This window comes from Balaenoptera borealis, assembly GCF_965194805.1.
Source record: "Balaenoptera borealis genome assembly, chromosome: 6".
NCBI lineage: Eukaryota > Metazoa > Chordata > Mammalia > Artiodactyla > Balaenopteridae > Balaenoptera > Balaenoptera borealis.
The window spans coordinates 134,048,948-134,272,083 of record NC_138863.1 but is presented as its reverse complement, the minus strand read 5'-3'; the positions used below and the strand labels follow the sequence as shown (position 1 = coordinate 134,272,083).

Here is a 223,136-nt window from a genome sequence, read left to right as displayed (position 1 = left end):
ATGCATGCACATTTACATTTCCACCAGTGTCCAAGAGATCCTGCTCTAATCAAGACAGTTCCCTACCCCAGGGATATGAATCCAAGCATCCCTCAGGTGCTCAGAGCCCTGTGGGAGCGCTTCAGGGGGCTAGTTCCAGAGCCCGCGCTCATGCCAGGGACTGTGCTCAAGGTGGCTGGTGCTTGGCGCCTGCAGGACCCGCGCTGGCAATGTTTCTCGCAGACGCCTGGCTGGCCGGCAGGGGGCGCAAGCTCGCCACAGCCCGGGGCCCAGGAGCCCCCGGGAGCAGCCGGGTGGGTGGAAGCCGGGATGCCGAGTCTCCTGGCATTTAATAGTGTCCGGGGGCCCAACCCCGGGCATCCCCCAGCCCTGAATCCAGCCCTGCGTTTTCTGAAGAACGGTTCCTTCAGGGGCCGCCCAAGCCTCCTCCTGACTCGGCTAAGAAAGGTGAGGTGATGGCCCAGAGCGGTTGCCCGGGCCCCCGGGATGGCTGGGGAGGGTTCTCACCTGGGCTCTCCAAGCCTGCAGACTGTGGAGGGACCTCCATGAGCTGAGTCACTTAACACGGCAGGTGCAGGAAAATAATTACGGGCAAAGATGCTGGTTGTAATTGAGCAGAGACCAATCTAAGTATCCTCTAACATTACTACTGCTGCTGTTACTACTACTAATAGATCATAGACCGACCAAATGATGAAATAATTCTTAGCCATTGAGAACCCTGTCTTCCATGGAAGCAACCTAAGTGTCCATCGACAGATGAATGGGCAAAGATGTTGTTCATATGTACAATGGAGTATTAGCCATAAAAAGGAATGAAATAATGCCATTTGCAGCAACATGGATGGACCTAGAGATTATCATACTAAGTGAAGTAAGTCAGACAGAGAAAGACAAATACCATATGATATCACTGATATATGGAATCTAAAATATGACACAAATGAACTTATTTAAGAAACAGAGGGCTTCCCTGGTTGTGCAGTGGTTAAGAACCCGCCTGCCAATGCAGGGGACACGGGTTCAATCCCTGGTCCGGGAAGATCCCACATGCCACGGAGCAGCTAAGCCCGTGAGCCACAACTACTGAGCCCATGCACCACAACTACTGAGCCCGTGTGCCTAGAACCCATGCTTCGCAACCAGAGAAGCCACCGCAATGAGAAGCCCGCTCGCCGCAACTAGAGAAAGCCCGCGCGCAGCGACGAAGACCCAACGCAGCCAAAAATAAATAAATTAAATAAATAAATTTATTTAAAAAATAAACAGAAACAGACTCAGACATAGAAAACAAACTTATGATTACCAAAGGGGAAAGGGGGTGGGGGAGGGATAAATTAGGAGTTTGAGATTAGCTGATGCAAACTACTATATATAAAATAAACACCACGGTCCTACTGTATAGCACAGGGAACTATATAAAATATCCTGTGATAAACCATAATGGAAAAGAATATGAAAAAGAATATATATATATATCTTAATCACTTTGCTGCACTCCTGAAACTAACACATTGTAAATCAACTATACTTTAAGAACACTGTCTTCAAGAAATCTCTAATGACATAGGATAATGCTCATAATATCATGTGCTAATTCTCCATGTGTCTTTCCAGAATCCGTTTCTGCTCTGCCCTGCACCCTAGCGCACTGCTTCATCCCAGTTCCCTTTGCTTCTGGCTGCAAGTCGGACACACCAGAGGGAGGCGTGGGAGGCGAGAGGCCGGGCAGCGTCTTCTCCACTCTCTCCTTGCCTCAGACGCCTCCAGGGCTACAGCTCCCGCTGGACAGCCCCTCCACGTCTGCACCCTCTCTGGACTCCGATACCTCCGTTTTCTTCTCTTGCCCTTTTGGCCCTGAGGGTGGTAAGAGCTCCCTGCTCTGGACAGCTCCTGGGTGCCTCAACATCCTCCGCTGGTGCCCGTAAACTTGTCCACGTCTCTGCAAGTCGTCCTTCACTAAGCGGCTCTCCGTTTGGACCATCAGAGCGAATGCTTTTCCTGCCAGGGCTCTGAGTGACACACATGTTAAGTGAAGAGAGAAGAATGCAAAGCTTTGTACAGGAAAAAAAGGCCTGGTGCTTCATCTGCATCATTTCACTGCACCCTCACAACCATGCAGCAGAATGCAGTCAAAAGGGATGTTGACAGCAGATTCAAATTTAGAAAGCGTTTGAAGGAACATTCTAATCATGCCTTTATGGAAGGGAAGAAGTTGCTGACAAAAGAAAAGTGAAAAAGGCACACTAGATATTTATTCCATTTTTATTTATTTATTTTTTAAGTTTATTTAATTATTTGTTTATTTATTTATTTATGGCTGCATTGGGTCTTGGTTGCTGCGTGCGGGCTTTCTCTAGTTGTGGCAAGTGGGGGCTACTCTTCATTGCAGTGCACGGGTTTCTCATTGTGGTGGCTTATCTTGTTGTGGAGCATGGGCTCTAGGCACGCAGGCTTCAGTAGTTGTGGCACGCGGGCTCAGTAGTTGTGGCGCACAGGCTTAGTTGCTCTGCGGCATGTGGGATCTTCCTGGACCAGGGATCGAACCCGTGTCCCCTGCATTGGCAGGCGGATTCTTAATCACTGCACCACCAGGGAAGTCCCTATTCCATTTTTAAACTGCCATAAGTTACTACTAGATTGTAACTTTTAATGCATAATATTTTAACTCTTTTAAGAATGAGCCTCTGAGAAGAGGAGGAGGAGGCCACGTGAGCTCAGATGACCTGATTTTTCCCATCACGAAATTCTAACCCCACTTAGAATGGGAGGGGCTGACTTAATTTCTTAGAATCCCAGCTCTACCGCTATGTGACGTTAGTTATGTAGCTCTGTGCAGTGATGATATAAACACCTGCCTCCAGGGTCACTGTGATGGTTGACGAGTCTGCTGTGAAGCGTCCGGCCCTGTGTCAGGTCGCGGTGGGGACTCGGCCGCCTTGTCTGGAGTGGACTTGCTGCTGCAGCTGCGTGGTAAAGAAGAAATGGGGTGTGAGAGGCAACGCTTCGTGCCGTGACCTACGGCTGGCGCATAGCGGTGGCCCCTAATAAGCGGTTGACAAGTCAGTGGTGAACAGATGGATGCTGTGCCCAGATCTGCCCTCCCCAGGCTGGGTGCAGCCGCCTCTGTTTCACAGAAGGGCCTTCATTCTCTAGGCCACTGTATTAACTTTTATTGCCACGTAAGGAATTTCCTCAGGCGGTGGCCTGGAACGTCACGGATTTATTATCTCGGACTTCTGGGCGCCGCCCAGCTGGGTCTGCTGCTCAGGGACTCGCAGGCTGTGATCGCGGTGCAGGCGGGGCTGCATTCCCACCTGGACGCTTGACCAGGGCTGGTCTCAGAGCCTCGGCCCGAGCTGTCCACCGGCCTCAGCGCCTTGCAGACTCATTCTGGTTGCTGGCAGAACCCATCTGCATGGCTGTAGGACTAAGGTCCTTGTTCTCGTGCTGGCCGGCAGCGAGCGGTCCTCTCGGCTCCTGAGGATCCCACACGCCCACACGAGGGAAGCCGCCCACACTCCCTCGCCAAGTGGCCCTCTCAGCGCATGGCAGCTTCCTTCCGCAGAGTCAGCACGGAGGAATCTCTCTCTCACTCCAGCCTGCTCAGAGCTGTGACTGTGTGTGTGTGTGTGTGAGTCTGTGTGAGTCTGTGTGTGTAGTGTGCACACACACATGTTTGATCGCTTTGCCGTATAATGTAATTTATCAGAGGACTGACAGCCCATCACTTTTGCCATATCCTGTTGGTTAAAGGCAGGTCTCAGGTTCCGGCCGCACCCAGGGTGTGATTCACTGGGGCTCACCTTAGGGTGTGTGTGCCACACCTATCCCCTCAGAGTTCTGTTATCTGTTGGGTGATGAGCAAACGTATGTATTTTCCTTCCGCGTACACTGTTTGCATTTTCCCCAGGACGTTCAGGAAGTAACTTCCTATCCCCAGATAACGTGATAACATCGGGTATCCTGGCAATGTTCGCGGCTGGTTTCCTTTGAGGCAGTGGAAGAGGTGGCCTCACTACCAGAAGCCTTTACACCCTTCAGGTTCACCGCCCAGGTGGCCGTCCACTTGCCATATCAGTTCACCCATTTACTGGCTTATATTCCTTGAGCATCTGCTGTGCGCTTAGCATTGTATGTAGAGAAAATGCTAGTCTCTTCCTGGGGAGCTGACTTCTTTACTTCCTTCTTTTCCTTCTGCTGAGTAAAAGCATATTTCTTTGCTTTCAGTCAAGATACATGTTCAACCACAAATCACAGAAAGCCCAACAGTGACTTCAGTAAGTAAGGATTGATTTTAATCACCTAACAAGAAGCCCAGGACTAGGCAGTCCAGGGCTGGTGCAGCTGCTCAAAGATGTCATCCTTGTCCCAGACTCCTTGCTCCAGCATCTAACTTAGTCTTCAAGGTCACAAGACTGCTACCACAGCACCAGCCATTGCATCCATATTTCAAACAGGAAGAAGCAGGGAAGGCAAAGAGACTGGCCTTTTTATTCTAGAAGGATCACCCTTCCTCAGGACTTCCGCCTACATCACATAGACCAGAACTTGATCACATAGTCACTAGTAACTCTGAGAGAACTGGGGGGAGTGGATTTTGTAGCTGGGCACCTCGTCATCAGGAAAAAAATCAAGCAGGAAGATGGGAAATGGATTGGGGGTTGGTCACCTGCGGGACCACTGCGGGGCTTTGGGCCCGATCTCACAGCCTCCCAAAGCTCAGGAAATACATCTACGGTTTCCTGCAGTGACAGCGGCTGAGTCTTTCTGGGTCCTCATCGACAGGCTATGCTGACACAGGGGTGTTCTTGCTTTATTTGCCAGCAACAGTAGGTGTCTTAAAATGGAACTCATGGTCTTCTGGCCCAGGAGCCCTGCCTTCCAGAGCTCACTAGGGGCAGAAGAGGTCTTGTGCCAGCAATGCTAAGGGGAGAGGTCTCTTTTCCCTCTGCCCTGTGTCCCAAGGGTGACCCCTGCTGGTTTCATTGTGATTGCAGCCTGAGCCTGGCTGAGAGACCCTGGCAGCAGAGTCGGGGTTGGGAGGAAGGGAAAAGCAGGGGTTTTCCTCTCCCTTTCGACCTTGGGTCCTGTCCCCACAGCGGCTGTAGCTCCACCGTGACTCCAGTGTCCCCAGAAGGCCTGCTGAGGTTTCCACTTTGTTAAGTGACCCCAACCCCTGAGCCCAGTGACACCACCTTTTTGTGTTGCTCTCCGGCCCGGGGCTGGCAGCTGCTGGCACTGATCTTGGTTCTCTGTTGGCTTCCTAACCCTAACCCTAACTCTCCCATCCCCTGTGTGACCAATTCTTCGCCTCAAGTCCCACTGCTTTAAATATTCAAGTAGGTTTTGCCCGCTGGCTAGATCCCAACTCAGAGAAACAGTACAATAAACACCCAAACACCCATCACTTTGGTTTGACAATGATTGCCATTCCACGATACTTGTTTCTGGGGGGGAAAAAATCCCAGCGCTCCTGATGTTGCTTAAATGAGTTCAGTATGTATCTCTCAAGAACAAGGACATTTTCTTACATAACAAGTATATTCAAACTGCTCCCCCCCCCCCGTGTTCACACATTAACACACCTAATAAAAGGAGCAAACGTTCCCTGTGCTCGTGCACTACCCAATCCGCAGTCAAATTCTCCCAGCTGCTCTGAAGGTGACTATTTTACAGTTGGTTTGTTTGAATTAGGGTTTAAACAAGACCCACGCGTTGCATTTGGTAGATGTGTTTCCCGAGTGTCTTTTAATCTGAGCTGTCACAAGATGTCACACAGGCTCACGGTAGGGGGCACAGCCATACTGAGCCCCTGACTCAACCTGCGTGTGCCCCCACCCCCCACAGAGCCCCTTACACAGACTGCTTCCCCTCCCAGGACATCTCTGGATGCCACAGCTGCGTACTGAACTCTGCTCCCCTGCTGCAGGCAGTAGGGGGTGCGTTGTCTGTAAAGAACTTAAAAACAAATAAAACCATTTACTATGGACTGAAATGTGTCCCTCCCCCCAGATTCATAAGTTGAAGCCTTAATCTCCAGTACGATGGTGTTTGGAAGTGGAGCCTTTGGGTAATGAGGTCACGAGGATGGGGTCCCCATGATGGGATTAGTGCCCTTATAAGAAGAGAGGACAGAGAGCTTGTTTCCCTCTCTCTGTCTCTGTCTCTGTCTCTCCCTTCCCCCTGCCATGTGAGAACACAGTGAAAAGGTCAGAAAAAGGAACTGAATCTGCTGGCACCCTGACTGGACTTCCAGCTTCCAGACTGTGAGAAGTAAATGTCTGTTGCTTAAGCCCCCCAGTCTGTGGTATTTGGTTACAGCAGCCTGAGCTAAGACACCACTAAAAGTCAGTCAGCTTTTTGTTACCAGCATGTACCAGCAGTTCTAAAGAACGTCAGTGATAAAATACTCCTTCCTGCAGCCTACAGGGCTCCCATCACCCCCTCTTGTTATGTCATTGGTCAATGTGACTCTTGTTAAGACTACAACAGGGGCTTCCCTGGTGGCGCAGTGGTTAAGAATCTGCCTGCCAGTGCAGAGAACACGGGTTCGAGCCCTGGTCTGGGAAGATCCCACATGCCACGGAGCAACTAAGCCCGTGCTCCACAGCTACTGAGCCTGCGCTCTAGAGCCCACGAGCCACAACTACTGAGCCCATGTGCCACACCTACTGAGCCCATATGCCACAACTACTGAAGCCTGCGTGCCTAGAGCCCATGTTCCGCAGCAAGAGAAGCCACCGCAATGAGAAGCCCACACACTGCAATAAAGACCCAATGCAGCCTAAAATAAATAAATTGATTTTTTAAAAACGACTATGACAAAAAGATATTACTGAATCATCAAGAAGCAAAGTTAGTGTGTTGAGTATGTGACTAAAATGTCAGTAAATCTGATAAGGATACGTACCGTAAATTAGCATTTATGTAAAATCTAAAAGCACACAAAATAATACTATTATTATTAAGATATATATACATATATAACCAAAGTGTAAAGACTTTCCTAGAAATACCAGACACCAAATTTAAGATAGTGGTTTTCTCTGGGAGAGACAGTAAATAAAAGCGGAGAGAGAAATAAAAGAGGTCCATAGACATAAAGGTAGGTTTTCCTGTCATAAGCCAGGTGGTTTGTTAAGTTATTCCCCATACACTTTTTTTTCTAAGGTATAGTTGATTTACAATATTGGTTAGTTTCAGGTGTACAGCACAACAATTCAGTTTTATGTATATATATACATATATCTATTATTTTCAGATTCTTTACCCTTAAAGAAGGGTAAACTCTACGCATAATATTGAGTAGAGTTCCCTGTGCTGTACAGCAGGTCCTTGTTGTTTATATACAGTAGTGTGCGTATGTTAATCCCAAACTCCTAATTTATCCCTCCGCCCTTTCCCTTTTGGTAACCATAAGTTTGTTTTCTATGTGTCTCTCTGTTTCGGAAATAAGTTCATTTGTATCTTTTTTTTTTTTTTTTAGATTCCACATATAAGCGATATCATATGCTATTTGTCTCCCCCTACGCTTTTACATGATTTAAATATCTTATTCACAGAATGCCTGTTGATCAGCCGTGTGCTGGTCCGGCCGACCACCAGGCTCGGTTTCCATCTTCTGTGACGTGGCTTCTCTCCTGGCCTGGGGGCATGACTGAGCCTGGAGCTTGTGAGCCCAGGGTTGGAAACAAGGCAGGGATGTGGCTGAGCAGGTGAGCAGTGGCCAGAGCTGGAGGGTGGTGGTCACCATATTGGGACCCTGGGACTCACTGGGGTAGATCAGTGGCTGGGCACCGGGGAGGTGGGTGACCTTGGGAGCACACAAGGGACAGTGAGGGTGGGGTCTGCAGCAGTGGAAGGGGTGTGGAGAGAAGGGGGTTGGGGCATATCCAGCCCCGTGGCTGGTCTGCTGTAGGAGGGTAGCCATGGTAAAAATGGAAGCAGCCAGAGATTGCTATTTACAAGAATAACTACAAAGGCTTGACAACCCAGAGAGAGCGCTGAAGAAGTAAATTGAGGGCTGCTGGGGAAACGCTTGAGGCTTCTCATCTTCAAAGCATTTCTGAGACACGAGCTCATGAATCCTCCGCCCAGGGCTCTGAGGGAGACACGGGGAAGAAGGGAGGTGGGGACAACGCGTGGGTGACCTCCACCCAAAGCAGCAGAGCCTGGCGCGTCGCTCACGGGACGCGCGCTCCTCCCCTCCGGCCGGCTCCGCGCGCGCCCTGTGGCTCAGGCCCAGCCTGGTGGAGGCGAGGCTGCGCGGCCTCGGGACAGGCCTCGCCCGCTGCCGGGCCGGGTCACTGCGGGCCGCGAGGACCCCGGTCCCGCCGATAAAGGCAAGCCTAGGCTGCTGGTCGGGGGTCCAGGTAGAGCCCTGGCTGAGGCCCACGGGACTCAACACACGGGCGAGGGCTGATGCGCACACCCCGGGCGGGAAGCGGGTGTGAAGCCGACGAGGCGCCGGGGAGGGAAGGAGGGCGTGGAGGAGCCAGGAGCGTGCGCCCCTACACTTGGACGGGGGGCTGTCTGGGGCTTCGGCTCCACTGCCGGGAATTCTAGGGTCCTACAGCAGGGAGGCTGTGATCACGGTCCCTGGAGGAAGAGACCAAGAGCACGAGTGTCTCGCAGGGTGGCAACGGTGGGGTTTGAACCTGCGTCGCTTTGCCCGAATCCCCTGGCCCCTGGCAGTCCCCACTCATTCCTCCTTTCTACCCAAGGGCCTCTCCTCTGGAGGCCTTCCCGGCTGCCCCAGGGTGTCCCCAGCGGCTGCCCCGACAGCACCCACCACGCTCAGCTGGAAGCGGCTCGCCGCTCGGCGCCCACTGGACGAGGGGCGGGCTTCCCGCTCGCGGGCTCCCCGCCCTGGCAGCAGCCGGGCTCGCCCCCGGTGTCCTGCGGGGTGACCTCCAAGTGGCAAAGCCTCTCCCTGCGTCTCAGGTCCAGAGGAGAAGCGGGGGGTCAGAAGTGGCTGCCCTGCGGCCGACGGGCTGGGCGGCCCAGGCAGGCGCTCCGACCGATGGTGCGGAGCAAAACCACGCTGTACCCGCAGTGAGGCCTGTCCCCGTCTCGACGGAGCATCCGGGTCCCAGATGCGGGGATGCATCCACGAACGAAACAGGGACGCTGCTGACAACCTCTGCCCCACGACGAAACACCGTGCCCAGGCCCAAAGGCATCGCCGCAGTTTCGTGGTTCAGCACGTTCTTCCCCGGCATCCGTGTGGAAGGCTATTTCATCGCCCTCCACAGAAGGCGTATTTGTGTGTGCATATGCTTGAGAGAAATTTACTGCAAAGATACGGGTACGAGGCCAGCTGGCAGCACTTTCCAAGCCAGGAGCCTCTTTGAGCAATCTGCCCTAGAGTTCTTGTTTGCAATGCTCAAAACCCAGCCGGGTAAGGAATACACAAGCGCAAAATTGCACTTACCCCGGAGCCCCTCACCCCGCAAAGGAAGGGAGGGCCTGGCCTTGGAAGGAGGAAAGGAATGGAGACTTTGCAGGGAAATTTAAGGGTCCTGGGCAATTCATTTGGTCCAGAGCATAGATTGCACATTCAGAAGTGAAAGACAGAAATGCAGTTATTCACAAGGACCTGCTGTATAGCACGGGGAACTATACTCAATATTTTGTAATAACCTATAAAGGAAAAGAATCTGAACAAGAATATATATGGCGAATATCATATATCACTCATGTGTGGAATCTAATTTTTTAAAAAGATGAAACAAATGAACTTGTTTGCAAAACAGAAACAGACTTACAGATACTGAAAACAAACTTACGGTTACTAAAGGGCAAAAGTGGGAGGGAGGGATAAATCAGGAGCTTAGGATGAACATACACCTACTACTATATATAAGATAGATAACCAACAAGGACCTACTGTATAGCATGGGAACTCGACTCAATATTCTGTGATAACCTCTATGAGAAAAGCATCTAAAAAAGAGTGATTATATATATATATGTATAACTGAATCACTCTGCTGTACACCTGAAACTAACACATTTGTAAATCAACTATACTCCAATAAAATTAAAAATTTTTAAAAAGAATATACATATATGTGTGTGTGTTTGTGTGTATAACTGAATCACTCTCTGTATACCAGAAACTAACATGATATTGTAAATCAACTATACTTCAATTTAAAAAATTAAATTAAAGAAAAAAAGAAATGCAATTGTTCAAGCATCTCTCTTATATTTTCTTTCTAAAAGGCCTTTTCTAGGGCCTTGGTTGTTTTTCCTGCTCAATGAACATAATTCCTACCACCTTCTCATAAGTGATATTTTTAACTTTAAAATTTTGTTGATCTTGGAATATGTCGGACACGGTAGCACTAAAAAGAGATGGAGATGGTGAAGGGAATAGCAAAATGTAAAACCGTGAATTGAGAGGCTGTCAAAATGTTCACCAATTCCTTCCCCTCCCTCCCCCCCTTTTTTATTTTTAATTTTTATTGGAGTAGAGTTGATTTACAATGGCGTGTTAGTTTCAGGTGTGCAGCACAGTGATTCAGTTTTATATGTGTGTGTGTGTTCACATATATGTATATACACACATGTATACATATCTATCTATTCTTTTTCAGATTCTGTTACCATTATAGGTTATGATAAGATACTGAGTATAGTTTCTCTGCTGTACAGTAGGTCCTTGTTGTTTATCTGTTTTATATACAGAAGTATATATCTGTTAATCCCAAACTCCTAATTTATCCCTCCCCCCCTTTTTCTCCCCTTCCTTTTTGCATCAGTTTCTCTTTAAGGCTTGTATGAAGGAGCTTCATGGAAAAAAAAACCCTGGGCAAAAAGCATGCCAAGGGACAAGATAAACTGGGCCCTTGGGGTGAAGAAAGAAGGATAAAGATACAGTGACGTGGGCAGAATAGTGACCCCTCCACCCCTCTGCCACCAAAGACGTCTACGTCCCAATACCTAGAAGTGTGAATGCGTTAGGTTGTACAGCAAAGGGGAATTAAGGTCACTAATCAGTTGACCTTAAGTAGGGAGATTATGCAGGAGGGCCCGACATAATCCCAATGGTCCTTGAAAGTGGAAGAGGGAGGCCATAGTGATGCGTGTGAGAAGGGCTCCCCCGCCCCTGACGCCTTGAAGATGGGGCTGGGAGCCAAGGTGTGTGGCTGACCTCTAAAGCTGAAAAAGGCAAAGACGCGGATTCTCCCCTCAGGGCCTCTAGAAGACACCTTGGTTTTAGCCCAGTGAGAGCCATGCGGGACTTGTAACCTAGCGAAGGCCTGAAGCGGGAAGCTGGAGAACGAAAAGGCAGTTCTAGGGGCGGGAAGACACAGGAGCAGTTGAACGGGATTCTTCCCAGAGCCCCACGGGCCTCGGGGCGGGAGGGAGCCTGGGCGCCTGCCCTGGCTGGCCCTTCTCATGCTCAGGACTGTCTGCACAGCGTGTGGGGCTCACGCACAGCGAAAACGCAGGGTCCCTCGTTCAAAGTTAGGAAGACTTCTGAGACAGTGACCGGGCTCTTCTGAGCCTGGGGCCCCGTGTGGCTGCGCAGGTCACAGGCCCACGGAGCCAGCTCTGCTTCTAACTCTCGGGGCCACGCTGTCACTTGGCTGATGGTATTCGGGAGCTTCTCCTTGGGGCCCCGGCTGCTGACAAGCTGTTTGTCTGGTCTCAAGCCACAGCTCCCTTGAATCTCACCCAGTTCCCCCATGGCTGTCCTTTGCCCCAGACTTTAAAGGGAGGATGTGCCCGGCACATATTAACAGAAGCCCCTGTCCATGCTCCTGCCTGCCTGGCCGCCCTCTGAACTGGTGCCTTCCGCTGTTGCTAAGGACGCTTCCACACCCACAGGTGGGGGCCCCACAGATCTGACAGAGCTCAGACTGGAGACAGGAATCATAAGCAGACTTTTCATCTGAAATTGGAGCAAAAGGAATAAACCGCACAGTTCCTAAAGTGCCCATGTTTCTGGCGTTTAGAGTCCCTGTTGACATTCCTCCTGGAAAAACCTATATTCTTGCAGGACCCACATAGATTCACCCACGTGTGAGCCCACGCACCCACCTGCCCGGGCTCCCCGTTCCCGCCTGCCCAGGGTCTGGGGCTCTGTGTTCAGTCTGCTGGCTCCAGCTGAGGTGGGCCCCAGTTCACCCCATATTGATTTTCCATTGCTATTTTCCTTGGGCCTGAATTTCTACTTCTATTTTTATTTTTGTTCTTCCCAGGAGCAGTTTGCTGTGTCCTTGCTGTAAGCCATTTTTGTGTTGAAAGAGATAGGGCAAAAACAAACAAATAGACAAACCAAATCCTAGCTTTTTAAAAAAAAAAAAAAAAAGGCCACTGAAGACATATCAAGGCCTTCCTGCTATTATCGAGCGAATTCTTTCCCAGGCTGGTCTGAGTTGCACCCAGACTTTACATTAGGCTTTGTTCCAGGGGGGTGGAGGTGCCAGAGGGGAGCCTGCAGCCTGAAAGACGTCCAAGGAAAAAGGCTTCATTTACAGGCGGTCCCACATCATACAGTTGGCAGTGCTGAGCTGAACGGTCTCCCAGCTTCCAAGGGAAAATGAGAGACAGTCCCCCTGCAGCTTCCCTTTCAAGCTCTCGCAGCTGGAAGGGCCGGACAGCCAAGTTCCTCCCTTTGCAATGCGGGTTGTCACTCGGGTGCCAGGATCTGCCGATCTATCCACCAAATACCCAACGTGAGAAAAAGACCCATCACACGTCTTCTTGCTTATCCATTATTAAATGCTCCATTTAACGCAGAAGAACCTCACTTTCCCTTTTCCTCTTCTGCCACAGCTAAAAGAGAACGCCTCTACCAAGAGACAAAAATTACAAAGGAAGTAAAAGAAAGGAACACGATTTCTGAGCAGGGCCCCTCATTTGTAATTCCGCACCTGAGGCTATTTGTTTCATCGAAACTGAGAACAGGAAGGGGGCTTGGGGACCCTCTTGTGTAACCCCCTTATTTTACAGATGTTGAAGCAGTTGCCTGGAGAGGTAAAGTGACTCACCCTGGACCACACAACTAGTCAAGGACACGGGCAGGACCAGAAGCACATCACCCGACTCCAGCCTTTACCTGCCGCACCACGGACATCTTCATCAGACCACAGTCACAAACTCCTGTGCGATTTAATGCCCTTGAAGAAGAACAAGGTGAGAAATAGCCCCGCTGCTTCTAGGCTATTTTAAACCAGCAACCCCAGCAGTCACGCTCAAGAGCCCAGCTTATTTTTCTTGTCATACGGAATCAAACCGTTTCAGGCAGACTTTCCTAACTCACAAATAAGCTGTGTTCCAACAGTGTGTTTGGAATTTGCTATTTAGGACGCAGCATGTGTTTTCTTCCCGGGAAATCACATGATCCAATGTGGTTAGAACCCCAGGCCAGGTCACAAAGGCTGACTTAACCAAGAAGTAACCACAGTGGAGTCGAAGCAACCCTTCACCCTATAGTTTCCAAACAAAGGCACATTCCAAGTTTCAGATGGAACTAGTGGGAACACAGGGAGCCCACCAGGGCCCCGGCAGGAAGAGGTCTGGCTCAGATAAGAGCTAAGAGGCCCCAGGTCTTCCCTGGTGGCGCAGTGGTTGAGAATCCGCCTGCCAATGCAGGGGACACGGGCTCGAGCCCTGGTCTGGGAAGATCCCACATGCTGCGGAGCAGCTAAGGCCGTGTGCCACAACTACTGAGCCCGTGTGCCTAGAGCCCGAGCTCCGCAACAAGAGAAGCCACCGCAATGAGAAGCCCACGCACCGCAACGAAGAGTAGCCCCCGCTCGCCGCAACTAGAGAAAGCCCGTGCGCAGCAATGCAGACCCAAATGCAGCCAAAAATAAATAAATTACTGAATTATTAAAAAAAAAAAAAAAAAAAGAGCTAAAAGGCCCCACAGAACCGTGAAACTGGGCACGCACTTCGGGTGAAGATGGAGCCGGAGTCACCTCTGCTAGTGAACGGCTGGGCTAGTTCCTCAGCTTCTCTGAGCCTCTGGACAGATGAGGATGGTTATAACACCTCACAGGTGAGATAGAAGGACGAAAGGAGACAATGCACAAAAAGGACCTATTAAAGCGTCTGGCGTCTGGAGCAAGCTATCATTTATTATGCAGCTGTTCGGCGGAGGGGAGGGCTGGCCCTGGCAGTCTGATGAGCCGGGGCGCCCCACTGGGGCAGGGGCTCTGGGGGGAGGGGCGGTCCTGCCGCAGCCCGATGCACCCGAGGCGGCGAGGGAGCCCTGGGCAGCAGGGCAGCAGCCGTGGCTCCCCCCGGGTCGGGCTGGGGAGGAGCAGGGCCATGGTGGGCCCTCCGCGGCGACTGGAGTGACCCAGTCATCGAAGGGCTGGGCCCCGCGGCGTGCAGCCTCTGCAGTCGTCTGCCCATCCCCGGGGACCATCTCCCGAGCCTCTCACTGTGTTTCCGGGCCCTTTCAAGTCTCATTCCGGTGACTAAACGTGCCAGCCAGTGTCATAATCAGACTCGAAGCTGTGCTAGATTTAAGCTCTGTTCCCTCTTCCTGCAGAATGAGGCCGGCTTCAGGCCTAGAAGCCGCAAGCGCGAGGGTGTGAGGTCTGGGTCACCTGCTTCTTCTCTCCCCCGCTCCACCCCAACCCCCATACTCACTAACTGGGTTTCAAAGCATCTGGGGTCACACCTACAGGCGGAGGTCCTGGGGGCTCTGGCACTGACCTCTCTGGGTGTCTGACACACGGGACCTCGCTCTGTCCCAGGACCATGGCTCCGGGGTGGACGCTCTAAGCCTCTCACACTGGTCTGGAGGGGAAAGAGAAGTGCCAGGATCCTCCCCCAAGGAGACGGTACCCAACTGTCCCGGTCTGCCTAGGACTGCAGGATTTCCCAGGATGCAGGGCTTGCAGTGCTGAAACTGGGACAGCCCCAAGTAAACCAGGAGGCACTGGTCACTTTACCCAGGGGGGTGGGCACATCGTACTCCCCAGCTCCCTCCAAAGGAACCATTTTCTCGTGACTCTTCAGCCTGGGGTGACCAGTGGGCTAGAACTGGCCAGACCAACTTTATGGTCCCTTAGCAGGTCCAGCAGAGGGGGTCTGCCTCGCTGTAGGGTGTAGATTCTTGGCATCTTCTAAATGGTCCTGAGACCTCTGCTTAAATGGAAACCCATCCTCAAACATGAGCCAGAGGGAGTTTCAGTGCCGTAGTGCATCCTGAACTGTGCGGTCCCTCTGGGTGCTTAAGGACATCTCAGCAGGGATCTTTGAGAGAGAAATTTTGCAGCTGGGTGTAGGCCATGGCCTGGGTTCAGATCTTAGCTCATCCTTTCATTGCCTTGGGCTGTGTTACCTCGAGCGGTTTATTTAGCATCTCGAGCCTCCATTCCCTCCCCTGTGAAATGGGTTGGCAATGGTCCCTACCTCCTAGAAGACCTAGAAGATGACAAGTTAACCCATGTAACAGTGTCTGCGACGTGGGAACTGCATAATAAATATTAGTTCTATCAACATTATTACAGCAAGCTGGCATTGGGCAATAAAAAACTATAATAAGTTTCCAATCTGTTGCAGGCCTATTTTCTCAAGCTATTTTCTCAATTTTAAAACAAATTAATGAGTCAGTGTTGCAAAGGCTCCAGGGAAAGGGCACACAATCATGCACTGCTGTGGGGAGTTTTATAGTCTCTCTGGAAGGTCGTTTAGCAATAAGTTTCAAAAGCCCTACAAATGCCTTTGACCCAGCAATTCCACTTCTAGGAACTTATCCTGAGGAAACAGAGAACTGGCTAAAGATTAATGTGCATGAGTATTCACTGCAAATATACTTAACACAGGAAATGCTTGGAAACAATCTAAACATTTTAAAGTAGGAGATTGGTTAAATTTTGGTTCATACATACAATGGAATGTAGTACCATGCAACTATTAAAGGTGATATCATAGATCTATATTTATTGACATGGGAAGATGTCCATGATATATATAGTGCATGTATTTATAGAGTGCACATTTAAAAGTAATGTATATTCCAGGATTTTTCTGAGCCTAGGGATTATTACCATCTAGCTGAAATGAGAATGTATATATAATTTTGTAACTTGCTTTTTTTTTTTAATGTAAGAACAATTTAGCACCATATAACAACGCTTCTGCAAACTTCAACAGTAATAATCCCCATCAAGTTGATGTTGCACAATTTAGATAATCATTTATTATTAGAGCAGGTTATTCCAAATGGTTTTTTTGTTAGCAATATATTGTTAACATTTTTGTGCATAAAATAATACATTTTTTTTTCATTTTCAGGAGTAGTATTTTCTTAAGAGTAACACCCCAAAGTCAAATCACAGTGTGTTTGAGGGGGATATAAATATTTTGAAGGCTTTTCAATGTATGCTGCTTTCCAACATGGTTATCCCAATTCACACCAAGCCTAGGTCTGGAGTCCATGCTTGTCCATTTAATATAGCTTGTCTGCTCTTCTCTGCAAAGAAAGGAGGTCGCCCTGCTCACATGATGCCTTTCAAAGGTTTTCTGTTTCAGCTGAGCAGGTCACCCTGAGAGCGACGCTCCCGTCCTGGTGAACTCTGGTGGTTCCCGATGAAACTGTGCACCAAATTACCACAGATACAGGAAAAAAAGGAAAAAAGTATTCCACGGTAACCAAACCCCTACACATACCCACCAATAGATGGGTCTATATAGAAGAATAATTGATTATGCAATATTAACTCAACACAACATTTCAGCAAGTTTCAAGTACTTCTTTTTAAAAAACTTTTTCAGTTCAAACTATCTTAAGTGCTTTTGACTTGCTGTTGAGTAAGCCTTTATTTCTGATTAATTTTGTATATTTTTTTCAGAATTCTTTTTTTTTCAAGACCAACTTTTAAAAAAAAACTTTCACTGGAGTATAGTTGCTTTACAATGTTGTGTTAGTTTCTACCATACAGCAAAGTGAATCAGCTATACATATACATACATCCCCTCTTTTATGGATCTCCTTCCCATTTAGGTCAGCACAGAGCACTGAGTAGAGTTCCCTGAGCTATACAGTAGGTTCTCATTAGTTATCTACTTTATACATAGTATCAATAGTGTATATATGTCAATCCCAATCTCCCAATTCATCCCACCCCACCCCTTTTCCCCCTTGGTGCCCAATACATTTGTTCTCTACATCTGTGTCTCTACTTCTGCTTTGAAAATAAGATCATCTATACCATTTTTCTAGATTCCACATATATGAGTTAATATATGATATTTGTTTTTCTCTTTCTTACTTCACTCTGTATGACAGTCTCTAGGTCCATCCACGTCTCTCCAAATGACCCAACTTCATTCCTTTTTATGGCTAATATTCCATTGTATATATGTACCACATCTTCTTTATCCATTCCTCTGCTGGTGCACATTTAACCTATCCTTTTTATTTATTTATGTATTTATTTATTTATTTATTTTTTGGCCGTGCCACATGGCTTGCGGGATCTTAGTTCCCTGACCAGGCATCGAACCCGCACCCTCGGCCATGAAAGTGCAGAGTCCTAACCACTGGACCACCAGGGAATTCCCTCAGAATTCTTGGTAATACAAAATTCACATGCATTAAGAAAGAAGCATCTTAGTGGAAGCCTCCGACAAAAATTGACTAGAAGAAGCTTCAAAATGTCAAAAACTCTCTTGTTCTAACACAAAGGAACCTGAAAAGTCTAACTGACAAAAGCATGAAATTAAGGGAAAGAATCATATAAAAAATCACAACTAAGAAAATATAAATCATGAAAATGACAAGACAATATTATAAGAATCAGATCATGCCAAAAGCAGTACTTCATTAAGAGGAAGAGAGAAGTTTTGAGCATAAATAACGTGTTTGAATAACCCAATTTAATGAAGAAGAAAGAATCTTATGGATATATTTTTAAAAGATTTGCATTCTTGGTGATTTGATCACAAAATATTGACATCAACAAGAAGAGCACAGACTCATAATAGGCCACTACTAAAAGGACACTGACCAAACAGTGTCGGAAAATAATCTAGCAGAAAATGTAGATTAGATATAGCGTATTAGAGCGATTTGTCCTTTAGTTGAACACTACAAATATTATGTTATATTTCTGGATTTTATGAGGTTTGTTGGTATTTGTTAGTTTTTAAAATTTTGTACTTCCTTGTGATTTCCCCTGAATTAATATTCACATTTATGCCTAATTTGGACTTCACCATTTGATATTCTTTTTCTCAGAAAGGGTCCCAGTCTGTATAAGCCTCAGGTCCTCCAAACGTGGATCTGCCCCCGCTGAGAACATACGTGCCTGCAAACATTCTCAGAGAAGATTCCAGAGGCAGCTCTTCTCCGTCATCATACTTGGCATGTTTTTTAACAAGAAGGCTTAGCATAGCCAAAGGACCTTTGGGAAGGAGTATACAATGGCAGGAAAACTCTCTCTCCATAGCTTCTGCAGGTGAAATAAAGGGTCGATTCACTGAAGGCCTTGACGTTCAACACTCAGACATTTACTGAAGATCTTCTATGTACACCAGGCACTGGAGACACAGGTAAATAAGAGGATGCTAGTGAGAGAGATGAATACAACGGGGAAACCAGCTTGAGAGCCAGCCTCCCCAGCAAGGCACAACCACAAAGCTACTCTATTATTCCAGCTGCTGTCATTCAGTCCAGCCCCAGGGTCCGCTCCTCCCCCCGCTCTGCATGACGCCTCAGGCAGACAGCATCCCTGGGTCCCTTTAAGTCACAAGAACAGTGGCTGTTTGGGAGTCTGGTCCAGGTGATTATCCAAATGCTCAATTTCACTCCAGGTGTCTCCCTCCGTCCTCCAGCTTGGAAGCTGCAGCGGTGGAAGAGTGGGGGTCATCTCCTCCAGGGACCCTCCCTCCGTTCTTCCGTCTCCCACTCACCAGCCAGGGTTATTGATGAGGGGGGGCGGGGGAGGGGCAAGGAGCAAGGATGAAGGAGCAGCAAGGATCTTACTCGATTGCTTCTGCAGTGACGTGACCTTGGGGTCCAAGAGCTAACCTCCATTTGGGCCACTTCTGTGGATTTCTTGGAGAAGCCACAAGGATTTCTGCTGCAAAGTTTCCAACTCAGTGTTGCCAGATAAAATACAGAATGGCCAGCTAAATTTGAAGCTCAGATAAACAATAAATACTGATACTTTTTTTAAAGTATATCTCTATTTGAGATACTGCATGTGACACACTAAAAACGTACTAAGAGCCCATTCATCACTTATCTGAAGCTCAAATGTAAATGGCCACCTTGTGTTTGTGGCTGTTAATTCTGGCAACCCTAATCCAGCCGCCGTTTTCACTGTGAGGTCGTGGTGTGTGTGTGTTGGGACGGGGTTTGCAGCCGCCCTTCAGCTTCTGGTTTTCCGGCGGTCCGTCTCTCTGCTGGTCCCTTTGCCCTCCCACCCCAGGCAGCCCTCTGGGGTGGGGTCCCTTTCAAGGAGGCTCCAGCCAATCTCCCCACTAGTGACCCAGGTCTGGTCCACGGGAACCACACACCTTTGCCTCACTGCCCTCGGGGACAGGGCAGTGTTGGCCCAGCGCAGCCCCGACTTCTCGGACCGGTCCTCACGTTTCCCCAAACACTTAAAGGTACAAGGAAAGCCCCCCCTGAAGCCCCTCTCACTCACCTGGAGGTGAGGGGGAGGCAACTGTCTGCCCTCCCCCACAGAAGGGCACTGGGGATGTGGGAACACAGCCTCCAGCCAACCCTCTCTCTCCAGAGAAACCCTCTGACTTGTCCTTCAGAGGCTGGAAGTGGGGAGGGGCTAGTGCTGACAGATGGAGTTTCACCTTCTCTGAGCTTGACCTGCGTGGGGTCTCAGCACCCCACGTGGAGAGGGGGCTTCTCTGCCTTTGAGGCCTCTGCTGAAACTTCTAAATCACAGGAAAAGTCCCCTTTAACATCCAGTTTTATGCCCTTCTTATGAAAGAAGTCCAAATGGGGCACAGTGGGAGCTGGGGAAGAGCTTAGGTAGCTGGGTCTGGGGCAATCAGGAAGGGCTTCCTGGAAGAGGAGCCACCTGGCAGGCCAGCATCCAGTGCTGCTCAAACCTTAAAGTGCCTGTGATCCCCGGGATTCAATGAAAAAGCAGATTTGAACAGATACACACCCCTATATATAAAACAGATAAACAACAAGGATTTACTGTATAGCATAGGGAACTATGGTCAATATCTTGTAATAACCTATAATGGAAAATAACCTGAAGCTGTACAGCTGAAACTAACACAATATGGCTTTTTTTTGTTGTTTTATAAAGACTTTTTTAAAAGATTTTTTTGATGTGGACCATTTTTTTTAAGTCTTTTATTGAATTTGTTACAATATTGCTTCTGTTTTCTGTTTTGATGTTTTGGCCCCGAGGCACGTGGGATCTTAGCTCCCCGACCGGGGATCGAACCGCAGCCCCTGCATTGGAAGGCAAAGTCTTAACCACTGGACCCCCAGGGAAGTCCCCTAACACAACTTTGTAAATCAACTATAGTTAAATTAAAAAATAAATAAATGGAAAAAAAAATTTTTTTTTTAAATCGGATATGGCTTCGGTAGTCCTGAGACTCTGCATTTCCCGCAGCTCAGATGCTGTCCCCACAGGCACTTTGGGTAGAGAGGGGGTTGCTCCGTCCCTGGCGGTGGGGTGGGAGGGGCTGGCATCGCAGGGGGGGAACAGCAAGTGTGAACAGAGGAGGAGTTCAGGGTGGATCAATGCACCTTTGTGGGTTCAGCCTGCAGGTCAGAGGCCGAAAGGGCCCCAACCACGCTGGTGGGAGGGGGAGGGGGTTAGCAGTAGATGAAGGTCCAGGAGGGTCCAGACTACACCCGGCAAGGCTAGAACAGGAAAAGCGGGCTGAGTGGGCCCTAATTGTGTCAGATCTTGTAAAAAACCACTTTACCAGCGGGCCTGCTTAATTGCGTTTCACAAAGCTGTGTGAGCGTTAATTACGTGGTGAATCTGACGGCTTGACTGCAAAGTGCCTGGGACGCTGGCATTCAAGTCTTACTTTGCACAATGCCCAGCTGGCCCTGGCTCGCCTGGGTTCACGCAACACTGTGCCTCTCAACACGCATAGGAGATGCGAGTCACCTGCTGCAGGTCTACTGTCGCGATATGACCGAGTCCTACCCGCACAGGAACAGGAAAACGGATACTCCCCTGGAGCCTCTAGAGAGGGGCACGACCCCAAGGCCACGTGGGGACCCGTGTCCGACTTGTGCCGTACCGAACTGTACGTAAACTGTGTGGTCTGCAGCCACTAAGTTTGCAGTGACTTGCTGCAGCAGCCGTGGAAAACCACTGCCCTGCCTGGAATGACGTCCCTCTTCCTTGAGAGAGGAAGGCCTCTGGCCTAACGCTGGGAAGAGCTTCCCTGGACTGTCACACCCAAAGGCTGAAACTCCCAGAAGCAGCTGCTCTCTTCTCAGAACAATGAGTTGCTTGTCAGTCTGGGAGAACAGGATGACAAATCCGCTTTGCAGGCAGCCCTGAGTGCCATGGGCAGGCCCTTCCTCCAGGGCAAGTTGGCCCTTGAAAGCTCGCCTTCTGTCCTGCTCTCCATCTGGCTCATTTGGTCTTCTAGCTTTGTGCGGAAAGCCCTCTCAGTTCTTCTTGGAGAGCAAAGCCATGTGGACACAGCAAGCGGAGTCCCCACACACCTCCCTAGGTGGCTTTGGAGAGGGACCCCTGCCCGCGTGTCTTGAGGGCACCTTCATTAGACCCATGGGGCAGTCAGAGCAGGAAGGGATTTGGAGCTGGTCCAGCCCGGCTGTATCATTTTGCACGGAAGGAGGGAGGGAAGGAAGGGAGAAAAGGAGGAAGCTGGGGTCAACAGCTAGAAAACCCCTTTTCCAGGGGCAGGATTCCAACGGATGGTGTGACATGGAAATTAAGAAGGCAAGGAATATTGGGAGCTGTGGGACATGGTGCCATCAGCCAAGAGGGCATCCCTGAGGGCTAACAAAGCCGTCACCCCAGGACCCACCAGGGCTCAGAGAGTCGAGCAGCCAGGATGGGCGCTGGGGGGCTGATACAGGGCTTCAGTGGCTTCTGTCGCCTCCCCAGCAAGAGAAGAGGCGACCAAGGTCACGCACCAGATAAACAGAGCTGCCGGGACCTCAGACTCCAACTTCCACGAATGGTCAATCTGTTCAAGCCACTAAATGGACACACTGTTTCTTCCACACACACATTGTTTTCTAAAGGTTAACTTAACCTCTCCACAAATGAATGAACATCCACCTGCTAATTTTCTGAGCAACTGAGCAAATTCAACTTTCTCTCTCTGTCTCTCCATTTATAACATGCTTTCGTTTATAACATGAGTTTAAATCTCACAGCATTGGGCCAGTGTCCGCTTTGCCCTTTGTGGCTGGCAAAGGAAGGCTGGCTCAGGTACCCTCTTCTACGGGGGGGCTTGTGTCCTCCGAGGGAGGCCTGAGCTCCCCTTTGGCAGAGTGGCCATCCGTGAAGGGGCAGCGCTCGGGCTCAGAGGCGGAGGAGCCTCGACGCTGGGGTTTGCGGGGCCCCGCCGAGCTCTGCCGTGCGCCCTCCGCAGAGCCTTTTAGGAGCCGCCCCGACCCCAAAGACTCCCAGGCTGCAGAAGTATTAAAGTAATTCCTTCAGCACACGTTGTTCGTCTCCCCTGTGCCAGGCACGAGAGTCCCGGCTCCGCCCTTGAACCCTCGTCCCTGCGGGCTCAGGACACGGTCCCCCTGGACCCCAGTTCGCCGACCTTCCGGCCTGACACAGCAAGCGGCGCCTCTTGGTCTCTGACCTCTTCTTTCTTCCGGGATCTATTTCTGATCCTCCTCCTTGGCTCGGTGGACGCGCGGAGCATTCCAGGCCGGCCTCGCGCGCAGGCGCCTACCCTCCCCGGCCGTGGCCCGGATCCTGGTTCCCTAATAAAGCCCCCGGAGCGGCAGGCCAGGCTCCGCACCCTAATGAAGCCCCCGGGGCGGCAGGCCAGGCTCCGCACCCTAATGAAGCCCCCGGGGCGGCAGGCCAGGCTCCGCACCCTAATGAAGCCCCCGGGGCGGCAGGCCAGGCTCCGCAGGGGACCGCGGCAGACCGCGCGCTCGCCCTGGCACCGCCGAGCCCCGCAGCGGGCCCGGCGTGGCAGCCCCGACTTCCCATCCCCAGGGGCCCCTGACGGCAAGCACGGGCTGCCCAGCTCCCCCGAGGTAGCTCCCGTCCCCTGCACGGCCAGGCCCCGCCAACCCGCGACGCTTCGCGCCGGAGCTCCCTTTCTACCCCGTGAAATGCTTTTTCAGCGGTGCGTTCAGAGAAAGGCCTCTGCCATCTGCAGCGGGTCTGTGCGGAAATGTGGGGAAACGGCCATGCGTTTATTTCTGTCGCCCATTGTTCGCTAAGAATATCCAGCTGTTCTCATAACGGAGGGACCAGCACAGGAAAGCGTGTGGGATGGTGGAAAGGATGCCGAACTCAGGATGAGGAAAACAAGCCCCACGGCCCCGAGCTCAGTGGCTTCAGCAAATCTCTTAGTTCATGAGCCTCACTTTCTTCCTCTGGGGAAAAAAATGAGCCTCAGTACGTGCTGTGCCGACCTCAGAGGGATGTGCTGACACCCAGCGCGGGTCCCGCCTTCCCTCAGGCCCCAGCGGCTGCAAGGACAGATGAATCCCCGTTAAAGACGCACGGCTCCTGCTTCCAGCCCTCCCCCACGGAAGTCTCAGTAGAGATATTTGGGGCGAGTCTCCAGGGGGTGTCTCAGGAGAACCCCCCAAAGCTTCTCAAGTGCCGGAGAGGCCCTGCATGCAACTACCCATGCTCCCCGGGGAGGCTGAATTCCAGGGTTCTCAAAGCTGCAGGTACCAAGATGTGTCACAGAGGATCTGTGCGCTCTCCGGCGCCCCACCCCGTCCCACGGCCTCACCGCCCCAGCAGGGCGCGCCGGGAGCGCGGAGCCCAAGCACGGGGTGAGGGTGTGGCACCAGGCCCTGGGCTGGGGTCTCACCGTGCTCCCACCGAACCCGGACGGCTGCCCCCTGACGTGAGCACCGCCACGTCCTCACTTTACCAGGGTCACTCAGCTGGTGGTCGTAGGCGGTAGGGCCATGTGGTGCACGTTGTCGTTTTGTCTACTTAGCGTCTGGATGTACTTACTCTAGGCTTTCTTCCAGAAGTTTTGTACTTTTTTTTTTAAATTTATTTTGTTGACGTAGAGTTGATTTACAGTGTTGTGTTAGTCTTTGGTGCACGGCAAAGTGACTCAGTTATACATATATATATACATTCTTTTTCACATTCTTTTCCATGACGGTTTATCACGGGATATTGAATATAGTTCTCTGTGCTCTACAGTAGGACCTTGTTGTTTATCCATGCTGTGTATAATAGTTTGCATCTGCCGACCACAAACACCCACTCCATCCCTCCCCAACCTCCCCATCCCCTTGGCAACCACAGGTCTGTTCTCTATGTCTGGGAGACTGGGTTTTGTAGATAAGTTCATTCATGTCATATTTTAGATTCCACGTATAAGCGATATCATATGATATGTGTCTTTCTCTGACTTACTTCACTCAGTATGATCATCTCTAGGTCCATCCATGTTGCTGCAAACGGCCTGATTTCATTCTTTTTTATGACTGAATAGTATTCTATTGTATAGGTACCGCATCTTTATCCATTCATCTGTCCATGGACATTCAGGTTGCTTCCATGTCTTGGCTGTTGTGCAAAAGACACACTTCTCTCAGAGGATCTGAGGTTAGAGAGCACCCTAGATGGCATGGACCCCTCCCGGGAGCCCTCAGCAGGTTGTCTCCAACCACTGAGAGCAGAAACGGAGTCCCAGCACGTGGTACGATGAGATGCGGACAGGAAAAAATGAGGCGGCTCAGTTTGTAGTGACGTGAAAAGTTCTCCAAGATTTACTGGAAATGAAAAAAGTAAGCGTGATTGTTTGATCACATTTGTATAAAAAATGAATAGGTATGATTTAGCAAAATACAGATGGGTAACTTCTGAAAAGAGACACACAAAACAGCGAACAGGATTAGGATAGCAAGGAGGGAGATTTTTTACTTTCACATTTTTTATTGTGTTTATACTAAAAAATGAAACTGATTTTTAAACAATCCAATTTCTATGGCATTTTCCCCAGATCTGGGATGGGTGTGGCTTCAAAATCTTTTTTTAATTTTATTTTTGTTTGTTTGTTTGTTTCTTTTTTTTTGGCTGTGCGGCTTGTGGGATCTTAGTTCCCTGACCAGGGATCAAACCCACACCCTCAGCAGTGAGAGGGCAGAGTCCTAACCACTGGACCACCAGGGAATTCCCTATTTTTTTAAAATTAACGTATAGTTGATTTACAATGCTGTGTTACTTTCAGCTGTACAGCAAAGTGATTCAGATATATATACAGATATAGATATAGATATACTTTTCATTTTCTTTTCCCATACAGGTTATTACAAAATATTGAGTATAGTTCCCTGTGCTATAAAGTAGTTCCTTGTTGATTATCTATTTTATATATAGTAGTGTATATATGTTAATTCCAAATTCCTAATTTATCCCTACCCCCCTTTCCCCTTTGGTAACCATAAGTTTGTTTTCTATGTCCGTGAGTCTGTTTCTGTTTTGTAAATAAGTTCATTTGTATCATTTTTTTAGATTCCACGTATATGTGGAATCTTATTTAAATAAATTCTCCCTATGATTCTCATGTGAAACCAGAGTTGAGAACCCCTGTGTTAAGGCCTTAAGGTCCCCAGCAGTGTATTAACTGGGAGAGGTGGTGTGATCTGCAGTTATTGTAGGATGAGTCACCCTCTCAGATTAGCTCCTGGGGGAAAAGGAGGCTGACAGAATTCAACAGACCTACGTGATGTGTTTCAGGGGACAGAAGTGAGTTTCTCAAGTAGGGCACCCCAGGGACAGCCAGAGGGCACTGGCCTGTCAGCTAGGGCTGCCAGAGCAAAACATCACAGACTGTGTGGCTTAAACAACAGAAGCTTATTTTGTCACAGTTCTGGAGGCTGCCAGTCCCAGACCAAGATCCGGCAGGGTTCAGTTTCTGCTAAAAGCTCTCTTCCTGGCTTGCAGACGGCCACTTTATCGCCACATGATCTTTCCCGAGTGTGATTGGACAGAGAGAGCGCCCTGCTATCCTTTCCTGTAAGGACACGAATCCTATGGGATCCGGGCCCCACCCTTAGGACCTCATTTTGCCCTAATTACCTCCTTAGAGGACCCATCTCCAAATACAGGTCCATTTGGAGTCAGGGGTCCAACGTGAATTTGGGTGTCAGGGGACACAAAATTCAGTCCATAACAATGCCCAAGAAGTGGAAAAGAGAGAAGTGGGAGACAGGCCGGCCCACAGGGACAGCCTCAGAGGCCTCACTTTGTCTCCAGAGCTGGCCCTGTTGGCCTCCATCTTCTGTTCTCCCACCACCAAGCAAGGACTTGTAACTTAGGAACCCACAGGCAGTTAGGATATTTGTTTTATTTGGAAGCCCCCAAATTATGTTTAAAAATAATTCTGGGTTTCTTAAGAAAGACAGGTTGGGGAAAAACATCTGGAATGAAATACATCCAACAGACCATTGACATAGACCAAAGGAGAAAAAAATAGAACCACTCCAAATTATGCTATTCTTAACAGTGCCAGGAAAGGCATGAACGCAGGGAAGGGGTAGCAGTGGGAGGGAAACAAACTTCTAACCGGTTGTAAGAGAACGTGGTGGAAGCCAGCGTGTGGGTAGGTGGTGGAAGCCAGCGTGTGGGTAGGTGTGGGAGCCAGTGTGTGGGTAGGTCTGGGAGCCTTCACGCTCACATTACTTAAAGAAAGAATTTTCATTGAAGTCATTTTGAGTCTTTCTCAAAAAAGTAACTTTTATGTGTGGTTCTAAATTATAGACCTGAGTCAACTCTGAGGAACTTCACACAAGAACTTGGTATCCAAGTTCCCCTCCTCCCCAAAGCCCTGGCTCCACGGGCTTTGTCCTGCCCCCGGTAATACTGGTTATCCTCTAAGAATAAGTGTGCTTCTGGGAGACGTCCTTCTCAACAGCCGTGTCGCTGTGTGATGCTCTGATATAATAAGGGATATATATTCGCTCTTTGTCCCTGGTTCCTGGCACAAGAGCTTCTAAAAGCCCTGGAATTTCCTGAGTGATTGAGGTGCCTTTGGTAAACTAATGAGTTGACTCTTGGCTGAGGGGCTCATAGGTGGCTTCAGGATGGGGGCCTGAAAGACCAACCATGGATTAGAGGATTGGAAATTGCAGTCCCACCCGTGGTCCTCCAAGAAGGGGAGAGGGCTGGGGATTCAGTTAATCATCCCTGGTCAATGATTTAACCAATCATACCTATATAATGAAACCTTCATAAAAACCCCTAAACCGGGCTTCCCTGGTGGTGCAGTGATTAAGAATCCGCCTGCCAATGCAGGGGACACGGGTTCGAGCCCTGGTCCAGGAAGATCCCACATGCCGCGGAGCAACTAAGCCTGTGTGCTGCAACTACTGAGCCTGCGCGCCACAACTACTAAGCCCACGTGCCACAACTACTGAAGCCCGCGCACCTAGAGCCTGTGCTCCACAACAAGAGAAGCCACCGCAATGAGAAGCCCGCGCACTGCAATGAAGAGTAGCCCCTGCTCGCTGCGAATAGAGAAAACCTGTGCAGCAAGACCCAGTGCAGCCAAAAATAAATAAATAAAATAAATGAATTGATTAAAAAAAAGAAAACCCTAAACCACAAGGTTCGGAGAACTTCCAGGTTGGTGACCACACTGAGGTGCTGGGAGGGTGGTGTGTCCAGAGGGGGCACGGAAGCCCCATGCCCCACCCCAGATCTTATCCTACGTCACCTCTTCCATTTGGCTGTTCCCGGCTGTAACCTTTATACTGAAGTGGTAATCGTAAGCAAACTGTTCTCCTGAGTTCTGTGAGCCATTCTGGCAAACTATCAAGCCCAAGGATGGAGTCATGGGACCCCCTCTTTATGGCCAGTTGATCATAAGTACAGGAGGCTGGTGACCTGGAATTGGCAGCTGAAGTTGGGACAGTCTTGTGTGACTGAGCCCTTAGCCTGTGCAGTCTGACACTCACTCTAGGTAGTCAGTGTCAGAATTGATTTAAAAGATAGGACACCAAGTTGGTGTCCAGAGTGGTGGAGAACAGGGTGTTGTTGCTGTCTGAGAGCTGGAAGGTGAAAACCACCTTCAGTGCTTCCACGTGTCCAAGGTACTGAATTGAAAAGGACTGACAGCGGCAAAAACTCTTTCCAAAGGGACAGTGAAGGACCCCCAAGGCCATAATAGCGATTCCTCATTGCTAATCGGTTCATCAGGGAATGACCTTGGGGACAAATCTTTCCTGAGAGCCTACTGCCCTGAAAGTCTGTGCTGATTCCTTTAGAAGGGAAGACAGCGGGAAGGGAGCCTCATTGCCGGGCATCTGTTAGGGGCCTCATAGAAATTACGTCTCATTCTTGATCAGTTCCACAAGGTTGTTCTTGTTGTACACATTTCACAGATAGCAAAGTTGAGTCCCAGAGAGTCTGGACTCCAGAATCAAGCCCTTCCAGCTCCTCCACCCACTGGTTGTGACTTTGAGCAAGTTACCAAGCAATCTATGTCTTGGGCTCTTCATCTGTAAAATGAGGAGAATGATACATTCTCCCCTATAGGGTACCTGAGGGGACAGAGATAATACATTGTGTTTAGCAGAGAAATAAGCAATCAATAAACATTAGGTACCATTATTGTCATTGTTATGACTAAAAAGGTGACACAGCTTGCTCAAATTCAAATTGCTATTAAGAGCTGAAGCTGGGAGACTTCCCTGGTGGCGCAGTGGTTAAGAATCCTCCTGCCAATGCAGGGGACATGGGTTCGAGCCCTGGTCCAGAAAGATCCCACATGCCGCAGAGCAACTAAGCCTGTGCGCCACAACTACTGAGCCTGCGTTCTAGAGCCCTCGAGCCACAACTACTGAGCCCACGAGCCACAACTACTGAGCCTGCATGCCACAACTACTGAAGCCCGCACGCCTAGAACCCATGCTCCACAACAAGAGAAGCCACCACAATGAGAAGCCCGTGCACCTCAACGAAGACCCAACACAGCCAAAAGAAAAACAACTGAGGCCGGGATTTGCATCACTGCCTCAGTCCAAAGCACGCATTCTCCTCATGACTCAGCACTGTCTTTCTAAGCTGAGGGTGAAAGACAGACAGACAGTCAGAGACACCCCATCCTCTTCCCCTAAGGAGGGTCACAGTAGCTAAGGGTATGGATTTGGTTGATTACCTTCTGGCCACAGGGTTTATTTTGTGGCTCTGGGTGGGAGACGGGTGCTGGTTCCCTGGCACCTGCTGTAACACAGGCCCAGGGTGAGGCCTGGGAAAACCGGGCTCAGTGGGCAGTGGGCAGGGCTGGAAGCTGGGCGCTGCAGGCCCGGTGCCAGAGGGGGTACAAGACCCAAGCACTGTGTCTGTGGGCTCCACGGGCCAGCAGCCCAGGACCGTCAGGGGAACGTAGTCAGAAAGGCAGGCCGAGGGGGGACTTGCCGGAGTCTGCGGCTATGGTTGAGCTGGAAGATCTCGACTGTGGAGCTGGCAGCCGGTGGGTGACCTGGAGCCGTGAAGGGCGGGGTCCGTGTCTCCTGCGCACCCTGGGGGAGGGCGGCGCTGGCTCCCATGGCCCTGGCCATTCCTAGCTCTCCCAGTGAGGGCGTAGGGGCAGCGGGGGCGGGGATGATGACGTGGGTAAACAACCTGCGGGAAGAGAGAAGCCGGGCACCATCACATACACGCCAGGCACCCCACACGCGCTGTCTCAGTCCTCACCACGGGCTCATTTAGCAGCTGGTCTCACCCCAGGACACCAGGGCGGACACCAAGGCTCATACAAGTCAGGTAATAATGCTCAAGGTCAGTGTCAGTCTAACAAGCTATTAAAAGTCTGCTTAGGGGCTTCCCTGGTGGCGCAGTGGTTGAAAGTCTGCCTGCCAGTGCAGGCGACGCGGGTTCGAGCCCTGGTCTGGGAGGATCCCACATGCCGCGGAGCAACTGGGCCCGTGAGCCACAACTACTGAGCCTGCGCGTCTGGAGCCTGTGCTCCGCAACAAGAGAGGCTGCGACGGTGAGAGGCCCATGCACCGCGATGAAGAGTGGCCCCTGCTTGCCGCAACTAGAGAAAGCCCTCACACAGAAACGAAGAACCAACACAGCCAAAAAAATAATAATAATAATAATAATAAATAAATAAATAAAATTAAAAAAAAAAAGTCTGCTTAGGATACTGCAAAGCAGGAATGTAAAAATAGAATGTCATTCTTTATGGCTGAGTAGTATTCCATTGTGTGTGTGTGGGTATTATATATTATATATACACCACGTCTTCATTTTTGTTGTTGTTGGTTAAATTAATTTCAGTTTATTTCTTGTACATATCAGTCAAATAATTACCCTCACTTAAATAGTGTTAAGATGCCACTTTTGTTAAGAAAAAATTTTTTTAATTTTATGTTTTTAATTGAAGTATGGTTGATTTACAATGTTATCTTAGTTTCAGGTGTACAGCAAAGTGGTTCAGTTATACATATATATGTATTCTTTTTCAGATTCTTTCCCTTTATACATTATTACAAAATATTGAGTATATTTCCCTGTGCTGTACAGTAGGTCCTTGTTGGTTATCCATTTTATATATAGTAGTGTGTTTATATTAATCCCAAACTCCTAATTTATTCCTCTCAACCCCTTTCCCCTTTGGTAATCATAAGTTTGTTATGTCTGTGGGTCTATTTCTGTTTTGTTTGTATATAAGTTCATTTGTATCATTTTTTTAAATTCCACATATAAGCAATATCATATGATATTTGTCTTTGTCTGACTTACTTCACTTAGTATGATCATCTCTAGGTCCATCCATGTTGATGCAAATGGCATTATTTCATTCCTTTTTATGGCTGAGTAATATTCCATCGTGTATATATACCACATCTTTTTTATCCATTCATCTGTCACTTAGGTTGCTTCCATGTCTTGGTTATTGTAAATAGTGCTGCTATGAACATTGGGGTGCATGTGTCTTTTAAAATTAGTGTTTTCATTTTCTTCAGATAAATACACAGCAGTGGAGTTTCTGGATCATATGGTAGTTCTATTTTTAGTTTTTTGAGGAACCTCCATACTGTTAAAAACTTGCTTTTTGAAATCATTTTCAATTTGAATTTTCTAAAGATGCATCAAAGGAATCATTGTTAGGAAAAAATCACAACCTTGTTGGACTTCCTTACAATTATTTTTAAGTCCTAAACAGAATGGAAGGAGAAGGATGGAAAAATGGCTTTCTCCTCATTTTCCTCTCTTTTTAGGGGGTGAGGGAAGAGGAGGAAACCTTTTCCAGATGCCCTCAGCAAATTTCCCCCAGCATCTCACAGGTAGAACTGGGTCTCACACACACACACAGCAGACCAGTTACTGGAGAAGGGAAACAACATAACATTAAATGTCTTAGAACAATCACGACTTATACTATGGGGCTGGGCAAACTGTCACACCATAAAATTGGGTTCCGTTAGCAAGAAGAAGGGGACAAAAGTTGTTGAGTAGGCAGTCGAGGGAACCCTCAGAACCCTACAGGCTGCTCCAGAATCACTGGGGAGCTGGTGAAGCGCGACTGTTCATTTACCAAAAGGTTACCTTGGGTTAACGTTTATTAACTGTGACTTTTAAAAAGAGAATACTCATTGACTCTCATGGAAACTTGAGCCCCATGACACAGCAGTGTTGGCACAATGTTCTAAGAAAAGTTTCCCCTCAGTCCTGTCCCCTCCCTTTAATCCTCTCACTTCCCTTAACCAACGAAGCTCCCTGTAAGCTGCCTTCACTCTGTCTCTGCTTCCCACTCCCTATTCAACTCACTGTCGTCTGCCTTCCACTCCCACCTCTTCCTTGAAACCGTCTAGCAAAGGTCATGAATGAATATTAGACTCCCAACCTCGGGCATCCTTTCCCACCCACAGCTTCCTCAGCTCCGGAGCACATTGCGCTGTCAACCTCTGTGGTGGTCAGGACAGGCCCTCCTCCCTTGAAGCCTGTGGCCCTCCTCTCTCCCCACCCCGACTGGCCCACCACAGGGGCCTGTTCCCAAACGCTGGCGCTCACTCCCCAGGATTCTTTCCCTTCCTTGTTCTCGTCCCCCTCCAGACACTGTCCTTATGACCTGTGCTACCATCTCAAACCTCTAACTCCAGTGCAGGCTGGAGACCTGGGCTGTGAATCTGTATGTTTCATTGACTTCTGGATGGTTCTACCTAGAATCTCACAGGTACCTCCAGTTCAGCTTCTTCTAGATTGGATTCATCATTATCGCTTTCAAATCCGCTGCCCTTTATCTTGTGCTCCTGACCCTGGTGACTGACACTGCACCCCGTCCAGCCCCCTGGGCAAGCCAGAAACCTGGGTCTCACCTGGGTCACGTAATAAATGATTGAGTCATCTGCTTAATATCTCCAGCACCTCTGTTCTCTTTTATATCCACGATTTCCACCCTGGCTCAAGCACTTATCGTAAACCTCTGGGATATGACAAGGGTCTGAAACTGACCCCCCTCCCCACCCCCCAGCCTGTGTTCCCCTATCATCATAGTGGTCTTTATAGAACATTCAGGTGGTCACACCTCCTTCTATGGCTCTTCTCTGCTGTCAACACCAAGGTTATGGCGCACAGATGTGAAGGCGGTCCACCTCTCCATCCTAATTCCTGTTCTTTCCTCTGGCTTAGGCTCACTCCATGCTGGCTGCTGACAGCACACTGCTGTACATTTGACAATGTGAGTGGCTTACATTTATGTATAACACTTTTCGATTTTTATAGCTCCATGGCGGGAGGTCAATATTAAATGGGATTGGGCTTGCTGAAACCTCCAACTTCGAATTTCCTTATCTGCAAAATGGGTATATATGTCTTGCTCAGAGGGGAGATGGGAGGTGTAATTTAATAGGCATGGCACATGGTAAGTGTCCAATCAGTGCTAACAGGGCTAGGTGCTTCGTGTTTGCTAGTTCTCTTCATCTTCATAATAATCCTTTGAGGTACGTACATATATTATTATTCCCATTTTGTGGGTGCAGAAGCAAGCACAGAGAGTTGGAGTAGTGTATTAGTTGGCTAGGGCTGCCATAACAAAGTACTGCAGACTCGGTGGCTTAAACAACAACAATTTATTTCCCCACAACTCTGGAGGCTGGAAGTGCAAGATCAAAGTGTGGGCAGTTTGTTTTCTTCTGAGGTCTCCCTCCTTGGTTTGCAGACAGCCACCTCCTGCAGTGTATTGACCTGGTCCTCTCTCTGTGCGTGTCTGTGTCTCAATTTCTTCTTTTTAAGAGAACACCAGTCACACTGGATGAGGGCCCACCTTAAGGATCTCATTTTAACTTACTTCTTTAAAGACCCCCATCTCCAAACACAGTCCCATTTTGAGGTATTGTGGATTAGGATTTCAACATACGAATTTTGGGGAGGACGTAATTCAGCCCAGAACAAGTACCTTACCTAATAGCACACAGATGGTGTCGGGGAAGGGACACCAGACACTGTACCCTACATACTGAAAGCAAATGGATTAATTTGAATGGTCTCCAGTCATAAAGAGGTAGGGTAGCTTTAACTATATGCACCACCAGAGTTTCTAATAAACATGTTACAAATTATTTTGGGGGGACACAAAAATCTAAGAACTAATTTCTAGAGTGTTAGTATAAAGTCAATAACATGTCCTCAACCATAACAAAAAAACCCCACTTTGTAATCATTTAAAAGCTCTTTTTCTCCACTGAATTGATCCAGTAACTAATTGATTTGATATCATTGATACCAAAATAATTCAGACCAAAGTTAAATCTCTCGTCTTGTGAATGAAGGATTTTGAAAACTGCCTCAAAGCGACTTTGATATTTTTTGGTCTTCTCAAAACTGCCATTTTACCTTGCCTTCATTTCGTAGGAGATTTAAAACAGGGGGGCCTGTGGCTGCCCATTTTCATAAACGTGGATTTTATCTGGAGCAAGATGCTCCACACTCACAGGTGGGTTTTAGCCAAACTTTCAACAATCCGAGGGCGACTTTAAAGACATATCCCAGGAACTGGAGTGTGTGCCTTATGTCAACACACACAGGTCTCCCATACTTGGTCTCAGCTCCATGAATACTTAGAGACTTCACCCCGTGTAAAGAGAGGGAGAATGAATGTACAGGCTTTAGATCAACCCTTTCTCCACTGGTCGGCAAAGTCTTTGGGGGCGGGGGCTGTGTTGTATTCATCTCTGCAAACCCAGATCCTGGTGTGGCGCCGGCACACAGAAGGCACTGAAGTAAGTCGAGACCTCAGTCCCGCTGGTGGGGTTAGAGGTCCTAGGATCCCTCCTGCTTCAACCAGGATTGGTTCAGAATAGGGGTTGGGGTGGCAGAGTACCTTCAAGGGACAGATCACAGCATCCTCTCATAAAGGAACTTGGGTGGTAGAGATGAACTTAGAGGGGGATTGACGGTATTTGAGAAACAGTCAAGTTGTTGGAAAAACGTATAGCCTCACCGAATGACTAAGTTGGAGGACTGTACTAATTTAAATGTGTAGATTCTGATATATGCTTGTAAAAAAAGGAGATACACCTTACAGTTATACAGTTACAGTTATAAAGGGTGATCCCTTTATAATGACACCGGCTCCCTCTTCTCTATAAGCTAAATGAAGATACAATTGAAAATCTCTCCTGTTTGGGTTATTTTTCTCCTACTCTTTTCCCATAACGACCAGATCTGTGATCCTGGAAAATCCTTCCTTCCCTTCCTCATCCCCTAGGCATACAAAACATCCATATATGGAAAGATTCTGATACGTATGATCATTCCAAGTGTTGTATGCCCAAAACAGAAACAAGGCACATGGGACTTCCCTGGTGGTCCAGTGGTTAAGACTTTGCCTTCCAATGCAGGGGCTGGTCAGGGAGCTAAGATCCCACATGCTTTGCGGCCAAAGAAACAAAACACAAAACAGAACCAATATTGTAACAAATTCAATAAAGACTTTAAAAATGGTCCACTTCAAAAAAAAAAAAAAAGATAAAGAAAGAAACAAGGCACAGCCTTGGAAAAATTCTCAATTTACTACTGTGATTAAATCGGGGTGTCTTAAAACACTAAAAAAAAAAAAGGCTTAGGACAAAGACCCAATTGTAGAAGCAAGTGGTCACTTAATCTAGTGTATTGAGTCTGCCTGCTGGACAGAGGTACAGCTAGAAGTGACAGCTGTCAGTGACAGAAGTACGGCTGTCGGTCTGCCGGTGTTTATTTATTCACCACTGTCCAAGAGAGAGACGCCTGCGGGGAGTGTAGGTGAGCGCCGCCTCACTGCACTGGATGCTCCGTCACGGGGCAGGGAGGGCATCACCCTCTGCTTCCTAAAGAATCGTCTCATGCCTGAGGACCTTCATCCTGGAAGGAGGGTATCCTTATAGCCAACACCAGTGTCTGGTCCCCGGAAAGGAACATTTGCTTTAAAAAGAGAGTGGAGTGACCTCTGCTTTATAACCAGTTTCCAAAAAACTTTTAGCACATGGACAGTGCCAAGTGCCTGGTCACGTGGGTGCTCTGATCAGAGCAAAGTTTGGCTCCAAGGAGCTGAGGACTGGCCCTCGGCCCTGGTGGCCTCACGGGGCTCTGCCTGAGGGGTCCGCAGGCCTCCTGCTCAGGTGCACAAGAGCAACCCGCGTCCTGTTACTACTGCTGCCGGTGGGTTTTGCATCCTGTCTTGCCCTCGCCCCCACCTCCATCTAGAGCGGCGGTCCCCAACCTTTCCGGCACCAGGGACCGGTTTCGTGGAAGACAGTTTTTCCACAGTGAGGGGGGCACGGGTGGTTCAGGCAGTGATGCGAGCCATGGGGAGCGATGGGGAGCGGCAAGTGAAGCTTCGCCCGCCCGCCCGCCACTCACCTCCTGCTGTGCCGCCCAGCTGCTAACAGGCTGCCCACCGGTACCGGTCCAAGGCCTGGGGGGCTGGGGAACGCTGATCTAGAGCATAACCAAGTGCCGCCCTGCAGGTGGTTTGTCACCAGCTCACAACAAGTACATACATTCAGATTAAGCTGTCAGAACCTTTTAGAGAAATTTAACCAAGAAATTAATTTCTGTTGAATCTAATGAACAACTGGGGCTTGGATTTTATTATATGTCTTTGCCTTCTCATATAATTTTCTAGGAATTTCCTTTTATTTGTATTTTACAGAAATGTGTGTCCCGAAGACTGGCCCTTCACCGCAGGCAGTTTGAGAAGCACTGATCTTGGAGGCAGGCAGTCCCGTTTTACACTGATGCTGCATTACATCTGGTGCCTGTCCAAATGGGAGCTGTGGGTCTCAGCCCTGCTGCCCAGTAGGATCCCCTTGGGAGCTGAAAAAAAATCTATATCCGTATCTATAAGAGAAGCCTGGGATCCACCCCGATCAACTAAGTAACCATGGAGGTGGGGTAAGGGTGGGCAAAGTCTTCTATTTATTAAAAACGCCCTTGGTGTTTCTAATGTGCAGCCGGGAATGAGAATCCTGAATGTGGGCGATAGCCAATCTACGAGCACGGGTTGAATGAATGATTAAACATGTCAGCCAGCCACCAGCAGGTGTTTATTACACACCTGAACCACACCTGAAAGTGCTGTCCCAGGTGCTGAGTAACAGGCTACAAAGGCATGAGGTTTAATCAAGATGTTCTAATGTGATGAGAAAGCCCCTTCGGACAAAGCCAACACATAAAAAAAAGAGCACAGACCACTAAACCCACAGGATTCATTTACAAATAAAGGAACGCTTATACACTGTGCAGGAATGGAGCCCTTTTTTTCTCTTCCCCTTAAAGCGAACAGCTTATCCCATAATACTCCACCTAATGGGGGATTCCTGAGGCTGGTGCCGCCCATTTGGTACAAGAAGCCACTAGATGTCACTCAAGGTCCCCCAGGCTTCACTCTGCCCAGCCTTCAATTCTGCATCTGATCAAGTTCCTCTCCAGACCTGTCCCCGCAGCCCTCAGCTCCCAGAGGAGTCATGCAAAGGTAAGGACAAAACGTGCTTGTCCTCTGGCCTCCTCCTACTGCTTTCCCTGGCACCCCAGGCCCACCTCATTCATCCATTTACTCGGGAAGAATAACCGAGGGCTGATTATATATTAGACATTAGGTCAGGCTGTGATGAAATAATGGTGAGTGACACAGCCATGGTGCCGCCCTCATGAGGATTAATCTATGAAAGCACTTCTCATACAGATTTGTATTGTTTGTGTGCTTATTCATTCTCCCTCAACTAGAGGCTCTCAAACTTTTTTGGCCACCACATCCAAAGTAAGAAAGACATTTCATGTTTCTTGTCGAAGTTCACATACATACAAATGCACAACCATATACCTAAAGTTCCACAGTCCCACGTTTACTTTCGCTTTGTGTGGTGCATTCTGATGTTTTCTGGTCTATACTAGTTCATTTCTCTTTTCAAAATACTAGTTGTGATCCGCCAAATTGATTTCACAACCCTCTGATGAGTCACAACCTAAGAATGAAAAATTCTTGCCTTGAGGGCAAGGGCCACCTGTTACCTGCATTCCCAGTGCCTCGCAAATAGTATGTGAGCAACGCATGTGTTTTTAAATAAACGAAAATTATGAGAACTAATTTGCATTAATATTTAAAATAAAAAGAATTAGGTACAGGTTAACCGACTTATAATATGGATGATCAGTGTCCTATGAATGCGCTTATATAGATTATATTCACCTACATTTACAAATAATTTTTTTCAGATAATATATAATCCCACACTAGGCACACCATATGTGCTGTTGATGTAATTTAATATTTTAGTCACAATCTGGGACTCATATATTTTATTATTTTTTTCTTTTTTAAAAATCTATTTTATTGAAGTATAGTTAATTTACAATGTGTTAATTTCTGCTGTACAGCAAAGTGGTTCAGCTATATATATATATATATATATATATATATTCTTTTACATTTTCTTTTCCGTATGGTTTATTACAGGATATTGAATATAGTTCCCTGTGCTCTACAGTAGGACCTTGTTGTGTATCCATCCTGTATATAATAGCTTGCATCTGCTAATCCCGAACTCCCAATCCATCCCTCCCCTACACCCCCTCCCCCTTCCCAAGCACAAGTTTATTCTCTACGTCTGTAAGTCTGTTTCTGTTTCATGGATAAGTTCATTTGTGTCATATTTTAGATTCCACATATAAATGATATCATATGACATTTGTCTTTCTCTTTCTGACTTACTTCACGTAGCATGATCATCTCTAGGTCAATCCATGTTGCTGCAAATGGCATTATTTCATTCTCTTTTATGGCTGAGTAGTATTCCATTGTACATATATACCATATCTTCTTTGTCCATTCATCTGTCGATGGACACTTTGGTTGCTTCCACGTCTTGGGTATTATAAATAGTGCTGCTATGAACATAGGGGTGCATGTATATTTTTAAATTATAGTTTTGTCTGGATATATGCCCAGGAGTGGGATTGCTGGGTCATATGGTAGTTTTATTTTTAATTTTTTAAGGAACCTCCATACTGTTCTCCATAGTGGCTGCACCAATTTACATTCCCACCAACAGCGTAGGAGGGTTCCCTTTTCTTCACACCCTCTCTAGCATATATTATTTGTAGACTTTTTCATGAGGGCTATTCTGACTGGTGTGAGGGGATATCTCATTGTAGTTTTGACTTGCATTTCTCTAATAATTAACGATGTTGAGCATCTTTTCATGTGCCCCTTGGCCATCTCTATGTCTTCTTTGGAGACATATCTATTTAGGTCTTCTATGGGGCTCATATATTTTAAATACATATGACTAAAAATATGTTCATCTTGGAAAAAGAAGTCATGAGAAGAAATTCACTCTTTCAGATATTACAACTTATTTGAGACTCTAATAGCTAAAAAGTTTGGTGTTAGAGACTGTGACTCACAGAGTAATGGTTTCCAAAGATGCTCACACCTCATGCACAGGGTGATTGTGTGAATACGTAGCTGGCATGGCAAAAGAGACTTTGCTGATGTGATTGTAAATTAAGATTTACAATCTCAAGATTGTAAATCTTCAGATGGGGAGATTGTCCTGTGTTATGTGAGTGGACCCAGTGTAATCACAGGGCCCCTATAAGAGGGACGCAAGAGGGCTTTGGAAGACAGAGAAGGTAACGAGACAGAGAGATGTGAACCTGCTAGGCTGCTGTGTCTGAAGACAGGGGAAGGGGCCACGAAGCCTCTAGCAGCCGGAGAGACGAGGAAAGAGACTCTCCCTGGGCCCTTCGGAGGCGCACAGCCTGTCAACCCAGTTTGGATATTTCTTATGTCCAGAACCGTAATATAATACGTTTGTGTTGTTTTAAGCCACTACAGTTGCGGTGATTTGTTACAGAAACAAGAGGAAACTAATACAGACTAGATAGCTCTGTGGAGTAAACTAAAAAATTTCCAATTCAAAATTTAGAATTTAATATTTGAAAAAAGAAATTTACCAAACAGTTATTTGTGTGTGTGTGTGTGTGTGTGTGTGTGTAATGGATTATTCAATAAGGTGATGCTGAGACAACTGGAAAACCATTAAAAAAAATTACGCAGGATCCCTATTTCCTTACATCAGCATTATTTCCAGATGGGTCATAGATTTAAGTATTTAAAACAAAAAACTAAAAGTACTAGAAGAAAATATGGGTTTTTTTTCTTTTGTCATTGTTGTTTATTTGGGTTTGAGGAAAATGCAAAACCTAGAAATGATAAAGAAGAGATGAATAATAGTAACTCACACATAGTTGGTGGGTGCAATTGGTAATGAAGTTGGCAACATTTATCAAAATTAAACATGCCCGTACACTTCAAGTCAGCTATTGTATTTCAAGAAACTTGTCTTAAAGAAATGCTTTTCTTATGTGCAAAGCTTTGTCGTGAAAATGTTCTTTACAGAGTTGTATATCATAGCAAAGAACCAGAAATGGCCTAAATGCCCATTTATTAGAGAAGATTAAATACAGTGTGATACAGCCCTTAGAGAGAATGACATATATCCATATATGTCATTAATGACATTTGTAGGTAAAATATAGTATGTATGGGAAAAAGACATTGATTGTAGTTAGGGAAAAAAGATACTAAGCGTACAGATGCAGAGAAAGTTCTGGAAGTATACATAAGAAACTGTTAATAGTGCTTACCTTTGGAGAGTGGAACTGGGAATAGGAGGAAGTCTTTGATTTTAAAAATTTACATTTTTCTGTATAGTTCTTGATACCAAGGATTGCTAGTTTGGGTCTTCTCCTGCTATAGACAGGAAGGAAGGGAGGAAAGAAGAAAGAAAGAGAGAGGGAGGGAGGGAGAGGGAGGGGGGAGGAAGGAAGGAAAAGGGAAAGACTGAGAAAGAAAGAAAGCAGGAAAGAAAAGAAAGAAAGAAAGAAAGAGAAGAAGAAAGGAAGAGAGAAAAAGAATTGCTGGCAAGAGAAGAGGGAGAGGGTCCTATCGACAGAGTGACTAATCTGGGCCACCTGCCTCAGAGATACATGTAATTTTTAAAAATAAATACCTATTTTCAAAAGTACATTTAAGGGAGCTCTGTGATTAAGGGAAGCCCAAGCCATAGAATTCTGAACTTCTTGGGAAAATGCGTGACACTTCTTCAAAGGTTTAAGTCTAAATTTGTTTGTCTTGTTTTGCTTTGCTTCAAGTTATGCCTGAAGACTCCAGATAGGAGAAAAGATGAAATACCCCTTCATTGTCCAGCTAAGGCAGACAGATATCCAGTTAAGGTCACATGTCGCAAAGCAGGTGTCTGAAAGCCAGTGTACCTTGTATGTCCCACCTCACCAGCTTAGGCAACAAAACTGAGTCACTTTAAGTCTTTTTTTTTTTTTTAATTTATTTATTTGGTTGCACCGGGTCTTAGTTGCAGCAGGCGGGCTCCTTAGTTGTGGCACACAGGCTCCTTAGTTGCGGCATGCAAACTCTTAGTTGCGGCATGCGTATGGGATCTAGTTCCCTGACCAGGGATTGAACCCAGGCCCCCTGCGGTGGGAGCGTGGAGTCCCAACCACTGCACCACCAGGAAAGTCCCTTAGGTCATGTGTTTTTAATGTTAAATTCATACCACTCTGAGTTCTACCAAGCAAGCTGAGTCCAGCTTTCCTGTGGGGTTCTCTTCCGTGGAGATTCCCAGTGACCCAAGGGCTTATCATTCTTCCAAAGGGGTCCTCCCAAGTTGCTGATGTGGAGGCGGGGGTGGGGAGAGCACAGTGGCTGGTCAGTTGGCCACAAGACCTGGTCGAAGCTCCCTCTCTGCTGCCTTGTGGCTGCCAGAGGTCACCGCCACAGCCCAGACAGCCTGGCTTGGCTGCACAAGCTAGAACGAATGCCTTTTCCCTTCTGGCTATAGCTACCAGGGGTTGGGCGTCAATCACACAGTGCAAGGCCAGTCCTCTCTGCCAACACCCTCCAAGTGTGGACACAACCCTTGCTCTTAACTCTCCCAAAGCACAGCCAAGGGCAGGCACAGACAAAGGGAAAAAAATCAGTCAACAGCAGTGTCTGTCAATATCTAGTAATGTTTGAGGCCACTTTGAGCTGAAAAAAAAATCTTGCTAACTCTCAATTTAAATTCTTTAGATTATGTTTCTTCATTTTGTGTAAATACAAGATTAGGTATAAAGTCCTTATTCTCATAGCCCTTCTACATCTATAAAACAACAACAATTTTGCACATTAAATTAACAAAATTAAAATTTCAAATAATGTTAGGTATGTAATGTAGATGAAATTTTGCTGAAATTAAATTGTTCTTTGTGATGAGACTATGAAACTCACTGCTATGGTATGGTCTTTTTAAAAATTTTTATTTTTATATTGAAGTATAGTTGATTTACACTGTTGTATTAGTTTCAGGCATACAGCAAAATGATTTAGTTATACATATTCATATATCTATTCTTTTTCAGATTCTTTTCCCGTAGAGGTTATTACAGAGTATTGAGTATAGTGCCTTACGCTATAGTGCCTACTTGGGCCTTACAGTAGGTCCTTGTTGTTTATCTATTTTATATATAGTAGCGTGTATATGTTAATCCCACCTCCTAATTTATCCCTCCACCCCACTGGTACGGGCTTTTTTAGGTGAGCTTGTAATTGACTTAATTATCGAATATTCTGTATTTGAATTTCTGTGAAACTTTTGCACAGTGTGCCATGAGGACGCTTGACCTTCGTGTAGCTGGAAGGCTGTCATCTCTACAAGGAGTATTCTATTTTTTTTCTCATTAGCCCAAGAAGGTTAAAATTATAGTTCTTGGTGCCAAATACAAAATCAAGTGGCAGTGTTTGGTGACAAGGTGGTCATCAAAATGATCCAGAACAGGCATCTATTAATTTTTTAAAGGTTATAATTTAAATAAAAGCAAAAATTTATGCATTTTCAGAGAGAATTTGCAGAACGTATGATTCCATTTATATGAAATGTCCAAAGTAGGCGAGTCCCTAGAGACAGAAAGTAGATTAGTGGTTACCAGTGGCTGGGGGAGGAGGGACTGGGGAGCGACTGCTAATGCGTATGGGGTTTCATTTTGGGGTGATGAAAGTGTTCTGCCATTAGGTAGTAGTGATGGCTGCACAACTTTGCAAATATACTAAAAAGCACTATAGTATGTCAGCTATATCTCACTTTTAAAAAAGTGACTTCACAGTTTTCCTAAAGAATAGTAGACAGATGGGAGGCTTCCATCCATTTACCTAAAGGATTCATCCTGTGCCGTTTCCCAAAGCAAAGGGTATCCCCCTCCTGTCCCTCCAAGGTTGAGACTCCAGCTATATTTATATAATAAGTGAGATTTCTATTTGTATGAAAGGTCACTGTGGTTTACGGATGAGGGTAGGAAGAAGGGGCTGAGGGAGAAGGTCTGGAGATAGGAAGGTTAGTTGGGGGACTAGTTACAAGGCTCTACAGGGCATCAACAAAGACAGATTCAGACCAGATGTGAATCGCTCAGAGACACAGCAGTTTACCAGGTTTGAAGCTGAGTAAGAGCCTGCTCTGTCTCAAGTACCTTCTCGAAATCCCACCAATTAAAGATTTAAGCATTTCATTCTTTCAACAAACTTTTTGGACACCAGGCAATGTCACTATCATCAGGCATAAGAGGGACACAAAGGCGGCCAAGACATGGTCCTCACCTCCAGTAGCTCCCCATGGATAGTGGCGACAAGACCCACACGGGAATGAGGATCCTATATTTATTTTATTTTATTCATTGTTTCTGGCTGTGTTGGGTCTTCGTTGCTGCACATGGGCTTTCTCTAGTTGCGGCGAGCGGGGGCTACTATTCTTTGTGGTGCGTGGGCTTCTCATTGCGGTGGCTTCTCTTGTTGCGGAGCTCGGGCTCTAGGCTCACAGGCTTCAGTAGTTGTGGCTCGCAGGCTCAGTAGTTGTGGCTCACAGGCTCTAGAGCGCAGGCTCAGTAGTTGTGGCACACGGGCTTTGTTGCTCCGCGGCATGTGGGATCTTCCTGGACCAGGGCTCGAACCCGTGTCCCCTGCATTGACAGGCGGATTCTTAACCACTGTGCCACCAGGGAAGCCCATGATCCTATAATAAAATGTACACTGTGATAAAAAAAAAGGGAGGTATAAACCTAGAAGTATCATGTCAGAGGAGGAAGAAATTCTTACTTCCGGTGGCAGTCCTCTGTTGTTGGCGTATGACTTGACTGTTGACAGGTGGCGATGAAGGGAAGAGCATTTCGGTAGAGGGAATAGCATGAACAAAGGCACAGAAAATGGAGAAGTAGAGGCAGGAAAGCCTGTCTGGGAAGGACGGATGAGCACGGGCCGGAACTAAGCCCTGGGAAGGAAAGTCATTCGAAGAGGTAAAGTAGAGCAATACGGACTGACAGGCTGTCTTCTTAAAATGGAAAAACTGAGCCGGGGTCCGAAGGAGAAGAGGTTCAATAGAAAATGCCGTCTTTCACACATTTGTACAAATTTGCAAGGTTTCATCTTGCAAAAACCACCCCTGATTAGTGAACAGGCCTTCTGTCGGCTTGGAGGGAAAGCGATTTTTGAAAGGACGTTTTAAGAAGGCCGGCCCTGGTGGGGTGCTGAAGCTAAGAGCGAGGAAGAGCAAGAAGGTGGCAGACGACAGGAAAGGACTCTGACAAGAATGAATGCAGAAAGGAAATGTGACCGCCCCCAAATTCCCCCTGGCATCATTTCAGCTACCACCCAGCCCGCAGGCATCTGTCTCACCGCCAGTAACATTCGTACCATCAATAAGATTTTAGAATGCACCTGGCTAAAAACCCCGGCTGGTAACACCCAGTTCATACGCGTGGTTAGAATGAATGAATTCCATCTTTAAAAGCACACCGTTCCCGGCACACAGAGGCAACCAAACGTTTGTTTTAGAGATGAACGCTGTTTGTTCTTTGTTTCAGGGTCTATATTTAGGAGAGGAAATGATTCAAAACTGCATCCTAAACCTGTATCCTCTTTCAGCATTGAAGTGCGGACCACCTGGGGCCAAGAGGTCTGGTTTTCCTCTTTAAACTTGGGTTTTTGCCCCTCGGCGGGGTCCCTCAGGTCAGTCGGTCCAGCGGGGGGGGGGGCGGGGGGTGTTCGCAGTTTCAGTGACCAACCGCCGCGGGGCCACGGGGTGGAGCCACGGCGCTCCGCCCCCTCCTCCAGCCCCTCCCACCTACCCAGGTCCCGCCTCCCTCGCACCTGCGCGTCCCCCGCGCTCCGGCTTGTGCAGCCGCTTCCAGCCCGCTTGGCCTCGCCTCTCGCGAGATCGCCTCCCGTGGCCGCCGCCGCTGCTCCCGGCCGCTGACTGACGGCGTCTGCGCAGCCGCCATGTTCGGTTGCTATGCTGTGGCCTGGGAGACGGGGTGTGCTTGAGGGAGGAGGAGACGGAGGAGGAGGAGGAGGAGGAGGGGGAGGAGGAGGGAGGGGCCGAGCTCCCGTTGCACGCTCGCACACAAACGCTGCCCGGGATTGCCGCCCGCCCGCTCGCGCCGTGCGGTTCCGCTCCTCCTCCTCGCGGCCCCACATTGTTCTCTCAGGACGCCGGGGTCCCCGGGCCGCTTCCCCCGCGGCCCCGCGGCGGGGCTGGATTAGCTTGTCCCCGCAGGGAGGTGCGGGAGCGCGCGGCAGCCCCGCAGTATGAGGTGGTGCCGGCGGCTCGGGGCCGTGGCGCGGCCGCTGCGGCGCCGGCTGCTGGGCGGGCGCTGAGGGAGCCCCGGGGGCGGCGCGGCCGGGCCTCCAGGCTTTTCTTCTGCAGCCGGGAGGACGCGGCTGGGGCACGAAGGTAAGAGGCTCTGGGTCCCCGCCGGCGGCCGGCCCTGCGTGGCGCGCGAGGCTGGTACCTGCGGCCGGATCTCAGGGGAAGATGATGCTTTTTGCCCCCTCCCTTTCTTCGCGGGGCCTCTGCTCTCCGACCTCCTGCAGGTTTTGGTTGCAGTCTCTGTTGTGGGGCAGCCGGGGGAGAGGGGATGGAATGTTCCACGGCCCCTAAACTCGAGGTGAGGTTTTAGAGTCTTCTGAGTTTTCCTTTGCTGGTAGGATTCTTTTTTTTTTTTTTTTTTTTAATTGGCTCGTTTGAGCGCTTCCTGCATGGACATACCGTCCCTACCCTTGAAGTTTTAAGCCTTTTGTGATTCTGCCGGTGCATACTTGTATTTAGGCATCTGCAGTTGAGCCAGAAGGAAAAGTTGAGGACGTGCGGATGCGTGTCCCCGGGTTGCCTTAAGATGAAGCGGTTTACAGTGGCACGCGTGCGTGTACGACGGTTCTGGGGAACTTAGAAAGGGAGACTTTATGCCTGCGAGGCGTTAGACAGCGAACCGCGGTGGACCAGGGCGATGTGTAGGATTTTCAAGCGCCTTTTCTAGGACAACCGGTACGTCTGCAATGTGCCAACTGCTTTTAGAGTCAGAGATTGGAGTAATATTAGGTTGATGTGACCGGATCTCGGGCCCAGTTGAAACAGGACAGTTTAAGCCATGTTTATGGAGAAGAAAAAAACCAAAAAGCCAAAGTATCCGACTTGTATAGGATGGTTTGCGAAAAAAGAAGACTGTGGAACAGGAAAGCCAGGGCATTTTTTATCCGGATTTATATACTTCTCATTTTTTTAAGGGGGAAGGAGATGACCTTAAAATAAATGATTATTCAAAGCCCAAAAGGTGCTTAATGGAATAGAGCTAAATATTCTATGAGTTAAATCTTGAATTTGAGGAATTCAATCTACAGATTTTTTTTTAAAGGCTTTTTGTAAGCAAAAGTTTGTTTTCTGTACAGAGCTTCATTACTAACTCATAACAAAAGAGTGCAATCATTTTGTGGATCCCACCATTTTTTGTCAGAATAAATTTATGCTCCAGTTACCACAAAAGCCATTTTTATGTCTCTCTTTTTTTATGGCACACATATCTCTGTCACCGTTTTTCACTGAAACATGTGCATGGTCCCACGATATCATGATCTTGAGTGGTTTATAAGAAGAGAAACATGGTCTTTTTTTTGTATATGGGAATGTTTGTGATTTAGCTAATCTGTTTCAAACATTTGGCAAGAGATTTTGAAAACACAAGGAACCATCACTCTTTTGTAGTTTTATTAATATTAATTGAGTAGGTTAAAGTTTAAGTTAGAAAAATCACACATTCCTCCAAAGTAGCAATGGATGAGGTTGTGGCTTTCTTATTGCCTCTAACCTGCTTAGATTCTAGGCTGTGGGTACTGAATTGTTTAAACCTTGTGGTTTTTCTTCTTATCTTCTAATTGAATATCTTTAAAAATGTCCCTAGTAACTTTGTTACTTTAAATTTGTGACACCCGATTTCTAATTTAGGCTAGGCATAAAACCAGCATTGATTGAACACACTTGCTAAAAATACTTTCTGGGTCAGATGTACTTAGGATGCAGCCTCAGGAAAATTCATTTGAACTATTCTACTGTGACCAATGTACATTTCATTATTATAGAAGTACTTTAAAAAAATTATAGACTCTCACAATTAGATTTCATCAGTTCAGGCATAGAAGCCTAACTTTAATGTATAAAGTACTTCATGTGGGATAGTAATAAAAACTTTTTAAATGCTTTTTTTTTTAAACTTATGTGACCCTTGTAGACTTCTTAAACTCTGATTTTTATACTTGAAGTATTTTAGTTTTGTCTGCTAAACATAATCAATTTGTATTTTAGTGTGACAGTACAGTGTGCAGTGTTATCTATTTAGTATTTGTTTATGACTTATTTTGAGCTCTTTAAGGAGAGCGGTCTGTGGTCATGTTTTTGAGTAAATTATCTTTGAGGAACAAAGTAAGAATGCCAGATAATTTCAAGGAGACACTGTTATTAATTGTTATTGAGAGGACTCCCTCCTTCTCCTCCCCCCTCCTCCCCCTCCCCCCTTCCCCACCCCCCAAATTTATATGGTCAGTTTTAAACAACAAGAAAGCTTTAAAAATATGGAGATATCTTGTTTGGTGGATGTTTAAAGACAAATGTTTTAAAGCTGTCCTTTAATTGTTAGTTATTAGGAATGTAAAATTAGTGACCTCACTACAAATGGCAAGTCTGTGTGACTTAATGTGGCTAAGCATGAATTGTTGCTCCTAAATAAAATTTAGTATTGGCAGAAATTCACTGGTTCCAAACTGAGTTGAATTTTGTTGTTTTTCTGGGTAATAACATGCATGTTATGAAGTAGTTTATGCTGTAGTCTAGATTTGTCAAATTAGTTTACTGTGTTAAGCTGTGAAGCCTTGAAGATTGGTTTAGTATTCTGGAAATCCTTTTTGTTGTTTGCCAGAAAAGTACTGTAGGAGGAAGGTGTTATTTCTTCATTTAATATTCAGTTAGTAGCCCAGATGGTGAGAAGGAATATAGTGAAGTATTGTAGGATCTTCTCTACTGGTGTGGAAGTATGGTACCTAGGAGCAGTGTAATTTATTTCTTTTCCTTTGCATGATCAGTCAGTACAGTCATATTTAAAATAGGATGGGAAACGAGAGGGGAAAATTATTACATTCTCCTCCATTTCATTAGAGGCAGTTTCCCCCACGTTCATTCTTCATTTCATTATTCCTGAGCAGAAACTCTGGAAGAGAGGTGCAAATTTTATTTGAAGGAATTGGTGGGAACAGAATGAAAATTAGGTACTGTGGATTACCTTGCCGGGAAGATATTAATTTGGGTGAGTTGTTGTGCTTGTATGTTTTAACAAGGAGGGTTTATAGAGGAGTAGGAAGAGAAGAGGATCCAGAGGAATGTGTTTATTGTCTGTTATGTGCCAGACAATGTAAAGGGGCTTTTCATGTTATCCCACATAATCATCAAGTACACTATGTGAGGTAAGTATTATTAATCCCCTACTCCCCCTCCTCCCTCAAATGGGGGCCAAGGGAAATTAAATAACTGGTCTAGGATCCCACTGCTAGTAAGTAGAATTCAAGCTAGGTCTGTCTGACTCTGAAGCTTATTCGTTAGATCATGCTGTCCAGTTAAACGTTCTGCAGTGGTGGCAGTACTCTTATTTGGCACTGTCAGATGTGGTAGCCATTAACCACGTGTGGCATGGAGCACTGGAAATGTGACTGTCGTGCCTGAGGACCTGAATTTTACTTTATTTTATTTTTTAAAATTTTATTTTAGTTTATTTTTTTCGGCTGCATTGGGTCTTCGTTGCTGCACGCGGGCTTTCTCTAGTTGCATCAACCGGGGGCTACTCTTCGTTGCGGTGCGCGGGCTTCTCATTGCGGTGGCTTCTCTTGTTGCAGAGCACGGGCTCTAGGCGAGCGGGCTTCAGTAGTTGCAGCACACGGGTTCAGTAATTGCGGCACGTGGGCCCTAGAGCGCAGGCTCAGTAGTTGTGGCTCACAGGCTCTAGAGCGCAGACTCAGTAGTTGTGGTGCACGGCTTAGTTGCTCTGCGGCATGTGGGATCTTCCCGGACCAGGGCTCGAACCCATGTCCCCTGCATTGGCAGGCGGATTCTTAATCACTGCGCCACCAAGGAAGTCCCTGGACCTGAATTTTAAATTGTATTTAATTTTAATCAGTTTAAATTGAAATAACCAGATGTTGCTAGTAGCTATAATATTGGACAGCACAACTTTAGATCTTTAGATCTTGCTGCCTAGAAAATCTTGTTGTTTTTTTTTTCTTTCTTTCTTTCCAAGCTGCGCCATGCGGCTTGTGAGCTATTAGTTCCCCTGCCAGGGATTGAATCCGTGCCCCCTGCAGTGGAAGGGCAGAGTCCTAACCACTGGACCACCAGGGAATTCCCGATAATTTGAGTTTTGATGTTGAATCTGCCGCTGGCTCGTATATGACATTAGGCAAGTTACTTAGTTCATGAGCCTCAACTTAATCCCTTGTGAAAATGAAGAAGAGGTTATCACTAAAAGATTATCTCCAGCATCCCTTCTTACTCTAAAGTTCTGTGATTCTTATTAAAATGTACAGTAGCATTTAATATTTGCAAGCATTGTATCTGAAAGGACCCCTTCTCCTTATACTCCTTATATAAAGACTTTTGTTTCTTTAGTCAGTTTCTCGTTTTGAAAAGTGTATGTATTGTTATAAAGCACACATAAAGGATAATGGATTATTTTCCCCCCAATTGTTTGGCGAAAACATTGTGTAACCAAAGGCAGTACTTTACCTTGGAACAAAGTTTGAATCTTTAAAGATCTTATTTTCAGCATGCCACTTACCATTTGAGAATATATTACAGTTCCCTGTTGCTTATCAATTAATTCCAAACTTGTTGGCTTGTCCTTAAAGGTTTTCATCAACTTCATCTCACTAACCCTGCTTCTCATTTTTACTTAAAAGGAAAGCATTCTTTTTCTTCCCCCTCTGCCCTTGTGTCTTCAGTTTAAACATTCCTGTCTCCAGTCCATATGCCTCTTCTTTAAGTCTTCCAGAGAATTCACCTTTTTTTCTGGAAGAATGCTGCTTAATCCAGTCGTAATGATCAGCTTTTGAATCCTGGTAATAAGTACCCTGGTGTTAGTATATGATTGCTTAGATGTAGTTAGTTGAGTTTGTGCTTTTTAAGTTTTTATATGTTACCTACTGTGTGTCCTTAATGAACATGTAAAAAAATTAAAAATGGGGGTTGTTTCTTTTGTATTGCCTTACGAATTTAGTCCATTGCCCAGCAATTCTGCTTTTAAAAAGTTGCTAATAAAAAAATTATAAATACTGTAACAACATTCACCCTTAATCACCACTCTAAAAGATATTTTTGTTTCCTTCTAGGCCATTGTCCTATTGTATTTTTTTATAAAGTTGTATGGTGGAGATAACAATTTTGAGTTTAATATATTGGAAACATTGTATTGTAGAGGAAGAGCAATGTAGGGAAAAGGTGACAGACTTGGGGTTGGAATCTGGTTGCAAAAACCTTGGACGAACTATTTAACCTCTGTGTTTACTTTCTTGTCTATGAAATTAGGATTATAATACTTGCCCTTGAATTGTTGTGAGGATTAGGATAATATATATAAAGCATCCATCATTATTCTTTTTCATTTTTTAAAAAAATATTTATTATTTGTTTTGCCTGTGCCCTGTCTTAGTTGCAGCACACAGGATCTTTGTTGCGGCATGCAGGCTTCTTAGCTGTGGCATGCAGACTTCTTAGTTGCGGCATGTGGGATCTAGTTCCCTGGCCAGGGATCGAACCCGGGCCCCCTGCGTTGGGAGCGCAGAGTCTTAACCACTGGACCACTAGGGAAGTCCCCCAACATTATTTTTTAAATAGAAGAGATGATCAATAAATGGTAACTGGTATTATTTTCCCATCATCATGAATATAATTTAAACAATTGCTTAGATATTCAGGTGATTTATCAATCAGGTGATTTAGTCATTTACCTCTTGTTAAATATTTTGGTTGTTCCTAAAGTTTCCACTGTTATAATCTGCAGTGAATACCTTTGTGCTTACAGCTTGTTTGTAGGTTTGTTTCCTCAGTCTAAAACTCTAGGACTAGGAAAATGGTTTGAATATTTCTGTGCCAGGTCTCTCACAGAACAATGGGTATTCTTGTTTAGGAAAAGATGCTAATTTTATTGTAAAATTATACTTCATTGTTTTAGTTAATGTATTTTGAAAATTTTGGTTTACTGGGGAATGATATAGTGAACATTCATTTGTGTGTTAATTAAACAGACATTTGAATGTCTGTTATAGGGATCACTGGTATACCGGTAAATAAGACATGATTCTTGTCCTTGAGCTCAAATTCTAGGGTGGTAACATATGTCAACAAACAATTACAATTCAGAATGACAACTGTAATAAGATCTGGGGAAAGGAGAAGTGGCATTTGAGCGACGTCTTGAAGGATGAGTTGGAATTGATCTCTGGGTACAGAGAACAGCACTTGCAAAAAGACAAGTATGAAAGGATTCATAGTGTGTTTAGAGAAATGGTCTGTCTGTGAGATGCATGTTGGTGTCTGATTTTGTGTGTGAATCCGTGTGCTTGTATATGTGTGTTGACTGTGGTGGGAAATAAAACCTTGTGAGGGTCTTTGTTTGGGCTGTGAGCGCAGTCGTATTAAGACCTTTAGAATAGAGCTTCCCAACTGGGGTGTCCTGAATGGCTTACCATTGTGCCAGAGAATAAGATACCTGTCAATGTATGTGACCAGAGCATATTGGACCCCCCCAGGGTGGTTTCTTTTGACCTAGAATAATCTCTTTGACTTGTCCTAGTGTGCTAAAAATTACTATTTTCTTTGGTGCCAAATTGGGAAAAGCATGGTTTTAGAGGCTCTTAGTTTTGGAGAGTTGATGGTACCCACTCACCCTCTGGCATTCTTAGTATATATAATCAGTAATAAACCAATACCAAACCTAAGAATAAACATAAAGAAAGTCCAGTCAAAGTCCTCCACTTTTGTCCCTCTCTCCTCCCTGTCCCCCCAGGAATTACTTCACTGTTTTGTGTGTGTATCTGAGGTATCCTTTTTGGTGCTCCTGCCTATCTTTTTAGTGCCCTACGGGAGTATTTTTTCTGCCAGTGGGGAAATCAGCGTTTACGTTGGGAGCAATTACAGGTATTTAAATGAGGGAAGATAACTCCTGACTTCTGGACGATGATGCAGAGATAAAAGGATGGTGCAAAAATGATGTTAGAAGGAGCAGAGAAACCAGTTAGGATGCTCCTGCAGCGGTCCAGGTGAGAGATGATAAGAGCCAGAAATGAGCATGTAGGCCTAGAACTGAAAACTGACTAGGCAGTTTCACGAGAACTGAGAGTCCATTTGGATGTAGTGAAAGAGGAAGGCTGATGCTGCTGCTGAGATTTCTTCTTTGGGCAACTGGAAAGGGAAGACCAAATAATTTTTATTGAGTACCCATAGTCAACCAGGCGTTTTGCTAGGCACCAAGGTTGTCATGAGTGCTTGTTGAATTTTAAAAATTAATTTATTTTGAAATAATTTCAAGCATACAGGAAAGTTGCAAGAACAGCACAAAGAGCTCCTGAATCCCCTTCAACCAGTTTCCTTTCCCTTGAACTATTCTTGCAACTTAAAAAATATTTTTTTATAAGGCTTTACTTTTTTATAGCACCTTTAGTTTCACAAGATTTAGGGGAAGGTACAGGGATTTCCCATGAGCCTCCCCCCACCCCCTCCTGTTTCCACACATGAACTTCAGCCAGTTTTTAACACTGTACTACGTACACTGTGTGTATACAGAAGATAAGCCCACAACATCTTGTTGTGCTTGGCTCACTGTAGTGCGTGCAATGAGGCCTTCCCTTTCAGATGCCCAAAGAAGGAACCTTGACATTGTCTTCAACCCTTTTCCTCTTCTGTTACTGGATTCTCAAATTTCAGTGAAACTATCTAATCATCTTATTTCTGGTCTCTCATTTTCATCTCTACTTCTAACCATTTCAGAGGAATGCACCATTTCTCATCTAATTAGACTTTTCTGAACCATTTCTGAGCAAGTTGCAGACCTGATGCCTATCATTCCTAAATAATCTAGTGTGCTTTTACCAAAACATGGGCAGTCTCTTACATAACCCCCAAATCAGGAAATCAGCATTGATGCAACACTACCTTCAAAACCCCAGATGCCTACAGCTCAATATCAAAAAAAAAACAAAAACAAAAACCAACCCAGTCAAAAAATGGGCAGAAGACCTAAATAGACATTTCTCCAAAGAAGACAGAGAGGTGGCCAAAAGGCACATGAAGAGATGCTCAACATCGCTAATTATTAGAGAAATGCAAATCGAAACTTCAGTGAATATTACCTCATACCAGTCAGAATGGCCATCATCAAAAAGTCTACAAATAATAAATGCTGGAGAGGGTGTGGAACATTCGCACTCTTGGAATGTACATTGGTGCAGCCACTCTGGAGAACAGTATGGAGGTTCCTTAAAAAACTAAAGAGCTACCATAAGATCCAGCAATCCCACTTCTGGGTGTATATCTGGAGAAAACCATAATTCAAAAAGATACATGCACCCCAATGTTCATTGTAGCACTATTTACAATAGCCAAGACATGGAAGCAACCTAAGTGTCCATCAACTGATGAATGGATAAAGAAAATGTGGTGTATATATATACACAATGGAATATTACTCAGCCATAAAAAAGAATGAAATAATGCCATTTGTAGCAAGATGGTTGGACCTAGAGATTATCATCATAAGTGAAGTAAGCTAGACAGAGAAAGACAAATATCATATGATATCACTTACATGTGGTTAGGGTTACCAAAGGGGAAAGGGGGGCAGGGGGAGGGATCAATCAGGAGTTTGGGATTAACAGATACACACTACTATGTATAAAATAGATAACCAACAAGGACCTACTGTACAGCACAGGGAACTATACTCAATATTATGTAATAACCTATAACGGAAAAGAATCTGAAAAAGAATATATAGGGACTTCCCTGGTGGTCCAGTGGTTAAGAATCCGCCTTCCAATGCGGGGGACGTGGATTCGATCTCTGGTTGGGGCATGAAGATCCCACATGCGGTGGGGCAACTAAGCCCACGGGCCACAACTACAGAGCCCATGTGCTTGGGAGCCCCCACGCCACAACTAGAGAGCCTACACACCGCAACTAGAGAGAAGCCTGTGCACCACAACTAGAGAGAAGCCCACACGCAGCAGTGAAAGATCCCACATGCCACAACTAAGACCCGACACAGCCGTAAATAAAGTAAATAAATATTTTTTTAAAAAGTATATATATACACACACATATATAATTGCATCGCTGTGTTGTACACCTGAAACTTACATGATATTGTAAATCAACTGTACCTCAATAAAAAAATTTAAAAACAACCCAGAGGCCATTCAGAGTTTTCCAACTCTCCCGGTAGTGTCTTCCTTTCCCTTTTGGTCCAAGATCCAGTTCAGGATCACACACTGCGTTTAATTGTCATGTCTCTTTAGTTTGGAACAGTTCCTTGATATTTCTCTGTCTTTTATGGCCTTGACTTTTCTTGTTCTGTGAGATGTCCCTTAACTTCGGTTCACTCAGTAGTTGTTCATGTGTGGACTGAATGCGTTGTTGCCAAGAATACCATAGGAATGGTGTGCTCTTCTGAGTGTATCACTGGGAGGCATACGGTGTTGTCCCACCACTGGCGATGTTTAACCTTGAGCACCTTACTGAGTTCGTTTCTGCTGGGTTTCTTTATTATACAGTCCTCATTTTCCTCTTGTAATTGGTAACTCTTTTGTGGGAAGATTTTCAAGATTTTGTTAATGTCCTGTTCCTCATCAGACCTCTGCCCAGTGGCCTTTCGGTGCACTGATGACTCCTGCCTGGATCAACCACTGCTATGAAGGTTGCCACCTGCATTTATTAATTGATTTTTTACTGAAAAGTTTTCTTTCTTTCATGTATTTGTTCATTCATTTATTGATGTAAATAAATAAGTGAATTTATTTCTTTATTTACATCAATATATACCCATGGATTCCTGTTCCTATTCAGTGGGTTTTATTAGTTATTATAATTTTATATTTTATTTTGATGCTTAGATTGTCCTAGATTTGGCTAGTGGGAGCCCCTTCAAGATGGCTCCCATCTTTTTGGCACATCCCCATCCTTTGAGTATTTCCTTACTTTCTGGCACATCAAGATGTTCCAGACTCATTTTGTACTTCTCCTGTCCTAGCTCTGGAATCATTCATTGGAATCCTGATTCCTTTTAGTGGAGGTGGTATTTAGAAACCAAGGTTTGGATGCTTAATGTGCTCATTTCTGCTGGGGTGTCATTACATTTAGGGCAGACAGAGCTAGGAAATATGTGTATATATGTACACGTTTGAATCTCTTTCTTCATCTAACTGTGTATATATTTTAAAAGTTCACACTGATGCATCTATTTCCAGTCTAACACTCCAGGTTTCTTTCTATCTTTCTAGTCTTCCCATGTCTATATTTCTAAGTACCATCTTCAGCAGTGAGATTCGGCTCCCATTGTCCTCAGTACATTTACTTACTTGCTCAGTCCCCTTGTAAGTGCTAGTCTCCCTGCCCCAAGCTAGTTGTCTCCTGCCTGCCACCTCGAGGCCCATGCATGGGGTCCTCAGGGCATGCTGTCAGTTCTGTGCTAGGAAGGGAAGGGAACTTCTCATTTAACCTTTTTATTTCCCTCATTTAATCCAAACAAAAATTTGTCAGAAAGGTGTTGTCTCCAGTTTTAAAGGATAACAAAGCTGAAATTCAGAAAGGTGTGTGACTTTGGACGTATTACCAGTAAATAGCAGAACAGATGTTTTGAATTCAGATGTGCATGATGTTGAAGCGTCTTTTTTTCCCCATGTACTGACTGCATAGCCTCCGGCTCCCTGAAAATAGCTGGGAATTCAGAGTGCCGGAATTTAGGGTTGTATAGACGGTAGTTGAAGCCGTGGATGCGACTGTTACTGCTTATGAAGTGTGTGTAAAGTCAGGAAGAGGGCCACTGGCAGGGCCCCCACCAGCATCATTTAAAGGATAAGGGCTCAGAAGAGAGAGGAGAGTCCAGTTGTGTGGGGGAAGGTGATGGAGGAAGGAGTTACAGGAAGGTGTCAGATGCTGCAGAGAGATGAGAACAAAAGTGCTTTGAATTTGACTGATGGAAAGTTATTATGACCTTAGCTAGTTGGTTTTCAGGTGTGTTCAGGCAGGCCACCTGTATGAGAATCAAATGAGCTACTGAATAAAAAATACCCATTCTGCAGGTTTCATCTCAGACTGTATAGAGTTTTTGAAAGGGTGAGTGAGGAATGCGAGGTGATCACACAGGAAATCTGCCTTAATGCTGCTGCTGCTACAGTTATTCTGAGGTATAGTAAAGTTTGAAATTCACTGTAGCAGAAGAGTTACAGTAGGGGGTGTGATAAGAAAGTACATAGAGGAAACTAGACATACGGTGAACGTAGACTAGATAACGCTAAGAAATTTGGTCATAAGGGGAAGAAGGAAGATCTCTTAGGTCATGGAGGAATAGGGAACAGAATCAAGAAAACTGTCTGTTTATTTTTTGGCTGTGCCTCGCGGCTTGCGGGATTTTAGTTCCCCAACTAGGGATTGAACCCAGGCCCCTGCAGTGAAATCACCAAGTCCTAACCACTGGACCGCCAGGGAATTCCCGAAAAAATATCTTTTTTTTTAAGATTACATACACCTTAACATTTTTGGGGGATTAAGAGAAAGAAACTGTAGTGATTATTTGAAAGATGGGTAAGAGAAACTGTGTAGCAACACCTAATATCAAAGAAATGCCCTGAATGAACTTCAGTAGGCATCTGGGCTAGCTCCCTTCCCCCATTTCAAATGATTACCATCTTATGGTGAGTTCTAGAGTTATTCAGGAGTCATTGTTAATCTTGTTTTATTATTAATTTAATGTATATATTGCCTTTTTGTGAGACAGTTGTTAAGTATGGCTACTTCATTCAAATTTCAAAATAATATAAAAAAAGCATATATTGAGACTTCTTAGTACTACTCTGTCTCTGTCTATCCCTCCCTTCCCTGCTCTCTATAGGTAACCACTTTTGTTTTCGTGTATTTTACCAGTATTTATGCTAATAGAAACAAAATATAAATATAAATTATTTTTTCCCCCTACCTTTCTATGTAGAAGGTAGCATACTATATTAATGTTTTATTTAGTAATTCTTTCATTTAAAATATACCTTGGGGGACCGCCGCTCGTGCTCGGGGTGGAATCTGACGTCTCCCCATGGCAGGGTTCGGCTCTCCAAGGCGCCAGGCGGACGAGACCGCGTCCCCTGCCCTGCCCGGGCGCTCTTGCCTCGGAGAACTCCGCGTGAGGGAAAGGGGCCTTAACTCTGTGGGGGCCACTGCCACCACCGACCCCGTCCCACCCTCCAGCAGGCGGCGGGCAGGGAGAGCGGGCGCGGGGTGGGGGGAATTTAAAAAAATATGTATATATACCTTGGAGATCCTTTGACTTCCACATACAGAGAACTCCCCACTTTTTTCCTTCTTTTTTTATGTAAATATAGTGACATATTCTATTGTGTCGGTATACTATTAGGCTAACTGATCCTAATTATTTAAACTTTTACTCTACTTTAGTTTTTTAGGCCCTTTTTACTTGTGTAACCTACTCACTTTCACCTCTTCTGTATGAACTAGTGCTCCCATGAGACATTTTTCATTAATGACCTGCCTTACTTTCTTTACCTGAAGTCCTCTAATGCCTAGTTGGATAAGCCTTTCTGACTTTGTGGCCAAGGAAAAGACTTCCCGATTTCAGTAGCTCAGATGAAAAACTCAGTAGCTTCTCTTTTTATAAGAAAAAGAGAAAAGGACAAAACTAATATTCATGGAACTGTACTGGATGTTTTAATGTATGAGATCACATTTAGTTCTCCTGCCAACCCTGTGGAGTAGGTAGTGTTATCCCCTTTTTATAGATGAAGAAGCTGAGGCTCAAAAAGCTGAGTTGTCTACACCTTCACAGCTAGAAAATACCAGATTTAGGTTTTGAAAGTAGGTTAATTTGAGTCCAGAATCTGTGTCTTTTCTGCTGCTGTCCTATTTTCTGTCTCCTACTTTTGAATTCCTGAACTCTCCAGTCTTACAGCTGGAGTGCCTTTCATCAAGAACCATGAAAAGAGACATGTTTCCCTACTGTGTGTTTCTGACTGCTGGGATGCCACCTGCTTGTCTGCCCTCTACAGCTAAGGCCCTGCTGGCCTGGGGCACTGCCTTGCCTGCTACTGTAAGCTGTGGATATCATTTTCTCATCGCCTGTCCCAGTCGCCTCTCATCAGCACTGTTGAGTGTCCCTTTCTACCCTCATTTACCTTGTTGTAGCCCTGTCACCACTTGGCAGTATGAAGCTTGGGCACAACTTATGAAATTGTGAGGGATGATTTTTTTAAAAGGTCATCGTGTCTTGTGTGGACTTTTACAATAGTCTCCTTAAAGTGTATTCTGCCATTGGTCTTGCCCTTTTTTAACCCTCCTCTATGCTATAGCCAGAGCGATCTGACATGCACATCTGATCACTTTATGCCCCTATTCAGAATTTTTTTATTGCCTTTCCATCTGTGTGTAAGGCGAAATCTAAACTCATGGTCAGCCCCTATCCACCTCTCCAAGCCTCACTCCTGGTATTACCTGGTATGCACAGTGCCTTGCCTATGATGTGTGCTAGTTAATATTGACTGCACTTTGAGTGAATAGAATAAATGAGTTTTCCAAGGAGATTAAAATTTGGGAACTAACGTTTTTAAAGTAAGGTTGGTGTTCCTTTTGTCTGTTTCTTTTTAAGATATTTCTTATTGCATGGAAGTAAAATATTTTTACAAACTCCAAGGATTTCTGAATTGTTTTACTTACATTGGAATTTTAAAACTCTACTTGGTTTGTTTATATTTCCAGCCGGATCCATACTACAGTCAGTTACTATGGCTACAGAAGCTACTAGGGAAATGGGGAATCTTCACTGGAAAGGGTTTTGTGATTTGGAAAAGTTCTCCCAGGTGATTCTGATCTTGTGACCCACTTTGCATCCGGTTATTTTTATAGTTTTTGGTCTATGTTAGCATAATTGTTTACAAAAGAATTGTGTAGGTCAACAGTTCCTTACATGCAATTCTGAGATCCCCAAGCCCCTGAAAAACAAAAGTTTTTGTAATTAATTTGGCAGCCAAACTTGACATGTACTGATGTGAGGCTCTTTATACATTATTTATTCCACTTAGAGTGAACATTCTTAAGGTTCTCTACAGAAGTTTTAAATAGCAGTATGGTTAATACAGGGTGTTACCTAGACAGACCCAACCAAGAGTGTTACTTAATATAAGGTAGCTGTGCAGTATCACCTCTTTATAATTTAAATATTCTGAAGTTCACAACACTTCTGAAGGGGCTTCCCTGGTGGCGCAGTGGTTACGAATCCGCCTGCCAATGCAGGGGACACGGCTTCGAGCCCTGGTCTGGGAAGATCCCACATGCCGCGGAACAACTAAGCCCGTGCGCCACAGCTACTGGGCCTGCGCTCTAGAGCCCGCGAGCCACAACTACTGAGCCCGCGTGCCACAACTACTGAAGCCTGCGTGCCTAGAGCTCATGCTCCGCAACAAGAAAAGCCACTGCAATGAGAAGCCTGCGCACTGCAACGAAGAGTAGCCCCCGCTTGCCACAACTAGAGAAAGCCAGCAATGAAGACCCAACACAGCCAAAAATAAAATAAATAAAATTTAAAAAAAAACAAAAAACCACTTCTGAAAGTGTTTTGAAACCAGAGGTTTCAGATACAGGGCTGTAGACCTGACCCAATTTTTACTACCACCAGTTTCCTTACCAATGGGTGATAAATGGCACTTTGTTTTATTTTGAATGTCTTTTTAGTGATAATGTAGTTGGGCTTTTTAAAAAAAATCAGTGATGTCATTTCTTCTTGCAAACATTCTGTAAATTTTTTGTTCGTTTATCTGGTAGAGTTAATTTTTTTTCTTACTAATTTATAATATTGTAGACATTAACTGATTTTTCTGTGAGCACAGTAGCTTGCTTGTACCATATTCTAAGCTTTTTGTATGTAGCATATCGATCGGAAATGCTGCAAGTCGAACACCCATGTGTCACTACTTGTAGTGTAACGGAGGTGACTATGTTCCTTTGCTCAAAGTCCTGTGTTAGAGTGAAAACTAAGGTTTTCACCATGGCCACCAAGGCCCACATGACTTGTGGCTCCTGCTCTCTCTCTGACCCCATCTCTGACCACTCTCCTTACCGACTTCTCTCAGGGTACACTGGCCTCCTTGCTGTTCCGGGAACAGGCCTGGTGTGCTCCATGTCACGTCTTCGTGCTGTTCTTCCCTCTGTCTGAACACCTTTCTAGGCATGGGCTCCAGGCCGAGCATCCTTAGGGCTCACTCTTTCACTTCCTTTCAAGTCTGCCAGAAAGTGAACTTCTCAGTCATGCCTGCTCTGAATACCCCATCTATCTAAACTTGCTCCCTGCCCCACATTCCCTGCTCACTACTTTGTAACACATATGTCATTTTTTCCCTTTCCTCATTAGAATGGAAGCTCCATAAGGGCAGGAGCTTTTTATCTTGTTTTATTTGTTGATATAGTCATGTTGCTTTTCTCTGTCTGGCACATTATGGAACATTCAGTAGATAATTTGAACAAGGGAAGGGTTAGGGGAAAGTAAAGAGGAACATTAATTGTCTAACATGTATAGACACTCCATTTGAGGCTTTTATTTTTTATAAATTTCACAAATTTTTATTGATGAAATCAAAATATAGTAATTGAATATAATATTTTGTTGTATTGGTCTAGTAATGAGAAGAATATAATCATAAATGGGATAATGTTTCCCTTAAGTAGGGTTCAAAGTTAGCATCCCCTCTCATCAGATCATTTGAGAATGTTCATCTGTAAAAACCATTCTTAACTCGTGACCCCAAAGCAGGCAGTGAGCAGGTTCGGCCTGTGGGCCATAGTTTGCTGGTTCCTGGACTATGCGACTTTTGCCCAAATTAATGCAAACTCCTCCTCAGTACGGTCCCAAATATCTTTCCACTTATAATTGTTGCTGTTCCTCTGATGAATTGTTTTCCATCTAACTGGATTACTGTTGTTTCTTAGATTTCTCTGGTTTCTGAGGCTTTTAATAATACTCTGTTTTAATTCTGGTGTAACTAGAATATTTTAATAAAAGCATAATGTGCGTTTCCAAATTTTTTCCTAAAGTCAGTTTTGACTATTTAGAGGCAGTAATGGTGATGATAATATGGCTCACAGTTATTAGATACTTTTAAGTGTCAGGTACTGTGCTAAAGGCTTCTCATGTATTATCTCACTTCACGTCATAGCAACTCGTTTTATAGACGAGGTAACTGAGGCACAGAGCGGCTTAGCAACTATCCAAGGTCATAAAGGTAGTAAGAATTTGAGCCTGAAAACAGTCTGATTTCTGAGCCCACAGTCTTACCTATTAAGCAGTTCTCCCATGTGTACTAATAGTTTGTATTTTTATAGTCTTGGCCCCTTTGCAGAGTGCCTTCTCTTTTAATCTAACTTTATTTGTGAAAGACTGATAATCAGTTCTTTACAACCAAAACAAGGATCCATGAGAACATGAGGTAATAAATAGGATTGGATGGTATTATGAGGAGATATAAAGTCAGTAGCTTTCCCACTGTTTACGCTTTACCCCAATTAAGAGGTATCTTTTATATCATGCTCTTGATAGCTTCTCTTTTACACTATTCTGTTAAAAAACATAGGTGTTTGATCCACTAATTTGATTTCATAGCCAATGAGTTTCAAATTATAGTTTGAAACATTTCATTAAACAGTTAGATGCTATAAACTCTATTGTTTGTGTTCAGTTACAAAGAAAATTCTGCTTATGTGAAACAGTTGCTTTCTAAAGGAAGGATAAAAACTCTAGAGGCCAGCTTTCTTTCTCCGTTTTTCTTCCTTCCTTCCTTCCTTCCTTTCTTTCTTTTCTTTCTTTCTTTCTCTTTCTTTCTTTCCTTTCTTCCTTTCTTTATTTTTTTCTTTCCTTCCTGTCTAAAAATGCTCTACACTAAACCCCTAACTAGTAAGAAAATAGTTTTTGCTGAATAAGAGGGGAACACCAAAGCCCAAAAGATGATACCACATATACTACACGGCTGGCCCTTTTTAGAGAAGAAGAAAACAATTTGCATTGGCTGTTGGTACTTATGAAGGATTGACTTTATTTTTGGAGTCTCCTATAGAAGAGACTAGATCAGAAATTTAGAAAGTGAAGAGGGAAAGAACTAACGGCTGCTGAAGTTGTTTCTAGTACTTAGGCAATGAGCTACAGACAGGAGAGACAGTAGTTCTTTGACTCACCAGGACAGTTTGTTTATATCTTTTTTTAGTATACTGTTTCACTGAGTTATTTAAAGTCTCTTTCCCAACTAGACTGTGAGCTCATTGAGGGCAGAGAGCTAGATGTATATATATTTATATCTCTAGCATCTAGTGTTGTGTCTAGTAACTAGGAGCTGCTGACATGTTTACATGAGTAAACAGGTGTATTGAAGGCCCAGGATTAGGGAACTCTTTAGAGGCCTTAGTGGGTTAGGTCTCTCTCTCTCTCTCTCTCTCTCTCTCTCTCTCTCTCTCTCTCTCTCTCTCTCTCTCTCTCTCACACTCTCACAAACACACAGTACTTTCAATGCTATAATGTATAAATAGGAAATAATTAAATGTAAAATATTAAGTAACAAAAAAGGAAAAGCCTCAGGTAAATAAATTTGATGCAAGAAATAGTTCAGATTAGTTCTGTGTTTATAGTTCACAATGAATATGGTATTTATTTTGGCATGGTAATTCAGCATTCTTAGAGGTCAGTAGCAGTTGAGTAAAGGGTATCAGGACATTTGGAAAATGCTGCCTGTATATCATCAGCGAATCAGTGTGCATGTCCAGTGCTCATGTCTCAGGTGATTGGTTTGTACATGATTAACTGGGATACTTTTTTGCTGTACTATACCATTTGTTAAATAAGAAGCTTCTTGTTTAAGTTATTGTATAATAACTACTATGCAAATGTGTTTGGTATATTAAATATATATAGAGAAATTTTAGATCAAAACTATTGCTACATTTGATTTTTTTTTTTTTTCCTTCTACAGGGTAACAGTGTTCTAGCTCATAGTATTTATTTATTTATTTAGGCTGCACTGGGTCTTAGTTGCGGCATGTGGGATCTTAGTTGTGGCATGCGGGCTTTTAGTTGCGCATGTGTGCAGGATCTAGTTTCCTGACCAGGGATCGAACCCAGGCCCCCTGCATTGGGAGCATGGAGTCTTACCCACTGGACCACTATGGAAGTCCTTATAGCTCATAGTTTTAACAGTACTGTCCTAAGAGAATCTGGCCTATTCAGTGTTATATTGCCAAGTTTAGTTCAGAGGGCTGAGGGAGCTTTCACTGGATAAGTGTTATAGCAGTAAGCTAAGTTACTCAGTCCAGTACTTACAATACCAACATTTTAATTTATAGTTACATCCAGAGCATCGTATAAGAAATTAAGATTGTAGCAAAGCATATGGTTCATTGGAGAACATCCCATACAAAATGATAATGGTAAGGGATTGTCAATTATACTGAAAACTTTTTGTGAGTGGTTAATTGCTTCATAATTTTGGATAACAAAGGTTTTGTTTTTATCTGCTTCTTTTAAGTGTGAAAACAGAATTTGAAAGGAATTTCTTTTTACTCTTTCCTCACAACTTTTTATTTTGAAAAATTTCAAGCTTACAGAAAAGTAGCAAGAATAGTATATTGAACACCTGTGTACCCTTCATATAGATTCACCAATTGCCAACATTTTGCTACTTTGCTTTCTCTCTCTCTGTGTTTATATGTTAAAAATTTCTGAGCTATTTGAAGGTTGCAGACATAATGATCATAACACTTTACCTCTAAATGCTTCAGCATGCAAACATGCATCTTCTAGAAATAAACACATTCTCCTGCATAACCACATGATCACACTCAGGGGATTTAACATTGACACAGTACTATAATCTGAAATACATTCCATGTTCAAATTTCTCCAGTTGTCCAAACAAGTCCCATAGATTTAGATACAGATATAGATATGACTTTTTTTTTTCTGATTCATGATTGTATCAACGACTACACGTTGCATTGCGTTGTTACGTCTCTTTTAATCTACAGTGCTTCTCCAGCCTTATTCTAATCTCCTCTTTCTTCTCCCTTTTTCCTCATCCCCCTCACATTTTTGAAGAATCCAGGCCAGTTGTTTTGTAGAGTGTCCCTCAATTTGGATTTGTCTGATTGTTTTAATTAATTTTTTTCATAATCAGATTCAGGTTAAACATTTTTGGCAGGAATATTACATAGGAGTTGTGTTCTCAATGTGTAACATCATGGTGCCTATGACAGTAGTTTTGGTGAGGTTAAATATGATCATTTGGTTAAGGTGGGATTTGACAGATTTCTCCATTGTAGGGGTACCTTTCCCCCTTTGTAATTAAGTAATCAGTGGAAAAATACTTTTGAGATTATGTGTGTATCTTGTTCCTCAATAAACTTTCACCCAGTGATTTTAGCATTCATTGATGATTCTTGCCTAAATCAGTTATGGTAGTTGTAAAATGGCAATTTTCTATTTGTGTTATTCTACATTTATCATTTGACATTATTCTACAAAGAAGAGTTTTCCCTTCCCTGACTTAAAAAAATTAGTATCAGTTTAGACCTATGGATTTTTGTTTTATTCAGGGTATTATCTATTCTTGTTACTATTTATTTTAAAACTTAAGTTGTCTCATTTAACTGGTGGGAGCCCCTTTTAACTGCCTCTCATGTTTTCTTATTTGTTCCCATCAGATTTTGAGGACTTCTTTACTTACCGGCACAAGAGATTTAGCCTGACCTTGTATCTTCTCTGCCCCAGCTCTGGAATCAGCCTTTTCTCCCAAGAAGTCCTGGTTTCTTTTAGTGTGTAGTAGTATGTAGGGCATTATGTATGTTCAGTGTTATTGGACTATTGCTTCTAGGTTCTAATAGTGGACAGAGATAGCAAATATATATAAATTTTAATTTTTTTTGAAAAATATTTTATTTGAAGTATAACTGGTTTACAATATTGTGTTAGTTTCAGGCATACAGCATAGTGATTTGGTATATTTGCAGATTATACTCCATTATAGGTTATTACAAGATAATGAGTATAATTCTCTGTGCTATACAGTATATCCTTGTTGCTTATCTGTTTATATACAGTAGTTGGTATCTCTTAGTCCCATATCCCTCATCACTGAGTATATTAGCTGTGGGTTTGTCATAAATAGCCTTTATTATGTTGAGGTATGTTCCCTCTATACCAACTTAGATTAGTTTCTATCATGAATGGATGTTGAATTTTGTCATATGCTCTTTCTGCGTCTGTTGAGATGATCATGTGATTTTTTTCCCGTGTCGTGTATTACATTGTTTAATTTGTAGATATTGAACCATCCTTGCATCCCTGGAATGAGTCCCACTTGATCATGGTGTGTGATCCTTTTTATGTATTGTTGATTTCGGTTTGCTAATATTTTGTTAAGGATTTTTGCATCTGTATTCACCAGAGATATTGACCTGTAGTTTTCTTTTTTCGTAGTGTCTTTGTCTGGATTTGTTATTAGGGTAATGGTATCCTCATGGAATGAATTTGGGAGGGAGTATTCCCTCCACTTCAGTTTTTTGGAATATTTTGAGATGGATAGTTATTAGCTGTTCTTATATGTTTGGTAGAATTTCTCTGTGAAGCCATTCAGTCCTGGACTTTTGTTTGCTGGGAGTTTTTAAATTACTAATTCAGTTTCACTACTAGTGATCGGTATGTTTGGATTGGTTCAGTCTTGGAAGATTGTATGTTTCTAGAAATTTATTCATTTCTTCTAGGTTGTCCAATTTGTTGGCATGTAAATGTTTGTAGTATTTTCTTATGGTTTTTTTGTATCTCTGTGAGATCAGTTGTAATTTTTCCTCTTTCATTTCTTATTTTATTTAGCCTCTCTTTTCTTGATGAGCCTGGCTAAAGGCTTATCAATTTTGTTTTTCTTTTCAAAAATTCAGCTCTTGGTTTCATTGATGTTTTCTATTGTTTTTTGTTTTGGTCTCCATTTATTTATTTCCTGTGATCTTTATTATTTCCTTCCTTCTGTTGTCTTTCGACTTTGTTCTTTTTCTAATTCCTTTAAATGGTAAGTTAGGTTGTTTGAGATTTTTTGTTTTGTTTCTTGAGGTAGGCCTGTATCGCTCTAAACTTCCTTCTTAGAACTGCTTTTGCTGTGTCCCATAGATTTTCGAAAGTTGTGTTTTTATTTTAATTTGTCTCCAAATATTTTCTGGTTTCCTCTTTCACTTCTTCATTGACCCAGTGGTTTTTTAGTAGCATTTGTTTAGTGTCCACGTGTTTGTGTTTTCCCATTTTCCCGCCCTGTAATTGGTTTGTAGTTTCATACCCTTTTGGTCGGAAAAAATGCATGCTATATAATTTCTGTCCTCTTAAATTTGTTGAGACTTGTTTTGTGGCCTAGCATGTGATCTATCCTGGAGAATGTTCCATGTGCACTTGAAAATAATGTATATTCTGCTGTTTTCAGATGGAATGTCCTATAGATACCTATTAAGTCCAACTGGTCTAATGTGTCATTTAAGACCACTGTTTCTTTACTGATTTTCTGTCTGGATGATCTGTCCATTGATGCAAGTTGGGTGTTAAAGTCCCCTACTGTTATTGTATTATTGTCAATTTCTCCCTGTATGTCTGTTAATATTTGCTTTATACATTTAGGTGCTCTTATGTCAGTGCATATATGTTAATGAATGTTATATTCTCCTGCGTTGATTTCTTTATCGTTACATAATGCCCTTCTTCATCTTTTGTTATAGACTGTTTTAAAGTCTAGTTTTGCCAGCTTTCTTTTCATTTCCATTTGCTTGGAATACCTTTTCCCATCCCCTCACTTTCAGTCGTTAGCTCTGAAGTGAGTCTCTTGTAAGCAGCATATAGATGGGTCATTTTAATCTAATCAGCCACCTCATGTCTTTTGATTGGAGCTATTTATTTATTTATTTATTTATTTTTGGCTATGTTGGGTCTTCGTTGCTGAGTGCAGGCTTTCTCTAGTTGCTGCGAGTGGGGGCTACTCTTTGTTGCAGTGCGTGGGCTTCTCATGGCAGTGGCTTCTCGTTGCGGAGCATGGGCTCTAGGTGCGTGGGCTTCAGTAGTTGTGGCATGTGGGCTCAGTAGTTGTGGCTCGCGGGCTCTAGAGCGCAGGCTCAGTAGTTGTGGCGCATGGGCTTCGTTGCTCTACAGCATGTGGGATCTTCCTGGACCAGGGCTCGAACCCGTGTCCCCTGCATTGGCAGGCGGATTCTTAACCACCGTGTGACCAGGGAAGCCCTTGATTGGAGCTTTATTCCATTGACATTTAAAGTGATTATTGATCAGTAAGTACTTACTGACATTTTTTTACTTGTTTTCTGCCTGTTCTTGTAGTTATTCTCTGTTCTTCTTTTAGTTTCTTCCCTTGAGATTCAGTGATTTTATTTAGTGGTATACTTGTGTTCCTTTCACTCTGTTTTTCTGTATCTGTCATAGGTTTTTGAATTATGGTTACCATGGGGTTCATATATGTTGACCTATAACTATATCTACTTGTTTTAAACTGATAGTCATTTAAATTCAAACACATTCTAGAAGATCTACATTTTTTACTCGTTTTCCCCACATTTTGTGTTTTTTGATGTCATATTTTACATCTTCATGTTTATCCCTCAACGGTTCATTGTAGTTATGGTTGATTTTATAATTTTTGTCTTTTAATTTTCATATAGCTTATTTAAGTGCTTGATCCACAACCTTTACTAAATATTCGGCTTTTCTAGTGGGGTTTCTCCTTTCCTATAAATTCTTCTTGTTGTAGCCTTTTCTTTTCTACTTAGAGAAGGCCCTTTACCACTTCTTTTAGGGTCAGTTTAGTATTGATGAGTTCTTTTAGTTTTTGCTTGTCTGAGAAGTTTCTCTATTCTTCAATTCTGAATGATAATCTGGCTGAGTAGAGTATCCTAAGTGGTAGGTTTTCCCCTTTCTGCACTTTAAATATATCATATCATGCTACTCCCTTTTGGCCCGCAAAATTTCTGCAGAAAAATCAGCTTATAACCTTATGGGGGTTCCCTTGTATGTGACTCTCTGTTTTTTTCTTGCTGCCTTTAGAATTCTCTCTTTATCTTTAACTTTTGCCATTTTACTACGATATGTCTTGGTATGGGTCTCTTTGGGTTTATCTTGTTTGAGACTCTGCTTCCTGTACCTGGTTATCTGTTTCCTTCTTCAGATTCAGGAATTTTTCAACCATAATTTCATCAAATATTTTTCAACCCCTTTTTTCTCTCTTCTCCTTTGGGACCCCTATACTGTGAATAGTATATGCTTGATGTTATTTTAGAGGTCCCTTAAACTGCCCTCATTTTTTAAAAGATTGTTTTTGTTTTTGCTATTCTGGTTGGGTGATTTCCATTATTCTATCTTTCAGAATGCTTATGCATTCTTCTGTATCACCCAGTCTGCTGTTAATTCCTCTAGTGGGTTTTTCATTTCATTTATTGTATTCTTCAGCTCTGATTCTTCTTTATATATTCTAGTTTCTTGTAAAATTTCTCACTGTCTTCATTTGTTCTTTTCAGGCAGCATTTTTACTATGAATGCTTTGAACTCTTTATCTGGTAAGTTATTTCTCTCTCTTTCATTAGGTTTTTTTACAGGGTTTTTTTTTTTTCTTATTCTTTCATTTGAAACAAATTTCTCTGTCTTCTCGTTTTGGTTAACTTTGTCTATGAAATCAGGTGAAACACATTATCTGTCACAGTCTTGAAGGAGTAGACTTGTGTGGGAGTGTCCCTATACAGGCTGCAGACACTCAGTGGCTTTGGTAGGAGAGCTGGATCTGAAGTGAGCACGGGTCACACCTCAGGGTGGACTCGCAGCTGTCACCTTGGAAGGAGGTGGGGCTGGAGATCGAGGTGCTGGAGCTAGAGCCAGGTTTGAGCCAGAGCTTCTGTGCTCAGTGGTTGTCACCACCCTGTTTGGCACGGGGTTGGCTCCCAACATGCTGGAGCAGAAGCCCTGAAGTTTGGGTGCAAGGTGGTTCTGTTCCCTTTCCGTGTGAGCTCTCTCCCCTCTCAGCAGCGGCACGTTCACCCCAGAGGGGAACAGCCCTGGAGCAAGAGGGGCTGGTGCAGGCCAGGGCTGTGCCAGGGTGGTCCCAGTGTGCCAGTCAGAGCTCAAGACAGCTCCCCGCCTGGTGTCCCTGTTACTAGCAGCAGTGGCTGCTCCCCCCATTCAGATGCAGTGTCTTGTGCAAGCCGCTCTGTCCCCTGCTGGGAGTGCACTGCCCTTAGCAATGGCAGCCCTCACGCTGCTGCTGGAGCTGGAGGGGCTGGAGCGGGTGCTTGGTGTGGGTTGGGGCATGCCCTGGCTGGTCAAGAGAAGCTTTCTGGAGCCCTGGGTGGTTTCAGTCTTCTTCCTCCACCTTGTTCCCAGGAGTCAGTAAGCGTGTGTGTGCTCTTCACAAATGGAGTCTCTATTTCTTACAAACCTCCTGTAAGTCCCACTGATTTTCACACCAGCTAAGTGGTGTTGGACCCCAGGGTTGGAGTGCCCAATGTGTGGTTCAAATAGCTCACTCCTCAGGGAGGATCTCCAAGCCTATAATCTCTCTCTTCTGTGTCCCCTCCTAGGGTTGTGGGTCCTAACCTGATTGCTTCTCCTCCATGGGATATTTTACTTGTGGCATGCAGGCTCTTTTAGTTGTGGCATGCAAACTCTTAGTTGTGGCATTTGGGATCTAGTTCCCTGACCAGGGATTGAGCCTGGGCCCCCTGCCTTGGGAGCGCAGAGCCTTAGCCACTAGACCAGTAGGGAAGTCCTTCAATTGACTTATCTTCAAGTTTGCTAACTCTTTATTATATTAGCTCAAATCTGTTAAGCCCTTCTATTTTAAATTTCAGTTATTATACTTTTTAATTACAGAATTCTGAATTGCTTGTTTAAAAAGTAATTTCTGTGTTTTTATTTATATTCTCCATTTGGTGTGATATTGTTCTCAGCTTTCCTTTGGTTCTGTAGTTGTGGTTTATTTTATTTAACATATTTATAACCCTTGATTTTTGTTGAGTAAGTTCATTGTGTGAGCTTCCTCAGGGACAGTTTCTATTGAACTCCCTTTTTTTTTTCTCTTTCTCTCCTGTATGTGGGTCATTCTATCGTGCTTTTTTCTTTGTTTTGTATTTATATTTTTGGAATTTTGCATGTTGAATTCTGTACTTTTAAAATAATGTTTTATCAACTCTAGAAATCGCATTCCTTCCTCCCTGGTCTTTTATTGTTGCTCTTTTTGTTTTTGTTACTGTTTGTTTATTTAGTGTTGCTTTGATTATTTAGTTTGTTTAGTGGTCTTCCTGAACTAATTTTATAAGATCTGTATGTCATTGTGTTGCTGCACTGTTTTTCCTCAGTTAACTTAGTAGTCAGCTAATGAATGGACAGATTTTCTTACATACCGTGAACCAGTAAGTTTTCCAACCTTTGCTGACGTGGTTTTCAAGGCTTTACAGCCCTGCTTTAGCCTTCACATCTTGTTTTTGCAGAGCTTCAAGGTTATCAAAAAGTGAGAGATTAGGGCTTTTTCAGCTCTTTCCTGGGCATGTGCATAGTTCTCACAGGCTGATGGCCTTCTGGATTCCCAGGCATCTGTTGGAGCTTCCCAAAACCCTTTGTGAACATCCCACTCCCCCAGTTTTGGGGGTTTGTTTTTGGTCATCCTCTTTTTCATCCCAGCTGTACTTAGATCAGTGCCTGGCACAGACAACAAATTTTTGTTGAATGACTGGATGAATATATGAATGAATATACTGGTAATCTACTTAGAAATTATTCCTGGTGTTTTTTAATGGAAAAGATATTTTTCACATACATGAGTGTAAAAGTTTATTCTTCTAAGTTTTTTTCTTTTTTCAAGAAATTTTTTTAAAATTTAGAGATTACTTAAATGCTGGAGTGGGTGTGGAGAAAAGGGAACCCTCTTACACTGTTGGTGGGAATGTAAATTGGTGCAGCCACTATGGAGAACAGTATGGAGGTTCCTTAAAAAACTAAAAATAGAATTACCATATGATCCAGCAGTTGCACTCCTGGGCATATATCTGGAGAAAACTGTAATTTGAAAAGATATATGCACCCTAGTGTTCATAGCAGCACTATTTACAATAGCCAAGACATGGAAGCAACCTAAGTGTCCATCGACAGATGAATGGATAAAGAAGTGGTATATATATACACAATGGAATATTACTCAGCCATAAAAAAGAATGAAATATTGCCATTTGTAGCAACATGGATGGACCTAGAGATTATCATACAAAGTGAAGTAAGTCAGAGAAACACAAATAATATATCACTCATATTTGGAGTCTAAAAATATAATACAAATCAACTTATTTACAAAATAGAAACAGCCTCACAGACATAGAAAACTAACTTATGGTTACCAAAGGGGAAGGTGGGGGAGGAATAGATTAGGAGTTTGAGATCAGCAGATACAAACTAATATATATAGGATAGATAAACAACAAGGATTTACTGTATAGCACAGGGAACTATATTTAGTATCTTGAAATAACCTATAGTGGAAAAGAATCTGAAGCTGTACACTTGAAACTAATACATTACTATAAATCAACTGTAGATAAATAAAATTTTTAAAAATTTAAAGATTACTATTTGATGAATTTAGTTTTTCCTCAGTGGTTAGAGGTTAACATCAAACCAAATAATCAAATAAAATTATTTAAAGCTCTCAGTTAGCAGGGTCTAAATTAAAAAGGTTTTATTGTAAATAATAGGATACCAACATCTTGTGACAATCCATATTTGAGAGTATTAAATATTTAGAACAGATAGTGCATTTCTGTAATAGGGCTGAGCAATGCAGATTTGTCCATTCTTTTAAAGTTCATTTACAGCTTAAGACAACACACATTTATTTTCTCCTGGTTTTTGTGGGTTAGGTGTATGAGCACAGCTTGGCTGGAGCTGACAAAGTTGCAAGCTAGGTGTTGACTGGACTGCGGCAGCTTGGGAAGTTGAGGTCTTCAGTCCCTTGTTGACTGTCAGCCCACAGAGGCCCTGTGCTTCCTTGCCACATGGCCCTGTCACGGGCCCTCTTGCTGCATGACAGATAATGTCTTTAAAGCCTGCAGCAGAATTCCTTTCACTTCAGGAAGGGCCTAGTCTTCGTTTTAAGGGCTTTCACTTGGTTAAGTCTGAGTTCTGATCTATATTATTTTCTTTTTATCTCTAAAGAACTTCTTTTAACATATCTTGCAAAGGTCCACTGGCAACAGATTCCCTCTGTTTTTAAACTTTTGTTTGAGAAAGTATTCGTCTTTCTCTTTTGAAAGATAATGTTGCAGGGTGCAGAATTGTAAGTTGAGGGCTTTTTTCCTGAGCATTTTAAGTATCTCACCCCACTCTCTTCTTTCTTGCTTAGTTAAGAAGTCAGATGTAATTCTTATATTTGCTCCTCTATAGCTAAGGTGTTTTTTCCTCTGTCTTGTTTATCTTTGATTTTCTGTAGTTTTAAAGGATATGGCTAAGTATAGGGTTTTTGGTCTTGGGTTTGGTTCTTATGGGGGTTTTGTTTGTGTTTTTTTCTCTCTTCTTGCTGTTGGTGGGAATGTAAATTGGTGCAGCCACTATGGAGAACAGTATGGAGGTCCCTTAAAGAACTAAAAGTAGAACTACCATATGATCCAGCAGTCCCACTCCTGGGCATATATCTATGCCCAATATATCTGTTGGTGGCTGCACCAATTTACATTCTTCTTACACGTATGTTACATCATTTGTATTTGTCCCACAGTCCTTGGGTATTCTGTTTTGTTTTTTTCAGTCTTTGTTCTTTTTGCTTTTGGTTTTTGGGGATTTTATTGATACATCCTCTAGCTCATAGAGTCTGTCTACTAATAAGCCCATGAAATGCATTTTTCATATGTGTTGCGGTGTTTTTTACCTGTAATGTTCCTTTTTAGTTCTTTCTTAGGATTTTCTTCTCTTTGCTTGCATTGCCCATCTATTCTTGCATTCTGCCTATTATAGCCTTTAGCATATTATTAATCATAGTTGTTTTAAATTCCCTGTGTGGTCATTCCAACACACCTTCCTGTCTGGTTCCGATGCTTGCCCTGTTTCTTCACATTGTGTTTTTTTTCCCCTTTTGGTATACCTTATAAAATTTTCTCGATAGGCAGACATTATATATATTGGTAAGAGGAACTTCAGTAAATAGGCCTTTAGTAATGGGGGGGAAAGGAAGCATTCTGTAGTCTTGTGGTTAGGTTTCAGTATTTTAGTGAGCGTAGGCCTCTGGACTATGAACTACACAAGGATTTCTTGGTTTTTTTCTCTCCCCTTATAGGGGGGCAGGATGGCTAGTGTGGGCTGGACTTGGGTATTTCCCTTCTCCCTCTAGAAGGCTGGAGTCAGCTGGAATTTAGTACTGTCCTTGCCCCAGGTCAGTTAGGTTTTGGTTAACTCGTTTCTCCTGAGGACAGCCCTTGTTAAGAAGAACAGAGTGCTCTGGTGTACAGTAGACCCTTGGACAACCTGGGGGTTCAGGGTGCTGACCCCGCACAGAGTTGAAAAATCATGTAGAGTCGTCCCACGGGATCCATGGGGGATTGGTTTCAAGACGTACTGCAGATAGCAAAATCCACCAATGCTCAGTCTCATAATCAGTCCTCTTTATCCATGGATTCAACCAACTGTGAATCATGCAGTGCTGTATCTATTGAAAAGAATCCACGTATAAGTGGACCCGTGCAGTTCAAACCTGTGTTGTTCAAGGGTCAGCTGTATTTCATAATGGTCTTGTGTCCACCCCCTCCACCATCCCGCCCCTTGTGGGAAGCTCGGGTATTTTTCTCTGATATTTACTGTGGGAATCTGACGGAGCTCCTGGAGGTCAATCTCACAATATTGTGTGAGTTCTGCTATGGCTGGCCCCCTGGAGTTTTTCAAAAACTCTTGGAATTGTCCACATTGAGCTTCCAGCAAGTCATCAGTTGGATTCAGACTTTCCTACTCATGTGCTGGTTTCCGTGGCAGTTTCAAGTAGAGACTTGAAGTCTCTACTCCCATAAGCTGTGACTCTTTCTCTTCACCTGTCTCTCCAATCTTTGGGACAGCAGTTTTCCCTGTGTCCTCTCTTATGGATCCAAGAAGGGTTGCTGATTTTCCAGTCTGTTCTGCTTTTTTTACTTGTTAGGATGGAGTGGGGACTTCCTGAGCTCTTTACATGTGGAACTGGAAACTGCCAATCAGTGTCTTTTAATTGGTGAATTTTACTTGGCTAGCCCCTCTCTGTCAGCATGCCAAAGCTATTTTCCTCTATACAATTTTTATACGTATGTAACATTGACGTTTACTTTTAGCTTGAATCCTTTTGACGTGAACAGTATGTCAACTGCAGTTACTGAATACCATGTATTTGAATTGCTGTTTTTTTTATTATTAATTTTTACTTATTAAATTTCTTAGTACTTACTGCTTACTTATATTTTAAAATTCTATACAGTTGTGTTTGTAGTGTAGTTTGTTTCCTTTATCCAGTTGTCTTTTATTATTTTTATTTTTTAAAAAATATTTATTTATTTGTTTGCGTCGGGTCTTAGTTGAGGCGGGCGGGCTCCTTAGTTGCGGCAGGCAGGCTCCTTGGTTGTGGCATGCGAACTCTTAGTTGTGGTATGCATGTGGGATCTAGTTCCTGGACCAGGGATCGAACCAAGGCCACCTGCATTGAGAGCGCGGAGTCTTAACCACTGTGCCACTAGGAGAGTCCCCCAGTTGTCTTTTAGAGGGAAGTTTTATGGATTTTAAACTTTGAATTTTTGAATGTCTGAAAATGACTGTAACTTTATTCTTTCACATGAATGCTAATTTGGGGGGAACATAATTCTGTTTCAAATAATTTTCTTTCAGAACTTCAAAGCTACATCTTCATTGTCTTCTAACGTCAATTGTTGCTGAAAATGATGTGATACCCGTTTTTTTTTTTTTTATAGGCAGTCTTTGTTCCCTCTTAGGTTAAAAAATTGAGAAACAAAGATCTGTAGTCTTAAGTTTTCTATTTTGTTTTTGTTTTCCTAAGAATAGTTCTATTAGAATTAGTTTTCATTTGAGGTTAGTTAAAATGAAAGGGTATTGTTATATTAAAAAAAAAAAATCCCAACTAATAAACTCCCATGTTTCCCCCAAATCTTAAGCTTGAATAAAAGGAAAGGCCCTTGAGAGGTGAATAACCTTCCCTCCTGTTGCCATTCTCCAGTGTCTTTTTAATGCTTGCATCAATGAGTAATGCCCGGCTTCCTGAGGTAGCATATTTTCCTTCCTCCTTTTTGGCTGCTCCTAAATTTATATATTTTGAATTGGAATATGGCTACCTCAGCAATTTGTGTATTGTCTTCTTAATGGACAGTTCAAAACAAAGCTCCTCTTCCAGGCAATTGTAATTTTAGTTTACATGATGAACTATATATGATATTTTCTTTTATGCCTACAATTCCTATCCAGGTGTTTCAAAATTTGTAACTGCTTTTTACCTAAGGTTAATTGAAAAATATGTAATAACTTTGTACCTTTTTATATAAATAATCTGTATCTTCAGCTGTCCCTTTATTTAGTTAATTTTTTTTTTTCAACTTAGACCTCGTGTGGACAGTAATGACCTCACGTTTCCGATTGCCTGCTGGCAGAACCTACAATGTACGAGCATCAGAGTTGGCCCGAGATAGACTGCATACAGAGGTGGTTTGCAACATCCTTCTTCTGGATAACACTGTACAGGCTTTCAAAGTTAATGTAAGTATTTTACGTCTTTTTTAATTTTAATAATCTGGTTATAAATCTGAATTTAGATTAAATTTTAAAACTAAAATTGTTTAATCGTAATGCAGTTTGAAAAGCCTTCTTCAAAGAGGAAAGTCTTGTTAGTTTGGTTTTGTAACTATCAAATACACGTTCTAATTCAAGGTCTTTTAAGGGGTTGACAGACCAGCAGCGCATTATTAGTGGAGCAGGTCAATAGTATGTAGGTGGTTTTTATAAATGTGCTTGAGGGTGTGGGAAAGGAACTTTGTTCTCATAAATAATTTATACATTCCCATCGTGATCTTATTCTACTGTCTGTGAAGAAAATTTCTGCTAAACAAAGATAAATAGCAGCCCTGATCTTATCTGAGCCTTATCTGAAACATTTATTCAACAAATGGTTGTTCATCCTACCTGTGTCCAGCTTTATTTGCTCAACATTGTGGGTTTCACCTGTGTGGTGTGTTAGCAGTAGTTGGTTCATTTTCATTGCTGTGTAGTACTCTCTTGTATGAGTACACCACAGTTTACTTATCCATTTATTTATCTCCATTTATTTGTCCAGTTTATCGTTTGTATATATTTGGATTGTTTCCACCCTGGGCTCTTATCAGTAATGTTGCTGTGGACATGTCTTGATATATGCGAAGGCATTCCTCTTTTTTATTTAAATGATCCACACCTACAGAAAGGGGAGAGACTAGTGTCATGAATACCCACCTACCCTTTTCGTAGATTGACCTGTTGTTAACATTTTGCTCATTTCCTTTATCTTTCTTTTTCTCTGTGTGTGTTTTCTGACCCTTCTGAAAGTAGGTGGTACACTTCACCTGTGTTTCAGCAGCCTCAGGATCTCATAAATTACAGCTATATCATTATCACACCCCAAAATTTAATATTATGAAAATAATAGTATCTAATATATAGTCCATACTGAAACTGGAATTCCTCATTCCTCATTTCCACATCTCCAGGATAACACCTTCATCTGTTTCCTGCTGTGTTATGCAGGTATTTCTAGACTTTGAAATCTTTAAGTAGTATAAAATATTGATCTTCTGAAATCCTGCCTTTTGTGACAACATGGATGGACCTTGGCATCATGCTAAGTGAAATAAGTCAGACAGAGAAAGACAAATACAGTATGATTTCACTCATATGTGGAATCTAGAAAAGCTGAACTCAGAATGGTGGTTGGCAGGGGCCGAGGGATGGGGAAAATGGGGAGATGTTGGTCTAAGGGGACAAACTTCCAGTTACAAGATGAATAAGTTCTGGGAGCTAATGTACAGCATGGTGACTAATGGCAACAGTACTGTGTTCTATACTTGAAAGTTGCTAAGAGAATAAAATCTTAAATGTTCTCACAACACATTATGTTTATGCTGTATTTCCCATCTAGCATAATTTTCCTGTTGGGCACTTTAGTTGATAATAGTATTGTATTTTTCAATGTGGAAATCAACGTGCTATTTAATTAGTCTTACAGGAAGACATATATTTAGCGCATTTATTTTATTTTTGTTTATATTTAGACCTTTTAATATATATTATATTGATATATTTATTGATTTTTTAAAATGATTTATTATTTATTTATTTAATTTATTTTTGGCTGTGTCGGGTCTTAGTTGCTGGCACACGGGATCTTTGTTGAGGCATGTGGGATCTTTTATTGCGGTGCACGGGCTTCTCTCTAGTTGTGGCATGAGGGTTTTCTCTTCTCTAGTTGTGGCCCATGCGCCTCTGTAGTTATGGTGCGCAGGTTCCAGAGTGCCTGGGCTCTGTAGTTTGTGGCATGCGGGCTCTCTAGTTGAGGTGCGAGAGCTCAGTAGTTGAGGTGCGCAGGCTTAGTTGCCCTGTGGCATGTGGGATCTTAGTTCCCCGACCAGGGATCGAACCTGTGTCCCCTGCATTGTAAGGAGGATTCTTTACCACTGGACCACCAGGGAAGTCCCAATATATTTAAATATCAGTTCTAACTGAGTTGAGTTTATTACTAGAAACTTTCTCTACCATTATTTTAGGATATCAGAAAACTTAAGAGGAACAATATGAGATATTGACTGTTGGATATGTAGTATGTTTATTCCTCTGAGTGTCAGCGCTGGAATCATTCAGAGTGTCTGAGTTGGTTTGCACTTTTGTTACAGATGCTGATTATTTTAATCTACATGAATGGTTCCCTAGTTATGTAGCTTACAGCCTGTGCCAGTGGTTCATGATAGCCTGCAAACTAGTAGGGGAGCTTGAACCTCTGCTAGTTATTCTCTCATGTCCATTAAGTACCTTTAAGTCTCAGAAATCCCCATTGTTGGCAGCTGCTAGGCTCACCAGCATCTCTGTTCACCAGGAAGGAGAACCACTTAGTTTCCTTTGGAGGCTACCGACGAATGATTTGTAACGTCTTAGCTGTTGCAGGCATTGCTTTCCCTAAAAGATTTCTGTACCACAGATCAAATATTCATTGTTGCCAAAGCCTGCTTTTTTTCCATCTGGTGTTTATCTCATCAAAGTTTTTCCTTTATATTTTCCTGAGAGAAAATGTGGTACTAAAGGAGTTGATACAACTTCATGAGTTTTTTTCTCTTTCTCTTTCTCTGTTGTGGACATAGGAGTGAGGTAAGCCCATAAGTGTTGCTTCAGCTTCAAGTTCTGTTTACATAGTCATTCTTTTTACTGTAGCCAGCCTATGGAATTGTCTCCCTCATGCCCTAAATTCATCATCAATTCACCAAAAACTTGTTTCCATTAATACTTTAAAATGTATAGTATCTGTACTACATGGATTGATTTCACCAACCTATGAGGATTTTTTGCCTAAATTTTGTTTTTATTTTTACTTTGGTACACCTGTATAGCAGTAGGCTGTGTGATAAGGAAGAGTTCTGTAAAACCAACCTGTTCCAGTTATTAGGACTGCATAAGAAATTACCCCCAAACTTAGTGGCATATTTATTATCCTCAGGGATTCTGTGAGTCACAGATCCAACAGGGATGATTTATACCTGCTGCATTTGTTGGGCCTCAGCTGGAAGACTCAAAGCTGGAGGCTAAAATCATTTGAAGGCTTACTCAGCTTGTATGACTGATACCTGAGACCTTCGCTGGGGCTTGAACACCTGTGTGTGACCTCTCTGTGTGCCCTGAGCTTCTTCATAGCACAGTGGCTGCCTTCTAAAAGTGAGCATCTCAGAGAGAGCACCAGGCTCTAGTCATATTACCGTTTCTCATCTGGCCTTGAAAGTCACATAATGTCACCTCCACCATATTCTGTTTGTCAAGGCTGTCACAGAGCCACACTTGGGATCAAGGAAAGGGAAATAGACTGTCTCTTGGGAAAGTGGCAAGGTTCTAAAAGATCACGTGGAATGGGAAATATTGCCGCAGACGCTTTTGGGAAGGTATAGTCTGCCAACGTGTCCCCCTGGTGGAGGCTTCCATGTTACCACAGCCTCTCCACTTAGCTGTACCTGTGTTCTGCTTTTGTATAGACTTAGGAATGTGCTCCCAGGACTCTCCCTTGCTACTTGAAGGATGGCTGACTTACTAGAGGGCAGAGATGAGAGGGAGTTGAATGTTTACTCTCTGCCTTTTGTGTCATTTAACTTGCTCTATGCTTCTGGGCTTTATATATTTATTTTATATGTGAATGTATATGTATAAAATTGACATACATAGAGTTATATTTGGAAAAACTGAAATAATATTCAAAATGTATGATCATTTATTCAGCACATGTGATTCAGTGCACAATTCTGAGGCACTTCATAGGTAGCAGTATTTAAAGACAAAACGAAACTTATGCAGTGAGGATTTTTGTTTGTTTACTTTCATTTTTGTCCACATTGCATTTTCCCTCAGTTTTCTTTTTGTTCTCTTTGTATCTCTTATGTACTCAATAAAGAATAACTGATAACTTTTCTTATTGAAGTACAATTGATTTATAATATTGTGTTGTTTCTGGTGTACAGCATAGTGATTCTTTTTTTTTTGGTAGATTATATTCCATTATAGGTCATTACAAGATATTGGGTATAATTCCCTATGCTATACAGTAAATCCTTGTTGCTTATCTGTTCTGTGTATAGTAGTTTGTATCTGTTAATCCCATACCCCTAATTTGTTCCTCCCCTTTGGTAATCATATGTTTGTTTTCTATGTCTGTGAGTCTGTTTCTGTTTTGCATATACATTCATTTGTATTATTTTTTAGATTGCACAGATGAGTGATACCATATAGCATTTGTCTTTCTCTGACTTACTTCACTTGGTATGATAATCCCTAGGTCCATCCACGTTGCTGCAAATGGCATTATTTCATTCTTTTTTATGGCTGAGTAGTATTCCATTGTATATATGTACCACATCCTCTTTATCCATTTATCTGTTGGTGGGCACTTGGGTGGCTTCTTTGTCTTGGCTGTTGTAAATAGTGCTGCTATGAACATTGGGGTGCATGTATCTTTTTGAATTAGTGTTTTTGTTTTTTCCAGGTATATACCGAGGAGTGGAATTGTTGGATCATATGGCAATTCTGTTTTTAGTTTTTAAGGGATCTCACCAATTTACATTCCCACCAACAGTATATGAGGGTTCCTTTTTCTCACACCCTCTACAACATTTGTTTTTTGTAGGCTTTTTGATGATGGCCATTCTGACAGTTGTGAGGTGATACCTCATTGTGGTTTTGATTTGCGTTTCTCTAATAAATAGCGATATTGAGCATCTTTTCATGTGCCAATTAGTCATGTGTATGTCTTCTTTGGAAAAATGTCTATTCATGTCTTCTGCCCATTTTTTGATTGGATTGTTTTGTGGTATTGAGTTATAAGAGCTGTTTGTATATTTTGGATATTAACCCCTTTTCAGTCGTATCATTTGCAAATATTTTTTCCCATTCCATAAGTTGTCTTTTTGTTTTGTTGATAGTTTCCTTTGCTGTGCAAAAGCTTTTAAGTTTAATTAGATCCCATCTGTTTATTTTTGCTTTTATTTCTTTTGCCATGGGAGACTGAGCTAAGAAAATATTGCTACAATTTACATCAATGAATGTTTCGCCTGTGTCCTCTTCTGGAAATTTTATGGTGTTGTGTCTGGCATTTAGGTCTTTAAAGTGTTTTGAGTTTATTTTTGTGTGTGGTGTGAGGAAATGTTCTAAATTTATTGTTTTATGTGTAGCTGTCCAGCTCCCAGCACCACTCACTGGGGCAGCACCAGACAGTTGAAGAGACTACCTTTCTCCATTGTATTATGTTCTTTCCTCCTTTGCTGTAGATTAATTGACCCTAGGTACATGGGCTTGTTTCTGGGCTCTCTAATGGATAATTTTTTAAAATGATACCAGTACTTAAGTTGTTAGTGAAAGATGCAATAAATCATAGGTTTTTTCCCCTTGAAATAAAATGAAATTCAATTAATAATATTCTAGTTATGTTATAGCTTGGGTTGATGAATATTTAGTTGGCTGAACCTCACCTTGTTTTCATCTGGTAAAGTATTTGTTAACCAAATCTGTAGTACAAACTGGATTATAGAGTTGGGGTTAGCAGGTGGATGCTGATTGAAATGGGAAGCAAAAGGAGTATAAGGATGATGGATTTACCTAAACGGAACTTACTTGGAATCATTTGACAGTCATATTTGTAAAGGAGGATAGGGTTTGGGGAATTTTTTCCTGGTTATTGTTCCACTGTCTTTATTTTTCACATGAGAAGATAAGTTTAGAGTCATTAGGTTACTTGCCAAGTTGGTAGCAGAGCCAGTAATGTGTGTGTGTATGTGAGAAGGTCTGTTTGGACCTCTTATTTTCAACTCTTACCATTTTATTAAGTATTATTTCTAGCCCTACTTACATTTGATTGCTTTATTTTTTGGCCACACTGCGCGGCACGTGGGATCTTAGTTCCCTGACGAGGGATGAAACCTGTGCCCCCTGCAGTGGAAGTGCGGGGTCTTAACCACTGGACCGCCAGGGAAGTCCCTAAATTTGATCTCTTAATTCCTTTAAAAATGCTATCATTTACACATCATCCAGATTCCCTAAGAAATTTTTTGTTTTTACATTTATTGGTTTATTCATGTACACAATTTAAAATAATTGTTCTATAAAGTGTCACAACAAAAACTAACAGAACCCTAAACCTACCCTGTTGCCCCTTAGAAGTAACTGCATTTGACACATTTAGTTTTTCTCTCATATTTATTACCATGGTTCTAAAAAATATGCTTACAGTATGTCTGGTTTTGTCTGGTTTGTTTTTTGTTGTTTGTATTACGTATTGACTTTGGAGGATGAGACTTTACCTCTCCTTCCCCTCCATACACACATACTTCCTCTCTGTCATCCTTTCAATAAACAAAGTAGTTATATAGTAATATTTGGTTAGTTCAGAATGTCTTTTCCCTAGAGGGAAATCCTTCAGTCATCTGGCTGGAGCTTGTGGAGCCCTGACTGGGACTTCTTAGAGCTGAGGGAGAGAAGGGGACTAGGGAGGTCTCAGCTCTTCCGTAGGTAGACTTCCATTTATCATGTGGATTTCCCCTGTTTTCAGCTCAGTGAAAATTAATCAACTGTCCCTGATGTCTCTGAGTCCGGATTATCACTGGCTTATTTTCTTCAGAGTGACTCTGTAGTTCTTGCATGATTGGCAGAGGGACGGGGAGTGAGAGCTGGTCATGAAGAGCAGTCTCAGACTCGCTCTGAGTGCTGCCCTCTCAGCATTGTCGTGGATCTTAAGCACACATTTGTGTCCAGTCTGCCTCGTTTATTAGCCTTGAAGTCTCTCAGATTGACTTGCAACATCTACTCTGAAGGAGAATTTACTGTTTACGAAGGTGTTTTGAGGAAAATCAGATGTTAAAATGGAAGTGGGCATATTTAGTGCAAAAAGATGTGATAATTGGCCAATTGTCGTAGTGTTTGAAAATTCCAAGATTGTAGTATGTGATAGATTATTAAATCTTTTCTCTATTTTGAATTTTTTTTCCTAAACTATATCATGTTAAGCATGAGAAAAGTATCAATGAGATTTATAATTGTGCACAAAGTTACCATATTTCTTGGTTTATTCTTTGATTGTTTTTGTTTTTATCAGGCATGTTTAGTTCTTAGGTCTTAATATCATATTTGTCATGCATAAGTCTTTACTGATAAAGACATTTACTTCTATTGAAAGATTTCCTAGGCAGTTATCCAATGATGAATTTATAAGTTTTTATTTTGAAGATTTACTGGTCCTGTGATTATACACAAGTTGCTCTACCTTACTGTATTGCAGACTCATTTGTTAGGAAAGAACACCTGTCTTGCATAGGATGTTTAGAATTAAATGAGAGTATTTTGATGTGTTGTTTATGTGTCTGACTCACACATTTAGAAAGGTTGATTCTTCTTTGCTTTATTGCTTGTGATCCAGTCGACCTATTCTCTAGTTCCAGAAATGTTTTCTTGGAAGAATATCATTATTAAAATTTCACAAAACAGCGGTCTCCTAATTGCTTTATGTGAATATGTGATATTCTTACCTGTGTACTGTTGCACATGTACAGTTTCCAAAACCCAGTTTGTTTCTGGCATATTGATTAAAAATACATGTACACGGGAATTCCCTGGTGGTCCAGTGGTTAGGACTGTGCTGTCACTGCCCAGGGCCCGAGCTCAATCCCTGGTCAGGGGATTAGGATCCTGCAAGCTGCACAGCATGGCCAAAAAAAATAAAAATAAATAACAATAAAAATACATGTACATGGAAATTGTAAAAATCCAAGTTTATTCTTAAAGTGTAAAGAGGAGGGACTTCCCTGGCGGTCCAGTGGTTAAGACTTCTAATGCAGGGGCTGCAGGTTCGATCCCTGGTTGGGGAACTAAGATCCCACGTGCCTCATGGCCAAAAAATCCAAAACATAAAGCAGAAGCAATATTGTAACAAATTCAATAAAGACTTTAAAAATGGTCCATGTCAAAAAAAACTTAAAAAAAAAAAAAGTAAAGAGGAAACAGTTGTCAAATATTACATTTTTGAGGACTTCGCTGGTGGTGCAGTGGTTAAGAATCCGCCTGCCAATGCAGGGGACACGGGTTCGAGCCCTGGTCTGGGAAGATCCCACATGCTGCGGAGCAGCTAAGCCCGTGCGCCACAACTGCTGAGCCTGCGCTCTAGAGCCCGCGTGCCACAACTACTGAGCCCGCATGCCACAACTACTGACGCCCGTGCACCTAGAGCCCAGGCTCTGCAACAAGAGAAGCCACTGCAATGAGAAGCCTGTGCACCACAACGAAGAGTAGCCCCTGCTTGCCACAACTAGAGAAAGCCCGCTGCCCGCAGCAACGAAGACCCAACGCAGCCAAAAATAAATAAATAAATAAATAAATAAATTTTAAAATATATTACATTTTTGAGAATTAGGTATTTTTTATCTTGGTACTAGTACAGTAAATTAAGTTGTCATTGTTCATTTACTTTATTTAATGACAACAATTATTTAGTGCCTCATATATTATGGGAAAAAGTTTCAGAAAATAGCTGTAAGCCATTAAAATTTTGATAAATATGATGGATTCTATTTAGAAAGATTCTGTAGTTTAGTGTCCCCTACTCTAGAAATTATGTATAGTTTTTTTGTTTATTTATTATAATATGTATAATACATGTTATACACTGTGGTGCACAGATCTTTACAACTCAATGAATGTTTATCTATGTATACATCTGTAGAACGACCACCAGATTAAGCTATTGAATACTTCACTCACCAAGAAAGATTCTCTTGTGCTCTCTAAGTATTTCTTACTCCGTTTTATCTCCTTTATTAGCTTTTCTTGATTAACCTTTTAATGTCATACTTTTAGTGATTACCTTAGAAATTGCAAAATGTGTCATGACTTACAAAAGTCTGCCTTTATTTAGTACAGATGACTGTTGAACATAACAGATTTGAAATGTGTGGTTCCACTTATACGTGGGTATTTTTCAGTGAATACATACTTCAGTGAATACATACATATTTTTCAGTGAATACATACACAATCCACATTTGGTTGAAACTGCAGGTGCGGAACCGTGGATATGTAGGCTGACCACAAAGTTACACACAGATTTTCAACTGCGTGGAGGGTCAGCACTCCTAACCCCCAGGTTGTTCAAGGGTCAGCTGTACTTCTACCATGTTCCCCTCCAAATGCAGAAACCTTAAAGCAGTTTAAATCCATTTACCTGCCTCCTACTTTTTTGCTATTGTTCTTATGTATTTTTGCCATCCTCCTCATATGTTATAAACCCTACGAGACATTGTTATTATTGCTTTAAATAGTTAACAGTCTATTATATTTCCCTTTATATTTAAACTTTTTGCAGCTCTTCATTTCTTATATATCCATGCTTCCATCTAGAATCTTTTCCCTTCATCCGAAAGAACCTCTTTTATTATTTTCTGAAGTAGAGTCTGTTAATACAGTCTTTCAACTTTTTGTTTGTCTGAAAATGTATTTACTTACTCCTTATTTTGGAGGATATTTTTCCTGGGTATAGAATTCTACATTGATTTTTTTTCTTTGTAGTTTAAAGATGTTGTTTCATTGACTTTCTCTTGAGGAGCCATCTTGAGAACTCATTTTTCATTCTTATTGTTCTTGAGCAGGACAAGAGATATGTCCTTTCTTCCTCTGTTTTTGAGTTTTTTCTCTATTTTTGATTCTAGTGTCTTGTCTGTAATATACCTAGATATGGTTTTGCGTTTATCTTGCTTGTGTGTTTGTGCGTTTATCTTGCTTGGTATTCACTGAGCTTCTTAAATCTGTAGGTTGATGTCTTATAAAATTTGAAAACTTCTTGTCCTTTACAGATTTAAATATTGCTTCTGGCCCATTTTTTCTTCTCTCCTTCTGGACTCCATTACATCTGTTAGACTGTTTGACTACATCCCACATCTAACATATGTTCTATTTTGTTGTTTATAATTTCTCTCTGTGTTTTGAATAGCTATTAACTTGTTTTTGAGTCTGCTAATTCTTTTCTTTTGCTGTGCTTATTTTGCTGTTAAACCATCCAACAAATTCTTCTGTTTCACATATTATATTCTGCAGTTCTAGAATGTCAGTATGATCATTTTTATAGATTATAATTCTGTTTTGAAGTATTTTATATTTTAATCCATTTTCTCTGTTCTCCCTCTGTTGTCTTTAATATGTAATCATAATTATTTTGAAGCCCTCACAGACCAAGACCAATATGTAGATCCCTTATAAGTCTGTGTATTTTTGTGGACTGCTTTGTCTCTTGATTATTAATCACTTTCCCTGCTTCATGTACCTACTAATTTAGCATCGTATGATTGATGTTGTGAGCGTAATGTAGAGCAGCGGATAGCAAACTGTGACCCATGGGCCAAATCCAGCCTGGTGGCTATTATTATGTGTCCCATGAAGCTGAGAATGGATTTTACATTTTTACAGGTTTTTGGTTTTGTTGTTGTTGTTTTTTAAGAGAATGTGCAACAGAGACTGTTTATGGCCTTCAAAACCTAAACGTATTTACCTGCTGGTCCTTTATGGGAAAGGTTTGCTGACCCCTATTCAACCCCTAGTGTAGAAGCTCTGGACTGTTATCTTCCTCTAAATAGCATTGAATTTTATTCTGGCAGCCAGTTAAATTGCTAATGGACCACTTTGATCCTGTGGAGACTTAGTTTTAGCTGTTGTTAAATAAGATAAGTCTGTTCTGGCTTTGTTCTCATTCCTAGGGCATGGGTTGTCTAGGGTCTCAACTAAATGCTTGGGTTATTCATCACGGTCTCTCTCCTCTGAGCCTGAACTCCGTTTCTTCGGAACCCTGCAGCCTCTGCAATCTTTGTTTAGCTAACAGCCTCCCAACAGCCATTCTCTGCTAGGCGTCTAGGAGTTTCGCCCTGTGCATGCACAGCCTAGGAGGCAGATGAGAGCCGGGGAGTTTTATGTAGATTTCTGTAGCTTCTTCCCTTTGACTCTTTCCTCTATAATAACCTGCCCCCGCCCCCAACCCAACTTACCTTAGCAACCCCAAACAATAATTTTAGTTTTCTCATCCTAGCAAGATAGCCACTCTGCTTGGGCTCCATTTCTCTACATCATGATTTGGAAAATGCCCTTAAGGAGAAAGCCAGCATGAATGTGGGATTTGATTAATCTGGTTCTCTTCTCTCAAGGATCATAGTGCTGTGTTGGGTGTTGTCTAATGCCTGCAAATAGTTCATTTTCTCTCTCTCTCTTTTTATCTTTGGTCCAGCTTTTGTAGATGTTTATAGCAGGAGGGTATACTAACACTGGCTACTCCATCATGACAAGACCAAGAATTCTGATTGTTTTGAAATGGGAATATATATCTCATTACATAATAGTGGATTTTGATTTGAGAACATTTAACATATTGCTTGCTCTGTTCCTTGATCCACTGTTCAGTTAAGCCAAATAGAAGGACTCAGATCTCAATGAAAAATGGTAAACGTATGTGTCTTATAAAATCAGATTAGTCTAAGATATTATTGATTTGGTGAAGGGGATAAAATGGCACTTGCTCTCCAAAGAATGAGGCCCTAACAAGGTAGGCCAATGTCTTGTTCTTTTAGAAGATTTCAACTCAGGAGTCATCTGCCACATTTGAGATGCACCTTAACCCTAAGTGAGCTGGGCTCAGCTATTATCAGAGGAACTTTCTTTGGCTGATCAATTCTTAATAATTATTTAACAATTTTTTGTTTGTTGTTTACATATCCAGCATCTTTAAAACAATTTATAAATATTTTAACCCACAGTTTATCTCTTAACTGCCATATTCACAGTGTGCATGGAATACAGGGCTGGTATGCAGTACCTTCTGGCTTATTTCATATTCTTTGAGGGGACAATCATTTAAGTGTTTTTGCCATCATATAGGGTATTTATATTGTACTGCATGTAAGGGCTGTCTGTATAGGCCACTGTTTCCCAAGATTAATTTGATGAAACTAGGTGGTTAGCTGGGGGTCTACTTTCTCTCTCTTGTTCTATGTGTGTCTCTTTTGAAGTTGAATAGTATGCCCTTCTCAGATAGATGTGATCTGTTCTTTGGAAAAGGATGCATGACATAGGTCTGTTTCCCTGCTAGAACTAGCAAACAGGCTTTCAGTATTCATTGGAGTGGTGTTGGTGACCACAGAAAGAGATAAAGGTTTTTTTTTTGTTTTTTTAAAATTTTATTTATTTTGGGCTGCGTTGGGTCTTCGTTGCTGCGCGCAGGCTTTCTCTAGTTGTGGCGAGAGGGGGCTGCTCTTTGTTGCAGTGCATGGGCTTCTTATTGTGGTGGCTTCTCTTGTTGTGCAGCATGGGCTCTAGGCGCGCGGGCTTCAGTAGTTGCAGCACTTGGGCTCAGTAGTTGTGGTGCATGGGCTTAGTTGCTCTGTGGCATGTGGTATCTTCCCGGACCAGGGCTCAAACCTGTGTCCCCTGCATTGGCAGGTGGATTCTTAACCGCTGCGCCACCAGGGAAGTCCCCAGAGATAGAGTTTTTGTCACATAAGTAAGCTACACAGCTCACTCTCTGATGCTCCACTGCCTGTGATACCTGTGATAGGCCCTCCCCTGGGTGATTCTCTGTTCTGAGTGCCCTGTGGACCCAAGAATCCCCCAGAGGAAGCCCAGTGTGACCCTCTGCCCAGAGGCTGATGTTGGTGCTTGTGGTTGGATTCTGCTGAGCACAATACTGTAGAAAGGAAATTGCTTTTCGGCTTTGTACCCATTTAGAATGTTATTCATAACTCAAGTTAGGTAGTTAAGTATCTATATATTAGAAATTTGGTTTTATATTAAAGGTAGCATCTGTTTAGCCTTATTTGAGTCTTTGCCCTTATTTAACATTATTTTTAATAAAAAAGACTAGAAATAATTGTGCTTCCAAAAGTTTAAAATAAAACAACCCTGGACTTGCATATATACACATGCATTGCATGTACACATACAGCAAAATTTATCACTTTCAAAAACCTTTATCTTGAAACTCTTTTCTCCTCCTGTTTGGGAATTTAGTATAGTAATATGTCTTCCTCTTCAATATTTTTCCTAGTAACTGGTTTTATGACTCTAATTTTTTCATTCACCTTTTGAATTCTACACGTGATTTTTAATGTAACAGTTTGTTTAGTTTCCACAAAGAAAAGCAACAGCTGTGATATATGAGGAATTAGTAATACTGTTATGAAAAACATTTTTCTGAATGTGCATACATTTCCTTTTGATGCTTCCTTTGATTTGTTTATAATAAACTTCAGAGTGTATAGTTTTTGCTGTTTCTTTTGCAGTTATTTAACTTTTTTCCCACATAAAGGAAATCTGGAGAAGATAGGCCCTTAATTACATTTACTAGGTTCTTAAGTTTAGCACTAGGTTAATTTACAATTTTGGATTCACTATATATTTTTTTGATATCACTTAACTTTCTTCCTTAATTGACTTCATTGTTTACCTTTTTGTGATTATGCAAGGTAATTCACTGCTAAGCCACATAGTGTACTATGATTATATTTTGTTCTTCTAGAATTATCCATTGCCCCTTTTAAAAAAATCTGGTCAGTTTTCTTTCTGTAGGTTTTAGTTTTTTTCTTTTCCAATTGTATATGTATTTAAAGAGTCAAGTAGTCCTCCCTGTGTTACAGGGTGTATTACAAAGTAGCGGTCGTCTGCCCCTGTCCTTATAGCACTTCCCTAGAAACAACTAGCTTAATTCTTTTTAGTAGATTCTTTTAGTATTTGCCTATATTATCTCTAAATACCGTGTCTGTGCTGCTACTACTTAATTTTTCAGTTTTAGGCATTGTCTGTTGGTTGCCCATTTAAAAAGATGAGAATTTAGTTCTCTTTTACCTCTAACCCCTACTTCTCATTTTATCAATATAATTGACTTTTATAATGTGTTTATGTTAGTATTCAGTGTATACAGTGTTATGTCTATGTAAATGCTGTTCATAGCTGAGCCACATAACACATTATTCTTTTCTTTTGTGCGAAACTTCTTGGTTTTCACAGTTGGTGCTTTTCACTCCCCTTTCCTCCCTCTCTCCCTCCCTCCCTCCCTCCCTTCCTTTTCCTTTCTTTTTCTTTCTTTCTCTCTAGCCCCTTAGTTTCCTATATATATTATTAATTACCCCAAACTCTTTAATAGTTGCCTGAATCTTCTCTTAATATAGTCTTCATGTCAGATATTCTCTCAAATTCACCTTTTTGGAGAAATCCAAGAACCTTCTGACGTGCTCCTTTTTGGAGTGGTTGCTCTATACACTTGGTGTATAACTAGAGTCACCCATTGCCATTATCTTGTTTTGAAGGTTCATGTAGATTATTCACAAAATCCACTGGTTCCCATTGTGGCACTCCTCCCTATCCTCCACTGTGCCTGGTGTCCCTAGGTTTGCAACCACCTGTGTTTATCTTGGAATATCTCAGGGGAGGTGTACAGTCACTTAGCTCTAGTGGATGGAATTGGAAACGAGAGATATAACTCGTCCCGACATGAATTTTCTACCACTTTCCTTCCAGATTTTAGCCTCATGCTTTCTTGTCACCTTTTCTGATACACATGCCTTCAGTTTCTGAGCCTTTGCCTGCGTCTGACTTTCTTCTTGCGGCTCCCTCTCTCTCTGGTATTTGGTGTTTAGCTCCACCGTCTCTTCCTGCTGCTCTCCATTTTTCTAGAATGTGTTCACATTTCTTTAACTGATATCTTCTCTCCTCTTTGTCTTTGTGGTTTTTATGTTTTTAATGTCTGTCCTTTTTTTTTCCCCCCTCAATATAATGAGCTTTTCAGGGAAGAGCAAAGGTAAACACATGTTCAGTTATCACATTTACAGTAAGCTTAAACATTTTTTAGAAATACTGGTTTTTTTTTTGAGCAGTTTTAGGTTCACAGCAAAATTGGGCAGAAGGTACAAGGATTTCCCACACGCCCTCTGCTCTCACATGTGCGTTGCCTCTTCCATTTTCAGTGTCCCCACCAGAGTGGTACACATGATGAGCCTACACATCATAACCAAAAGTCCATAGTTTACATTAGGGTTCACTCTTGGTATTGTGCATTCTGTGGGCTTAGGCGTATGTAAAATGACATGTATTCACCATTTAAAGTGTCATACAGAGTAATTTCACTGCCCAAAAAATCTTCTGTGCTCTGCCTGTTCGGCCTATTTCCCCTCCTACAACCCCTGCAACCACGGAGCTTCTTACCCACTTCATAGTTTTGCATTTCCCAGAATGTCATATACTTGGAATTATATAGTATGTAGCCTTTTCAGATAGGCTTCTTTCACTTAGTAATATGCACTTAAGTGTTCTTCATGTCTTTTCATGCTTGGTAGCTCATTTCTCTTTAGTGCTGGGTTATTACTGTTGATTTATTATTCCATTGTTTGGCTGTACCACAGTTTATCTCTTCACCTACTGAAGGGCATCTTGTTGCTTCCAAGTTGTGGCAACTATGAATAAATCTGCTATAAACATTGTGTGCAGGTTTTCGTGTAGACATAAGTTCCGGTTTCCTTTGGGCAAGTACCAAGGAGTGTGATTCTGGATCTTATGGTGAGAATATGTTTAGTTTTGTAAGAAAATGCCAAAGTGTCTTCCGAAGTGGCTGTTCCATTTTGCATTCCCACCAGCACTGAATGAGAGTTCCTGTTGCTCCACATCCTCACCAGCATTAGGTGTTATCAATGTTAAGGATTTTGGTACTTTTGTAGGTCTGTTGTGGTATCTTATTGTTTTAATTTGCATCTTCCTGATGACATATGATGTGGAGCATCTTTTTCTATGTGTATTTGCCATCTGTATATTTTCTTTAGCGAGGTCTCTGTTAAGGTCTTTGGTCCATTTTTAAATCGTTTTTTTCCCCCCCTTATCGTTGAGTTTTAAGAGATCTTTGTATATTTTGGATGATGGTCCTTCATCAGATGTGTCTTTTGCAATTATTTTGCCCTGTCTGGCTTTTCTGCTCATTCTCTTGACATTGTCTTATGCTGAGCAGAAGTTTTTTAATTTTAATGAAGTCTAGCTTATTGATTATTCCTCTCATGGATCATGCCTTTGGTGTTGCATCTAAAGAATCATCATCATATCCAAGGTCATTTAGGTTTTCTCCTATGTTATCTTCTAGGAGATTTATAGTTTTACCTTCTACATTTAGGTCTCTGATCCATTTTGAGTTAATTTTTATGAAAGGTGTAAGGTATGTGTCTAGATTCATTATATTTACATGTGGATGTCCATTTGTGGCAGGACTGTTGGCTGAAAAGACTATCTTTCCTCCATTGTATTGCCTTTGCTCCTTGATTAAAGATCATTTGACTATATTTATGTGAGTGTATTTCTGGGCTCTCTGTTCTGTGTATTCTTTCTCCAGTACCACACTGTCTTGATTACTGTAGCTTTATAGTAAGTCTTGAAGTCAGGTGGCATCAGTCCTCCAACTTTGTTGATCTTCGATGTGTGTCTTTTAAGAAATAGGTTCATTTCATCAAAGTTGTCAACTTTAGGAACATAAAGTTGTTTGCAGTGTTCCTTTATTATATGTAGGATCTGTATTGATGTCTGCTCATTTCTGAAATTGAATATTTGGTAATTTGAGTCTTTCTTTTTTCAACTCTGGCTAAAAGGTTATCAATTTTATTGATCTTTTCAAAAAACTAGCTCTTGGTTTTGTTGAATTTGGTCAATTCTTTACCCCTTTTCAATTTCATTGATTTTCTTTTCCTATTCTTCCTTCTCTTGCTTTGGTTTAGTTTACTCTTAATTTTTCAAGGCAGAAGCATACATTACTGATTTGAGATCTTTTTTTTTTCTGTTTTAGGCATTTCATGTTATAAACATCTTAAAGCACTGATTTTGCTGTATCCTACAAAATGTCATATGTTGTTTTCTTCATATTCATTCCGATCAAAATATTTTCTAATTTTCCTTGAGACTTCTTCTTTGTTCCATGTATTATTTACATGTATGTTATTTAGTTTTCAGATATTTGAGGATTTTTCAGATATCTTTCTCTTATTAATTCCTATTTCAATTCCCTTATGTCTAGTGAACATACTTTGTATGACTTCAGTTCTCTTGAATTTGATAATGTTTGCTTTTATAAGGTTTATTTTAAATTTGGTAAGGTTTATGGCATGCTTTGGTGAATGTTACATGTGCACTTGAAAGTATATTCTGCTCTTTTTGTGTGGAGAGTTCTATAAGTGTCAATTAGTTTAGGTTGATTCATAGTGCTTTTACATACTTACTGATTTTCTCTACTTTGCTCAAGGAAGAGTGTTGAAGTCTTTAACTATAATTGTGTAATTGAACACTTGTATATTTCTCTCTTCAATAGTTCAATTATACAATTATAGTTAAAGACTTCAACACTCTTCCTTGAATAATTACATTAGGTTCACTTCATGTATTTGTATTACTTAACCTTTTTTGTTGTATTACCCATTTATGACTGTTATTTTTTCTTGGTTATTTGACTCTTTTATCATTATGTAGTGTCCCTCTTTATTTCTGGTGATTTTCTCATTCTGACATCTGTTTTGATAGTACAGTCCATCTTGCATTTGAGTAGTGTTTGCATGCGATATCTCTTTTCATCGTTTTTACTATCTGTGTACATTTTTATATTAAAGTGGATTTCTTATAGACAGCATATAGTTGGGTCTTTTTAAAAAGTACAATATTGTGATAGTCAATTTCTCTTAAAGAAATTATTGAATTGCAACATTGAATTTAGTCCTTCCATTTTTAAACTTTCCATTTGTCCCTCTTTTTTTTGTTCCTTTGTTCCTTCTTTCCTGCCTTTGGATTATTTGAATATGTTTAGTATTCCATCTTAATGTATCTGTTGGCTTCTTTTGTTTGTTGCTTTTTTGAGGTTGCTCTGGGGATTATAATATATATACTTATTTTTTACAGTCTACTTAGAGTTCATCTTTTACTCCTTTAACTAAACCTGGACTTTCATTTATATAGTTCCCTGTTCTCACCCCTCCTTTTTGGTTATAGTTGTCGTATGTAATACTTTTATATAGAATGAAAACTCCATAGACATAAGTTTTGCTTTCAATATTAAAGCATATTTTAAATAATTTAGCAGGAGAAAATAGTTTATTGTATTTACCCAGATATTTACCATTCATTTTGGTTGAAGTTCCAGATTTCCCTCCAGTATCATTTCTATTCAGTGAAGAACTTCCTTAGCATTTCTTTGAGAGCAAGTTTTCTGGCAATAAATTCTCTTAATTTTCCTTTATGTGAGAATGCTTTGAGTTGCCTGCTTTCATACCTGAAGGATATTTTCAGTGGATATAGAATTCTGGGTTGGTAGCTTTTTTCTTTCAGTACTTCAGATATGTAGTTCAGCTGTTTTGTGACTTCCAGTTTCTGATTCAAACTCTGCATTCATTCAAATAATTGTTTCCCTATGTGAAATGTGTTACTTTTTTTTGCAGTCTCCTTTAAGATTTTTAAAAATTTATTTTTAGTTTTTGGCAGCTTGCTTTTGACAGGTTTGGGCATGGTTTTATTTAACTGAGATTTTTTGAATCTTTAAATCTGTTTCACCAAATTTGGATACTTTTCTGTCATTATCTTTTCAGTTATTTCTTATGTACCATTTTCTTTCTCTTTTCCTTCAGGAACTCCAAAAATGTGAATTTTAATTTTGTCCTACACGTCCTGAGTCTCTGTTCATTTTTTATAAACTTTCTCTCTCTTTATTTCAGATTAGATATTTTGTTCATTTACTTTCAAATTGACTGACTCACCAATTATCTTCCTTCTGCTATTTAGCCCATTTGGTGAGTTTTTTATTTTAGATTCTGTATTTTTCAGTTCTAAAATTTCCATTTTACTCTTTTTAATAGTTTCTGTGTTTTGCTGAGAATTTCTATATATTCCTTCATTTTAAGAGTGCTTGCCTTCCTTACTTATGGAGGATGGTTATAATACCTGTGTTAAAAGTCTTTGCCTGATAATTCCAACGTCTGAATCATCTCAAAGTGCTTGTCAGTTGACTGTCTTTTCCCTTGAAAATTGTTCGGTTTTTCCTGGTTCTTAGTGTATCAAGTAATTTTTATTGTACCTTGGACATTTTGGAATATTATGTTGTGAGACTCTGTGCCCTGTTAAAATCCGTCATATGATGTTGGTTTTGTTGTTGCTGTTGTTATTTAGTGGGAGACTAACCTGGTTCTCAAATTCTGTCTCATGTTTTCTGGGCAGTGGTTCCAATGTCAATTCAGTTTTCAAAGCCTCTGCCATGCTGCTTGGGTCTGATCGTTGCCAGCAGTATTCGACGGTTAGTTTGAAGCTTGCATTGTAGTCCAGTTCTCAGAGTCATTGCTGTGTTTCTTTGGGGGTATTCTGCGTATGTACAGTTTTGGCATGAGCCCAGGACTTGTGTCAGTTTATACTCTCCTGTACTTTGCAGGCTTTTCCTCCACACTCTCTGGCTCCCAGCGGCCACTTTTCACAGTTACTCTAGCCAGAAGGACGAGGTTCTCTGAGTTTTAGCCTTCTGTATTGCTGTGCAGGATTGGGGCTGCCTTAGGGTGCAATGCTGAGAGAAGAGGAAAGAAAAAAACCAAAACCAAACAGAGACTACTCCCTACTCTTCCACAGACCAGGTACCTTTTTTCTGGTTCTCCTGTGCAAAGAGGTGGGTGTCCTCTTAGGATTTCAGTTCCCACAGTCTCATCACCAGGGCTGGGCTTTTCTGGGACTGGGATTGTCCCCGGGGAAGGCTGGTGGACAGGCACCCCGCCCCCCCCAAGTTGATAGGGCTCCTTTTCTGGTCCTCTTACCAGAAAATTGTGTTTCCCTGTCTCTCTCGCTGCCTGTGCTCACTGTGCCATTCTCTAGTGCAGCCCATCTTGGAGTCAAAGCAGAGGTACAGAAAGTTAAAGGAAAGAAAACATAGGAAGTTCACCATACTTCAATCTGTGATTTCTGTTTTCTCTCTATACCACCTGCTATAATTTACTGCTTGGATTTCTCATATAACTGCTTTTTGTAATTTTATCTGGAGTCTTAGTTGTAATCACTGGGAAAAGCAGCCTCTAGTGTGCTTGTGTCATACTGGTATACACCAGGAGCTGAAGATAAGTCTTTTTTTACTGCATTATACCAAAATAAGTTTTTCTTTGGCAGTTGTACAGGATCCTTCCTACTCACTTAGTTGTTTCTGTACGGTGACACCTGACTATCCTGTCAGCTTCTCATCTGGAGAAATTCTCTGAGAACTTAGTATGTTCTCCATCTTTCAACTTTCTTAACCTAGATGCCCTGTGAATATGCTTTTATTTTTAATAGTTTTGAATAATATTTAGGATATGTTCCTGCAGAAACAGGTTTTTTTCATGTATCCTACTTAATATTGCATTGGATAATTTTACTGGAATATGGCTCTCAATTGTAGCTTTGTATTAATATCTGTCAAGTGATAACTAATCTTTCATATAGGTGCTGTATTATTCCCTCAGAGCTTTCACATCTGTTTTTGGTCCTTTTTTTTACAATGTGGTACAGCAATTATTTCTTTTATACAGATAGAGAATTCAAACTCAGGGATTTTGTGCGTTGCTCGTAACTACATGCCAAGTAAGTGGTAGAACTAAGGCTAGAATCCTGGTCTTTGACTGTTCACACTGGTGTTTTATTTTTCACACCATCTGCTATCAGTTGAACAGTCTTCTGTTGCTTCTCCTTGTGATCAGTGACACAAATTTAAAATGTATTAAAACTGTGGTCATGAAAGATTGGAGATAAGTAGCCTCTGGTGCTGTTTTTCTTACATTTTTATATTTTATAAGACTTTAATGGTGAGGGTTTCCCTGGTGGCGCAGTGGTTAAGAATCCGCCTGCCAATGCAGGGGACACGGGTTCGAGCCCTGGTCCGGGAAGATCCCACATGCCACGGAGCAACTAAGTCCGTGTGCCACAACTACTGAGCCTGCGCTCTAGAGCCCGTGAGCCATAACTACTGAAGCCCGCATGCCTAGAGCCCATGCTCTGCAACAAGAGAAACCACGCACCACAACGAAGAGTAGCCCTGGCTCGCCGCGACTAGAGAAAGCCCGCACACAGCAAAGAAGACCCAATGCAGCCAAAAATAAATAAATAAAAATAGTAAAATTAAAAAAAAAAAAGTGTCTTGCTCCTTAAAAAAAAAAAAAAAGAATTTAATGGTGAGTTCTTAAGGAAGACTTACTGGAAGTTCACATTGCCTGCCCCACACCTCAATTTCATAGGTCTGTTGGGGCTCAGGAATCTGTATTTTAAATGCGTACACAAGGTGGTACTGATGCATGTAGTCTGGCCTTGCAGAGAAACAGTTGGGAGGGATGGAGACTGTGTGGCCTCATTAACATTCTATTATTAGCCATTCTTCATAGAGTACATTTTCTTGTTTGTTCATTGCATATACTAAATGGGACAGAATCAAAATTCATGTTAAATCCCAGCCATATTATACTTCTTTTTGCCATCACTCATAGAGTAGGGTTTTCTGTTTAGTATTTTTCTAAAACGGAATGAGAAACTAATCTGTAGTTTTTCAAGGGTAGTCTTTAGTAAGAGGTTTTGAGTCCAAATCCAGGACTGTAAATGTACCTCTTTAACAGTGATTTTCAAATAGGACTGATTTGGCAATGTCACAGCATTCTGGGTTGTTATAAAGTTGGGTGGGAGCTACTGGCATCTAGTGGGTAGCAACCAGGAACACTGCTAAATGTCCTAAAATGGACAGGACTTTCGTCCTCCCCCAACCCCCCACAAGGAAGAATTATCTGACAAAAAAATGTCAACAGTGCCAAGGTTGGTTGAGAAACTATACCCTAAATTTAATGTTTAATAAATATTTTTTGATGAATACATTAATTCTTAAAAGAATCTTCTCTTAGCTGTAATTTTCTACCGGTTAGGAGTTTTAACTTTTTTTTTTAAACACTGTTTTTTTTAAAAGAAATTATTTATTTATTTGGCTGCTCCGGGTCTTTAGTTGCAGCGTGTGAACTCTTAGTTGCGGCACGTGGGATCTAGTTCCCTGACCAGGGGTGAACCCGGGCCCCCTGCATTGGGAGTATGGAGTCTTAGCCACTGGACCACTAGCAAAGTCCCAGGAGTTTTTACTTTTGGAAGTTGAAAGAGTTAAAACATTTTGTTTTATCCCTAAAAACACCCACATACACAAATGTTTGCTTCCTAAGTTGATAGTTTGCATTGTGCATTTGCATATAATCACACTGTATAAATGGGAATGGCTAAATTAAGACAGATCGATGTGCAAATCTGTCATCTCCCTGTGAAAAAATCGATTTGAGTTCAGCTTTTAAAGAAGGCAAAATAGGAAAGTAGAATGTTTCAGGTATTAATTTTGAAGTAGGGGGTTTCTAATATGCAAAGAGTAAAATTTCAAGTTTCGTGTGCATCAGCAGTACATGAGAGTTCCCATTGGGCCATTTAATTGCTAGTTTTCCTTGGTTAAACAAAAAAATTTTCCCAATTTGAATGAGTATGAACTGTTACTTCTTTAAGGGTTTTGGTAGTGTGTGAGGGGCAAAAGTAACTTTTTATTTGAAGTATAGTATACATACAATAGAAATCAAATCTTAAATAAATGTAAGATTGGGACTTCCCTGGCGGTCCAGTGGTTAAGACTGCACTTCCACTGCAGGGGGCGCGGGTTCCATCCCTTGTCGGGAACTAAGATCCCACATGCCACACAGCGTGGCCATAAATGAATGAATGAATGAATGTAAGATTGATAAGGATTGCAAAGTGCAGTACTTCGTGAAACCACCATTGGCTCCAGTTGTAGAGTATCACCAATACCTTAGAAAGGTCCCTGTACTTCCTCCTTGTTAGTATGCATTCTTTGCCTAAAGTAGTCACTGCTCTGACATCTGTCACCACAGATGAGTTTGTTTTTTGAACGTTGTTAGGATAAACCATATGAATTGTTACATATATAGGCCATCATGTTAACAGCTTCATTTCTGGTTAAACATAAACATCTCTTTTCTTCCTCATCGCCGTATAGTACTCCATCTGTGGTGGCTAGTCTCCGAAGACAGTCTCGCACTGAACCCCACCTCCTGCTATTCACACCCGTGCAGTGTCCCTCACCCTTGAATCTTGCCTAGTCTTTGGGACTCCCAGGAAAAAGAAGCCTTCCACCTTCTAGATGCATCTCTTAGGACTCCCCCTCTGGAACAGTTCATCTCAGACTCCAGCTGTTGTGCTGTGAGAAGTCCATCCTATACGGAGAGGCCGTGTACACAGGCTCTCTGGTTAACAGCCGTAGCTGATCGTCCGGCCAGCCGTCCGCATCAGTTTTCAGCCACGCAGGTGGGCCGTCTTGTATGTCAGGTCCAGTCAGACTTCAGGACTTTAATAGCTGCCATCTAACTGCAATCAAACGTGAGAACCAAAGCTGGGCTCAGTCAAGCCACCGAAGCATGAGAGATATTAATACTTGAAAAAAAAACATTTTGGTGTGTTTACTGTATTAGCAAGGGATAGTGAGACATCACTGCATTAGTATACGAAAATTTATCAAATTTACCCTTGGTTTGTTCATAGTTTAGGGCTGCTATGAATACTGCAGCTCTAAACAATTCTCGTACATGTGTATATTTGTGTTGGGCAGATATCTAAGAGTGGAAATCTGGATCAAGTGTTATGAAACAGTTTTCCGAAGTGGTTATATGTATGTACATTTTCACCAGCAGTTTATGAGATTTACATTTGTTCCACATTCACACCAACACTTGGCATTTAACTTTTTTTTAGCCATTCTGATGCTTGTGTTATAGTATCTCATTGTGACCTTTCCTTCTACTAATGAATTTTTCCAACATTTGAAAAATAATATCACTCTCACGGCTCTTCCAGAGAATAAGAAGATTCATAACTCATTTTACGATACCAGCATAACTCTCATGTTAACAGCTAATAATATCATTGTACAAAAAAGGAATATTATAGACCAGTCTGTCATGAACAAGAATTATAAAATTTCCAAACAGATTTTTAGCGAATTAAATCTGTAATGCACACACGCACACACACACTGTCATATAAATGTGTTAATACCAGGTTAGGTTTATTCAAAGAATGAGATGTAAAATAAAGGAGAAAAACCATATAATCATTTTCTTCAGTGTATAAAGCAAACAAAAAACAACAAAACAAAACAAAACTTAGTGCACTAGAAATAGAGAAGAATTTCTGTTAACTTATGAAGGGTGTTTACAAATATCCTAAGGCAGACATCATACCTAGAAATGAAATACTGAAAATTTATCCCTGAAACTGGAAACAAGACAAGAATGTCCACTATCACCACTTCATTCTGTGTGTGTGTTTTTTTCCATATAATTGTTGATTATTTAGGTTTCTAGCTCTTACCTCACTCTGTAGTTCATCAGTAATCTGGTTTCCCTTTGCTAAAGTCTCCTATGAAGGAAGATTTATCAGTTTTTCCTTATAGGGCCTTTCAGCTTTTTGTACTATGTATTTTGTAACATCTTTATTGAGATATAATTCACATTTAAAATATACAGTTCATTCTTTTTAAGTGTATAATTCAGTGGGTTTTGGGGTATATTTTTTGGTATTTACAATATTTTTAAATATTGTAATATACATACAAAACATAAAATTTATTACCACTTTAACCATTTTTAAGTGTATAGTTAAGTGGCATTAATTACATTCACACTGTTGTTCAGTCATTACCACTGTCTATTCCGAAACTTTTTCATCACTCCCAACAGAAGTTTTGTCACCATTAAGCAATAACTTCCCATTTTCCCTGACCCCAAAATCTATGAATTTGCCTGTTCTAGATATCTCATATAAGTAGAACTATACAATATTTGCTGTTTTTGGAAGAATGTCTATTCAAACCCCTTGCTCATTTTGTAATTATCTGTCTTTTATTGCTGAGTTGTAAGAATTCTTTTTATATTCTGGATTCAAGTCACTTATCAGGTATACAATCTGCAGATTTTTTCTCCCGTTCCATAGGTTGTCTTTTCACTTTCTTAATGGTATCCTTTGAAACACAAAAGTTTTAATCTTTGATGAATTATACTTTATCCTTTTTTCTTTTGTCACATGTGCTTTTGGTATCATATCTAAAATACCATTGCCTGGTCCATGATCACAAAGATTGTTTTCCTCTAAGACTTTTTTAGTTCTAGCTATTAATTTAGGGCTGTGGTTCATTTGGAGTTCATTTTTTATTTTTTATGTTTTTTTTTATAGGGGTCCAATTTCATTATTTTGCATGTAGATATCCAGTTTTCCCTACACCATTGTTTGAAAAGACAGTTCATTCCCATTTAAATTCTTGATACCCTTGTCACAAATCAATTCACAATACTCTCTTCTATTCCAATATCTATCCTTATGTGAGTGAGTACCGTTTTGTTTTGATTTCTGTAGTTTCATTGTTTTAAAATTGGGAATTGTGAGTTCTCCAACATTTGTCCTTCTTTTTCAAGATTGTTTTGGTACGTACACATTTAAGGTTGCTGTGTCTTATTGGTGGACTGGCCCTTTTGTCATTATATAATGTCCTCTTTGTCTCTAGCATTTTTTTCCTCTGAGGCTCACTTTATCTAATATCAGTATAGGTACTCCTCTCTTTTGGTTAATGTTTACATGGTATATCTTTTCTATCGTTTACTTTCAACCTACCTATATATATTTTTTTTTTTTTAAATTATTTATTTATTTATTTATGGCTGTGTTGGGTCTTCGTTTCTGTGCGAGGGCTTTCTCTAGTTGCGGCAAGCGGGGGCCACTCTTCATCGCGGTGCGCGGGCCTCTCACTATCGCGGCCTCTCTTGTTGCAGAGCACAGGCTCCAGACGCGCAGGCTCAGTAGTTGTGGCTCACGGGCCCAGTTGCTCCGCGGCATGTGGGATCTTCCCAGACCAGGGCTCGAACCCGTGTCCCCTGCATTGGCAGGCAGATTCTCAACCACTGCGCCACCAGGAAAGCCCCATACCTATATTTTTATATTTGGAGTTTCTTGGAGACAGCATATAACTGGGTCATTTTTAAAATATGCTCTCTACCAATCTGTTTGAGTCCTGGTTGAAAATTGATTTCCTCCAGAGAAGACTTTTATTTGCTTTTGCCAGTCACCTGGGGGCGCTATCATCCCAGGGCCACGTTTAAGTTTATTGTTTAACTTGGGGTTCTCAGGCCACATTGTAGCTGAATTCTGACCAGATAGGCAAGTTTTATTTTTACTTTTTTATTTCTTGCTTTGTTTTCCTATGCTATTCTGCATGGCATGACTTTTTTGTTGTTCACTTTTACTCTGTAAGTATAGCCAATATAAAGTTTGTGGGTCTCTTGTTATATTTCCATCTTGAAGAGTCCCTGGTATCACTTCTGATTCCTATGTATCCTGTGGTCAAAGTAGAAGCTAGAAAATTTAAGGGCTAGAAACTGACTTTAACATTTCTGAATAGCTAGGCTTCCTGATTTCACTTTGTTTTGGATCTTTGTTTCTACGTTTTTAAAAAATACTAGCTCGGGGCTTCCCTGGTGGTGCAGTGGGTAAGACTCCGCACTCCCAATGCAGGGGGCCCGGGTTCCATCCCTCGTCGGGGAACTAGACTAAGAAGTCCGCATGCCACAACTAAAATCCTGCGTGCTGCAACTTAAGACTCAGTGCAGCCTAAATAAATAAACAAACAAACAAACACACATACATACATACTAGCTCAGTAACAGATTAAAACAAAAAATTTTCTGAAAGTTTTTACCTAGTGATTTAGCTGCATTTCTATGGATTTTTCTATAGTTTATAATCTCCTTTACTACCAGAAATAGAAGTCATATTTATGTACTATTTGCACAGAAAGTTTTTATTTCATAGTCACATATTCTGATGGTGTATTCTCATCCAAGGAGGTGATCAAAGTCTATACTCTAATAGGAGTCTGAAGAAGTTCACTGTTAGAAGTCACTATATGCCTTTGGCCTGAACATTATGGAAGTAACTCCTACAGCCTTTTAAACTTTCTGACCTGACTAACCTATTACATAATTGGATTTTTTTCTTATGTGAAAATACTTGTTGTTTTCATCTTCAGGAGAGCATCTTTAGAAATAAGGAATCTTAGAGCCACAAGGGACCTCAGAGATCATCTAATCTAGTTGTTGCAGACATTTTAAAAAAAGGAATCCTTCATATCACTATGTCAATGTACCTGAAACTAATATAACGTTATATGTCAATTATACCTCAATTAAAAAAAATATGGAATCCTTTCTTCCCCTGTGATGACACACACGCACGCACGCACACACGTCTATGTAAGTGTGGTGGGTGTAATGGGTCAGTTACAGGTACTGTGGTTGAATCAGAAAGCTCAAATTTGCCTTTCTTGGACTCTTCTCCCTCAACACACCAGCCCCTAACCCCGAGTACACTCACTGAGCCCTAAGCACTGCACAGGATAGTTCTGTAACTCCTGACCTAGTCTATCCCGTAAGGTAAAGCTGGCCAAGTAGAAACAAAATTCACCCAAGGCTACATACTCACTGGCCAAATAAGGACTTGGCCTGACCGTTTGCTATTTGCATTTTACCATTCTACCCTCAGGAGGACTTGCCCTGCCGCAGGTCTGTAGGGCGGCTGCTTGGCGTTTCCTGCAAACTTATCTCTAACGCAGCTGTCCTGAGCTTGGCCTGCAGCAAGAATCTCGGTTTTGCCTGGCAGTTGTTATTGACTTACAGTTCTGATGATAAACCTAAATAAGTTCTGTTAGGGACAGCCTCTTCATCTTTAGAGGAACTATTTCCAGTAAGTTTGTTTCTCTGCAGATGTACTCGTGTGTTTTAGAGATTCCCTCAAATGCCTTGTTCTCTAACTGGACCTCTTGTGAAGTAAGAAAAACTGAAGGACCAGGAATGCTTGCAAAGGGACTTAAAAACCAATATACTTAAAAATTTTTTTTCTGTAGACTATTTTACCATTCACTCATTCAGCTAACCAAATATCTGTTGATTGCCTTCTTTGGCAGTAAGTGTTCTACCTACTAGGGATTTTGGTACATGTCAGGGTTCTCTGTTAGCTGGTCTCTTGCTCTTTCTTCTGACCCTGGGCAGTCTCATCTGCGTCATGGCTTCAGTATTTGTTTTACTTTCTGTGATTGAGGTATAGTCTTTGCCCTATGAGGGAGGCCTCCAATTTCTTGGCCACACCATCCTGTGATTTAAAATTTGTAACAAAGAATTGGGATGCGTGAGAAATGCTGGCAACTTCCCCCTCCTGCAGAGATGCCATAACCCTTGACTGGGATGTGAGGGTAGAGGGATTCCCAATTTCTTGGCCACACTTTTCTGGAGCAGAGATTACATAGTGTTGGTCTGGGCAGAAGAGAGAGGAAGTGGATAATGGCTCAAGTGCCACGGACTCTCACTATTTTTACCAAGATTTAGTAGACTGTCTTGGATAAATACTGTTTCGTACCCTTAGGACAGTTCCCCAAGACTTTAAATTCTTGGGTTTTTAAATTATTTTCACCAGCAATAGTTGTTTTGCTGGGGAGCAGGTCCATGACACTACTTTCTGGGCATCACTACGCGATTGACTCTTGAGCACTGAACCAGCCTTGCACCTCTGGAAATTCCATTTAGTCATTCTGTATCATCCTTTTGAGATACTGCTCAATTCCATCTGCTAATATTTTATTAAGGAATTTTACGTCTATGGTCCTATGAAGGATATTTGTAGTTTTTTTTTTTATACTTTCTTTGTCCAGCTTTGATACCAGGGTTATACTGGTTTCATAGAGTGAATTGATTGAGTACATTAGGTAGATTTGTTCTTAATTCTTGTTTAAATGTTTCCTAGAATTTTCCAGTGAAAACATCAAGTCCAGGAGATTTCATTTTGGGGGAGGTTTTTTAAAGTATTTCATAAGTATCTGTTTCATATTAGGTGAATTTTAGTATGTTTTTGCTTTTTGAGGAATTAGTTTATTTCATCCATGTTGTCAGGTTTATCTGTGTAGATTTGTTTCTACTATTTACTCACCTTGTAAATGTTTTTGGAGTGTGTAGTGAAATCCTCAGTTATAGCTCTGTAGCTGGTCATTTGTGTCTCCTCTCTTTTCATTACTCTTGCTAGAAGTTTGTCAACTTTATTGATTTTCCAAAGAACCAGATTTCCGTAGATTTCTGCTCTTACCTATATTGCTCCCTTCCTTCTGTTTATTTTGCTGTTTTTCTGGTTTTCATTAGGAGGGAGTTTAGGCTATTGATTTGAGACCTTTCCTTTTCCCCCCCTGAGTCCTCTTTATCCCATAGGTTATTTAGAAATGGGTTCTTATTTTTCCCCAGGTGTTTAGTTTCTAAATTTTCCTTCCTATCTTTCTGTTACTGTTTTCTATTTTGATTTAATTGTGGTTATAGACCATGCTCTGTATGATTTCAGTTTTCAATTTAGTAAGGTTTGTTTTATGACCCTGGATATGATCTGCCTTATGGATGTTCCATGGACACTTGAAAAGAATGGGTGTTCTGTTGTTGAGTAGAGTGTCCTATAAATGTCAGTTAGATCCTGTTAATGTATCGTTGAGTTCTTCTATATTCTTGCTGATTTTCTGTTTAATAATTCTAGAAATTGCTTAATTGTTGACATCTCTAGTTATGCCTTTTCTATTTTCTACTTTTCTTCCCATTCTATTAATTTTTGTTTCGTTAATTTTCCAGCTGTGTTCTTTAGTGTGAGAACATTTTGTAATGTTCTTTTTTCCCTTGGTAAAGTTACTTGCTCTCAAGCCTACTTTTTAAAATTAATGTTTACATGGTGTATCTTTTTCTGTATCCCTTTACTTTCAAAACTCACGTATATATTAATATATTTGAGGTAAATTTCTTTTAGATAGTATATAGTTGGATCATGGTTTTTTCCCTACTCTGTCAATCTCAGCCTTTTACAATAAACGACAAGGTCCTACTCTATAGCACAGAGAACTATTCAACATCCTATGATGAACCATAACAGAAAAGAATATTAAAAAAAGAATGTATGTATATGTATAACTGAATCACTTTGCTGTGCATCAGAAATTAACGTAACATTGTAAATCAACTATACTTCAGTAAAAAAAAACTCTGCCTTTTAATTTATGTATTTAGACCATGTATTATACTTTCCTGTAATTATTATTATGTTAGAGTTTAAGTTTGCCATTTTATTACTTGCTTTCTGTTTGTTATGTTTTCATTTGTTTCCTTTTTCCTGCCTTTCTAATAGATTATGTGAACACTTGCTGGATTTCATTTTTATTTATTTTAGTGTTTTTGAGTAACTCTTTGGGTAGGTTTTTTTTTTGTTTGATTTTGGGGTGTTTTTTTTGGTGGTTGCTCTTGTTATTACATTTTACATATATAAATTATCATAGAATATTGGTAACAACATTTTACCTTGAATGACGTATAGAAAACTTATCTACCTTTAGGTACTTTTACCTTCCCACCTTTATAATTGTCTCAGTTTTTTTCTGTACACACATTTGGCAGCATATCAGATAAAGTTCAGTTTTTTGCTTTAACCATCAAACATAATTTAATTTAGTACTGAAGAGGATAGGCTTCTATATTTTCCTCAGTTTCTCCCATTTCATTGCTCTTCCTTCTTTTCTGTTTTTCCAAGTTTCTTCATGTTATTATTTCCTTTCTGGTTGGAGAACTTCTTCTAGGCATTCTTTTAGTGGTAGTCTATTGGTGATAAATTCCCTTAACTTTTCTTCTTTTCTGAGAATGTCATTATTTACCCTTCATTGCTATGCAATATTTTCTGTTAACAGCGAATTCTGGGTTGATAGTTCTTCTCTTTTAGCACCTAGAAAATGTTGTACCATTTCCTTCTGGTCTTATGGTTGCAGATGAGAAATCTATTCTAATTGAATTGTCATTCCCTATAGGTAAATTCTTTTTTCTAGTTGCTTTCAAGATTTTTTCCTCTTTGTTTTGTTTTCAGTAGTTTGATTATGATGTATCTTGGGTGGATTTGTTTGGATTCATTTTGATTGAGGTTCACTTGGCTTCTTGAATCTGTGTTTTTGCTTTCTGCTAAATTTGTGAAAATCTCAGCGAATGTTTCCTCAAATATTTTGTCATCCTGAAGCTCTTTCTCTTCTCTCTTAGGGACTCCAGTGCCATGACTGTTATACCTTTTTTTGTTGTCCCACAGGTCTCTGAGGCTCTGGTCATTTTTTTTTTTTTTAGTCTAACTTCTCTGTTGTTTAGATTGGGTAATTTCTATCGATTTGTCTTGAAATTCATTGATTCTCTTCTTTCTCATCTTCGTTCTTCTATTGAGCACATCCAGTCAGTTTTCATTTCATTACTATATTTTTTAGTTATATAATTTCCATTTGGTTCTTTTATATCTTCAGTTTTTTGCAAAATATTCTATTTTTTAAACAACCTTTATAATGGCTCATTGAAACATTTATGTGATGGCTGCTTCAAAACACTTGTTATGTTAATTCCAACATCTGAGTCATGTCAGTGTCGGTGTCTGTTGATTGTTTTTTCTCATTCTAGTTGAGATTTTCCAGGTTATGATTAGTGATTTTAGGTAGTATCCTGGACATTTGGGGCAATGTATCATGAGACTCTGGATTATACTGAATCTTCTCTGTAGCAGGGAGTCACTCTGGTGTAGTATGTAGGTCCTGGCCTGCCTTTGTGGGTTGTGGTTCTAATGACAATCTGGTTTCCAGAACCTTTGCATTACTCTTTTGGTCTACTTCGTGTGTGTGTGTGTGTGTGTGTGTGTGTGTGTGTGTGTGTGTGTTTTATCCAGAGACCTTACTGAAAGTTTTGCACGTATTCCACACTGTAATTGAGTTTTAAACCTTTGCTCTTTTAATTTTGGTCAGTTTCACTTGTGGTTCCTTATTTGGATTTTACTTCAAGGTTTAACTGTCCCTTTTTCTAGCTACCTCCTCTCCCAAATCCTCCTGTTTATTTCTGTTTGGCAGATGCCACCTGCTGCCACTGGGTGGTGGTGGGAGTGGAAATCTAGGCTTCCCTCTCAGCTTCTGTCACTGCCCCCATGGGGCAGTCTGAGACTGCCTGTTAGCGCTAGGCTGAGGTTCCGACTGCACACTCAGCTTCTGCTGATGCCACCCCTGGGAGAGACTGTGTATTGCAGCGTGCTGTTGGCTGGCAGAGAGTAGAAGAGCAGGCTTCCCCCTTGCTGCCAGCAGTGCCAGGAGGCACATGGAACCCCAGGCCCCTGCTTGGTTTCCATGGCGCTGCTGGAGACGGGCTCAGTTTTTTTCCACTGGGTTTGGCAGGATTGGAGTCAGCATTGTTAGTAAGGTTTCTGTCCTGCTTAGAGACTCTTTTCCTGGTCATTTGCTTGAGAAAGCAGGCTTTTTTGGTCTCTTTCCATCGGGCCTATTGGTATTTCTGGGTTGTAGGATTCTCCAGTACCGAGTCTATGGTATGTGCGAGGTAAAAAGAAAACTTGATTGAGAGTCTAGAAATAAACCCCTACATGTATGGTCAACAGATTTTCAACAAAGTTACCAGGAGCATTCAGTGGGGAAAGAATAGTTTCTTCAACCAGTGGTGCTTGGACAATTGGATATGCACATGCAAAAGAATGAAATTGCATTCCTACCTAGGTTATATACCTACCATATACAAAGATAAACTCAAACAGGCTGAAGGAACTACATGTAACATGTAAAAGTATAAAACTTTTTGAAGAAAATATATGGATAATTGTTTATGACCTTGGATTTAGCAATGAATTCTTAGATATGACACTGAAAGCACAAGCATCAAAAGAAAAACATGAATAAGTTGGGCTTCAGAAAAATTTAAAACTTCCGTGTATACAAGTATGTGAACAAGAAAGTGAAAAAACACCTATGAAAAGGGATAAAAGATTTGCAAATCATATATCTGATACGGGTCTAGCATCTAGAATATAAAAAGAACTCTTAACGCACAACAACGGAAAGATTATCGACCCACTTTAAAAAATGGGCAAAAGACTTTATTAGACATTTCTCCAAAGATATACAAATGGCCAACAAGCACATGAAAAAAATGCTCAGCATCATTAGTCATTATAGAAATGCAAATCAAAACCACAGTGAAGTACCACTTCATACCCAGTGGGACGGCTTTAATCAAAAGAATAGAAAATAATAAATGTTGGCAAGGATATGGAGCAATTGGAACCCTCATGCATTGCTGGTGGGAACATAAAATGATACAGCTGCTATGGAAAAGAGTTTGCTGGTTCCTCAAAAAGTTAAACAGAATTTGCATATGATCCATTGATTCCACTTCTGTGTGTATACCCAGAAGACCTGAGAGCACATACTCAAACAGATAACTTGTACGCCTTTACCAAAAGGTGGAAGTATCTCGGGTGGCCCCAGCCTGCAGTGGCTTGAAGCAGGATTTTGGTTCTCCAGGCAGAGATTGAAGTCAGGCCGTGGCAGTGAGAGCACTGAATCCTAGCCACTAGGCCAGTGGCCAGCGACAAGACCCTGGCCTGTCGGCTTTGTAGAAATGAATTTCCACAAAGAGACAGAAAGTAGTGAAACAAGTAAAGTGTTTATTAGAGGGAAAAAGGGTACATGTGGATAGACACACAGGTGGGCTCAGAGAAAGAGCTGTGCCCTTGTGGTAGTTTGAATCACTTTTATGGGGCATTTCTTCTGGGTGTCCTCTGGCCAGTCATCTTGCTTTGCCTGGCCCTTGAGTCCGTATTTGGTTTATCTCAGGGTCCTCCCCTGCGTGTGCACGCATCTCTTAGCCAAGGTGGATTCTAGCAAAGAGGCCTGTGGGTAGGTTGACATCACCTCCTATGGGTGGCGTCCCCTCCCCTTTGACCCCCGAGGAGCCGTTCTGCGCGTGTGTCGTCAGGAAGGCCTCTTTGACCTTGAGAATGAGGAATGGGGTCTCTTTATCTCTGATCTGGGCAGGACTCAGCTCTTCTCTGCTCCCGCTATTATCTTTGTCTTGGAGTATCTGTCCACAGGGGACAGACTCCAGCTGCGCAGCCTGGGGCCCATCTATCTCCTGCCTCAGAAACAACAGTACCCAAAGGGTGGAAGCAACCCAGATGTCCATCAACTGATAAACAAGTTGTGATATATTCATAAAATGGAATATTATTTAGCCACATAAAGGGATTAGATGTGGATACATGGTACAGCGTGGAACCTTGAAAACATTAATGCTGAGTGAGAGGAGCCAGACAGAAAAGGTCACGTGTTGTTCAATTCCATTTGTATGAAATAGTCACAGTAAGTAAGTCCATAGAGACAGAAAGCAGATGAGTGGTTGCCAGGGCCTGGGGCAGGAGATGCTGTTCAGTGGATGTAGTACAGTATTCTTTTCGTGTGATGAAAATGTTCTGGGACTAGGTAGAAATGATGGTTGCACAGTATTGTGAATGCACTAAATGCAGAAGGATTGCACACTTTTAAATGGTTAATTTTACATTTTGTGAATTTTACCTCAATAAAAAGAGATGGAAAGAAAACCCAAGGAGTTCCCTAGCCAGGCTGCTACTTTTATCTTTCAGAGTTTAAAAATTTTTTTCTGCATTTTGTTGTTGTTGTTCGTTGGTTTCACTCAGCTGGAGGTATAGGGAGAAATGCATCTACTCCATCTTGTCTCTAGAAGAGTACCTTAGGCTCACCTTAGCAGCTTTTTAAAAAGACTAATGCTGCATATCCATCCTGGGCCAATTTAATGAGAATGGGAGACGGGTGGGGGAGGTGAGTTGCATCAGTACAAAAAGTGTTCACAGGTTGTTCAAATGGGGAACACCATTGTGAAGCATTGTTTGAGGCGCATACTTCCTGCCATTGATGAGTTTTGGAAATAGCTGTTTGACACACTGAGACGTGAAGGGAAGCCCTTTACAAGGAAGGTCGTTCTTTTGAACATTGTCATCTGCAGGTATGAATTTTGAAATAGCTCTGACCATCTCACTAACAGCCTATGAATGCAGCTGACAGCAGGAATGTGGATTAGATGAAAGAAACCTGGTACTTGATTATGCCGTTCATCTACTGAACTAGCCAACTCCGGAGTCTGTTGTATCTCTCTGCTTTCTACTGTATGAAAAGAAATACTTATGTCCTTATCGTTTCAGCTGTGAGTTTTGATTCTAACTTGTAGCTGGAAGCTACCAAACTGTCATAGCTATTGAGAGGCAAAATTGGTGGAAAAATACACCACTATTCACTAATGTGTTTTCCTAGTATTTGTCTCATATAAATAACACTGCACTGAATGTATTGGGGTGTATAGCTGCTTCTCCCAAAGTTGGATCTTATTTTTCACTCAGGTCAGGATGACAGAAGTAGCCAGTATTGTTACTGCTCTCGCTAATGTTTCCAGAGTGCTTTCCCAGCAGATGATACCTGTCCACAGTGTTAGCAGTGTTAGGTTGTTGTTTTTTTTAAATTTAATTTAATTAATTTATTTTTTATAAAGCAGATTCAGCATTAGGTATTTTTTATCTTACTCACTGGGTTTTACTTTTTGGATTCTTGTGTGTTCATGGTGTGTCATTATGGTTTCCCACTGTGACTTCTTTTATTGCTGAACATGTTAGCAGTTTCTCCATGTTTTCAGTGATTAGCTACATTTCTTTTTAGGAAAGTTCCAACCATGCCCTTTGTGCCACAGCTTGGTAGCTACGGGACTTAGGGAAGCCACAGCATGATGCCCACATGATAAAATTGGTGTGAGATTGAAAAGAGATCTTTTCCTAAAGTTCTCTGTATTTGTTGATAATTAGAATGTTATCAGTTTGCTGCAGATAATTTTCACTGTTTTATTTCCCTTTTCGTGGCATTATCTATCTTATACACACAAATTTTAAATTGTACTTAGTCAAATATGTCACTTTCCAGCCATAATTTAAAGGTAAGAGTAAGACAGTAAGACACATGATATGGATACATACATGAGTTAATGTGCTAACAATATAAAATTACAAAAATGCCACGGGAGTAGCCTAAAAGCAGAAGACATGTTCAAAGGTTTCCCTTATATCTTCATCTTTATTATGTACTTCTTGAACCAGTTTGCCCAAAGTCAGACTTTTCTAAGTACGATGTAACATGTGGAGTCTTTATTGCTCGACCAAGTTGTTGGCATGGAACCAGTTGCCAACTTAATAAAAGAGGAGAGTCCAAGAGTTTCAAAATCTGAAAGGATGTAGCCTGTCAGTTTGATTTCCTGTTACTTTTCTTCCAGAAACATGATCAGGGGCAGGTTCTGTTGGAGATGGTCTTCAGGCACCTTGATTTGACTGAGCGTGACTATTTTGGTTTACAGCTGGCTGACGATTGCACAGATAACCCAGTAAGTGTAAGCTGCTGTCTTTCATTGCCATTGCAATTTTTCTCTCTTCATAATAAGTCCTTTCTGATTTATAATGTTCACTGTTTGAGTTTTTTAAAAATTTTAATTTGAATGATTACAGGTAATTCTTTTGCTTTTGAACCTCAATTTCTTGATGTTTTAATCTGTTGGGTTATTTCCTTAAGGTTTTTCTAATCATAAGTCAGTCTATAGATTGAGTGCCAGTTTCTTTCTCTACATGTCTCAGACAACTGAGAAGCAAATCTAATTCGTACTTCTTGGAGAGAAAATTGGGCATAAAGGTTAAAATGTTAGCATTACAATATTGAATTAAATACTTAATGTATCTTGAGTCTTACATAAATTAGCCTGCATTAAGATGAAATTAGTTTTTCATCTTAAAATTGTGAATTCTTTGTAAATTTATATGGTTATACAGTGAGGGTTTTTCACAAATGAATATGATATCCTTTTGCCTAGTACAGGAGAATGACTGTTTTGAAGGCAATGTTTTGTGTAGTTGAGAAAAATTGGGAAGCTGAAGAAATGGTTCTCTGAATCAGTGCCTTAGAAATCAGTTTGTAAGGTCTTATGTGGAAAATACGAGTAACGATTGGCAGGAAAGTAGGGCTTCTCTCTATCTCTTGCTCTCGTTTTCTCTCATGGTTACATCCTAGGTCTCTGAAAGAATGGTTAGTGGGAAGTAAATATGAAATGTTAAATATTACTTTTTCTTGGCATTACTTAACTGATTTTGTATGAAAAACTGTGAAGATGAGGTGGATAAAATAAAGCAAGGTCCAGCTAGTCTCAGTGGAAATAAATCCTTTTGTACTGAACTGAAATAAAAACAAACTTTCCTCATACTTCATCAGATGACTTGAGCTGCTCCAAGACCTAGAGGAATAGCGTTATTTCTTAATAAATGAACGCGAGAGTATTGATAGAAGTCAGTAGAAATGTCAGTAATGCTACCTTGCACAGAAAGATAAATTGTTAGCCAGGCAAATATGCGAAAGTTGTCTGCTACTGTGTGCAATATTGAGGTTTAAAAAAATAGATAATTCTTAGATTATCTTGCTGACACTCATAGGTCAGACCGTTTAGATAGAAGCCTGTCTTTAGACGGTTTGGAGAAGTGACAGACAACAAAGAAGAAAGAGACCAGTTACTTATCACCATAGTCACTAAGAAAGTGTTCCAGAAGGACTAATAATTGAGACCACATATGTTACAAGAAGTAAAAATTCTGTCTCATAAATTTGTACACAAGAAGACATTTCTACTCTAAAACAATTACAGCAGGATGAATGTGGGAGCAGAGGTATCAGTATTCTGAGCTGGGTTGATCTTTTGGCTGTCTCCTTTTTCTCACTTTGTCTTACTTTTCTATCTTGAGCATCCCTTCTGAAATAAGGTATTATATTCCCAGGTCCCAGGGACCAATTAATTGCTGATGATCCAGAATAATTCTTCCCCCCAGATTAGAATCATACAGTTTTAAAGACGCAAAAGAAACCTTAGAGATTATTTTGTTTTACCACACTTATTTTTCATGTGAAATTATCCCAATCCAAGGAGGTAAAGCCCAAGCTACTTTGCTGGTATTAATGAAACTAGACTTGGGTCCCCTAACTCCCCCTGCAGGTCTTTTCCGTACACAGCACTACAACTTCAGTATTTAAATATTCAGAAGAATCTGTGAAATGCCAAAAGGTGTCTAAGGAGGGGCCTTTAGAGCACAAATGTAATTACTGTCCCATTTCTGGTTGTCAGTGTGAAATATGTCAAGACTTTGAGGATAATTAACCGACTGAGGAAAAGAGGTGCCATTTTAAAAAAGAGAAGGAGTAAGGGTGTAACATTTATGAAATATCTATTGCGGACTTGTTAGTAAACCAAATTCTCACAATAATCTTATGAAACTATCATTAAAATTCTCTTAAAGATGAAAAACTGAGGCTTACAAAACTCATTTAATTACACAGATAATTAAGTAGCTGCAAAAGGATTTGAAGTCATATTTATTTGACTCCAAAGCCTTTATTTTCCCTTCCCAAGAGAGAATGATGCAGCTGCACAGGACTTATAAAAATGAGCATATTGAGGAGAGGAGGTACTCATGCCATAAAATTACCAGCAGTGACCAAAAGGGACTTGGTAATATCCCCAAAGAATTAACCCCTGTCAATTCTTACTAGTTAAGAGTGTCTTCATCTGAAAGCTCATATATGTTATACATACATGTATATATATATATAGTGTGTAAATGTATATGTTGCACATATATTTTATATGTATAGATACTATATATTCGTTTTTGAGGATCAGAATCAGTATTGTCTTAGGCGTGTAGATACTGAAATTAATTTAATTGGATTTATAATTGATAAACTAAAAAAGCACCTAGCATTTGATTGTAGTCTTATATGTAACAAACACAGAATCATAGTTGACTATCCTTTGCTTTAGAATCTTCCTTGGCAATGAATTCCAGTGCAACAAACAAAATTACTTAAAAGACAAGCTTTGACTTTTTGAAATTTCTTCTGCTTTCATTTAAAACCTACTTATCACAGCTTTAGCTCTTAGCATAATGTCTTGTATAATAGTTGTATTCAGTTAATGTGTATTGAGTGAGTGGGCAAAATAATGAGTAACATGGTTGTAATTCGTTACCCATAATTTCTTTAATTTTATATGCACGTCAAGGTGGCTGTACCTCAGTGGCTTTTATCAGCGTGGTATTCATCAGAGCCTCGAGATTATGTTACTCGTGTGCATCATGAGTAATATATTTACTTTCTTTTTTTTTTTGTCCCCAGAGTAAATTACAGTGCCCTTCAGTGGGACAAAGAGTAGATTATCGATTACTGTTGACTTGTTCTTTCTGCAGTTTCATCCTTCTGATAGTTTTGTTGTGGTTATGATATTTACTGGTTTACTGCTGTTTCCGTATCCCCTAACCTTGTGACTTTCAAACTTGAACTTACATCAGAATCACCTGAAGGCTTCTTACCGTACAGATTTCTGGGCCCTAGGCCTAGAGTTTCTGATGCAGAAAGTTTGGGGTGGAGCTCCAGTAATTCTCATTTCACACAAATTCCCCTCTAATGCTAATGCTGCTAGCAGTTCGAGGCACCACATTTTGAAAACCACTGCTCTAACCCAATAGACTGTTAATTAGGTAAGAAATGATTCATAGAGAATAGCTTGGTCTACTGTTTGAAGATTAATTTTATGTAACTCAGTGTTCTTGAATTATTTCATCTGGTTTGAAGAAATATGGAAGTCACATAGAGAATGACTGTTATTTCAGCAAACCATGTTTTAGTACAACATGATTGCTAAAATGCTTGCTTTTATTTCTCTCATGTTCTCATATGGTATTTCTCTCATGTTCCTTTCATCTGTTTCTACTGTAATACCTTAATTAATTCAGGCTCTTATTACCTACGTTTTGTATAAACCTCTTCTGTAGCCTGCCAAATGATAGATGTTTGTTTTTGTTCTCTTTAAACCCGGTTCCATTTTGGGAGGGAATGACAAAGGGATCTGGGGTGCAGAGAAGTATTTCAGAGAGAATCAGCAGCATATGCAAAGTTCCAGAGTGAAGAGAGAGGATTGTTGTATTTGAGGAACTGAAAAAGAATTTTTTAATACCTATGGCTGGAATATAGAGCAGGAAGAGAAGATGGATCACAGATGAGATGTGAGTAGTGCAGTAGATCATCAAGTGCTTTTGATCTGCGTTAAGATTGTACCAGCCTAAGGATTTATTTACACAAGCAACGTGAAAATTGTATTTTAGACATATCACTCTGGGTACAGTATAGCCAGTGTCAAGTAAAGTGGCAAACTAGAGACAGTTGGGAGATTGTTGCGCTAGTGAGTTACTGGATTGGCTGTGGTGGTGGGTAAGCGCTCAAGAGAGTCAGGAGAGAAAGTCAGCAGGGCTCACGAGGGAAAGAGTGAACTCAGAGTCTGGTATCTCAGATTCTGTCTTTGGCAACTTGGTAGATAGAAGAACCATCCAAATGGTATTGTTGGTTTTCTTTTTCAGTTACCAATTGTTTATTTCTAGCATATAGAAATACAGTTTACTTTTTTATTGTGTGACCTTTCTAAACTCACTTATTAATTCTAGTCACTTTTTGTAAATTCTGTAGGATTTTCTACATAGATTGTCATGTAATCTGCGTAAATCATGTCATATGTGAATAGGGAGTTTTACTTCTTCCTTCCCAGTCTTTTTTCTTTTTTTCCATTATTTTTTATTCTTTATTACATGAAAGCTGAGACTACCAGGACAATGATGAATAGAGGTGACTGACGGCAGCACACTCACTGCCTTACCTGTTCCCTGTCATAGGAGGAAGGCACTCAGTGTCTCACCATTAAGTGTGCTTTTAGCTTCTAGAATTTTTCTTTTAAATCAGTATAATTGAGGCATAATTTACATAGAATAAAATTCAGCATCCATTCATAATGAAAACTCTTAAACTTGGAAAAGGAGCATTCTCACTGTGATAAAGGACATCTACTAAGCACAGGTGCATCAGGGAATTGTAAAACCACAGTGAGATGTCATTGCTCATCCATTAGAATAGTTAAAAAATTAGAGTCTCACAATACCACATTTTGGCAAGGATGTGGAGCAACTATTAAGAATTGCTGGTCAGACTTTAAAAGGATACAACCACTTTGGAAAGTAGAGTTTGGCAGTTTCTTATAAAAGTAAACATAGATTTAATATATACCTCCAAGGAACCCCTCTTTTGGATATTTATCCAAGAGAAATGAAAACATGTTACATGAAACCTTGTACACAAATGATCATAGTAGCTTTATTCATAATAGCTCATTCCTGAATTAACTTTAACATCTGTCAATAAGTGAATGGATGAAAAATAATTGTTATATTTTTGCATAGTGGAACACTACATGATATACTCTATTATTTCATTTATATTAAATTGTAGAGCAAGCAAAACTGATATATAGTGACTGAAAGCAGATCAGTGGTTGCCTGGGCTTGGGGGACTGGGTACAGAGGGACACAGGGAACCTCTCAGGGGGATAGACAGAGCTTGGCTATGGACATGGTAGTGACGCCCTGTACGACTTGGACTGTGTTATTGAGAACGAGTGGAGCTGGACCCACAGTCCACACTCTGCTTCCCTTTGGCCGAACGGTTATCTCTATTCATTTCTTTACGTTTGCAACTGCTTCTCTTTCCTGGGGCTTTGGGGTCTTCCTGTGCATGCAGAAGTTGAACTGTCAGCCAGAGCTGAGGTGGCTTTTATATCCGGATTTTAGAGTTAAGCCCTTCTGCTGCCTTCCTCTCTTTCAGGATTTCCTCCCCAGTTTTCTGGGTACCCTGCCACTCCTGCCTGAACTCTGTCCACTGACACCTCAAGTTAGTGAGGCTGTCCCCTGCCTGGTGCAGGATTTGAGATTGCTCTCAGGCAAAAAACTGCAACTATAGAACTCTCACCCATTGCAGTTTTTGTTTTTCAAGAACAGACTTAGGTCCGTTTCTTCTGCCTGCTTTTTGTTGCTTTCCGAAGTCAAATATTGTACATACACACAGAATAAAAATGAGTGCCATGAGCAGACAAGAAATGTTAAGGATTTCTTAGAAGATTCAGTGCTTGCAAGGATTGGTGGAAAAATCAAGTAGAGGAAACTGAAAAAAGAATGTAGGAGAGAAATACAGTAGAGGCGGGAGAGTTTTCAGGCAAAGGCAGCCCAGTTTATCAAAACGATTTGAAACAGCTACGCTGCTTAGCCCTCCTGTCTTCTCTTTCCCTGGTTCAACGAGGGCAGCAGGTGCAGTTCCCTGTGGAACAAATGTGTTTGTGTGTTTGGGATGAAGGTGCAGAGAACTCATTTCTTCTTAGTGATATAATGAATCTGCCTTGAGAGTCCAAGTGAATCATTTGGAAAACTTTTTACAACTAGTAGGACTTAAAGCTGAACAAACAAATAAATATCAATAAATTTCTATATATCAATTAGGGAACATAATCCAACAAAATAGCAAATTAAATAAGTTTTCTTTTAAAAACCCAAATCCATTGAATATCTATGAATAAACTTTTGACATTAGGGGTGTCAAAATCTATAGGAAGAAAACTGTAAAACTTTACAGGAAGAGATAATAGAAGACATAAGTAAATGGAGAAATAACACGTTCAGGATGAGGAAGACTCATGGCTGTGCAGATTTCACTGGTAAAGTCAGTGCAGTTGCTAGTTAGAATCTGAACTGAATTTTGGGGTGGCGTGAGTGGAGTTGACCCTGTGACCCTCAAGCTCATCTGGCTCCATCTTCGTGGTTTAAGCCAAGAAGCTACGTCCTACCTGACTGACGTCACTGAGGAAGTCTTGCATTCCCCAGTGCTTGTTAGTGTCCTCCTAGCCGTGCCAGCCTCACACATCTACTTGTGTGTGTAAATATGTCTGCATTTCTGCTGAGGAAGGCAGGCTTTGGGGCGTTAACTGGTCCCAAATTTCGATTTTAGACAGACATTAAAATAAATGTAATTTATGATTTTTTTTCTAGAAAGTATGAAGGAAAAAATCACTAGATTGATAGATAGATGGGTGAGACTATGGATAAATGGGTGGATACATAGGGGGAACAGATGTGTTAAGTAGGGGTGAAAGCCATCTGATTATGGGCACAGAAACAGATTCCCCCGCCCCGCTGAGTCATTCAGCAGGGTTAGTCCTTCACCAGGTATTTTTAGTAGATGTTATATGCCATGTTCTGTGCTGGGTACTGACCCTTCAGCTTTGAATAAATCAGATTTTATTCCTTACCTTAAGGAGTTCAAAATCTAAGAAAGGAGATAGGCAATAAAAAAGTAAAACAAATATGTTGCAATTAAGAAAATGTTATGAAGGAATTTAATGTTCCTTACCTGAAGGAAAATAACTAAGTAGATAGGAGCTTTGTGACATACGATACTTTTGATAGGGCAGTCCATGAAGGCCTTTCTGATGAGGTGGAATTTAAGCTGAGACTTAGATAACGAAAGACGTCAGCCATGGGAAAAGCCGGAGAAGGACATTCTGTGCATAAGAAAGCTTAGAATTGAAGGCCCCAAGATGACATCTTGGGGAAACAGAAAGGAGGCCATTAAGTTGGAGCTCAGTAAACTGAGGTGGAGGAAGTGAGGAGAGAAACAACACATGATATCACTTACATGTGGGTCTGCAAAAGGGTACAAAGGGACTTACCTATGAAACAAATACAGATGCAGAAAACGAACTTATGGCTACCGGGGGGGGGGGGAGTAGATTGGGAGACTGGGATCGACATGTACACACTAGTACGTATAAAATAGATCACTAATAAGGACCTGCTGCACAGCACAGGGAGCTCTACTCAGTGCTCTGCGGTGACCTACATGGGAAAAGAATCTAAGAAAGAGTGGATATATGTATATGTTAAAAAAATTGTGTTAGACAGCCACAGATTTGGAACTGTCAAAACTGAACTGGACACCTATTTTGATTGGTATTTTAAGGCTTCTGAAACTTATCAGGAGTCTAAAATTGCCTCTTTGAAATATACATTTTTAAAATTAACTGAGGCAAATAAAACATTAAAGAAAGACCAATAGAAAAAAAAAAAGGAAGTAGGGAGAGACCATGTAAGCCACAGTAAGGCCTTTGGACATTACTCAATACATTGAGAAATTATCAAGAGCTGTTAAGCAAAGGAGTGAGCCTTTCAAAAGACTACTGTAGCTTCGGGGCGGGGGGGAGGGTGATGGTAAGAGGCAGAGGCCGCAGTTAAGAGGCTGTGGCCAGGGCTGTCCCAGAGACATGGACGGTGGCAGAGTAGATGGTGAAGAATTATTCAATTCTAGGGACGGTTTGAAGGTAGAATTAGTTGGATTGGATATGTTGGATGTTATGGATAATGGAAAGGAAGGATTCATGGATGACTTTCAGCCACCTGTTACTGAAATCTGTTTGTGTGCTCTGCATGGAATCAAGTATGGGTGGTAGGAGGACAGTTTATAAGTAACGATATGTAAGCTTATATTTGTGTAGTGCTTTGAAAATACTGCCACGTCTGTCACCTCATTTTGGATTCTTTAATTTTTTTAACTGAAACGTTGGCAGTTGAAATGTTTTCTGAATTTAGTTATAGTTCTCCTGAAATAGAGCTTAACTGGCATTCAGAAGTGTCGAGACTACTTGGAATTTTCACATACAAAAAGCAGTCCTTCCCCAAACTAAACATTGTCTCTTAAAAAATTAGTATGGGGTGTTTTGGGGGGGGGTATTTTGTTTTTTGTTTTCTTTTTTAAGGAATAGAGTAGGAGTTAAAATTTTTCATAAGAGTAGATTTTCATGATGTGTAGTTAAATTTTGTCTGAATGAGAGCATAAAGCCAAGCATATTTTTATGAAAGATAGAGAGAATTTTAAAAACTTGATAGACTATTACATAATATAGTTAAATTAACAGAATCACTTCATATTGCAGTGATTATTAAGCATTTTTACTTTTGGAATAGAGGTTATTGTATACTATATAACTTAATGAGAAATTGAAATCAAAATCTTAAAGCACAAGTACATTCAATACTTTCTAGCATAATTTTGTTATATTTGATATGAGTCTGTAATTTAGTGATTCTTTTCCCCCTACCTAGGCCTTTTCAAAAAATGCATTAATTTTTAGCATTAATCTTCAAATGGAACAGATTTGTAAGAATTGATGTATTAGTTCCTCCAGAAAAGAAGAAATCAGTCTTATTTATTTATTTTTCAGAGGTGGCTGGATCCAAACAAACCAATAAGGAAGCAGCTAAAGAGTGAGCAAACATATTTATTTGATGTTATACAAGTATACTTTATAAAGATAAAGGACTAATATAATCTAATTAATTAGAACTGCTTTTATTAATTCTAGGAGGATCTCCTTACAGTTTGAACTTTAGAGTCAAATTTTTTGTAAGTGACCCCAACAAGTTACAAGAAGAATATACAAGGTGGGTTTTTATGGAGCATGTTTTTACTTGAAAATATTGTCAAAACTATTATGAAATTTTGAAATTAATTAGGTAAAAATAGATTACCATGACATCATTCTGAGCTTCCCTGCCAGCACACAGAATGGGTTCTAGGTGCTTCAAGATAAGTTTCCTCCTCTGTTGGATGGCTGGGAGGGCTTCAGGAGATTGAAACCCCAGGGCCACCCCATCCAGCCACAGGCAGCTTCCCGAGCCATATAAATATTAACTTTTCTACTTGTGAAAAATGGTTCAGAAGCACTGCTGTAACTAACTGAAGTAATTAGATGATGCTGCAGTTGTATTCAAGGCATTCTGCATAGTGAGAATTGTGTCTGCTTTTTTTTTTCTTGTAAAAATATATTCTATATATACGTTATTTCCATGGCGGAGGACATAGGCTTTATAAACGGTACACCATGAAGTGTAGGAGTGCTGCACTTTACAGCGCACAGCAGGCATCTTTGTAAAGGGAGTTGGCAGAGTGCAGTAGCACGGTCAGGCCTGTAAGTGCCCACTCTACTGGCCGTTGTAGGTCTAATACTAATTTACAGTTAGTTTTGTTGTCCCTTCTACTTGACAAAGTATACACAAGAATGACCCAGATGAGCGTTTTGGTAGTGTGTAAATGTTAGGTGAACTGTTTAAGGTGGAAATAGTGGGGAGTAATCACAGTGTGGTAACTGTCATTGTTTAAAAAAACCTGAGTGATAACCTTGTGTATTGCTTGAAAGAATTAGTCATTAGTTTTTTTAAAAAAAGATAGAATTAAAAATTAGCATATTATACCTTCCATAAGATATAAGATATAAGAATATAGGTCAGACTATATTCAGAATTACTCTGAAAGATGGGTGCCAAATTAAAAATCTGCACCTAAAGCCACCTGTAGGTAGGCTCTTAGATGGTAATGTATTGGTTATCCTTTAGAATACTGTGGTGAAGTGGAGAAACAAAGAACTTTTGAGAGTCCTTTTCTGTGTGTTTGTTGGGGGGCAAGGGTGTTACCTTTCTTCTAACAGGAGAACTCAGGAATATAGATCTGGGATTAGGCAGTCCTAACATTTGACCCTAATAACGTCCAACCTAATTTATCTTGAAAAGCAAAGTTGTATCATATGATTATTTAATTTAATATTGTAGCTCTTAGTCAGGTTTTGTTGTTGTTGTTAAATAATTCAAATAACAAGATCTTTTACCTTAAATAATTCTCAGTGGAGTCAAACTTTCCCTAATTTTGGAGGAACTTCAAGGAAACTACTCTCAATTACTGAAAATTGTGAATTATAAAGGATTTTAAAATGCATTTTTTACTAGTACTTGTAACTTGATTAATGAAGTATTCCATAATATATATTTATGTAATTAGATTTTTAAATTATAAGAAACATTTGTAAATAAAAGACCAATAATTTTTAATTGGATTTCTAATGTATTTAATGCTCATGAAAAGTTTAACATAAGCAATTAAAATATTGTCAGTTGTAGCCATATTCATAATTTATTTCACTCAAAAAACTGTCTTTAAATTTCTTAATGAGCTTGAATGTGTTGGTTCTTTTATGGCCTGTGTTGAAAACATAACCAAGGAATAAATGTGTCTCACTGATAATTAAAGTCAAACTATCTTCATGAAGTAGAATAAAGTAAAATCACGTTTGGTAGAAATTGAGGAATTGTGCTAAGTCCATCAGTCTAGAATATTATCTTTGTTCTCACTAGAAATAATGCATTATTTCAAAAATCCTTTAGAATGGAATGTCCTGGAATCTTGCAACTGGCGTTGCTTAGTAATATGGAGTGAAGGGCCACTTTTAATTTTTATCACCATTGTGTACATCAAGGATTCTCTACCCTGATTACAAGTTAGAATCACTTACAGGGGAGCTTTAAAACGTGCTGATGCCTTGGCAACACCCCTGGAAACTCTGATTTAATAGGTCTCAGATGGGACCTGGGCATAGGCTTCCAGGTGATTCCACGGTTAAAAAATACTCCTTTAAAACTTTAGTGCTTGGGTAGGCTTCTTGTTATGGTCATGATTAGTAGTAGGATACCCGTAGCCACAGTTAGTGGCTAAATTTTAAGGACTAGTTTAAACCCCACAAAACAAGAAATTACTGCTACGCCTCCTTGCCTTGAGATTCTGTTTTGGATTAGTGGTAAAAAAAGAAAGTAGTTACAGACCTTTCATCAGGTTAAATGTCATTTGTATTAACAGGTGCTGGCGAAATTAGAATTGGCGTTTTCTTAGGAGTCATCAGAATACAAATAACATTTCTTTCTAGTGCTTTTTAGTGCTTAGGTGTACTCAGTACATAATAGGTGTTTAGTACATGGTATGTTATTGTATTATTTTTACAGCTTAAACATATTTCTGCATTTAGCTCAATCATTAATCTACCTTAAAGGTCCTAATTGTCTTTAAAAATTGGGCTTTTACCACCATATTTAGGGCCCCTGGGATACATATACCAGGCAAGTGATATTACTTCCTTTTTACAAATAGAGAAACTAAGGCTCCACCCAGTTTTAAGTCATTTGCCAAAGATGACAGGCTGGTTTAGCGTAGGACTTTCAATTCCGGTTTCTACTCTATCAGTCCTTACTGCTCAGTGTGTACATCAGATTCAGGAAACGTAGGTGTTACTTGTGTAGGATTTACAATATTATGTCAAGGATATACACATTTCAATCCTAACTATAAAACTTTCCCACCAGGGGACTTCCCTGGTGGTCCAGTGGGTAAGACTCCAAGCTCCCAATGCAGGGGACACAGGTTCGATCCCTGAGCGGGGACTAGATCCCACGTGCCACAACTAAGAGTCCACATGCCACAACTAAAGATTCTGCATGCCGCATTGAAGATCCCAGCTGCCACAACTGAGACTCGGCACAGCCTAAGTAAATAAATATTTTAAAAAAAAGGACTTTCCCACCAGAAACCTTTAACTTTTAATTATGAAGCTAAGTAGGCCAGATAGAAATATGTTGTCTTGGATTGAGTACATAGATAATAGTGTAATACTATGTTTTAAGCCTAACAGAGAGTTTATGTACTTCATTCATTAATATATGAAGCCAGGGTATTTGTATCAGCTTTTTTATATCTGATTCTCTGAAAACCTTAATTACATTCTTTGGTAATTTGAATATTGTCATGGAACTCTTTAATGACTTTAATCAGCTAAACAACTAAAATTTTAAATAATTTTTGGCTCTTAGAGTATGTGTACCTTTTTTAGTGGGGTGAGATGAAGGTCTTAAAATTCTCTGTTTAAACATTAAAAGCCACAGAATTTTACCTTCTGCCAACATGATACAGCACAGGTGACTTTACCCAGGCATTGATAAATCTATGAGGGGATGACTACCCACTAGCAAGGACAGAAGGGGAGTGCCATCTTGTAAGCAACTTCAGCATTCTTGTTATAGGATACTTACATTTTTGTTGGTTTTAAAGGAAATTGGGTACTTGGCAATTTTAATAGTAGAGCAATAGTAGGGAAAGGAACTTACCTTTTTTTTCTTTTATCTTTTTTTTTTTTTTGATCAAAGAGAGCTTTCTTAACCCAAATGAAGATGGAAAGTGCTTTTCTACAATTAGCAGCTTCCTGCTGCCTGATGATACGGTGATCAACACATAGGCCTGTCCTTGCAGCTGGCTTCCTGGCTCAGCTGAAAGAGTGAAAGAGTGATTTTCTTTAGTTGGTCTCTAGCGTGTTGCTACTGTCAGCTCTTCTATGTCTCTGACTTAAGTTTTCTGTGCTTCCCAGTTCTACTTTCTGCATACACCAATCTTTAGAGTATTTGTTTTTTTGGTTTTTTTGGGGGGGGGGGCTCTGCATTGGGTCTTCATTGCTGCGTGCGGGCTTTCTCTAGTTGCGGTGAGCAGGGGCTACTCTTCGTTGTGGTGCGCGGGCTTCTCGTTATGGTGGCTTCTCTTGTTGCGGAGCACGGGCTCTAGGCACGTGGGCTTCAGTAGTTGTGGTTTGCAGGCTCAGTAGTTGTGGCGCGTGGGCTCAGTAGTTGTGGCACACGGGCTTAGTTGCTCCGCGGCATGTGGTATCTTCCTGGACCAGGGTTCGAACCCGTGTCCCCTGCATTGGCAGGCGGATTCTTAACCATTGTGCCACCAGGGAAATCCTACTTTAGAGTATTTCTTCCTAATCTCCCTCAGTCATGTAATTCTTAAATTCGTGGAAGTTTTATAATAGAAGCTAGGGAAACAAAATATAAGTATCAAATTTCATTTATCAAAGAATTCTAAATATTTGGATTCATGTATTTATGAAAGTTTATTTTAAAATATCTTTACGTGGGCTAGTATGCATATTATAAAAGCAAATACTTAAATATTTCAGTTTTATTTGTTAATGTAAATATACAGTTTTTAAAACTCTAAATGTTATAATTCCAGTAAACGCTATCTTTTTTTTTTTTTTTTAAGGTACCAGTATTTTTTGCAAATCAAACAAGACATTCTTACTGGAAGGTGAGCTGTTTTAAGTTTTTAGTAATGGGCTTTAAAAATACTTCCAATTCTGTAATAAGTAGTTCATGATCATTGCAAACAGATTGATTATCCACTGAAAGATGGCTACATGTAGCATGAATTCCTTTCATCAGATAAGTTCATTACTTAATAGTTAAAATGTAAGTCACACAGAAACTTCAAGTGTGAATAGTATAATATAAATTATAGTGCTTTTAAAATTATTGTGTTTAACCTTGAGTTATTTTCTGTTTTATTAGATTGCCCTGTCCTTATAACACTGCTGCTCTTTTGGCTTCATTTGCTGTTCAGTGTAAGTATCAGCCCACCTTTGGGCCATATAGCATATGATTGCATGGTCTCTGTTGGTAGTACATTGCCTTTAATGTATGAGTTATTTAAACATATGTTACTATGCAGAAAAAAGTGACTACACAGAAAGTGTAATGAAACGTCCAATTAGTTAGCACTTACTTTGATTCCTGAAAATAATTTTTCTGAAGTTGTTTAAGACCTAGGAGAACGTTGAATGTGTTGTTAAAATTTGCTTAAATGGTAACAGTAGAAACAAATATTTTACTTCCAGAAATATAAAGGAATTCTTGACATTGCTGATTTGGCTATAAAACTTAAAAAATGTGTTTATTGAAGTGTGAATATTTTCTTTCCATTTATTAGCTGAACTTGGAGACTACAATCAATCAGAAAACTTGCCAGGCTACCTCTCAGATTATTCTTTCATTCCTAATCAACCTCAAGATTTTGAAAAAGAAATTGCAAAACTACATCAGCAACATACGTAAGGATTTATTTACTTTTCTGCTTACTTGATAAACTTCTTAATGGCATCTTTTCTAGAGAAATGTTTAAAATTATTTCTAATGTGATTACTTAACATAGAACAGTTACTATTATATAAAATAGTATGATTACTGTAAAGAAATGTAGGTAATCTATACTAAAAAAATCATAGACTATATGAGGCTTGTTTTCATGTCTGTTAAGAAACATAAAGCTGTATGTAAACAGACATGTATTGGCTATTATACAAAGTCGCCAGTTCTTTAAGAAGGAATTTTAGAATATTAATAATATGTTCACAATATACAGTTCAATCTACTTAGCAGTTCTTTCTTAGTTTTTAGCTGTGTGAAAGGAATCAATTCTGTTTCGTAATGAGCCAAGAGAAGAAAAGGAACTTTATGTAGTACTAAATTAATAAAAAAAAATTCTTTTAAAATAGTACCATTTTTTCATTTATAACAGTATTCAACTTTGATATTTTATGAATCTGATTTTCTGTGACATGAGTTTTCAAGAAGAGGTTTATTGCTTTGAATAGAAAATCGTATTGTTTCTTGGTTCAGAGTTCAGTTTTGCTTTACCATACAATTCAAAATACTCATGGAGGAGCTAAGGCGGTGTTACATATTGGCTGAGAATCTGAACTAGACTCTAAGAATCTGAGCCAGACTCATTTGGCCTCGTTTGAAATTCTGATGAGGCTACTTTACTTACAATCTTGTAACCTCAGCCCAGTCACTCTATGTCTGTTTGTGTTTCCTTACATGTAAATTGGGGATGATAAAACTATCTACCTCTGGTGTTATTATAAGGATTAAGTGAGTTTATATATACAAAGTACTCAGAACAGTGCTTGGCACATAGTAAGCGCTGAAGAAATATTAGCTCTTATTAATAAGGAAACTCACTGTCATTCGGTAATGGCCCATGTGTCTACAACATGTTGGCAAACTATGGCCTGTTGCCTCCTTTTGCGTGGTCTACGAGCTAATAAAAATGGTTTGTACATTTGAAATAGTTGAAGAAAATCAAAAGAAGAAGAACATTTTGTGGCACATGAAATTTTGAGAAATTCCACTTTCAGTGTCCTTACGTGAACAGTCATTGGAACACAGATTCCCTCATTGGCCTACACATTGTCTGTGGTTGCGTTCACATAACAGCAGAGCTGAGTTGTTGCAGCAGAGGCCATATGGCCTGAAAGCCTGAAGTGCTTACCAGCCACCTCTTTCCAGTAAAGGTTTGCGGACCCTAATCTAAAGCAAGATTAATGAGTGAGAATTTTAACAGACCGGCTTCATGTGGTATGGGGGCTGTTTTGGTCTAAAAGCAAATGCCATTTATTATGAAAGTTCTACACATTGCATATCTGAACCAAGGGTTTGAAGATAAACCAGATTTTAAAAAAAATTTACCAATAATGAAAAGTCTGTTCTGTCAGGACAAAGTTTGTACATTTCACAAGGTATTTATTACATATTTCTATTTGCTTTAAAGAAATGGTTCTGCAAATTTTTAAAGAAAGAAAAAATAGAATCATCCAGTTTATAATGCAGGAGGGTGGGGAAGAAAGTAGAGTATTTATTTAACTTAACTGAATTTTATAGAAAACTGAAGTATATCTCCTTTTTTTGAGGAATCCCATTTTTATGATCATACGTTGGCAGGCTGCTTGCTCCCTTTTCTGATATCATTCATGAATGAAGGGTGATATCTTTGCATTTTTAATTTGTTGCTTTTGCTCTGCTATAGCCTGATAATATCAGATAACCAAGGTTGTTAGAACTGTATATAATACAGCCTTTTTAAAGGCTTTGCACTTACAGTAGTAGTTCTCAAACTTGTGTTCATAAGAATCACCTGGAATATTTCCTAAACATAAACAATTTGGACCCATTTATTCTATATCAGTTTCTATAGAACAGTACATCTGAAACTACCTGTGATGAAAGACCAGTTTTCCCCTCAGTCTCTCATGGAATGATGCTTCTGAAAAATATAATAAAAATGAATTACTAGAAAAATAAAATGGAGAAATAAACAAAGGCATAAAAAATTACAAGTACTTTTTTGTTGTTAGATGCAACAGACATAAAATTACTTTGCCAAAGTGCTACAAAAGGCTGTGACACTCTCAATTTCTGTTCTTGTTATGAGTCAACACCTGTCTGTGCACCACACCCTGAGAAGCCCTGCTCCAGAGCTCGCCCCGGAGACTGCATGTGTCAGAAGCACGCTGTGTGATTAAAATGCACATATGGAGTGTAGACCAAATTTTGAAAAATATTTGTTTTAAGTTAAGTCTGAGAGTGGCTTTGTAACACCCGTAAGTATAGCTTAGAACTTTAAAAAGCTGGTGCATTCTTGTGTTTCTGGAAAATAAGAAAATATTGTACAAAATAATAATTTGTGTTACTGAAATGAAAATGTACCCTCCAGAAAAGTTAGATGTTACTGTACAGAACTAAGAGGAGTACTCGTGCATGGTGTTTTGTAAAATATTTAATCAGAATGCTGAAAATTTTCTAGATAAATAGCCTTCTTGTAATTTGGTCATATTTGTGATTGTTATAATTTTTAACCTAATGATGTTTTTACAGAGGCTTATCTCCTGCAGAAGCAGAATTTAATTACCTGAACACAGCACGTACCTTAGAACTCTATGGAGTTGAATTCCACTATGCAAGGGTAAGTGAAGAAAATGCATTTTGATGTTGTTGAGTTAGGCACCATTATTCAGCAAAAAAAATTTTTAATGCTCTGATAGGATTAGGCAGCAAATGGAACAGTGAGTGCTGCCAGCATAGTCGCACTCAAAATTTCCTCTGAATGTAAGTATTTTCACAGTCACAATCACTTAAGATTCAATACCTGACAAGAAGAGTGGTTGAAGTGGATTTTTCATGTTATTTTTCTTCAAGGTAGTGTGTTATGTTATAAGGATAATTGTTGCTGACCATAAGAGACAGTACCTTTAGAATTTTTATTTTGCAAAATAAAAACTTACAGTGGGCTTCCCTGGTGGTGCAGTGGTTAAGAATCTGCCTGCCAATTCAGGGGACACGGGTTTGAGCCCTGGTCCAGGAAGATCCCACATGCCGCAGAGCAACTAAGCCCGTGCGCCGCAACTACTGAGCCTGCGCTCTAGAGCCCAAGTGCCACAACTACTGAAGCCTGTGCGCCTAGGGCCCGTGCTCCCAACAAGAGAAGCCACCGCAATGAGAAGCCTGCACACCGCAACGAAGAGTGGCCCCTGCTCGCCACAACTAGAGAAAGCCTGCACACAGCAACAAAGACCCAATGCAGCCAAAAATAAATAAATAAATAAATAAATTCAACAAACAAATTAAAAAAAACTGTTACAGGAAAAGTAATTTGTATTTTTAACTTTTATGAAAATCATTAGCATAAAAGATGCTTTCACCTCACTGAGGCCTGTATTACTACACTCTTTTCATCATTTAGTAACATCATTATAAATTTTTATTTATAAAGCACAAAATCAATTGTATTTACGTATTTTGGTTGCCCCCCCTCCCACCCGCCATGCCTTTGTTAGGATGGAATTCTATAATCACTGGCTTTTCCTGTACAACACCCTAACTTTTTTTATTTTTTATTTTTGGAGGAGATTAAGCTTTTATTTAGTTTATTTTTTTGATTTAATTAATTTATTTTTTATACAGTGTGTTCTTATTAGTTATCTGTTTTATACATATTAGTGTATGTATGTCAATCCCAATCTCCCAATTCATCCCACCACCATCCTCCCTGACTTCTTTTTCATTGTGTCAATTTGCTGCTTCCAAAAGAGTGTTATCCTCCTGCCATAAGCATATTTGTGAGTGACTATCCTTCATTTGTGTGTCTCTTCACCTAGATTCCTTCTCATGATTGTTTCATCAAGAGATTATATTCCTTTAGAAGTACCTGAAGTACAGCTATTCTCTATACCTAATGAAAAGTGGAATTATAGGTAATCATCAGTTTAATTGGTGATAGGTTTTATATTTTCTTGGGACAAACTACTAAGCCTAATATGGATCCCAGCCTGAAAGGGAGTTAAGTTTTCCTTAGATAGTTATTTTTAATTTATTTTAATATATAGTCATATACAGACCCATTCCTTTTAAAAAACCAAATGACTTGCTTTCCTCACATGACTGGATCTGGTAATTCTGAGCATTTGTGACTGGGAAGTCTGTCTGTTTCCATTTAAAATGTTTAAGTCCCCCTTGAACTTCTTGTGCTCTTTAGAATGAGCCCTTCACCCTCCCTCCCTCTTTGCGGGCTATTACTTTTGAACATGATTCTCCAAAGGTAACATAGTGGTCACTAGATTTTGGTTTTATTATAATACAGTTTAAAACAAATGGAACTTTAAATATGTATACTAGACTATGGTTAACGGTAAAAAAGACCACTAAAATCAGTCATTTTAGTGCTAAACAGTTTTCTAAGGGTGGTTTAGACTGCTATCTGTTATCACTGACTGCTGTCAATATAATACAAAGAATGTTAGACTTTACTTTTTGTAACTTAAGTGCATGGCTGGATCGCATGCATAATTAACCGTGTCATTATTTATTGATTTGTCTAAGTTACGTTTTTTGTTGTTTAAATTATTAGATTGTAAAACTCTTTCTCAGAAAGCCATAAATGTAGAGTGCCAAGTTAAAGGAATTTAAATTTTAAATATTTTGTACAGACCAAAAAAAAAAAAAAAACACCCCACAAAATAACCCAGCTAGGAAAAGGTGTTTCTGCTGTCTGTGGATGTGGAGAACTTCAGAAAATGTGCAGATGTTCAGTGAACATGAAGGGAAGTTTTGTAGCCTCGGGAACAAAAAGGACAAAAGGTAGAGGGGAGAGGACACATAAAGAAAATACTTAAGTTTTAATTGAATATCACAAGCAAAAGTATGTTTGAAATAATGTTTTATTTTGAAAAGCAAGGTTAAGATCTTTTCTCTCTGCCTCCAGAATGTAGGTTGAAAAAATTAGAGTAGAACTAAGTTATTTATAGCAATCTGCAAGATGCAAATAAGTCTTAGAACCGTCATAGCAGTGCATCTGTTATGTGCCTTGCACAGTGTTGGCACTAAAGATGACTTAGTGAACAAAACATCGATAATCCCTGCCCTCATGGAGCTCACAAGATAGTGAGGGGAAAGAATTAGAGCATGTATGAACAGTTAAGTATTTGAGAATATGAAGGGGCAAGTACAGAATGCCATGGGACCCTGTGGCAGGAACTTCTAATCCAGCCTGGGAGCAGAGGGTAAGGAAGGCTTCTTAGAAGTAATTTACTGAAGCCAGAAAAATTAATAAGAATTAGCCAAGGGAGTAGTTTTCACCATAGAGCCATCAGGATGAAGGAAGACCTGAAATCAAGAGAGAACATGGCCTATTTGAAAAAACAAAAACATTTAGTACTCCTGGAAGATTATATGAATAAGGGAAAAGGAAACTGTAGAAAAGTAAAGAATGAAGGACAACTTCAGGATAAGGAAAGAAAAAAAGATTTGAGGGCAGGGTGCATGGGAATATTTGTTTCTTAAAATAACATCGTAAATGGATTTTTTTCTTGGCGTTCAGTTGTATGAGTTTTAACACATGTGTAGGTTCATGTAACCACAAACAGAAACAGAGCAGTTCCATCCCCGCCACCCCCCCCCCCCAAAACAAAGTACACTGGCTCGTGCTGCCCCTTTGTGGTCCAGCCTCCTCCTTACCCCCGGTTCCTGGCAACCCTGGTCTGTTCCCTGACTCCGTAGTTTGTCTTTTCCAAAATGTCTTGTAAATGGAATCCTGCAGTATGTAACCTTTTGAGACTGGCTTCTTTTACTTATAGTAATGCATTTGGGATTTATCCAAGGTACTGTGTAGTTCAGTAGTTTATGCTTTTATTGCTGAATTGTATTCAGTTATATGGATGTACCATGGTTTGTTTCTCCATTCACCCACTGAAGGACATCTGGGTTGTTTCCAGTATTTTTTGTTTTGTTTTGTTTTGTTATTAATAGGCCTACTGCAGACATTCATTTATAGGTTTTTGTGTGAATTTAAGTTCTCATTTCTGTAGGGTAAGAATCCCAAAGTGGGATTTCTGGGTCATATAACAAGTGTATACTTAGCTTTATATGAAATCAGGGAATTGTTTTCTAGACTGACAACCGCTTTGCATCCCCACCAGCATCTTTGCAAGTTCCAGTTGTTTTACATCCTTTTAGCACGTGGTACTGTTTTGTTTTGTTTCTTTTTAAGGTTTTCTGATAGGTGTGTTTTATCTCATCGTGGTTTTACTTTGCATTTCCTTAATGACTAATGATGTTGGGTATCATATCTTTTCTTTGATGAATGTCTGTTCAGGTGTTTTTCCCATTATTTAATTTGTTCTTTTCTTTTTTTACTCTTGTCTTTTGAGAACTCTTTATATATTCTAGATACACTTTTTTTGTTGGATATGTGATTTGCAGATATTTTCCCCACTCTTTGTTTTGCCCTTTTGTTCTCTTAACAATGTCTGTCACAGAGCAAAAGAAAGTGATAGATTCTCATACCCCTTATTCAATCACTGGTGGAACAGACATTTTAAAAATCAGCATAATATAGATTTTAGCAACATAGCAAACTGTAGAATACTGTATCCGACAAGTTTGGAGTACACATTATTTTTAAGTATGCAGAATATAATTTCTGTTCATGGTACATTTAAGCTAAAAACAATAACAAAATGATGACTTTAAAAATCCTCCAAGTATTTGGAAATTAAGAAATATACTTCTAAACAAGCCATGGGTACAAATACTATCATTATTTCTACCCAACAGCCTCTGTGCACTGCTCTCAGACTCCTAGAAAGAATAATAATTAGTTACCCCTAAGTTTGTGGTTAGGATCAATTGATAAAATAACGGATATCAAATTAATCTTGAAAATATAAAATAATTTGAACATATTAATTAATACCAAGGAACATTGTGGGAGCTAAATTTAAATATTTATAAAGAATTTCTGACCTCTGAAAATGGAAGAAGCACTATGTCAGGAGTAATTGTTGGCCTAAGTAACTTGTTAAATGAATGGCTTGAGGGCTCACTAAATTCCTATCATCTTTACTAGAAAGTCAGTCAATATTTATTACACTGTGAGAGTGGAATAAAATAGGATAATAGAGCTATACGATATCTATACCGTAGATCTTCAAGTTTAATCTCTGTTTTATAAAGAAGTTAGCATGATATAAACTCTTTGTTTTCCTAAGAAACTGATTCCTGGTTATCTAGATGTAAATGTAATCACAGAAGGCTTGGCCTTAGGTTTTTGGTTAGGTATAGGATGCTCTAAATTGACCCTAAAACAGTTCTACCCAAGTTTTGGGCTTAATTTTGAATATCTTATTTCCATAGGTGTTTGTAATAATGAAGATAATTCTACTGAAAAATAACTTTTGCCCTTCAAAGTTTCAAGAAAAGGAAAGCTTAATGATGCTATTTTGATTATTCATTTATTCATTCAGTGAACATTTTTTGAGCACCTTCTATGTTGCAAGTCCTGTTTATAGACACCATGGATACAGCAGTGAGTAGATAAAATCCTACCCTCATGAAGCTTGCATTCCAGTGGGCAAGACGGACGAGAAGCGAATAATCGAGTACCTTAGAGTACATAGTGTGTGATTCCATGGAAGTAAAGTTCAAGAATAGGCAAAATACCAGTCTATATCAGCAGAAGAAGTCAGAACAGCAGTTCCCTCTGCAGGGGTGTTACTAGCTGGGAGGCGCCTGAGGGAGCCTTTTGGGATTTGGAAAAATGTATATGTTGGTTTGTGGTGGTTACATGTAAGTGTATATACTCAAGTTATGCATGTTGTAAAATTTTGAGTTGTACACTTAAGATCTGTGCATTTTACTGTATATTCTACTCAGTTTTCTTATGATTAATTAAAAGGTAATGTATCAGATTGTGGTAGATGCTGTGGAGAAAAATTAAGGTGAGAAAGGGGAGTGAGACAGCCAAAAATGGGGTATCAGAGAAGGCCTTACTGAGAAGGTGAACAGACGTGGGGGCGTCCTGCAGATATCCGTGGGGAGAATGTTCTAAGCAGAAGAAACGGCAATAAAAGGCCATGAAATAGTGTGCTTTGCACCTCAAGGAACAGCAAAGAGACCAGTATGGCTGGTGCAGTGAGCTGGAGTGGAGTGTATTGACAAGGTCCAGGTGGACCAGGGCTTTATAAGAATTTTACAGACTTTGGCTTGTAATTATAAGCAAGGCCAGTTGAGGGTTTGAGGAGATAAAAGACATGGTGTGATTTACATTTTTTTAAAACGTTTTTTGGCCGCGTCGTGTGTCTTGCGGGATCTTAGTTCCCTGACCAGGGATCGAACCTGGGCCCCTGCAGTGGAAGCGTGGAGTTCTAACCACTGGACCGCCAGGGAAGTTCCCCAATCTGCACGTATTTTGAATATGGAAGTGACAGCACTGACTGATGTATTGGCTCTAGGGTGTGAGAGAAAAAGGATTCAAGGAATGATTCTAACGTTTTTGGCCTGAACAACTAGAAAGATGGAGTAACTTCAGTAATTTGTAACAGTCAGAGAGAAGCAGATTTGAGAGGGTGGGTCAGGAGCTAGTCTTGGGACGTGCAATTTTAGAAGACTTCTATCAATCGAAATAAAAGAAGGCAGGCAATTCAGTATATGGAACTGGAGTTCAGAGGCGAGGTCTGGACTAGAGCCATACATTTGGGAATTGTCAGCTTACAGATAATATTTAAAGCCGTGACACGGGAGCACTGAAGGAACATAGCTAGTAGCAACTGAAGATTAGAGGTCCTCAGAGCTGGAACACTTCAAATTTTAAAGGTTAGATGAGGAAGAAATAGCCATTTAGATAGAAAGAACGCCTTTCGGAAAGAACGCCTTTCTTTCTGTCAGACACTTGTGTGTCTTTGAAGCCAAGTGAATCAGGTGTGGTCAACTATGTCAGATGAGAATTGGATTAGAAATGTGGAAGTTATTGTAATATTACCAGTATTGACTTTGTAATAGCAATTTTGGAGCTATAGTGATGGCCAAAGTCTGATTGATTAGAGAGTATTCAAGAAAGACTGTGAGAACAGTAATTTTGAGAGATTTTACTGTACAGGTTACAGATAATAATCACAGGAAACACCTTTATAGCATTTACTATGTGCCTGACAACGCTTCTTAGGGCTTATGTATATTAATCTCATTTAATCCTTAAAACAGCCCTGTGAAGTAAGAGTATTATCATCCTTACTTTCCAGATGAGGAAAATGAGACACAGAGAAGTTAACTAATATAATCATATGATATCTGTTTCTGTTTTAAGGTTCTTTGAAAACCTTGTTTTTAACCTGCATATATTTGAGGACTTTTGGACATATTTGTTCGAATAATCAAATAATTTAAAAATACAGTCCTTTGAAACAGAGAAAAGAATCTCTTCTGTACAATAGAGCTATATATATGATTTCCTCTGTGTCACCCTAAAATATTCAGATCACACAGTGATTTTCCATATTCTGCTGTGTGCTTTTACTCATAAGGACCTGTCTAGACATAGCATTTTTTTTTCTTTCCCCTTTTTGATTCTTTTGTATCTTTATGAAAGTATCAGTAGGTCATTACTTGTATTCACTTTCACTGAATAATTTGAGAGCACATACACTGCTAGACCTATATAAGGCACACAGAAATATTTTTTTAATTATTAATGAGTGTGTATTATGGCTAACTTTATACCTAACTACATGAAAAATATACAAACATAATAATTTTAAACTAATGATATATATAGGGGAAAATCATAAAGCTAAAAGGTAAAAGTGAAAACAATTTCAACATATATTACAGAAAGTTTTTTAGTATTCGTATTTTATAAAGAGTTCCCACAGTAGAGCAATTTTGTAAAACATGTAAGTAGAAATACAGGAGAAACAGAGGTGAGCATGTTGAAGTGTGACCCCTTAGGAGTGCAAATGTTAATATGACTGTAATACTTGACCACTTCCATTTCTCCGACGCCACTCTTTTTTTTTTTTAATTAATTAATTAATTAATTAATTTATTTATTTTTGGCTGTGTTGGGTCTTCGTTTCTGTGCGAGGGCTTTCTCTAGTTGTGGCAAGCGGGGGCCACTCTTCATCGCGGTGCGCGGGCCTCTCACTATCGCGGCCTCTCTTGTGGAGCACAGGCTCCAGTTGCGTAGGCTCAGTAGGTGTGGCTCACGGGTCTAGTTGCTCCGCGGCATGTGGGATCTTCCCAGACCAGGGCTCGAACCCGTGTCCCCTGCATTGGCAGGCAGATTCTCAACCACTGCGCCACCAGGGAAGCCCCGACGCCACTCTTTTTATAGAGGTGTTTCAAATAATGTGTTCAAAGATTTTTATTACAGCATTGTTTGTAATATTAAAAATTTAGAAATCTCTAAATGAATCAACAGAAATGGTTAAGAAATTGTGATAAATCCATATTTTGGAATAATATGCAGCAGTTAAAACTGATGAGTTAGAGGTATATATATATTGATATGAAAAGATATCTACAAAATGCTAAGTGCAAAAGAAAAATAACGCAATAATATATCCCAGTTTTTGTTGATTAAAGAAATTGTGTGGTTATAAATACTACATATTTATATTTTGTATATATAAACAAAGATCTAGAAGAATATACAGTGGTCCCCCCCCTTATCCATGGTTTCTGTTTCTGCAGTTTCAGTTACCTGAGCTCAACTGGTCTGAAGATACTAAATGGAAAATTTTAGTGGCTTTGTGTTATTATTGTATTCTTACCATGTGACTGCAGAGAGACTCGAATGGTTAAGTGGTCCTAGCGCCTTAGTGGAGAGTAGAACCGTGGTCTCCACCAGAAGGGAAGGGAGGGCACCGCAGGGCAGCGTGAATGGACAGTCGAGGCATGGGTAGAGAATATTAGAATATCTGTCCATAGTCCTCCTAAATCTCATCCTGTTTACATTGCTGTTTTTTAACATGTTGTAAAATAAAGCACGTATACCCGTGTGTATATCGTAGTGAACATCTTTGTAAATACTACGCAGGTCAGCAGTAGGCTTTAGCCAGCCATTCCAGAAACGCTTTTTATACACTGTCCCAATCATAGCCCCTTCCTACATTGTTCTTCTGTGGTTTTATCACCCAGTGTGCCTTCCTGGATACTATAATTTGGTCTTGCTTTTTGTTTGTTTTAACTGAATAACTTTAAATGTCTTTTGATCCCTTCTTCCCTTACCGTTCCTTAGAATGTTCTTGTTAAAGAACTGCACCATTTCACCTGTAGTTTCACACAGTCTGGACTTTGCTGATTACATATTCATGGTACAATTCAGTACATTCTGCTGGGCTAATGAAGTTTTCACAGAGAAGGTGGACTTGATCTAGACTTTGGTTAGGTTTGATTTGATTCATCAGAGAGACATGAAGAAGAGGTGAGAACAGCATAAATTAAAACATGTAATTATGGGTACACAAAACACGTGGAATGGCCTGATGCGAAGCAGGTTTTTACTAATTATAAAGGGGGAAATGGAATGGGATGGGGTGGTCGTTTCAGTGCCAAGCTAAACAGCGGGAGGTATTTTCCTACAGATAATAGAGGTCCATTCATTCCACAAATGGGTAGGCCTTTCTACGTCTAAGAACCTGAAAGGGCGCAAAACAAAGGCCCTGCACTTTGCTACTTAGGTTCTAGTGAAGAAGAGAAAAAATAAACAGATTAAACAAGTCAATGTATAGCGTTATATTAGGTAGTAATAAGTGATAAGAAAAGCATAAAATAAGGTGGTCAGCGTTCATTTTTCTGCACACTGGAATTAATAGCATTTGTATCCATAAAGGACATAATACTTATTTTCTTGCATTCTCTTGCCCAACTCTGGCAATACCTTGGGAACTGACACTTCAGTCTAGATAGCTATAATTTGAGAATTTGAATTCCTAGATATCCCTGCAGTGTTTTTTAATGTTTTTCTACCAGCATAGCAGCCTGACTGCTTTACGTATTTATTGAGTTTTGTATATCTCTTTAATGGCATTGGTTCTTCTCAAGTGCTTGGTGGTCCTTGGTTGTGTACTTCTTTTGTATTTGTGATTCTTAGTTCACTTGATCATGCATGATGTTTGTCTTTACTGCGGCCTGTTTTAGGTGCTGGAGGAGGGAAGGAAGGAACTGCCAGGTAGAATGTGCCTATAGTTTGCTTTTTTCAGTTTTGGGTTCTCCATCCCTGCTGGGGATCACTCTATTCCTGTCCCCAGTATCCACACTTGCTGTTTTAGACAGGCTGCACACAATTCTGTGTCCTGTAGCTCAGTCTAGATTGTAGGGTTGATAGGAGCTAATTATCTTTCCTGCTCCCTACCTGATCATCCTGACGGTAATTTGAGGGTTCCCCTTGGGCTGTCGTTTTCTGGAATTATTTTCTCTCCATAAATCTGATCTTATCCACTTTGTCTTCACAGACTCCTCAAAATGTCTGGCCCACTGATTACATACCTTTCAGTGTTACGGATTGTTTTCAAGTGTTAGGGGTTTCTTCTGTTTTCATGTATCTTCTCTGATGTTTTATGAGACTGAGAGCAGGAGGGGTAACCGGAGCATATATTAAGTTGCCGTCCTTGAGGCTGGGCCTGCCATCTTGATTCAGACTTCTGATTGATGTCCTTTGTACAGTGATTTAAGACTCTGATAATAGTGTGCAGTGGTGCTGGTTATTGCAGAAGAAAAGGAGCAGCCAGACAAATTAACATACACTGCTGTGTTTGGCCACTTACTACATGTTAGCTTACCTAACAGGCTAATTTAGTAATATTTCATTTAATTAGACATTATTGAAACTACATTTTAAAGGTTTTTTTCCTAGGGAGACAATTACAGAATCTTGATTATATTTTCATCAATTAGTTCTATCTTCTGATCACATAAATGCTAGGGATAAAAGCATTATTGCTATATTAGTTTGCCTGTAGTATGTTTCAAGTCAAGAAGCAGAGCTATTTCAAGACTGATTAGCAGCTGAGAAAAGTTTTAATTCCACTCATTCTCTTAATAGTGCAGGTCAGCTGTTCACGTTGGATCAGTCAGCATGAGAACTCACCCGTCAAAGCACAATTCAAATTTCCTTCTCAGGAGCCTTCCAAACTCTCCAACAATTGTCCCCACTCTATACTCCCATAATGTTTTTGTTGTATTATGTCTGTTATAGAACTTCTCATTATATTGGAAATATTATTTTATTACAGGTTGCCCTTCACCAAACTCTGAACTCCAGGTTTTATTCACTTTTGCAATCCTACCACCATATTTACACAGTAATTGGACCTTAATAGTTTTAGAAATGGAAAGATGGGTACTAACTTATCATTCTATAAGATGAGAAGGTCTTTGATTTTCTATATCAAAGAGTCAGTCCCATTTATAAACTGTGGGAAATCCTGAAATCATTTTTGCTTTAGATTAATAAATTTTAATAATGTAACATTTACGTTTGATTTGAAGTATGTCCTTTATTTTTATGATGTAACAGTTACCATATGGATTTGTAAATATTACTCAGTTAACTGTTGCCTTTGATGAAATGTCACACTGTGTAAAAAAACTAATCATATTTTTAAAATATATCTTTAACAGTTTATTTTAGATTTGCCATTTTCTTTTTTTTTGTTTGTTTTTTGAAGGATCAAAGTAACAATGAAATTATGATTGGAGTGATGTCAGGAGGAATTCTGATTTATAAGAACAGAGTACGAATGAATACCTTTCCATGGTAAGAACTTCCATCAATACTTTTGCTTTTACCATTATATTACCAAATACAATTCATATTAAAGAAAGTGGTTGTTGAGCTATTTAATGTTGTCATACAACTTTGTCCACTTGTTTGGAATCTACCAGAAGATACCAAAATAATTGAATTATTTGTTTCAAAAGTGTCTTAGTTTAAAGAAAATACTACTTTGCGAGTTTTTCTCTTAGACAATCTCTGAATCTGTACTGTAGTGTAATAGCTAATATTGTCATATTTACTCTGCGTCTCACACTGTGCCAGTTGTTTTGAATACAGTACTTCACTCAAATGCATTCAGTGGGTGCTAGTTTATTAGTTGGAACATGGGCATGGTTGCCGCAACAAAGGCCCCTTATTACAGTGGTTTAAATTGGTACTAGGGAAGTATGGTGGCTCCATGGGGCTTAAAGCTCATGTTTCTTTTGTGTTATTGCTCTGCTGTCCTTAGCATGTTGTCCTTGTCCTCACCGTCCAGTGACTCACTCACCGTCACTTCTGTATCCCAAAGTGAGGAAGAAGGAGAAGTAGCATCTGCCATTTCCCTTTAAGGGGATAGCGTGAAAATTGTAAAAATCATATTGATCACATATCCCTTGTGTGAATATCATATAAGTAACTCGGGTTTTTAAAAATAAACACAATGATTTTCTCTAGGGGAAGAAACAAATACAAAGGAAGTATATTGTATCAATCTGTTTCTCTTTATATCTCCTAAAAGAATTGGTCCGGGTTTTTCAATATCTCTGATTATTATTTAATAGGTTTTTGTAATGAGTCACTTATATAACACTAATAGAAATATGATAACTGACAGAAGCTATTATTTTAGAAAATTGCCACAATTACGTTGAGAAAATAAACATAAATTTCCCCAATAGGTCACTATCTAGGAAAACATGAAATACAAAATATAAAATTGATGAAATGAACTTCATCAAAATTAGATATTTTTGCTCTCCAGAAGACACTGTAAAGAAAATGAAAAGGCAAAAAAGTCTTTTATAAAATACATATTTGATAAAGGACTTATCAAAAAAATGTAAAGGACTCTTATAGCTCAGTAATAAGACAACTTGATTAAAAAGAATAGGCAAAATATGTGAATAGATGCTTCCACCAAAGGAGATATACAGATGGCAAGTAAGTACACAAAAAGATGCTCAGTCATTGGTGAAACATAGATTAAAACTGCAGTGAACTATTACTGTTCACCCACTACAATAGTTCCAATTAAAAAGAATGATAATACCAAGTAATGGCAAGGAAGCAGAGCACCTAGAAATCTCATATATTGCTGGTGGGAATGCAAACTAGTAGACCAACTTTGGAAAACAGTTTGGTATTTCTTCAAGGTTAAACATAGATTGACCATATAATCTGGCAATTCTATTCCTAGATATTTACCCAAGAGAAATGAAAATACAAGTTTGTATAAAGATTTGCACACTGTTTTCATAGCTGTATTATTCATAACAGCACAAAACAGAATTCCAGGTGTCCATCAGTTGGTGAAAGGACAAGCAAATTACACTTGCAATGGAATACTGTTTAGCAGTGAAAGAAATGAACTGTTTTACACACTAAACAATATGGGTGACCCTCCCCTCAAAACATTATGCTAAGTGTAAGAAGCCTGACACAAAAGATGGCGTACTCTTTGTTTCTATTTATATGAAATTCTAGAGAACATACAGTATAAAGACAGCAGACCCTTGGTTGCCATTGGAACATTTTCAGGTGATGGAAATTGTTACATGGTGGTTTGGGTGGGTGGTAGTTACACAGCTGAATGCATTTGTCAAAACTCATTGATTTATTTGCCTAAAATTGGGATATTTCATTTTACATATAAATTATACCTCTGTAAAGCTCATAAAAGAAAATCAGAGGTCATTTAGTGTTTCATCTCACATCTTTTAAGTTCTTCCTATATAATTCAAATTGTGTTATGTTCAGAGGAGAATACAAAACAGTTCAAGACATGGTCCTTGCCTAAAAGTGGGCACATAAAAATTAATTACAAAACATAATAAGGCAATTTGTAAATTAAATGCTTCAGAAAAGATAGTTACAATTGTTGACTTTCATAATGGTAGATGTGCATCTTCAATTTTAATACTTTTCTGATTTTACTAAAGACAGTTAAAAATACTTTTTATTAATTTTACATTTTCTATAAATGTCAAAATCAGAAATAAATTCTTTTCAGGTGATGTGGTTAAAATGATAATCTAAATTTTTCTGTATTTTCAAAATTATACAATAAGGATTCTAGAAGAGTTTTTGACAAATTACTTTGGAAACACCAAGGATATAATTTCACTAGGGAAAATTGTAATGGCCCTGTGGTATTTGAGGTGGTTTTTAAAGGATGAATAGAAATTTCTTCAGTGAGGAGGACGTATGGAAGAGGTATGTGTGTATAGAGGGTTCAGTCAGGGAATTCGGGGTAAAGGTACCAAACATTTGCAGGCGCCTAACAGTAAGAAAGGACATGGCAAGTTGAGGAGATGATGGGATATTTGGTTTGATTTTTTTTTTTCAGTTGTCTTCACTGAGGACAGAAGCAAGGGCATAAGAATTTAAGATACTGTTGCTTAGGAGAGAAATTAGATTCAGATTGTGAAGGATCTTATATATTCCATATGCTGAGGAGTTGGTGTATTATTTTATTATTAAATATTCTTGAAGGTAGTTTCATGTTGAGAAATAGAACTCATGTTTATAAGTCTTTATCACACAAGTTAGGTTAAAACAAAGAATGTGAGCATTTAAGATATTGATTGGAAAATACTATATAGTATTCCTTTAAATTTTTATTTTCAAGAATTAAACTAAATAGATGGGATTTAAAGTTGTTGAAGCTACTAGATGTACATCATCCTGGAACATAAGGATTTCTTCTGATCCTAACTACTCATAGCAGTACATACTACAACATTAGGAGTACATTTATACGTATACCACAAATTGCCATGATTAAAGGTCCAATATCAATTGATTTCCAAGGAAAATCAGTCATTAAGTTCTGTGAAAATCATCAAATACATGGTTTACTTTTAGTTCTTAAAGTATGGATCTATTTTCGCAAAAGCAACATACTTATTAATACTACGTGTGAATAAGGGACCATTTCAGCCTCATCATCTTTATTCAAATTAGTGTTCGTAGAATTGCCGTTGCCCTTAAATTGATATTTTAGCAAAGTATTGTGTAAGTCTCCTTGAGGAAATCATAAAAATCACTTGATAAAAACTGATTATGATTACAGCTCGGAATTACCAAATTTCTACATGAATAAGGAGTTTTGAGTAGAGGTGGACGTTTTAGAGCTGATAGTTTTATAAGATTAATAAGGTAGGAAAAAAATCACTCATGGATTTTAATGCATTTTATCTGTACCTTATAACCCTGCCACTTGGATGTTGTTAGCATTGTTTTTATGGATAAGGACTGGGAAATGCCAGAGAAGCTGACTGGGCCAGTGTTAACAAGTATGATGAGTATGAAGCAGAGCTTTAAATAAACCTGCGTCTTTCAGTTTCTGAAACACTCGCTTCTCACTTACCACTTCTCTCAAAATTAGAGCTATGTGTAGAAAAAGTAATGTTCCATGTAATAAATATATTCCCTCATTTCTTTCCACATATGGTTATCCCTAAATTATCCGGTTCAAGTTCATACTTTTAAAATGTTGAATACTGAATTGGGAGTTACTTGGATTCTGTAATTAGACTTCAGTAAAATTAATGCTCATCAAAAAACATCATTAGTAAAATAAAGAGGGAAGGAGAGAGTTCTGGTTCCCAGTCCAGCAGGTAAAGACTTTGGAAGTTGTCACCCCTGTCCTCACAAGAAAAAAAAAAAACTGAAAAAACTCAAAATCAACAACTCTTTTTAGATCCCTCAGAGAATTGAGGACACAGGGCATACTGCAGCTCTGAAAACTGGAGAGACAGATGAATACAAGGAATGACAACTTACCAGGACTGGAAACCACCTCTGTAGCCGCCCCTGGTAGGAGTCCGTACAGGGTGATTGACAAATTGCTGGAGACGGAGCAGAGACTAGCTTGGACTAACTTACTTAGGAAGGACCCCTCGTTCTCATGAGTTTTACTACCAGGCACCCCACCAGGATCTCAGGGCGAAGACTGGAGGAAAATCCACTTGCGCTCGAAGGGCAGGGGATGGGAGTTGGGCAGGAAAGTAACCATTTTGAAACATGCTCAGAGCTTTCTGCTCTCCTTAACCAAGATCTGCCCTCAAGGAAATCTGTTTTACCAATACTTAACCGACATGGGTTTTACCAGAGCCTAACCAAGGTGGAGGAAGGGAAGTACCCATTTCCAGCCCTCTCTGTACTTCCTGTTTCAGCTAGGGAGGGGTGAGCTGAGGGGCACTGAAGGGTGCAACCAAGGGGCCCAGACTGCTAAACCCGAGGCCTAATCACAGGACTAAAGACGGGTTCCTCCCCAGCCCCAGACTTAACTGACACATCACCGGGGCTCCTGTATAATAACAAAGCGTCACAACTTAAGTCATTGCAAAGCTCAGGCTAATTAAGAAGGACTGTCTTGGGAAACCGAAAGACAACCAGAGGGACAGAAACCAGGATAGTAGAGCAAATAGCCTCAAGTGCCTGCCTCAGAGACTGTTCCTTTGCAACAGTCACAATTTGATTGAATTCGCTCCTGAGGGAATTCATGGCCCAGGGCGCTGCTGAAAATAATAGAGCAGTGTGTTGGCAATTAGAGGAGCTCTCAGCTGGCTGTGGTTCTTGAGAGGATGGGATGGCTCGTACCCCCGGTCATCTCAGCGTTGCTGTGGGCACACCCAGGGCTGCGCTTCCCTGAAGAGCAGCCGCAGAAGCGTAAACTGGAGGGCGAGGGTGAGGGTAGAGTCCGTGCGAGTAAACTGCCGAGTAACAGGAAGCTGGGAAGGTGGGAAACGCGTACTTACGCTCACTGCGATGCAATATGTAAAACATCTGGGTGCCAGCGAAATATTACAGGACACACAGATAAAGGAAAGTATGCCCCATGCACCTGATAAAAGACAAGCAACAGTTTTAAGTATACATGTGCATAATAACACAGTTTCAAAATACATGAAGCAAAAATTAAGGAAAAATAGACAATTCTACAATCGTAGTTGGAGATTTGAGCATATCCCTCTCAGAGCTCAATACAAAAACTAGACAATAAAAAATCAGTTGAAATAGATTCAAGCAGTATCAAATCTCTTGGCTTAATTGATAAACAATACTGAAACTGTGCGACTCAGATTACACTTGAACCCATGGGCGGGGACTCAAAACCAGCCAGAACCCACTGTCTTTTAATTGAGATCACACACCTGGTCTCAGGACCTAATGAAGCTCAGGGTCTTGATGTCTCATGGCAGAAAGAATTCAGCGAGAGGCAAAGTGATGGGTAAGAAGTGGATTTATTTAGAGAGAAACACGCTCCACAGACAGAGGGTGGGCCATCTCAGAAGGCAAGAGGCCCCAAAATATGGTGTGGTTAGTTTTTATGGGCTGTGTAATTTCATAGGCTAATGAGTGGGGATTATTCCAGCTATTTTGGGGGAAGGGGCAGAGATTTCCAGGAATTGGGCCACCACCCACTTTTGGCCATTTATGGTTGGCCTCAGAACTGTCATGGAGCTGGTGGGAGTGTCATTTAGCTAATGCATTACAATGAGCATATAATGAGGCTCAAGGTCTACTGGAAGTCGAATCTTCCGCCATCTTGGATCTAGTTGGTTCTTACCAGTTTCTGTCATATCCTATGGCTATGTCATTCTTTCAAAGGTCGTGCCCTGCTCCCCTTCCCTCCTGTTTCATTACTATGCCTAGTAACAGCAAAATACACATTCCTTTCAAGGGTACATGGTTTGTTTACTAGGAGAGAAAATATGTTGAGCCATAAAACAAGCTTCAATAAATTTTTTATTGTGTTATAATTAATATAACATTATATTAGTTTCAGGTGTACAGCATAGTGATTAACTATTTCTATACCTTATGAAACAATCAACACAGTAAGTCCCGTTATCATCTGTCACCATATAAAATTATTATAGTTTTATTGACTATATTCCCTCTATATACATTACTTCCCCATGACTTCTTTTATAGCTGGAAGTTTGTGTTCTTAATCCATTTCACATTTTTGTCTTTACCTGCACCCTTTTCTCCCCTCTGGCAACCACTCGTTTGTTCTCTGTGTCTGTGAGTCTCTTTTTGTTTTTTTAGATTCCATGTATAAATGAAATCATAAGGTATTTGTTTTTCTCTTTCTAGTTATTTCACTTTCATAATACCCTCCAGGTCCATCCATGTTGCCATAGTTGGCAAGATTTTATTCTTTTTTTATGGCTGAGTAATATTCATACACACACACATATACAAACACATCACATCTTCTTCATCCATTCATTATCGATGGACACTTAGGTTGTTTCCATATCTTGGCTGTTATAAATAGTGCTGCAATGAACACAGGGGTGCATAAATCTTTTTTGATTTAGTGTTTTCATTTTCTTTGGATACATACCCAGATGTGGAACTGCTGGATCATATGGTTGTTCTATTATTAGATTTTTGAGGACGCTCCATACTGTCTTCCATGGTGGCTGCACATATTTACATTCCCACCAACAGTGCACAAAGATTCCCTTTTCTCCACATCCTCGTCAACACTTGTTGCTTCTTGTCTTTTTGATGATAGCCGTTCTGACAGGTGTGAGGTGGTATCTCATTGTAGTTTTGATTTGCATTTCTCTGATAATTAATGATGTTGAACACCTTTTAATGTCCCTGTTGGCCATGTGTATGTCTTTGTAAAAAATGTCTATTCAGGTCTTCTGCCCATTTTTTAATCAAATTTGTTTTTTGATACTGAGTTGTATAAAAAAGTTCTTTATATACTTGGATATCAACCCCTTATTGGATATATCATTTGCAAGTATCTTCTCTCATTTGGTAGGCTACCTTTCTGTTTTGCTGGTTTGCTTCACTGTGCAGAATCTTCTAATTTGATGTAGTCCCATTGTTTATTTTTGCTTTTGCTGCCCTTACCTGAAGAGACATATCCAAAAAATAGTGCTAAGACTAATGTCAAAGAGGTTACTGTCTGTGTTTTCTTCTTGGAGTTTTATGATTTCAGGTATTACATTTAAGTCTTTAATCCATTTTGAATTTATTTTTGTATATGGTGTGAGAAAGTTGTCCAGTTTTCATTTTTCTGCATGTAGCATCCAGTTTTCCCAACACCATTTATTGAAGAGACTGTCTTTTCTCCATTGTATATTCTTGTCTTCTTGTCATAGATTAATTGACCATGTGAGCATAGGTTTATTTCTGGGCTCTCTATTCTCTTCCACTGATCTGTGTGTCTATTTTATGCCAGTACCAGACTGTTTTGGTTACTGTAGCTTTGTACTATAGTCTGATGTCAGGGAGCATGATTCCTCCAGCTCTGTTATTTCTCAAGATTGTTTGATTATTCGGGGTCTTTTGTGTTTCCAAACAAATTTTTTTTTAACTTTTCATTTTATTTTGGAGTATAGGTGATTAGCAATGTTGTGATAGTTTCAGCTGTACAGAAGAGTGATTCAGTTATACATATATATGTATCTATTCCATGCAAATTTTGAAATTATTTGTTCTAGTTCTGTGAAAAATGCCATTGGTATTTTGATAGGGATTGCATTAAATATATAGATTGCCTTGGGTAGTATGGCCGTTTTAACAATATTAATTCTTCCAATCCAAGAATACAGTGTATCTTTGCATCTGTTTGTGTCCTCTTCAGTTTCTTTAATCAGTGTCTTATAGTTTTCCAGGTTTTACATCCTTATGTAGGTTTATTCCCAGGTATTTTATTCTTTTTAATGTGATGGTCAATGGGATTGTTTCCTTAATTTCTCTTTCTGATAGTTCGTTGTTAGTGTATAGAAGTGGAACAGATTTCTGCATATTAATTTTGTATTTTGGGGTCCTTTTTTATGATTTTCATTTCTGTGTTTATGTTGCCCATCTGTTCTTTTTTCTTGCTTTCTACTTTATCCTTTGGAGCTCTTAGCCTGTTAATCATAGTTGTTTTAAACTCCCAGTCTGATAAGTCCCACATTCCTCTCATATCTGGTTCTGATGCTTACTCTGTCTTTACATTGTGCTTTTTGCCTTTTGGTATGCCTTGTAATCTTTTCTTGATGGGCAGATACGATACCCTGGTAACAGGAACGCTGTAAATAGGCTCTTAGTAATGTGGTGGTGAGGTGTCGACCGGAGGGGGGTTTTCTGTAGTCCTGTGATTAGCTCTCAGTGTTTTAATGAGCCCAGGCCTCTAGACTGAGCTTCACAGTGTTTCTCATTTTTTTCCTCTCCCCTTGGGTGGGACAGGATGGCTAGAGTGGGCTGGACTTGGGTATTTTCCTTCCCCAGGTCAGGCTCTGGTTAACGAGTTTCCCCCAAAGGTAGGCCTTGTTAAGAGCAGAGTGCTCTGGCCTAGTTCACATGGTTTCTTTCCCTTTCCCTGTCGGAAATCGGAGGGTACTTTACTTTGGTATTTACTGTCGAAATCTATTTGAGCTTCTAGAGCTAAATCTCACAATACCGTGAGGGCCGCCCTATGACTGGGGCCTCTTGGGGTTTTTAACTCTCGGGCTTGACCACGCTGAGCCTTCAACAACTCATAAAATACAGTTCAGGTTTTCCTGCCCTGGCACTGCTTCCTCTGGCAGTTTCTGCTCCTGACTCTTCTCTGGGAAGCTCTGATTCCCTGTACTCAGCTGTTGGTCTCTCAAATCTTGGGGGCAGCAGTTTGCCCTGTGCTCTTCCCTTCCTTGTGTATTTAAGAAGAGTTGTGGATTTTTCAATCTGTTGAGCTTTTTACTTGTTGCCAGGATGGAGTGGTGATTTCCAAGCTCTTAACGTGCAGAAAACTACTTGCAGTTTTAAAGAGTAAATAACTATATTATTGGTATTCTTAAAATTTTAACTTGTGATATGTGTTTTTATGTATTTCTTTAGATACAAAATTGGGAAATGTATAGTTTACAGCAAACGTTCTGATAAAACTAAGCTCAGTTGAGCATATAAATTCTAATTATTTTTTCACGAAGCACCAAAAACTTTAGATTCTTTATGTACTTTATATATGTATATATAATTAAATATTTAGACATTACTAAACATACAGTTAAAAGATTATTTTTTAATTTTTTTGATTAATATTTTTATCTTTGTTCAATATTTTAAATACTCCGATTCATTCTCTTTTTATCCAGGTTGAAGATTGTAAAAATTTCTTTTAAGTGCAAACAGTTTTTTATTCAACTGAGAAAAGAATTGGTGAGTTGATCTTATTAACATAAATTAAGTCCTTTAAGAAATAAGTCGTCATTCATTACAGAACTTTTAGTGCAAGTAAGCATGTTATTAATACTGTTAATAACTGCCTACTCAGTTAATTCATGTATTATGGCAAAGTATTTCCCTAGTGTTTCTGTGGTTCTGATCAGAAGTTATTCTAGATATCTGTTCTGCTATCTCTTGAACTTAGAAACTGATCTCAATTGTGATGTTCATTGTCGTCCCCAGGGTCCATTCATGAGGTCAGTAACTGAGCATTTATATGTCCTTTTTCTTTTTCTTTTTTTTTTTAAAACTAAATCTACAGCACTTCCTTTCACATATGAATACATTTCATTTGGGGGATTCTGAGCATTTAGTTTTGTTCCTAGTTCATGAACGTGTAGTACATTTCCTCCCTTTGTTGGACTAGTGATGTCCTTTTTGTGTATTAAATACAACACGTTATCACAGAAAGTACAGTGTTGGAACGAATTTCATCTTATAAATGATTTTATATATTTCATCAAATTAAATTAACCTTATCCTTTGACTGACATTACTAGAAGTCTTGACAAATTAATGCACATTTCAGGATGTTTATATGTTTATATGTATATAAAACGTACTCAGGGACTTCCCTGGCGGTCCAGTGGTTAAGACTTCGCTTTCCAGTGCAGGGGGTGCGGGGTCGATCCCTGGTCGGGGAGCTAAGATCCCACATGCCTTGAGGCCAAAAAACCAAAACATAAAACAGAAGCAATGTTGTAACAAATTCAATAAAGACTTAAAAAAAATGGTCCACATCAAAAATATATAATAAATAAATAATAAAATAAAATGTATTCAAAGCCTTAAAATATATTTGAATCAAATGTATTTTATAGAGGATATTGATCTACTGACTATGATTCATCATTTATACTCACAAAACATAGAAGTTTTATTTCAAGAGAGTTTTTATTGAAATAAAACCAACAGAAATTAAGTATAGTGCTTGATAAGTATATAATATACAATGTTATTATGTAGAACATTACTACCACCCTGGAAGCTGGTATTATTGCTAATGGAGTTGACGCCCACTAGCAGTCATTAACTCTCCCAAAAGGTAAATATTATTCTCATTTGTATCATCATGGATTAGTTTGCTTAGTTTTGAATTTTAAAATATAAAATCATACAGAATGTTTTCATTTTTATCTGCCTTCTTTCCCTTAACATTGTGAGATTCATCCATGTTGTTACACATAGCGATAGTTTGCTCCACTGCTGTGGAATTCTACTGAATGAATATACCATACATTAGTTATTCATTCTTACTATGTTAGTGGACAGTTTTGCCATTTCCATGTTGTGGCTATTATGATTAATGCTGTTAATGAACATTCTTGTACATGTTTCAGTGAATGTTTAGAGGAATAAAATATAATAAATCTTATCTGGAAACTAGAGAACAAACATTTTACTTTGATAATTATATTGGTAGGAGGCGGTATTTAAGTCAACTTTTCCAATTTGCTTCCCATTATAGTGCTATTGTTGTTAGTAATAATAGTAATATAGTATCTAACATTTCTTAAGGTCTTACTGTGTGCCTGGTAATATGTCAACCATTTTCATATCATTTAATCTTCACAACCATTCTCTGAGGTAGTGTTAGTGCATACAAAGCAACTGTTAAACATAATTAAGAATTCTCTGGTGATCGAGAAGTGATATTTTAAGCATATCATCTTCTGACATCACAGTTTAATATTTATACATGGGCATTTTACTGTATTTTAGTCATGGAAGATATCTTCATGACCTTTTGATAGGCAAAGATTGCTTTAATAGGACGTAGAAGGGAAACTAACATTAAAGGAGAAGATCAGTAACTAGAACTGTGTTAAAATTAAGAACTATGTTCGTCAAAAGACATGATTAAGAAAGTCAAATAGCACAGAATATGTGTATAATACACACACACCATGTATGTCTTTGGTTGTATATCCAACCCAATCCAGAAGTACGCTAGTGACTTGAACAGACACTCCAGAACTGAGAATATCTCCGTGGCCAGTAACATGAAAAGCTGTTGAACCTCAGTTAAGCATCAGAGAGATACAAATTATAACCAGCATTTGATAATTTCACACAGCCACCAGAACAGTGGGACAAAGAGATGGGTGAAGCGGTGACGGGGGAGTGTGAGGAGCATACATGCTGGCGGAAGGGAGTGTCTATTGAGCTGATCGTTTTGGGGGACTGCTGGGTGCTACCGGCTAGAGGTGAGCACGTGACATCTACGACCCAGCAACAGAAATTCGCACCTACGTGCGTCAGACAAAATACAGGAATACACATAGGAACAACATTTTTACATCACCAAACTAGGAACATTAAATGTCTGTCAACAGTAAACAGATAAATAAACTGTGGTCTATTCGTATGAGAGAATAGTGTGTAGAATGAAATGAGTCAATTACTGCTTCACAATTACACGGAGGAATATAGAAACATAATATTGAACAGAAGAAGTCAGACCTAAAGACATACATGTATGAGTCCGTGTATGTAAAGTTGAGAAACAAGCATGATTAACCTGTGGGCATAAAAGACAGAAGGTGGGCACATGTGTAGAGGTTATCTGGTAGAACGGGAAGACAAAGGGTGCTCAGAGGTGCTGCTAACAGTCTATTTCTGGACCTGGTTGCAGTCACTGTGTGAAATCAGAGCTGTACACCTTGACATGTATGCCTTGCTATAGATAGTTCAGTGAAACTATTTATTTAAATAGTAATTTGTGCCAAATTTTTAAAGAAAAATTAAAGAAATGCTTCTGTTGCTACTTATTTTAACTTTTTAATTAATTAATTTATTTATTTATGTTTGGCTGTGTTGGGTCTTTTTGCTGCGCGCGGGCTTTCTCTAGTTGCGGCGAGCGGGGGCTACTCTTTGTTGCGGTGCGCGGGCTTCTCATTGCGGTGGCTTCTCTTGTTGCAGAGCATGGGCTCTAGGTGCATGGGCTTCAGTAGATGTGGCATGTGGGCTCAGTAGTTGTGGCGCGCAGGCTCTAGAGCGCAGGTTCAGTAGTTGTGGCGCACGGGCTTAGTTGCTCCATGGCATGTGGGATCTTCCCGGACCAGGGCTCGAACCCATGTCCCCTTCATTGGCAGGCTGATTCTTAACCACTGCGCTACCAGGCGAGTCCTTGTTGCTACTTATTTTAAAATAAGAATTTCAAAATAGTGTTCAGAAGTACTGAATGTTTTTATTTACTTATTTACAATCTAGACAGATTTATAAGTTTAGAGATATTGTTGAAAGGTGTGTTGATGTATCTTAAAGTTTAATTTGTGGGCCAGGATTGTATTTTGAAATAATTATAGCTACTAAGTTTTGAAAGTAGATATATATCAATTTTTAAATTTGTTTCTAACTGTGTTCTAAAATAAAAGTTCCTATGAGTTGTGATATTACCGAATGAGGTCCACATTTTCCATTAATTTTACTGCTTTTTTATTGGATAAGCAAAAAAGACACAGGAAGGGTTAGTGTTTGTAAGGGTAGAGTATTTACCTGTAAAAAATAAATTAAATGGAGCATTAGATCCTGACATTCTCATGATATTCTCTGCATTTTGTCATTTATTACAGCATGAATCTAGAGAAACATTATTGGGATTTAACATGGTGAATTACAGAGCATGTAAAAACTTGTGGAAAGCATGTGTAGAACATCACACATTCTTCCGTTTGGACAGACCACTTCCACCTCAAAAGAATTTTTTTGCACATTATTTTACATTAGGTTCAAAATTCCGGTATTGGTAAGTATTGCTTATGCTTTGATACTTCAGTGTTGGATTTTTTCCTCCCTTTAAATAAAAGTCTAGTTTACTGAACCGTAGAATCTGTTACTCATGCGCGCCTACTGAGTCAAAATCTCTGCGGAGTGTGGCCCCTTTGTCTAATCAGCAGAAAGTTCTGTAGGTTCTCATCATAAAGCCAGACTTGAGAAACCTGTTCCATTACCTATATTCCAGGTCATTATTTCCTAAAGTAAATCAACTGTATTTAATTAGTTACAATCTACTCCTGCTATAATTTCCATTGTCTTTGTTAAATATTTGTAAGATGACTTTCTTGTGAAGAAAATATGTAGATGTGGCCCAGAAAAGATTTGTATTGTAAACCTCAAGCATTTATAAATGCCCCATTTGTAATCAGAAAAAAAAAACAACAACAGCATAAAGCGTAGTACAGGATATACCATTAAAAAACACGTCCTCGCACCGTGATGAAGAGTGGCCCCCACTCGCCGCAACTGGAGAAAGCCCTCACACAGAAACGAAGACCCAACACAGCCAAAAATAAAAATAATAAATAAATAATAAATAAAAAATTTAAAAAAAAAACAAAAAAACACATCCTCCTTCCAAATAAGTGGTAAAAGTAGCCCAAAAATTCAGTATCAGCACTTAACTGGAATTAAGGAAATTGTAACCATAAAAAAGGCACAGCAGATTCTTAAGTGGCTTGATGTCATGATTGGCTCCCCTGTCACCATCCTAAAAGCAGTACTGGGAAAGTAAGGTGTTGGCACTTGTAAATTTAAAGGTAATTAGGTTTAGGGAATGAGAATGACATCAGTAGTGAGAGTCGGAAAAATCAAAAAGTCTTATCTATTGGTACTAAATCTTAGCAGGTACAGAAGAAACCTCTAGTGAGAGAACAGTGCAGACCATACTGGTATTCCTTCAGTAAACTTAATTCCTTACCTAAACGACCACTGGGGTTGTTATACAAGAACTATACTTAACTTTAGCAGAACTCTTTCTTCCCTCTGACCTTGAAAATACGACGTACATGTCAATATACACACACCACTTCACTTAGGCAACAAAGAAATTAATAGAATGTAGTAACCAACCTTTAACCATAATTTAAACCAGTCTCAGATGAAAAAAAAAAAATCAAGTAATTTCCCCAAACTATACCACAGAAAACAAAATCTAGTTACGATGACTACAGATACCAAAGACATTTAAAGAAACCAGTTTGGGAGAAAATCATCCCTGAAACAGGAAGAAATTTCTACCTAGATATTAACAAAAAGAAACTGGCTCAAGGGACTTGCCCAGCGGTCCAGTGGTTAAGGCTCTGCACTTCCACTGCAGGGGGCATGGGTTCGATCCCTGGTCAGGGAACTAGGGTCCTTCATGCCGCATGTTGCAGCCAAAAAAAACGAGAACAAAATAAAAAAGAAGGGAAATTTCTCATCATGGAAGTTGAAGCACTAAATAGTAAATGAAGTAATTCTTTAAAAAAAAAAAAAGCTCAAGGACTATCTAATTAAAAAAGAAAATACTGGTTGAGGGCAGCAACACTTGCCATTCAGGCTGTTATTGCCCTTGGGGGAATATGGACCTAGTACTGGCAGATTTTACATTTTTAAAACAGTTTTATTGACATAGAATAAGTTACCATATTTGAAGTTTAAAATTTCATGTTTGGAGACGTATATACATCCATGCACCCGTCACCACAATTAAGACAGCAAGCCTATCCGCCCCGGGATTTTCCTCATACCCCTCTGAAACCCCTTTTCTCTCGCCTCTCTTTGTCCCCATGTATCCGCTGGTCTGCTTTCTGTTTCTATAAATTGGTTTGCATTTTCTAGGATTCTATATAAATTGAAACATATATTTTGCATATTCTTTACATATATATTACATACTCTTTTACTTGGCATAATTATTCTGAAATTCATCTATGTTGTTGCCTGGATTGATGGTTCATTTCTTTTTATTGTAGGGTAGTATTCCATTGTGTAGATATAACACATTTTGTTTATCCATTCACTTAATTATGGATATCAAGTGGGTTGTTCCTCTGTTTGGCTTGCTTCCGGACTTGGGCTATTACAAATAAAGCTGCTGTGAACATTGATGTGGAAGGGTTTGTATGGACATTTGCTTTAAGTTCCCTTGGTTAAATACCTAGGAGTGGAATCGCCGGATCTTATGGTAGATGTATGTTTAACTTTGCGAGAAACTGCTGGTCGTTTTTCCAAAGCACGTGTATCTTTTTACATGCCCACCAGCAGTGTATGAGAGTTCTAATTCCACCAGATTCTTACCACTGCCTCCTGGTATCTTTTCATTTGACTAGTTTTCTGAAGAGCATGTAATTTTGATAAGTTCAATTTACCAGTTTTTTCTTTCATGGATCTTTCTTTTGGTGTCATATCTTTGCCTAACCCAAGTTCACAAAGATTTATTCCTGTTTTCTTCTAAGAGTTTTACAGTTTTAACCCTTACATTTAGGTCTATGATCTATTTGAAAGTAATTTTTGCATATGGTGTGAAGTATGGATTGAAGTTTGTCTTTTTACATATGGATATCCAGTGTTCAAGCATTTTTTGTTGAAAAGATTACTCTTTCTCCACAGCATTGCCTTTGCACCTTTGCTAGAAATCAGTGGTCCATATTTGGGTGGACTTATTTCTGGACTTTTTAATAATAAGTCAAGTCCAGTAGTATTAGTCTTCCAACTTTGTTCTTTTTAGAAGTTGTTTTGAATGTTCTAGGCCCGTTGCAGTTTCATCTGAATTTTAGAATTAGCTGATCACTTTCTACAAGAAAGACTTCTGGGATTCTAATTGGAATTGTGCTGAAACTATAGATCAATTTCAGGAGAACTGACATCTTAAAAATACTGAGTTTTCTCTACTAGAACTAAGCAGTGAATTTGGTAAGGTTGCAGGATACAAAATTAATGCACAGAAATCTCTTGCATTCCTATACACTAACAACGAAAGATCAGAAACAGAAATTAAGGAAACAACCCTATTTACCTTCGCAACAAAAAGAGTAAAATACCTAGGAATAAACCTACCTAGGGAGACAAAAGACCTGTATGCAGAAAACTATAAAACACTGATGAAAGAAATCAAAGATGACATAAACAGATGGAGAAATGTACCATGTTCTTGGATTGGAAGAATCAACATTGTGAAAATGACTATACTACCCAAAGCAATCTACAGATTCAGTGCAATCCCTATCAAATTACCAATGGCATTCTTCACAGAATTAGAACCAAAAATGTTATGCTTTGTATGGAAACACAAAAGACCCTGAATAGCCAGAGCAATCTTGAGAAAGAAAAATGGAGCTAAAACATAGGAAAAACACTCTTTGACATAAACCACAGCAAGATCTTCTCCGACCCACCTCCTAGAGTAATGAAAATAAAAACAAAAATAAACAAATGGGACCTAATTAAACTTAAAAGCTTTTACACAGCAAAGGAAACCATAAACAAGACAAAAAGACAATCCTCAGAATGGGAGAAAATATTTGCAAATGAAGCAACAGACAAAGGATTAATCTCCAAAATATACAAACAGCTCACGGAGCGCAATATCAAAAAAAACAACCGAATCAAAAAATGGGTGGAAGACCTAGATAGGTATTTCACCAAAGAAGACATACAGATGGCCAGGAGGCACATGAAAAGATGCTCAACATCACTAATTATTAGAGAAATGCAAATCAAAACTACAGCGAGGTATCACCTCACACTGGGCAGAATGGCCATCATCAAAACTACAAACAATAAATGCTGGAGAAGGTGTGGAGAAAAGGGAACCCTCTTGAATTGTTGGTGGGAATGTAAATTAATATAACCACTGTGGAGAACAGTATGGAGTTTCCTTAAAAAACTAAAAATTGGGACTACCCTGGTGGCGCAGTGGTTAAGAATCGCTTGCCAATGCAGGGGACACAGGTTCGATCCCTGGTCCGGGAAGATTCCCACATGCCACGGAGCAACTAAGCCCGTACGCCACAACTACTGAGCCTGTGCTCGAGAGCCCGCAAGCCACAGCTATTGAAGCCCTTGTGCCTAGAGCCCGTGCTCTGCAACAAGAGAAGCCAGCTCAATGAGAAACCCGCACACCACAATGAAGAGTAGCCCCTGTTTGCCGCAACTAGAGAAAGCCCGCGTGCAGCAACGAAGACCCAACGCAGCCAAAAATAAATAAAATTAAAATAAATAATCATATCTTCAAAAATGTATGGATGTACTTAAAAAAAAAAACTAAAAATAGAACTACCAAATGACCCAGCAATCCCACTCCTGGGCATATAGCCTGAGAAAACCATAATTCAAAAGGACACATGTACCCCAGTGTCCATTGCAGCACTATTTACAGTAGCCAGGACATGGAAACAACCTAAATGTCCAATGACAGATGAATGGATAAGGAAGATGTGGTACATATACGCAGTGGAATATTAGCGAAATTGGGTCATTTGTAGAGATGTGGATGGACTTAGAGTGCGTCATACAGAGTGAAGTAAGCCAGAGAGAGAAAAACAAATATCGTATATTAACGCATACATGTGGAATATAGAAAAATGGTAATAGATGAACCTGTTTTCAGGGCAGGAATAAAGATGTAGAGATAGAGAACCGACGTGTGGACACAGGGGAAGGGGAGGGTGGGACGAATTGGGAGATTAGGATAGACATATATATACACTGCCATGCGTAAAATAGATAGCTAGTGGGAACCTGCTGTATAGCACAGGGAGCTCAGCTCGGTGCTCTGTGACTACCTACATGGGTAGGATGTGGGGTGGGGTGGGAGGGAGGTCCAAGAGGGAGGGGATACAAGTATACACATAGCTGATTCACTCCATTGTATAGCAGAAACTAACACAACATTGTAAAGCAATTTTACTCCAATAAAAAAAATACTGAGTTTTCTGACTCATGAAACATGGTATATCTTTTTTTTTTTTTTTATACACTTCTCAGCCCTCTGGGAGCAAGCTTTTTTTTTTTAACATCTTTATTGGTGTATAATTGCTTTACAATGGTGTGTGGTATATCTTTTTATTTACTTAAATGTTATTTCTCTCAGCAATGTTTGTAGTTTTCAGCATACACCTCTTTCACATCTTTGCCAAATGTATCCTTAATTATTTCATGTTTTTGATGCTATTATAAATTGTCTTATTATATTTTAATTTCAGATTGTTCATCACAGTTAATTAGAAATACAATTGTTTTTTTATGTTGATCTTGTTTTGTTAAACTTTGCTTTTACCTCATTTATTTTAGGAGCTTCTTTTATAGTTGCCGAAAGATTTTCTTCCTAGAGGCTAAAAACAGTCTTAATTTTTCCTTTCTATTCTGATCCTTTTTATTTCTTTTTCTTTACTTGTTGCCCCAGCTAGAGCCGCCAGTCTAGTGTTGAGTAGAAGTGGTGAGAGCAGATATCCTTGTCTTGTTCCTTATCTTAGGGGAAGACACTCAGTATTTCACTATGAAGTGTGATGTTGGTTGTGGGCTTTCACACATGCCCTATATCATGCATGTTGAGGCAGTTCCTCTATTTCGCATTTGTGGGAAGTTTTTATTAGGATTGGTTATTGGTTTTTGTCAAATGCTTTTTCTGCAGCTATCACAATGATCATATGGGTTTTCTTTTTAGTTGTTTATTTGATGAATTATATTGATTGACTTTCAAATGGTAAAGCAACCGTACATTCCTGAGAGAAACCCCACTTGGTTATGATCTGTTATCCTGTTTATATATTATTTTATTTAATTTGCTTACATTTTGTTTAGAATTTTTGCGTTTATGTTTGTGAAGGATATTTCCCTTTAGTTTTCTTTTGTAATGTCATTATCAGGTTTGGTGTCAGGATCATTTTGGCCTCATTGAATGAGTTGGGAAGTATTTCCTCATTTTCAGTTTTCTAGAAGAGTTTCTGTAGTAATATTATTTCCTTTTAAAATGTTTGATAGAATTTTCCAGTTCTGTTCTTTCTAAGGCAGAAGCGTTATTTATAGGAGGCTTTTGAACAGCACATTCAGATTCTTTAATACAAATGAAGCGGTTCAGGTTTTCTCTTTCTTCCTGGGTGGACTTTGATCATGTTTTTCAAGGAATTTATCTATTTTGTCTAAGTTCTTGAGTATTTTGGCATAAAGGTTGTAATATTACCCTATTATATTTTCTTTTTTTTTTAATTAATTAATTAATGTATTTATTTATTTACTTTTGGCTGTGTTGGGTCTTCATTTCTGTGTGAGGGCTTTCTCTGGTTGTGGCGAGCGGGGGCCACTCCTCATCGCGGTGCGCGGGCCTCTCACTATCGTGGCCTCTCTTGTTGCGGAGCACAGGCTCCAGACGCACAGGCTCAGTAGTTGTGGCTCACGGGCCCAGTTGCTCCGTGGCATGTGGGATCTTCCCAGAAGAGGGCTCGAACCCATGTCCCCTGCATTAGCAGGCAGATTCTCAACCACTGTGCCACCAGGGAAGCCCTACCCTATTATATTTTCAATATCTCTAGAATCTAGTAAGGTCATTTCTCTCATTCTTGATATTGGTAATTTGTGTCTTCTCTCTTTTTCCCTTATCAGTCTTGTTAGAGGTTTATCACTTGGGATTAAATATTTTTAAACACTGTGAATGCTAAATAAAACCATTCTTCAGGTTTGTATGTAGTTTATGGGCCACCCTTTGTCTGTCAAATCTTAAAGGAAAAAAGTGACCGAAAAATACTAAACCAGGTTCCCGTTCAAGTCTAGAGTCAGTAGCTAGGCAGTATCAAATATACAAAACCTCAGGGAATATAACATCTCTGAGCCTATTTTGAAAAAAAATTTAATGGTAAAGTTTAGCCATCCGAGAGAGAATTCAAAATGACTCAAGAAGAATCTTGGTGAAAGAAGTCAGAATAAAGATTAAATTCTTTAAACATGGAACGAATCCTTGACAACTATGAGAATTATAACTACAGAATAGTATTAAAATGTTATAAACTTGGACAAAGTAAAAGTAATAATATAACTAAGAAAGCAAGAGGAAGCAGGGACTAGTGAACTATGTGAATCCATATTAACAAAAATTAAATATTAATACACTAAGTTTTTAAGGTTTTCCCTGACCTTTTTATTCTCCTCCTCCTCCTCCTCCTCCTTTTTTAAATGAACGGTAGCCTTTTTCTTTCCTTTAATTCAAGAGAAATCCATTTAATATTTTCATTGTGGCCATATATAGCATAATCACATTGTAATAGAATTATATCCATATTTGTAGCCTTTTCTATGTATGTATAGAGTTTTAGAATGATTTTTGCCTGCTCATAATAGAGATTATTTCTTAGGGGTATGGCTGTGGCTAAATCTGTTTGTTTACTTTTTTTGTTATGCTTTTCGATATTGCTTGAATTACTTACAAGAAGCCTGCATGCTTTCACCAATTGGTATATTCTCATTGTTCTTAAGATAAGTAGCTTGCTGTCAGAATTTAGTGTTTTTAGATTATGTTACAGTTTTACATTTTGTTCTAATTATACTAAACCCTATAGAATAATATGGATAATATGACGCATAAACACTTCATTTTTCCCTCATATTTGAATTTAATCTTTATATTTTTATTATGAAATTCAACTTGTTAATTCAGCCTTTTGAGTAATAATGTCCCATTTGAATCCTCTTTCCTGGAAAATTACTCTATCAGTTCGGGAAACAGGAAGCTCTTTTGATTTTTCAGATAAAAGCAATTTAATTGAGGCAGTTGGTTTCTAACACAGGTGTTAGGAAGGCTGGGAAAACAAAAGGGAGGGGGTTGGGGGAAGCAGCAGGAAGAATGGGTAACGCCCGAGGGTCAGAAGCTTGTGTTACTCTGGGCTGGAGCCACGAGCTGAGACCTGCTGCTGCCCTGGTGAGCTGCTGCCCTGGATTCTGGATCACCGGGGCGGTGCTGCTTTGGTCAGGGATGGCGTCCTCTGCAGGGTTCTGTTTCTCTCTGTGCCCTGTGCCTGCTGCTGTTACAGCGGCTGCCAGCATCTGACGGTCACCTGCTTCTGATCCGCTCCGCTTTCTGATCTCCCGCCAGAAAAAAGGCGGGACCGACAGGAAGCCAGCTTGCAGGGGAGCCTCCGAGACGCAGGGCGTAGCAGACAGAGCAGGACGGGACTGAGGCCGGGCAGCTCGGCTAACGTGAAATTACATTAGTGTATATAAGTAAGCCGCAGATGTCTACGGTGGTAAAAGCTAGACTTGATGTTTATAGTCCTTAAGAACTTCCAAAACGTATCCAAAATACTTTCTAATCACCAAAATGATTAATAATCTTGTGAGCGGTGTAGGAATGGCAGCATGACAAATGTTTATCTGGATACAGTCCTATCCCTAATGGATACACATGAGATAAATGCTTTTCCTCCTCATTATAAGCAATGGTTGGGAATACTAGCACTCTTGTCATCTCTCACGAAGACTGAGAGATGGAATTTGGAATATCGGGGGATTTAATACTTCCTTTACCAGCCTCCTCACGCACACCCCCCCTTGTTGTCTCTGTTCCAAAATGCCCAGGGGATTACAGTCCTTGTTCTAATGTGGAAGTACAAAGCAGTGGTGAACCTCAATCTGTTACCTTGTTCACAGTTGAAAGTATAGCTCATTCTTCTTAGAGGAAATATATCATCTTAAGACACATCAACTTATCTGAATTTTAAAATCGTGACAATGTTTCTGACTTTTCCATTAAAACTTGAACAGCGGGCTTCCCTGGTGGCGCAGTGGTTGAGAATCTGCCTGCCAATGCAGGGGACACGGGATCGAGCCCTGGTCTGGGAGGATCCCACATGCCGCGGAGCAACTAAGCCCGTGAGCCACAACTACTGAGCCTGCGCGTCTGGAGCCCGTGCTCCGCAACAAGAGAGGCTGCGACAGTGAGAGGCCCGCGCACTGCGATGAAGAGTGGCCCCCGCTTGCCACAACTAGAGAAAGCCCTCGCACAGAAACGAAGACCCAACACAGCCATAGAAAAAGAAATAAATTAAAAAAAAAAAAAACTTAAAAAAAAAAAAACTTGAACAGATGTGCCATTCTATTCACATTTATCTATACTTGTCCATAGAAGATGATCTTAAAATTGCTTACTTATTGGCTTTGGAAACCTATATTTGGCTGCTTTTTTATATATTAAATTTCTATCTATGTAAGTGGTTATATTTGATATTCTAGACATTTATGTTCATTCACTCAAATAATGTGATGTGTCAAGTAACAGATTCTCTGAGAACCAAGTTTTTATTTACAAATTTGCTCTTAATGCATTGGAGTACCACAGAGGAAGCTCAGTTCCCAGGCATAAACGGTGTGCTTGGGAGACCAATCAGCTTCAAGATAAACCCCTGTAATGCCCAACTCCCAACCATATTCTGACCTTCATTCCTTCTAATATAAAAATATCTGGGGTTGCCTGTATCTGGACGTGGAGGGATTTGAGGATGTGTCTGTGATCATTATCAGTAGGTGAGGAGGAAAAGCTTGCCCAAGGAAAGAGCAGTTCTTCGAGATCTCCCCATGTGTCAGGCCCTTGTTGAAGGAGTAGTAAAGACACTAGCCAAACCGCAGACGTGGCAGGAGGGCAGGGCTTAGATGAGCTGGGACAGAGCAACCTGTTTCTGAGTCTAGAGGGAGTGCCTTTCCAGGGCATAGCAGAGGAGGAATTCCTCTCAGACAGAATTACTTCTTTCATACTCACTCCCAAACAAAGGAGTATCTGAACACAAAGTGTCTTTGGAACACGTCCTTGTTCATTAACGGAAGAAGTGTAGTTAAGCTTCATCCATCCAGGTAGAAGTGGAATGTAGTCCATTCTTTCCTTCTTACCCTCTGCTAGAAATGTCTTGTCTCTTATGTAATTGTAGTGTAGTCATGCTGTGTGTTGTCATTTTATCTTGTAGTTCTCTTTAAGGTTTTCTTACTGTACGTATTTATCTATTTCAGTGGGAGAACTGAAGTCCAGTCAGTTCAATATGGCAAAGAAAAGGCAAATAAAGACAGGGTGTTTGCAAGGTAAGCCACTTCTAATTCAGTGTCTGAATTTTTTTTAAAGCCAGGTTAAAATTGCTAAAAACTTTTTCCAAATACGATTACAGAATTATCACATGATTCCTTCTTTAATTAAATGATAAATTATGTTGAGCGAGTAATGAAATAGTTTGTCTAGTTTACTCAATCATTTTTTTTTAGTGGACCAAGGATTGTAACCCTGACTAAGCAGAATCAAGTATTATATTATTAATATAACATTTTGTTGGAAGGCTTGTTTCCCTTTGGTTAACATTTTTGAGAAACATAGTGACTCATCTCATATATTATCCAGCCCATTTCTTCTTTCTTTAAATCATATTGTTAAGAAATAAGTTGCTTTTTATTTGGGTGCTATTTTGTTATCTTCATTTTTTAAGATCTGTTAATAACCAGTTTGCTTTTCAACAAGTGAAATGACATGGTCAGATTTATGGTTTAGAAAATAGTTTTATAAGCAAGAATAGAGAATGAATTAGAAGTAAAGGCTGGGTACCCAGAGACCAGTTAGGTTACTGCAGTAATCCAAATGAAAATAACAAAGGCCTGAACTAAAACACTGACAGTGAAGTGGTTAATAGGGAACAAATTTGAGGAACTTATTTTGCGGGTGGAACAAGCACAAGTTGTTGACCAATTGGTGGAGGTGTGTGAGAGACAGGAGTATCTGGAAAGACTTGTCAGCTTGGAGTGACATAAAATGGACAGGGGTTACAGGAGAGAACAGATTTGTAATAGAAGAGGTTAAATTGGCACAGGTCTAGTTTGAGATGCCTGAGCAATAATCTAACCAGGTTGTCCAATAGATGATTAAAAACTCAGCCGAGAGGTCTGACGAGGGAGAGTGACCAGATTGGTGGCAGCTAATCTTTACTGAAGACCTACTGTGCCGAGCATTGTTTCAGGCCTTGGGAACACAGTGAAGAACAAGGTACTGCACTCTGACTGGTGGAGCAGACGCCTAGTATAGGTGAGGGCTGAGGCAGGGAAGGCCCTGAGCCGGAGCCAGTACTGGGCAGGGTGCACACGGCAGTGCTGCAGGAGATGGCTAGACGGGCGGGCAGCGGCCGGAGTCTGTGTGGCCCTGTGCTGGGAATGGTGAGGACTTAGGATTGTAAGTGGAGGCCAGGGGGACTGGGGGCGTGGGAGGGATATAAATTGACTTGCATTTTAAAAATGTGGTAGAGTTCTTGTGCTTTAGAGTGATAAACTGAAGTATCTACAAGTATCGTATGGTTGCTGGGATTTGCTTCAGAATAACTGGGGGGCGAGGTGAAACACGATTCTCATGATGATGCTGTTGAACCTGGGGCCTGAGTACACAGGGTTTATCAAACTCTTCTTTCTACTTCTGTTTATATTTGAAATGTTCCAAAATAAAAATATGGGGGAGGGTGGGAGATTAGCCTGGCTGCTGGGATAGAATCACTCTGTGGGGATGTGAGTGGAAGAGGGTGACCAGTTAATCTCATAGTGGCTAATGCTTATTTTGTACTTACCTGTGCCAGGCAGTGTTTGTATATTAGCTCACAACCCCCAAACTCAGTGAGGTAATAAATCCATTACAGATGAGAAAACTGAGCGAGTTTGAATAATTTACCTGAGATTATACAGAGAGTGAGGGATGCAGCAAGATTCTAACCAGGCATCCCAGGTTCTTACCCACACTTTTAACCTCTGTGCGGTAGTTTTTGCTGTTCTGCGTGAGACATGTGACGCTTGACTCCTTCCCTGCCTCAGATGTGAAAGGTGATCCCGTTATTGTCTGTCTCCTGCACTAGTTAGGATGTCAGCTCTAGGAGGACGGGAGTCTGTCTGTCTGAATTCACCACAGTAGCCACAGTTCTCTAGTGAGTGGGGTATGGTAGATGTTTTTAAATGAAGCAGTGTATTTTCAGTGAAAATGGCTTGGAGAGGGTGAGTCTTTAAAGAGGTCATGAGCTTAGTGTCTGCTGCCAGTGGAGGCCTGAGAGTTTTAATAAACGAGAAGTGGAGAATTTTGCTTTTTACTTTAATTTTGCTCTCAGTCTTTGTCCGAAAGACCTCCTGCTTTGTGTTTCTAGGCTAAAAAGCTGCTGTTTTTTTTCTTTCCTCTAAAAGCAGAAACTGCTTTATTGCTTTCTCTACTCCACAAATGATGGCTCATTTTTTTTTTAAAGCTCCAACAATGCCAAATAACATAAAGAAAAATCGTGACCCCAACACAATCATTTAAAATTGTTTTGTATTTACTATTCAAGATTTTGCCATGTATATACTCGCGGATATTGATACGTATGTCTATATTTTGTTTTAAAAATTGTTTCATACTTTTTCTTGCTTGTTTTTATCACTTAGCATATCATAGGAATTTTCTTTGATGTTGAAAAATCTGCTGTCGTTCATGTCAGTAAATCTTAAACACTTAAGTCCTTTTATCCTGAGCTGTAGATTTAATTGCAAGATCCTTCCCTTCGTCCTGCCACTGGTCCGTGTACACAGTCAGAGTCATTTCTGAGGCTGAGGCTGTGCCGGCACTGTGCCTGGAATGCTTGTAAAAATAAAAAACAAATAATATTACAAGTTCCTTGGAGTAAGGACATTTGAAACAAAAAAATCATTAGAACATGATTTTTATGTGTTTGAATAATAAAATGTACTTGGGTTTTTAAATTTTCCCCTTCATTCCTGGCTTACCCTCATCCTGATTTGTCTATGAATGATCTGTCCAATTGGAAAATTGTCAGTGAAAAATGCCTTGATGTAGGAAAGATTTCGCTGGTCAGGGCATATAGCATTTTGCTGTGATAAGTTTAACTTGAATTTGAATGATGTAATTCATTTCAGCATTTGTTCAAAAAAGTTTTGAAATTGATTTATTTTGGCTTTATTTTTAGATTTATTGAGGGAAATATTGTCAATTTCTCTATTAAATATAAATCTTGGTGTCATATTAGTGGCTTAGTTATTTCAGAAGGGAGAAAGAAAGAAAGTAAAAACACAGAGATGTCTGCCCCAATAGATACGGCTGCTGAAATTACTCAAATTCCTCCTTTCCACAGTCATAGATACTCTTGTTTCTAGTTAGAAAGTACTAAGGACCTGTACAAAGGTAAAATGTACAGTAAAATGTTAATTTGAAACCATTTTCCTTGAAATTGCTCTTGAGAAAGGAATAGTTCACTTCCTATCAACTTTGTTTTAACTTAAAATGTACATATTTATTCTAGTTCTTAGTACTATAACTTTTTTGCAACACTCCTTTCAGACTTGTTAAAATCAAAGTAAATATTTTTCTGATTCTTCTATGTTAAAACAGCACCATAACAAAATATTTGCACTTTTTTATTCTTTTCCTAACAAGAAGCTTAACTTTTTGTCTTGCTTGATATTTGTAAAAATACTGAACATGATTTCATAACTAGTTCTACTGTAATATGATATCCTAATATGAATACCAAATCATAGGTGTGTTTACGTATTAATGTTAATATCACATGCAAATGACTTCCTTTATTTATATGTGTTAATGCTTTAATATTTTGAGCATATCAGATTTTGAGAGATATACATATAGTTACACCTGCATCTTATTAGTTCATTTTTTTTTCCAGAGCAGTTCCCAATACATTTTATTTTATTTTATTTTATTATTTATTTATGTTTTAAATTTAATATTTAAAAATTTTTTTTTAATTTTTATTTTATATTGGAGTATAGTTGATTAACAGTGTTGCGTTAGTTTCAGGTGTACAGCAAAGTGATTCAGTTACACATATACAAGTATCTATTCATTTTCAAATTCTTTTTCCATTTCTGTTATTACAGACTATTGAATAGAACTCCCTGTGCTATGCAGTAGGCCCTTGTTGGTTACCTATCTATCTATCTATTTATTTATTTGGCTGCGCCGGGTCTTAGTTGTGGCATGTGAACTCTTAGTCGCGGTATATGGGATCTAGTTCCCTGACCAGGGATTGAACCCAGGCCCCCTGCATTGGGAGCGTGGAGTCTTAGCCACTGGACCACCAGGGAAGTCCCTGGTTATCTATTTAAAATATAGCAGTGTGTGCGTGGGAATCCCAAACCCCAGTCTATCCCTCCTCCCCCGCTTTTCTCTGCCTGGTAACCGTAAGCTCATTTTCTAAGTCTGTGAGTTTGTTTCTGTTTTGTAAATAAGTTTATTTATATCATTTTTTTAAAGATTCCACATATAAGTGGTATCATATGATATTTGTCTTCCTCTGTCTGACTTACTTCACTTAGTATGATAGTCACCAGTCAGATAGTTCTTCATTTTATATATGCATTATTAAAATGTGAAATTGTTTAACAGGTTATCTTATAAAACAAATATTATTCAGTGAGTAGTAGAGATAAAATTCCGATATGATGGGCCCCAAATAACTGTCCTGTTTCTTTTGTTGTGCTGGAATTGTATGAATCCACTTTGAAATAATAAGTCATCATCTAGGACAAGGTCTTAATAGTACTTTTTAATGATCCTACTAGCTCTGAAAGACAAGCTTTTCTGGGATTGTGATGATCTGATGCATATCTATCAAAATGCCCTAATGGTTTTAGCAATTATTAAATTATTCTGTTAGAGTATTAGAGAATTCTAGAATTCTTGTCCACTCCTTGGAATTTTAGTTGGCAGTATAAATAGTTAGAAACGATTTCTCCTTAAACTTTTTATGTAAGGTGGTTTTTTTCAGCAATAACAAATGTTAACTTATTTTTCTGATACATCAACTCTTTGAATTGCTTTCAGACTTTTTCAGTTATCATATAATATCTAGGAAGAAAGCAAAAGAATGTTCCCATGCAACAGAAAAATAAGGTGCCATGGTCAGAAAATAAATTTACCACATTGCAAACACTGATGAAGTGTGGTATTTTTTTCTCTGAAGTTTCCACACTCAACAGGAAACATAGACAGCAAGCTTGAGTGTGTGGGTCTCTGAGGTTAAAAGTGTTAATAAAATACCTTGAAGTTTAGTTTTAAATGCAAAGCATTTCCAACCATGTTTAGTTTATTAACAACAGTAAAGTGTTCTGATGCCTTGTATTAGGTGAGTATAACTGGATTTTTTTCCTCCTTCAAATGACTCTTTGCCTCTTTTAGAAAATGAAAATAGTTGATCTCCTGACTGTGGTTAGTGAACTCAAACAGTTTACATTTAATAATCCAATATGTGAGTAATCTGTTTATTAACATTAAGAATTATGTTAATAGAAGAGCATTAATAGAAGAGCCATAAATGCTGTTTCTTTTAATAATCTTTACTTCATTTTAAAAATCTAATGCATGAGATAATATACTTTATTTTTATTTTATTGTGACTGATGAGGTGGTTAGACTAAATGGTATCCTGACTTGTCTTCAAATCAGAAAATCCTGTAATTTAAACTCATGGTAATGGGAAATGTTTATGCTTTAATGACTTTAGATTCACTTATGAAAAATGAAATCTGAGTCAATGACTTTTTTAAAAAAATTGATAACGTTACATCTCTTTTAGAAAATGTTCAATGTTCTTAAGTTAAGGAGATGTCAGTCAACTATATTTCAATTTAAAACTAAGTAAAAGAAAAAAAAGCAACATCATTAGGCCAAACTAAAAAGATTTTAGCTATGAATACATGAAATGATAGGGCATTTGTGTGGTTTGGATTCAGAAGTAATTTAAGTTACTTGTGGTTTAGTAAAATTAATAAACTAAAACACTGCACTGAAAATGTAGATACTCATAGATCATTTCAGAAGGTAAGGAAGGACCGTAGGAGCGTACATTTTACTAGAAAATTTTGATATTTAGATGTAGAAACTTAAGTGATTTGTCTGTGGGAAGGTCAAAGCTAGGATTGATGGTCCCCACTCATTGTTTTTTTTTTTTTTTAAATAAATTTATTTATTTATTTTTGGCTGCATTGGGTCTCCGTTGCTGTGCATGGGCTCTCTCTAGTTGCGGTGTGCGGGCTTCTCATTGCAGTGGCTTCTCTTATTGCGGAGCACAGGCTCTAGGCACGCAGGCTTCAGTAGTTGTGGCACACAGGCTCAGTAGTTGCGGCTCGTGGGCTCTAGAGCGCAGGCTCAGTAGTTGTGGCGCACGGGCTTAGTTGCTCCGTGGCATGTGGGATCTTCCCGGACCGGGCCTCCAACCCGTGTCCCCTGCATTGGCAGGTGGATTCTTAACCACTGCACCACCAGGGAAGCCCCCCACTCATTGTTTTAATGCTTCCTACTATGTATGTAAATTTTCTTGAGTACTCGTGGTCAGTGTTACCGTGCTTTGTAGTCTAGTCTATTTGTATGTGCTTCAGTGAGTTATTACTGAAATATAAAACTGTCTAAGTTTAGAAGCTGATATATTATGTGTTTTTATGTAATTTGCTTAATTCATTATATTAACCTTCATATGAACTCTGCATGTCAAAAAGCTAGGCATTTAAAAAGATATCATGTATTTTCCATGAACTTTGGCCACTTTTTGAATTTGCATAAAAAACGACTTCAGTTGCTAATTCACCTAAAATTCTAAGGGTTTTTGACCTCCGTAAAGATCAATATCTTTTCTGAAAAGATCATTTACTCTCTTTATCACTATAATAACTGACAATATACAGGTAAGAAAACATATGCTACTCCCCACCATGAGACAAAATAATTAACCTTCCAAATGTTTCCTAAAGAAGAAAAGAAAAGAAAAAAATCCACTGGCTTACTGTATATAAAAGGGGAAAATTTATAAATAAAATATGCACAATTATCATTTTTACCTTGTCCTCATTGAGGCAGAGGGCCAGGGTTTAGGTTTAAGGACACTCAGGAGATGATGTGTTAGGAATTGTTTAAAACACCACAAGATAAGCTCAAGTCCCAGAGACCCTGGGACAGAGACAATGTCTAAAATATAATGTTGGTAGTATCTGGGAAAACTTGATAGCCAACGATTCCATTGTTTTTTTTCTCTCATCTTTCTTTCTTTGTTTCTTTCATTTTTCTCCTCTTCCCTATTCTCTTTCCTACTTTTTCTTGCCTTCTTTCTTCATATAAAGATTTCCTTTCTTAGGAAATTGTTTGATAAGTAGCCTCCAAATGCATTAATTTCTTGTAAATAAACGTGTTGTGTTTACTCATCTAGAATATGATGTATTAAGCCAAATTGTAAGGTTCGGTACATAGCTTGGGGTAAAAAATAAAATTTTTTGCATATTATTTAAATTATTACTCCAGATCCCCAAGTAAGCCCTTGGCACGGAAATTAATGGATTGGGAAGTAGTAAGCAGAAATTCACTATCTGATGACAGGTTGGAAACACAAAGCCTTCCGTCGCGATCCCCACCTGGCACTCCTAATCAGTAAGTACATCAGGTGTACGTTTTGCTAATTTCTAAATGTTTGGCTGTGTGTTTCCATTGCCTGAAGACTATAATATGTAAAATTTAAAGTTTTCGGTCAGACATGATTTTCGTTGCTCCAAGGCATTATTTCCTCTCAGCCTGGAGCTCACTGTGTAAGCAGAGCATGACATAAAGATGCTCACTTAACTACAAAGCTGACTTTCACAGTCAGGGTCACTAGCCAATAAATCAAGGCCTATTAGTAGACTTAAAATCTGGGAATATGGTTGTAGCTGACATAACTCTTTTCCTTGTGTATCTCCAGCATAATTTCTAGGAGAGTGCATATTATTTGAACACGCTAAGTGTTGTGATTCTCTTGCTGAAGCTCCTACCCTGCTTCTGCTGTGCCAGTGTCTGTGGTCTAGGAAAAGGGATTTCCAGCCTCAGTTCCCCCAGCTCAGCCATAGCTCAGCTGAGAAGCACGTGTTACTCAGCACTTACCGCGTATGCACTTCATCCTAGCATGTCTCACGAAAGCTGGATGCTTGGGGGTAGGTAGTCATAATAAGATAATAAACGTGTACTGGCCAAAGATGTTATCTTAATCTCATAATGTTAACAAATGTGTTGTACGTATTACATGTATGTGATTAAGATAATGATAACAAAATTCATGTTACCATACTGACTGTCCTTGTTAACCCAAAAGGTTGATATAAGAAATATTTGAATTTTGGCATGGAATATAATATTTAAAGAAGTCTTCCTCTGGACATATTTCATACACATTCATGTTCAGTAAATGAGCACTAAATTCTGAAAGTTGTTTCACTGATGGGTGTTTGTCAGCTTAAGAGTAAATTCCTACCATATTGGAAGTAAAGTGTGTGTGCACAAACAGCTTGGTTCACAGCAGGTTACCTAATAGCTAGGTGTCTTCCTCACTACTAGAAACAAAATAGACTCAAAAGTTTGTACAATGTCTTGCTAATTGTCGATTGCTAAGTCATCTTTTTTATAATAGACTGCATATAAATTCAAAGGCTAATCAGCTTGTTGGAGAAGATCCAGAACCTTCTTTTTCTGGTCCCTTTTCCAGCCAGCCATTCCTTATTTGTTACCAGTACCCCACTAAACAATTACAGCAAATTATGGAAGACACATGAAATTTAAACCAGATGGTTGAATTAATTAATTGTCACTAACTCTGATCAGACTTTCTGTTAATGAAACAATTTTACGTATGATATGAAGAAAATTGTTTTTTCCCTAAATTCTAAAGTGACTGTGTCACTTATGAAGATGGAAATATGGTATTCAGTATCTCTAGTCTTAGAAATTACAGAAAATCCCATAAATAAAAGTATTTATTAAAGGATTAAAAAAGAATTCAGACCAGAGGATATTTCTGAATTATTGATTCTCTCCTTTTATTTTGTAAATGCTGATTAAGACGCACATTTGTAGTGACTGAAACCTAGAAACATTAAGGTTGGTGGGGATAGTAGATGATTGAAATAGATAAAATCCCCGTGGCAGATTGCTAACTCTAGCTCAGATCTTTCGACTTCCTATTCTGTGCTTTTTCTGTTTATACCATACTGTCTTTGTCAGAGACTCAGCTTAGTAAAATGTGGTCAGTCTTAAAAACACACACCCACTTTCTACTGCAATCATATAAGAAAAAAACTTGAACATACTGAGTTACAGTACAGTTTTACTCAGTTTTTGTTCCTCTTCTCGTAGTCGAAATTCTGCGTTCACCCAAGAGGGAACCAGGTTACGGCCGTCTTCAGTGGGTCATTTGGTCGGCCACGTGGTTCACACCTGCCCAGGCGAGGCATTCGTGAGGCATCGGTCTCCATCTTCCACACAAGCTAACAGCATTGTTTTGGAATCATCTCCGTAAGGCCTTTTTGCATTTAGCTTCCTTTTTATGAGTAATAATGCCCCAAATTGTTTCATTTGAAATAATCTGGGAAATTATAGTATTTGATATAAGACTTTATTTGTGCGATGTTTTAAAAGTTTATATATTTGTAAATGTGCTTATTTGTTCCTGAAGGTCTTGGTGACCCCCACCCCACAAAACTGCTGTTATTATTTTATTGACTCTGTATATTCTTGAACTTTTAGTGCACATTGTTACATATTTCTGCAGATACATGTATCACTGTGGTCAGGCAGTAAGGTGATGAAAGGTAGAGTTTTCTTAATATTTTTCAGGAAGGGAACCATAAGGATGAGTAGACAGTGTTGGGGAAATTAAGTAGCAAGGGAGAACATCACACTAAAAATAAGTTATAGAAAGCGTGCATACATCATTTCTAAAATTCACTCCTATCTCATTACAAATTGATGCATAAATTAAACTTCATAATTCAGTATATCAGTTTAATGCACAACATACTTACCTCACATTAATAGGCAGTCTTGATTTATTGGTTCATATAATACAGTTAGTTCATATGCAAGTAAAAATACAGTGCAAGAGTTAGAAAAAAAGTAAAATACTTTATAAGATACATAAGTAGGTAAGAGGATTCATTAATTGCTAAGAAGGAAACGGGTTTAAGATACAGTGACTGTGATGAGGGTTGCAGAAAGGATGGGTCTGAGTGATGGAGAGCAGGTGCAGCTGCCAGCACAGCAGCTGCAGGTGCTCCAGGAAAGCGCACCTGGTCTGTAGGAGCAGCTGCTGTCCTCTGTGTGGGCCAGCAGCGAAGGTGGCCAAGCTGTTGGGACCAGTGGGCGTTAAGTCTGGCTAACGTGTATCTGGGTAGAAGATTTGGATTGTGTGTGTACATGATAAAGGTTGGAGGAGTAGAAGACTATACACTGCACAGTGACACCTGTGGAGCATGGGTGGACAGGAGTTAGGATCGGTGGAAATTTATGTTTTATTACTTTAAAAATTATAGCTAAACTTTTTGTTTGATTTTCAATAAGCATGTATTTTCTTCTTCTAAAACTTTAAAAAGTACAGTAATTAAAGACGTGATTGAAATGTTAACTGATTAAATTTTTAAATGACATGCTTTCGGCACATGAAAGCTGACCACTTGGAGGAATCACAAAGTCCGTGTTATCACAGACAGAACAGTGTCACTCCTGGGGCCTGACCACATGATCTCAGTCTAGTTTTTGTAGGGCCCTTTCCGTAGAGCCCATACACATCTGCCTTCGCATACAATTGAGTATATCCTTTTGTAAATTTTATAGATTCACAGACCCCCCCAAATCACTTACCTCTTCAGAATACCTGTGTTCTCTTTTCCTGACCTGAAGTGGAGAAGGAGGTTCAGGATAGGTTGGAACCATGCAGAGGTTTTCTTCCCCTGCCCAGTCCACCAGAATTTCAATGCTTCGGGCTTTCTCTTTGGACATGTTTTATGAAGCTTATGTATTTGTATTCAGTTTTGAATCTATAACACTGCGTTGGAAATTCAGCCAATCCTCACCTTAAGAATAATGAGAGAGTTCTGCAAAGACAAGCTTAATGGTAAACTAATAATAATAACTTACATTGGTAGCTTACAGTCAGCTTTTTCATAAATTATCTCACTGTTCAAGAGAACTCAATAAAATAGGAAAGCTATATAGCCCTCCTTTACAGATGAGAGAGCCACACTAACAGCATTTGTCCCAATTTACGGAACTAAAACTTGGGTTTTCTTACCTGAGCCAGTCTGTAGAACTGTGTATCCTGGACAAGGCTTTGTTGGGTTTTTTTTTTTTTTTTCAATTTAGAGGAAATATTTTTCAACTTGGAATCCATAGATTTTAGTTTTACATTGGCCAAATGTGAAAAGAATGCAAACAATATGTTGGATTAAGCACAGAGCATTTCAACGTAGTACAATACAGTGAAATTGATGTTGGGATATCTCACCAGTTTCCTGCTCTTTGAGGGAGTCCAGGGGCGTTCAGGTGAGCCTGACTTCAGGCACTGGGCGAGCTTGCCCACTTCTCAAGGAGAAAACGCTATTAATTCGCAGGTGTGTTTACTGTGGAAGCAAACAGGAGGCTGTTGTACGCTTAAAGTTACTGTTTATAGGCGGGGGTAATTGAGATTACATCCTACCATTTCCTTCCTTTCTTTAAATGATCCACAGAAAATTAGACTGTTTTTAGTTTGTGATTTTTCTGAGATAAACATTAGCCCTAAATTAATTTTAAAATACTTAACAGATTAAAAAAAAATAAATTCCCACCACAATGCTAATATGTAACAGGGAAGCTCAGGTATTGCTACAGAATAATTGCAAAGTGTGTGAATGGGATGGATACAGTTTTATTTTTTATTATGATACAGATTGCTAACAGCTGCAACAGAGAACTGTTTTGAGTGCTGAGGAAGCTGCCTCACTGCTGACCTTGAAGCACTCATGAGGAAACTTACAGCCACCTGGACTGAAACAAGTCAGGAAAGCTTTTGCCCACCTGGCTTGATGGACAGTTTTAACAACTCTTTTGCTGCTGTGTTACAGTATATTGCCTGTTGACAGCAAAGTGCACTTCAATGTAACATTTTCATTATCTGCTCTTCACTTAACATTTTCCAAAATGTCAAAGTTTAAGATAAGCACATTATTTGTGGTGAAAAACCCCAGCCTGAAAGTTGGGCATTGGAACAGTTTTACTTATTTATTTATTTATTTAAATTTATTTATTTATTTATTGGCTGCATTGGGTCTTCGTTGCTGTGCGCAGGCTTTCTCTAGTTGAGGTGAGCGGGAGCTACTCTTTGTTGCAGTGCACGGGCTTCTCACTGTGGTGACTTCTCTTGTTGCAGATCACGGGCTCTAGGCACACGGGCTTCAGTAGTTGTGGCATGTAGGCTCAGTAGTTGTGGCTTGTGGGCTCTAGAGCACAGGCTCAGTACTTGTGGTGTGCAGGCTCAGTAGTTGTGGTGTGCGGGCTCAGTAGTTGTGGCTTGCAGGCTCTACAGCGCAGGCTCAGTGGTTGTGGTGTGCAGGCTCAGTAGTTGTGGCTCGCTGGCTCTAGAGCACAGGCTCAGTAGTTGTGGCTCACAGGCTCAGTAGTTGTGGCTCGTGGGCGCTAGAGTGCAGGCTCAGTAGTTGTGGCTCGCAGGCTCTAGAGCGCAGGCTCAGTAGTTGTGGCACGCAGGCTCAGTAGTTGTGACACACAGGCTCAGTAGTTGTGGCTCACGGGCGCAGTTGTGGCTCGCTGGCTCTAGAGCGCAGGTTCAGTAGTTGTGGCTCACAAGCTCAGTAGTTGTGGCTCACAGGCTCTAGAGCGCAGGCTCGTAGTTGTGGCGTGCAGCCTCAGTAGTTGTGATGCACAGGCTCAGTAGTTGTGGCTCACGGGCGCTAGAGCGCAGGCTCAGTAGTTGTGGCGCGCAGGCTCAGTAGTTGTGGCGTGCAGGCTCAGTAGTTGTGACGCCCAGGCTTAGTTGCTCCGCAGCATGTGGGATCTTCCCAGACCAGGGCTTGAACCTGTGTCCCCTGCATTGGCAGGCGGATTCTTAACCACTGCACCACCAGGGAAGCCCTGGAACACTTTTAGAATCACATTCCTGTCTCTCCTTTCTTTTGTCTTTTTTTTTTTTTTTTAATTTATTTATTTATTTTTGGCTGTGTTGGGTCTTCATTTCTGTGCAAGGGCTTTCTCTAGTTGCGGCAAGCGGGGGCCTTCTCTAGTTGCGGCAAGCGGGGGCCACTCTTCATTGCGGTGCGCGGGCCTCTCACTATCGTGGCCTCTCTTGTTGCGGAGCACAGGCTCCAGACGCGCAGGCTCAGTAATTGTGGCTCACGGGCGTAGTTGCTCCACGGCATGTGGGATCTTCCCAGACCAGGGCTCGAACCCATATCCCCCCGCATTGGCAGGCAGACTCAACCACTGCGCCACCAGGGAAGCCCTCTTTTTTCTTAACGTCCAAAGTTAACACACATAGTAATTTGACCACAAAATTTTTTTGTGAGTAGAATTTAAACAGTATGTGTTTCAAGTCCTTGTTGCCATCCATACCCCACTGTGGATCATTTTAGGCAAATTATTGGTTTTAAATATATTAAAACCATTGCATTAGGAATATGTTATCAATTAAAGTAAATATGAATGTCCTCAGAGCCCTGACCTCTACTGATCTTGCATTCTGTTCATTTTAAATATAAGTAGTTTCTAGTAGAATTTAAAATATAGTAGTATTACCACTTATAAGTAAAATGGAATGAAAGAAAATAGTCATCTTCAGCATATGCTCTGATAAGTTCTGTTGAAGCCTCAGTTACTGGCAGATAGGACAGTTGCTTAGCTATTGTCTCTTTTATAAATTGGCTTCTGAGAAGCATTTCATTTGAAGAGAAGAGTCCACTGCTACAAGTTTAGAAATCCCTGATTTAAAATAACTTTCCTCCCGCTTTTTGCAGTTGTTTTCTTTGAGGTGCAACTATAACTTAGTGTTACGAGCGTAAGCTCTGGATTCAGACTGTTTAAAACTTGGTTCCACCACTTCTAATTATGTGACCTTGGGTGAGTTATTTTATCTCTGTAAGCATTAATTTCCTTGCTTGTAAAACAGTATGATAATATCTACCTCGTAGGACGGCTGTGAATATTTAATGAGATGCTTATTAGTAGTTCGGCAGAGAAAAAGTACTTAGTAGACGTTAACTATAATAATTACAGTACATCTTTCAGTTAATTTGGGGTGGGGGGGGATGTATTCCAGCAGCTTTTAAGTATATTATCAACCATTTATCTGTTGTATGTTTGAAGTGTGGCTGTCTGGTTGAACACAATGAGGAATTCCCCAAATTCTCAACTTCATCCTTCAGTTCCTAATCACCAGAGACTATGCCGATTTCATAATCCTCAAATGTTAAATCCAGTTCCCTGAGCTATTCTTGCCTGGACTGTCCCGTTCCAGTCTTATCTTTGTCCGACCTAATCAATTCCTTTTGCTTCGTCCTCAGAGCTTTGCCTTTCTTCTGCCCCTCTGAGCTACTGGCACTGATAACTTCACCTGCAGGCTCAGCGTAACCTAACTGCCACGCCAGCCTTGATCAGGTCTAGTGTTATGTCACGGACCATGCAAATACTAGGCTGCTGTAGGACAAGGAAGTAAGAGAAGCGAAGGGGGTTGGGCGGAAGGGGTACCGAGCCACGGGGCCTCAGAGGGCACCCCGTGTTAGCTGCTGCTGTGCCTGTGGCGGCAGGACTAAGTGTAGCTCCCTGGGCGGCTTCTCTGCAGCGTACTTGCCTGCCGCCCAGCTCTTGCAAAATCCTCCCTTACTTGCAGTTGGGAGCTGAGGTCAGAGACTTGGAGTTTGGTTGAAACCAGGAATCTCAGGTCTGGGACCTTGGTTCTGGAGTAGATTCCTACTGATAGAATAATATGACATTTTCAGTTCTATTCTTCTATTCTTCTCATCATATCCCCGGGAGTTTCTATGCACTTTAATTGCCTTGAGCATCAATTAGTAATCAGTCTGAAATGGTGTTTACTTTGAAATACTCTGAATGTCACTATAAATTAGCCAAAGTATCGAGAAGCCTGGATTTTGAACCAGAACTTTATCTGTATCTTACGTAACATACGTATGGCAGGGGTAAGTGCCCAGTGAAGACTTGGATGCCACTAGTGATTGTAATTGAGCGAGACAAGAGCTGCTGGTATGTATTTTAGAAAATAAGAGTTTTAAAAGGAGCCATCATTCCTGGCAAGTTTTATTAGTGTCTACCAAGAATATGGTTTTTGTTTTCTAGTCTTAAATTAGAATAAAGTTTATGCTTGTATGAAGGGTGTATTTGTACAGTTAAACCTTTGGCAGCATTTTTTTTTTTAATTTACAGTTTTAAGAGTTTATCCTGCTCATTTTTCTTTTTTATGAGTAATTACAATAATCTCTTTGGAACTATATTTTCTACACTCTCCCTATGACACAGTTTTTCCAGCTCCCATATTTAACGCCAAATGATTACCTCTACTTGTAAGACTCCAGGCACAGCCTTGATCCCGACTTCTTTCTTTGGTTCCTATTTCCCTAGTCCTGTCTAAACCATCTGGTAGTAGATGCTCGTCTTCTTTTAGGTTATAGGTCCCTTCTCTCAGGTGCCAGCTGTTATTTCTAGTGGGGCTGTGTCCCACTATGCTGCCTGGTTGTCCTTTCCAAGTATGTGATGTCTCTTCATCCTGTTTTCCTTGGTAGTTTTTGTTTATTTGTTTGTTTTTGTTTTGGCCTAGAAATAGTACCTTTTTATTCTTTTTTTTTAAATTAAAAAAATTTTTTTTTGCCTGCAGATGAAGTGGGAGATTGGGATTGACATATATACAATAATATGTATAAAATAGATAACTAATAAGAACCTGCTGTATAAATAAATTAATTAATTAATTAATTTAAAAAAATTTTTTGGCCGCTCCATGCAGCTTGTGGGTGGGGTCCTGGTTCCCCTGGATCCCCGACCGGGGATCGAACCCGGGCCCTGGCAGTGAAAATGCCGAGTCCTAACCAGTGGACTGCCAGGGAATTCCCAGTAGTACCTTTTTAAAGAACTGGCCTATTTCATGATATTATTTTAAATGTATAATAATTTCAAATTACAATACATGGTTTACCTATGAAAGTCATCTTCCTAGATAATTGTTTAATAGATTGACTTTGTATGATACTTCTACATTAAATATGAACAGGGAAGTTATTTGTTACGATAAATTGAGTTAATATGAGTATGTCTTTAAAATGTAATTGATACCTTTTGCCCAAAATAAGAATTTTAGAAGTCTGTGTTGATATTCTCGATTACTTTTATAGACGATAGATAGATAGGTAGATAGATAGACAGAAAGAGAGTGTGTTTGGTTATTGAAGGTGGAAACACAGGAAGGGGAAATTGTCACCAAGATTACTGGGAGAGGGCATAATTAGTTTGTGAAAGCTCCCCAGACCAACCTTAACCTCTGCAGTAACCAGGCCCATGGAGAGCTTGTCCATCACTCTCTGTGAAGTTACCTTAACAAGAAAGTTACCTAAAACAATGAGAGAAGGCAGGTAGCACCTGTCCTGAAATCCAAAATTATATCATCCTTTCCTCTCTTAGATCTTGGCTGATCCTCTGCCTGTACTCCATTCTCCTCACCCTTTATTTAGAGTTTGGCTCAAATACCAGCCCGAGCCTGTACACTTGGACTCTCTTCCTTTCTGGGTCTTCTTGTGGACTTCGAATGAGTAAAGGAGAGGGTGTATTCAGATACCCACTGGAGTCCGGCAAGTAACACTGGGTGGGATTCACGTGGCCTGGAATGCCTGTGGCCCATCTAAAGGCAGCAGCTACCACTTGGCTTTGTCCAGTTGTTGACAACTTGTAATGCAGGTCTATTCTTTCCAAAGCTTCCAGATTTTTCATTCTGGAAATCCAGATTTTGTATGTAATTTTTAAAATGTAGTCAACTCACATTTTTAAAGTGAACAGGCCAAATGTATGTTGGCAAAAATTGGCCCACAAGCCATGAATCTGCAACCACTGTTCTAGTACAGTGATTTCTAATCAGAAGCAGATAATAAAAATCACTTCTGGAGCTTTTTGGACTGTATACGCCTGGTCACTAACCCTGGAAATGCAGACTCAGCAGTCTAGCACAGTGTCCCGTGGTGTCAGTGCCGTCCCTCTCTTGCAGCTGAGTGTTGCCACCATGATACCCCTGCCCACCAGGCCTGGCTCACTTAGATACCGGGCTGCAAAGCAGGCTTGGGTTTGTCCCTGTTGTTTGTCTTGGTGCTGTATTTAGACTGTTATCTGAACCAAGAATAAAGTTGCTCTGACTCCATTCCCACCTGATCCCAACCTTATACTCTTCCCCCAAGGCCTTTGGTTTTTTTAAAAATTTATTTATTTTATTTATTTTATCTTTGGCTGTGTTGGGTCTTCATTATTGCACACAGGCTTTTCTCTGGTTGCAGCGAGCGGGACCTACTCTTCGTTGCGGTGCTCGGGCTTCTCATTCTGGTGGCTTCTCTTGTTGGGAGCACGGGCTCTAGGTGTGCAGGCTTCAGTAGCTGTGGCACGCGGGCTCAGTAGTTGTGGTTTGCGGGCTTTAGAGCGCAGGCTCAGTAGTTGTGGCACACGGGCTTAGTTGCTCTGCAGCATGTGGGATCTTCCTGGACCAGGACTCGAACCCGTGTCCCCTGCATTGGCAGGCAGATTCTTAACCACTGTGCCACCAGGGAAGCCCCAGACCTTTAGTTTTGAGACTAAATGTTTCCCAGGTGTGACAGCTGTATGCAAAACTAGAGGAAAGCCTCTCTTCACCTTGCCTGGGTGGTTATACTTAGTCCTGAGTAAGGGATGAGACCTATTGGTTGATCCATGTGGAGTCCAGTGACTCCCAGTTTTTGTAAAGTCTTGGAGGCTTCCGGCCAACTGCTTTTTAGAGATTTCCCATCGGGGGCTGTACCAAGGGTTGCCTGCCTCTGTCTACCCTGGTCCCTGCAGCGGGCCATGGCCAAGGCACGCAGCTCTCTCCTAGCAGCTTCTTGCACAAGCAGTGCTTGAATGCATCGCCTCATAGAGGCCTGGGTTCTTGGCAGTTGAAATTAGCAGAATAAAAACTAGTATGTTTGGGACCTGGAATCTCTGGCCATCAAGGTAGATGTCAGAGAAGCTTTGGCTAAAAAGGGGAGGTGTGCTCTCTGATGCAGTCCTCATAGACTTATCAGAAGCTAGAGCATTTTGTGCCCTGAAGACTTCCAGGTAGAAAGCTGAGTGGTTATTATTGTTCACTGCGTATTTAGTGATTATATTTTACACTAGATTTTGCAGTTGGAGGAGGGCTATATTTTCTCTTAGGAGAAGCGAGACCATTCATCGTTAACCTGGCTGACGCCCTTAGTGCTAAGCAGATTTTAGCATCGCTACCACGTCTGTCACGTGTCTAGCAGCAAGTCTCTCAAGACGTTCACAGCTTCTCTACCCAGGGGAGCATATGTTTCCAAGAGCCACTCTGGCAGTAACCTCTGCGTTAGTTACCTTGGGCTAAATTATGCTCTGGTAGCACATTCCCCCAACTTACAGTGACGTACAGCAACAAGGGTTCTTTCTCTCGTACATTCTGCATACATGGTGGATCACCTGTGGCTCTGCTCCACGTCATGGTCATTCTAGGGCCCAGACTGACCGCAGCCCCTGTTTGGGACTTGGCTGGCCTCCTGGCTGAGGGAAGAGAGAAATACAGAGCTTCCTTTCAAAAGAGGCTACTCACATTTCATTGGCCAGAGCAAGTCATATGGCCAAGCATGATGTCAGCCAGGGAGGAGTGGAGGGTAACTTGGAACAATAATATGACCTAATACAGTTCTGCTTCCTCAAGACCTTAGAGCTGTGTCTTGGGTGTCGGTCATCAGTCAACAAAAATAAGCAGGAACTGGCTGAAGCCTGTGCCTGATTACCACAGCAGCTGGCAACTCTCTCCTCTGCCCTTAGGCAGTGGGATAATAATGTTTCTATTTTCCCAAAGGACCTCCTGCCACCTCAGAGGTAAATAATAACCCCTGTGGTGATCAGTACTCTTGACGAGAACCGTTTTCGCCTTGCCTGGTCCCTTAATCTCCATGACTTCCACAGACGCAGGCTTCCTGGGGTCCAAGTTGAACCACTGGTTCCCCCTTCTGGCCTTTGTGAAAAACTCATCTTGTTACTACATTCAGGGTGCTCGTTCTTTTTTTTTTTTTTTTTTTTTTTTTTCAATTTTTGAATTTTATTTTATTTTTTTATACAGCAGGTTCTTATTAGTTATCTATTTTATACATATTAGTGTATATATGTCAATCCCAATCTCCCAGTTCATCACACCACCACCCCCTGCCGCTTTCCCCGCTCAGTGTCCTTACATTTGTTCTAAACATCTGTGTCTCAATTTCTGCCCTGCAAACAGGTTCATCTGTACCATTTTTCTAGGTTCCACATATATGCGTTAATATACGATATTTGTTTTTCTCTTTCTGACTTACTTCACTCTGTATGACAGTCTCTAGATGCATCCACGTCTCTACAAATGACCCAATTTCGTTCCTTTTTATGGCTGAGTAATATTCCATCGTATATGTGTACCACATCTTCTTTATCCATTCATCTGTCGATGGGCATTTCGGTTGCTTCTATGACCTGGCTGTTGTAAATAGTGCTGCAATGAACGTTGGGGTGCATGTGACTTTTTGAATTATGGTTTTCTCTGGGTATATGCCCAGTAGTGGGATTGCTGGGTCGTACGGTAGTTCTATTCTTAGTTTTTTAAGGAACCTCCATGCTGTTCTCCACAGTGGCTGTATCAGTTTACATACCCACCAACAGTGCAAGAGGGTTCCCTTTTCTCCACACCCTCTCCAGCATTTGTTCTTTGTAGATTTTCTGATGATGCCCATTCTAACTGTTGTGAGGTGATACCTCATTGTAATTTTGATTTGCATTTCTCTAATAATTAGTGATGTTGAGCAGCTTTTCAAGTGCTTCTTGGCCATCTGTATGTCTTCTTTGGAGAAATGTCTATTTAGGTCTTCTGCCCATTTTTGGATTGGGGTGTTTGTTTTTTTAATATTGAGCTACATGAGCTGTTTGTATATTTTGGATATTAATCCTTTGTCCGTTGATTCGTTTGCAAATATTTTCTCCCATTCTGAGGGTTGTCTTTTCATCTTGTTTGTAGTTTCCTTTGCTTTGCAAAAGCTTTTGTTTCATTAGGTCCCATTTGTTATTTTTGTTTTAATTTCCATTACTCTAGGAGGTGGATCAAAAAAGATCTTGCTGTGATTTATGTCAAAGAGTATTCTTCTTATGTTTTCCTCTAAGAGTTTTATAGTGTCCGGTCTTACATTTAGGTCTCTAATCCATTTTGAGTTTATTTTTGTGTATGGTGTTAGGGAGTGTTCTAATTTCATTCTTTTACATGCAACTGTCCAGTTTTCCCAGCACCACTTATTGAAGAGACTGTCCTTTCTCCATTGTATATCCTTGCCTCCTTTGTCATAGATTAGTTGACCATAGATGCGTGGGTTTATCTCTGGGCTTTCTATCTTGTTCCATTGATCTATATTTCTGTTTTTGTGCCAGTACCATATTGTCTTGATTACTGTAACTTTGTAGTATAGTCTGAAATCAGGGAGTCTGATTCCTCCAGCTCCGTTTTTTTCCCTCAAGACTGCCTTGGCTACTCGGGGTCTTTTGTGTCTCCACACAGATTTTAAGATTTTTTGGTTCTAGTTCTGTAGAAAATGCCATTGGTAATTTGATAGGGAATGCATTGAATCTGTAGATTGCTTTGAGTAGTATAGTCATTTTCACAATTGATTCTTTCACATTGTCTCTTTCACATTGATTCTTCCAATCCAAGAACATGGTATATCTCTCCATCTGTTTGTATCATCTTTAATTTCTTTCAGCAGTGTCTTATAGTTTTCTGCATACAGGTCTTTTGTCTCCCTAGGTAGGTTTATTCCTAGGTATTTTATTCTTTTTGTTGCAGTGGTAAATGGGAGTGTTTCCTTAATTTCTCTTTCAGATTTTTCATCATTAGTGTATAGGAATGCAAGAAATTTCTGTGCATTAATTTTGTATCCTGCAACTTTACCAAATTCATTGATTAGCTCTAGTAGTTTTCTGGTGCCATCTTTAGGATTCTCTGTGTATAGTATCATGTCATCTGCGAACACTGACAGTTTTACTTCTTCTTTTCCAATTTGTATTCCTTTTATTTCTTTTTCTTCTCTGATGGCTTTGGCTAAAACTTCCAAAACTATGTTGAGTAAGAGTGGCGAGAGTGGACATCCTTGTCTTGTTCCTGATCTTAGAGGAAATGCTTTCAGTTTTTCACCATTGAGAATGATGCTTGCTGTGGGTTTGTCATATATGGCCTTTATTATGTTGAGGTAGGTTCTCTCTGTGCCCACTTTCTGGAGAGTTTTTATCATAAATGGGTGTTGAACTTTATCAGAAGCTTTTTCTGCATCTATTGGATGATCATATGGTTTTTCTTCTTCAGTTTGTTAATATGGTGTATTACATTGATTGATTTGCGTATACTGAAGAATCCTTGCATCCCTGGGATAAACCCCACTTGATCGTGGTGTATGATCCTTTTAATGTGTTGTGGGATTCTATTTGCTAGTATTTTGTTGACGATTTTTGCATCTATATTCATCAGTGATATTGGTCTGTAATTTTCTTTTTTTGTAGTATCTTTGTCTGATTTTGGTATCAGGGTGATGGTGGCCTCATAGAATGAGTTTGGGAGTGTTCCTTCCTCTGCAATTTTTTGGAAGAGTTTGAGAAGGATGGGTGTTAGCTCTTCTCTAAACGTTTGATAGAATTCACCTGTGAAGCCATCTGGTCCTGGACTTTTGTTTGTTGGAAGATTTTTGATCACAGTTTCAATTTCATTACTTGTGATTGGTCTGTTCATATTTTCTATTTCTTCCTGGTTCAGTCTCGGAAAGTTATACCTTTCTAAGATTTTGTCCACTTCTTCCAGGTTGTCCATTTTTTTGGCATAGAGTTGCTTGTAGTAGTCTCTTAGGATGCTTTGTATTTCTGCTGTGTCTGTTGTAACTTCTCCTTTTTCATTTCTGATTTTATTGATTTGAGTCCTCTCCCTCTTTTTCTTGATGCGTTTGGCTAATGGTTTATCAATTTTGTTTATCTTCTCAAAGAACCAGCTTTTAGTTTTATTGATCTTTGCTGTTGTTTTCTTTGTTTCTATTTCATTTATTTCTGCTCTGATCTTTATGATTTCTTTCCTTCTGCTAACTCTGGGTTTTGTTTGTTCTTCTTTCCCTAGTTCCTTTAGGTGTAAGGTTAGATTGTTTATTTGAGATTTTTCTCATTTCTTGAGGTAGGCTTGTATTGCTATCAACTTCCCTCTTAGAACTGCTTTTGCTGCATCCCATAGGTTTTGGATCGTCGTGTTTTCATTGTCATTTGTTTCTAGGTATTTTTTGATTTCCTCTTTGATTTCTTCAGTGATCTCTTGGTTATTTAGTAACGTATTGTTTAGCCTCCATGTGTGTTTTTTACTTTTTTTTCCCTGTAATTCATTTCTAATCTCATAGCGTTGTGGTCAGAAAAGATGCTTGACATGATTTCAATTTTCTTAAATTTACTGAGGCTTGATTTGTGACCCAAGATGTGATCTATCATTGAGAATGTTCCATGTGCACTTGAGAAGAAAGTGTAATCTGCTCTTTTTGGATGGAAAGTCCTATCAGTTAAATCTATCTGGTCTATTGTGTCATTTAAAGCTTGTGTTTCCTTATTAATTTTTTGTTTGGATGATCTGTCCATTGGTGTAAGTGAGGTGTTAAAGTCCCCCACTATTATTGTGTTACTGTCGATTTCCTCCTTTATAGCTGTTAGCAGTTGCCTTATGTATTGAGGTGCTCCTATGTTGGGTGAATATATATTTATAATTGTTATATCTTCTTCTTGGATTGATTCCTTGATCATTATCAGTGTCCTTCCTTGTCTCTTGTAACATTCTTTATTTTAAAGTCTATTTTACCTGAATGAGTATTCCTACTCCAGCTTTCTTTTGATTTCCATTTGCATGGAATATCTTTTTCCATCTCCTCACTTTCAGTCTGTATGTGTCCCTAGGTCTGAAGTGGGTCTCTTGTAGACAGCATATATATGGGTCTTGTTTTTGTATCCATTCAGTGAGCCTGTGTCTTTTGGTTGGAGCATTTAATCCATTCATGTTTAAGGTAATTATTGATATGTATGTTCCTATGACAATTTTCTTAATTGTTTTGGGTTTGTTTTTGTAGGTCCTTTTCTTCTCTTGTGTTTCCCACTTAGAGAAGTTCCTTTAGCATTTGTTGTAGAGCTGGTTTGGTGGTGCTGAATTCTCTTAGCTTTTGCTTGTCTGTAAAGCTTTAGATTTCTCCCCGTCTAATCTGAATGAGGTCCTTGCCGGGTAGAGTAATCTTGGTTGTGGGTTGTTCCCTTTCATCACTTTAAATATGTCATGCCACTCCCTTCTGGCTTGTAGAGTTTCTGCTGAGAAATCAGTTGTTAACCTTATGGGAGTTCCCTTGTATGTTATTTGTCGTTTTTCCCTTGCTGCTTTCAATAATTTTTCTTTGTCTTTCATTTTTGTCAATTTGATTACTGTGTGTCTCGGCGTGTTTCTCCTTGGGTTTATCCTGTATGGGAATCTCTGCGCTTCCTGGACTTGTTTGGCTATTTCCTTTCCCATGTTAGGGAAGTTTTTGACTATAATCTCTTCACATATTTTCTCGGGTCCTTTCTCTCTCTCTTCTCCTTCTGGGACCCCTGTAATGCGAATGTTGTTGCGTTTAATGTTGTCCCAAGAGGTCTCTTAGGCTGTCTTCATTTCTTTTCATTCTTTTTTCTTTATTCTGTTCCGCAGCAGTGAATTCCACCATTCTGTCTTCCAGGTCACTTATCCGTTCTTTTGCCTCAGTTATTCTGCTACTGATTCCTTCTAGTGTATTTTTGTTTTCAGTTATTGTATTGTTCATCTCTGTTTGTTTTTTAATTCTTCTAGGTCTTTGTTAAACATTTCTTGCATCTTCTCGATCTTTGCCTCCATTGTTTTTCTGAGGTCCTGGATCATCTTCACTATCATTATTCTGAATTCTTTTTCTGGAAGGTTGCCTATCTCCACTTCATTTAGTTGTTTTTCTGGGGTTTTATCTTGTTCCTTCATCTGGTACATAGCCCTCTGCCTTTTCATCTTGTCTGTCTTTCTGTGAATGTGGTTTTTGTTCCACAGACTGCAGGATTGTAGTTCTTCTTGCTTCTGCTGTCTGCCCTCTGGTGGATGAGGCTATCTAAGCGACTAGTGCAAGTTTCCTGATGGGAGGGACTGGTGGTGGGTAGAGCTGGCTGTTGCTCTGGTGGGTAGAGCTCAGTAAAACTTTAATCCTCTTGTCTGCTGATGAGTGGGGCTGGGTTCCCTCCCAGTTGGTTGTTTGGCCTGAGGCAACCCAACACTGGAGCTTACCAGGGTTCTTTGGTGGGGCTAGTGGCGGACTCTGGGAGGGCTCACGCCAAGGAGTACTTCCCAGAACTTCTGCTGCCAGTGTCCTTGTCCTCATGGTGAGACACAGCCACCTCCGCCTCTACAGGAGACCCTCCAACACTAGCAGGTAGGTCTGGTTCAGTCTCCTATGGGGGTCACTGCTCCTTCCCCTGGGTCCCAGTGCGCACACTACTTTGTGTGTGCCCTCCAAGAGTGGAGTCTCTGTTTCCCCAGTCCTGTCGAAGTCCTGCAATCAAATCCTGCTAGCCTTCAAAGTCTGATTCTCTAGGAATTCCTCCTCCTGTTGCTGGACCCCCAGCTTGGGAAGCCTGACGTGGGGCTCAGAACCTTCACTCCAGTGGGTGGACTTCTGGGTGTAAGTGTTCTCCAGTTAGTGAGTCACCCACCCAGCAGTTATGGGATTTGATTTTATTGTGATTGTGCCCCTCCTACCATCTCATTGCGACTTCTCCAGTGTCTTTGGATGTGGGGTATCTTTCTTCGTGAGTTCCAGTGTCTTCCTGTCGATGATTGTTCAGCAGCTAGTTGTGATTCCGGCGCTCTCGCAAGAGGGAGTGAGGGTGCTCGTTCTTAAAAGCGAAGTGTCTACCTTGAAGTTGCCCTGTCACACCTAGCTGGTCAGATCAGCTCCCGCTGCTACGGCCTGAGGTTATGCTCTCTAGTGTCAGGTGGTTTTTAGCCCCTTCACCTGAAATTGGGTTTTCCGACATACGTACTCATCCAGTGTTGTCTCCTCAGTGAGCTCAGCCCTCTTCCTCGTTGTGTTCATCACTTCCGTGAATTGTGTTTACCTGTAAATAAAACAGGCAACCCCTTGAGTTCTCTGGATGGTACCGGGTGTTTTGTCTTCGGAACAGCTCGGCTCTCAGCTCTGATTTCTCCCTGCCTGCCCACATGACTGCTGAAAACCTTAGAAAGGGGTTTTTATGGTAGCTTAATAAATATCTTCATAGAGATACCCTTAAAGTATATTTTATTATATGTGAATTGTTCACAGATTTGATAAAGTAGGAAATTAGATCTGTTACTTTAAACTTCAAAGTTAAGGAAGATTTCATTAAACAGTGGCACTTGCAAATAAACATGGTATTTAAAGTTTGTCTCCTATTTGACATCGTAATAAAGTAATAATTCTAGGCTGGGAGGAATTGGAAGATTGGGATTGACATATATACACTACTGATACTATGTGTAAAATCGATAACTAATGAGAACCTACTGTATAGCACAGGGATCTCTACTCAGTGCTCTGTGGTGACCTAAATGGGAAGGAGATCCATAAAAGAGGGGATATACGTATAGCTGATTCATTTTACAGTAGAAACTAACACAATGTTGTAAAGCAACTATACGCCAATAAAAATTAATTTAAAAAATAAAATTCTACCATTACTTTAAAAAATAAATAAAATAATAATTCTGTAAGACAACTTCCAAAATATTTATTTTTTCTCTTTTTTTCTATCTAGATCACAAGAGACCCCTGGAGATGGGCAGCCTCCAGCTTTACCACCCAAACAATCAAAGAAAAACAGTTGGAACCAAATTCATTTTTCACATTCTCAACAAGATCTGGAAAACCATATTAATGAAACATTTGATGTTCCATCTTCCCCTGAAAAAGCTACTGTAAGTAGTTTCTTCAAATATTCTCACATTTCTTTGAAAATGTTTAATTGTAAATGAAATAGTTTTTGTAACATAGCCTGTTTTGTCTGTAAATTATATTATAGTACTTTCTCTTTTTCATCATGTGTTTGCTCATGAATTGTGCCACCGTATAGCCCAATTGTGGAATTTCCTTTTATCATATTTATAAAACGTTCATTGCTCTAGAAGTTAATTTTTGACAAATTTGTTGATTTCTGTCTTGCAAAACACACATTTCCAGAACAAATGCTAATAATCCATTAAATACCATTAATTTTATTACATAATTGGCTGGGTGTCGAGACTCTATCATTTATCATTTTCATCAACCTTTTGAAATTGAGTACGGGTCTCCAGAATATATAATTACTCTGTTCTTCAAAATATATTCGTGAGTTGCTTTGGTACTTTGTACCAAACAAAATGGTAAATTCTTAGAATCCCCTGATTTATGAATTTTCATTGCTTTTTCAAGTAGATGAACCAAAGGTGAGATTGTTAATAAATTTTAAGGATACACTGTGTTCATGAAGATGTATAATGACAGACAGAAATATGAGTGTATTTCAGGAAACTTAAGGGGACATCAAGGAATAAAATAAGACACAGGGAGAGGAAGTCCCACAGCAGGTGCTGGCGGTGCCAGAAGTCTCTGCTGGCCATTGCACTCTTCCCCTCTTGTTTTTCACCCATAGCCCTCCCACGTTTTCTAAAATTGAAAAACAAGAGGCAGCCACTCTATTCTCCCACACTTACGGCCCCACAGATGCATCAAAAAGAGATCAAAATCCTTACCCAAAATGAATGACAACTTTAGTGCTACCTGCGTGGTGATTCTTACGCATCATTCATTCATCAGTTCATAGTTACTGAGGTCTTTCTGTGTGTCAGGTACTTAAGGAGGTAGTGGGAGTACGAAGACAAATCAGATGTGGTCCCTGCTAGTAAATAATTTATAGTCTAGTTTGTTTTTTCCTTCATGCAAAAATGACTCATTGAGTACCTATTGTTATAGGCTCTGGGAATATAACAGAGTAAAATAAAAACTTAAACACTCTGCCTGCAGGGAACTTGTATTCTGGGGATAAGGGTGAGACAAACAGTAAACAAAATATGTAACTTAAATATATAGCCTATTAGATAGTATAAATGCTAGAGAGACAAAGCAGGAAAGGGCTAGGGAATTTCCAGAGTGGAGTGTTCCAGTTCTAGATAGTGTGAGCCGGGGATGAGCTTGGTGATAAGCCACGTGGATACCTGGCGTGAGAGCAGGTAAGCCGAGGGAATCGCAGGTGCCAAGGCAGGGGTACGGCTGATGTGGTCAGGGGACACCAGGGGCGTCAGCGAGGACACAGCGGAATGAGCAGACGAGGAGGACAGGGGACAGCAGAGGGCCAGATCCTAAAAGCCTGGTCTTGTAAATGTCTCGTTCTTCAACCCTGGGTGAGATTGGAAGCAAACAGACATACCTAAGGAGAGAGGTAACGGGATGTCGCTTAGGTTTTGACGGTTTCACTGTGGCTTGTATGCTGGCAGTGGACCGAAAGCAGGGTAGCAGCAGAGAAGCTGGCTGTGAGGTGTTGCAGGGCCCCAAGAAGCAGCAGTGACTGGAGCAGGGTGGTGCCTGTGGAAGGGATGAGACACAGATGTGTTCTGGGTGGAGTTTTAGAGTGGGGCTGACCTACTCTGCTGATGAGTTGGCTGTGGGAGACTAGAGAGAGAGGAATAACAGCAAGGATAACAGCAAGGTTTTGGGCCTGAACAAATAGGAGGATGAAGTTGCCATTTGCTGACATGGAAAGGCTACAGGTAGAACAGGGGTGGGTGGAATGTTGGGAGCTCAGCTGGGACACGTTGATGTGTCTAGTAGGAGTCTGTTTGGATTCTGGAGTTGAAGGGAGAGGTCGAAGCTGAAGGTATAGTGTTGAGAGTTGGTGGCATGTAGACAGTATTTAAAACCATGAGACAGGAAGTGTAGTGTGTACAGATACCGGAATAAGAGGTTCTAGAAATGGAGGCTTAGTCCTCCAAACTGTAAACATGAGGGAGGTGAAAGAAACCAGCAAAGGAAACTGAAAAGATGCAGACCAAAAGGTAGGAAGAAAACTAGTCAACTGGCTGATGAGAAGGCAGCCACAGAGAGAGTAACCAGCTGTGTCAGATGCTACTGGTGAGTCGAGGAAGGTGGGGACTGAGAACTGAACAAGCTCTACAATTAGCAGTGACTATGGGAATTCATAAGTATATAAAAATAACGAATTCAGCTCTGGAGTTAAGGGAAGACTTCCTAGAAATGATCATCTCCGACCTGTGTCTCGAAGGCTAAATAAGAATTAGCCAGCTACTTACCCACAAAGAGCAGGCATACAACATGTTAAGTGAAAGAAGCCTGTAACAAATGACATATATTGTATAATTTCATATATGTGAAATGTCCAGAATAGTCAAGTATATAGGGAGGAAGTAGATGAAGGGTTGAATAGGACTTGGGGATGGGGGTGACCGCTCATGGACACAGGGTTTCTTTGGGAGATGAAGAAAAGGTTGTAAAATCAAAGAGTAGCGTTTTAACAGGTCATTGACATGCCTGTCAACTTTTTCCTCTGTGATTTCATCTGCTACTTCAAACCAGAGAATTGCAATCTCTGAATTCATCTTAGTTTCAACCAAATCAAATGCTGCCTCCAAAAAAAAAAAAAAATAGTCGTGATGTTCGTACAACTCTGTGACTATGGTAGAAATTACTGAATTATACACTTTGAATGGGTGAAGTGTAGTATGTGAATTGTATCTCAGTAAAGCTGTTTTTAAAAAGCAGAGGGAGTAACATGAATTCATGTAATACTTATGAGTATTTGCTCCGTGCAGAGCTTTGAGCCAGGTGCTAGAGACACTGAAATTAATTAATCAGGTCATTAATAAAGGCCCTGTTGCTCTTGGCACTTACAGTCTAGCATGCAGGTAAGGCACGAGAGAAATTTAAATTATGATTCTTTATATACTTTAGATAATATCAACATACAGGAAGCATGCTTCATGTATATCTGAAGGATAGGCTACAAATGAAGAGCGTGACAAGTTATTTATTTTTGTCTTTTAAAGCCTAATGGTGGTATTCCACATGATAATCTTGTCCTAATCAGAATGCAACCTGATGAAAATGGAAGGTTTGGATTCAATGTAAAGGTAACTTAGAATTTATATTGTACTCAGTTTTAATTTTATTATTATTATTATTATTAAATTTTATTTATTTATTTATTTATTTATTTTTGGTTGTGTTGGGTCTTCGTTTCTGTGCGAGGGCTTTCTCTAGTTGTGGCAAGCGGGGGCCTCTCACTGTCGCGGCCTCTCTTGTTGCGGAGCACAGGCTCCAGATGCGCAGGCTCAGTAGTTGTGGCGCACAGGCCTAGTTGCTCCGCGGCATGTGGGATCTTCCCAGACCAGGGCTCGAACCCGTGTGCCCTGCATTGGCAGGCAGATTCTCAACCACTGCACCACCAGGGAAGCCCTGTACTCAGTTTTTAAATTAAGGTGTTTCTGTGTTGGCAATACTGACTGATACTCGATTTGCACTGTTTTGAAGGGAGGATGTGACCAGAAGATGCCTGTGATCGTGTCCCGAGTTGCGCCAGGAACACCTGTGAGTCACAGCAGCCTTCCCAGTGAATCCTAGCTTCGAGAATACATGCGTATTTTTATTAGTATAAATAAAGGAGTAAAATGAATCATGTAATTTGTCAAGTAGCACGTGATGTTGGATGAACCTCTTTAATTGCTGGGAAGTTAATTTTTATTTATTCCCTCTCTATAACAGTTTTTAAAATCCTTGTTTTTACAAAGAAGCTAGATTCTATGAAAATAACCCCTTTAAACAGCAAAATGTAGACAGGTATAGTTTTTGTTTGTTTGCTTTTTTTGTTGGCTTCTATTTTCATGTAGAATTGTTTATCTATGTTCTATTTGTCTACTTTCTGTTTAAAATATGTATTTTAAGTTCCTTATTATGAACATTCTAAGCAACAGTAGAGAAAAGACTGCATGTACCCATGAGGATGAACCCCCTGTGCCCCCTCCTTCAGCTTCAGCACCCATGAACTTTCTGCTCATAAGGACAGTTCTTGGTAAATTGTGGGTGCATCATCTTTATTGCTCCTGTGATAGCAAATATTGCTTTCAGATCCCCATTTCTGTTGTTGTCTCCTCTGTTTAACTGCATTTCTCTTACCTAAATGGTCTCTAAGGGCTTGGAGCCAGCACCCATTGTCATTCAACCATCTCTGTGTCCTGGGAGAGGCAGGAACCTGCAGCCTGAGGGAAGAGGCTAGTTATGGGGTCTGGTGCTTTGCAGCAACCTCACAGTTGATTTGAAGATCACAGTCAAGATTGATCAAGGATATCATGTTACATGGTTTTAGTTCTGGTTTTTAAGGACTTTGTTGGTTGCAAATAACAGGGAACATGTGGAATACCCCTGGCTTAACCATAAATACAGAATTTATCGTATAGCTGTAGAGGTGTGTCACAAAACCCAAGGACAGGAGTGCACTCAGACCTCTAGAAAGAACTTGAAAAATCATCAGGACTCTATTTTTCATCTCTGTTTCTTTTTATGTGAATGTTCCATTCTTCTCTCTCAGTGCAAACCAATTTGTACACTGAATTAGCTTCATTTCTCAAGCTACTCCAAATAAAATACATTCTAAATGAAAAGTGTACTTAGTAGCAGCTTCAAGCCAAGTCCTGTAATATTAGCACCACAGACACACTCTACCTGCAGAAATGATTGTGACTCCAAAATCTGTACTAAATAGAAATTGTGTAGCTACCACCATTCTGCCCCTCAGTCCACGTGGGGTGATGTGACCACTAGCAACTTCGGGATTTGTATGTTACCAGCTTAGCAACCCAGACTCATTAGGCCCCTCAATCCAACTTACAGACTCCTAGGAAGCAAACCCTTCATAGATCCAGCTTGGACCAGATGTCCTCTTTTAAACAAATCCTTTGTGATCAGAGGTGACAAGACAGGGATGTGATGTATAAAATGACTCCTGAACCTACTACACATGTGAAAGATGGGGGAAATAGTCCAAAATTATTTGTTCAGTGTGTATTGGGAAATGTGTGTGTGTTTGGGAGTGCAGATGAGGAGATGAACGATTGCTAAGTTCTCATCTAGCAAGTAGAAAGTTAGATAACATCTGAAATTAAAACTAAAGAAAAATAAAATTGGAACGTTATTTAGAGATACTGAGGTAAATACAAAAGATGTAGCTAAAATGTTGAAAGAAGATGCCTCAAAAGAGGGGGAGAAGATAAGGGAGAACATAAGAAATGGTTTCTTATCATAATAATCTTACAGACCTAGTCAGCTCTGTAAACTGTGTGGTGTATAGCTTTCCCAAAAACAAAAATTTTAAGTAAAACTTATTTTTAATTAAATATGTCTTTTACCTGACGATTCCACTTTTAGGAATTACCTCTAATGAAACAGTTGGAACAAAGGATACACAAGGACGTTCATTGTAGTATTGTTTGTGAAACTTAAAAATTGGAGGGAAAATCAAAATGTACTTCATTAGAATTGATTAAACAAGTTATGCATTGCTTTGCAGCTATTAAAATGATAGATGATGTAGCATTATATAAGTATGGAAATATTTTCATAAGGTATAGTATTATGAAAAGTGCATATTTTACAGTGGAATACTGCTCAGCCATAGAAAAGAATGAAATAATGCCATTTGCAGCAACATGGATGGACCTAGAGATTATCATACTAAGTGAAGTAAGTCAGACAGAGAAAGACAAATACCATATGATACCACTTATATGTGGAACCTAAAAAAAATGCAAATGAATTCATTTACAAAACAGAAACAAACTCAAAGACATAGAAAACAAACTTATGGGAATTCCCTGGCGGTCCAGTGGTTAGGACTCCATGCTTCCACTGCCAAGGGCACGGGTTCAATCCCTGGACAGGGAACTAAGATCCCGCAAGCCACGTGGTGCAGCCAAAAAACAGAAAGAAAGAAAGAAAACAAACTTATGGCTACCAAAGGGGAAAGGGGCAGGGAGGGATAAGTTAGGAGTATGGGATTAACAGATACACACTATGATAAAGAACAGAGGCCTACTGTATAGCACAGGGAACTATATTCAATATCTTATAATAATCTGTAATGGAAAAAATCTGAAAATATATGTATATATTTGTAACTGAATCACTTTGCTGTATACCTGAAACTAAATCAACTATACTCAATTAAAAAATGCATATTATACTTTCATATGTTTGTTTTATCCATTTAAAAAAATATGAGTTATGTAAATATATTTTAAAAATCTGGAAACATGATAAAAAATGTTAGCAGTGTTTCATCTGGGTAGTGGAATTACTGGTATTTATTACTTGCTTCCATGTTCCCTTTTTTTTTTTTTTTTTTTTTTTTTTTTTTGCTGCATTGGGTCTTTGTTGCTGCGCCCGGGCTTTCTCTAGTTGCGGCGAGCGGGGGCTTCTCTTCGTTGTGGTGCACGGGCTTCTCATTGCAGTGGCTTCTCTTGTTGTGGAGCACAGGCTCTAGGTGCGCGGGCTTCAGTAGTTGCAGCACACGGGCTGTTGCTCCGCGGCATGTGGGATCTTCCCGGACCAGGGCTCGAACCTGTGTCCCCTGCATTGGCAGGCGGATTCTTAACCACTGTGCCACCAGGGAAGTCCGTGTCCTTTTTTTAAATTGTCTGAAATCATGACAATGAGCATGTATTGCTCTTATAATTAGAAGAAAACAATAAACCTTTTTTTACTTGTATGCCAATTGTAATAGTCATAAGAGAAATATTGATTTTTCTGAACAGTGAATGTGGATAGTTTTCAATTAAGTCAAGGGTGTTCTTTTATTTATTTATTTATTTATTTATTTACTTATTTATTTTTGGCTGTGTTGGGTCTTCGTTTCTGTGCGAGGGCTTTCTCTAGTTGCGGTAAGTGGGGGCCACTCTTCATCGCGGTGTGTAGGCCTCTCACTATCGCGGCCTCTCTTGTTGCGGAGCACAGGCTCCAGACGCGCAGGCTCAGTAATTGTGGCTCACGGGCCCAGTTGCTCCGCGGCATGTGGGATCTTCCCAGACCAGGGCTCGAACCTGTGTCCCCTGCATTAACAGGCAGACTCCCAACCACTGCGCCACCAGGGAAGCCCTCAAGGGTGTTCTTGAACATTCTATAGAGAGGTTCATTCCCAAACAAAATTTTATGACTATAAATTTTCTTTTTATGCTATACAGATTACTATATTGGTAATTTTTCCTTTCTGCTACATAGAACTATGTTTCATAAATAGTGACTGAATTTAGAACAAATTAAATAAATAGAAATGTGTCATTTTTATATTATTTTATTAATTTAAAGACTATTACAGTTTTCCAGTTCGAAACCTCATTTTAGGTGACTGAGGGGAAAGGACAGTGTTTCAAATATTTTAGTGTCATTTTTTATATTGGAAACCTTCTAAAATGGATAATTTCCAAAATCATGTTTTTCTTCCTACCTGATCATATTTGAGCCAATAGCTCTTGCCCCAGCAAAATTCATTTTATCTAGACTTGCCAGATCCTAATGAAATGCAAATAAAAAATTATCCCTGATAAAAAGCAGATTAAGTATGAGAGGGTTACTTCAGTTATAATGGGTAACCACTGTGCTATAACATTCAAAGATTATTATTTTTTAACCACTACAAGAAGTAGAGAAAGAAGCAACTAGAAAGAATGGTCCAAACCTTAAATTTGAATTTTCCAGATTTTAATGCTTTGCACTGAAATATCTCATTTTTAAAATTTCACAACGATGAATAATTAGGGCAGATACATGTTCCTTTCTCAGAGTTTCAGGTGTCTAAGATCACACATGTCATAAGCGGCAAAGGAAGAACTTGGCTCCTAGACCAGTGCTCTTTCCACGAGTGACAGTACCTTATTGGACTTTGTTGACTTTGTTTTACAGTGAGTTTAGTTGTGCTTCCGTCTTTCAAGCCTTTGCCACGGCCCTTTCTGAAAGGTCCAGCCCTATCATTTCCTTCGCGGTCTGAGCCATCATCCTGCAAACTTGACTCCCATGTGTTCTCATTCCTGTGTCCCTGGAGCAGGCTGTCCATATTTCTGTTGATCTCTTTTACCTTATTTACTTGTTTGTTTTCTCAGTAAAATACAGGCAGCCCTCACATGCACAGTCGTGCAGGGCTGTAGAGATAACCGTGCAGTCTGAAACCGTACAAAGTGCTCTGTATAGTGGGGAAAATTATGTTTGTTTCCATGGCCTTTAAATTTTTCATCAAAACTTTAAAATTTCTGATGCTTTCTCTTGTAAATATATAGGGAAATGAAAAAATAGTAAAACTAATGCTGATTTAGTATCCTGTAATTCCAAACGTCGGAAACATTGAGAATTAAAGTGTTTTATTTCTTTGTGAAAACTTATCACAGGTAATCTGTGAACAGTGCTTGTCTCCTTGTCATATAGGTTAAATTACAGAGTGAGCATTTTTTCTTACCTTGGCAAGTGGTCATAATCCTTTCTAAGTCTGAATCCACTTCCGCTTGTCCTTTGCACTTTCAGTGATGTGAAATACCTCCCAGGAGTGCCTGTATTGAGAAGTTTTTCGCCAGCATCACTTCCTCAGACACCTTCATCCTTCTTGTTGCAGCCACTTGCATCATTTATGTTGATAAATTCACCTTCTCTAAATTCCTTTTCCTGCGTATCTGGGGTCTCTCAAACAGTAGAAGTGTCAATATTTCCATAGTCAACTATTTCTTCTATAACTCAGTTTATGTTCAATTTGAATTTCACTTCCAGCACCGTCCCTTTTTGTTTCTTTGCTACACTTTTAACTTTTTGGCTAGCTCGCTCTTTAGATTATCCATTTTTACATGGGTTTATCACTGGGAGACAGAGACAAGTACCCGCTTTGCTGTCTCTACATGAACTGAATAATCGATGCCCAACGCCAAGTCACCAGTAGCCTTTGAAAGAAGGGATGTGATTGCTCACTGATCATGGTGCATATTTATGATTTACATAGTGATTTTTGGACTGACATGGGCTAGCAGCGAATTTTGTACTTTATGCAGTTATTCATAATTAATTTATCACAGTAACTGAAATTTGAACCATGTTAGGAGACTGGTGTTATTTAACTCAGCTGTGGTGACTGAAATTTGTAGGTATCTGGACATGCAAAGTGAGGCCTGCCTTGATCTGTGCACCTTGAGAATGTTAGTCTTCTCTGTATGTCTAGGTATATAATAGGGCATGAGGGGAAAAGGTATTAATGAAGACGGAAAAAAGGAGTGTCTTTGTGGGAAAGTGAGATTCCTACTTCTGTTTTCTTAATGGATGAGTGAAGGGATAGATGACTTCTACATGTGGTTTCAGTTCTGCTGCAGCGCCTATAAACTTAAGGTCCTGTGCCTTCCAGAAAGCTGGGCGCAAATCGGAAACCTTATTTTCATCCCATTACAGGCCGACCTGTGTGTCCCTCGACTGAACGAAGGGGACCAAGTGGTGCTGATCAATGGTCGGGACGTTGCAGGACACACCCACGACCAGGTGGTCCTGCTCATCAAAGCGAGCTGCGAGAGGCATTCTGGGGAGCTCGTCCTCCTAGTTCGACCCAATGGTGAGTGCTCTGTGTCGCACTGGATGCTTTTACAATTCCTTCATGTTTGTGACTAGACACAGCGGCCAGAGCGGGCTTCTTAAAACACGGGTCACGTCATGTCGGTCTCTTGCTCAGGGCACAGCGGCTTCTGTTCACAGGTGGAGTAAAACGCAAATTCTTGGCCACCTTGCCCACCCCCAGCCTTGCTCCCTCTCCTGTCATCTGTGCTGGCCTTTCTGATGGTCCTTCTGCCCAAAGCGCTCCTCCTGAGGTTCGTAGAGCACATACCCGCACTTCGCTCAGGCCTCTGCTCATGTGTCAGCCTCGGCAAGTTCTGTCCTGCCTGCCGTGGCTGAGGTTGCCTCCCTTGCCCCCAGGTGCTCCAAGAGTCCTAGCTCCTTCCTCAGGTATCCTTGCTGTTCCACGTGTAGAAAGCTCTGCAACAAGCTAGAGTTTGGTTTCTACGACAATCTCACGAATATGCTGCCACATGGAGCGCTCAGGGGCTCCTGAAGCCGTCCACTGCCCCTTTGGACAGTGTTCCTAATTCTCTCACTTTGTGCACTGCGGAGTAAATGTGGTGCGGAGTAAGCTCAGCCTCAGCAGTGTCCCGAGAAGGGTCTTAGCAGAAACTGTGACTTCCCTCCGGGCTCACAGCCCCAGGCCCTCCGCCTGCGCTCGTGATGGCACTGCTGTGGGTCCCACACGCTTGCCAGTCCCCTCTGGGAAGCGTTAGTAGATGCTGTGCCTCCTCCTGGCAGGGGACACGCTCCTCTGGTTTCGTTCCCAACAGTTACTGTTGATCACAGCTTTAGCCACAAGAGTGACTATTGGTTAGGGCCACATCACCAGTTACATGCCATAGGGAAGTGAAATGTGATTAGAACCCTACCGATTCTCCCCACGTACCCATTTTGCCTCTTGGGTACAAACAGACATTTTCATTTTACCTTCCCTGCAGGCAGACCTTGGAGATATTGCAGGTTCGGTTCCAGACTACCACAATAAAGAAAATACTGCAATAAAGAAAATACCGCAGTAAAGCGAGTCACATGACTTTTTTGGTTTCCCAGTTCATATAAAAGTTATGTTTACACTATACTGTAGTCTGTGAAGTGTGCAATAAATCACATTGTCTAAAAACAAACAATATGCATACCTTAATTTAAAAACACTTCATTGCTAAAAATTGCCAACCATCATCTGAGCCTTCAGGGAGGCATCAGAGCTCATTGACCGTGACCGTAGAGCACTTTGACAAATACAGTCATAATGAAAACGTTTGAAATATCGCGGGAATTAAAAAATATGACACAGAGACATGAAGCAAGCAAATGCTGTTGGAAAAGTAGCACCAGTAGACTTGCTCAACACAGGGTTGCCATAAACCTTCAATCTGTTTAAAAAAAAAAAATACCATAGTTATCTGAGAAACGCAATTAAATGAGTTTTGCCTGTACTTTGTGTTTTTCTGCGTTCATGGTTTAGAATTGGCTTTCTAGGAAAATTCAGAGGACTTCAACAGAACATTCTATTTTGACTTTTAAAGGAACTCATTTATTTAGATCTGTTATATAGGTGATTCATTTTTAGGCATTTTCTGTCACATAAAACAACTTAAATTTCATGCTAAGAATCATCTCTCAATTTGGTTTTTTCTGTTTTCTCTTGATGACAGATCCTAAAGAACTTAATAATAATATTAGCTAATAGTTTTTAAATGCTTTCCATAGACCTGAGCTCTTTTATATATTCTCATTTAACCTTTACAGCCATCCAGTGAGATAGATAAATTATCCCCATTTTATAGTTGAAGACATTTAGGCACCAAGACATTCAGTTACCTGCTCACAAATTCATGACTAGCACAGAGGCAGAATATGAACAAAAGTCTATATAATGGGAAAGCCATGGCCTTTTTGCAATTCCAAATCACCCCATTTATCCTTTAAATTAGGAGAGGAACCCACCTAGGGCCTACATTTTTTGGCAAGGATCTTTCTAATATTGCTTTATTATTCAAAATCTAGACCAGGATTCATTTTCAGTGTGGGTCTGTCATGTCTATTTTTAAAAGAATAACGTATAATCAAAATTTTAAATTATGTTTGCCAAAAATATCAGGAAAAAGCTTGTTTTTCCTGGTGTTTTCCCCTTTAAATCTTATTTCTTCTTAGACAAATTGCATTTCCATCTTTTTGTCTTCACATTCTTCATTTCAGAAATCTATTCTTCTCAAAAGTGCATATGTATTTGAGCAGGAACAAAACTTCTTAAACAAGGCCAGAAGCTTGACTCCATCCTTAAGGGGCTCTTCTCTGCTTCAGCTTTGCCTTTCCCCATGGGGGTCAGAATTTTGTGGGACCAAGGTCACAGCATCTGTGACCTCCCCTTCCATTCTAGACCACCTTTTGCAACCCTCAGTTCTCTGACCAAATAACTCTGAGCCCATTCCTGGGCCTCTGTGGCTGTTTTTCCCAGATCCGTTCTCCCAAGGGTTGATCACATGATATAGGCCAACAGGGTAGCACAGAGGAAGCAATTTCCAAAGGGGTGTAGAATGGGCTTCCGTGTGGGCTGCGAGGCTCAGGGTGTGCTTATAGGCCCCCGCGTTGAAGAGTGGAGCTGAGGGTGGCCTAAGGGCCACAGTCTAGGGGTGGCTCCCCTCACTGCCACAACCGTGCATTCTGGCCTAGAATTCTCCTTTGAAATCTGGCCTCTTAAGTTGTTTGGTAGATACATCAAGGAACGAGAATAGAAAGTATTTTGTTTAGCATTCTGTTCCGCTTACGTGTAGCTTTCCACGTCTAGACCTATGGTGTGTATAGGCCTCTATTGCTGCTCTTGTCCCAGGTCCACAAATTAAAGATCCGGTCAGAGCTGCTTCTTGGCCTTCCTCTTTTCCCGACTGTCTCTTCAAGTTACAGACATTTTCAGCAATATGGCCAAGAACCCTTCTTTTCCCCAGAGGTACTTCTTCTACTCCACAGCCACTCTCAACCCATACACAGTGGCCCCAGGTTCAGATCTCATGAGTTAGGAATAAATGAATATTTTTCCTGACACAAATAATATCTGGTAAATTCCTTTTGCCAACTCATTAAGGTTTCCATGAGGCTTTTTTGGTTTTGGTTTTGGTTTTGTAGCTGTGTATGATGTAGTGGAAGAAAAGCTAGAGAATGAGCCGGACTTCCAGTACATTCCTGAGAAAGCCCCTCTAGATAGCATCCATCAGGATGACCATTCCCTGCGGGAGTCGATGGTCCAGCTGGCTGCGGGGCTTATCACTGGAACAGTGCTGACACAGTTTGACGTAAGTAACGTTGTGTGGGAAAGGTGTTTGCCTGTATTTTCATGGCTTCTTAACTGCCTAATCTACTGTCAGTTAAAATTTATAAACTAAAATATTATTCTGAGAAATATTTGATATAAAAAGAATTCTAAAATGCAGAGTTTTAAAAAGTTGCTTCCAAAATACTAGCTATGGTTTCATTAATAGATATCTGTTTAAAACAGAGGGATAAGGAGGTTTTATAGGTATGTCATCAAGCTACATTTTCTCTGTAATTAAATAGCTGTTTTTATGAAAGTTTGCAGATAGACTATTATAGATGTAAAAATACTGAGTTAAAGGAAAATAATTTTTGTACCTTGTCATATTTAATCCTTCTCTAATTTTTGTCAGTGTAGTTAGCCATCATTAATATTTGTTGCTCTGAAGTGTATGTTATAGATAGGTGACTATAAAATATTTAGGGCACGTCAATTTTTCTTTTAAACATCTCTAAACTAAATGAAAGCTAAGTGTTTCCTACAGATTTGCTGTTTAAAACTTCAGGTACTTTTGCTGTAAGGAAAATTGTTTTTACTTGTTTTACTATTTTTCAAAATATATATAGTTCATGTCAGAGATTTTGCAAAATTCAGCTTTGCAAATCTGGTTCAATACCTTACTAAACCTAAGATACATCATTGTATAGATGTGGTATTCCAAGGAAAAAAAACCTGTTTCTTGATAGCATAGAAAGAAGTCTGGAAAACAAAATAGAAACTCTTGATGGCTTTCTGGACGCGTTCTTCTTTTTTTTTTTTTTAGCAACTATATCGGAAAAAACCTGGAATGACAATGTCTTGTGCCAAATTACCTCAGAACATTTCCAAAAATAGATACAGAGATATTTCGCCTTGTGAGTATCTACCCTCCCTGTATGTTATGTTTAATCTTTTTAACATAACTTTATTACAACATTCTTTCTTTTAAATTTTTTCAGATGATGCTACACGGGTCATTTTAAAGGGTAATGAAGACTATATCAATGCAAATTATATAAATGTAAGTTTTTTTAAATTATGCCTTTGTCATTTGGAATAAGAGGGACCACTATAAACTTTGAGATTTATTCCAGAATCCATAAATAATGACAATCAACTCTTTCAGTATGTATCTCTGATAAGGACTTTTTTTTTAAGCAAAACTATTATACTGTTATAACACTTAGAAAAATAACAGTAACAAACACTTAAATGAATAATATGCTCAACTTAATTTACATAAAGAAAAGTACAAGTCAAAACTGCAAGGAATTACTACCATTTTTCACCTATTAGATTGAAATATCAAAAAGTTTGATAACACCCTATACACGTCTACAGCCTTTATCTGAAACCTTGGGGTCAAATAAGCTTTGGGATTCGGAGTTTGGAGGCTTTTTGAAAGGTTATTCGGTGCGTATACTGTAATAAGTAATGTCCCCAGCAGGCTATGGGACATTACCCTATAATCAATATGTTGATATTCAACAGCAAACCAACTATGGATATTCCCACGAAATAGGACTGATAGACTATAAACAGGTTCAGGTCGGATATTGTTACCAAATGAGTCCAGCTTAGGTTAGGTGTACCAAAAAAAAAAAAGAGAGAGACAAACTTACACTTCAGAGCATTGGGAGTTTCAGAATGTGGAGAAAGCGTTGTGGATTATTAAGGAGTTTACTGAGGAACAAGCATTCCTCGTACATTCTTGGTGGAAGTATAAATAGGGACAACCTCTTTGGAGAGCCATTTGGAGCCGTCTGTTAAAATTTTAAATGCAGGGCTTCCCTGTTGGCACAGTGGTTAAGAATCTGCCTGCCAAGGCAGGGGACACGGGTTCGAGCCCTGGTCTGGGAAGATCCCACATGCTGCGGAACAACTAAGCCCGTGTGCCACAACTACTGAGCCTGCGCTCTAGAGCCCGTGAGCCACAGCTGCTGAGCCCGCGCACCTAGAGCCTGTGCTCTGCAACAAGAGAAGCCACCGCAATGAGAAGTCCGCACACTGCACCGAAGAGTAGCTCCCGCTCGCCGTGACTAAAGAAAGCCCGCGCGCAGCAACAAAGACCCAATGCAGCCAAAAATAAAACTAATTAATTAATTAATTAAAACACACATGCACTTTGATCCAATGTTCTCATTTCTTCCTGTTGCCTATACAAATATATTTCTTCCTGTGTGCAAAAATGTTAGGTCTACAAATTATTCAGTGTAGCCTTGGTTATGATAGCAGATTAATTGGCCGCAATGTTACATGAATTTATGATATGTTTGTACAGTAGAGCCATTACACAGTATGAAATTTTATGTACTAATCTGACATGATTTTAAAGGTAAAGTAGAAAAAAGAGAAACGACGCAGAACAACATTATATGCTACCATTTATATTTTACAGAAAAAAAGGAAGGTAGATTTGTGTGTAGTGTGTAGAATATCTTCAAAAGGATAGGATAGGAGCTAGGAAAAAGGATTGCCCTCCTGAGTGTAAACTGGAGGCTGGGATGGGAAGGAGACTTCTTTCCTCACCCTTTGGTATCCTTCCAGTTGCCATGTACACGTCACCTTTTCTTTTTTTTAATTCTATCTTAAAAATACAATATGATGGTTCATCTTCTCCAAATACTTACAGTCTTACTTTCTGAAAATAATGAACTTAAAATATTTTTCCAATCTTTTCATGTTACATATATTACATATATAATTATGTGCATATTATATAATATTTATACATCACATTATACACATATACACATATATAATATGAAAAATCTAAACTAAAGCCAATGGCAGAATTTTTGCTCCTCACAAAATTTACTAATCAGCGGGTTAGAGACAGTTTTTTTTCTTTTCCGTTATAATTTATTACAAGATATCGAATATAGTTCCCTGTGCTATACAGTAGGTCCTTGGTTTTTTATGTATTTTATATATAGTGGTGTGTATATGTTGATCCCAAACTCCTAATTTATCCCCTGCCTTTCCCCTTTGGTAACCATAAGTTTGTTTTCTATGTACAGGCAAACATTTTTTATTTCTATATCAATTCTCTGCCTCTGAAACAGGATTCTCTGTAAAGCTGCGCTTAAAAAAACCAAAAGAGCGCTTTGGAAAATATTTAAATTCGTGTTTCCACTAATTGAAAGATAAATATGTATCACTACTGCACATTGCCAAGAAATTTCTGCTACAAGTAAAATAAATTGTTGATAAAGATTGGTTTTACTCACTTTGCAATTTATTGAGATTAGTTGTATTCAGTTATCATTCAGTAGATGATTTTCATGTGTTTGATCCTAGTAAAAAGTAATAATGCGAACGATTTTGTTTTTGTGTCCTTTCAGATGGAAATTCCTTCCTCTAGAATAATAAATCAGTACATCGCTTGCCAAGGGCCGTTGCCACACACCTGTGCGGACTTCTGGCAGATGGCCTGGGAACAAGGCTGCTCCACGGTTGTGATGCTGACCACGCAGGCCGAGCGTGGCAGAGTAAGTCACGCGGCCCAAGGCTCTTCTAGGCCGCGCCGCGCGCTGTCAGGAGAGCCACGTCGTGTGGCCTCTCTGTCACCTTGAAACGTCCTTTCTTACGGGGTCGTGATTAAAATCATCACGGATAAGCGCTTAACTGTGACTGACACATAATAAGTGTGGTATAATAAATGTGATGTAAGTGTTAGCCATTATTATTTAAATGGACTAATATATACTTGATAAGGGATTTGTATCCAGAATATATAAAGAATTCATACAGCTTAACCATAAAATAACAAATACCCCGTTTAAAAATGGCCAAAGGATCTGAAGAGATGATTCTGCAAAGAAGATATTCACATGGCCAATAAGGTCACGAAAAGATGCTCAGCATCATTAGTCATCAGGGAAATGCGAATCTAAGCCACCACGCGATACTACGTCCTATCTAGTAGGGTGGCCAAAGTAAAGATGACAGAAAATAACCCGTGCTGGTGATGATGTGGCGACAGTGGAACCTCCTGTACCGCTGGCGGGTTTGTGAAGTGGTGCAGCTGCCTTGGAAGACAGCCTGTCAGCTCTTCAAGAGGCTAAACGTAGAGTGACTGTAACTCAGCAGTGTCACTCCTAGGAGTACCCGAGAGAATTAAATCCACGTCCACACAAAAACTGGTGCACAAATGTTCACAGCTGCATTATTTTTAATAGCCCCGAAGTGGGAGAAAACCCAGATTTACCAGATAAAATGTGGTATATTCATACAGTTGAATAGTATTTGGCAATAAAGAGGTATGAAAAAGTGATACATGCTGCAACATGGATGAACCTAGAGAACATTGTGCTAAGTGAACAAAGCAGTCACCAAAGACCGCGTGTTTTATGATTCTATTATATGTGATGTCCAAAGTAGGCCATAGGGGACAGAAAGTAGATTAGTGGTCACCCAGGCCTGGCATAGAGGGAGGAAAGGGGGCCAGAGGGACGCACAGGGATTAATAAGGGCTGTGGGTCTTCCTTTGGGGGTGATGAAAATGTTCTAAAAGTGATTGTGGTAATGGTTACACAGCTCTGTGAGTATACTAAAAACAATTGAATAGTGTATGTTAAATGGGTAAATTGAATGGTATATGAATTGTATTTCATGAAAACTTTTTTTTTATCCTAATTATGAAAATAAATGGATTGCATTTGGCATTTTAGCTGAAGATTCTTTCTCATTGTTAACTTAAATCTAAATTAGTGTAATGGTAAAACAATGGGTGGAAGCTTGTTGTAAACAGGATATTTGCAGTCTCAAAATATATCCAAACAGACTATTATTACAAAGAGAAAAAGTGACCAAGAAAAAAATGATACTAATTGGTAGATCTAGGTGAAGGGTGTATGAGCGTTCATTAAATTATTCTTGTCACTTTTCTGTAAGTTTGCAAGTTCTTAAAAATTAAAACATTTTTAAAATTGGAGAACCTGAATTATGTATATTTCTAAAATCTGTTGATACCAGGTTAAGTGTCACCAGTATTGGCCGGAACCCACAGGAAGTGCATCCTATGGCTGCTACCAAGTCACCTGCCACTCGGAAGAAGGAAACACTGCGTATGTCTTCAGGAAGATGACACTGTTTAACCAGGAGGTACGAAGGCAGGGGGTCTGTTGTTAGGGCTGTTTTGTTTAAGGTGGAGGCTTTGACAGGTGAAAATGTTTTCAGTCTGAGTCCTAGTCACTAGAAATATTAAAAAATTGCTGAGCTATTTGCTTCAGTGGGATACTTCGGAATCTTATGAAGTGTATCCTCCTACTATACTATTTCCAATTTCTGTAGGTAAATACGAACGGTCAGTGAAAACATAGTCTAGTAAATAATACTGATTACTATTAATATTGTACTCTTCCTATTCATAAAAATTATACCAGGGGTGTTGGCTATAGATTTCTTCCTCCACGTAATATCGGTAAGGTATTGGAGTCCATCTGTAGAAATGGAAAGAACAATTGAAAGCTATCAAATTATTCCCCTTTTTTAAGAGTGGAAGAGAGCAGTTTCACAGTCTTCCCAGTATTAAGGAGGAAGAAGATTGTAGGCAGGACCTTCTGACCTCAGACAGATTATAGCTTTCAAATTGTTAGTTTTTCTTACTGCTGCCTGGGTCACTCCGCGTGGCTTCCAGAACAAAGCCAGAGTGGAAACCGACGCGGAAGCGACGGCTCAGTAACCCAGCTGGGAGACGTGCGGAGGGCAGCGTGCGCCTGTTCTGTTGTCCTGTCGGGCTGCCAGAGCCTGGACCAGCCACCTTGGGCGGAGGGGCAGTAGGGGCTTTGGGGGCTGAAGGCAGAAAGAAGCGATGCTAGAGAAGAGCAGGCGGCACGGCGTCCACGGCCAGGCCTTTGGAGACGAGACCACGCCCCCCGGCCCCGCACAGGCCGCTGCCATCGCCGCGCCCCTCCCCGAGGGTGGGACAGGGCCTTACTGACCACAGGGGGAGGAGCGCCACGTTGTGCGGAAGGATTCTGGCACTGGATAAAGCTAAAGTTACAAGAAAATAAAGTTTTCAAAATCTTAAGGGCTAGAGATAGGAGGATGAATTTGGGGTTTGGGCGTGTACACTGTATAGCTCGTGGGTGTATGACGAGGCAAGCCAGTAAGCTGGTTCTTCGCTTTCCTAAATAGGCATGACACATGAGCTTGTAGAGGGTTGCGTCAGGTGATATGTGTATCCCATCGTTCTCCACCGGCAGACTATCCGTGGCAGTTGTATATATTTTAGTGGCTTTTCTTTGCAACGCTGAGTACCTCAGAACTATGCTAAGACACAAATTAGTTTCTAACGTTGGAGCCAATTATAATTGGGAAAATTAACTTGCTACCATCAATACGTAGGTAGATAGATGAATAGACAGATAAATGCTACCCCAAAACTTAATAAAGTATGATTCTACCTTACCCATTCTTGTAGATTATTGGTACCGTTAAGTTCTTTTGTTGACAATAATAGTCAAAGGTAATCTGTGCTAGATACCTTCAATTCATCTGAAAAATTAGTTATCAAATTAAACTGAGGTCTCTTTGGGAATTCTTCTCTCTTAATTACCTTTCCATCTAACGTAAATGATAGTAACCAGATTTCATAGTGTTGAATGACTATAGCTACCAAGTATTGAGCATATGATTCCAAACAGCTGTGATTGGGTGCTTTGCAGGTCCTCTCACTGAATCCTTTTAACATAAGACTATCCCTCTGAGATGTAGATGTCATTTCATTTTTCAGTTGGAGAAAGTAAGGCTTCTGAATTAGCATCTTAACTGGCAAAGTTGACGTTTGAGCCAAGATGCATAAATTCAGTACCTTACTTTCTTCATTATACCAACTTTTGGCTCCCCAAAGAGAATTAAGTCCTGATTGATTTTGTGTTTTTATGCTCTCCAGTTTTTAACCTACATTTATTTTGAGATTTTATTTTTCCTGATTTCCATAATTTCACTTGCATTTATCAATAAGTATTAGCCCAACTTTGTTCATTAAAAAAAAAATTTTTTTTTTTTACCATACCTTTTTTGCTCACCTAACGATTCTTTAGTTTTCTTTTAAACATTTCTCTGGGATCTTAATCTGTTTTTGCCTGTTTACTTGATTATCATCCTAAAAATACAAATACAGAAATTGAGTTGTAAGAAGAGTAATAATCCAAGTGACTCATACTTAAATGGGTACAGCTGTTTCTGTAAAATGGTTTCTTTCCTTTTCCTTGAACTTTTGGGTTTTATTGAGTTTATACATTACTTTTTTGGCGGGGGGAATGAGAGTGGTTTCTTTTGCTTTTCTTTTGGTTTTTTAAAAAAATATATTTATTTATTTATTTTTGGCTGCATTGGGTCTTCGTTGCTGTGCGCAGGCTTTTTCTAGGTGCAGCAAGGAGGGGCTACTCTTCATTGCGGTGCACGGGCTTCTCATTGCAGTGGCTTCTCTTGTTGCAGAGCACGGGCTCTAGGCGCACGGGCTTCAGTAGTTGTGGCACGCGGGCTCTAGAGCGCAGGCTCAGTAGTCGTGGCGCACAGGCTTAGTTGCTCCGCGGCATGTGGGATCTTCCCGGACCAGGGGTCGAGCCCGTGTCCCCTGCATTGGCAGGCAGATTCTTAACCACTGCGCTACCAGGGAAGTCTTATTGCTTTTCTCCTAAAGTTAAAATGACATGAATATTTGCTTATATTTTAAGGATTATTTCTAAGTCAGGTGCATAATTTTTCATTATACGTAGAAAAATGAGAGTCGGCAACTCACTCAGATCCAGTATATAGCCTGGCCCGACCATGGGGTCCCTGACGATTCAAGCAACTTTCTGGATTTTGTTTGCCATGTACGAAATAAGAGGGCCGGCAAGGAAGAACCTGTTGTTGTTCATTGCAGGTATTTTATTTTCTGTCTATTATGATTTGAGTAACTGACTAGATGTGTCATTTTTAAAAGGAAGTACGTATTATATTTTGTCCTTCAGTTATGGTTGTCACTCTGATAGAACTCGAAGCTAGGCTCTGAAGGTAGAAGGCAAAGGGTATGTTTTAACAGATGATTGACAGAAATTTTATCATAAGAAGTAAGAATAATACTTACCACGCTGATTCTTAGCAGTTTGTCTTCTTCATAGTTATGTCTTAAAGTTAATGGTATCATAGATTTGATGAAATACAGCATTGCAGGAGCTAGGTTGCATCCTGAGGTTTAGATTTCCCGCTCCTGGCCCCTCCTAGGACGTTTGGTGAACATCTCACCTCCTTGGAGTGGCGCTGCCCAGCCCTCTCAGGAGGGACCACTTCCAAGAGCTCTGGTGAGCGGTGGCTCACACCCTCCTTCCTTTCACACTGAGCCCTTCTGCCCTCAAGGGACCGGATGCAATGCTCCAGCCTTGCAGAGATTAGGAGCCAGAAGTTATTTTCTCCTTATCCAAGTGGTTTATTCAGAGGATGTATTAAGATATCTCTTTATCCTTAAACTTTCCAGCACTTTTTAAGAGCAAACTTTCAAATCATCAGAACAGATTGTAGACCAAATATTGGAGAGGCAAAATGGCAGGAATGGTGGACACGTTTGGCTATTTCATATCCTTAGTTCCCAAGAGCTACTTTATCCACATTCACAGAGTACTTCACAAAGTTGTTCTTAACTATCTCAATGGTGAAGTTTAATGAAAATTAAATTTGGTTTTAAAAATTGATTTTTGAGTGTGTAAAATAGTTGTCTTTTGTACATTTGTTAATGATTTATTATTGTAATTCTCTTATTTTGCATTTTAAAGCTGTTTCTCCAATAAGCTTCTATACCTTGTTCAGATTTTAAAAACTGAAATGTAACTTTTAAATTGTATATTTGCAACTAACAGTGGGGGAGGGGTGGTAACAAACCATTTAATCTGTATTAAGTGACTTTTTTTTTTTTGGTTTTCAAAATAGTTTCCAGTTGGCTTGCTACTTTTGTTAATATAAAACATTAAAATCAAATTGTTCTTCTACTGTAATATGATTCAGTACAAAAGGCACAAGAAGTGTAACAGAATTGTATCAGACCTTGCCCCATATTTGTCTTTTTTAGTGCTGGGATTGGAAGAACCGGGGTTCTTATTACCATGGAAACAGCCATGTGTCTCATTGAATGCAATCAGCCAGTTTATCCACTAGATATTGTGAGAACAATGAGAGATCAACGAGCCATGATGATCCAAACTCCTGTAAGTACCACATACCTCATGTATGGGTGTGTATTCTCAACGTGATGCTTTTTGTTATCAGTATATATTTCAAACCATACTTTTCTCTTTTTAATTCTCTGCCAGGAGCTAATAACCCTAGCACAAGGGCCAGCAAATACTGCCAATGAGCCAAACTCGCCACTTGTGTTTATAAATAAAGTTTTATTGGAAACAGCCACAGTCATTTGTTTACGTGTTGTCTATGGCTGCTTTCACATTACAGTAGCAGAGTTGAGAAGTGGCAGCAGGCACCATGTGATTGCAAAAACGAAAATATTTGCTATCTGGTCTTTTACAGAAAACGTTTGCCAACACCACCCTATCATGCTAGTTCTGGACTGCCTAAACAGGTGCAGAGGAGGAATGTGCCCTGGGTTACTTAGTCAAATGGAGTGCTGAGAACGATAGTGTTCCTAGACTGGAGAATCTTGATAGACCTGTTTTCAGTGAAACAGCTGTGGGGAAATTGCCTTTCTTTTTTACATAAGAGCTTAAATTGCAACAACAAAAATCATCGACATTAAGCTACTAACTTACTATATTCTATACTGACTCTGAATTATGTTCCAAGAATCAAAAGAGGAATCATGGAATTTTAGAGTTAACACTAAGATTATTTTTTATATTCAGCCATTGTGAAATGTTAGCACTGTTGGTGGCGTTAAGGTTACTGAAGTGAACTGACCTGTGTGATAAGTGCCTGTCATTTTTTTAGCTTTTAATTATGGAAAATTTCAAACATACACAAAAGCAGACAATATAACGAACACTGTGTTGCATACTCAGCCCCAACACTGGCCGTGGCATTTCCTTCATACTGCCACCTGTTCTCCCCATATTTGAAGCAAACCCTACACATCGTATTGTTTTGTCCATACATATGTTAGTGTGCCGCTCTAAAAGATAAGGAGTGTTTTTTTCTTCTAAACAAAACCACAAGACCGTTATCACACCAAAGTATAATTAACAATAATTCCCTAATATTAGCAATAGCCAGTATTCAAATTTCCAGTTGTCTCATATAAATCATGTCTTTTTAAACTTTAGAACAGCTTTATATAATTCACATGCCATAAAATTCACCCTTTTTAACAAGTGTACATTTCACTGTTTTCTTTTATATCACGGAGTTTGGCAACCATCATTGCTATCTAATTTTAGCACATTTTCATCACCCCAAAGAAGACACCCTGTACCCATTTTTCCCTGTTACCTTCCCCAAGCTTCCCCCAACCTAGCCATAGGCAACCATTAATCTACTTTCTGTCTCTGTAGGTTTGCCTATTCTGACCTTTCATGTGAATGGAATCATATAATTTGATCTTTCATAAATAATTGGCTTCTTTTAATTAGCATAATATTAAAAGGTATATACATTCTGTAGCATATATCAGTACTTCATTCCTTATTCATTGAATAGATACACATTCATCTGTTGATGGAAATTTAGATTGTTTCCACTTTTTGACTCTTATGAATAATAATGCCATAAGCATTTGTGTATATGTTTTTGTTTGGAAATGTTTTCATTTCTCTTGGGTATATACCCAGGAGTGGAATTGCTGGGTCATATGGTAACTCTGTTTAACCTTTTGAGGAACCATCAGACTGTTTTCCTAAGCAGCTGCGCCATTTTGCAGTCCCCTGGCAGTGTGTGAGGGTTCCATTTTCTCCACATCATTCTCATCACTTGTCATTATCTTTCTTTTATTTTAGCCTTCCTAATGAATATAAAGTGGTATCTTGTGGTATATAAAGTGGTATCTTGTGGTTTTGATTTGCATTTCCATAATAACTAATGATATCAAGCATCTTTTCATGTGGCCATTTATTTGTATACCTTCTTTCGAGAACTGTCCAAATCTTTTGCCTGTTTTTCAATTTGTTTTTTCGTTTTATTGTTGAATTGTAAGAGTTCTTTATATTTTCTAAAAACAAGTCTCTTATAGTTCTATGGTTTGCAAATGTTTTCGTTTATGCTATTCTTTCACTTTCTTGATTACGTCATTTGAAGCACAAAAGTTTTTAATTTTGATTACATCCAGTTTTGTTTGTTTTGTTTTTAATCACATACACTTTTGGTGTCATAGCTAAGAAATCATTGCCTAACTTAAGGTCACAAAGATTTATTCCTGTTTTTCCTTCCAAGAGTTTTATAGTTTAGCTGTCACATTTAAATGTCAGATCCATTTTGAGTTCATATCTGCACGTGGTGGGAGGTAGGAGTCTACCTTCATTCTTCTGCATGTGTATCTCCAGTTGTCTCAGCCCCATTTGTTGAAAAGACTGTTCTTTCCCCATGAATTGTTCTCTGGGTCCCTTGACCGCAAATGTAAAGGTTTATTTCTGGACTTTCAGTTGTATTCCATTGATTTATATGTCTGTTCTTATACCACACTGTATTGATTACTATAAATTTGTAATAAAATTTGAAGTCAGGAAATCTGTATCTTGCAACTCTGTTCTTCTTTTTCAAGATTGTTTTGGCTACTCTGAGTCCCTTGCATTTCCATATGAATTTTAGAATCAGTTTGTCCTCTCTGCAAAAAAAGCAAGACAGGGATTGCATTAAATCTATAGATCATTTTGGGGAGTGTTGCCATCTTAATGATATTCCGTCTTCAAAAGCATGAACACAAAATGTCTTTCCATTTATTTATGTCTTCATTAATTTCTTTCAACAGTGTTTTGTATTGCACAGTCTTAGCATTCTTTTGTTAAATGTATTCTTAAGTTTTTTTTAGTCTTTTTGGTCCTATTGTAAGTGGACTTGTTTTCTTGATTACATTTTAGGACTATTCGTTGCTTGGATATAGAAATAAAACTGATTTTGCATATTGATCATGTATCCTGCAATCTTGCTAAAGTCATTTATTAACTCTAATAATTTTCTGTATGCATGAAAGTAGATTCCTTAGGATTCTTTATATATAGATCATGTCATTTGCAAATAGAGATAGTTTACTTCTTCCTTTCCAGTATAGATGCCTTGGTTTTCTTTTCACCTTTTCTGGCCCTGGCCAGAATCTCCAGTATAGTGTTAAAAAGAAATGGTGAAACCAGACATCCTTGTCTTGTTCCTGGTCTTAAGGGACAGTTTTCTGTTTTTCACCACTAAGTACTAATAAGGTTAGCATGGATTTTTCATTAATGCCCTTTATCAAGTTGAGAAAGTTCCCTCCCTTACTAGTTTGTTGAGTGTTCTCATGATGAAAGGGTGTTCAGTTTTGTCAAGTGCTTTTTCTGTATCTACTGAGATGATCATGTAGTTTGTGTCTTTTATTTTATTAACATAATGTATTAGATTGATTGATTTTGGGGTGTTAAACTAACCTTGCATTCCTGAGATAACTCTTACTTAGACATGGTGTTTAATTCTTTTTATATGTTGCTTGATTTGATTTGCTAGTATTTTCTTGAGGTTTCTATATCTATATCCACACATAATAGATTTTTTACTTTTAATTGTAGTAAAATACAAAACGTAAAATTTACCATCTTGACCGTTTTTAAGTGTACAGTTCAGTAGTATTAAGTATATTCACACTGTTGTATAACCAACCTGTAGAACTTTTTCATCTTGCAAAACTAAAACTCTATAGCCATTAAATCCATTTTTCTCTCCCCCAGCCCCCAGCACCCACCATTCTATTTTCTGTTGCTGTGAATTTGACTGCTCCAGATACATCATAAAAGTGGAATCACACAGTTTTTGTGTTTTGTGACTGTCTTATTTCACTGAGCATAATGTCCTCAAGAGTCACCCATGTTGTAGAATGTGTCAGAATTTCCTTTCTTTTTAAGGCTGAAAAAAATACTTCCTTGTGTGTATATACCACATTTTGCTTATCCTTTCATCTGTTGATGGACATTTGGTTTATTCCCACATTTAGGTTATTGTTGAATAATGTTGCTGTGAACATGGATGTATAAATACCTCTTTTAGACAGTGCTTTCAATCTTTTCAGATACATATCCGCAAGTCAGATTGCTGGATCATATCATACGTAATGAGTTTTTGTTTCTGTTCTCACAGTTTGTGTAACGTCAGGATTCGAATATGGCCCACACATTTTGATTGGTCTGTGTGTCTCCTAAACCTCTTTTAATCTGTGTCTTCCTCCTATGTCTCTCTTCTTCTTGCAATTTATTCGATGAACAGAACAGGTGGTTTGTGCTACTTGTTCTCCCATAGTCTGGATTTTGCTGATTGTGTTCCCAAGATGGTGTTCTCTGTCTTTTCCAGAACTGGTAAATGGATCTGTAGGTTGCAGCAGCTTCCTTCAGGGGGTACATGATGTCTGTGTCTTCCTTTTTGTGATGTTAGCAGCCTTGGGTGATCAACGTCTGCATCATTAATTCATTGGGCTTGCAAAATGACGATATTCTATCATTCCTTTTTTATTTATTAGTTGGAATACTTTTTTAAAGAGAAACTTCTCATCTGCTGTTTGGTTAACCAGTGGTACAGTCTGTATAGGAAAGACAAGATAAACACTTGATGCTTTCCATTTATTTATAAGTTTTCAATATAATGAGTTGGTTCATTGGCCTCTCCAGGGTTGGTTTGTGCCCAGTTCCTTGGGGCCAGTTCTTGGAATTGTGGCAGCTTAGGTCATGGCTACAGCCTGGTCATCGCGTAGTTCACTCCTTCCACCTGGTGGGGGTTTCAGTATCTATAAGGCAGCTCGCAGGATCCTTGACTCTGCTTAATGACTATATTATTATTCAGTTGCCTTTGACTGTTTTCCTTTGTTTCTGTATTTTCTCATTTCTCTGATTAAACTTACTCTTTGGCTGAAATTTTTCCACAGACAAAAGGCAGGCTGAGGACATGGGGGGCATAGACCATAGGGCCCTGCTCTGTTTCAGGGCTTCCAATACAGACTCAGACCGCAGTGTTTTCACTTACCATTTTCTGCTTATATCTTTGTCCCTTTTCTTCTCTAACAAGAATGCTGGTTCTCTACAATACCAGAAATGAAAGACTTAGCATATCACAAGTCCTCATTTGTTTTATTCCACATTACCCAACAGCCGTCTCAGAATAACAAAACTAACACTACCAACAGTATCGTTACCAAAAAGAATTTTCAGTTCTTTTTGCTTTGGGATATATATTCTACAGAGATACATAGTTAAATTACTGTTTCAAAGTCCTTTGAAATAGCTCCTCTGTATGTGGTTATGCCATCAACTAGATACATACATTGATATGTTTTATATTTTCAATTTATAGAGGCTTTTAAAATTAATGTTTTAATTATGGAGTATCTTTACATGGTTCCAAAGTAAAATCTATAAAAGAAGGAAGTATATTGTCTATCTCTCTCCTTCACCCTGTTCACTCCTTTCCTTATAGGAAACCATTTTTTTATGATTTATCCTTCCCTTGCTTTTTTCTTAACATACATTTTGAGATAGTACATATTTGTATTGCCCCCCCCCCTTCTCTTATAAAGATAATATATTGTACGCACTTTTCTCTGCCTTGCTTTTTGTCCTTAACAAAATATCCTGGAACCAGCCTGTAGCAGTCTGTAGACTTCTTTTCCTTTTCCCCCCGTTTCATAGCACCGCACTTTGAGGATGTACCAGATCACTCACCCAGTCCCTTACTGAGGACGATCTGAATTGTTTCTGCTTTTTTGTCATTATAAGTAATTCCACAGTGAATAGCCTCATTTCTGAATAAATATTTTAATTTCTTTTTCTAGTTTACCTTCTAGATAGATTCCTAGAAGTGGGATTGCTGGGTCAATAGGTAAATTAATGTAATTTTGTTAGGTGACGCCAATTGTCCGTGCATAGGGATTGTAGTATTTAACATTCCTACTAGCAACGTATGAGTGAGTTTTGCCGCCAAAATATGCTGTCAAACTTTTTTTGCCAGTCTCTTGGTGAAAAATGGTATCTGTGCAATTTTACTTTGTATTTCTTGTATAAGCAAGCCAAGTGAGATGTTTGTCTATCTTTGTTTTCTAGTTTTTCTGATCAATTCTATTTTTTTATATTTTATTTTTCAGAGTCAATACAGATTTGTATGTGAAGCTATTTTGAAAGTTTATGAAGAAGGATTTGTAAAACCTTTAACGACATCATCAAATAAATAAGAAAGCAAAGGTCTGGGATATGTGTTGGAAAACTGCTTTCCATTATATTCACTGTGCCATAATACTGCTTGCAGGAAATGGCATCTAAACAGACAAAAAAAAAAAAAAAAAAGAAGAACTAACAAAAACTGAAAACTTCAGCACTGTTGCACTTTATGTTTCAAAAAAGAGTCACTCTCTCAAAATCTGGAATTCATGTGTTTGAAGACTCTTTCACGCTTTGCTCCGAACAAATAGCGAATAACTGAGTATGTTCAGGGTAATTTACGGAATCTTGTGGTGGTGCCACGCAGTCCCCTTCTGGTAGAATTGCCACAAACAAGGCTCAGAATTCTCATCGTCTCTGTTGTACACCTGTATCTTGAAAGCAAAAAGAAGTCAACGTCAGGAGTCAGCTCTGGTGTTTCCCAGTGATTCCTGTTCTTGCTATACTGGTTACCAGATGTTACGTTTTAAAGGTTAGCAATATCATTCTCAGTATTAGCCGATACACTGCCTGTGGATGCAGCCCATCTCTCCCTGCACTTCCCCCTTAGAGACCTGCTGTTTGGAAGAAGAAAGGTGGAATTTGCTTCTCCCAGGAAATGCTGCACATTGTCCGTTTACCAGCATCTTATAGAAAGTATAAATAAGAATCTACAAATTTTCTTGAATTTAATAATGTAACTTATATTTATCATAAGGTTGGCTTATTCCAAATCATGTGATTTCACATACTTGATGTAAAGGAATGCATGCATTGTGTCTTAACCCCTTAAGTGCCTTGAGACGTCTTTGTATGTCTAATGAAAAGGCACTCCTTTGACCCCACTAGGAGGTATGTATGTATATTGTACATTTACAGTTTTATGCATTTTGAATCAGTTCACATTTTTTTAAAATAGCTTCTCGTATTGAGAGTTATGCAGTCAAAGAAGAGTAATGAAATTCTATTTCTTACTCAATTCCTGTATTTTGCCACAAGAAGCCAAGATAATTTGTGTTCTACTGAGTGAACGCTCTGCTGCTATGGAATTATTCAAAACCTGCACATTCCTTTCCTGAGGGACAGGGGTTACAGTTCAGCAGCTGAAGTTAAAAGATGCTTTATTCTTCAAATTTCTTATTTATTTTATCCCTAACTTTAGAAATAGCATCTACTATACACATTAAAGTTACACATATGGATACTCTGAACTAAAGTTAGAGCAGCTAATTGTGACTTGTTTCTATCACTAAGTAAATGATCAGCATTCATTTCAGTTCTTACCAAGCTTTGTTCACACTGGTCTGTTGGTTGGGAGACCACAAACAAGGGATGAAACGTCATTGAGTGTTTCTAATTGTAATCCCTCAATAGCTGAAAGGAGGGCTTTCTTGTCATTTTTGTGTACAATTAAATTGCTCCAGTTTATATATACTTATTAAGTTATAAGCATGTTAATATGGAGAGTTTTGATTGTCCAGCCTGATGAAGGACCTGCTTCCCTTTAAGGATGTGTATATTCTCCTCTTCAGGTTTTTTAATTTTTAAGTCCTCAGAGAGATAGAACTTTGAAATTGCCCAATTTTAATATAAGTGGAAATTTTCTCAGCTATTGAAATGTTATATTACACAATTACTTTCTATGGATTATGGTTAAAATAGATTCACTTACTCTAGTGGTTTCTGAATATTTGTGTATAGTCTTGATAAAATTTACAGTTGAATGGTAGATATTTTGGAATGTCATTTAGTATGAGCGGGAGAATGTACATTTTAAAATCTTCAGTATAATCTAAATGATGTTATTTCAAATATTCAAAATCCATAATAGTAAATTTTAGGAAGTTAAGTCCTAAACATTAATAGCCAAGATACCAAATACATTATTGTATTAAAATATTTTACCTTTTTTTTAAAGAGAAAAGTAAGCATGACCTTTATGTCAAAGAGAAATTCTTGTATCTATTTCTGAATTTCACAGTCAAGACAGTGTAAGATAGTAAATAACTCCGTACAGTCTTTCTTGAACATTCCACTCGTTGCCAGCAGATAGATGTGATTCAGGCTGCTGTACGACATCATGGTAAGCTGAAAAGTGAAAGAATAAAATGTCAGGGATCTAAGAATTAATAACTGTTTTGGCAGTAGTTTTTCACCTGAATTAAAAAGAAAACCTATCCTAACTATATGGACAGAATATGACAACCATAGATAAAAAGATAAAGTTATATAGACATAAACAGATAAATGTCATGGTTGGCATGTTCTTTGATTTAGGGCTCTGTTTACACTTCTGAGAGTAGCTCTAATAATTTGTTGGCAGTGAGCACTTCTGCCTTTTTAAATCATTAATGACAGGCTTGTGGGATCTTAGTTTCCCGACAAAGGATCAAACCCTCGCCCCCTGCAGTGGAAGCGCCGAGTCCTAACCACTGGACGGCCAGGGAAGTCCCTGCCTGAGAATGTTTTTAATCTGTTCATCAATCTAAATAGGGTTCTAGGAATAATCCCAGCTTTCATACACCAAGTAGTTATAGATTCCACTCATATCAATGTAATAGTGTGTAACAAAGTGCCAGATTTCTTGTATCTAAACTACCCTCCCCCTCCAGCGGCCAGTTCTCCAACCCCCCCCGCCCCCACCCTCCTGCAACACACACACACACACACTCAAGAAATCAGTGCTGACTGTTATTCTCACAACTGGAAATAGGTATTGGTGAATCAAGGGGCTTTTGTAAATGCTAAGAAATGTTTGTAAAAACCTTTCCTCTCTGATTTAGGATGGTTTTACCAGGTTCATTTTAGGTCTTATACTGAACATCTGGTTTGTGTCAGCACTGTGTACATAGGTTGAGGAATATTTTGGAATAGACCGCATTCACAAGAGGCATACCTGGTAGTATTTGTTAAACCAGTGCATACATCCAAAACCAAGGCAGAGTAAATAGCATAAGCAACCCTTTCCTTTGTGCGGCCTGCCCAGCACAAGTGGGGGGCGTTGACCATGTTGGTTAAGAGTAAAGAGAAAATTTACAGATTAAAAACTGACTTCAAGTGTGTAAGCTATGTTAAGCCATTAAGACAGGTGCTTGAAGGTTTCAAGTGCTAATATATGCACGTAGAGATGCTTTTGTGTGATGATGGCATGTGTTGTTTCACAAAGGCTAATACTAACAAACAGGGGTAAAGGACTGTGGTACCTGTAGAGTTGTGTATAATCTGTTGGCAGGTCTGACCAGGTCTGACCAGGTATTGGAACAAAGGCCTCCCGTCTACACCACAAGTACTACAACCTGAGCGCTGAAAGAAACTTGAAAGATTTTATCCAGTCTCACCTTCTATTCTTATAGGCGACGTATGTGAATATCATAAATTCTTGTGAAGTTTAGTCTGTTTCAGTTCAAGAGTTATACTCAGGCAGTGTTTTTACTTAATAACTTGATGACCTTAGAAGATGTCATTTAATTTAGAGAACAAGTAGGCTTTAAAAAGCAATCCTAATTAGGGTCCCAACTCTGCTTGTCATGCTTCCCTGATAAACAGTAGCTTCTGTCAAGTATTTAGGCTGATACACATGCAGTGTGAAAACATTCTGAAATGCAAATTAGAGGTCTAATTTTTAAAAGCACTTAAAACATAGAACTAAGATTTAGAATGTATGTCCACTTATAATTAAATAATTTATGTTCATAATGTGAACGTGCAGTAGAATTAAAGCATTACTTGTTTTATAATCTTATCGGGAAGGGAGAAGGAAACAAGAATTTTTAACAATGTTCTATTTAATATCCGTGTTTTGAATATTTAAAGGTATTCTGATGGTAAGATTGCCAAAGTAGTTTTGAATTCATAAAAATTATTTATGCCACAATAATGTGGGATATGTTTACACCTCTTTTATTTGTAGTAATTATTTTGTAGTTTAGGTGAATTTGCATTTAAGTCACTTACATTAAGGTAAATATTTGTTGAAACAAACATCTTTTAATAATAAGAGGAGAGAGATAAATTATGCCACAGCTTTCTTGTATGTAAGCTGCCATACCAACAAAGCTTAACACAGCTTACTTCCCACGTTTGCTTCAGCTAGCCAACCACAATTTCTGCAACCATTTTTATTTTTTCTGGTGTTTCCTCTAAGTAAAATACCTATGTTTTTAAAACCCACTGGATTAATTTTATCAAATATCAGAATTACTGATCTGTTGGCAAAAGATTTATTGGGGTCTCTGTGATCACAACACAGCTTGTAGCAACTGTTTTATAAAGTTTTTAGAGAATTGTATAGCTCCAAAGGAATTTGTATAATAACAAAACTTATTTGAGGGCTAACTGCGAATAGATAATTTCAGCAATTTTATAGAGAGCCCATGAAATTAATCCCTAAATTGTACTTTTCTGGTTTAACTTACTTTACAAAATCTGCAACTATTTTCAACACAATGTTTTATTACACACAGACTTCATTTATTCTCAGCAGCAATTCCTACAATAAGCCTTTCAATGTTATCAAAAACAAGCCCTATTTCAGTGAGAAATTAGACATTTTATTTTTATAATCTGGGTGAAATTGTTGTGGGTAGACACCAAATAGTTATTTCTGTTTCCATATCTAAATTTGCTGCTACTTATTTGTATGTTTTTCTACTGCAGTTTACTGTTGATTTCTAAAGCTTCCTAGTCATTGTTACCTTTATTGTAGTAATCCAAGCTAAATGGGCAGCCAGAGGTGGAATCCACCGGGGTACCATCCATCAACATTGACTAGGTAGGGTTCAGCGCATAAATAAGTAAACCAATTTTTTTTTTAACTTACAAAGTGAAAGGTATTAGCAATATTGCAAGTTAAAGACTACAATTTTAGGAGGAGGTTCTAATGTTTAGCTTCCTGAAACCTTTTAAAATTTCCAATGCAGGAATGAAAATGTTTGAAAGCCTTGTAAATGCTCGTAGAA

The 223,136-nt window shown here is 40.0% G+C and overlaps 1 protein-coding gene across 4 annotated transcripts; it reads left to right on the top strand.

Annotated features, from left to right (window-relative positions):
• The first annotated feature begins 45,064 nt into the window (after positions 1–45,064).
• On the top strand, positions 45,065–218,328 carry PTPN4 (protein tyrosine phosphatase non-receptor type 4). 4 transcript variants are annotated; one of them, XM_082395868.1, is made up of 27 exons: positions 45,066–45,391; positions 75,907–76,061; positions 112,382–112,489; positions 121,286–121,328; positions 121,427–121,505; positions 125,977–126,021; positions 126,282–126,334; positions 126,700–126,820; positions 129,426–129,513; positions 140,549–140,637; positions 149,955–150,018; positions 153,660–153,832; positions 163,834–163,902; positions 171,137–171,262; positions 172,994–173,152; positions 189,734–189,893; positions 193,017–193,100; positions 193,501–193,557; positions 199,438–199,594; positions 202,723–202,889; positions 203,673–203,763; positions 203,848–203,909; positions 206,233–206,379; positions 207,866–207,994; positions 210,616–210,764; positions 211,944–212,079; positions 218,127–218,328. In XM_082395868.1, exons 2-27 carry the CDS (start codon positions 75,924–75,926, stop codon positions 218,211–218,213), a joined length of 2,781 nt encoding a protein of 926 aa, XP_082251994.1. In that variant the 5' UTR covers positions 45,066–45,391; positions 75,907–75,923; the 3' UTR covers positions 218,214–218,328. The 4 variants fall into 4 exon arrangements, with proteins under 4 accessions (XP_082251996.1, XP_082251995.1, XP_082251994.1 ...); XM_082395867.1 differs by having other exon boundaries at positions 121,406–121,505; XM_082395870.1 differs by lacking the exon at positions 112,382–112,489 and having other exon boundaries at positions 45,065–45,391.
• The last annotated feature ends 4,808 nt before the right edge of the window (positions 218,329–223,136 follow it).

What these genes read in the sequence shown, in the direction of transcription:
- PTPN4 (XM_082395867.1), top strand. Translation starts at nt 75,924, where the DNA reads ATGACCTCACGTTTCCGATTGCCTGCTGGCAGAACCTACAATGTACGA. An exon ending in TTACAAGAAGAATATACAAG is followed by an intron (nt 121,506 to 125,976) that starts GTGGGTTTTTAT and finishes TTTTTTTTTAAG; the next exon opens with GTACCAGTATTTTTTGCAAA. An exon ending in GAGTTGCGCCAGGAACACCT is followed by an intron (nt 193,558 to 199,437) that starts GTGAGTCACAGC and finishes ATCCCATTACAG; the next exon opens with GCCGACCTGTGTGTCCCTCG.